Below are 288,358 nucleotides of genomic sequence, written 5' to 3'. Positions count from 1 at the left end.
TACCCATAAAGCAAATAGCTTTCCTGGAACACTGCTGAGGCGTGTTCTGAGGAATGGCGGAGGCTGCAGGCACAGCCCGAGGGTGCCCGCAGCTCCTGCCCCCCTGCCAGGCTGAGGAGGTCTGTTCTCCCCATCCCTGTCCCTTGCCCGGGCCAGCCCCGCTCCCTCCGCCCTTCCCCTCAGCATGCACAGTGCTGCTTCTGGACGCTGTGTGGCCCTTAGCGACACTGAAATTTTTAATGCCAACATGGCAGCTAAGCTTCTGAAAAACACTTCAGCCTAACCAGTAAATATTGATCTGTGCTAACTCTGGGCTCTGAAGGTTTCATTGCAAAGAGGGTTTGACCCGTATCCTGTTAGGGCGCTGTGAGGGCCCGTGGCTCCCCTGGTTGTTGGGGGCTGCCCATGGGGGTCCATGAGGACAGGGCCTGGCAGACAGCGCCTGACCCACCCCACATGCAGGAGCAGGCGGCTGGCCCCAGGCTGGGCAGCCACAGCCCCGGGCACCAGGAGCCTCCCTGGGGGGGCCGGGGCTGGGCTGGGACAGGGGCCATGGCCGGGCAGGGCTGAGGGGAGCAGGAGACCTGAGGGCCCGGGGCTGGCCCGGAGCGCTGGGCCGGGGGAGGGGAGCCCGGGAAGGGACAGCCAGGGCTGGTGGTGCCCCGGGGCCCTGGCATTTTCGTGCCAACATCTGAAGTAGCAATTTGCCTCTGAAGGGCAGTCTTAATTTATGTCCCATGGAAATGTTTTCCTGTCATGACTGTTTTTGTCTAGAAGTTCAGCAAAAGTAAAATTTTTTAGAGAAAAATGTATCTTATGAATAATCCTTATATCAAATGTGAGTTACTCCCTTGCTGTATATTTAGTGTGGACATACATTCATACTCCGAGAATGTTTTTTTGGGAAAAAATGTATGAGACTGCTCCATTCTCAAATTTAAAATGGGAAAATCTGGTAACAGTTGCATAATACGAGTGATATTATTAAAGCTGGGTTTTTTTGTTTCACTTAATATGAAAATGAATTTAAGATTGCTGTTGTGCAATGTCACTTACTTCCTACAACAGAAGTAAATGGAAAAATCTTCTCACTCTTCATCTAACGCCCAAGCAAGAAAGTCCATTGTTTTTGTGAGGGCTGACTCAAGAATAAATAAAACCTGGGCTTCTGTGATCTGTGTCACTCACACTGCTGACTCACTTGTGTATTTTCATTTGACTGCACAGTTTTTGCTACTAAAATATTCTCCTGTTTATTTCCAACACTACATAGTGACTTCACAAATGGCAATGAAAGAAAACAGGACTTTTAATGAGTCATCACAAATAAGTGCAAACAAGCAGTTTTCTTTTATTTGCTATTTATTATGCACTGTAAGCCCAACATGGATTGCGAGAACTATCTGTGTGTATCTTAAAATTAAAGAAATGCTACATTTTAGTCAGTGATTATGAAAGATTTCCAAAATCCATTGTGCTATTCTTGGTCCATTGTTCCCAGTCTTATCAGAGATAGTGTGTAGTCCCTAGCAGTAGCTTTTACTATAGCTTTTTCCAGGGAAATTGATCAGGGATTACCGATGGCTAGGCTACACTAGACATGGGGTAACTTACATTTCCACACTCACACGTTCCTCAATTCCCAACCAGGTATTTAGAAATACCATAAATTTGGTAAAGTATATCTCTAATAGCCGGATTAATAATGCCTCTGACTTTGGAGCTTTCAGGTGTGGACAGATGTGTTGAAAAGGTGTCTTCCCAGAAAAAAAAAAAAAAAAAAAGCATATTAGAGTTATATTACGACAAAACTTCAGCTCTCCCGAAATGCAACGTAAGTATTACCAAACATTGCCCAAAAAACCCTGTACATGAAACTGTTCACATAATACTGAAGCATAATAATGCTTTCCTTTCACATATTTTGAAAGCATGGTAACTTTGAGCGAAGTAAATGATTAAGTGAAATAAGAAGTTTGTCTTGTTTCTCTAGTCTGTTCTGCATAGTTTCTTACTACCACTATCACCACTGTAGCTGCTGAGTGAACAACCAGTTCTGCATTCAGCATCGTAACTCTCATCTGTCATACATAGCTTGTTTTCTCTCAGCCTCTAAGGAGGATTGTGTGAGCAATATAATGTTTCCCTTTGGTAGTTTCCTTTGAGGCGGACAGTTGGTTGCAGATACATGCCACTGTATTTTTTTGCAAGTGGAAGTATGATCAAAGGATGGTGCCTTAACACAGAAAACAATAAGCAGAAAATGATAATGTTTGTGACAATCCACATTTCATCAAAACTAAATTAAATTTAGTGAAAAAATATAACTTTGTTTAAACAATAAAGGAAAAGCTTTCATAAAGGTGAAAGCAGAAAGAAATACTTCTAAGAACATAAATACAATAAGTAAATACTTTAACAGTAGCAAAATGTGCTCATGTATTTTCATGCTGGAAAATACCAAAATCAAACAAATTAAAAGAAGAGTATAAATAGGGAAAAGCACAATTCTACTTTGCTTTTTTAATATTTTAAAATAGATCATAATCTACCCTCCCTAAAATTTAATTTCTGAAGTAATTATGTGCATTGTTTAGTGTTTGTGAAATAAACATACAGCCTGAAACAGTGTTAAGATATCACCCCTTCCCCAGTCAGAACAAGCTGGACATTTCTTTTGTATAACACAAAGTGTGCAAGTGGGTAAAAAATACTGTGACCTGGAGGTCAGTGACTTCCAGTTTTAGTGGATTAACAGAAGAAACACATCCTGACTGAAGATCGTATGGTGGAGGTCTCTTCCTTCAGCTCCTTCCTGGTTGAACATGGAACTGTGAGCATGAGTGCTTCAGCTGACCTCAACTGCCACAGTATTACATGAGTGAGAACTATGCAAAGGCCAATGTAAGCCTCCCTGCCCCCATATTTTTATGCATTTTTCCCTTAGACCTGTTTTCAACAAAGCTCATGCCCCTCAACTGTTCCTTTTATTGCTTTTATGTAAAGTTATATGTAATACTTGGAAATCCAAATGAAGAGTATTCAAAAATTACTTTCAGTTTTCTGAAAAAGTTTGAACCAGGAAAGGTTTACTGAGGTAATTTATTGTGTAGGTTTGCATAGATTTGAGAACCTTCCAGGAACAGGGTCACAAAAGATATGAAAATATTTGCTTGCTATACCACCAGATGTCAGATAATCATCAGAAGCAGTATCAAATGTTACATACTCCTGGCTTTTCTCCATCCTGTCTACCTCCCATGCGGTTCATTGTCCTTCATACTTTATCCTGACACATCCTGAAGGAACTTAGTGTTTCCTGTGAAATACCTCATCACAGTTATAGCTACTGTCTCTTGATGCTGATCTGTAAGCTGGTCACTCTTCATCAAAGACCTGGACCATCTCAACTATCTCTTGGGTATCCCCTTATATGCCTTCAGTTAACACACAGAGAATCAGACCCCCTGCTCTTCCTCCCAGAACATTATGTTATTCATACACAGGACGCAGCTCACATGAGAGCTCATGCTACCAGCACTAAAAGCAGCATATTTGAATTCTCCCCCTACTCACTCTCCACAGCAGTATGAACTCCAATTTTACTTCATCTTCTTTCTCACTGTCACAAAGATTTCTGTCCTTGGGGATGTGTTCCTTTCTCGAGTTTCTCATTCCTTAACAACTAATGCAACATCTCTCTGGCTTCTTTAAAAACATCTTTTCACACGTTTTTTCCATGAACCACAGCAACACAAGTTATCATACTTGCCCATCATTTACCATTGTATCATTCCTTCTTTTTACCTCTACTTACACTTCATCTGACATTATCTCACAAGAATTTTGTCAGCATTTTCAAGTTCTGTAATACCCACTGTCCTCCTTACATACCTAAATTAATTTCTTATACTTGTATTCCTAACTTCTACTATTTTCTTGGGAGGGTCTCCTCTTTTCTTCCATGCTGCCCAATGTGCATATACATAGAGTTTCTGAAATAAATTTATGAGGCTGAATAAGCGTCTCAGAAAGTCCTATTGCTTTCATGCAACCTAAGTTAGGCTTAAAAAAGAGGAAAAATGTTTTTTATGTCTGTTAAACATAACTTACAACTTTTCCCATAGGGTAGGAACTTCTTTTCCTTCCCACCACATAGTAAACAATAGTAGCAAAACAAAAATATCATAATAGAAATTAAAATAATGGATCTGAATTGATGTACCTTACACACAAAAGTCTTAAAGATCACAGGATTTTTTTTTGAAAGGGGAACACTGTTTATTTTCTGAAGTACTTTGGTACACATAAGAATTATTTTAAGTGTCTGAGGTTGCATTAAGACTATTTGCTTTCTTGACATTACCAGGGATGCTGAGAACAGCCTCAAGGTGGAGATGCATTTACCTTTAACAGAGAAAAAAATCCCAAACAAATCAAGCCAATAAAAGCACCATAACCCCCCCAGCTTTACTATGTTGAAAATGTTAGTGAAATATAGATTGTCAAAGAAACTATCAATAAAGGAAGACTTGGTTTGTCTTATTTAGTTTTTAATGATGTCCATATTAAAAAAAAGTCATTGACTAGACTTGTGTAAGAGCCGTAATATATAAGTAAAAAGAAACAGAAATAAGCAGTAAATTTAAGGGAAAAAAATGCTAACAGAATATTCCAAGATATACTTAGTGTATGCATTGATACATTATATATTTATTAATGATCTTGAAGACAGTTAATGACATCTAGGTGAGAGAACTAGTCACAAGACTTCACAAAGCTAAGAAAAGCTATATGATAAGCAAAAATATAATGCTGGTAAATTGATGTATAGAGTGGGAAAATGTCGAATATAAATATGAGTATTTATTTTCACATTTTAAAGTACTAGCATCATGCCTGTAGAAAGCTCAGGGAGAACCTGTGCTCGGTAATAGCAAATAAATAAATTGTTATTGTGCACGATCAATGGAATATATTTCTAAAAAGATACTAATGGCATATTGAATTGATACTGAATTTTGTCATTCTAAACAGTATTGGTGAAGGAAAATCGGTAAGGAGAGTCTGACCTGTTTAAGAAACTCTTAAGTTTTTGGAGAGTAGGTCTACATCATTAAGGAAAGAGATTAATTAAAGAGGCATCAGTTATATACAAATAACAGTGAGAAAGTGAAGGTTACAAGGGATTATGAGAAGAGAATGAGTCTACTTTTTAGCTGGTCATCCAACAAAAAATTGTCAAATATTTAACTAAGAGTTAACAAATTAAAAACTGGTAACAGGCAATATGTCTTACACACAAAATGAAGTGTTGGAATTTAATGCAAAAAAATAGTCAGCCAAGAGCTTTGGAGGATTTTAAAAGAAGATATTTGGATGATTAATAAGAACATCCACTGAGAATTACCTGACAGCTTTGAAAAATACTGCATGTGGCCATTCATGACTAAATTAGTCAGAATTTAGCTGGACTAAGGGATGAATTTCCTCTACTGAAACTGTTGTATTTCTTAATTTTGGAGTTTTTTCTGACTTCCTGTAACTATCAAGTGTTGTTCACTGTCAGAAACAGGATTACATGGACTGCTGATTGAATTCCATTGGTAAATGGCTGTTCTCATCCCAACTAGGGCAGCATTTCTTTCTTTTAAGATAGCTTTTTACTTATGACTGAGTTTCTTTCTGCTTACAATATTTATAAGTATCTCACTTACTTTATTCTTAACAAAGACTGAACCTGTGTGCAGGAGCCTTTCTGTTCCTGAAATTATTCTCTGAATTCAGAACTTTCCCTTTGTATCTCAGAACAAGAATCTCCCACACTCTAAACAATATTAATGGGAAAATTCATCACTTTGTAAGTAACATAAATAAGAAAAATTCCCTGTATTGTTTGTATGTGTTGAGGAAACCATGTTAAACTTTATATATTTATGGCAAATGGTATCTGACATTGAAAAACTTATTAATATTTGGGCAAGAATCCTGGAAGACACTTGAAATTTGAGTAGTGCTTATGCCTGGATACCTGTAGGAAATTTTCACTGTGTACAAAGGAATGGCTTTTTCTGTGGAACATTTGCAGTGTTTCAGAGTTGAAGGGAGTTATGGAGGATGTGTGCTTCTAACTCAAAGAGTCTTTTAAAAGAACACTGAGTATACATATAGTTCTTTAAAGATTCTTTGCTGTATTATAGACTTAACATAACCATTTACATAACGTAATTTTAATACTGTGTGTGTGGTTTTTAGCTGTGTTGAGCTTTAAGAGTGAACACTGGACCGGTTATTTCACTTACAAGTTTTCATATTATCACAATGCTTTTTTTACCCCAAAACACTGCAAGGAAATTCACCCTTGAATTATTTGCTTCAAAGTATGAAATGCTATCATTATATTTATTTATTTATTTGTTCATTTGTTTTTAAAATGTAATTTATGAGCATTGGGTTTGGTGAATGTTTTTATTTTTATTTTAATATAATGTAATTAAAAATCAAAACAAGAAGGAAAAGGGTGAAACAAATGCTAATATTAAAAATTAGGGCATCATGCCCTGGAGGGTATAAGAACATCCCAATGGTAGCATCACTGAAGTGAAAAATTCCTGCCACCAGATACTATTGAATTCATCATTGACACAAAGCAGGAGTCATTCCATAGTTTCTCAAATACTAGAGTGGTAAGAACTCTATAAAATCCCTAGTTAAAGAGCTAGAAAGGTTTGTGTTTGATACATGTGTTGACTTCAGTCTGCAACTGGCCCTTAACAATTCATCAGGAGCTGTGCTGGCAAGACCCCTGGGTGCTCTGCAGTTGTTCTAGGCTGTCCAGGGCTTCAGTTATGCTTAAATCTTAAAAGGAACTCCTCTCTTACCTTGCAAGTAAAACTCAGTGCAAAAGTAAAAACTACTATGATGCCAAAGAACAGGGCAGAAAGAGCTCCCTCAAATGCCTTTCTACCACCAAACTTCACTCTTGGACTGAGCCATCCCTTGCTGTCAGATCTGGCAAGGGAATGAGAAATTAAAAACTTGTATTTAAAGAAAAGGCATTAAGAGATGTTAAACTCACTATGAAAGTGGAAGTCCTTTTGAGCTTTTTGTATAACTCACCAAACAAGAGAAGGGTCAAGAGTACAGTCAGTTCTTCTGGAAAGAGTTCAAGGAACAAATCAATTCTCTAGCAGTTTGGAATCCACTATCAAAGTGAAATTCCTGAAATACAGCTGTATAGGCATTATGGTCAAAGGTGAGAAGATGTAAAAAATCAGGACAATTACTTCTGATTCTTGCTGTGAGGACGCCTTCCATCAAGCTTAGTATTCCATTAGTCTGTACAGTCTCATTAAGATAAAATATAATAAAGTCTCTATATGTGTCTATACTTAGCCACCTAACACCATTTGAGATAGCTCTTTCATAGGAATAGGTGCCAGGCAAGACAATAATTTGTGAATCTGTTGGTATACAAAAATAGTTGGGAAGAAGGTGTAACTATTGCATGCTTGAGCATGGTCGGTAGCTTGTCCTTATGAAAAGAGGCATTAACAATTCTCAGCAGTAATATCTCTCTAATTATTAGGGTGTCTCCGCTAACTTTAGTCAGCCATGAAGAACATACTTAATGATGGTGAGATGGTGCATAATGATGTAGGTCTGAAATTTTTAATAGAAAGTCTCTGTGTGACAAATGATGTCTTAACTTTAAGTTGGACTGGGTCTTTAATATCCTGCCCAGGGAAAGAATATCAGGGCTCTTATGGGTAAGACAGATATTAGAGCCAACTTTCTCATAATATGAAAAGATCACTTAGTCTTTAGAGTTTCCCTAGTTTGGTTTTGCATCTGGTAAGGAAATCTGTTAATTTTGAGGGGTAAACAGCCTCTCAAATTTCTGTATATATGTTTTACTTGCCTAAATATACCAAGAGATGAGTGTAATACTTGTTGCAGTCTCTGCACTGTAAATTGTGTATGTGCAGTAGAGAATAATAATGAAAAGAAACTTGTTTGTATAAGGAAACTTCCTTTCCTTACATGAAATATTAGGTGTATGCACTTCTTAGACAACATGAACTTTACAAAACTGGTGCCTCTTGATATTCATGTGACAAATGACATTTTTAAAATATTGCATTTCCTAGGCTTGTGTTCATGTTTGTTGATTCTATTCCGAAAATTAGAATTCCATTGACTGACTGATTTTTTGCTAAAATTTGCCAAGTTTATAGATAAAAAAAATTTTAATTGGCAGCAAAGCACACTACTTCTGAGATCTGAAAACAAGATTGGTGTTTTCTTGACTCACGTATAATGATAATGGACTAGTCCTTTGTTACCCTAAGCATATTAGAAATAGTTGTTTCCTCTAATTACATTGTTGTAATCACACAGTACATAAAGAAGATGGAATAAGTGTTTTGATTGTTGGCAATATAGAATCTGGTTCACTTTCCCATTGTCTTGTTGGAGCTGTGACAAAACTAAGAAATAAAATCTATGTTGTATGAAAATTGATGTGATGTAGCTGACTAAAAGCAGAGAACACAGTTGAAATGATGCCCCATATTATGTAGCAGAATAGAGAAGAACTACTCATTAAATGTGAAACCAAAATCTGAACCAAGCAAATAAGTGTTAATATTAGGCTGTTGCCAAAACTGAAAGTTTGAGCGTCTGTTCCACTTACGGGGAAGAACGCAAACATGCTTAAATGTACCTCTAAGATAGCAAAAGCCAATCCTCCCAGTATATTTTTTTTTTTAATGCTACTGCATAGAAAATATCAAGTTTGTTTTTAACTTATGCAATGTAAAAGCCAAGATGATCTCAGTAAATGTAGGTACAGTCTTATTACAGGTCATTGCCACGCCTAAGAACCCTAAAGACATCAACCAGCATTGTATGCCTATGATATACACAAACTATAGGCACCAAAACTGTTCTCACTATAAAACTAATAAGTTTGTCTTGAGCAGATTGGAAGATGTCGCAGATTTTCATTCATTTATGTGTCTATAAGGAAAATAGTCTAAATGCCAATGGATGTAGAGTTGCATTAATCAGTGCTTTAGCCTAAAGCAATAGCTGTAAGATGTGTTATTAGCTCTATTTCTCTCAGCTATGTCTTATTTGTAAATACCATTATTTCAGAATACTAACATTGACAATTTTGTTAGTAAGTCTTACCTTATGTGGTTGGTTGCCATAGCAGTTAGAGTGGAAGTCAATAGATTAGAGGTATTCAGCTGCCCGATTTGGTGCTTTCCCTCTCTTAATTTTACCTAGCAGGTGCTGCACCATTCTTGTGGGAGATGTTGAGGCAGGAAAAGTGAAGACAGTAGGCACAGGGGCCATCTTATGTGTACTGGAAAGGCTGAGCCACTTCTTGACTTTTACCTGCTGTGAAAATACATTTCAAGCTCTCAAATATTACACTTCCGAGGGAACGGTGACTTTTGTTTGCAGCTGCCAGAAAAAAGTGCCCTTTGTTTGCAGCCTGTCAATAGAATGACCTTTCCCTCTTGCCAATTTATGCTGAAGAAAATCACGTGATTGTTTTCCCTTTGCTGCATGTTTCAAGAATCTTCCAAATTTGTTTGATCAATGGTTCAGAAGCTTTCAAACTGACATGAGAAAATACACATTTTTGCAGACTCATTTTCAGTTGGACCTGAAGCAGCTGAAGCTAGAGGTCATCTAGAATTAATCTGTTCTTAATGAAGGAAACTTACTGGATTTCTATAAATGCTTGCCTATGACACATATCCAGGGTTACATAAGAAGTCGACCATTTATGCAATATGCTTTGGCAATATTTGTGTTTGTATTCAAATCTTCTCCCTTGTGAAAATTAATAAATCAAAACCTTGTAATTGCCTATCAGACAATAACCTGCATTTTGGAATGCATATGGCTACCTCAAAGGCAAGAACAGGCTTCAAAAGCCACTTTCAGTTTTTCAGAGTTGGTCTAGCCAGTAATGCTTTCTTCCTGCTATGTTCAAAGCAGATACCATCTTTGACTTAATGAAACAATGCAGATGGACCATAATTTTACATAACTGCAATGGGAATTTTAAAGGTAAATTTAGATGCATTCTTGTCTGTGTCGTTATGTGGCAGGTATAGATGTACTCAAATGACTTTTGCCTGTACTCCAGGTTCTCTGGAAATCACATAACCATGTTAGCATGACAAGGTACCCAAGCTGCAAATCTCTGCTAAAAAGAAGCGTATGTTATCCCGAACACGTTGCATTGTGATACTGCTTCTGCTTTGCATCTGATCCACATTCAGCTTTCTGGGAGCAGTGTAGACCTCTGACTGATCTCTTCTCCTTCTCTGAAGGTAAAAGAGAAGCAAAATTAGCATCGGCTCCTCTTCTTTACTGCTCCATATTGACAGTACATTTCATGTCAGCAGCATCAGTTAGCTGCTGTTGCACTGGGTAATGCCTGAGACTATCTATGGTGGAAGCTCATGTGTGTTATGCTCTTGCATATGGGCAATCAGTTATGCCAGTTTTTTTTTTTATCTGAAGTGCCTGTAAACAGCAAGTCTTAGAAAACAGCTGCCTGCACTACCACGTGTGTTCTTTAGGAGGCAGGAAACACAGGGTCAGATTTTTAGGAGCTTTTTTAGAAGACTGCTTGTTTGGGTGGGGCAACAGCTGTCACTAAGGTGTCTGATTCCTGATGGATTTTAGCAAGTACCATGCTGGTTAGACTCCCATGCAGCAGACAGGACAGGTTACTTGCCTAATTTGCCACATCAGGAGCCATGGTTGCATTACATACGTTACGTATTAATTGATCTGTACTTCCCTACTGATCTCAAATCTAAAAATCCGTATTATGTAAATCTCATGAAAACCAGGGCACATGCAGAACTCATAAATCTCATTGACTGAGAGGGGGTGGCTTATACATCAAAGTCAGAGCAGTGACAAAGAGAGGTGTAGTCCCTCAGCCTAAGCTCAAAGAATAAAGTTGAAGTGAATTTTAACCAAACAGTAGCATGCACGAGGAGCAAATACAGGAACAGCTATAGCAAAGTAATTTGTTATGCTGTGGTAGACTTGAATGGTGTCTGAGCACATAGTAGCCTGTGACTAGCAGCTGAATTCCTCTTGCCTTATGTGTGGTATCTCACAGAGGTGCACTGTGCGCTCTGAGCTGTGTTTTGATGAGAGCCATGCTGCCCTTCCACCCTCTGGCAGCTGCATTCAGACCTCTTCCAAAAGCATCTTAAAATATTATCAGCTTACCCAGTAATATAGAGGTCATGCCAATGTTATTTACAGCCAAATATATATTTAGCATACGCTAAGCTAACCTGTGCTTTCAGGCAGCAACAGCTTTCATGCAGTAGCATCCTAAACTAACTCTCAGCTGTTCTTGACTGAGTCAATGGTCTTTCACTGCTGCTTCTGCCCAGTGTATTCTCAAGCAAATGGTACCTTAGCTGCATAAACTTTTAGTGAAATTGCTTCCTTACTGCAATCACTTAATCACATTGCTGCTCCATGTCTGCCCTAGAACAGAAGGCAGCAAGCACTCCCATGAGCAGAGAAAGGCATTTTCTGGAAGCTACAGCAATCATCCTTCACCTTTTTTGTTGTGGCCTCCCAGATGAGACTGCTGCCTGAATTGTGGATGTTTCTTCTTTACTGCATTTCACTGCAAAGTGCCAGTGATTTAAGGCCAACCTTTGAGGGCACAACGCTCAAACAAACATGGCCTGTTGCATTAGAAGACAATTCAAGAAGTTGCTCAACTGTTAGTTACTGATTTCTGGGTGAGAACTGATAAAAGACAATGCAAGTGTTTCTAGTCCCTGAAGCTGACTTGGCCTTCAGCAGACTGGATTACCTGGGCAGATACATGGAGAGGAACAGTAAGCAAAGAGTCGGTAAACATAATAATCCTAAACACCTCCTGGTTGCACTTCTCAGGTTTACAGTCTTGTTCCTCCCTTTGAGCATGTCAAGACATGCATTCTAGGAGCAAGTGTTGGTACATCTGCTTATTAATGCCATTTACCCATATTGTTACTAAGAGCTACATGGCACTGGAGAGCTCTCATGTTTGTACCAAGTATCAGACGTCAGAATGAGGATTTGTGCCAAAATGCAAGGGTATGGGACATGCCACAGGTGCCAGATATGCCCTGAAAAATGCTCCAAGCCACTTTCTCTAACTTAAAATCCTTCAGCATCTTCAGGGTTGTGATTTGAGCTAAGGCTTTGAGCAGCTTGCAAACTGGGAGGTGGAAGCAGCATTTAGGCTTTTAGCAGATGCCAGCAGATGGAGAAAAAGGATATGTCCATAGTGCAAAAAGGATCATGGACCACACTATAGTCATATCAGCACAGTGTCATCCCAAGCTCATTAGGCTTGCTGAGATGTAAAGCTTATTAGTTCATCCACATTGGCTTCCTTTCACAGCCAGACTGCTTCCTGAGGCTAAACTAGCATGCTGGCACATGTGCTACACCATATTGTCATACCAGCTCATTTGACAGAAGTTCAGACAGCTACGCACTCCTCTCCTTGTGCACTGTAGCTCTACTCTAGGTAGCTGGGAGGGTAAGTAGATACTGAGCTGTGGCTTTTGACACTAGTACTTGCGTTATGCTCATAAATGTCTATGATCCTGCCCTTACTGTGTTTAAAAATCTAGTCCTAGATATATGTAGGTTTCTAGAGTTGATAGATAGCTGATAATAACATGATTACTGCAGGGATAGTCACTTTCTTAGGTACAAGACACATTTTTGTGGGCCACTTGTATAGCTTCCTTTACAAGATGTGAATCATTCTTTCCCAGCTTACACTGAGGCTTTCAATAGAAAGGTGTGAGTGCATACATCTAAACGATGTGATCTTCCATCAACACCTCTCTTAATGAAAGATGCATATTAATGTTAGTCTGAGGACAGTGGACATTTTTAGAGCCGTTTCTGAACCTTTACTTTCCTTTTGTTTATATTTCTTTTTAAAGGTTAAAAATTTGTATTCATTCTTAATTATGCTCGGGCTTCCTCATTAGTTAGGCATCACTGTTTAGAAATCCATATCCTAGCAGCTATCATTTTAGCAGCCAACTGCACCACCATTTAGAAAATCCATATTCCAGCAGCTATGACTTTAGCAGCCAACTGCTTGATGCCTTTCCTCTTAGGAACTAGCTAGAATACCTGTCTGTTTAGCAATAGCAGATTCTCTTTCTACCATAGTAAGTAAACTAGGAATATGCTATCCTTCAAAGACCACTAGCCAAGTAAATAAAATACAGAGTCAAAAAGCCACATACAGAGCCTCTAGATGCTTTGCCACATTTCCCAAATGCTCTCCTTCCAGTTCCCCTCCGCCCACTTGAAGCTTTTCTACCCCAACCAGATCAGTTGCACTCCTACTGCCTATTTCCTTTATTCTCTTCAAAATGGCTCCAGTAAGCTCCACACCAAGATGCCATTTTGCCACCCCCAAACTGAACATTATTATTTCAAAGTTTTACTTCTTGCTGCTACTGAAAATTTAGAATTTTGGATCATTAATAGGGTCAGGTACATGTAATCTTTGTATTCGGAGCATAACCACCATACTGGACCATGTAAATGTTTTTAATTTATTTTGTTACTTTTTGTTTTCCTCTTTTGTTCTCATTATTTGGTCTCATATCTTTCCTTCTCTCATGTAAAATTAAAGAAAAAAGAGATTGCTTCAGAACTTTTAGAAAACTTTGCAAAAAAAACCCCCCACCCTAAAAATCCATCCATACTGTTGATTTCACATCTGCAAAAGCAGATACGAAAAACCTCTACCACCCACCTTTGGTCAATAAATACCGTTACTGCAAACAAGCATGAATTGTAGGAGCTGAACAAATCAAGATGCGCTTTTGACAGGTTCATTTGGCAGTGTAGGAGGATATTCTACAATTCTAAAAATATGTTCTATTTTCACAGACATTTTGAGATGTCTCTGTAAGTTCTCTTACAGAAGATGGCCCAGGGCCCATATGGTACAAGTCAATCTGACAGATGTTATATAATAATCTTCCTTGATTAAACTAGTACAAGACATTCTCTTCTCACCAACCAAATAACAAGCAAGAAAAAACCCATCCATTCTGAAATAAACCACCACCAACCAGATAGACATGACAGAGCTAGAGACCTTGTTATAAAGAATGTTGTGGTCATGTTTGGGAAATCCTTGTCCCTCTATGTCATGGGAGGAGTCCATTATCAGATGAGGTAAAGTAGCAAACAAGACTTACTAGTTATAGAGCTTATATCTGTGTTATTACTTTGAAAGCCAGATTAGGGACTAGCAATATACACCAAAACAATTCTTTAAAAGGAAAGCAATAGGAAGAGAGGGACGTATTACAACACTGATAATAATTTAAGTACTTTGCACAAAGAAACTGAAATCAAATCATTTACAGAGGAAGTTTGTATGGTATTTTGTGGGAATAGAAAGGGTCTTCAAAGGTTATGCATCAGACATTGCAGGAATAGGAATCAGACATCTTTTGGAATAGGAATATGCTATTACTTTTTTGAATATATTCATGCATATAAAGGGTGCATTGGGATATTTTCCCAAGGGAGTTTACTGAAGTGGCCTTAGGCTTGCAACATCTTCTAGGAGCTCATTACAAATACCACAAAACACAAAAGAATGTCTAAGTTTTTCTTCCACATCCAAGTCTCCAAAGTTGTTGATGAGAGGGAAAAGGATGTAATGAGACCGTGCCTTTACTGCCAAAAAGAGAAAGGTTAGCTCTGAAACAGCTGTGGTGATCACCTAAATTCAACATGCAAGAAAAAACCTCAAAATTATAATTTTCTTTAGTGACTATGGCAGAAAATCCTTCAAGCTTTTCCACATAGACATTTGATTTTCTAATACCAAACATGCTCATGGATGTTGCAGTTTCTGGTTTTCCCTCATTTTCTGAGTTTTCAAAATTGCTTTAAACATTTAAATATATTTTGTGTTACATGTGTTTTATGCATGCATAGCCTTACCGTGTTGTGTTATGGTTTGGGCCTAATTTTGCAAGACTGTTTTTTGGTATTTTATTTATATTAGTAGTCATGTGGGAATGACTATAAATTGTTGGTCTCACGAATATATATCTTTAAAGAATTGGATCTTTAGTCTAGATCCAGTAAAACGGATATCAAAGGGCATTTTATACCATAATGTTTTTGTGGATATAAAACTTTGTCACTTTTTAGGATTTCTTTCTCTTCTCCCTCTTAGAACAGTTAATCATCCTATCTTGTTTAATTGCTCAAAACCATGTGTTTATGTTTACACAGCAACCTCACAGACTGAAGATAGGAAATTAAAATCCTCTGGGCTAGTGATACAACGCTATATCTTGTTCAGGGTTGTCAGTCAGCACTCTCAATTTCATGTTATTTATTCTGATGTAAAGGCACTTAAACATGTAGGAAGACTCCTATTCATTTTATCAGTCTTGGCATGCTTGTCTAAGTCTCAGTTAAAGCAACAATCTTCTGTTCATCTTGTATGAAATTAGACTCATCTTATTGTACCAAAACTCCTGGGAACTAATTGCAAGTCTATTTTTATGGTAAACCAAGCATATTAAAAGTTTACAAATTGGGTGTATGTTTACTTTCCTTGGCTCTCATACTGTGCTCTGGAGTATTATTCCCATATGTAAACAACACTGCAAATATAAATTGCCTAAGTGGCTTCCCTGTTGTCAGAAACAGCTGTTCAGTGTGGTAGTTATTTCATTGTTTTTTAAAAACAGATACTAAGTCCTGTGAAGTCATTTTTTCAGTAGGTAGCAAAGTGAAATACTTGTAGTCATTATTTTCTTCATTAAAATCCTTTTTTATTTGAATGAAAGTGTCCACTTATAAAAATAATATGCTGATGTTGATTGAGCAAATATAAAATCATGGGCCTAAATTTAAGCACTCAAGGGTATGTGACACTCATGTGCTTAATGCTAAGCATGTGTTTTAGTATTTTGATAAATGAAGTTCTAACACATCAACTTTCCCTACCTCCTTGTAAATGAATGAGGATAAATTTGATCCTTTGTACTCACAGTTTGTTTTGAACCTTGAGATATGCTTTTGTCATTCTTTGAGAGGTGGGGTTTGGGTTTTTTTTTTCAAATGCAAGGGCTAGGTATATTTTCATTTGTTAAAATAGAGGTGCACATTTTATTTGGCAATAGCAGGTGCCTGGATTTAAAAGAAACACCAGACACTATGAGACTCATGACACAACTATGACTTTCCAGAAGGAGGGAATTCACTATTCTATTGCAGAGAAGGGGACAGAGCAGTTGTGTGGCTACTCATATCTCTGTGTGTGACCAGGGTAAGCACAGCACACCAGATGCACAAACGCTAAAAGGTACAACTTCCCTGATATCTTTGTACCTCTCTGGCAACTAAGCCAGTAACTACTTTCACCTCCTCTAACATTTGAGGCTGTAAAGAGCATGGACAGTATGCAAGAACCAACCACCAGAAAACACAACCATAGGAATATTAAGTACTCTAATACTGTATTATTAATCTAAAAAATCAGCCTTGGCATTCTCTAGACTAATTCAGTGGTAAGAATGACTGTTTTTCCATTTTTGGTACACTCATTTTAGCAGAAGTCTCAGAAGCTACAGGAGTAGTTTTTATCTAGGTGGGAATTTCAGAGCTGAGACCACTGAAAACAAAACATCTTACAAAGACATGATTGAATTGATGTTAATGGGCACACCAATGGTGATGGAATAGTCCAGCGTATATTGTAGGTACTATGACACAAATACATTGTTCTGAGCAAATAAGAAATCCTTAAGTACTTTGGAACAAGTAGCATTATCATTAAAACATTAGAAGGATTAACCAACAGAGTTGAGCAAGGCCTTCCCGTTGATATGGAGGGTGTGGTGTACATATTTAAACAGGCACTCCTTAAAAACAGTCCCAGCTGTACCTGTAGTGAACAAACAGGCTTGACTCACCATATTTGTCAAACCTTAAAAACCTATGTCAATAGTAGCATGGATGTTGCACATGACTTTCTTAGAAGTATTAATACCAGACATCAACATTAATTCCCTTAGCTATTGTTTTTGTAGACTTATAAAGATCCCATCTAGTCTGGTAAGAATATGTAACTAAAGTACCTGCATTTTCTAGAAGTTATTGTTAGAGGATGATCTAAGTAGTGACCAACAGCTGAATCCAATCCTGCCTATGTAAGGTTTTCTACTACAGGCTTGAGGCAGATGTGGAGAAACTCGTCATCTGAATGCCTCTGGCAGCTGTGTAAGCACTGGGAGTGGTTCAGGAAGGGCCACTCCTTTCCAGCCTGGAAAAGCAATCTGCTCTACCATGCTCCATGGACAGTGCTAGGACTGGCCGTTACTGTGCTGTCTCCATGTTGGAGCTACACACAGAGGTCTGTCTCTACAAGAAAGCAGATTTTGGAATAAAATATACACTGTGTCCTTTTCTACTACTGTTGTTTCCAGTTCTTTATCAACATATGTTTCAGGTTTTAAATGCCTTTGGTTTAGAGATCTCTTCTTTTCTGGGGAAGGGCTGTGCTGTCACATATGTTTGAAAAGGCCCTAGAGTACTGGGGCCTCCTTTACCTGGCCTCTGGTTTGGATCCTTATATATGTCTGTGTAAATAAAATTAATAATAATGAATACACACAAACAAAATCATATAGACATAAATGTATTAGTATTATGTTATTCATAACATTAATAACACTACAAATAAGATAAACAAGTAAAATCTAGCTGTTAATATAATATTTAAAGGTTATTATAAAAAGAACGTAGTATGTACATTAGTGAAGAAATTTGTTAATGCATGGAAAACTATAGAAAGAGAACAAGTGTAGCTGTTCAGTCATCAGAATATATCGTCTGAGAGCTATGATTAGGAGACAAACCTTGGCAGATGTGTCACTCTATCCAGAAATCCACAGGACTCTTTGAACAATGCATTTTAACAGCGTCTTGGGGAGCAGGGGAGAGATATAATATCAGACAATAAAATAAATGCATATTCTTTTTGTTCTCATAAATTCAAGAGTATATTCAAGAATAATTAGCTTTCCCATAGCAGAGGTGAGTGCACTGGAAGTACAGAAGCAACTTCAACCCTCCCATTGCATATTTAGCAAAAATTGTGATTGGATATTTCTGGAACCTGCCAAGAATAGCTCGAACATGCATCACCTTGCTGCTTTGCTCCTGAGTAATTTTATTTTATGCCATTTCCAAGCTCATTGTCTATCTTCCTCTACAGTTTCAGTTGCAGAGATTGTTTTCAGTTCTGCTCATAAAAACATTGCTGTTTACTACTGTTTACACCATGTACAGTGCTACCAGTGTAGGAGATTTTACTCTGGAGTTGAGTACTGTTGAGTGGTAATTGGAAGTGAAGGGCCCTTCACAGATATTGTACAGATGCCTGAACAGACTTGCATTTTCAGAATAGAAAACCTTACTGTATACAAACCATTTTCAATGGCTGATTATGTGGCCACTCCGGGAAAAAAGAAGTATATTCAGCACGATTTATCAAGAAGCGTAATTTCCTTTCTAAATTATAACTACTTATGAGCTCTTATTTTGACGTTGGATATCCTCAAATATTAATATGTTTTAAGATTTCAGACTGAAAACACATGAAGATTTCAGGACATGAAAAGCAAATAAATACTTGGGTCACAATGGAAGCAGCTGTTTACAGTACTGCATTGTCTGAACATCATGCTAACAACAGGGAATGGCTTACAGCGTCTCCTGCTGAAGGTGGACTCCCCTAAGGAAGGAATGTATAGATTAGTCATAGTGATGACCTTAGAACATTTGGAGCAGACTGAAGTGTGAAGCTAAGACCTGCCAATGCTGCCCCTATCTATAGCACAGCCATATACTTGTCACCAGAGAGTCAGCGGCTAGTATGCAATGAGGTGCACTAAGAACTGAACCAATCCTTTGGGATCTTATGTCATAAAAGTACCAAGATATACAATTTTAAGGCAAGACATCGAAAAGGCAAGAGCCCCTCTAAATACAAGGGTGGGACTAGACAGTCAAAAATCAAGGAAACTTTGGAAAAAATGGAAAATCATCCATGTATCATATATCCCATGCATCACCACAGATACTTTTTATGATGAAAAGAATAACAATCATCTGATACTTTTAGAGCTTTGCAAATTTTTAACATTTGACATTTTTAAAGAAGAAAGCTTTTCTGACAGTATATAAAATACAATTAGGAGGCCATTAGGTATTTACTCTGTTGCTATGAGGGTTTGTTTCACCTAGATATCCATGGATGCAGAAGTGGGACAAGGTCATTGTTTTAGGAACTAGTACAGCTGCTTTATGGGGACGTAAAAGAACAACAAAAAAATCTGGTTTTCCTTTTTTTTTCTTACAAATACCAAGCTTATGTATTCTTAGTCTGGGACTAATGGAGATAAACTGAGAAGGAACCAGTTTTGGTTGGCAAAGGGATAAATCTTACACTTGCATTTCTTATGCAGAGGTTGATGTGGAAAAATTGCAGAGTAAAATGTTAAATGCTAAACAGATTTCATTCTTTTTTCATTCAGGTCTTCCTTAAAGAAAATTTCTGCCAGGGCTCTGCAATCAGTATTTGGTTTGCTATGTTGATTAATTTTTTTAAAATAAAATCTACAGAGTTTTACTGTGATTAAGGTGTGAAAGTTTATGAAACAAATATTGTTAATTTTTAAATAGAAGTTCTGCCTTAATTATTCTTGTTCATAATTACCCCAGATTTTCATAAATCATGCCTGAGACTATTCCTAACATGTTTTTTGGTTCCTAACATCTGAGAGTGTTACCTCGGAGTACCTTGCTGTGGCACTGGCTAGGATATCAGTGACATGTTATCTTCCGCATGAGTTTCTAAAACAGAGCTTGGTCCTAATTTAGTGTCAGGCTGCACATTTTCTCTCTTGAGGCCTAAATCTAATCGGACTGCATTCAGTTCCATCCATGGAACTGATTAGAATTTGATTTCTTGAAACAAAACCAGACATTTAAACAGCCTGAGCAGAGGAAAAAAAGATTAGTTCATCACCACTGAGCATGTGGATTCCCTTCTAGCTGAGACCATAGGAGAAGTAACCTTTGATGGAGAGATACTTGAGCAAGTCCCAGACAAGAACATCTTTCCAGTAACACCCAGCTATTAGGATCTACCAGTCTCAGACTGGTTTATACATGCAGTTCCATGCCCAAGATAACAAGCTTATCCAAACTAAGTAGTATGTCAACAGACTGGAACAATCCCACAGAAGCCTGCCAGGATGATAATGGGGCTGGAGCGTGTGGTGTACTGTCCTGGTTTTGGCTGGGATGGAGTTAACTTTCTTCTCAGTAGCTAGTACAGCACTGTGTTTTGGCTCTGATACGAGAACACTGTTGATAACACACTGATGTTTTTAGTTGTTTATACTAAATCAAGGACTTTTTGGTTTCCTGGGCCCTGCCCGCGAGAGGGCTGGAGGGGCACAAGAGACTGGGAAGGGACACAGCCAGGACAGCTGACCTGAACTAGCCAAAGAGGTATTCCATACCGTGGGACATCATGCCTGGTATATAAACTCGGGGGGTGAGCTGGGGCGGGGGGGGATCGTTGCTCAGGGACTGGCTGGGCATCGGTCAGCAGGTGTGAGCAGTTGTACTGTGCATCACTTGGTTTCCTTTCTCCCTTTTCCTCTGGATTTTATCCTTTTCCCCATCTTTCCATTATAACTGTTATTGTTGTTATTACTATTGTTGTTGTTCTTACATTTTATTCTGTTTAAATTATTAAATTGTTGTTATCTCAACCCTCGAGTTTTACATTCCTTTCTGATTCTCCTTCCCATCCCTCTGGGTGGGGGAGTGAGCAAGTGGCTGAGTGGTGCTTGGTTGCCGGCTGGGGTTAAACCATGACATGTACAAAGGAGAGGGTGAGAGAAATTGACTTATTCGGTCTTAAGAAAAGAAGGCTTAGGGAAGACATTTCTGCTCCAAAACAAGAAGACGACTCTTCTTGGAGGTACACAGTGGAAGGGCAAGAAGCAAGGGACCCAAGTCAGAGCAAGGGAAAATCTGACTCAGTCAAAGGGAAAAAATGAACTATAAACTTCTGCAAGAAAAGAATTGTTGACAGTATGGTCATAGCATATGTCCAGAGATACATTCAAATAAAATACAAGAAGTATTTATATAATTGTAGGAATGTTTTAAAGGTCTGGAGGATGGCAGAACACGTACTTTTGCATAGAATTTTAGCCTGACTAGCATTTTAGAGAGGTTTCTGGTGACAAGTATCTCTCTCATTCTGTAAGCCATATTCGTTTAGAGCCAACCAAACCCTGGAACTACCAAAACTCTCCTGTAAGGATTAATTTCTGCTACTTATGCTTTTATGAGGGAGGAGCACATTCCCTATTTTTTCTAAAACCCCATTTGCAGAAGACTTCTTATTTCTGCTTAACAACCTCTGTATGCAATTTCTCTTCGAAACACTGTTTCAACTCTGTACTTTGCCTACTCTATATGCTCCAAGTTTAGGTACTATTTTTTAAAAAGAGATATTCAAATGTGTCATTAGCATTAAAATATTCAGTTACAGGGTTAGACATTTGTTTTTCTCAAACTAGTTCTAGCATTCTCTGAAATATGATGGTTTACTGAGAATGAAGTACTGCTACCTTGTGATCAAGGATATTCAAGAGGATCACAGGAATGTATTCACTGGAAGGAAAAATGAACAACGAAAAGACCCTTTTCCCTATCTTCTCCCAAAGGAGAATATTGCAGTCGTTTCCAGAAAGGGAAAAGTACATTGAAGCTTTTTGTTGTCCCCTCATTACGCTATCTTAATTTCTATTCCTTTTCCTCAAAACTAATGCTGATTCTGCCATCCCCCTATATTTCTGCTACCATGCTCTTGCATTCACCTACAGTGAAATGTTCTTCAAATCAGTCAATAGGATTTTAAAACTGTGGTGAATTCAGGCTCAACCTGAGCCTGAGCTCAACTCAAAACTCCATTTTGAGTTCCATTTGCATAGCTTCAATCACAAAAGGAAAAATGTAAACCCTCATTTTATCAGGAGTTTAAACTGTTCCTACTACTAAGGATTACTTAAGTGGTGTGAAGCTGCTATAGATGACTTCTGGATCACGCTTTCACAGCTCTCCTGTCTTTTCAAACACATCTGATTTGGTAGGGATTTGACCAGAATACCTGCACTCTGACAAATGGCAGCTGATGTCAAAACAAGGTACACTTCAGAGTAATGCAGAAACTACTTTCCAAATTCTTAGTGGAAGAAGAAGCAAACAAAAAGAACCCAACCAACCTTTAAACTAGAGTCCCAACTAGGACTTCTGCTTTTCCCTTTCAGCCTTTCTCAACCACAGATGCCGTTCCAATCCAGAAAAAGGATGAAACCAGAATTTCAAAGTTGTTTAGGCATGCAGATGAGGGCAGTTTTCAGAAGTGTCTGAGTGATTATGTAAACTTGCAGATTTCTCTGGTGCCTCTCTGCATCCAGAAGATCCTAAATAACTTTGCTAATCTCAGTCTAAGAAACCAGTTTGACTGTAAAGCAATAGCAATATTCAGGTGACTGTGTGATTAAAATGTCATTACTGCTTACTTTATTTCTCATTAAGTTTATATTTTCATTCAACATTAACATGAACTACCTACTCTAGGCAGAATATATGTGTGCAGGTGCCGTTATAAAGCATGTATTCTGGGTTGCTTCATGTATAGACATCAGGTGACAATAATAAGAAGAGGTAGTAGTACTACAGGGTAGTGTATGGAAGACAAAGGAATTGATTGCCTTAGCAAATTATGCTTTTTTTTTTTTTCTCATTTAGGCAGCAGATATTTTCAAAAGGAACTCAGCAGAAATCAAGCAGTATCTTTATGCCATTTAAAAATTGCCTATGTGTTTATCCAGCATGTTTCAATTCATATTCTTAACCTAATAGCTCTTCTTGGTTACTACTGTCCTCATTTAATCTTTGGACCAACTGCTCTGCTACCTCACCTGTTATAGGAATGCAGAGCATTTTCTCTAAGCTGGTAGTCTGAAATATAGATTTAGAAATAGATTCTGCATGTTATTCTATTTAAAAAGAAAAACAACACACACACACACAAATTGCTGTCAGTTGGACAGCTCTGAACTACAAATCTGAAGTATAAATAAAATCCAAACACCCCCATCTCCTCTTTATTTCAAAATCTTACACATACACATCATCTTGACCTTACTAATTTTATGAAATAATCAATGTTGGGCTAGGCTTATAGTGTGGGGGTTCTATAGTGTGAAATTAATGAGCTGGATGGGATCCCTTATATTTGGGAGGCAGAAGGAAGTTCTGTCAGGAGGTGTGAAGTCTACTCATGTCAGTGGAAATGTGTTGTGTGGGCATTGAGGTGCCTTTAAGAGGAGTTCCGTAAGATGACATTTTCTTTCTTTCAAGAGTTTTCTCTGCATGGATGTCATACTTACTCAGCCTTAGCTGATTCAAAGTTCTTCTCTATGGGATTATGCACAGTGAGTAGGGAAGTACTCAAAGCAAGGCTGGTGAAACCACTCTGTCTTGGTTTAACCCCAGCTGGCAACCAAGAACCACACAGCTGCTTGCTCACTCCCTCTCACCCAGAGGGATGGGAAGAAGAATCAGAAAACAATGTAAAACTCAAGGGTTGAGATAAGAACAATTTAATAGGGAAAGCGAAAGCTGTGCACACAAGCAAAGCAAAAGAGGGAATTAATTTGCTGCTTCCCACTGGCAGGCAGGGGTTCAGCCATCGCCAGGAAAGCCAGGCTCCATCACATGTAATGGTTACTCAGGAAGACAAATGCCATAATGCCGAATGTCCCCCCCCTTGCTTCTTCCCCCAGTTTGTATACTCAACTTGACGTCTTATGGTATGGAATATCCCTTTGGCTAGTTTGGGTCACCTGTCCTGGCCGTGTCCCTTCCCAGTTTCCCGTGCCCCTCCAGCTCTTTTGCTGGCAGGGCCCAAGAAACTGGAAAGTCTTTGATTTAGTATTAATATTACCCAGCAAAAACTAAAACCATCAGTGTCCTATCAACATTATTCTCGCACCAAATCCAAAACACAGCACTGCACCAGCCACTAAGAAGAAAATTAACTCCATCCCAGATAAAACCAGGACACAGTCATAGGTTCTCATGCCACAGGAAGATAAATTCAGCACTGGTATGAGCAAGCTCACAAGGTGCCAACCTTAACCTCGTCTGAATTTGGAGCAGAAACAGTCCATTAGTCACCACTTGGGCAGAATATAGCCCCTACTACCTGACAGTGTAGTGTGAGTGGGTCTAGAAGTGTTCAAAATCCTTTAAGATAATCTGAAAGCATGTAATTAGACTTATTTGCTAAGATTGTAGGTTTTTGTGTTGTTTGTTTGTGGGTTTTAAACTTTGGAGTCTGTTATATAAGAAGTATATTTGTGCTTTCTGGATGGAAGTTCATGTAGAATTTTTGAAGTTTACTTCTGTTTTAAATTGCTGGACTTTGATGCGGACTTTATTTCAGGTGATTTATGAATGCAACAAGAAGAAAAGCCCAGAACAAGAGCTCCTAATTAGCACCACTATAGTCGGTACATTCCTCAGCTATCATCTCTTGCCTTTTACCTTCTCTTTATACACCGAAAGAATACAATAACCACAAGTGTTTGAAAATAAAATACTACTGTGTACATAATCAATTAATTTTCCTTTGTTAAACTTTTCACAGGACCTAAAGGAGAATTTTTGTGCTTTTGTGCATTTCAGCTCAGTGTCTGCAAATAAGTGTTGAATAGGCAGGCACTGCAAGTTTGGGAATGTTTTGTGCAAGTGTTTGCAGGATGGGTAACACTCCATGACAAGGAATTTAGTAACTTTTAACACAGGGTTACAATTATACTTTATATAAAGTATAATTGCCTTACATTTAATTCTACCTCTTTTTCCACTAAGCACATACCTTGGGTAATCTCATTTTATTATACCAGTCTGTTATTTGATTAGGCTGTCAACTAAAGCTTTGGCTGAGGCAGCATAATGATTTCCCTTTTTATTCAGTTATTCTCAAACTCAGAAAAAAAATCAACTTTTGGCTGGAGTATTTCTTGCTTGGTTTCTATCCAAAAAGGATTTTTAAAATGTTTGATCAGAAATTCATTCCAGAGTGTGAGCATGGGAAAATAGACAGACATTTATCATTATAAAAGAGGCACTGGTGTTATTTTGAACATCTGTACAACTGTAATGGAGAGATGTTAAAAGCTGAAATTGAGTGAAAAAGTGTTTTGATTTGCTTGAGTTATAGGCTTTTGAAAACAGGACTCTGCACTTGGTCAAAGAAATTCTTTTTTTCACTAACATAGCAGGCTGTGATGCTTTTATGGCTAATATGCTAAAAAACCCAGGGGCTGAGGGAGCATTTCTGAGCATTTTCAGCTGGAGCTGACAAAACTACCTCTGCAAAATGGAAAATGGCTTTCAACAAAAATGATTTCCCTTCACTGAAAATGTTCATTGAAATAAAACAAATCCAAGTGCAATCATTTTTAATCTTTGGGAAAAAAAGGAGGTTTTTTTTTTGTTTGAGGGTTTTTTTTACAAATGTCTAAACTATTACTAAGAGAAAAATATCACCCTCAAAATGGAATGGGACTTCTGTTCTGCTTCTAATATTCCAGGAGTCCAAGAAGCAATACTGTTACCTACAATCAATTATTTTTGTTTACCAAAGGTTTACACAGTTAGATATTCCAGTAATGCTGGCTACTATTTAGGAACATGGGATTGGTGAAGCTGGAGCAGATCTGAGGTATAATTGCACACAAACTTCCATCTGTCAGCTGAGGTACAAAAACTACCAGAATAGGCAATTATGAAGCATCCCAGTAAAATTTTTTCAGGTTCAGATGACTACAAGTTATGCCCAAGGGCATGCTTTTAAAATTAGATACAGATTGTATCACCTTTACGTCTACTGAATTTATTGAGATGTTTGCCTTGCAACAAAATACACAGGGAAAATTATGGTGTAACATGTAGCTTGGCATTAAGTAAATTAATTCTATTCAAAAGATGGTAGAGTCGATAAGGAGAACAGAGCAAAAGATATGAAAATTTTGATCAGGATATATGAGCTGGGTAACAGAATTGTTTTGATACCTGGAATTTTAATGAGTCATCTGCAAAGTTGTGCTAATAATATGAAAACAATATTGCTATCAGTGCTGACTTCAGTTGCTGTAACTTGAAGTCACTTATTTGCATAGCCAAGAAGGTTTAGGATTTCTAACAGTATGCAAAATGGTTAAGTTGTATATGGGACATAAATATGAGAAGCAGATAGAACAATTCAGTAAAAGCATATTTAGGAGAAATAGTCATTCTTGGAGGAATTGCCTTTCTGTAGCCCGATGTGTATTGATGTTAGGCTGTACTCTTAAATAAAATTCATGAACAAGGTTTTGCGCATGGAAGGATATAACAAAATGCCGACAGATTGCTATGGAGGATTTGGTGGGAGATAGCTGTTAATGTTCACAATAAAAGAACATTAAACTTATCAACTGCTCTCTGAAGTAAACCTGGGAACTTATAATTATTTGAAAAATATTCAGAGACTAATAAACAGAAAATAAAAAATACTGACTCCTATCAATTTCAGTGTAGCATGGTGCTCAGTCACAGAATCATAGAATAGTTTGGGTTGGAAGGGACCTTTAAAAGTCACCTAGTCCAACTCCCTTGCAATGAGAAGGGACATCTTCAACTAGATCAGGTCACTGAAGGCTTGTCTAGCCTGACCTTGAAAAGTTTTAAAATTTTGTTTTATTAAATTTTTTAGGGATTTGTTTTTGTTTTCCTTAGCTTCTGGCCTCTGTACACTATGAAGAGTAGTAACTCCTTTTGCTGCATTTCGTGCATCAAAAATTCTGCAGGTGGGATGAACCTGATTATAGGATGATGTTATTATATATTCTATGTAGTTTTCCATTCAATTTTGAATACATTCTAGCATTTGTTTCATTTTGAATGCATGAAGATTTCCATTGATTAATAATGTGTTGTTGAAAATATGCTGAAGCAAAATGACTATTATGATGGAACTTCGGTAAGTTACTCTTTTTCTGCAGATGTAACCATTTACTGTGATAAAACAGATGAGTTAAGTTTTACTCTTTTCTTACTCTCATAAAATTTCTTTCCATAATACTGTATTCACTTCTTGTGACACAATTATTTCTCTTCTTTGCAGACCCAAGCCCGTTATATAGTGTCACTGCTATTTATTTCCTATTTACTTTTAAATATAAATGACTGTCAAATAATAATAGAGTTAATTTGGCTCTTTGAGTCAGGGTATCTTCTACTTCAGTAGAGGAATTTTTGTGTGACAGATGGTGGAATTGCTTCCTTCATTTATATCAAAATATTCTATTAATAGTTTGCCTAAAGACCTTTGCTTCTTCCACCTATATTTTTAGATACAGCTGCTTAATGTTCAGCAGTGTAGTTCTCTCACAAGAACACCTTCCAACTCTCATCTACAACTGCAGGAAGAAAAGGAAGTTATTGGCTTCTATACATGGGGCTATTAATTGCGCTAGCTGCTCAGTGCGTGAGGGTTTTTATTCCGTTGTTTCAAAAAAAAAACACTGCTGGAAGTAGAAGGCGACCAGAAACTTTCAAAATTTTACAAAAGCTCTTTGGTAGAGAAAGTTAGGGCTGACCAAAAAAACCCAAACCCATACAAAGAAGAGAAGAAAAACAAGGTCATGAATTGTTTGTTTATAGATGTTTCCATGAGGTAAATATTCCATGTGAGGATAAAACATAACGGTTTCACTTATGTATTAGGTCATCTCAGGACAATCTGTGAAGTATTGTTTTTGTATTTCATTATCTTAAGCTGTTTATTCCAATTTCTTAATGTTCATAATTACACCAAATCAAAGCATCATTGAGCATCTTTGAATATGACTGTTTCATTTCTATTATAGTCAAGTTAGTCTTAAGATATACATACCATTCCTCACCATACATCCTTAAGAAAATCAAAAGGCTGTAGATTAACCAGTTTCATAGCATACAAACACAATAAATGGCTATGATTTTTCAGGCTTCAGGTTTCAGGTGGCAGTTTGTATGCCCATAAAAAGTGTTTATATCAGAGTATTGTTCTTTAATTACCCCATATAGTATATAAACACCTAGAAGATTAATCTTCCCAATCATGTACAAAACATGCCCATCATTTAAAGAGCTATGGCTGGAGGGTCACCAACACCATTTGATTCACAGGTATGAAATGAAATCAGGTCCCAAATCACAACAGGATGCAAGCTTTCATTGGAATTCCAAAATTCCCCTCATCCACTTTAGAAACGCACTGGTACTTCATGAATTTTTAATTTGCTTCTTTTTATTTCAGGCTTTATTACTGTTCTGACATTAGCCAAAATACTATACAAATGGGAAGAGATTATGCAATATATTCAGCTCATCTTTCATTGGTTCATTCTGGAAATGAGAACTTTTCCAAATAAACCTGCATCATTACAAACATGATGAAGTTCATGTATACCGCATTGATGTAAAGAAAAGGAAACTACAAACATCCTCTAACCATTAAAAAAAAAAAAAAGCAACATCCAAACTTTTATAGGTGTTGATAAACTACTAGGTCTCAGTCTTTCACTCAAAATATGCCCTTCTGTCTGTGCAGTACACCACCAGTTTCATGGGAACCTTTACCCCTTATGCCTGCATCTCTGTGGGATTCTCACTGCGAATAAAGGCTAGGTGCATTATTCTGGGTAGCTACAAGGATGAAGGTAACCTAGGGACCTGGATGCCATGGTGACTTGCAAGTTATTGTGCAAGATCAGGAGTGAGGAGTTTGTCAGTCACCTCATTCCCTGCAAATGCAATACCCTAAAGCCAACAGAGATCAGAGAATTGCTCTGGCAGCAAGTCCCACACCACTTTCTAGACTTTACTAGGTTTGTCAGGTTTTTTTTAAGGACAAATCATAGAAATTTATCTTTCCCTTGAAAAGGCATATAAAAATTCTTCCATCTTAGATGAACTTTGCTTTCATCAGGAGGGATATATATTATTATATTGTTGTTGAGAAAACTATTCCCATATTTTTTATGTATTTGAATCCAAAGCAGGAGTTGATTTACAATCATAAAATTAGTTACATGTCCTGGATAATAATAACTGCATCAGCTGTTTGGCCAGTATATTACTCTGTGTGTAAAATAAAGATGTGAACAATAAATAAGGAAGTACATTTGTAATAATGTCAAGAGGGAGTCATGGAGAATAACAGGAAACTATGAAAGTTTCCAGATTCATTGTTATTCCAAATTCATATGCCATCTGGCACAAGTGGAATTCCCTCTTATGAATATACAGCTCCTAGAGTTGAGAGCAGTCACAGTGAGCCAGCCACTTCTGCACTCTTCTCATTCATCCAGCTCCACACACGGCTGGTTGAAACCATAATTAAAACAGGGTTTAACATAAACTGCTAGTCACATCAAAATCTGGGATTAGCTAACACGCATCAGCTAACTGGTGACATGGTTAGTCTTTGTGTGACGTGATGATGCGTAACCATAAGGTCTGGAACATAATTTAGAAGTTATATGTAGTGCAACACTACTTGGATACTTCAAAGATTTTTCCAAGGCATTAGGAGCTTTTTATAAAAGCCTTTCTGATTTCTGATGAGAGGACAACTAAATCCCATTTATTTCTATTACTATCTTTCTATGGCTGGCTTGAGCCACCTCTTATTCTTATAAGATGGATCTGACATTACTGAATGGAGGCTTTGCAATGAGTTTACAAATTACAATTAATTGATTGTGTTTTCCAGTCAAATGTGCCAAGGATTTGTGTCTAGATGTATATAAAACACAGCGCATGCAAATAAATAATTATTTCATTGAGTAGAGTGCTAGATCTGTTGGCATGGATTCTCATAGTTGGTATGCATTGTTTTCATTACTGTATTATGTGTTTACTGTCTGCCAACTCTATTATTTTGGAATAGAATTGATACTCTTGATTACAGTTTAGCATTTTTAAAACAAGTTAAAACAGTCATATGTAAGGCCTGGCTTGTTTTTGAGTTATTTGATGATTTGGGTTTTTTAATAGATAAGACCATTTTGGAGTTGGTTGACTGCAAAAGCAGCACACCAAGAATTTAATGAATGAAAATATTTTTTCATACTCTGAGCTCACTCAGGAAAAGTCAAGGGAAATTTTATGAAATTTTGCAAAGCATTCACCTTTGAGCAGAAGGAACTCAGAGCAAAAACATATTTTTCTATCCTAAAATGATAAGGAATTAATGATAGAGATTTTAGTGAAGACACCTGATCAACCATAACACCATTTCATTGATGAACTGCTTAATGAACTCTGAAGCCATAGAACGTCCAAGGAGCATTAAATTGAGGAAGGGTCCTTAATGATTTTACAATCTTGCAGTCCGCAGCCAAAGTTATGACTTTATAAGAGAAGACCTTTGATCTCTGGAAAAAGGGTTCTCAAAAGGCAGTTTGGCTAATTTTACACTGAGAAGAGTGATGAAGATGCTGATGAAATAAAGATCTGATCTCTTGAAGCAGATTACAGAGAACTTCACAAGGTTCCTTTCTGCTAAGAACGTATTTGTTCTGTTCACACATTCCAGGTGGTCACAACAGAAATTTGGCTAACTAGAAATAAATTACTTTTCCCCATAAAATCTTAGGTTAGACTGGCAAGCCAAAAATGAAAGGAATGAAATTGGGGCTTGCAAGGAATGAGTTTATATTTGATTACATATGATACTAATAATCATGGATAGATGTATTAGTTGTGTCTAGGAGTGGTAATTATTCTTTGGCAGAATAAAAATCTCACCTCCATTTGTACATATGAGTTGTACTAACACCAAAAGATTAATTTGTACATACGAGATGTACTAACACCAAGGAAAGGAGGAAAGAAGTAAGTATAAATCTCTAGGAAGATGTATCTAGAGATACAGATCAATGGAGGGTAAAAGGAACCCCAGGGGGTCCATTTAGAAAAAAAAGGAGCCAGGAATAATAAATAGAAAAAAAAATCATAAGAGAAATGAGGCTGAGAAGAACATTCATACTATGTATAAGGCTTATGACCTTTGAAAATGATGTATTGGCAGCAGATGAATGGTGCAGTTATTTGTATTTCCTGAATGACATTATTTCCATAACAAATTTCTCTTGCTCCTATATAAAAGAAAAGATGTGCTCCATTGGTTTTACGAATGCTTTACTCAATGTGCCATGAAACATCACGTTAATTTAATGTTGACTAACCTAGTCCAGCAACTGTCAACTCCTTTCTACAGGTTTTCTAGCAATCCTCTAGGCTGGGGCTTGGAACATGCTAATTAACTACTTATTCAAAATATAATGAAATTAAATGTATGGCTCTGGACATTCAGATTTTGAAAACAGTTGGCTGGTTAGGATACACTGGTACCTTCTGAAGACTTGGAAATTGTATCAATTTGCACAAGCCAAAGATTTGTCCTATAGAAAGGAACAAATCTAATTGTTCCATTTAATGTGCATTGGTTTAGAAGTGGTTGGTTGTTTATGGTGGGTTTTTTTAATATAATTGTGTGTTGTATGAGAACAGCATGGATTCTCCAGAGTAGGGCTTTTGAAATTAATTTCCAAAGATTTACATAAATTCTCTGAGGGCAAATCATTTAATTTGAAGAAAGAGCCCTATGCAGCTGTGCTGCAGATTTTAAGTAAATAATTATTTTCCAGGGGTAGAAGACAAACAGCTCCCAAACAAAGTTGGAGAATTAATGCCATAGAACAAATACTATTTCTGAGCACTCTGATAAAGCTCCTGTCCCTATTACTTCAGAGAGAAATCTTAGAAGTCATTATAACTACAGATATGTTTGATCAAAAGCAGAAGAGACTTGCCTGCTGAGTTGGAAAATCGTTGAATCTGGAGAGCTTGATAAACAAATCCCACCATAGGTAATTATGCAGATTTAATACACATCACAGTATTAAACAGGTACAGCAAGCAGTGCTGTAGAAAAATGAAGGTCAGGAAGACCTAATCTCTATCAAGACCTAGCCTCCAAATAAACCACTCTGATGGTTTTATAGTTCACAATTAACAAAGTCCTTGACCCAGCAAACTCTGAGGTACGTTCTTAAGTATGCAAACGTTCCTTTTAAAGTAGATGGTCCTATAGTTAAAGTCAAGAATATACTTAAATATTTTGTTGGATAACTGTTTTTAGTAATTCCTTTTCTTGCTTGTAAGCTGGTGGGACAGTGGGAAAAAAAGAAACTTATTTATTGATTAGCAAGTTCTTTTCCTTCCTTCAGAAGAGAACTTTTCTTCTCCCATCTTCTCTTATCATTTGCATTCTTCTCCATACCTGCAATGTTAGAAATCACTCACCTGAATGATCAGCCTGTCTTTCTCAGCTTCCTGTATGGTTAATGCAGAGAAAAGCTCCTTCACAGGGCGATTTGCAGCAGGAGTAGTCTGGGTTCGTTGCCTTCTGGAACAGGGCTTTCTGCCCTCTTGCTTGCACAGGTTTAGATTACCAGCTAACAAAGATGGCTATACTTGAGTAGCAAAGTATGCTCTCAACACAGCTTGAAACCTCAATGAAAATTGTGACCTATTACAAAAAAAAAAAAAGGTCAGCACTAAGCGAAAGGAGAATTTAACTCTTACCTTTTTCTTGAGTATGAGTATTTTATGGAGTTTTATGTAGTGCAAACCTCACGTGAACATAATAGGACCTTTCCATTTGGTAAGTTTGTGTAGCCTCATGGCTTTTATTTTTAAATTTGGTGAGTTTAGTTTGCTTTTTAAATGTATTTTTTTAATTTTTGTGTGTGTGTCTGTACTGCCAGGTTGAATAATATGGATTTTTGCATATTTGCGTAATATCCGCAGAAATCCACACTGCGTTCTTGTAGTTTGCAGTGCTTGACACTGGGGATATGTCATATTCCCTAAAAGAGGACAGAATGTCTTTCCTGCATAAGTTACACTTTGTCTATTTGCAGTAATTTTCTGCCTTTGTGATTATAAGGCAGGGTTTGAAGGCTGCCTTTCCCCCTGCTGAGAAGTTAAGCCAGAATGTGCTGCTGCTTTTAGCAGTCCTCTCCACCCTTCTGCTTGCCCTCACACTGACACCAATTTTTACTTACTCTCTCCTTTTATTTCATCAGTATGAGGATACAGTGCAAGATCCCAGTCTTCCCTGACCCTCCGTGACAAACACAGTTATAAGTCCTTTCCCTTCATTTCTGTCCATGAAGAAGAAGGGTGGCCATTACCTTCCTAAACCCCTATGATGCTAATCTAGATGGAGAACTCACACCTTACTCTGAGGGTAGAAATGCATGCTTTTTTGGCTCTTGTTACCTCAGTTAAGAGAAGCACTGCCTTGAAGATTTAGCAACTATTTAAAACTAGAAAAGTATCCCCTTGCTGGTTTGTGCTGCTACCACGGGCAATTTAAAAATTGGTTCTAAATCATGAACTGGTTGGATGTTTCATTTGTTTTAGTCTATATCCTTGTATTGCCATCAGGACCCCAGCACTCTTAGCTGTTATATTTTTAAGGCCAATGCTATGTTACCTTCTCCTTGGGCTCTAGTTTACTCCTTCAGTACTTTTTCTGAATACATTTGGCTTTGTAACATTTCCATGGGCCTCCATCAAGTAAAAATCTTCAGCAGAGGACAGGCCAGGGAGGTGTACACTGTTGGATTAGTATAAGTACTCAGAGACAGACACAGCCCACCTCTTTCTCTTCCTACTCTAATTTCTTCAGGTGACTTCAGCACTTAAAGCTTAAAAAAACGGACTGAGAAAAACTAAATGTTAGTAGGGGTATGTCACTGATACATGCTTTCCCACAAGCTCACTCTTAATTTCTTTCCTTTTACCAACTAGACCTTTCTTTTCATTGGTTCCAGGGTCCCAGAGATCCCAGCCTGCTTGCTCACTTTAATAACATGTGAAGGGCTAGCTGAACAAATCCCTACATCAATAAAATCACTGTTTTAGAGAAGAGCAAAGAAAAAATTGTGCGTGGAAAGCAAGGAATATTAGAGCTGGGCTGAAACACACAAGGAATATTTTTGAAATCTTGCTTGATTCAACTTTGGTTCAGCTGAGCTGAACCTGAACTAGTTACTGAATTGAATCATTTTCACAGTATGTCAGAATATATCTTCTACGTCAGACGTGTCTCTGAATACCTTAGTTTGCAGATTGACGTAGAGCCTGCAGTAGACAGACGTAGAATTTTTAAATAGCAAATGGCTTGGCTCTTCAAACCCAAATTTACCTACTGAATTCAAACACTAAGTATTTAGCTATTAACCTAGCCTGCCATTTATCTGCTGATAATACATAAAGGGTGGTTTTAGCCACCAACAAATATGAAATTATTGGAATGCTTTGCAAATATCATTAATGCCAAAACAAAGCCTAACATAATTCATCCATGAGTCAGCAAATACCATTTGACTGAATCTGCTTACTATCTGTACGCTAACTCCCTCCAAAATTATGTGAATAACACAATGGCTTGCAGTATACTATGAAGTTTCCTTGTAACACGATTTTGCTTTCTCTTGAAAGAAAAAAAGGCCAGAAAAATAGCTGCCTGGGTTGGCTTGTATGGATGCTCATGATTAACTCCACTCCATGCAAAGATTGTTGGAGACACCTTTTTTTCCAAAATGAAGTATGATGTATTGCTAAAAAAGTCAGATTCCCATGGTCTGAACTTCTTTGAAATGCTACAAACCCCATTACCATATAGATAGTTTTCAAATAGTCCAGTGAAACCGTACAGATGGATGTGACCTTTTCTGATAAAAGCTCACATTTCTTGCATGAGAACAGGACCTCCATAATTTGGAACTGTTTTCATGAAGTCTGTTGCCAGACCATGTTGCTACTGAGAATCATAGCAGAGTGCCAAAAAGTCAGTGTTTTTGCCATTCTGTAAGTTTACTTATGAAGTTAGGAAAGCTGAAGCCCAAATGGAGTTAAATCTGGCCGGCGATGTCAAAGGCAATAAGAAAGGCTTCTATAAGCACATAGGTGACAAAAGAAAGACTGGAGAAAATGTGGGCCTATTGCTCAATGAGGTGGGGGAGCTGGTCATGCCAGGCGTGGAAAAGGCTGAAGTACTGAATGCCTTCCTTGCCTCAGTCTTTACTAGCAAGACAGGCCTTCAGGAATCTCAGTTCCCGAAACCAGGGGGAAAGGCTGGTGCAAAGAAGATGTAGCCATGTAGCCTTGGTGGAAAAGGATCAGATCAAGGAGTACTAAAGCAAACTGGATATGCATAAATCCATGGGCCCTAATGGGATGCACCCACGAATGCTGAGGGAGCTGGAAGATATCATTGTAAGGCAACTCTTGATAATCTATAATCAATCATGGTGACTGGGAAAAGTTCCTGAAGACTGGAGGAAAACACATGTCAGCCCTATCTTCAAGAAGGGAGAGAAGGATGACCCTGGGAACTACAGACTAGTCAGTCTCACCTCAGTCCCTTGGAAGATGGTGGAGCAGCTAATCCTGGAAACCATTTCCAGGCACATGAAGGACAAGAAAATCATTAGTAGTAGTCAGCGTGGCGTCACCAAGGGGAAGTGATGTTTGACCAACTTGAAAAGCTTCTGTGATGAAGTGGCTGGCCTGCTAGATGAGGGGAGAGAAGTGGATATTGTTTACCCAGACTTCAGTAAGGCCTTTGACACTGTCTCCTGTAAGATCCTTATAGACAAGCCACTGGTGTATGGGCTGGATGAGCAACAGTGAAGTGGATTGAAAACTGGATTAATGGCCAGGCCCAGAGGGTGGTGATCAGCAACGCAAATTCTAATTAGAGGCCAGTAACTAGTGGTGTGCCCCAGTGGTCAATACTGGGTCCAATCACATCTAACATCTTCGTCAGTGATCTGGATGATGGGACAGAGTGTACCCTCAGCAAGTTTGTTGATGATACAAAACTGGGAAGAGTAGCTGATAAGCCAGAGGGTTGTCCTGCCGTCCAGGGGGACCTTGACAGGCTGGAGAAATGGGCCAACAGGAACGTCACAAAGTTCAACATGGAAAAGTGCAAAGCCCTGCACCCGGGGAGGAGCAACCTCATGCACCAATTTATGCCAGAGGCCAACCAGCTGGAGAGCAGAAAATGACCTGGGGGTTCTGGTGGGCACCAGGTTGAACATAAGCCAGCAAAGGGCCCTTGCAACAGAGAAGTCTAATGCTATCCTCCAGTAGGCAAAGTATTGCCAGCAGGTCCAGGAGAGTGATCCTTTCTATCTACTCAGCACTGGCGAGGCCACACCTGGAGCACTGTGTCTAGTTCTGAGCTCCTCAGTACAAGAGAGCCATGGACATACTGAAGAGAGCCCAATGAAGGGCCAAAAAGATTTTGAAGAGACTGGATCATCTCACATACGAGGAAAGATTGAGAGACCTGGGACTATTTACCCTAAAGAAGAGACGGCTCAGAAGAATCTTATCAATGTATATAAATACCTGAAGGGAGGGTGAAAAGAGGAGCCAGGTGCTTTTCAGCAGTGACAGGACAAGGGGCAATGGGCACAAACTGAAGCACATGAAGTTCCCTCTGAACATCAGGAGACACTTTTTCACTGTGAGGGTGACCAAGGACTGGCACAGGTTGCCCAGTGAATTTGTGGAGTCTCCATCATTGGAGATATTCAAAATCCATCTGGACATGGTCCTGGGCAACTGGCTGTAGGTGACCCTTCTTGAGCAGGGGTGGTTGGACCAGGTGACCTCCAGAGGTCCCTTCCAACTTCAACCATCCTCTGATTCCATGATTCTGTGAAATTAAGAGAGTAACAAATTTTATTTTAAGCAAAGTATTAATATATTGCAGTCAGATAGCTTGCCACTGGGCAGTTTGAAACTGGGAGCTTCCTGCAGGTTCCTGTGTGCTTTGGGTTCCTGCCAGCTTAGAAGGGCTGAAAGCTCTTTTTGCAGCCTCTTAAAACACAACTAATCCCAGAGGGCACAGATCTGAGTACCGCATTTGATCTTTGCTTCTGGAAAAGCTTTCTGCATTTGTAAAGGAGGAGAAGGAAGAGATATTTGTATGTGAAGCTGTTTAAAAAGAAAATGTGGTTTGCCTTGCAAGGCATTCGTAGGTTTATCAAAATAATAGTGGACTTTGCTTCGCCCTTTGGTTTTTGCAGACAAAAAATTAAAAATGTAAATTAATAAAAAAGATTCTTTTTCAAGAGTGCTTGACTCTTCTGTTATGAATAAACTTTTCAAATTCAATGTTTTCCCTTACTCCAGAGAACGGTAAATTTGCAAACTCAGCATTATCACTAATGTCACTTGTGAAACATTAACTTAATCCTTGCAGGCATCCTCAACCCTGGATGTCTTTGATCCAGTTCCCTATAAACTCACACTTATCCTTTTATTATTTACTTATTTACTTTCCCTTTCTATGGTCACATTTTTTTTCTGCAAACTGCCCGGACCTGAAAGCAGAGACAGCTGCTTTCAGTTCCTTGTATTCCCATGGCTCCCACATTCCCATGGCTTAGGCCAGAGCCACGCATGACAGGCAAATAGCAAGCACAAGCATTTCCCTTCACCCGAGTCCCGAACTGGATTATTCTCAGTGTGACAGAATGGTGGGGGTGTTTAGCTGGAATCCTTATTGTGCATTGAACGTGCACATTTGGAAAGGCTTTTAATTTCTATTTGAGCAGACTTTTCCTGAGGGATGCTCCTTTGCTCCCGAGTTGGCTCCTTTGTCAAAGAAACACAGCGGTGTCCGAGTTGCTTAACTAAATGTTTGAAAGTATACTTTGAAAATGGTAGAGCATGGTATTTCCCTTTAGTCTCAAGGTCAGAAATAGCTGATCTTTTTTCTCCTCCCACTAAATATCCATTCAAAAGCAGGCACCCACATTATAATATTAAGGTTTAAAGCAAAAAAAAATTTGGCATATCTGCAAATACTTGAAGGTACAGCCCTGTCCTGGAAAGTATTGGGCAACCTTCACTTTGAGATTACTGGTAGCCTTATTATATATATATTCCATGCCAGTAGTTTATTATGTAAATACATGCTTATCTGTAAAGCCTGGAAACATTTAAAAAAAGAAATTTTGACCACAGCAGTACATATTTTAAACTTAGTGCTCTTAAATCAGCCAAAAAACTGGCAAAACACGCCTGTTAAATTACTTAGATGTTTTTTATCTAGTTTCTGCTAGCTATCATAGTTGTAATTTAATTTTTAATGATTTTTCACATTGACCAAACCACTATTGTAAACCAGTATTTCAGGGCCCTCCAGCATTCCTATTGCAGGAACAGCCCCAGTGATTCACCCAGGCTGCTCACGGTGTGAGGCTGCAGGAGGGCTGTGCGCCGAACTAGCTGTGCAGCTTATCTGCCTTTACTGTATAGCTTCATACTCCGGTGCGAGGAGGTGGAAAGACTGCTGGATTGATTCTTTCATATGTAATGCCAGCATCCTTTAATACTTCTATGGAACATCAAATGAAATGTCAGTAAATAATTACTAAAAATAAAACAGTGGTTGTATTTTGATCGTAGCAAGGGGGTTGTGTGCTAAAGAGAGGCAAGAAGTCTCTAGGAAGAGAAGAAAGCATCCTGGTTTCAGAATTGATAGGTTTGATAGATATCAGGAGAGTTTTATTACTTTGCATTTGAGGTGGTGGGGGGCAGGGGGTGCAGGGGGCACACAGGCCCCGCATGAAAAGGCGGCTGTGTCTGAGGAGGTGGCAGTGTTGTGTAACCACACTGACAGAGTGCGTCACAACGTGTGACATGTGGCAGCAGAACAGCCTTAAATAGCTCTCACCGTCTTTTCTCCTCCGGAGGTTTTGAGGAAAATTTGGTTTTCTGAGTAATGTTTTATCCTTCCTAAAATCACCTGATAATATGGCTCAAACTCCACTAGAGGACATCTCTCTGAGCTGTCAGAGAGTTTTAGGGTATCATGGGTGGGGAACTTGGTATTTTAAGTCCAGACGTTAAAAGCATATTCCTGGGACTATGGGGTGAATACATGTTCATCAATCCTGGTGTTAAAATTGATCAATGTCCCTTCATGACCTCCGCTGTAACAGAAGCTAGGGGCTGAATTATTTCCTGCTTGCACTGAAGCCATTATTAGAAAAGTGCCTGACAATGACTAAAAATTTTCCAGTGATAGAAGATCCATTACAAAATATATAATTTTGTTTTAACAGTTAATTATCTTTTCTACTAAAATTTAAACTTTGTTCTTGAAGGTTCAGGAGTTTGTCTGGATTCATCATGCACTCAGGATTTTGTTATTCATTTGTCTGCTAGACTTCAGAGACCTTCATACCACATCTCTGTTCTTTACCTACAGATTGCGACCAAATCACTGTTCGTAGCTAAATACATTGAATTCCTTCAGTCCTTCTCTCCAGGAGTTGTTTCTGCATGATCCTCATTACTCTGATTTCTCTCCAATTTATCTATGTAGTTTTCGATCTGTAACACCAAATTCGGACTACCTATCCTAGCAGTGGCTGTGCAAATGAGGAATACAGTGGAAACATAATGTCAGTACTGCTACTCATTATTCCCCTTTTATTCTCCCCAGAGCTATAGTGGCCATATAGGTATGCTGAGCCCTCATGTCCAATTCATCAGCGCCCTGAGTCCTTTTCAGAGTCACTGCATCCTAAGACCTCCTTCCTGTAACCATGGCTTTCATTTTTTGTTCCTGGTTGAATAACCTTGTGTGTGACAGTACCAAAAGGCAGGCTGTTGCCCATATCCGGGAAAGCTGTGCTGCACTGACCTATGCCCTTTGTGCTTTACCAGGCCTCAGATTTTCTCATGAACTCAGTTTCTGTAAGCTGGCTTCCCTCTTGATGTACAGAAACAGCCAACGACATCCCCAAAGTCTGGTGGGAAGCCCAGAGCTCCTGGGGCTCAGCCTAGCGCCCCTTTCCTGCCCCCAGAGCTGCACTCCTCCCTTGCCAGAGGGAAGGACCCATTGCCCAATGCACTGCTGCTCCACATCTCAGCCTGAGCCGAATTTGCATTGTAGATCAGCAACTAGTACTAACCCTCAGCAGGAACTCTTCTTTTTATCTCGGTGAACTTTGCAGCTGGCCCACTCGGCCTCCTGAGACACAGCCCTGTGAAGATATTTCACTGCTGGTTAGACCCATTTAGAGTTCCTGTTTCACAAGCATGTTGTCAGAACACAAAAGAGAAGTGGGATTTCTCGTCCATGTTCAGCACTCGGCATTGCCAAAAGCAGGGCATCAGCTGTGGCCATTGGTAGTCTCTGGGGTAAGGGCTAGGGTGCACTGATGGTTTTGGGGATTTAGGGTGAAGGCAGGAAGGTAGAAGCCACTCCAGAGGAGGTTGCTGGTTTGCAGGCTGTGCAGGCAACAGGTCATCTGGGTCACTGCTATTAATGCCATGGATGGCAGCTGGGAAGAGAAAGGCAACTGCTGGATGGGTGACAACCATCATGAACAAAAATGTTTTAAGGGGCAGCAAATCAGGAACCAGTGACTGTGAGCTGAGAGCAGAGACTGAAGCAGCTACTGAGTGGAAATGAGCTTGGGCTCCTTCCCTTCCCCTCCCTTCTCTTCTCTTATTTCCCTTGTCTTCTAATCCGACATAAGCAACTTTTTCTCCAGGCGCTCCTTGCAGACAGCATCAAAGCTGTGCATCCAGAAGGAAAAGGACTGCTGGAAACAGCCTGTAGCTAAGCTATCCTGGACAAATAAGTGTATTTTCTATGTATGCTCTGGCTATTCAGCTACTTAGGGATGGTATTTGTCTGTTTCTGACTCTTTCTTTCCCTTTCCCTAAGACTGGCTTCAACACAACCCCACTGTCTTTTATAGCAAACATGAGACACATGAAATGCAACAAAGGAAAAAGACAAAAAAACAGTATCCTCCTGTTTGTTTCCAATCCTTCCCACCAGTGCCCCCCAGCTTCATTTGCCGTGCAGCAGCAGTCTTTTGTAAAACTTCTCTCAATATACCGCTCAGTAAATAAGCATTAATTAAAATAATAAGAAGATGCAGATCAATATTGATTTATAAACAGAAGACAGGGAGCTAAGCCTGCATGGATAAATAACTCTGAAATTAAATCTAGAACTAGGAAGTGGTTGGAAAGAAAAGAACAAAATATCTGTTAGGTTTTTGTAGTGGAAAAGTGAGATTTTGCTTGGACTCAGGATCTGCATAGGTTTGATGAAAAGGGCAGGACCAGATTGCTTGCAGGATACTGGTAGCAATCATTAGCAGGATGAAGGATACATCAGGAACAGCTGATTTATTTTCTGGGCTATGTTTTTTACTTCAAGAAGACTTTTTCCTCCCCAGTGTGCTGTCATGCAGTCTGCAAAATGCTCCCAATGATTTCTGAAATGTGTTCCTTTCAAGAGCTTCCTCCCCACCTTTGCCCCTACAGATTCTTCCTTTCAAACACCAAAATAATTCTTATTTCCAGGGGTCCCTTCTCATCACAAAAAATATAATCTGATTCCTTCCAACTTCTTCACCCATTTCTTTCTCTCTCTAATCCCTAACAGAAAATTACTTTCAGAATATGACACATTTCCACTATGGTATATGAATGTCATACAGAGGGCAGTGCTGCCTCTTCACAGGCTCTCCTGCTTCCAAATGTTACACCGCTCCTTAGGATATTTTTTTAGCAGGATTTGCTACTTTTTAAGCCAAAGAGGGATCCACTGCAGGAATGAATTTACGCTGGCCTTGTGCCACCTATTCTTGAGAACTGAGACACTGAGTTTAACATTTCTGAGACAAACTGTAATGTGTTATAGGAAGTATGCAGCTTATCTCCTAGGGAGAGAGAGAAGGTGTTTGAATGGGGATAGTTTAATAGAAGCAGTATTTAAAAAAAAAAAGACCTGGGCCAGCTGAAACAAAACCACCCCCTCTTAGAAAGCAGTGGCAAAGACTTGCTTTTTGCCTTTCAGAAAAGGGTTTCTCAAATGACAAACTGTGCCAAGTTCTGCTTCTCAGTCACAAAGCCCATGATTTGCACCATGATTTGATGCTTGGTGTGTGAACATAAAATCATAAAATCTGTGAAGTAATGACTGAGCAGGCATAGCAGCAAGTTCCCACAACTGTCTTAATGTTATATAGTGCAGTTTCTCCAAGGGAAATAAGAATTTACACTGTAAGAGACCCCCCAACCACTTAAAGTGCAGGTCCCTGGATGCCCCATTAAATTATCATTACAATGAACCTTGGGCTGTGCTTTTCTCTCCCTGGATCTTGTGTGTTTTGTGGCTCCTCAGCAGGCTCCCTCATTATTTTGGAGGGAAATGCAGTCAACAGATTGAAGATCAAAAAAAGTTGAAAGCAAGATGTGAAATACCAGCCCAGTCAGAACTGAACAAATGCCATCTGATTTTCTCCGCAGAGGAAGCAGTCTAGCTCTAGCAACAAACATACAGCTGTGCCTACTCTTTGGCATATATTGGGAGGTGTTTGATCACTTCCATCACCTACTTGCCCGTCAGCTGTTAGATTTGTTTTCAGGGCAGTGACAGGAGAGGGTGAGGGGGAGGTCAGTGTCACCCTGAGCTGTTCCAGAGAAAGAGCAAGAGATGGACAGAGATGTGTCCCTGCCTGCTGACTGTAATTGGTTTCCTCTGCTCAAAGCTAGAGTCATTACCTCCCTTGTCCTTCCCTTTATTTCCAGTTGCTATCACATTATGTTCCTGTGTGCCATTCTTTTGGTGAAGTGTAAAATAGATGTTCTGCCCTGAAATTAGACAAACAAGAGAGGCGTTGCCTGCCCCACGGTTTCAGACATAGCAGAACTGGCTCTGAAAAAGTCTTCAAGGGCTGTGCAGTGATGGTAAGCAAGCCCTGTCCCCAAGCTTTTGGTCCAAGAGACATCACTGTTGTGACCATACAGAAACCCCTCGCCTGCACCGACAGGAGTTTCTGGTAGTTAGGCACGATCGCACTACAGAGCTTCAGTGACGGGACTAGATGATCCCCAGAGGAGCTTTCCAGTCTCTGCAGTTCTGTGAGTCTGCATCCCAAAAAAGAATCCAGACTTGGTGGGATTTACTGTTCTTGACACCTTCAAACAGATGCCCAGCTTTGATAAGAGATGTTGGTAACATTTTTATAGGAACAAGTAAACAAAAGCTAACTGCAAAAATCAACAGCTCAGAAGTTTTAACAGGCTTTCCCATTTAGTAATATAAGCATTTAATTTTTCTGCTTGGCAGCTTTGTACAAACAGGTGGAGAGGGAAGCTCTGGGCTGGCTTAACTTGTGTTTTTTGACACAGCCAAATGTCAATATTCAGAAGTGTGTCATGCAAATCAAAGCCTCAGATCTGAATGGCTCCAGTCTTGAGGAAGTTTGCACAGAGATCCAGATTTTACAGATGGCTTCTATCTTTATGATGATCTGGCAAAGGCCTGAGGGCTGAACTTCAGCATAGTCTAGAGCTGCATTCTGCAGGATGAACTAATCTGAAAATTTATGGGCAAGGAAAGAAAACAGTTGTTGCTCTCACATATGAAAATGTCCTTTCCTTCCACAGAAAGCTGCTGTTGTTCTAGTAGCCAATTGTTCTTACAACAAAGTATGTATAAAAATGGCTGGCAGAGCAGAAGAAAGCCAGTCAGGTGTGCCCAGGACTACATACAATGAACAAATGGGAAGATGTCATTCCAACTTCTAGCCAGTAATGGTTCATTGAACATTACTGATGGATTTGGAGGCATTTGGATAAAGCAGTCCAAGTGAAAAACAATCATAGCAATAACAAAATAATTCTCCCTGAACAATCGTGGAGCAACTCTGAAAACAAAAGGAAGAATATGAGCTACAGAGGTAACTCAGAAGCTGAAACAAAAACCTAGTAGCCAGAATTTACTACAGTTTCCTGTGAAATGTTCTCATTCATCTGCATGAACCTTTTACACAGCAGTCAAATGTGAATAAACTCTTGTGGAGTTCCTGGTGCCCTAAGGCCAAGCGCATTAATGTCAGGTTTTGCATATGGAGAAAAAAAAATAAAAGTGTTTCTCTGTGTTACTGAGCTAGGCGTCTAGGCTTCTGCACTAAAGACTCATTCAAACACAAGGTTAGTTTCATTCCGGTTCATAGGTTTTGAAATGGATAGATTTAAAGCAACACAAGCACATGCTAGGACACATATGCTCAGAAACAAATGGTAGGATGCAGTTACATGCTTTGGTTAATAACTGCTTTTTTATAAATTCTCTCAAGCTAGCTAGTATACTGACTTTACACTCAGTAAATATACTCATCTCCACTCCTGACATTAAATACATATTCTCCTATAAGATGAACACTGAGATACTGGAAATAACCACACACGGGCAAAGGTTGGATTTGTAGTTACAGCACACAGTCGGGTCCAGTTCCCTTGATCCCGTAAGCCCCTAGCCAAACTGTTTTAACAACTTCATTAGGGTTATAAAGGTGCCTATATCATAATGATTTAATTTTTTTCAGATGGGGTTAGTTAGCCTTCCAATACATAATTTTCTCCACTAATAAATAAGAGCAGCAGCATTACATGTCCTCACAGCACAGCTAGAGAGTAATTGCATTAGAGCTTGCTGAGGGTCTGGGTGGATGTAATGGACACTGCACAGATACCACACACTGAAAATGTAATGGTGTATATTGCAACCACTTCCTACCTGCACCCTGAGGGGACTTTTAATAGAAGCAGCATGGAAATTGTGTCAAATCAATTGCAAAAGTCTGCCCGGGCAAATCAATATATTTCCTCCTGGTGTTCAAGGAGGTAAGCACAGGAATTATTGTTCTTTAACTTTGTGTATTGAAAATCACAGCACCAAAGAGAAGGTGTCTTGGGAAAATCTGGGCCCTGATGCCCATTTTCACTATTCCTGGTGTTCTGTGGGGTGATGGTGGGGGTAGGGTGGTGGGGGTGAACACGACATACAACATGAACACAGGGGACAATCCTCCCCCATTTTTCCAGCTGTGAAAGTCTGTGTGGCTACAGTCACACCATGAATTCTCTTTCCTTTCTCCTAGGCAGAACTGGCTTACAGTTTACCCATCTTTTTATTTGCAGGTTACTTCAGCAGCTTAGAAAACCTCTGAATAAGGACATCCTGTGGCCAGCTTGACTGTCCATTCCTGCTTGGCAATGGCCATGTAATTACTGCATAGCCCTGCCTCCAGGCCATCCTGCTTCTGTCATGAGAGAGCCAGAAAGTGAGCACTCCCTTGGCCTCTTGGCAGAGTCCAGTGTTTCATCATTTAGGATCCTGTGTCGTTGATCTATTCATGCATACAGATTTTGAACAAATCGGGCCTGAGTTATATTTGTAACCCAGATTAAACATTTTAGAAAAGCATATATTAGCTTTTAGTCATTCTGGCTACACTGTGTACAATCAATGTCACAGGGGAAAAAAAAATCTAGTGGTTATAAATTGTGAGGTGTGACAAGCCCTTGTATGTGTCAACAACTAAATTATTTCTGTAATGAGCAAATACAGAAAGTTAAAGAAACAGGGAGATTATTCTTCTAAACAGTTTCTAATAGCAATTTCATTTTAACCAGCATATCTGACCTCTCTTTTTTCCATCTCATTCATTCATTTGATCATTTCTCATAGATTTAGATTAAGAAAAGAAAATCCTCAATATAGTTAGTGGGGGCAGAGTACATTTGAAAGCTAGGGCAATGGTATAGAAAACATAAGAAACCTTTGTTCCTAGCTTGGATATTTATGTGTATCTTCCCTCACTCCTTATTGTTACATTATAGATGCAAATAAACCATCAGACTCATTCTTGCTAAGAGGAATAGATCCATTTTCTTTGTAACTAACCTACTTCCTCATTCTATAATGAAAATGCATCAGTATAAATATGTTAATGACCTTACCTGAGGCAGACATTTCAAGAAAAGATAACTGTGATGTACAGTTTGAGTTCAGAGCTTCCTGTTCTCAAAGCATGCACAGATTTCTATTTTTGTAAAGCAAAGAAAAAACTAATGAGCTTTAGAAATAAACCATTTGGTACCATCATGCAGCTTCTGTATGCCAGAAATGCTGACAAACCTGCTTGTAGGTCTGCAAGAACCACAGGACACAGTATGATTCACGTTCATGTTGACCTTTGTCTTGTTTGTGATTGAAAACTATTAAAATTACCAGAGTCAACAGAGTGCAAACTATGTAGAGTAATTGGGTTTGGTTATCTATGCCTTTAACTGTATTTCTGTGTTTCATCATTCTGGCTTTCATGTACACAGAAGCCACTGAGCCATTCATGCGTGCTTATGTGGAGATGTAGATTCAGTGTGTTTGACAGCTCAGGAAAGTCATGAAGCAATGTTGTCAAACAATTGCACAGAAGATGCAAGAAGCATTAGCTAAACTGTCAATAACCTACAACATTAGTGTAAATTATCAAATCAAATTTGTCGAGCTAAACCCAGTGTAAACATGCATTTATCTTAATGGAACAGCATTTGGATATTTGATGATAATGTTCTCTTCCAAGACAGCAGGCTAGAAGTATAAAGTGTATTAATGTTTCCCTTATTAACACAGTGTCTTTAAGTATTTATCCAGGAATCATTTGTCTCTGACACCTTATTTTTAAAGAACACCTTGATCACACAACGATTTCTCCCTTGCTCACATGATTTCCTTCAGCTGGGTCTCCAACACAAATACAGGGTGAGGCTGGTGGAAGGTGATGACAGCCCCTAAGTAGGATCCAAATGGTGACATTTTTGCCAACAGGTAATGAGAATGTCTAGGTGTACATCAATGTGCATGAATTAGAACAAGTTGCTGGCATTCAGGTGGTCCCAAACATCCCTGGTGCATCCTTTCCTTCTGTATTTGTGAGATACCCAGAAGACCCAGGGACCTATCCCTGCTAGGGATTCACAAACTACCCTGGCACAACATATTAATGGGAATAAACATATTCCTTCAAGTGGGAGCTTATCTTCTCTCTGTCAACAATGATTGCAAGATTCATACAGTTTCTTTTCATTTAGTGTTTCTTTAAACAAGAGCTCAAAGACCTTTTTTTAATCGTGGTGATTATGAAAAATTAAGAAACAGCATGTCTGACGCTTCGTAATTCCCTGGGCAGGGACGTTGTGTTTTCCTGAGGTGAGTTCAGTGCCAGAGTTTGCTGCCATGAGTAAGCACAGAGGCAGTCTAGAGGTTTTAGATGTTGTACCTCTGAATGTCATTTTACGGTATTAGAAATCTCAAAAGGAAAATATGCTGCTATTGCAATTATCTAGAAAATAAATAACATGGGGCACATTAATTTATTTCAGTATGAAGGGGTTTTATTACCCCTTCTTCACAGTAGGTTATCAGATTGGATGCCATAGTCAAAGGTAAGACCTCTAGCTCAGGAAGTCCCTAAGCTCTTCTTATCTTAATGGTGTACACCTTCCAATGACACCATACATGGCTAGGTTACACACAAGTGTCGGTAAACAAGGTTAGAAACTTCATGTCAGGAAAACCTAAACCAAAATCAGTGTGTGGAAGATCATTGACATGAGAAAGTTCAAGAGCCCTCAGCACTTTGGAAAGTATTGCTAGGGAAAGTACCCTTATAGATTTCTTTCTCTTTCAATCATTTGCTTTTGCTTTGTTTTCATTGTTCTATGCAAAGACATTTCTTCATGCTTGAGCACTTTTTGAAAGGGAGTGAATTTGCACTTAATATTTAATATCCCTCTAGTTTCTATTAATTGATTCTACAGTGAGTGAATTAAGAGGCAAAACATACTTATATTCCTCTAACAATAGTGTCATTAAATGTAGGGGTTTAGCTTTGACATAGAATATTTTTCCATAGCAAACCTGTCTTTTTTTTGTCATTTTGCTATGCCCTTTACTTTCAAGAATATCTCCACGTGTACTGACATTTTGCATTTGTCAGACCTAGTAGTCTCTTTATTTGTTTCCTAGTGCCACAGAGGTCATTCATATAGCCATTTCTTTTTATGGCTATACACTCTCAGGCTTTTCCCTGTAGCATTCCATTCACTTACAGAAAAAAAGTAAAATCTTCATTTTTACACGAGTGTCTAAGCCACCGTTGCCTTGGGTACTTTTCTCCTTTTCTGCAGGTGCTAGGAATGACTATACATGTCATGAGTACAGTTTTATCTTTAACTTACTGATCTTATCTAGGTTCATATCACTACATTTTTGCCATTACTCCTACTATTTTTTGGTAACTAATGCCCATCTTATTTCTTAATCTCTATTCCAAAGTAAGTGACTATTTTTGTTCTTTGCTTTATCCTAATGAGAGAGGATGGGGGAAAATTATGAAATTTGTAATAGAGCATGTTTCTTGGTTTTGGGTTTGGGTTTTTTTTTCTTTTAGCTATCTCTCCCTCTAAAATCTCCAAAGCCAGAATTATAGTCATGTATACAATGATTTACAGGAAGGATTGTTTTTCCTTTAAGAAAATGAGTACTTTTGGACCTTCATGCTTCAGCATGTAAGCCAGTGATGAACTGACAGGATTAAGCAAACTTTCTATCCTATTTTTTTACATTTTTTCCTCTGCAGAGCCTTTCTAATCCTCCCCTCAAGCAACCGGCAGTTTTTACAGAACAAGACAAACTGAGTTCTAATGTGGAGGAGGGTTTCCTTGGGCATATGAAATAGAAATGTACAATGGGAAACCCCAGCACAAAAGTCAATCATGCTGCATGCTTAAGGCATTAGCATGGAAATGCCCCACAACACATTACTTCCTAATTCAGGCTTCTAAAATCCCATTTATCTATCTGTTTCATGGGTAGATACCTACTCATTGGGAATACAAGTTACTGTTCAGAACATTATAGCATTGAGATGCCTAATTCATGGACAGAGACCCATTGTTCTTGGCACTGTGAACACAAGACAGCCTCTGGCTCTGAGAGAGCCTAGACTAAGCAAGAACACTAATAAAAGAGTAAAGAAATAGTATTTATTGATCAACATATGCTCAGAACATTCTGTCGTCAAAAGTTTATAAGCGTCAGAGCAAAGAAAAATTATAAGGAACATAATAATGGAAGAAAAATAATGAGGTAGCTCTGTGACTAGTCACGGACCTGTCTTTTAGAATATGAGGGGTGATGGAGAGAAATACAAAGATTCTGTGTTTGAAGGTGAACCAGCAAAGCAGAGGCTGGCATTACATCTGGCCAGAGGTCAGGGGTTTTATAAGAAATGAGAGTAAGTGCATATGGTCAGTGTGGGTGTCAGCAGTCTTACAGAAGGAAATCAAGCAGCATGGTCAGTGAAACAGAGAATGGAAGCCCAGGGATGGAGCGCATAGTGCATAGGGAGATCTTGATGGTCAATGTGGCATGTTAGGAAAAATTCCTTTGCAGCAGGTGGGGGTGGGTGGGAGTAGGGTTGAGGTGGCATTTCACAAAGAAAAAGGCTGTTGCAGTGACATGTGAGATAAGGGCCCTGTGTTAAGGAGGATGAGAAGGACATTTTCTTATAAATGTAATGTAGGAATAATTTTTAAATTTTCTACACAAAGTGGTATGAAAATTTTGATGGCGCCATGGTGAAGATGATGTACGCTTCAGAGGCCTAGAAGACAGGAACAGAATTATAGTCACACTAAAAAATCTAAGTAAGAACTGGCAATTTTATATCATGACCTGTTAGATTATCATGGACTTTTGTTCCTGCTGTGGCTTATTTTGTTTTCTGTGTTGGAAGAAGGGTTTGCCAGAGTCAAGAAGACGCTCAATATGAGTTATGCATCTTGCTCAACTTTATTAGTTTCTAACACTACTTGTATAGAAACGATACACATGCATATTTGTAAAGCAGAAATATAATTGGTTAGTAGTCTCTAAACACGCGCGGTTCTCACACCCCTAATTATCATGACTAAAATAAGCATTCTATCCATGTAGGTAATCGTGTTGCTGTGCTTCAGCCTTGTAGTTTGTTACTCCCTATTTTCCCATACCGGTCCCTATCTTTCTTGGCCCTGCACCTGCTTTCCCAGCAGCTGTAGCTTGTTACAGCCACGGCCTGTTGGCACAACATAATTACTTGGTCTCAGGATTCAAGAATAGCTCAAGGCTACCTTTCTTGTTAACTTCAGCACAGCAACTTCAGTACAATTCTGATTACAGGCCTATTCTAATACCAGGCCTGGACTGTGCAGATCTTCAGAGATTCTAAGGCCACGCTTCTGCAGCCATTCTTCTACATTTCTGTAATGTAAATTATGTCAGCATAGTGCAAGCTAAAGACAAAGAATTGGCAATCTATCCTTTAAGGAGCATACTTCCCAGGAAGAAGTGTTCCAGAGATTATTAGCTATCCACAGATTTAATTGTTTTGGTGCCTTATAGCTGACATTAGACAGATCGTCACATCAGTGCTGTCACATTAATTATATTAACTTCATATATTTTTCATTGTTAGAATCTTATATTAAATAGCTGCCTTCATATGACTAGGCACTAACCTGTGCCACTGCCCAAACTGAGAATATATCATGCCAGTATGTGCCTTAGCTGCATACTGGTAATGCTATCAGGACATGTATATATATTTAAATATATTTTCATATTGTTAATAGTATCCAAACCAAAGTACATGAACACATACATGTTAAGGATTCCCACTATCCAGGGTACATCTGTACTATCACACAAACAGCAGTTCCCTCACTAGGTCTTTAGAGTTACCAGGTCATGTTTGTTCTCGAGTCCAGATTTGTAACAGAAAGCTACCTCAAATTTTTCAGTTTGTGCAAATGCAAAGGTCAATGAATGACAGATTCTGGTGACAGTGCAGATCCAAGAAAAAGATGAGGAAATTTTTTGATAAAAAAGGCAGATGTCTCTTGGAAATGGCCCCATTTGCATACTTGTGAAATTAAGACAATTCTAATGATATAATAGGTATTTTTTATTCTCCCTGTTTACTTATTTCTTATGTAAGACAAAGGGGCATTCAGTAACTTGCATAATCAGATTTTAAAAATGGGGGGTTGTTTTTTAGATCTTTGAAGGTACATCAGTTCAAAGGACAATTATCAAATCAAAATAATTTATATACAGTGTTCTGCATAAAATGATATTACACATGAAATATGTAGTGTTTCCTTTTAGGCATTAATAGAAGCCATAAAAAAACATTAAGAGCAGGGTGGAACAAGACTCCTTGGACAGCATTTACCAGGGCGACATGATTTTTATTGAAAAAAAGATGTGAAACACACAAAATAGTACCAGTTTTCAGAAAAGATGATTTACTAAGTATATCAGCATTTCTATCTAGTTTTTCACTTCAGAAAACAGGGTTTGTTTTTTAAAATATTTTGTAAATGGAGCAAGAAAAGACTTATTTTCATAGTCAAAGAAAAAAATCCTTTTCATGTTTTATTAACTAAAACCTGGCAAGGAATACTGAGGTCTAAAAGTCCATAGAGGCAAATTTAGAGGAGGAAGGCAATTTTCAACTTGGATTATGCATTTTTCTAAACTTAACAAGGGCTCTGAAATATGATACTAAAGCAAATTTAACCCAAAACGTGCAAACTGTGCTTTGCTTCCAGACTTGCAAAATTGCAAGATGTTATGAAGAACTAGAACTCTGCTAAATGGTAAAAGTTAGAAAATTTTTAGCCATAGCTTAAGACTAGAAGGGTAAAGTGCATTTCAGAACCTGAAAGCTCTCATCTCCATTGTTAAATTATGATGGGTTTTAGAGAATATGATGCAACTACTCAGGGGAGTAAAGTGAAATATATGCACAAACACTGGCAACACTGGAGTGAATGAGATCAAAGCATTCCCTAGAAAAAAATTTCATTAATGTAAGAAAATTGGAATTTGCCATTTTCAGTGGTGTTTCCCCATCAGCTTTATTTTTTGCCATGCTTGCAGAACATACCGGGGAAATGCAAGCTTTAGTAATTCTGGTATAGTCCCTTTGCTTTATAATGCTGGTATGGTTATTAAGACATATGTTTAGACATATTTTTTGACAAACTTAGAACTTACTTTTTGAAGGTTTATTTTTCAGCTCTCATTTAAAATAACAAATTTATTTAGCATGAATCTCTGATCCTGATATCATGTCCAGCTGCTTACCGAAAGATTATGTGCTTTTATTGCTGCCTCTATTTGACATGTTTACTGTAGAATATTAAATTTAATCTTTCATTTCAACAGGTATATCACACTCAAAGCTTTTAGTACGAAGTTCTAGTAGAATAAATACAACATACCAATAAAACACAATGAGTAATGGTCATGCAATAAACTACAAAGTACCTTTCTACTTGCCTGCATTAAGATGCAAGAACTTTAGGTAATCTTTAAATACGCACATATGCACAAAACAATTTTCTGAAGTACTGAGCCATGTGACAAAGAATCAATAGTGTCTTCCAAACAGGAGCTGTCAAGGATGAAATATCTTTGTTCCAACACAGCTCATTTTCTATACAGTCTTCATAAAACCCGTTATCAGCCATTTTCATTTCTCAGAGTAAACATGTATACAAATCCATATTTGCTAGAGCTGTTCAACAATTTTGTTCTGAAATCTTTAGGAGGTAAAACACTAGCCATTTTTGTCTTTCCCATGCTGCTTTTCTGTTGGCACTCATATTGTTCTCAGAAAATATGAAGTCATCAAACACTGTGTGAAGTGTCCATAAAAGCTTGAGAACTTCTGCAAAAAAAAAGATCCTTACAGACACTATTTCTGCAGCACTGCATTTCCTGGAAATAAAAGTCATCACCCTCCACATGTGTGAGGTATGTCTGACAGCATGCCCTTGCTGACTGCAGTGGGGACAGTGAGCCTTACATTAGGCAATGAACTGGCCAACGCTAACCCGGTTTAGCTGAGGGGAGAAAAAAAATGAATGGAAAGAATGGAGAACAAATAAGTTTTTAAAATGTGCTTGTGGATGGTGAAAGGAGTATTGTCCTGGTGAAAAGGTGCTGAGTCAAACCTTAATGGTGTCTGTTCAGTTTTCTTCTAAGTCTGGTAAGTCAGCATTTCCTCAGCTCCACATCTTTGTTATGCTAGTACTTTCCCTCCAGCCATCCTTCTTGTCTATTTTAACTGGATGCTTGTCGCAGCACTCTCCAAACCATCAAGCTGCAACAAGATCTTTTACCATCTCATACCAACATACCCTTCATACCAGTCCCTCTGGTACCATGCCTCATTCAGGACACACATTCTCTCTACTTCTCCCACAGCTGCTCTCTCTTTATTGGCTCTCAACCACCTAACTTAACCAGCCACAGCTGCACCTTATCTACATCGGCCAACCTGCTGCCCCTGAAGCCAGCCCACAGTTGTATATTATCAATGGTAATTAACCCAGCTTCATTCCTCTACAGATGCCCTTCAGTGCAGAGGCTCTCTTGGGTGCCTGAGCAGCTTCCAGCTCAATAGAGGCTGATGCTCCCCCAGGGACTGGTCCAATAAACCATTTATGTATGACTTGCCATTTGTATTGAGCTTTGTCCACCCCCGCTTTGAAGCAGGCAGTGAATTGGAGATGATAGTTTTAAGAAAACTGGAACTGAGAATTGCAGTTGACAAAACAATGATTGGCCAGGTCTTTTCCCTGCCACTGGAGGATATCAGGAGTAACTCAATTAAGCATAACTGAATTACACCGAAGCAGAGGAATGGAAAATCTGGTCTGATGCATGCAAAAATGAATGTTTGGCAGAGGAACAGGGACCCAGACTGCATCTGAACTAAAGATGGCTGGCAAGGTGGCTGTGAAGTTGGTTGAGAGGGGATGTAAAGTGTGAGAATGAAGGTTGAGCTGAATCAGCGTATTTGTAGGGAGAATATTAAATGCTAGTGAAGTGGCAAGATGCAGACAATGCAGATTAGCCGGTGCAGACAGAATTAGTCATTCTGTTTTGTCTGACTTGAAAGGGTGGTGGAGGAGATGATAACACTAGATTAGTAGAACATAAAGAAGATGGTTTCTTCACGTTACCAGAAAAACCCAACACAACACTGTCAAATAATGCACAAATGCTGGTAGTATATGGAGGTTATTTGCACACATTATAGACCTTGGTTTTGTGGTATTACCTCTTTAGTCTATGGTTTTTTTTTTTAAATAGAAAACACTTCTTCTATAACTATGCATATGCTTTCCCCTTTCAAAATGGCTTTTGAATGGCAAGCTTTCACCCAGCTCTGAGTTCACTTGTTGTCATAAAAAGCTTATTTTAAAAATATATTTCCAAATCTATCAATACTTCATGGGGATGTGAAGAGCAGCTATTCAGAAGCATTGTGCATCTTGTATAGGTCTGTCCAGCCTGCCTCTGCTCAAAGGGCAGAGTGTCAGCATCTCGTGGCAGTGGTACCCAAGGCAAGCTGTGCCCCCATCACAAAATGCAGCACCTCAGACACCAAATGAGCTTCTCGGGCAGACCTGTTGCTTCTCAAACGAAAGCCTAGGGAAAGGAGAAGGCAGTCTGCTGAGGGACCTCAGCCATGGCTTGTCAGTTTGCTCAGGGGCAAGCAATGTGGCTGGGAGGTGAAACCTCCCCTGACAGTTCCCCCACCCCAGGAGGGAGGTACTGGGCCTGCTCAGGGCATCCTGTTGGGGAGGGACTGATGCTTTTCCAAGTGGTCTTACAGGCTTCACCATGCTGTGGAAGAAAGGCTGCTTTTTCATTTGAAGAAAGAGTTGGGTTTTTTTAAAGAAAACCATCTCCCATGTAAAGTTTGTTCATTTGCTTTTCTCTTTCCCTTTCTAACTGGAAACACACCTTACTGCAGAGCTGCTGCCCCAAGGGTATCTATACAACCCCCGATGTCCCAACCCATCCCAAACACACACAGTGCTCACACCATGTAACACTGCACATGCCAAATACCATGAGGTATTGCTTCATCAATAGTTTTCCTCTCTGTTAGGGCTGAGCTTTCATGTCTGTGTTTGCTAGATGTTTTAATATAAAACAGGAACTTGTTCTGTGTCAGCTATTCTAATGCAAATTATGTCGGCTGTTGAAGGTGCCAATTAGACCGACAAGCCTACAAGCACAGGTCTCGCTCTCCATAACTGAGGTAGCAACATATTATTTCTGTTATTGTATCGAAGCAACTGTCAGAAACTAATCCAGCATGTGGGCCTCATACTACAAGAGCACATAGCTTACATAGGAATTTAAGACCTAAGCGTAATGTAAGTGATGAAAAATGTCTGCTGAACCAGGAGGTGAAACAGAGAGATAACGGTGATTCAATACTAGTTCGCCTGAAACAGAGTAACCCCAGCTTGTCTGCTGTCTGAATTTTAACAAGCGTATGCCTTCTGTCAACATTAACACAAGACAGTTTGAAGAAGGGGAATTTTCTTACATGAAAGGAAAACACAAGAAGACTGGTATTATCGGAAAAAACTGAGGAAGGGGTCAACAGCAGAAACAAGGGGATAGTCTAGGCAGGTATTTCACAGCAAAGAAAAAGAGAAAGATTTTGTAGTGGATCATAGCTGAAGTGACAAATAGTGCTGTGATAATTTATTTTTAGATGAATAGTTCATTCTACCAGTGAATGCAACCTCTTCACCCTCCTCAAGACAGTGCTGACAAGCCAGGAAAAGGATTGTTGCAGCAGCCTTCTGGTTGTAACAGGGGAATAAGAAATTTATCTGTGAAGGTGGAGAGGAGAAGTAGCCAATTTTCAGAAGGTTATGGAGGAAATAAGGGGAAAACTTTTGCTCTGATGCAGATTTAGGATCAAGGAGAGAACCACTGTAAAGAGCAAACTGGAAAGGAATATGGAGTGTTTTCTGCAAAACAAAAAAATACACTTGTAAGGGAAAGATTGGGAGCTCTGTATTGTGCCTGTGATGGTAGGACATCCATGAAGAGACTCAGAGACTCAGACCAACATTAAGACATGATGAAATAAGGAGTAATTTAAGTTAAGTAAGGTAAGCAGAAGAAATTACAGAAACTATGTGCCCAGTTTCAAGGCTGCAAGTCAGTTGAAGTGATACAAACAAGAATATCACTGCAGTTAGCCTGTTCCATGCCTAATTTGTCAACTGCAGTCATTAGTCTCCGTGGCACCATCACAACCTCCACAGCAAATGACTGCAGTGTTACAGACTGATGTATATCTGAGAAATAAGCAGCACGAAAAGATTAATCCATCATTAATAATTTTGCCTATTTGAGTGCGCATGCCCTGAGAGGAAAAAATTCTACTCAGAAGTTGTCTTTACATGCCATGTATTTTATAGTTTCAGGAAGGTTTTATTAATTTTTTACAGATGTTAGTGAAGGTTTTATCTTTACTGTCTCTCAGTGACTTCTGTTTGACTGTATTCTGTCAGCCCAGAAAACCTAAGCTCAAGCTGAAAATAAGTTGTGTCCCCTATAGTAATAAGGACCATCGAAGTATAACTCTTATCTGTGAATCACAGTATAGCTCAGCTCACTGTCCCGTCATTGCATTGGTTTTATGAATAAGAACCTTAGTAAGAGCTTTTTAGGCTGAAAAAATATGCCAGCAGAGAAGACTCATTCAGCAAGAACTGCATACAAATAGTACCAGTTGCTTTTGGGACCATAAACAGACTTTACTGTACATGTGATTGGTGCAAACACACCAAAAAAAACCCCAACAAAACCAAAGTGCAAACCTTGTATGAAGACTTCTGCCATAAAGGACTTCAAATGCCCCACCAATTCCACTATCTGAACAGGCAGTGAAGGAAGTGTGATATTTTTCAGGAGAAATTTTATAAGCCTGAAAAGCAGCTTTTGGTTTTCTGAAGGAAGTTTATTTCTTTAGAAATATGTTTATGAATTTTTCATGCACTTCAATCAAAATATTTTACAATTAACAAATTGATTCTTCTAAACGTGATTTTTCTCCTGTATATTCTCTAGTTAGTGAAAAAGACCACTTTCAAACAGGTATACATTTCTGCAGCAGAGCTACCAATTAAGGTATGTATAGCTCTCTTAATGTAACTCAATGATTTTTATGTCCTTGAAACAAATTGTCTGGCAGCTGCTTGCGATCTAGCAAGTGTCTCAGCAGAAGTGACCCATATGTCAACCTTTCACTTCACAACCCTCTGCTGATTGTGAAAGAAGCGTGAAAAAATTCCAAAAGGTTCCAGTTCCCTCACTTAAAGTACTACCACATGTGGGTGTTTCAGATCTGCAAGTTCTTGAGTTATTAAAAAAAAAAAAAAAAAGTGTAAATTTTCATAAGGACAAATGTTTGCAAGATTTTATGTAATTCTTTCTTCTGAGGAGGCTAGGTGTTTCACATCAGTAACCTTACCTAAGGTACAGTGGGCATCTTTGAAAGTGTATCTCTTCTCTTCTTCACTACTTATAATGTTTTAGGATCCTTGTAGCTAGCAATTAACACTGAAAACTGTGACTTTCAAAGGGTCCCCTTATAATTCAGTGCTCAACTCTAGTTGAAACAGGCTCTGAGTACCTAGTATCTTTTTGATGGTTGTGGTGGCATTTTGAATTCTAGTCCCAAGGTACGACCAAATGAAAAGATACACAGGACCTAATGCAGAAAAGACAAAAAAAAATATATTTTATTTCACAAAATTCAAGACAAGTTTACTTAGATTCTTTTACATACTTCTTCAAAAGTAGATGGTAACTTTTTAAACTTTTCTGCCCTTTGACAGCAACCTATTTTGTGATTATAAGTAGGTGACACAGCTAGTGTCCCACTAAAGGCAATCTCTCAGAATAAAATAGTCATAAAAGTTAACAGAGATCACATAAGAAATTCTTTTCTAGTTTTTCAATGTTAGTTTACTTGAGTAATTACTGTACTGGCTTTCATTTTGAAGGCTGAAGTTCTAAAAATCTTTGAAATCTTGCTCAGTCAATTTGAATGAAATTATTCATGGCCGCCTTCTGGTTTCTACTCAAAAACCCAGTGAAACCAGTAGAATCCTCTCCATTTGTGTTTCTTGGTTGGTTTATGCAGCTTTTTCTTTGCAGATGGCATTGTAGACACTACATAATCTCTTTACAGAAAGTACATACATACAGCACTGCATCCTGTCAGCAACGTTTCCTTGGCTCATCAGGTTAGATGGTGACATGCTGGGTTTGTGTGGCAAGGTTTTGGTATCAGGGGGCTACAGGCGTGGCTTCTGTGAGAAGCTGCTAGAAGCTTCCCCCATGCCTGACGGAGCCAATGCCAGCTGACTGCAAGATGGAGCCACTGGTGGCCAAGGCTGAGCCCATCAGTGATGGTGGCAGCATCTTTGGGATAATGTATTTAAGAAGGGGGAAAAGCTGTCCTGTCCAGATGAGGAAGGAGAGTGATAGAGCAGCTTTGGTGGGCACCTGGTATCCAGCCAGGGTCAATCCACTACCACTGGCTTTCACACATGTGCATATTGGACCAGCACTGCACACAGGGAACCTGAAGATAGCAACCAGACCACTGACCTGAGTAGGAGCGGTTACTGAAATGATGCTTCAAAGATGGTACTGCACTCCCCCTGACATACAAACCAACCCAACATACTAACATGCCTCTGTGATAAGACACCACCAGTGAAGTGGCACATAAAGGAGTCACAATAACAGGGTGAAGTATAACTATCATCTTGGCAGTTTTGTCAGGTTTTACTAGGACAGTGCGTATGATTTGTTGCCTCACTCTATGCATGGCATTTCCAGGGACTGCGTGTTATTTCTCATGGCATGGGAAGATGTGATCCTTACAAGTAAATGGAACATTACTTTCTGCCAGCATGCTGAGAAGAGTAACTCCTCCTCCATGAACTTTGGATTTTTTCTGTGAAGCTGTGTTTTACTAAGGATAATGCTGGATGTGGTGAGAGTAACCACAAAGCTGCTGCCATAACATCAGAAAAGCTGAAAAGTTACCCTGCCCCTTTTGGGTCTTTTCTATAACAAATAGGAGAAGCTTGAATTTTTCCAAGAGATTTTGTCCTCCTTTTTTTTTTTTTTTTTTCCCTGGAGCTCTTTTTCCCAGAGCATTTATTTCCTCTGGCTGTATGATAGTAATCATTCTGCATGGGTACATCTGTGACCCTATGAGAAAGGTGAATGCAAAATGGACAACCATAAATTCTATTTAAGGATCAGTGGCAAGGAATGAAATGAAAGTAACGAAACTGGCCAGAAGGCACTGACATTAGAAAAGAATTTTAATATTCCTTTCTCCCCTCCCCGTCTTACTGATGTTTTAAAGTCTTGGAAATTGTCCTTCAGGGAAAGTTTAATGTGCAGCCAATAAAGACTTATCTACGTGACCCTCATTAGCATTTATGGGGAATTGTTTTGGCTCTCACTCTGGGAACCTTGCTGCTGCAGCCTGCAAAGCACAGCAGTAGAGCACAATTTATGAGTTACAAGCACAAGTTACAAGTGCAAGGATAGCAGGAGCTTCTTGTTGTCTTTCACAGGACAGAATGCTGATGGACAGGCATGTAGAAGAAAACTTCCCTGGAGTCACTGCCAAAGGAGCCACCATTTAAGCATTGTAGCTCTAGATTTTTTTTTTTTTTTTTAAGAGCAGATTACAAAGCACCTGCCATTCAGAAGGCAATGGAGATTTCCTAGCTACTCTTGTCAAAGATGCCAGTGCAGCTCCTGTAAACTATATTTGAGTTAACTATAGACAATAAACCGCTAACAGAATAATAATGACTATAATGCAGGGGACACACATCTGCTGGGAAGGTACTTGGGGGTGAGGGTTGCTCTGAGCTCCACTCTGTTTTGATACCACTGGTACCTTCTAGGCAGTCCAGCCTGGCCTGAGGGATGAGAGCTGGGAGAGAAAACTGCAAGGTCAGTTCAGGACAAAGACTGGAAAGCAAAAACAAAACAAGCCAGCAGAAACAGCATCTTCTAATGGGAAAGTAGATGTGTCTGGCCTCTGAGTTGTGAAAAGTCATCTGAACGCCATCCCAGTTCCCTGTCTCGCTGGCAGGCGCCGTGCAGGTGCCACTGCCACCAAGGTGTGCCTGAGAGAGCCTGCAGCAGCGCCCTGACACCCCTCGAGGAGGGCGGTGACCGTGTGCTGGCGTAACACAGGGGCTCCCACTCAGCATCACTACCCTGCACACCTTCTAACTAGCTTCCGTTACTCTTAAGGATTAATTTTTTTACAAGCTGAGTACAGGATTAGGAGTACAAGCGGACTGGAGATGTGCAAGGTTTGGCACAGAGAAAGGGGCTGCCTGCTCTATTTGCATTCTGCTGTAGCGACAGCCTCTCACTATGCAGTGGATGAGAACAGAAGATCAAAAGTCTATTTTGAGACTGTCTGCAATTCGCTCTACAGATGTTGCTTTTAACTTACCTCTTTTAAATTAAATCTGCCGTGCCCTCCCCTTGCCTCTAGAGCTTGCCAGTCACGATTCCAGCTGGACAAAAGATACAATGCTATATCCAGGAAAAGAAACCTTGTTTCTTTTAACTTACAGTTAAAAAAGTAGACACTGCACAACAGACTTCTTGCAGCCCAGTTTTTCTAACTAAAGCCAACTAACACACACGCTTACCTGGTGAGAATTTAATAGGTGTTAAAGATACATATATTGTGCCTTGATTCACAAGCAGCAACCAGGATAAAACTTTCTGGACTGGTTCATCAAACTATATAGTACCAGGTATTTTGGGACTGCCCGTGGAGATCCAAAACTAACTTACATTTTTCTGCATGAAAATAAGTGACACTTTGAAATTTGTGAGTATTTGCTGTGCTTGCATATTTCACTTTCAGTGGATGAAGAATTAATTTAAAATTTCATGGCATTATTGGGATTTTTATTTTTAAGTTTGTCCCTTAAAGCCAACAAATAGCCATCTGCTTTGCAAACTCTTCATTTTTAGTGTGCCATGTGCTTGTGACTCCTTGAAACTTCAGCTTTTTTTCCCTGGATATTAATTTATTTAATCTTGACTCATTCCACTTCATACACTGAATAAGGAAAATATTGTAAAGTCACCTCCACATAAAATGCAAATAAAAGTATTCCAAGGGACTGGAAGGTGCCTCTCTAGTTGTCCCCTAAGACTTGAGCAGCTGGGTGGGATGTGAACTTCTTGGATGTCAGTCTGCCCTACTGCCTGAAAAAGGAGTATTGGCAGTTTGGTGCATGACACTACAGGAGAGGATAATTAGAGAAGGAGGAAAACTGAGGCCTCTGCAAGCAGCCGTGCAGTGGGAGCAGGTCCCACCACTGGGGCTGGCAGGGGGGACCTGCCTGCACCCTCACATGGAAGCAGCAGCAGCAGCATCTCTACCTCTGCACAAAAGAGGTTGCTGACTGGCTCACTGGCCAGACTGCCCTGGGCTAGCGGGGCAGCCTTCAAAGCCAGTGCTGGCATTTTCACCCGTTGCTGCCGGGTATATAACTGGTTGGAAAATTTCTGACAGAATAATGTTTCCATTAAAGAGACAGTTCTATTAAAATTGACACATTTCACAGAAAGATGACAGCATTGATTCATTTGGACTCTTCCCATTTGAAAAATGAGCCTTCTCGTTTCAATTCTATGCTATGAAAATGGCTCAACTTTCCCCACTTTGATTTACTGTATATTTAAATACTAAATGAGCTGTTATGTACATGTAATATAGATAGATAGTATTCTGACATTAAAGTGACCTAGTGATTTAACTTTATGAAGAAGGTTTCACAGTATCAAAAGCAAACATTTTGACAGCAGATTCACACTGCAGTTTGTACTACGTCTGTTCATAGGAAGCGTGAAAGATGAGGCTTTAAAACACAAAAAGAGAAATCAGATTTGCCTATGCAATGCTGCTAGCCAGGTTTCTGAACACCCCTGCATGGGAACCACTGACCAAAGCTGTCATGTTCCACAAGGCAGATGCTTGGAGGAGGCCTCTGACTTCTGCGGGCTTGATCATTGCCCACAGCTAAGGTAGGGAGCCAGCCATACCTATTGCTTGCTTTCCTCTTCACTTGAATCTACTGTCAGTACGCTCTGCTCTGCTGGGAAGCCAGGGAGATGCAGGACTGACCATAGCTGCTCACCAGCCAGGTCCCGCATCCTTCTCCCTTCACTGACTTTCAAACTGGGATGCAGCTTTGTAGTTAGTGGCTGGCCAAACACAGCTGTTAGAAATGCAATGTCGCTGCAGGACCCAGCGGTGTGGGTGTAATTGCACAATAACGATTGAGGTGTAGGACATTTCCCAGGGAACTGATAACCAGCTGGGAGGAGTTAATGGCCCACATTCTGCTTTGGCTCATTAACCGCTTGCAGATATTAATCCCCAGAGAACATTCCTGATGGGGGCTGGTGTTGCTGTTTGAAACAAGATGAGGCTGTATTTTGCTTGCTTTATGCCTGCCTGTCCTCACCTGTGTTATGAGTTTGACAGTGACCTCTGTTAGAGAGAGCCATAGGGGTCCTAAATCTCCTCCATATGCCCTAGTAAAGTCTTGAAGTCCCCAGGGGGTAGCAGGCAGCTCCTGCACAGCAGTGCCTAGCTGTGCTAACTCCTGGCCTGTGGGCCAAGCGCAGGTTCCCTTTCGGCAGCTCAGTTCCCACACCAGCATGGGAGTTTCCTCCTTTCCCACAGGCAATGCAATACAGTATGAGAAAGGGAAATGGACTGAGACTGACTTACGGTATCTTCTAATTTATACAGGGAAACTTCAAGGACTCCTATAATTTGTAAGCTAAAATTGATTATTCTTTAAAGGGAGAATTCTGTTTCTGAGAATAAGAAGATGTAAAACAAATAAACAGCTAGTTCTGGAGGACATAAAAATATAATACCAGAAGTTATTGATGGGTGTACCTTTGTCAGAGAAGCTCGATAACATTATCAACTAAATCATATCCCCAGTCTTTTACAGCTTCCCAACAGTAATGGAAGATAGCCTCTTATTTTCAGTTAGTCCAATAAAAGAGATTGCATACAGTTTTATGTCACTTTTTGTACATTTTAAAGTTATTTTATTTTCTACTCAGAAGGGAAATACTCACTGGAAACATCATACTGAAAAATCAAAACTCCTCTTTCCAGCCTCTTCTAAAAATATGGGGGACAGCTCTGGGAATCAGCATCAGTTTAAACAGCTCCTGCTGGGCTGTCCGCTAGAAATTACCTGCAAGTCATTTTTTGTGGAACTCCATTGGCCATGATAAAATTACACCAAAGATTAATTTGGTTCTGTCTACAAGGAGGAGGGGCAGAATCACTGTGGATACCATGGTGCTTACATCTGAGTTCTTGGCTTACAAATGAGTTTGGAATTGTTCTCTTTGTATCTGCACTGGGAACATGAGGCAAAATCATTAATGGAAGGAGGAATTGAATAGACAGAGACAAAGGGCGATCCAGTGAGATGCAGGCGTTATCTACATGCCCAGAACATTTGCCATGAACTCATCTAAAAAACTGCACTGTTATATAGCCGGTGCTCTAGAGAAATGCTCATTTGAAATACTTTACAGAAACAGTGCTTTTTATAATAAAGGTCAGATAAACTTAGGCTCCTGTTGTAGAAAAATTCCACTTAATAACAGGGCTGTATCTGAAAGACAAGAGATTTGAGAATGCTTTTTTGTTCAGTTTCCTTGTACTGGTAACCTTGTCAAGAACAGAGAAACTGGGCAGTGTTGGCCTTATTCAACAAGAGCAAGGTAGCTGTGGCAAGCCTGAGTGGACTCAGGGTGCTGAAGCTGCATTGGGCTGGAGGGGGTATGAGCACGCAGGAGAACAACCAGCCAACCTGACTGAGTCTAACCCATTTCATGAGGGAAGCTGCAGATGCACAAGGAATGTTTTATGGGTAGAGTTCTGACCCTCAAAAAGCCAAGCAGTTATTAAGACTGGGACTGTGGATCACTCTGTGATGCAATGGGTCTTCTCTTTTATGTATATGGCTATACTGTATATTTCCCAAATAAAGTTGTTTGCCATTTCATCTTCTAAAAGACTCTCCTGTGATATTAAAAGGTTGAAGAATACCTGGAAAGAAACTAGGAAGGTCACAGCTTCAATCCTTGAATGACATTTTTGGACAGAGACAATTTAAAGCAAGACCATGTAGAGAACAGAGTCTGACTATGGCAGTAACCACTGACATCTGGTACAAAGTCACAAAATAAAAAGGGAGAGAGACTGAAACAGGTGACCCCAATGAAATGTGTTCCTCTGGCATGGTGGCTGCTGGAATAGTGTGAGACAAATATTCTTACAGTAAGGAAACAAAATAGATTGACCACTACTCTCAGGATGTTATAAAATGCAATAGAGTAGTATTCCTCTCTCTTAAACTTTTTACAAGTAGAATAAGGAGTGAACTTGAACAGCATAGCACTTTAAGAAACAAATAAAAAGAAATTGGTTTCTTTATTCTTTTTGCTATATTGTCTCATACCATTTTTATTGTTCCTCTTCTAAAATGCAAGAAAGCTTTAATCTGTGTGTGTGACGCCAAAATGCACTTTGGATTTAGAATTAATATTCTAACCTTATAGCAGAACAATTGTTTGAAAACTGTCATAAATGATATATCTAATACCATAAAACAGTTCTGAGAGTGGGTGAAGTGAGGGCTTGAGGCTTCTTTTTTTTTATGTTTCTTGAGTACTTATGGGGCTCTCACTGCCACCGAATCTTAAACTTGTGACTGTAAGAATTTATTTTCCTAATACTTACATGTTATTAGAGAGTTGAAGGAGCAAGTCCATGAGAAGTGTCAGCTTGCAGTACTAGAGTCCTGATGGTAGTCCTCAAGTTTTCTGCTTAGTTCTTTGAGAAAGTAAAAAAAAAATCCAAAACAGATTTTGCATTTTCAGCTATAAGTTCCCTGAAGTTATGCTTAACTTCCGAGCAAGTTCTCCATCTTACAGGCTTAGAAAATGTATTTAACTCCCACAATTGGACAGGCTCTTCAATTTAAATGTTTCTTGGCCATAGTGAACCAGCCGTCCTCAGGACACTCTTTAGAAAACATATACATAACTAGGTTTGATCCTCAGTCAAAAAAGTACTGGAAGCTGTATTTGCTTAAAGCTGCAGAGAAAGAAAGAGGAAAATGACACTGAGTATCCCTTCACTTCCTCACTGTATGGACACATGCATACTTACTCCCTCCAGTAGGAGGTAATATCCTAATTATGATTTCATTCACATTGAATTTGCTGTCTCTAGCCTTGGGATACACAAAACCTCTCAACCACCAGGTCTCAAACGATATAGCTCTCCCACCCTGAGTCTTGAACATGCCCCTCCGTTATACAGATGTGGAGTCACTGGGCAGTAAGAACACATCCAACACTTCAGAGCATCAAAGCAGTAACCTGAGTCCAGTCCCCTAAGACCTGTTAATACTTTTCATTCATTCATTATTGGTCATCAAATACATGCCTGACTGAGGTTAGTTCATACTAGTAGGACTCTCTCAGGGATGGACGTTTTAAATAAAAAATAATTCTGCCTCCTGAGGCTTTTAGGGTCCTCACTCTGGGAAGTGATTTGGAGCAGACTAAGTAGTCTAAGTAACATCTGGAGTCCTGTATCAAATGAAACTGCACGTGATTCAGAGACAGGATAAGATTTAAGATACAAACTTGTGTCTGAAGCATTTCCTTTTTACAAGTTCAATGCTCAAGCTATTGGAAAAATCTCACCAAAGTTCCAGCTTCCCCAGGGAGGAGAGGGAATCTGAGGTTGTTCCAGTTTAAGCACCAGATTCAAGACTGTGGGTTCAAACTGCAAACTGGAGTCATGGAAATATAGAAGGTGAGTCTCCTTGCAGCTTTAGCCTTATGTGACTTTTCATCTGTCCCAGATGGATAGGGAACTGAATGAAAGGCTACAGCCCAGCTACATAAGTGGCTACTTTAAGATGGAGCTGGGCCATTCACACTAAGGAAGAAACACCTCATTTATGGTTAGCCATGTTTAAATTAGGTATCTGTTGTTGTCATATAACGTATCTCCTTAGCTGGTGGCAATAGATAGAAGCTGAACAAATTATTCTTAAGAAGTGCCTCCATGGTTTATGGTAAGAGCCTAGGTGAATGACCTGAAGTAACTTTTTGATGGTTACATCTGCAAAAGACAGATCTCATTTCTTTGTGATTAACATTAGCAAGAAGAGATGCTAAGGCAATACTGTCAAACACCTGGTTTTCATCAAGAAGAAATCTACCATTGACACATCAGTCATATGTATGCTTATTTAGGCCAATAGCCAGACGACACAGCCATAAAGTCAGAGATATCTCCCTGGCAAGAAAACAGTCTTAGTTTAGAAGTGGTGATAGGTTAGGTAATAGCACCTGATCTAGTTGAAATCTCACTGGTTTTTTTGATTAGAGGTCATAAAAATGCTTCTTTGATAAAAGTCAGAAACCTTGTTTAGAAAGCTAAAGAGCATGTTAAAAACCTCTCTCCTTGAAATATGTGCAACACACCCCTATGAGCCTTCACCAGACAAAAGGGGAAGGAGGGGCTTCTGTTGTGCTTTCACACATGGTTTGAATATAATGGCAGAGTAACTGTCAACGAGAGCATTTAGCTGGTTGAAAGAATGTGTTTTTCCAGTGCCTTCTTGCAAAATTCTGTTTTCCAGCAAACTCCTTATATACAAAGTCTCTCAGAATAGAGCAAATGGATAGCCAAAATCCATGAAAACAAAATGACTGTCACCACTGATTAATGAAAACTAAATGCATGCTGGCAGGTGCACACTCACTGATCACATTTTCCATACATAAGTCCTAATCTTATATTTACATTCAAAAATACTTATTTTGCATAAAAGGGAACAACAAAAGAAGCTAAAAGTTAATACTCTGTGGGAGAACACTGCCTGCATCTCCCCTGCCACAGCCTGTGTCTGAACTGAAGATGCGACAGTAACAGTCTCCAGCTGATACCAGATTCCTAGTGACTGAATGGGGTTATACAGAGAGAAAGAAGATCCTGATATTTCTTGCACATCATCACAGTCTTGAATTCTCCAGACTAGGAAAATATTGCTTTGATAAAAGTGACAGATAACAAATTATGAAAGTTAAGCATGAGGAAGTAACTCTTTCTTTGATTGTTTCACAACATTAAACTCTCCAGCTCTCTAAAATAAACACGGTCAGGATAGGACTGATGTAATTCACTGCATCATGCATGTTTATATGCTGCAAACTGTACCCTAGACAATTCCCACCACATGCTTCCAGTACTAGGTTCTCCACCTTTCTTCTTTCCTAGCAGTCTCAGCAACTTCCAGATTCTGGGCACATCCCATCCGTAGCTAGGAAAACAGTAAAAGCCACACACACAGAACAGTGGTCATCCTCTCCTCCATCCTTTAGCCTGGGCCCACCTGGCACCAGCCACTTCACTGTGCAGATGGTGGCCTTCCCACTCCTCCTGTGGTCCTTTCCCTTCCTTGGTACTGACTGCCAGCTTTCTGGTGAGAATCTAAATTAATTTATCTAGTGGCATGATGTCACCCCTTTAGTTCTATTGTGGAGCCCTGCTGAATGGAAAACAAAAGGAAAGGAGTGATGGCTAGAGGAACATGGTGGGTTTTTTTCCTTTGCTCTCCAATTTCTGCTAGAACACTGCAGACATAACAGCCTTAGGTGAATGGATCAGGTTTCACGAGCACCCAGCCTGCACCTAGCCCTATATTTGTATGGCACATAGCAAATAGCCTTTTTTGTCTCTCAGTATCTGGCTGAAACTCAGAGTATATGGAACTGACAAGTACTAAAGCTGAACAGCCAGCACTTCCATAGCTGGCTGGACCACTCTTCCATTCAAAATCTGACTTCTTTTCTCACAGTGCACCTGAACCAAAATCTCAGGTCTAAATTTCCCCTTGAACTTTGCAAAGCTAAAGCCTGGTGCTGAACTGTGCAGTGGCAGACCAACATGAACAAATATGTTACAAAGCCTTGTTCTCTCCTGAATGGCTGAAAAAAAGAAGTGCCTTATGCTGTTTATGCAGCTGCATCCAGGGCATAGCTGTAGGTGAGGGTCCTGGTTTTCCTGGCCATTATAAAGTATCTTTATCTTTTAATTACATCTAGGTAACCGGCTCTGTGAGTTCCAAAAAAATGCAAACAGCCCTCCTGCAAAAATCACACCCTCTTCCCTCCTGTGAACCACATTTCCTGCCCCCACCACCCAAGTCAGTGAGATGTGGCTGTAGGTCCAGCTGGCTGTGGCACCACTTCACCCTAGCTTCAGATGCAACATGGGAATCTTGTCCTTTCCTCTGCCTTTGCAACACGATAAAGTGAGCTGTGCAATGGCTAGCTAGCAAGCAGATTTTTCTCCACTCTTTCAATAAACCTATGTGCACATTTAGTAGTTTTTTGCCATTTGAAGAAATTATTCTTTCTTTTTGCCCCCGCAGACCAGTATGGTACAGATTGCAGTTTATACGCAATCATAAATTTGACCTAAAAGAAACTGAGAGTACACAGTCCCTAGAAAGGCTGGTGTATTCATCCTCTGCTAGCCAGCACAGCAAACCCAAAGTTTTCATGAGAAAAGTATCTGGTTTGGTGTGGACACCACGTATGGGAAGTTCAAGTGTTTTTCAGCTGGGGAATGTACTCTCACTTTGCATAAATATACATGTACAGTCACTGACTTCTCTTTCACAGCATCCAGGTTGTCTGAAATGAAACTGCCAAGGGAAGAGCTGTGGTTTTGCTATTGCTGAATACCTGTCCATCACTTACAGCCACTCACTGCAAGCAGAAAACAGGGGTCTGCTTTTTTGTAAATAACTCCCTGGGGTGTAAAGCATTAGAGGAACAGGCTTTGTGACATTGTCAGCCAATCACTGCCAGCTATTCAGCCATGCAAAATATCAGCTTTGTGAGAAATTATATAATTAAACCTGCTTTTGGATTTTCATTTATGGAGTGACTTCAGATTACTCTGGTTTTAGTTTAAAAAAAAAATGATTTTGTATTGCACAATGGGTTTCTTTTTTTTTTTTGATGAATTCTTTGATTTTTCTTTCTTTTTGAAAAATGGAGTATTTTCTCCATTTCTTTGAGCTCTTCTATCTTACCAACAAGATAAATTTTCATGGATTTACATTTCAAGTGGCAATTTTTCTTTACAATGTTTTTGACCCAGACAAAGAGAACAGAAATATTAAAGGTCTAAAGTTATTGCTAGGTATTTTCATAGGTGAGCTTCTCAAGGAAAACCAATATCAGGAAGATTCTTTATTTCTAACAAAGCTTGATTTTGGAGCTGGACTTCTGATGGAAATTGTAACGAAGAAACAGAAGGAGTGTTGGAAAGTATAGGCCATAAGCAAAGGAAATCAGTTTTGAGTAGGAAGAAGCTGGATGAACCAGGGTCATCCAGGGAGATGGGGGTAGAAAACCTAGAAAAGACAGTGAAATGATCCATAATCTGTCATTTTCTCTTTCAAATAGACAGTGGTTAAGAAGAAAAAATTTATTTGATTTGGCCTTATAAAGAACATTGACTTTTCTTTTGCAAACAGTCAACCATTCATTAAAAATCTCAACTCAAGTACCAGCCAGCACACTGAGGGCTGTACATGTTTGGCTTCACAGCTGTTTTTAAAACAAATATTGAAGTCCCATTTTCCTCCATCTTTTGGTAAAGAATTATAATTTTCCCAAAACTTTAAGCTTAATACCTTTAAGTGAGAGTTAGGGACCCTGTATGTGCGCCCACCATGAGACAGAGCAGGTGGGAAAGGAGTGGAAACTGGATATGGGGGATAATTAATGGCCTGGACTATGTGTGGTCATTACTCCTTTGAGGAAGAGCAACCAGGAGCAACTTCTACCCTACCTTCTACATTCAAAGGTTTGGAATGCTTTTTGGTTTTGGGGGAATGGAGTTTAGAAGTCAACAAGCATATCCATATGGCAAAATAGAAAGCAGAATGTCAAAACTTGATTTCAATACTATAAGAAAGAGCCTCCTCTTCTTGTACAAGAAGTCAGGGGTTTTTTTCTTTCTCCCCTTTTTTTGCCAAGAATTATTCATTTTTTTTAGCTTCAGATTGCATAATCCTTTAATGCTTTGCTGCTCTTTTAATTAGTCTCTTATCACTATCTTTTAAGTACCATTTCTGAGCAATCCTGCATGCCCTTTGATTCTGTCTGCTCAGTGTCACCTCTGTGACTTGTTTGCTGTACAAGTATTTCCCAAATGAAAACCTTTCACCATCCTTTCTATCTTAAATCATACCCTCTGCAGCAGAAAGAAGGTATCAGCCAGTAAGTACGGCAATTCTAACCTTCTCGGGTATTTGCAGTATGTGAAATATTGCAAAACATCAGAAGCATTTGAGCAGAAATTTTAAAAGCACAGCAAAGAAAGCTAGTTTAAAAAGTTTGTGGTGATTGGTACATCTGACAAGCAATACCTTGCCATGACCTTTTAAAAGCATCGAACTCCTAGTGAAAAATACAAGAGGAATACAATTTTTTTGTGTTTTGGGTGGCCTGTCTTTGTGAAGGAGAGAAAAAGAGACCCTGTTATCTTAAAAGCACTCTGTTAAGAGGCGCTCTGCAACTGCAGTTGTGCCGTGATGTCTCTGTCTAAATTAAACTGCAAATTTCTGCAATTACCTAAAGTAGTAAATGCTGAATTTTAAACCTTAGCTAGATCTTCTGTAAACTGCTTCTGTTTCTCTGCTTTCAGGGAGCAATGGCTTCTCTGTAACCACCAGAACACAGAAAGAAAAGCAGAGTATAAAGGTGAATGAATTAGTTTTGGCCTCAACAACACAGCAGTACTAGAGACACACCTTTTGGGGAAAGAAAACAGACCCCAAACAAAGGGTAGGCTTAAAACAGGGCTTTTCCCAGGAATCTGTTTCTAGCCTTTCTGTTTGAGGCTGAGCATTTGGATTGGAGTATTTTGGGCTCAGTTATGACTGTTGTAAAGATCCAGACTTCCATAAACCATTTGCACTGGACACAGGAATTCCAGAAAGAAAATCCTTGCAGGAGGAGCAAGTAGTATGCGTACCGCCTGTGACACAGCATTTGGAGCAGCCCAGGGTGATAACTTTCTGGAGCAATTAGTGTACATATATAATTGTATCCAAGTTTGCAATCGTTACTTGGGGAAAGGTCTTCTGCCCCGTTGCACACACACACATTGCCCCACAGGCCATACATGCTGCAGGGCACCTGTAGATATGCAAGCTATAGGGGCTGCGCTATAGCTGTGGCTGTTACCCTAAGGCTGAGCTTTCCTTCTGAAGGAAAAGGAGATGAGAACCAGAAGTGGGCATGGCTGTGAGGCACAGGCCTTCCTCCTATGCCAGCTGGCACCTATCCTTACCAGTAAGGATGGTTTCTTCTTACCAGTTGCAGGCCCATTTCCACATGCTACTCTAAGGCAGAAGCAGCAAACTGGTTCCTCTGCAGCTACAAAGGAGAAAGCTCTATTCTAACAACAGTCATGGAGCTGGACTGTTCTTCAGTGGGTCACACTTTATTTGCACGCTTCTTTTCCTTTCATGTATATTTTAAATTTTAATCCTAAATGATTTTTTTAAAAATGGTTTTACTGAAGTAGCTTTCTGCTCTACTGCTTCCCTATGAGGCTCTAGTAAGACTTTGACAGTTCAAGTCGGTGTAAAGTGCTGTGGTCTGACTTGCTGCAGGTTAGTGTATTCTGGCTGTTTTGAAGCCTGTAGCCACTTTGGCCTGTATTATACGTGACATGAGCACCACTGGCCTCCCCTCCAGGCAGTGCATCATCTCAGCGGGCTGCTGGCTTGGCTTACATCCTACATCACATGTTTGATTTGCTGCTTCAGGTCTGATCCGAGTTTAAAGTTCAGGTCCTGTGGGTTTAAGTTTAAGGCATTTTATTCTTGTTTGTCAAGTCGGAAATATTTTCATTCCTGATATTCATGAACTAACTTCTCAGTGTGTTATCTCTATTTAAAAGTCCACTATCCCTTGCTAAAACCAGTGAGAACTGTTAAAAACATTGCTAATATTTCTTTCGGAAGTATGGTTTGTTTTAATCTGGATCTTTGTACCTAAGTGAAAATTCATGAAAGAAACTGTCACACTAATGAAGAATGAACTTTGACGAAACCAGACCAGTGCAGCGGTGATAGAACATGAAATAATCCAGCACCACGCACCATCCTTCCTGCCCTGAAAGATTGTTCTGACAGATGGAGCCCAACGTCATGGACTAAATGAACTTAATGAACTTTTAGAGAGATGGTCCATAGACCACGGGAATGGTACCTATGTGTTTATATCAAAAGACAGGAAAGGTGATGGTGTATTGGAAAGTGTGGCCTGACGTCAATGGTGTGGAGTAAGAGGTGGATACTGTCCTCTTTTCAGCTGGGATGGAGTCAATTCCATTCTTAGTAGCTTGTACAACATTGTGTTTTGGATTTAGTATGAGATGAGATTAATGCCGTTGCTCAGTAGTGCTTACTCTAAATCAAGGACTTTTCATCCTCCCCATGCTTGGCCAGTGAGCAGGTGCACAAGAAGGTGATAGGGAGCAGAGCCAGGACAGCTGCCCCAAACTAGCCAAAGGAATACTCCATACCATAGTACGTCATGCTGAATATGTAAACTGGGGGGGGGTGGCTGGGGTGAGCCGATCGCTGCTCAGGGACTGGCTGGGCATCAGCCAGCAGGTGGTGAGCAGTTGTATTGTGCATCACTTGGCTTTTTCCTTTTGGGTTTTATTCCTCTCTCCCTCTCTCTCATTACAATTGTGTTATTATATTTCACGTTATTTCAATGACTAATTTTTTCTTATCTCAGCCCATGAATTTTACCTTTTTGCTTATTCTCCTCCCCATCCCGCTGGGGGCAGCAGTGGGGGGAGTGGAGGGAGCAGCTGCATGGTACTTAGTCGCTGGCTGGGCTTAAACCGCAACAGAAACAGGTGATTTTGGATGCTGCCAGTTCTGCATTCATGACTTGTCACATTATGGAAGCTTGTTTTTCCCCAACATAAACACTCACCACTTCAAGAAGTTAGTCATCCAGAAAACCTCTGAATACATTCTGAAAATGTAAACTTGTTTGCATTAAAATCTCAGTCTCTGCAGTTCTTTATCAGAGCTCCATTTCATTTTAGTCAATGCCTGATACCAAGCCTGTTTTTCCTCTCCTCCTTCCACTGTCTGCATCTATAATGATTTTAAGCTCTTCAGCACAGGACCTGTCTTTCCATACTCCCATGCTGCCCATAGCACACTCTGAATGCTGTGGCTATAAACAGGACGCAGTAACAGAAGTGCTGATCTTAGCTGTGCCCAAGTCCAACCTTCATTATACCATTCCAAATACCAGCACCCTGCTGCAAAGTTCAGTGCTGAAGACACAGCTCTGTCATTGCAGGTGAACCAAGATTTTGGCAGGAGAGCTACCAGGTGGAGCACATACAAACTCCAAGAAGGTAAATTATTCTTCCTCCAGATTGTTTTCCCTGGCCTGCTCTACAAAGATAATGGTTGTGTAGCATAGTTCCCTATGTTAACTCCTAGTAAAGCCTTTGTGTGATGCTGTGATTGACAACAACGCCAGCAAACAGCCAGCTGGCTTTTCCACAGTACCAGTCCTTTCCCTCCTGCCACCTATCTGAACAAGCTATAACATCACTAGACATGCTGGCACTGAATAGCTGCAATATTACAGCAGTGCAGCACCCAAACCCCCACCCCGTCTACAAAGACAAAGCTTTCACTATAAGAGGAGTCAAATGGAAGAAGACACACTGTGTTTGTTTTACAGGATTACACTAACAGACTTTTTGGAAGATCTTCTTTGTGGGATCAGTGGCTCATTTAAACTGTATTCCTTTCATAGATGCTTTATTAACACTGATGCCCAGGCTTATTGATCTGGCATCCTGTGCAATGAGATGTTGAGCAGGTTTACTTTTCAGCTGTGCTACCTGTACACGTGGAGGAGCAGCAGGACCTGGAAGGCATGACCCACCCTGCCAACTGCCATAAACCAGCACTCAGGTGCCGCTGCTGCTGGGGCAGGGTGCTGCCAGTCACTGCCTGGACAAAGTGCTGTTTTCTGCAGTCCACTCAGCAGAGCAGGGGGCTGGGAGCCAGTAGTCCAGAAATAGTAGACACAATTGTGCAAGAGAATTTTAAAAGCCATTGGAAACTTTTGAAGCTGGATCATGCCAAAAAAACCAGGATAGACTAGTACCTAGAGAATATGTCTTAGAGGAAGCTTGTACCTCTCCAGAGATTCATGACTGATTCAGATCTCATTATGTCTTTGCTTTTCTCTCAACATCTTCAAAATCCCTTGGCAGTTTTATGGAGATAGGGCATGACCTGTGAGGATGAGACAGCAGAAATACTCTTCCCTTACTAATATTGTGAGAAATATTGGTAAGTTTTGCAGGGTATTTGCCACCTGCAAGCCCTCCCACAGAAGGCTGGAGGGTGCAGGACACCCACCATGGCAGGGCATTAAAGAAGCCAGAGCTCATGAGGCTACTCCTGCCTGCAAGTTCCAGGATAGCTAAGGGTGCTGCAACTCTTCCCTTCCAACAAACAGCTTAACTTTAGGAAAGCAGCTCTTGAGGAGGCGTGGAGCCTGCTGATGCCCTGCCAGGGGATGCCCTCGGCCGTGCTGCCCCACAGGCACAGCCTGGGCAGAGCAGCCCTGGCTGCAGCACTGGAGGGAAAAGCTCTGCTCGTCCTCTGGCTCAGCATGGCCGCTCGCAGGGCTGCACTGGCACATGTGGCAGTGTCTGCACTGCCATCCCCCTTCTCTGGACAGCCAAATGCTGTTGACATCACTTGCCAGAGGAAGATCACATCCTGCTGGCTCAAAATGGTGGGCAGGGACCTGCCACGTTACTGCTGGCACCCGAGCATAGACATGCTATAAATGGCCTTATAAGAGTTTAGGGACCAGAGGAGAAATCTGCACTAATCCTTACCCCTGCAAACATTTTTTCCTGCTGTACCTTACAATTCACACCATCAGAGAAACCAAAGTGTCATTTACTCCCATCATCAGCCTGTTTGCACAGAGCAGCTTTCAGTGGCCACTGAACCCCCAGGAGGCTGAAGGGATGGGGGACCACCCGTACTTGCTGAGGCACACACAAATCCCCAGGTGCCAGCCAGGACGAAGATGTGGCACCTGTTTGAAGAGAATCTCCTATCCGAGTAAGTCATACTTTTTCGTAGAGAGCACTCAAAGACTTAAGCTGTCCAAAGCTGAGTGTATTTTCCCCACTGAAGCTAGGGGAAGAATAAAAAAAATAATTTCCTATGAGTTCATCTTAGGAAAACCACAACTCATTATGGGATTAGGCAAGGTTATTTCCATTTAGGTATTCTTGAGAAACATTCTTTCTCTCATTTTTATGTGTGTTGGATGCAGAGCGGAGAGGTAGAAACTCAGAGACACAGCTAGTGATCCTGTCTCAGAAAAAAAGTCACCTGTTATAAATGACCTGGTGAAACACTAGTTACCCAGAATGGTTTGAAGATAGCCTTCTTTCCAGGTTTTATTCTGATGTTCTTGTTATCTGGGAAGTGTGTCTTTCTAAGAGATCAAAGACAATTATTCATTCATGCATTAAAGTGGAACTGAAAGCAAGTCAAAGCTGGGATGTTAGCGGGCTGAGAGAGACAATTCAAAAACAATACTGGTGTCTTTTTCTGAGAAAAAGCTTATATTTTCCTTATGGAATATGCTTTTTTCAAGAGTGAGAAAATCTTTGTCAAGAAATCCAGCCTTTTCACCAGATACTGTGTTTGTGATCTGCTGCTGCTTATGTGCTGCTTTGATGGATTTATATTGATAACATCTGGTGCATGGCACTTGGGGTGGAAGAATGGCCACCCTCCTCCAGCTCATCGGGTAACACCTCATGAAGGTGAGGCAGGAGAAGCCCTCACCAGGGAGCAGCAGGCAGCGATGCTCCCAGCACAGCAACAGGCACCCACATCAGCTCTCATCCCTCAAGCCCTGAACAAGAGCAGATTACTTCTATGACTAAGGGTCCTTTGGGTCACTTTAATGACCTTTTAAGTAACTCCGGATCAGTCTCAATCATTCTTTCACTACTGGATACTCATTCAAAGCCTTGATCATCTTTTTAACCAACCATTTACATGTTCCCACCAAATATGAATATTTTCTACATGTTGAAATATACATATATGTATCCCTGAATCAGATCTACCTTAAATTCCTGGCTTTTATATATATATATATAAATATATATTTCTATATAATTTTAATATAATCTCAACATACTGCATGTCTATGCATGTACTCCGAAAGTTTGTTAGAGAACAGTCAATTGCAGTTAATTCTGAATATAAAATGTTTTTCCTTTTGTTTGAAATGGAAAATAACCTGAAAGCCTTTCCCTGGTAATAAACTAAGCTCTGTAACACACATTTTTAAAAGAAAAAAGAAATTATGATTTTGAGTATTCACAAAGAAAGAGATCTCATCATGGTATCAAAAATAACACGTACTCCTAAGTACAGAACATAACACTATTCTCTTTGATGAATAGGAATTGTTCCATTTTTAAGCAGGAAGCACCTAATGAGACACAGGCTGGAAAAGCAAACTCTCGGAGGATTTGCATCCCAGCCTCAAGTTGCCAGCAGGTTTTACCCACACACTATTTCAATATGTACTCATGACTGATAATTACATCAAATTTCTCTCCTTGACCAGCATGTTATCATTGTTCTTCTTTATTTGTTGCTTTATTTCATTAATGGATCTTTGTTTTATTCTTAGACTGCAGTACTTAGCAGGGGGGAGAAGAATTTTGTTTTTAATTTAACAAATCAAAACAACAATCTTGCAATAACATGGCACGTTAAGAACAGCTGTCTGCAGCCTTCCCATGTTCTTTCAGGCATTCTATTCTCTCTTCCAGCTTAGGAACACTTATTCTAAATTTTATCACACACAAAAGAAAGACCCCAAACCATAAAACATATTTTGTTAGGAAACAACTGAAGAAAATAATTGTGGCCATTTAGAATAGACTTCGCTTGTGTGTGAGGAATTCAGGACTCAACACAAATAGAAGAGGCCAGAGGTGGCTGGCAACCTGCATACTGCTAATATCAGCACTACCTTTGCTTTAGAATATTGGCTGTTCCCCTCATGTAGCATCATCAGGCTGGCTCTGCTTTCATTACTTATCCTATGAAATGCTAGTCTCCGTTAAGTGACTAGCAGGAATATATGATTACAGCAGTCCAGGGGGATTGGGGTAGGGTAGGGGAAGAGAGCTTTAGAAAACAAACCTAGACTAATTAAAAAAGTGAAACAAAAAAAAATCTTTGCTAATTAAACATGTCTAATTTTTACTTAGTTACTAAAACTGTCTGGGAAATCTCAGCATAACCAAACAAAATCTGATTTTTTTGGATGGCAGTGTTTTAATGAAAGTGGGGAAAAACCCATCCCACCTGTTTTCAAATCACAACACTTACATTTTCCATAAAACATTCATTTGAAGGCAGAGCTATTAAAAATAAATGCAATATTTTCTGTAACAACAACAGCAGCCCCCAAGGTATTTCCCTTTTTCACAGCATGAGCTCAAATTCATGGCATAGTAAAATTACACCAGATAGGAAAAAAACCAAAATGTAGGATGTGACTCAATCAAGCATATTGTATCTATTAGTCCTTACTTTTGACGTTTCTCCAGTTACCACCTATAACCGATTTTAAGGCCACAAAATTCCTGATTAAATTTCTGTGTCTTTAGAGACCTCACCGCCATACCTAATTTACACATATTGTCCATATACAGACTGCCACCTTGAGAGAGGGAATTCACCAGCTCACCAGTAATACATTGGAGGTCTGATTAATTCTTTAATGAGACTTTATCTCCTGACTAGGTATATCAGAAGCCTGGTTCCTAACTTAGGCTGCTGTTTAATGGACAGGATTCTGCAATTTTTCTTTTTCCCAGGCTGTCAGGGAGTACAAACCTTGTAAGAAATCCCATCCTCACATATGCTTGGTTCAGTTCTGCAGCAGACATGCTATCTGGAGAGCACAGACTTTGTTCATGATGCAGATGATGTTCCTTTACTCCACTATGCTTTAAGTGTACATGCAGTTCACCAATCTCAAGATGCTAAGAACACCTGAAACCAACGGCATTTTCAAGGAAATGTGATATTTGAAAGGGGCAAGAGAGTATTACTCTCTTAAAAAATCTGTTAGACTGAAACAGAGGTATGTATAAAAGAGCAAGGGAAGAATGAAAAGTCTGAGAACAGACTTGTTTATATTTGAAATAAGCTTGCAAGTATTTGTATACATATCCAAGATCTTTTAAAGTTATTATGCTCTTTTTTGACTCCTGCTATAAACAAAGAAAAATGTGACTGATCTTCTTTCATGAACTGGAATTACCAAAGCATATTTCTGTGGCCTTAGGTCAGGTTAAATTATGAGCCTTGCAGGCCATGCAAGTAAATTAAATTAATTTCTGAACTACTGCTAGACTGTTTTTTGGATTGGTTGTTTGGGGTTTTTTTTTGTTGGGTTTGGTTTGTTTTTTTTTTTAATAGGATTCACTGTAAACTTTTGATTTTCTCTCTCTCTTGCTACCAACAAAGACTTCAGAAACCTTACAGTTTCCCTGTCATTTTAGGTAGATCATGTCTTGGCTAAGGAAAGATGAAGGTGGTAGTTTTTGTTTATTTACTTGTGAAAGTTAACTAGGACAGCATCCCATAAATTGTCAGTAATCAAGAACAGGATTTGTTCTTCCTCTCTAAAACTACAGCTCATTGCACTAACCATTCAATGTACAGAAGTTTTTATCAGTGTTATTTGAGCTTCAAAACCTATGCAAAGAGGACCACCACAAAAAGTTTAAACCCAGTTCCAGTACAAGCTCTTATCAGCTTCAAGAGCACATTGTCTTTGTCAACTTTTAGAAATAAAAGGTATGTGAAATATAGGTCAATTATTATCTGGCTTTAACAACAAAGCTATACTTCTGTTGAGCACTGAATGAAAAAGAGGGTTTCTAAACTCTTTTGAAATCCTAATATTGTCAAGGGGTATAGTTTGTTTTATGAAACTTAATATTTATGAAAATATTTTATAATGCAGCCCCAGTATCAGGCTTTTGGAAACAGCACCACATTAGGGCAAATGTGCTTTTTGCAGATGCAAATAGTTGGAGATAAAAGAGATGTCATTTTAATGCCAGGGCTATAGACATCTCAATGACACTGAGCTACTGACAGAGAGCGGAGGAAAATGGCATGCCTCTTTTTAAATGCGTAGCCTCATAAGTAATGTGCAAAAGCGAATAACAAATATGACCTTCCCCCTCAAGCACTCACCAGCTGATGTGCATAGTCAGAAAACACATCTCCTACACCCATACACACAAAGTGTTATATTGCCCCTGCGCACACTCACCCGCTTTGCACATGTGGTCTGGGTTGCTGAAAGTCAAGGAAACAGATCCAGTCATAATTCCCCTGTGAATGTCAAGCCAGATGGTTTATCTCTCTACAGCTGTGAAAATCTGCCTTTATAAGACAGATGTAAGAAGCACCTGCATGCGCATCCTTTTCCAACTCATGCTCAAACAGGGGCTCACGGCAGTTCACCCTGGATGACACGGCACTGCCATCTGCACTGCTGGGGGCTTGCAAACCCCACTCCATGTTTGCTCCCAAAGGAGTCTGCTGGGGAAAGTCTCATTAGACACCTTTTCTGATCTTACTGATAATAGCTTTTGAAGTAGCTCCCTCTAGCCTATTTGGAAAGATCATTTTGCAATTTTTAAGAGTTAATTGCAGCACACACTTAGTACCACTCAGACAAAACACTGGACCTCCAAAGCTCCCTTGATTCTGACAGTCCCAGCACAGCTCCACAGTTCGGCTCTGGCTCACCAGGAGCCACAGCTTTATGATAAGACTGAACTAAGTTTCAATGAACCTCGACCTATCTTTCTGCAGTACACTCCCAGGAATAGTTACGGTTTATGACTTGAGAGTTGGGGGCCATATCTGAGTTTTGATGCAAGTTTTCGAGTTTTCGTACTGAGCCCTGAAAACAAAGTAGAGACTAAACCACTCAGTGTTTCTTGAAAGCTGAGGTAGCAATATTTCTACTAGAGCTACTGTCTTTTGTAGTGCACAACAGAGACCTAATGTCAGTGGGCTGCCTTCTGAGATGCTGTGGATTCGAATATGCCAAGTGCCCATTTCATCACACAACAGAAAAAACATTTTCCATACATCTCCACAAAGCGTTTCTACCTTACTCGATTGCCTTTCAACAGCAGCACTGCTGACAGCTAAAAATAAGGTTGTCTTTCTCTGCCTAAGGTCTCAGAAAGAGGCCACACAGAACAATAGGAAAAGAAATAGTAAGCAGACTTATCAGACAGGGGAAAGTCAAGATGCTCGAGATTTTGAATGCTGCAATATTATGATTTAAAGCTAACAGTGAAGTAGCTCTGTCTTATGGGCAAACGTTCTTCTGGGTAAGTCAGACTGTCAGCATGCACCCTGCTCACCTCTTCTGCTCTGCACACGTCTGTGCATAATTGTTGTGGCACAAATCTTGCCTTTACATTTAAGTATTGCCTCTTGTGCATTATTTTACTTTCACAGTCATAAAGAGAAGATCTGATGGGTCACAGTGTGAGTTTTCTTAGCTTAAGTACTGGTGTATTAAACCCTTACAGAAGAATAGCAAACAATTTTTGTCTATCACATCAGAGTTCGATTTGGCCTAGAAATTTCAAGAAAATTCAAGTCTACTGAACATTTTTCCTCCAAATTCAGAAAGCTCCTAGTGATTTTATATCACTGATCACTCCTTTGCTATGTTGTTATGTGCATACTTCATGCAGGAATGCAGCCTTTTGCCACCTCCATTAAGTTTTTTCATTCAATTTTCTACAGTGCAAGAGTATTCCGACTGTCCAGTCTGTTCAGTCAAGCAGAGTAAGCTCTCATAACTGCTGACAAAAAGGTCACTTTGCTAGCATTCTGTTATGCAGTGGCTATTCTAAGTCTTTATTTTTAACTCAACACTAAAATAAGTAATTTTGTGTTCTTCAGGCCTCAAAGAATGCCAAACTGCTTTTGAAATTATTAGAATAATTTATTTTAAAGGTGATGGGTGAGACTCTTTGCATGTACTGAAAATACCGAATTGTTATTCTGGTGTCTGCCCATGGAAGAATGCACATGCTCTCCTCTTCCTCTCATATTCTAGATAAAGGTTAAGTTAAAAATGAAATGGAAGGGGCCTCTTTTATTAAGTAAAATCAAAGCTCCTTATAGGGAACCAGAGCTTATTCAGAATTGTAGTCTTATAAATCAGTATTACAGTATTTTTCACAGAACTAAGGTGCTGCCCTCCACCACTTTGGCCAGCTTCCTGGTCTTGTTGCTAATGGTCTTTCCAAACTGTTTCTTAATCCATTTTCTGCTATAAAGTCAGTCTTCACTGCCCATCCTAAACTACACTGTAGTATTGCAATTAGGCTTTAAACAATTGCCTCATGATCTCCTCAGGCAAGGTGCACCAAAGTTCAACAGCGCAATCTGTGCTTATCGTCTGGTATATGATGCTATGACACTGAAGCTTTTTGCCTCTGCAGAATAGAGCTTTGCAGTAGGAGCCTGCAGTCTTTTGGTTGTGCTCACAGCACCATGAAAATAAACACACTCTGCTAGTGCTCCTTTTGATGAGAAAGGAGCAAAATCTTGCCCTCCCAGTAGGATTTCAAAGACACTGTCACCTCCCCACACCCTTCTCCCCCCAGATATTGGGAGAAAAAATCCCAGCAACTTCTATTTCTTATTTATCATTTTATGTAGATCACAGGTGGGATAAAAGCTCAGTTTATCTCAGATTATTCAAGCTTAAGTAGATTTTACAGCTTCTAAGGTACTATGCCATACTCACATATGGCTTTTCACTGTGAAGCACTGCAGACTTCTGCCCAGAACTCTGCCTGCACGAGTGGGACTTCAGAGAGCTAGAAAAGATACAGTCTCTACTGGTTACATGCTGGAACAGATTCCAGCTTCTGCTTATGCAACTGTGGAAAGAGACTGAACTGCAGACTTATTTTTAGTGGCACAGCACCTAGTGTCTCTCGTTGAGACTGGCAAGAAGAATCAATGGCACATTCCCAAACTGAGACAGCATCTGTCCTCAAGTGTTTTTCCTCTTTAAAACAAGAGGACTCTTTCCTTCTGTATCACCCTCTGTCCTTCCTATTTTTAAGGCTGGGAAAGGTCAGCACATGGGCTCTTGCTGCCTACCAGTCTAAGCAGCATTTGCCACAAATACTCCTCTAAAACTGGGTAAAAGCAGCAGCCGATGCCAGGTTTCAGGTTCGATACCCTCATTCAGCTTGGAGTTGAGAAAGAGAATCTCCTCCACCTGTAAAGGCTTTCACTGAACTCAGTTTCCTCTGGGAATCTCCCCCAAGAGACATGCTGTTTAAATCCACCAGCTGGGAGTCCTCCTTTCTGCTGACTCGGTGCCTCCAGGGAGTAGCTGCTTTCCCGAGCCCTTTCAGGGCCCATCCACCCTGCCACAGCTACGGTCCCAAAATACTAAGATTTTCGTTCAGATTTGCATTATGAAACAATGAGAATGGGACACAGTATATAGAGATGAAGTACCCACAAGTCCAGGTCCAAGTGAAATACCTGAAGAAACTGACACATTTGAAATGAAAATGCAGGACAATTCACTCTCCAGAATTTTGGGGAGAGCAGCTGGCGAGATGCCAGGTTTACATGGGAAGTGGGGGTCAGCAGTGTTACCTGACTGGAGAACAGCAAACACAATGCCTTTATTTAATAAAAGCGCCATAAATTATTTTGGCAGCAGTGCAGCCATCTGTTTAGCTTTGCTTTTATCAAAACTTAAGTGAATGTTAAAGAAAAGCATCATCATAGACATGGAGGAAAATTGGTAATAGCAAACGGGACAAGACAGAATGTGAATTTGCCAGTGTTAGATCACATTACACTGATTTCTTTTTCTGGTGAGATAATTAGTATTCACACAGGGAAATACATGGCTGATCTAACATCAGAAAATTATTTAAATTGCTACCACATCGTAAGTTATTAATTAAACTGGAGAAGATGGGGAATACCTATGAGATTTGTAAGCTGCAGGAAATGGGCTAAAGAGGGTGGTTTGAAAGGGAGCAACAAGTTGGAAGGAAGCAAGGCAGGCAGGTCCTCAGCAGCTGGTCTTTTGGTTGTGTCTTATATAATGTTCTTGTTAGTGTTTGGAGCACACTGCTGAAGTTTGCTGACCCTGTGAAGTTGGGAGGCATCACGGAGATGTGATAGGGTTGGACAATTGTATCGGAAGAAATGGATGACCTTGCAGACTGGAATAATAGAAACTGTACGAATGAATGTCATTCCACATAGAAAGCTTATTCATTTCAGGACAGACAGCAAAAGATTCTGCTTTAGGGGATGGATATCAACTAGAGATGATGGCAGGGGAGAAAGACCTGGTCGTATCCAAGTGTGGGATAGTCACTGTCCTCTTGATTAGGAAAAACATTTCTGTAACACCGCCACAGTCTGCCACCTGTGCAGTAGGACAGAGTTTTTTCCTGCCCGGCCTTTTCCAGACACTCAGAAAAGCAGCACATTAGGAGGATGGCATTTAAAACACCGTGACAGGGCACTGTGATGAATGGAGCACTCATACCTTTGCAAAGCCATTCTCTCAGGCTCCTGAAAATGCAAGCAGACATAGCACCCCCAGTGCCACTACTATACCAATGACACTGAGGTTTTAGAGCTTTCTCAGTGACCAGATTAAAGACTATTTAAAAAGAAAGAAATCAGATTCTTGGGAACAAGGTGTCAGTGGGCAGGAAGTGCCAATATGCCATTCTGTGATAGATCAGCAGGATGTAAGCTTGCAATGAAATCATATCCAAGCATTTTGTACATCTGTCCAGCATGCTTACCTTGGAACTAATTCTTCATGGGCTCCTATTTTTTTAATTTGTCCTGCTTAAATTCAGCTTAGATAAAAGTACACAATGTCAAAAGAAAGCCAAATTGCAAGACTTTTTAAATTATTAAAGATAAGAGATGTCACAGCAGAAATTATGGCTCTGTACTTTATAAGGCTGTCATATTAAACTCTATGAAGGGTGAGTCTGAAATCGGGGAACACATTTATTCTGAAATGAACTTCCAAAATAAACCCCAAAAATGTGCTGCTTCCAAGCCAAATGGAAGATACAGCTCTTGAACCTGGTGTTATTCTGCAGCATAATCACATAGTAATGCAAGTAAACCCAAAAAACGCCCCTAAAATGCAAGAGAAATCTTTCCTTTACTTCAGACCAGAGCAGAACCCATCCTCCCAGGATAAGAAGCTTCCCAAACACATTTGTGTTTCAGGGGAGGAGGTGAAAAAACAGACACTCAATAAGGGTGATCACATTGTTTAATGCATTATTAAAAGGGTGGTGCTTAAAGTGAAAACTCTAGAATAAAGACCCTTTAGAACACAACCAGAGACCATATTGCCACCTAGCAGAATATGTAAAAATTGATAAGATTGACTAAAATAACTTTTAAAGATTAACAAGGAAAAGCTCTTGATTTCCCCCCCAAAAAAGGAAAAACCTGAATTATTAATGAAGCTGGGATACTGACTACTGTTGAAATTGAAAATAGGACTGCAAACTCAGACATCTGGCCCTGAGCGTGGCTGTACTTCAAGTTTGGGAGAAGACAAGAAGAGAGAAGCTTTGGCAGGCAGACAAATACACCTTTCATTAGAAATACTTCCACTGCAGCAAAGGATCAAAAGTTCTCCAGTTCTGCCTGCCCCAGGGACACCTTATGACGAATGTCCCATGAATTACTGCAGGTTTCAAAACATTCCACAGCTGTTAAGGGACAGAGTCTGGTGAACTGATCAATCAATGAAAACAATCTAGCTCATAACAAGCAGTCTTAAAAAAAAGAAAAAGAGCTAGAGAATGGCCACAGTGTTTAATTACCAAACCATTTATCTGTTAGACACACTTTTACCAAAACTCAGTTCAAATTCTGCAGCTTTAGCAGATCTGAGGAGATAGCAGGCTGTTCAGGCATGGCTAGAGCTGAGCTCTGCTCCTTCATCTGCTGCAAGATGGCTTTGTGGGCAGTGGGACATCACATCTCTGGGCACCAGGAGAGTACAGCTCTCCAGACAACAGGCTGCTGGAGTGGCAAAGCCGCCTACCATTCACTGCCTGCTTTGTCACTGCCATAGCCCTGGGTGGCACGGCTGGGATCACCCAATGGCTAAGGAAGGGCTCAGGGCTCGTAGGCCAGGCCGTTGCTGGGGTCTGTAGCAGCAATAAACTCTCCTCTTCCCACATCCCTTCCACCAGCCTTGGAAGGAGCAGTGGGGCAAGATCTCCCAGCACCTCCCACAGCCGTATTCCATCTCAGCCCTGGTTCTCTCTGACCCTGCCTCCCCACCCTCTATCTACAGCAGCAGTGGCTTGGTCCCTGACCCACATCCTTGTGGTAGCAAAATTCAATTTTGCCTCCTCTATCTAAAAGTCCAAATGAGTGCTGAACTCTGCAGGGTTTGGTATTGAGGACTAGTATTGATATAGTTCAATAACCTTTTACATTTCAAAGGGAAGGGCGTGACTTTCTGAACATATGCAATGATAAGGTGAGATGGAGTCTTAGTGAAAGACTGCAGGAGTCTCAGACAATCCTGGGATAAGGAGGACTTGAATCAGAGACTTTTAAGTCCCAAAGAAGGTGGCATCTCCTCTGTGAGCTTTGTCATGGTAACTTGTGAGTACCCCAGATATCTGTGGGACTGCACTTTGGGTCAGAAAAACCAGAGGTTTCAGGGCCCAAACCACTGCTCCTCTCCATGGGGCTACACGCAGGAAGGGCAAATTTCCTGTGTCCCACGGTGGTAGGAATAACATGTATTTCTGGTATTTAAAATGATTGGGAGAGAACCAGCCTTAGAGCAAGATACTGAGAACCTAAAGCATTCCTTAAAGAACTGAAAGGTTTGAGGGTAATTGGAAAGACTTCAGTTTTCAGTGAAGGAGTTTCTCCTCTTTGAGCTTGGTGACAGCACCTAGTTTCAAAACCAGAAAGCCTCCGGAGCCCAAGTCACTGCTGCTGAGGCTTTCACGGGTAGAGAAGCAGCATGGGGATCAGTACGAAGTTGCACTCATACAGGACTTCAGTTATTTGGTGGTGGTCCCATGACAGATTATGTGTGTCTAGGGTCTGAACCACTTCCAACTTGATCATGACTGTGTTACTATTTTGAATGCCTTGTGCCAATTTAAACAGTGGGAAAAAAAATATAATCAAGCTCTAAGGTCACTTCACTGCCAAGGTGTGTCATCCTCCCCACACCCCAGTCATGATACCCGCTTCTACTTCTGGTTATTTATTTACATGGTGCATGCCATAACTTGCAAGCTTAAGGAAAAAAATGGCATCTAGAAAACTTAAGGTTTCCATGAACAGACATTTTTACAAGGCATTTGCACTATTGCTGCAATTATGAAGGAGTTACTAGTCATTACGTGTGGTCATTAGGAGAAAACCAGTGAAAAACTGCAGCAAGGGCAAAACACAAGAGTCAAACATCAAAAAAACAAACAAGGAAGACTCTAAAATTTATGTCTCAACTCTGCAAAGTAAACCTGTTGAATAGATACGTTTGTCAGATACACTTTACTAAGTTGTCATTGAACAGAGCAACTAATGCCAAGTTTGGGTCTCAGAACCAACAGTTTAAGCCTTGTGGGCTGTCAGAGTTGTACAAGGCAGTACAAGTTGTACAACTGGTAGTCGTACAAGGCAGTGCAGAATAAAACTGAACTGTGCCAGCTCACAGTCAAACTTCTGATCAGAATTAGGTTAAAAAACAAGAATCAAAGACAAATTAAATTTGCACTTAAACTTCATGGAGCATGTTGAAAACTAAGATGTACTGAAAAGGCTCCTTTTTACTCAGAACTGAGAAAGTTGTGTTCTTTTCGTATAGAGACACATAAATGATCATCCACATGCATGCAGAACAGAACACCACGGTCAGTGTGAGTAAACACTGATTCTAGGAAGCCAGGCTTCCCAGGTGCTTCTGAAAATCTCAGTTAGTATCTACCTTCCTGTCTAAACAGCATCACGACTTCAAGAAATCTGGCCCCATGCCTCATTTGGGACTTAAGTACTTTGAAAGTTTTACCTCTCAGCAGCACATATCAAATTCAGACTTTCCCTCTAATTCTATTGTTACAAGTTTCACAGATATCCCGGTATCACTGCCATTTACGATCACATTTAGCTTGAACTGAGCTTTTGAGTTTCCCTGTAGCTCAGAGCAGAGCTCAAGCAGCACAAGGACTGCAAAGTTGATACATGTGAACAGACATTTTTAGGAAAGGGATAAGAATACTTAACAATTCAATAGCACACTCTTCTGGATCTGGGGTTTTGATTATACTTAGATGCCAAGTGATGCAAAACACAATTTGTTTCTGTTCCTTCCCCTCAGAGACCTGCACGGTATGAGCGAGATTATAGCAAAAGGCTTAGCGTGTGAATCATTCATTTGAAGGATATCATTAGCAACTTGCTGTGTTCTCAGTCAACTGCCTGTTCCTATCCACCGCAGTATTTGTTAAGGATTGTATATTGCTTTCATTTTAGAATATTCCTTTATGTAGTTGTCTGTAGGAAACAAATTTGCCATGCGTATTAGCCAGATTCTTTAGCATTAATAGAAAAGACGTTGGAGCTAATGTTTAAGTGGAGTGTGACAACAGTGTTTCCTTCTCCTCCACACTCTTTCTGGGAGGCTAGACAATTCCTTAGTTTAACTGGGTGTAATCTGTGCTTTATGTTAGTTCTAACACACAAAAAAGACCTTATGCTATGCATAGCAGGTAAGAGGGCTTTTCTTGCAAGACTCCTCAGCATTGTTATGTTGTTGTAACACAGTAGTAATATCCAAACTCTTTTTGGGTGAGTTCAAACATAAACCTGTTATTTTTAAAAACAGCTTACCACTCCCCACCCCACCTCCCCCCAGACTGCTGTTCTTGAGCAGATGCAGAGTCCTAACACATTCACATTTTGGTTGCTGATACATAGAGAAATCCCTTGGCAATCCATGACTATATTACATAAAATAGCAACTCTTTAAACATATTTCAATTCTTCTGCCCTGCTTATCATAAGTATTTTTTTAAAAAAATGTAAACAGAAACCATAAAATCTAAGATAAAATTAGTGTCCAAGGGTAGCAAGACCTTGCATATTTGCACATGGTTCATTTCTGGGTGTCTCAATATAGTGAGAATGCAACAAAACCATCACCGTAAATCCTAAAAAAAGTACTTGTCTAGAGCCTCTCAAGGCAATGTGCTTTTCAGAATCGGAAAAGGATCACAAAGAGGAGATTTGTAAGCCCAGCGGCTCTGAAGTTACACCAGCCATTTAGGCTTGTATAACTGATGACACTGTGATCCCAGCCCATAGCTGGAAAGTTTACTACCAATATACCTTAGTAGCAGTAAATGGCAGGTAAGATGGCAACGGGTTTAGCTAAGCAGGTCTGCACCCCATCAGGAGGTGTAGTAGCACAGCAAGCATGTGCCTAGGAGTATTACAAAAGTGTCTCTGCTGCTGGGGGAAATCAGACTTGTATATAGACACCTATGTAACCATTTGAATACTTGCAATGTATCTACATAAAGCTCAAGCTTTACTGCATAATAAGTTGTATGACAGGTTGCTTAGCTGCCCTTGCGTTGAGAGACAGTCTTAGAAAGATTATGGTTTCTGCACACAGATCACAAAGAACTTCCTAAATAGCAAAGGAGTTTATCAAGGGTGTGATAAACGTGATGATATCATCATGGTGCCGTTCATCTAGTATTGCCTGTCAGTTAGAACGCACATATTTCCAAAACTATACAGATATTGCATGCCTATATTTAACATCATATTATTTGAGCATATTTTTCTTCTACTTATAAAGAAAGGTGGGAGGAGAATAGGGTACTTTAGAGGAAGAAAAATGCAGAATTTCTGAAAATGTTTATCAAAGTTTTTATATCTCTCTTCTCTGTAAAGTGGTAAGATGAACAAAGGACACTCCTCACGCACTTCCCTGATAACTGCAATAAGAGTTGTTTAGCTTTCAACGAGTCTTTCCAAAAACAATAAATGGATTTCAGTTTATCCAATTGTAACAATATTAGCTTTTAGGAACACGCTATTTCTCTGAATTATTATTGGACTGGACAAAGGGAAAATAAATAGATGTGTCACACAGTACAGAAAGAAGGAAATAACATTCTAGGGGTGCTGCAACACAAGAGGCCTGGCTTTGTTTTTAGGCTTCTGAAGAAGGAATCAAGACATGCTTGCATTGAAATGCACTATTGCAGACACATTCTCCATCTGCCACATTCCCTCTGGCAGAAAGGGGCATTAAGGATCAGCTCTGCCCTCCAAAAACATTTCTGCTATCAGTAGACCCTATAGAGGGCAATTAAATGTCTGTATCAGTTGCACAGTGACTAGATAGAAGTACAAGCTCTTCCAATTGCTTTTGCTTTTTGAATTGAAGGACCAAGCGTGAACATTCCTGGCAAACACAGAAAACCAGAAACATTGTGTATTTAATATGGTTCTGCAAACAAGCTGTGGATCATTCATTACTGCTTCAGTTTAATATGTCGTATAGGACTACCAAAGCCATACATGCATTAATCCCATCTGTGATGGGCTTAAAAAAAAAAAATAGAGTGGAGATACTGCAAGATGAAAGACCAGTGAGTCTATGTGTAGCAAATGAAGTAAAATTAGAGAGGAATTAGGGTTTTTTTCCTATAAAACTGTTGGGGTGAACCCCTAAAACATAAGAAAACCACCCCTCTTGACCCTTTTTCTCCCTAGATATTGTTTGAGCCAGTTCAGTAGCACAGTTGGGCTATTGACTGTTGGGCTGATTCTATGGCTTATTACCAGTAGATTGCACATCTCTAAACACTCACCTGTACCCTGTCCCTTACACAGACGGTCCTTCCCTTGAGAAAATTTGGTGGAGAAAGATGCTGTCCCTCAATATCAATAGCAAAACAATAATTACCTTCATCTGGGTCAGGATTTCACCACCTGTCTACCTCCTGACCTTAACTAGCCAAGACAAGGTCAACTCACAAGTTCAACCAGCCTTTGGAAAAATAAATTAATCATTTTGTATAAAATAACAATTACAAAGATGCAATGCATAAGAGAAAAGAGAACAAAAATCCAACTCAGAACAGACACCTTGCATGGAAAAGACACTCTCATCTTATCTGCACTGGTGAATACAGAGTCTGAAGTTATGTTGAACCTTAACTCCAAATGAGAAAGTTTTTTGACTTTCTGTGGCAGTGTTTAAGGTATTTCCAACTCTTAACAGCATCTTTCTTGTTGAGTGTAAGTGCCAAAAGTCTGACCAGGCTGAAGCATGACCGCTTGGAGCAAATCCTAGTAGGAACCTCTGGGAATCCCTAAGTGGTCTTCTGACTATTGGTGCAAAAGAAATGAACAGCAAGTTCAGCAGAAAACTGCACACAAGGTGTCTGCCCATGTCCATGCGTACGCACACAGATGTGTTTATATATTCCTTTAGACTACAGTTTGCCTTATTCATGACATACCTGTTTAAAAGTGATTCCTACATTATCATATTTCTTAATGATAGGGCTAATTTATCAAATGTGTAAGCAATCTGCAAAACAAGTCAATGTGGGGACTCACGGTCCTAGTGCTAATCCCAGCAAGCTCCCAGATTGCTTCCAATTAGGGAAAATGTTAGTATGAGAACACAGGATCTAGAAGGCTCAAATACAAGAGGAGCTGAACACTGCTTCTCATTAATTGATTAGAAGCCAGTGCTTGCCAGCTGACAAAAGTCTGACTTTGCATGTACTGAGCCATCCAGGAAAAAAAAAAACCCTAAGCCATAAAAGCAGCTTTGTAGAGTTCCACATTAAAATGTTATAATTCCTCCCCAGTTTCCCCTCTTTGTGTTGAGAACACATGGGTATATATATTTCTATTTTTAATTAATGTGGAATAAATACTTGAAAAGCAGCTTTTTTAAATGATAACATCAAAGGACACATAATTTAATAAGCACAACAAATAACATAACAGGGTACTTGCACTACCTATTGTCCAGAGGCGTAACTCAAGAAGATTCAATTAGTATTCTTACACAGTACCCTAGTTATATATGCATTGCACCAATAAAGGAAGTTAAACCAGGAACAATTAGGAGTTTAATATACCACAAAAAAGTTGCCCTCTTCCCTAAAAAGAGATGAAGGCAGTACACACAGATTCTTGTATAAATGTGAATACAGTAGTGTAAATAAGCTGATTTCAAAATATTACTGAAAAAACTAAGTTGATCGTCAACTTCATTTTCCCCCATTAATTTCTCTAAAACCATTTCTTTTTGCTTCAATTTGCTTCCCTGCCCCCTACAAACTGAGTACCAGAGCTCAGCTGTGGCAACAAGTGGAAGTTTTTGGTCACAAAAATCAAAGAGAGAAAGCTGTTGCATTAGGCAATATAAAGCCCGCTGTTTGCAATCAATGACTGCACTTCACCAGATCATGATTACAGCCAGTAACAGCTAGAACACCTGTGTCTCTCTCTGCACGGAGGTATTTTCAGTGGCTTTCAGGTCCTCTTGCCTTTGTCACACAGCAGCTCTGCCAGGGTTTTCCAGGACCACAAACAGTTTATTTAATAGGGACGCTAAGCTGGTCAAAGCATGGATGTAAGCACTATGACTTACAACAAGGCTGAGTTTCCCAAGAAACAATTTCCCTAATAAGCAAAGAGCCTGGGAGAAAACAGATGCTCTGTACAACTTAATTACGTTGCCTTGGAGAGAATGGTTTTGGGGCTGTGTTTACAGGCCAGGCTGAAGCTGCACCCTGGCCTGTCTCATAGGCTACGCTGTGATGCTGCATCAGTTTGCCAGGCAGTGCTGCTGCACTGCAATGGAGAGCAACAGTGATGCATCGCTGGAGTGATCAGCCCCACTTCCAGTGCAGCAATGCCATGTATTAACTCTGGGGCAAGCAGTCCCCTCATGGAGGCAAACATGGGAAACAGACTCATATGCCAGGCTGCTTCAATAGGTAACTGCAGGCACAAGGAGCAAAGATGCTGTTTTAGTCACCGATTTAAATGACATTTGGCAAAAAAAGTACCTGGCTGATGGGTATATGTTTCTTCTATGCTTAGGCTGGAAATATTCCCTTTAGGCTCTAAATCCAGAAGACTGGCTGTTTCTTGTTTCATTAGAGTGATCAAGAAGGAGCCTGAAACTCCAAAAGCCTATTTCCCCCCTCCCCTTTCATTACTCTCAGATTGCATATCTCCAGTATGCATATTAAATACAATCTGCTTTTAGATGCTGATATAAAAGTTATTTTGTGGGTGGGTGTTCTGTGAACTTAATTGGCTGTGTACTGCATCTGGAGTCAGACCAGCCAAATCTTGTTCACCGTTTTGAAGCAAGACCCTCTGAATATGACGGGAACCCACTTGTGAAAAGTGACTAAATAAGCTAGATCTTATTCATATCAAACATACAAGCACTGCATGGAAAATTAAAGGTCTTTATTACAAACCTTTTTCTGTCTTCTCAACTGTCTTGCACTTGTGACACCAATTATTTAGTTAAAATTGAAATTCTGAAATATAATTTACAATTTTATTGTGAGTTCATAAAGTCTACTCTTTTTTTCAGGTCTGACTCATTCTTCCCACTTAGTAATAATCTTGTAAGGGTGACTTGAGTTGCAACTAAAATACAATTTAATTTACATGTAAATTAAATTAAGTATAATTATGTCTCATAATTACAACTTGCAACTGAAAATGCCTCTTTAAGAAATTCAATAGAAATAATTTCTCAGCAATTTCTTCTTTGTAATTAAGGGAGACTTGGTTAAAATAATAATAATCCTACTAGCTAGACATGCCTTGCAGACAGTACTTGCGTATAAAATGATATCATCTGCTGAAGTCATTTAACTTACACCATTTTATATTCTCCTTTCTGCTTTTGAGGTTTCTCGCCAGTTAATTTGCCTCAATTTTAAGATGCCTAGTATACAGGAGGAGACTACAGACACTGTGTCCTGGGGGTTGGTTTTTTTTTAAAACTCATTGGCAGTGCAGTCAGACATACCAGCCCCTACCAAACAGAACTACTTGGAAATGATCATTTGTTCCATAGCTGGGATTACTGAAATGAAGAAGGGGAAGAGAAAAAAAAAAAAAAAAGAAAAAAGAAAAAAAAAAAAAAAGACATTTTCTGCTAATAACTCCTCACTTCTGTTACCACTTCAGGGCACTGCGGGTGATAATCCCTGGAGCTGGCAGGTGCTGGAGACCATCAGATTTTCATTACTGGAGAAGGAAGACTTCATCTTTCAGGTGGTCACAGTCCTTCCTAAAGGACATATTAGCGCTGCATCAAGGGGGAAGTGGGAATCACTTGTTTTCACCTTTCTTTATAACCAGATATAAGTGACAAGACAGTTAGGTGTGTTCTGTTTCCTCCTTCTTCAAGCTTATTTGCTGCATTTGGACTTCAATGACACCCACAAGTGATGATTTTGCTGCTAAACTTGAGAACTAAAGGGAGGGGAGACAAAAGTATAATCACAGAAGCAAACTATCAGGTGCTACAAAATGTCTGTATGGGAAGCTTATGTGGCAGAGACAGCCAAGGTGGGACTGTGACTCCCTCAGTGCATTTTGCTTTTTCCTCCTGAGCACCTCCAAGATGATACAAAATGTCTTTGACGGCTTTTCCCAAGAGGCAGTCTCTAGCCATACATTTAACTCACTGATACACATTTTCAGAGATTGTTTCTGTTTATACAAGGTTTGGGATGTCTCCCATGATTTTCCATCACAGCCTCTGAACGCTTGCAGTCCTTTTTCTTTGTAAGGAACAAAAGGTTTTCCTAGTAATCCTAGCAGATACATGCTCAAGCCTTAAGTTACTACCTCGGAAAGGCCATTCACTTGGAGAGCAGAACCTCCTTCCAGAAGCAGTTTAGCATTTTATGAGAAAAATGGCAGAGTCATATATCAGGAAAGCTCAGACATTATGCGTTTAAAAAAATCCAGGCACAGTAACATGGGTGGACTTTCTATATTCAGCAAATATTAACTATTTGCCTGTCCGTAAGGCTGATATAACAAGATGCAGTTTGTAAGGAAGTCTGTTGTGGATTATACATGGACAGCAGTGGACTGGTTTTGCACAGATCCAAAGTAAGATGACACAACGTTACCCCATACCTGAGCAAAGAGCTCAGAATTGCTTAGCTAGCAAATGAAAGAAGCAGAGGTCTCTTGGACCTACCTGCACAGATTAATCCTACCAGAGGATTGCTGAAGTCTTAAGCCTTCAGCTACACCCCTGATTTTATGCACCCAACTTAAAGCCATTTATGAGCTGGACATGTAGCCAATGAAAAAGGAAACCCTGCTCCACTGGGCAATCTGTCACATCCAAACGGAGGTGACTGCTGTGCAAGGGAGGAATCAAGCACTGGAAGTACTTTCCCCTGTGCATCAGCTACAGACATCCAAAACAACTTGGCTAGACTAGTTTCAGAGAACAAAGTTCAGGCAAAATAAATTCTATTTCACCATATGTACTGCATCTTATTTATAAGCAGGCAAATCTAACTTCACTAGAAGTCACATTGAAGTGGCTGAAAATACCATAGTAGTTTCTCATCGGTCTGTCGACAGCTGCAAAACACTAAGGCATGTAACAAGAAAGTAAACAATCTTGCTGAAAAATAAACTATTATTTGCAACAGTACTTATTCTGGTATTAGAATTAGACCCCAGAAGAAGTGTTACAATTCTACCACCACTGAAAGAGATCAGAAAGTCCTTGTAAATCAACGTCTGATCAAGGAGAAGAAAACGAGAATAAGACAGGGATTGCAAAGTTTTCTATGAATGCCTACACACTGCATTATATAATGCAGTGTATGTACATGGAGATGCTGGTCATATTGTGTCAAGACTTATTTACAGGGAGCCATCATATTCCCTTTTCTCAGATGACAGCAGTAGCTGGAGGGACTCAGGCATATTTGCTTTGGCTTGGCACTGCTCTCAGAGGGGTGCCTGCAGTGGGTGTCCTCTGCATGACACCCTGCCTGCTATTCTGGTCACAGCACAAGACAGCATTAAAAGCTGGTTCAAATACACTGAAATAGAATTTCCTAACATTGAGTAAGAGAAGAGCTTGCTGGATAAAAATCAAACTACAATGCCTCAACCTTATTGCAACTAAACTGTGTTTTGACCTTCCCAAGATTAAGCATTTCAACAGACTCTGAACAAAAAAGGAGCCGGTTTTGGCAAATTAACCTTCTTGGACTTGTTTTGCAATGCATTCTGACCACTTTTAGTGCACAGACAGGGCACAAAGCTCATTGCTAATGGGCCAGTAGGATCAAAGCATTAGATGTAAAACCCTGTCATCGCTAGAAAGATACCAGCATGTCTTCCCTTTGCTCAGCTCGTTACTAGGCATCCTTCTCATCTTTCACATGAAAACAAGGATATGTGTGTCGTATACAAGAACGTGCCCACAAGTCAGCTGGACTCATAGCATTAGGAAAGCAGATATACAATGAGGGGGTTTTAATTACTTTTAATAATTACACTTAAAACTCAGATGCAACTCTTCTGCTGTTTTAATCATCCTTAAAGATGTAACTGCACAGGACTGTTCTGGTTCAAATAGATGGCAATATTTCAGGATGCCCACATGCAGAGAGCTGCTACTAGCAGATAATATTGCTTGTGTTTCTTAGTAACTGATAAAATTGTTAATTTATAAGCAGGAAGCCTCTCCGAGTAGCCTTAGCTTTATGTTAAGATCCCCCTACAGATATGCTCCAAGACATGCCACATACAACCAGAGGAAGCAAAGCTCAGTTTAGACCACTACTCTCACTAATTGACTGTTTTAGAATGACAAAAATCACATAACTTCAAAGCAAATGATGCAGTTAGGGATTAAAATAATTTCTCGTGTATTTTTAAATTCTCACACTTATCTTTTCCTTTTTACTGAAGGCCTGCTTGGTGCTTAGCAACTATGAGCTATCTGAACTGTTCATTGCAGTCACCGCCATCCAATGAGAGAGACTTATAGAAAAACATCAAAAGGTTACGGAACAAGCTCATCAGGAACTCATTTATTATATGAAGTCATAAAAATGATCCAGAAGTAGCCAATTCATCCCATGTGGTGCTACAGATTCAGAACACAAATTCCCTTTTATACATGTGTATGTATATTCTCTGTATACATAATATATATGTGTGTGTGTAGAGATATACATATATATGGGCTAAGGGTTTGGTGGTTTTTTTTTTCAGTGTTCAGCGAGTGCATAAAAGACGTAAGTGAGCATACAACTATTGCTGATATCTAGAACAAATTTCAAGGTAAAAAACCCAAGGAATCCCTGATACCATCACTCAGAGCTAAAAAAAATGAAAGCTGTTCTTCCTCACAGCAGAAAAATTACTTGCCAAAGGTCAGCGCTCTATGTAAAATTAAAGAAACACTTGTAAAAGACAAGGTATAGCTAGAAGAATTACATTCATACACTCGAAGCTATGTAAAGCCACCATATTGAAAGCAAGAGGCTAATAAATACCATCTACCGAGAAATCCTTGAGAAAGGGAGCAAAAGGAGTTTGATATTGCCACATGGTACATTAACAGAAGCAGCCCGCAGAAAGCTGAAGAGGTGTGTCTAAATGAGCTGAATAAAAAGGATAATGAACTCCTGCAGATAAAATCCTAAATACACAGTGAAGCAGACAAAAATGCTTTCAGGCAAAACTGATAAAGATATCAATAATAAATCTACTTTTAAGTACATGAGGAGCAGAAAACCTGTCCAAGATTACAAAGAGTCAGTTGATCATAATGTAAGAGCAGAACCTATGAAGAAAATACATGTTATTTCACCTACTGCTGTTGAGTGTGGTAACAGCTGGGATAATTCTCATGCCAAAAAAATAAAAGTGGTGGTGGGGAAAAGGGTGGGGGTGGGGTGTGTTTTAAGTTGTTTGGTTTTTCTTTTTGGGTTTTTTTTTTTGGGGGGGGGTGGTGTTTGTTTGTTGGTGTTTGTGGTTTTTTGTTTTTTTGTTTGTTTGTTTTTTTTTTTTTTTTGATGAGTGACTCAAAGGAGCCATCTGAAATTGAAGTGACTGTAAAAAACATTATGGAACAAATTGTCAAAATGAACTAAAATTGCTAAGACCAGACGGCATTCACCCAGGAGCTCTAAAGGAACTCAAGGATGAAATACCTGAGCTGCCAAGGATAGTGTAGAGCCTCTTGTTGTGTTGGTACCTGAGGAACACAAACATACATGACATTTTTAAACCAAAAATTTCAAGGGAACTCCTGGCCTCTTGACCTGGTTTTTGTAGTGGGCAAGTAAGTGACAACCTCAATTAAAAACCTCCAGAATTAATAGGAATCTGAAAGATCAGCTTCAAGTGTCAACATGGCTTTGAAGACAAGCCATGCCTTGCAAAACTGTATTATGAAGGGGACAAGGAATTCTATGGATAAGAGTGATAAAGCTGGTAATATCTACTTAGATTTCCAAAAGAATATTTTACTAAAGTGGTAGAAAAAGCAAGTACAGCATAAAAGAGGAAGGTGTTAGCATAAACAAGTAGTCAGTTGAAAGGACTGGAAACAGATGTTGGAAGTAAATGGCCATTTCTTGCTGACTACTGGTTCTACCTGGAATCAAGCTGGTTCTCATTCTGGTGAAGGGCCTGAGAGAGGCTGAATGATGTAGTGAGAAAGTTTCCATATTTTGTACATTTTAAGTTATTAAGGATGAGGGCAACAGAAAACAGCAGGACCAGAGAACTGAATGAACAACAAAGGAGCAGGGGAAATTCAGTGTAGGTGGTAATAAAGGATGCACAGAAGAAAAAGCACAATCCCAGTTTCACATATAAATGATGGAAGTTACCACTAAGCTGACCATTACCACTCAGAAGCAGTATCTTGAGACTGTAACAGAAATAGGAACATAATATATAACTATATAAATGTAATTGGAAGCTCCATGAAAACACCAGCTCAATGCTTTGCAATGCTTAAAAACTTTAAAGTTTAGGCACTATTAGGTGATCAACAGAGAACAAAGAGGGACCATTGTTATGTCAAGGTTCATTTGGATCATGAATATTGCGTGCAGTCTCCTCAGCTCATGTGGGAGTCTGGAACAGATTCAGAGGTGGGAAGCAACAAAGAGTAAAGATACAGGACTGAACTGCTCACTCACAAAAAGAGATGACCAAAGGGGGATATGGTAAGGTCTAAAAAAATCATGAAGCTCACGAATAAGTTAAAAAGGGATCACTTGTTTGCCCTCTTTGCCAAGTAAAATAAATGAGTCAATAAAGAAAGCCATTTGGAGCCAGGTTCAGAACAAACAAAAGGATAAGTTTCGTTATACAACATTCCCTAAGACAATAATAGCTGTAGCTGGGAAAATATTTAGGGTTACCCATGTTTACACTGTTTATACTTTTCCACATGCCTCCATTTGTGGCCACTGTGGTAGCTAGGATAGTAAGCTGAATGGATCCTTAGTCTGACCTGTAGTCTCTTTCCACTTACATCTGAACTACAGATCCACAACAGCAGTTTATCTGGATTTCAGGATAAATATGGATACTGTTTACCACAACAAAGAGGTTTTCAAGAAGGGGATATGGATCTGAACGCCATCTCTACAAAAGCATGCATGTAATATAATAGATGAAGAGATTTTAAAAGGAGAGTGATCTCTTGAAATCAAAGAGATAATTGTTACACTGTGCTTTCCTCTTGGCAATTAACTATCAGATTTTCAGTAGCTAAATATCAGTATAGATTCTGACATTTCACTGCGGCTCCCCAGGAACACCCCACAAAGTCTCAGAAAGGGAATACTGGTGCTGTCTGTCCTCATTACTTAAATAATGCTTGAGATTGTTCCTGGGAATTGGGATGTGATTGTCTATACTGTTCAGTTGTTAGCATGGTCCTATCAATAGCATCATACCAAAAACTCATAGGCACACTTCTAAACCTAAGATGTTCCAGGAACACTTGCCAAGTCAGTTTGCATATGGTCATCCTATTTTGAGGTCATAGAGAAGATGGGACATTTCCACCAAAGAAAAGACCAGGGGAGGGGAAGGGAGGCAGGAAGGACAAGGTAAAGAACTTTTTTTCTTTCATTGCCAAAAATCTGTACCCAAATTTCATGCTACTGTAGCACTTCCCATCCCACTTATTTTTCTCTTGCCTTCCTGCCTTAGTATCTTGGCAAGCCCTGCTGCTCAAACCTTTTGGTCTTTCCCCTCAAAGGATCTAAGATTCTGTGTGAGGACCCTTTAGTTTTCTCTTCTGTCATCAGAGGATGCTAGAAATCTCTCCCTCATTCCAGCCATATTTATCTTGGTGCTTGTTCAAGCCTCTTACACATTGGCACAATGCTACCCCAGCTGAGACTTCTTTCCAGCTCTCCTGTTCTCTGCTCTCAGGAAATTCCATCCAATTAATATAGCTCAGTTTATGAGCATATGAAGCCATTAAGAGTGCGGAGCTTTTTGTAGTTCTTATGTGATGCAGTCTGGCATTTACTTGTACCTGATGAAAGGCCTTTTTACACACCACTTGAATACAAATATTCTAGCCAAGTCATGCAAAAAATCCATACTTTTTGAAGTAGCTCAGAAATAGTATCGATTACTGGTTTACTCCTAAATTTTAACACTATAGGCACTTGTACAAGTTACACCAGCCAGTGGAAAAGCGATTTACCCTCTTCCCATATATGTCAATACATATAAATAATATAATCCCAGATATAGGCAAGACCTCACTCCAGTCACTCCTTCCACTACCATGAGCACCCTGCTCTGCACAGATCTGTTCCCCTTCTTATTCCCTGCAGCACAGAAAAGCACCTAAACTTGGAGAAGGCTGGGGGTCCATATCCAGAATAGTATTCAGGGATTCATGGTAATATAGCCACTCAAAGCCTCTTCCTGACCTTGAGGGCAGGGAGTCCAAGGGAATTCTCTTGCTGCCAGAGGTACTGCTTTGCATATATACAAGTATACATCTGGGATTATGGTTCCCTCTCTGGTTTGAGAGCTGAAGAATCCACTTCAGCCCAACCTTTTCCCACCCCAGAGACAGCCTGGCTAACCTGAGGGCAGTCTTCATGCTCTGTCCTGCATCTACTGCTCTTGAGTAGAAAGGGGGCCTCTCTGTAGATGCAGCTTTTAGTCTGTCAGTTTAAGGGTAAAAAAAAAAAAAAAAAACCAAAAGATTTTGCTTTACCTTCTCAACCATCAAATAAATATTTTTTCTGTCAGTTTGGTTATATTAAGTAGAAATGCTGAAATGGAACCAATTTAAATAGAATTGACCATGTTACATCAGACTTCAGAGTCTGTTAGCTCTGCTGTAAGCTTAAGAACCTATATATTTACCTTTGGAAGTTTTATTTTTTGCAAAGTAAACAACAGCTGGGCAATTCAATTTCAAAGGAAGTGACATTTGTTGTTAAGTTTTTTTTACACAGATTCCTGCAACAAACTGAAATTTAAAGTCAACATTTTCTTCTTGGCAAAATGGTCCTGGATAAAGATGAATGAAACCTGAAATAAGAATAAAATTGAGATTTACATGAGATAATACCATTTCTCTCAAAGCGCTTAAAGATTCCCAAATCAGAAGTAGTCTGTATGTAAACAGAGATTTAGATAGGTAGGCTGAGTATTTACTCTATTCTCGGAAAGGGTTCTAAATCTCTCTTAACCACAGATGTGATGCCAGGACAAGACATTTTCACTGGTGGAACTGAAGAATGAAAAAGGATAGAAAAAATTGCATTGAGTACAAGTGAAGATTAGGTCTTTTCTAAAAATACTGCTAAAGAAAAACAACCCACTTCCACATCAGCTGGATGAGTCTTGAAATGATTGAGCATCCCTTTTCTTTTGAGAGCGAAATGTTTTGTTTTATGATTTTTTTTTTTTTAATAAAATATGTTGAGAGATTCTGGCACGAAGTCATTCTACCATATTAACTTTACTGTAAAGTTAATGCAAAGAGACTATAAAACCACAGAACTATGCTCAACAGTAAGACAGGCTAGGGAAACCATAATTTTGGATAAAGCTGCCCCTTCAGTAAATAAAATAATCTAAACTTAATCAGGGGGAAAAAAGCTATTGACTTGGCATCCACTGTGATGAATGAGGTTCAGCTAGATCCAAATTTTTTCTTCCACCTGTGGAAGAAGTGTCTTGGGGTAGCATGGCTTAGCCCTCTGAATAATATCATAAAGAGCTTCCTCATTGCACCATAATTTTTCCAGCAGTGTACCACTTTGCTTCTTGTACATGTCAAAATTTCTGTCCTTGTTACATCTTCCCAGCACTTGCCAATTGTTTAAAAACCAGAAACCTATTCCTGGTCTGCCTGCTCCCCAGGGCTCCCAGTGGTGCAGCACCAATGGGGTCACCACTGCACTACCCACCTGAGTCACAAGGGTTTTCATAGGGACCATGAGGGTTTCCAGCCCATTCACATCCATGGGTGTGGAGAAAAGCTTTAGAAACATTTGGGAGGAAGTTTAAGAATTAACCCCATTGCAGTGCCTTCTTGGCAGGGTGATAAAGTGGGATGTGATAATTATTCATCTTTTCAAAGAAAACGACCCCCGCCCCTGTCCCAAAACTGCAATCATATCCAAGTTACTTAGCTGTATTAGAGAGCCTGGGCTTTATCTTCCAAAACCTTTCCGAGTACAGCAGCACACATTTAGGTGCCTTTTCATTAAAGCAGCAAAGGTCTATTAGCATATCTGTCCCACTGAGATTTTTTTTTTGCCAGAGAACAATTACCTCCCATATCTCTGAACTGTCATCCAGCCTTACAAAAGCAGCCTCCTGCATGTGTCCCACAGTCCTCTAAAGGAATAACTCGGTGTGGGGAGGTCAAGTCACCACTTCAGTAGAGGACCAGTTCACTAGAATAATTATTTTCAGACAAAGCAGAGTTCATATTCATGCCAGCAGAGATCCTTGTCAGTATTACAACAGCTCCTTCTAGGATTTGCAGTCCCACTGTGCAGGACGAGGTACAGAGCAAGCAACCCAGGAAGAACACATCATAAATGGGGTCCCTGTAAGGTGCAAGAAGCAGGGGACTGAAAAGAAACAGTGCATTTTTATTTCTGCTGTCTAGCAACTAACTCTAAGTTGCATGTATTAATGAAGTATGTGATTTTGAAATGTCATACTATTGGGGTTATACTCACTAAAACAGAAAGCAAGATGGTATTAATGAGAGAGGTCATCTGCCTACACAAACAGGAATTCTGCCTGGTTTGGCCCAGTGCTATTAATGAAATCAAGACAGGAAAGGCTGGAATGGCATATGGCTGACAGATGCAGGCATGTAATTTGATGGAGCAGTGGAAAGAATTACTCAGTACATCATTATCAATTTAGTATTTTCCAATTTCTTAGGAGAAAAAGACCTCAGTTCTGGTTCAGCCATTTAGAAGTTAACCTTTCGGTGAAGGCAGTATGTGTGTGGTGCTTTTCAAATGTAAGCTTTATGCATAAGTTACAGTATTATACAACAAGATGGTTAGAAAGAACTTTATGCAGTCACATGCGTGCCCAGGTCCAGCTTCAGTCGTGCCATTTCTGACTGAAGTTTGTCCAACCTGTTCTTAAGGACCTCCACAGCTTCCCAAGTTTAAGACAATATCTTATTATCTTTACTATTAGACTGTTGTTTTGTTTGGTTGGTTTTTTTTCCTTAGCACTTGGTGTCTACCTCTGTTGTTGCAATTAAAGCACACTGAGCTGAGCAAAATGTTCAATGAACTCTGAGGTATTTGCTCTGTTTTTGGAGGTTGAGATCAGATTATTCCTTCATGCTTCACAAAAAACCCAAACAAACAAAAAAACCCACAAATAATAAAAAAAAACCCCACCCCAAAACACCCTCCCATACAAAGAAATCAACTTGATATCTCCTTCTATTTTGAAACTGAAACATTGATAACCACATCCAGTGAGCAGCTTATCTGGAAATAATAAATATTTCACCCAACCCAGTTTCCTAAAGACCATGTTTCCCTAGTTAATTCACAAGAATTTGATGTGAAATAATGACAAAAGATCTCTTTCCTTTTAGGGCATCACCATGCTGTCCAGCCAGAACTCTAAATTCACCTGTAAATACTTAATGCTCTGCCTAAGTTAACTGCAGGCTATGGAAGGTGGCCAATAGACCATTCAAACTATTTTTCATTGTTAAAAATTGTAGGCAGTGACCCTGTATGTCTTTTCTTTCTTACTCCATCTTTGTTTTACAGGATGCATCCCTTGGAGGAAAGCCCAGAAAAATTATGGGATGGTGGCATACAACTAAACAGATCCACCTCACTTTTTGGCCAGTGTAATTCAGTCCAATCCAGTCTCCTCTTTCACATCACTGAAGTTGGTACTTGAATTTCACTTGGCATTGCAAAGTGAGCAGCAGCTTGAATTCTGAGTCATCTGGCTGGGATATTCTCTCCAAAACAATAGGTTCAAAGTTTCCTCCTCTTCACCTTTCCTGTCTATTTTTCCATCCTTTTAAATATGGTAGGTTGTGGAAGAGTGAAAAAGGAATTCTTCTGTTCAGAAATGAATATGCAGCATACATTTTGTTTTCAGAAGAGCATGAACTTTACCCTACGTTAGCAGCTTAGGTATCAATCTCAATAACAGTTATAGGTTTTCTTGCCTGGTAAATAAAACACACCTTGCCATACCAAATTACAACAACCTGAAAGCATAGGGAAATGTGATTTGCTACCTGGAGCCAAGGTCCAGTCTTAGTTGCTTAAGGTTAAATTACCTTAGTAAATTATTTTCCAAAGACAGATTTATCACATTTAACTGGCTTAGCTGCTAGTATTTGCTTCACTGGTAGCTAATAGGCATATTATCAATTAGAAAAGCAGTACTCAAATAGATGTTAATTACTCCAAAATGTAGCCCTTAATCAGATACTTATCTGTGTTCAGACCAAGTATTTGGTGCATCCATTCAGAAGCTTACCTGTTAGCAAAGCAGCTAAGAGGTGATTCTGCAAGATCTGTACCTTCTGTAATTGGAAATACCTAAAGGCAGAGTTGCAGCTCACATATCCTTCACATCCCAAGGGAACCAGCTGAGTCCCTGCACATTTTTTCTAGAGTGAAGTGAAATTCAAGAAAAGCAAAGGGACACATCTCCTAAGGATCCTTTTTTTTTTTTTCTTAGCTGAACCTTTTCTCATGCAAACAATCCCCCACAGGTGTGCACATGCATTAGCTCAGATATCCATACCTCTACAGTAACTTGCCCATCCCATGCCTTTACTGCATCCCTCACCTGGTTTTTAATCTGATTTCAGAAAGGTGGCTTCTGTACTGTGGTCTCCTATGTGTCTACACAATACCATATTACGGTATGCTAAGCCCACTGATGAAAGACTTTCATTAGCAATGCATCCAGTCTTTTTCAACAAGTGTATGTGACTGTGTGACCTGTAGTGAACTTTCCCTGTATGACTGGTAGGCTTAATTTCCACACACACACACACACCCCCCTCCCCATTAACAAGCTGCCCCAGAGAAAAAAGTAGGGAGGGGAAAGTGGAGATGTTTCCCTCTTGCTGAATTCTGCACATGCCCTGACTCAAAAGCATTAAAGAAGGAGAGTCTGGAGAGCTGCCTTTGTGCACTGGTTTAAGATTGCAGAAGGATGGTTAGGTATTGTTCTTGTTAGCTGTTACACTCCCTATGCCTAAGCACAACATTTTCTGACCACTGCTCACATTTTGGCAGCTATATAAAAAGGCTATGACTGGAGCTAACGTCTGAATCTGAGGAACAGCCTTGAAGGAATTTGCTTGTTTTGCCTTCCATACAGCAAATCAGATTAGCTTAAGCCTGATGATTTACATTAACATGTCATTTGTCTACACACCATGAAAAAGTGCTCCTCAAGTCAGAAAAAGGGTCATGTTTGGGGTCACCACTTTTAAAGTCTGGAAATGAATCAGCAGTTTTGAAGTTACACAGACAGACCAACCAAGTACTGCAGCAAAACGTGGCCTGGGATATCTCCTCTGCTTGCTTTTCATGTAAAAACCACCACGAACAAAAGTTCTTGTCTAAAAACAAACCTTGCGTATTTCAGAGGAAAAGAAGCGATTCAAGATCACATACCCCTTAGGCTGAGGTTTGCAAAAAGTCTGATGATACAAGGCTGTGCCAAACAGAACAGCTGTGAACAAACCTTCCCCAGGAAGGGAAGGGGCTGAATCACAAAACAGGAACAGGGGTGAAGCCCTGTGCCTTTATACTAAATTTACAGAATTCCTCTGTGAGACATCCAGAATATTATTCAGAAAGACTGATCCTGAACCATCTCCTTGGATGAGATAGCCCTTTACTTTGCCTGGTTCCAAATAACATCTTTGAAATCTCAATCACAGGTGTTGACAGGAAGAGATAAATCCCATGCCAGACCTTTAAGAGGGCTACCAGTGCTTATAACAGATGTCTCCGCCAGCACAGCTTTGATAGAAAGAGTCTCTGGGCACCCATGAGGCTCACTATGGCCCTGGGGTTTACACACCGACCTGGGCCTCCACACTTCACACAGGGAGCTGCATCCTTCAGTTTTGTGGTGTTCCAGGTCCTCACCAGAAAGGACTCATTGGGTAGGAGACAACAGTCCTTATGGCAGCATGTGACACTTTGACTCCAGCCAGCTACGATGTGCTATCCAGGGACACTGGTGGAGAACAGCAAAGTCAAGTTCAAAAACACTGGCCCTCTTCAACCTCCTAACTGAGACTGCTCAGGCTGGCAGGTATTGCTTGGTGCAGAGACAACCCTTGCAGTTGAAGAACTGGATTGTCATTTGTATCCTCTTATATACAAAAGCTTTGTCTTGAGCTCTTACATAACCATTTGTACACTTATTGTGTCATACCCTCTTTAAACGTGGGGACTGAAGAGAAGGCGGGATGATTTAAGGAATCCCAAATTGTAAGTTGGCTTTGGCCACAAACCATTCACACTACAGAATCACAGAATGGTCAGGGTTGGAAGGCACCTCTGGAGATCATCCAGTCCAACCCCCTGCTAAAGTTGGTTCTCCAATAGGAGGTTGCACAGAACTGTGTCCAGGCAGGTTTGGAATGTCTCCAGAGAAGGCAATTCCACAGCCCCTCTGGGCAGCCTGCGCCAGTGCTCTCTCACCCTCAAAGAAGCTTTTCCTCAGATTCAGATAGAACTTCATGTGTTAAATTTGAGCCCGTTGCCCTTTGTCCTGTTGCTGGGCTCTACTGAAAAGAGCCTGGCCCCAGAAAAACAGGTATTTTTTTGCAAGCAGTTTAAGAATATAGCCTGTGCTCCTCTTGCAGTTGTAAAGGGTTTTTTTGGTCCTTTTCATTTAATAAATTTTATAGCTGATGAACAATTTAGCTGCAGAATCTAAGAAAACCAAGAGCCTAAAGCATAACCTTGATCAAGTCAACCATTACAGCAACCCTTATTTACTTTTGTCCTTTTTTTAAAAAAAAAACAAACCACACCATCAAAAACCTACAACATATCTTGCAAACTAGAGAAAACTGTGACCACGACAGTAGCAACACAATAGGTTATAAACAGACTATAAATAGACTGTTATTTTTAGAGCTCTGTATTTCTTAATTGCCTATAAACTTACCCAGTTGTGAGCACTTTGTGAAGACTGATGAAAGAATGCACTCTCCAAATTTCCACAGGGCATAGAGACTTTACATTATATCTTGTGGATGGGATGCTGACATTAGCTGACAGAAGCAGAAACACAGCAAGACAGATATTTTTAAATGAGAGAGGAGAGAAAGAAGGAGTCCTGTTAGCTCTCCTCCTTCCCCCAGCTCCCCTCCACCTGGCTCAGCTGTGGCTCACAGCTGTAGGAGCTGAGGGTGCCCATCAGACCTCAACCCTGGCTGAATTTCAAATTGACTCCAGGAGGACCTGGATCTCCGTGGATTTGCATGTATCAAAGAGAATTGAAGCCAGGTGGGAACATCCTAGTGAAAATTCCTAAAAAACAGCTTTTGTCCTCATCAGGTACAGACTCTGATGATGATTTATGTGGCATGCAGCCTCAGTCCAATAGTAAAATCCTTTTCACCTTTACAAATGGTTGTTCTGAGACAAAAAGTGTCTGTGTGTCTGCATCTGTGCGCCTACTCATCATTAACAGACAGATTGAAGTGACTGATGTCACAATTTTAATAACAGAAGCCAGAAACACCAGCAAAACATTGACAAGTGGAATTTGTTCACAAAGGTTTTACAAGACCTTTAGGAGAAAAAACAGCCTTAATGAAGACAGATGCAATTATTGAGAAGATTACTGGGTGTTGTGTGCTGTTTCTTTCAGTCTGTGGCATCTGTGAGGTACATCACGCTGGACCAGCAGTCTTCTGAGAGATGCTGCTTCCTCCCAGGGAACAAATAACCACGCTCCCCGTGGCCTTGCCAGCTCCTCTGGGCACACTTCCCTGTCCAGTGGCAGTACCTGTCACAGCCCTTCTGTTTTCCTCCAGTCTCACTACCTCCACAACGCTCCACATGTGTTTCTACCTCAGCTTTTCAAGTGCTTCTACCCTTTTCCTGCTGGTTTCCAAGGCCTTCTCCCTGCCCTCTAAAGTTCCTCAGCTTTACCTCAACTACCCTTTTCACCCTGTTGTTGTGACATGAGGACCATATGCATTTTTTTTCTACTAGAAACGAAGCACCCCCTTGGTTTGCATGGTTCAGGTTGCTTTGCACACATCTGGTCTTGTAGTGCCCATCTAGCCTCTCCATCAGTGCTCATGGGCTCCAAGATGGGCACCATATGGCCCAGGCACCAGTATCCTTGAAAGCACCAACTTCCCAGCAGAGGAGAAGTCACTGACAAGAAGTATGGCTATTAGTTTTAAAGTATTCAGTTACTCACTCCTTATTTGCAACAGAGGCACTCGGACAGCATGCAAACAGCTCTCTTTCTCAGGAATTTGAACAGTTCTGTTAAGGCCAGATCAGTCTCAAGTGTTTTCTTTGGTTTGATAGGTGAGGCGGGGAGCCAATGCCTAGTTTTTGGCCAAGGACATTTCACTAGAAAATGAGCAGCAATGCAGAATTTATTCAAAGATGTAGCAAGCTTTGCGCAGCTGTAAAAAGAAGTTTTATCACTATGAGTAACAGTGCCATCTGCTGACTCCCACTATAACCATATTGGGAAGGCTCCATAACAGATAATTAAGCAATAAATTTTTCCAAAACCCAATATCTTTTCGCAGAAAACAGCTGCTGTTAGGGGTTTTTTAAGTCATCTTATATAGTTCTGGGGTAAAAATAATTTTCAATATGACTTCTGAAGTCAAGAAATCCTCAGCTGTTTTCCTATGGACCTGAGAGACAGCAGTCTTTTATTAAATATTGCTCTGACGTCCATAGAATACTTGAATTACTTTACATTATTGCACAAAGCATCAGAAAGCTTTGCATAGCTCTCCCAAATTTGCCACCTCTGTAAGTGATTTTCTGGGTCTGATGAACTGAGTGCCTACCTGTCCAGATGGAAGCAAGACCCTTGAGGTTTGCAGACAAACTCAAAGCATCATCATCTGAGCTCAGCTACTTGCAAGAAATTAAAAAAAAAAAAAAAATCCTAGTTGTTATGTACACTGAGCCTGCCAGTCTCAGGAGACTAAAATCCAGTTATTGATCCCAAGGGATCCAGTACAACAGAGACTGTTGCTAATGAGATCCATTTTAGGTGCCAGTCTCAAAAATCCTGATCACAGCCTTGTGCACGTTCAGGCAGATTAGCTGTTTTTATTATGACTTTTTAGCTAGTGATCAGTTATTTTTCAATCAAAATGTGCTTGATGGAGCATTCCTTTCTAAATAAGGATGGTTACTTCAATACTTATATCCTCCTTGTTCCTGCAGGGGAAACCTTTTTGTCTACCATATACTTTGCCACAATTAGTTTCCTGCAAAAGATTTTAAAGATGAACCCCTAAGAAAAAATGAAGGTAAAAAGAAAGAAAAGATCCTGGTGCGAGGAAGCCATATAGCTGCAAGACCTGCTGAGTCAACCCAAATCCTCATGCAAATGATGCTTTATCACATATTTCTTAGCAGTTCAGAAGAATTTGCCTTTCAGCTCACTATGGCTAGGCTGATGTGGGCTGGCTGCAAACAGAAGATGTGATTTGCTGCTTCTTCAGATGTTCCTTTCCTGCCACCCCAGATGGTTGAGTAGCGTCTATAGCTTACACAGTATAACGACCTTTGTTGTGGGGCTGGCATCACTATATAATAATATCATCAATTCTAAAACATTATCATATCAAGTTTGAGACCCAAACTGGCAGAAAATGCAAGCAAGGCAGATTTACTTGTCTAATCTGTATTCTGTGTTAATATTACAAAACTTGGATGGGCTAAGCATATGTAAATTCAAAGGCTGAGACAAGAAGTGCAGAAAATAAAGAGCAGAAGCTGCATACAAAGCCTACCGTAAAGATTAAGGGTAGGTTCTGGACTTGTACAGTGTTGGGCTTTGTGTGGTATAGCCAAATTCTGAGATTATGAGGACCACAGTGGTGGCTAGGGGTGAGTGCGAGAAGGTGAATAGTAAGCAAATTCGAGAGCTGTGGCTGCCAAGGAGGGATTTCACTGAAGGCTTTGGCAGGAGTTTTTGGAGCCCTGACTGAGATGCTGATAGAGTTTATATGAAATAATTAAAGACTGAAATGAATAATCCCATTGAAGAGAGACCTTTGACTACAATGTAGCCATGCACATCAGCTTGCAAATACACCGCAAGATGTTTATGCGGGAAGCTCTTCTTCTGGGTCCACTCCACTCGAGTCGACGAGTGCTCTGCAATCCCTTCCAGTGGGTGTAGGGCAGAACTGACACCGGGCCAGCATTCGTATGTGTATATTGCTTCTTCCATCTGCTAACGTGAAAGGAGGCTGTCTGCTTTTCCCTCCAGACTGAAAAAAGGGAACTTGGGAGGTAGATTGAACTGTCATAATCTTTGATGGTAAACGAGGCAGTAACTCTGGCTTCATTTTCTCCCTTTTCAGTACTATTTGCTGTGCACAGAATTAATCTCTATTTATCAGTTTTTCATCTAATCTGTCTTGATCTTTCAAACAGGAGAGGATGGAGAGTTCTAATGCTTAAAGAGGCCCAGCTGAGTAAATCCTACTTGAACATCCACTGCCAATCTAGCCAAGGGTTATTTCATGTGTCTTTCAGGCTGTGCTCCAGCAAGTGCATCCCAGCATGAAACATGCTTTTCAGTGTGATGTCTCTGACTCCTGGTCAGTTTGTTATCCTCTGAAATCACTAGCAGAATTCATCCCTGGAAACCTATTACTCATGCAATTCATATGCGTTCCTGTATTTCTGTCTCGAGCCCCCTTACTCTTCCATATCTCATGTCGTTGTGAAGGGAGTCTCTAATTCATCACATTTTTCAAATTAATTTTGACTTATAATCCTGTTCTTCAGCATATCCACAGTTCTTCCCAGCCTGGTACAAGATGCAAATTTAATACATTTACAATGATGTCACCTATGACAAGATGCTGCTCAAGATGTCTTCTGTGCTAGCACTTCAAAGATCCAGGCTAGACTGTCAGCCCATGAAATCACTTACAGGGTTGCAAAAAAACCCCAACAACGTCATGATAATTGTGGAATTTGTACCCAGGCTTACTGGGTAATGAGGTCTGTTTGGCAAGAAGTAGTGGGTAGCATCCAGTTCTGCCCACACAACCCCATGATGGATACTCGTTATGCTGGGAACTGTGGCAGGGCACTTCAGCTGGTCTTTGAGAGATCCAGGAGAATGATTCTGGAGTTCATCCCAGGAATGCATGAAATGCATAGCTGGACTTTGATAAAATCCAGCCCAGACTTATTCATGAGACATATATACATCATTCTGCTTTGTATTATTCAGTGGTGACCCTGGGGCCATGTAGGAATGTGTGTGGGTTAGGTATGGGGTGGCTCTTCCAAATATATTTATACATGTAAGGTTCAGTGTGTGCCTCAGAGGTTGGTCAGGTACCTACAGAGGCTTCCAAGGACTCTGTCAGTGGCACGGAGTCTATCTCAACATCTTCATTTCTGTGATGGGCATATGATGCCTCCCATTCCTAATTATATTTTTAAATATATTTTGATAGCATGAAAGACAGAGTTAATTTAACTGCCCTCTTTTAATTCCCCACAGAAAACTCCTTCCTGCTAGAGGCACTTTGATACCAGGCATCTTCACTGCTATCTTGAGCATGACACAGCCATCCTCAGCAATGCCTGAACCAAAACATTTGAATCCTTTACTCTTTAAAATCTCCTTTCTATGGTAACCTTAAAGTGCTCCAGTTATCTGCTCATATTGGCAAGATATGGTCATGTCTCCTTCCTTACCAATACTCACTTCTGTCAATCCACCCTGTTTAAAGTTGGCGGGCAGGACATCATTGTATGCCGATTTACATTAACAAGAAACTGGTGAGCAGTCATAATGGTTTTAGGTACTGGTAAACGTTTTAACTTTTTGAAAGGGTTCCTTTTCCTTGAATGAATTTTACCTGGGATTTTATCATTATCATTGTGACTTAAAAAACAATAATCCATTATTAACCAGAAATAAAAATTCCTGTGGGCCTTCTGCCAATCCTACTTTGGATGAATCCTATGGGTTAGGGCTCAAGAAGATAGGGGTGTCCAAGATAGCTGGCTAATATTCAAGTATCACTTCCTCCAAGCTGAAGATGTGTGCATCCCTACAAGTAAGAAATCAAACAAAGGGAGCAGGAGTCCTGCATGGATGAGCAAGGAGCTTCTGGCAAAACTCAAGCAGAAGAAGGAAGTTTATGGGATGTGAAAAAAGGGTCATATAGGAGGAATATAGGGATGCTGTCAGATCATCCAGAGATACAACAAGGGAGGCTAAATTCCATTTGGAATTAAATCTGGTGAGGGATGTCAAGGACAAGAAGGGCTTCTTGAGGTACATCAGTAGGAAAAGGATGACTCGGGAAAATGCAGGCCTGATGATGAATGAAGTAGGTGCCTTGGTGATGGAGGACACAGACAGAGCAGGCAGAGTTACTGAGCACCGCCTTTGCTTCAGTTTTCACTGCCAGGGCCAGCCTCAGAAATCCCAGACCCTGGAGGCAAGAGAGGAAGTCTGGAGAAGGGAAGACTTTCCCTTGGTCAGGGAAGATCAGCTTAGAGATCACTTAGGCAAACTTGACATCCACGGGCCCCGATGGGATGCACCACAGATGCTGAGGGACTGCAGATGTTACTGCTAAGCTCCTCTCCATCATCTTTGAAAGATCATGGAGGACAGGAGAGGTGCCTGAGGACTGGAGGGAAGCCAGTGTCACTCCAGTCTTCACAAAGGGCAAGAAGGAGGAGCCAGGAAAATACATGCTGGTAGGAGTAGTCAACGTGGACTCACCAAGGGGAAATCGTACCTGACCAACCTAAAAGCCTACTATGATGCAGCGACTGGCTGGGTAGGTGAGGAGAGAGCGGAGGATGTTGTGTGCCTTGACCTCGCAAGGCTTTTGGCACTGTCTGCCATAACATCCTCAGAGGGAAGCCCAGGCAGTGTGGGTTGGATGAGTGGACAGCAAGGTGGGTTGAGAACTGGCCGAACGGCAGAGCTCAGGGGGCTGTGACCAGCGGCGCAGTCAGGCTGGAGGCCTGTGGCCAGCGGTGTGCCCCAGGGGTCAGTGCTGGGTCCAGTCCTGTCCAGCTTATCCACCAGTGCCCTGGGTGCAGGGACAGAGCGCACCCTCCGCAAGGCTGCTGGTGGGACAGACCTGGCAGGAGCGGCTGATACAGCAGAGGCTGCGCGGCCCTTCAGCGAGACCTGGGCAGGCTGGAGAGCTGGGCAGAGAGGAGCCTAATGCAGTTCAACAAGGGCAAGTGAACAGGTAAGTCCTAATATCTTATTTCCTAACAAAATAACTGTCTGATGGCTTTTATCTTCGAAGTAGACAAACACTATTAAACATACAACACATCCTCACCTGGAAAGCCTCACCTGTACCCAGGAGTCGTTCTTGGAATTTCTTTCCACAGCTGTGGTCACTTCACATGTTGTATATATAAAAGCTAAAGCCTGGGGGTCTGAAGAGGTTCATATGTGGGGTTCCAGTCCCATCATACATTAGTACTTTGATGCTGGATCATAGTTTTGCCCATCACGGAGGTAAAGGATTTTGAAGCTATATCTACAGACTGTTTATGATTTTTATTTTACTGACTGCAACTTAGATTTATCCGCCTGAGAGGACCACAGATGCTGAGTTATGCCCCTGTACTATTTTTTTAACAGAATATTGCAGTGGAGAGAATACAAAAGACAAGGCAGAAGTCAGTATACTGCAGAGGTGCTATTGTTCTGGCACAAGTTTTTGTTTTATTTTTGGCTCTTCGCTGAGTTCATCCTTTTGCACTTCAGATTACACAACACAGAAAGAATCAGCAAACTGAAATTCTTCTCCTCTTATACCTGCGTGTAATTTTAATCCCCAAATTTCTATTTATAAAACTTAACATATTTTAGTCAAAAAGAAGAGACTGCATCTACACAGACATAAATTGTGAAAAGCTACTTCAGCTACTTTGACTAAGAAAGTATTCAAGCTAGGAACTACTCAACACGAATCCAATGTATTTACTGCATGCACAAAATCCATTCAAGACTATAAAAACTAACTGCTTATTCTGGAGATTTTAAAAACCCACAAACGTAAAGTGAATCAGAAATGTTTGCAACCATCCATTGGCTCATTACAACCCATGAGTTTGGGACTTTTTGTTTGTTGGTTCTTGTTTCTTCATGGCATCTTCTGTAGCAAAGCTTGGCTGCACTGAAGGCAGAGTCACTCGGTGTTTTGCAGCACCTCCCCCAGGTACCAGTGGTACCATGGCCCCACATCCTTGGTGGCTCCCTCCATTTGCCATGGTAGCGACCATCCATGGAGCTGGTACTGCTCCTTCATAAGCAAAAACTCCCAACTGAGAACTGTGGGGCAAGGTAGGAGACCATGGTGGGAGGACATGGAGACAATGCCCATAGCTACCAAACTGCCCCCATTCTTGCAGTGCTCTTCCTGCACTGAAAGTCAGCAGCATTGCCCATGTGGGGATGTAGTCCAGCTTCCTAGGTCCAGTGCTGCATGCATAAGGGCTCACCCTCAGACACCCTCACCATACCAGCCACCTCCTCGCTGCAGACAACTTCAGATGTGGCCCCACTCTGAGGCAGCAGCCTGGGCCTCTATTTTTGTCCCTTTTCATTTGCTAGCAAAGTCATGAACACAAGATTATTTCTTCAGATGTCAGCAATACCCAGTGATTATTCCCCTGCTCACTTATAACTGTTTAGTAGACGAATCACTATCCAGCCAGCAATTGTGAGCTCAGAGATGGAGGCATCTGTTCCCACAAACTGAGGTGTGGGAACAAATTAACTCAAGGTTTGGAAAGGGGTGAGGGGGAAAGGGGAGACTTGTTTTAAATACAAGCATCTCAAGCCCTAAGGCAGACAAGGCAGTCCAGGAAAAAGCCCCTCTCCACCCTGCAATGCTATTCAGAATGGGCTTTTCAAAATCATGCAGAAGCAGTTTTAAAACTTACTAATGGTTGCAACTTATTAGTGTCTGTTGCTAGCCTAGTTCAGATATTAATTTTGTAGCTTGGCCTAAATAGCTTCTAAATAGTTTACCAGTTTCTGTCACTATGCATGGCAACATGATTTGCTATTAGTTCTGGTGCAGAAAAGCTTTCACTGGTGTGAGATGATTATACACTAATCAGTCTGGAATTGCTGGGTTCTGCTGGCTGAGGTGCCCCTAAGCTTCTGAGCCAGACAAAAAAAAATAAATCCAAAACCAGAGAGCCCTGTTGTTTTTTTCCATTTCTTTTGCTCTCCTAGATGGCTGTTCACTGGATTTCCTAAATGCAACAGACTGCCTCTCAGCATCCAAGCTGGCTTCCCACTCCTCCCTCTCTGATGGAAGCCTATTCAGGAACAGTCCTCACAAACTTTCCCCAAAGCCGTTATGTAGTCTGATAAAAGCTTCATAGACAAACACACAGTTAGCCATTTAAATGCATGTTTTCCAGGGGAATACTCTGCATTCCTGATGGCAATTTTCCTGAGGTCAATTAGAATTTGTCCAATTTTCAGTGTATCTCCATCATCATAGCTTCCCTGCTAGCTGCTATAAAGTAGCACAGACCTTTGCAGCTCTTACCTCTTACAGTGACAGCTTTAGACTTGACAAGGGTTGAGCAGGGAGGAGAAAGGAGAAAAGAAGGGGAAAAAGGACAATGGTCAAGCCTGAGGCAGAAGCAACAGTGAGAGTTCATAACCTTGCAGAATTCACCCCAGAGCCTTACCCCTGCAGCCTTTCCCACAGAATCCTTCCCTTGCAGACTAATTGACATCACCCTGCTCCCCACCCTCCCACCCCCCAACACACACACACACCCTTCCCATGCACCCTGCAGCCAGCGTTAGGTAACAAAAAAGACAAAACCCCCAAATAAACAACACCCCTGAGGTCTAGCATAACTTCAAAAGAAAAGAATGGGGCCTCAAAAAACAGATTTTGCAACCTATTTCTTGCAAGATGCCTGATCTGAATAGCTTCAGGCTGTTTTTATAAAAACCACCACCTATACATCTTCAGTGTACAATTGCCCCCACTGCTGAGTATGTGTCAGCATTCCTGCAATCTTTTATATCTGTGTGCATTAGCGTCAGGAGCTCTGAGGGATGGTTAACAATTTCTTGCTTCCAGATCCACAGGAACAATAAACACAGACGTTTTGCAGTGTGGTTTGGGCTTAGGTCGGTACACATAGTGCTTTGGGTCAGTGTTTGGTTAGGTTTGCTGGCCCCTGGACACAAGGAGTCAGAGCAAACTGCTGTGCTCTCCAGCACAGCACGCTGTGATGTAATTAACAGTTACCACCTTTTCCCTTTGAGGTTAAGAAGCAGAAGCAGCAAATTAAATGTTGCTCCACTGCTGCTGTTTCTAAAACCACAGGAAGACTTGCACAGGCAGCTGACTGAATGAATTTTCATAGCGGCTCCCGAAAAAGGAGAAGAGCCAGGGGCTCAGTTTGTTTGTCCTGATAAGGGCTCAGGAAACAGGAGAGTCAGGCAAAGGCACAGGCCATCATGCTGCACTTCCTGGGGAAGAGAACAAGGCCTGGGGCCACTTGGATCCAAAGGAAACATAAGGGCAATGCTGAGAACCTTCTTATGGAGACACCTCTGCAGGGGCCTCATTTTCAGCCCACGGTTCAAAGCAGGACAGCACAGCTGTAGGATTTGACTTTGGAGTGACAGCCCTGTGAACGACAGGCGTTTGGCATGCATTAGGACTGGAGATGAAGAGTTAATGTGTCTTCCTTCTTAATTGGCTTATCACTAAAATGAACTATTGCAAAAGAAAAATAGAACTATGTTCCCTGGCCAGTAGGCTGTACCTTCAGTAGTAGTACAGACACCTCTGTCCCTGGCTGACAACTTTTGAAAGCATAGGGAAACTATAATTTCTCCACATTTCCAGCAAATTTGGCCAAAATCGGCCAGACAGTGCAAAGATGATGGGCAGAATCACTGGCCAGCCTGCAGGCATCCAGGCCTCATCTCCACAGGAAACTTGCTCTCCTGCCCAGTGCCATATTCGGGTGAGCTCTAAAATGGAGTTGGAGCATCTGTGAGATCACACCTGAGAGTCAGCCTGGTCCTCCACCTTGGTTCAGTACTGCAGACAGCCAGTTTCAGACACACAGATGTAGGGTGACTCAGGAGTTTTGTGAACTAGACGGGCCTGAAGCCACATCCTACAGAAGAGGACTTTGCAAACAGGCAGCTCTGAATTCCCATCAACTGCTGTGTGTCTGCTCAAAGGTCAGGCACCAGGGCAAAGTCAGGGAAGAAACACAAAACTCTTAAAAGGCTTTTTCTTCAGTCAGAAATGTAGGTAGGGATTCATAGAGGATTGGTATTATTATAAGCAAAGATTATTATCTTACTGGCACCTAGATACTTAGGTGTTTATTCATCTTCCTCTCTTGATAAAGTTAATTAACAGATCTCAGGATAAATGGTTTAGTTACTTACTGGAGGGCTGGCTATTTATGTGCTAATCACCCTCACTATTCCTATTCATCTGATTAATCTCTAGAATAAACTGAGGCCTTGTGTGAATTGATAACAGCATGTCCTCATGCTGGGTGGGATGCTCATCAGCCCAAAATGTCAGCCACTCTCCAACAGGCCAGCAATCACCAAGTGTAAAAAAGAAAAAAAGGTTTAGAGAATGAGAAAGTCAACGCCCTGGTAGATCTCATCGTTTTCATCAGGAAAAGAAAAACTATCATCTCCCCTTGTTATCTTTGGAAAGGTTAGCAGTTAATGAAGGCGAGCGAATTTGCGCTGATAAGTACCGCACTACTACAGTCAAAAGAGCAAGAAAATCTTTATCGGTTCTCAGGAAGCCTGTTGTTTGTGAGGTTGCTTTAAAACAAAATTATATCAGAAAAGCAAACAGGAGAATTTGGGATTTAATGCCAAAACAGAATATAAAGCAACTTCCTGGTGCTTGCCTGCTCTGCAAAAATGCTGTGGTTTCCTCTGTCCAGACACAGCACAAGTGCTTCAGCTGCATCTAAACCAAAAATAATAAAAAAAGGGAACAGAGAAGAAAGATGTTCTGAAATGTTCTGACACTGTGAGTGTGCCATTGGAGTTGCAGGAGATGATTACTGGGCATTTTCAACTGTTTCTGGAGGAGCTGTTTAAAGAGCGTTCTTCATCCAGCATCTTGATTGTGCAGAGCTGGGATGCAAAGTTTAATGCTGGAATATTCCATGATGAAGAAAAAGCCTGAGATGATAGTAAGCAGGCAGTTACATTTGTATTGATGAAATTCATATTGGATCACATGTACATGACACATTGGTCTTCAGAGAACAATAGGAATGAAGGAATTTAAGTCAAATTTGTCAATATATTTTTTATTTCTGCAGTTAACAACATTGTGTACTTCAACATATTGAACAAAAATATAAGTGCATACCAGGAAATCTCCTCAGTTAAGGATTTATTTTAGCTGTTTCCCACTGTATTCCATTAGTCCTTTCAGTGAAACGAAGACCCTCTGGGCACTATACAACTGAACAGAGCGCTCACCATGCCAGCTAACTTTCCTAGAACAAGGAATTCCACCAGTATGAAACTAGGAAAGCCTAGGTTCCCATAGACTGGTGTCAGACAACCCCTGATTGCTCTGGCCATAACGATTCTTGCTTTCTGTGTCTTCTCACTATTCCCATCATGGACCATAAATATTCCCCAGGGCCATATATATTTTCCCTTTCATGCTTGGAGACAGTTGTTCGTATCTGCCCATGAGCCATTCCTCTCTGCTAACTTGGCATCAGCTATCACTAGTTCTCAAAATTGCCCAAGCAATTTTGGAAGGAAACAATACTCTCCTATTCTCGCTAAAACAAAAATATGAGTAGCATAGTAGCTACTGCAAGCACATCTTATGACCACAGAGCACAAAGCATCTCTTAACTGAGCCTGAGATCACCTTTCATTGTTACAAAGAAAATTATGTCTGTTAGTCAAGCGTATTTTATCAAAGCAAATGGTTAAGCAGTTGAATAAAAATTAGAAATAAAGAACACTGTAAATATAGATACTTATCCTTCCTTGGTTTTGAGACTCACATTTTTCCCTTCTTCTCCCTTGTTTCTCTTAAAATATATTTCCATTGCATTCCTTAGAAACAATTTGTTATGGGAAACATAAATTGTGAAACAGTTCGTTTGACTCATTGCTTTTCATTCACTCTGAGTTCTGCACAGAAAATAGACGAGTAAATATCATAGGCAGACTTTTGTTCTCTGGCTTCCCTCTTCTTCCCTGCACTCGCACATGTTGCAATATCCTCAGTCCTATCTGCAGTGCTTCCACTTCCCCAGCTCCACTTCTTCCCCTGCTGCAAAGCTCTACCTCCCGCACCCAGCCCGCCTGCAATGCCTCCGTGCCCTTCCTGTGTCCCCCTCTAACCCGCTGCCAGGCATAGCCTGATCCCATCCCACTGCCTCACCTGTGTTTCGCCTCTTGATTAGACAGCAAGTGGAAAATAATTGGACAAAAAGCAGTAAGTAACGAAGCAACTGGGAGCTGTGTATGTAATGACCGGCCAGCGAGCGGCTGCCTCAAGGCTGCAAGGCAATGGCTAAAGCCGGACTCTCCCTCAGTGCAGGCTCTAGTAGGGTCTCTTTCCTCTGCATCTGATTTTGGCAAAGCTTATAGGAACTTAGTACCTCTGAGATATTATCCCTCAATTCCTTTGCCAAATTTGACTGAGGTGACGCAGCTGATGGAAAAGGAGAAGGACAAGGGGAATGAAAGGTAAGATTGGACAAAAAGAGACAGGCAGAGCTGTCACATCGTCTTTGTCTTGATAGGAAAACAGACTACCCCTCCCAGCCGACTCTGACAACACTATGTCCTCATATGACGTGCTGTGTTTGGTTTGTCTTCCCAAAAATCTTACTGAAAGTGAACAACCAGAGGAAAAGCAGTTGAATCCGATGCACTGAAGGATGGGACGAAAAGCCTCTCTGAAGCAGAATGTATGGATGCTCCTCCATCCACTCAGCATCCACCCTGGCAGTATTTGAACAACATGCATCAATGAGTGGACCTTAAAATATTGCTCATGCATACAAATTATCACAGCCTGGTTCCATTCACCACAAAAAGTTTTTTTATAATTTGAAAACAAGATATTTAGTGGCATGACAAATACAAGATGTCAGATTCTTGTTGCACAGATATTCATTGTTCTGTTGCCATTAATACTCCTAATCGATGCCAGTGGAAATTATGTACTTGTATTAAAAACACATGAACCAGACAACTGTGAGGATTACTTCTAGCAAGGCACTGGCTCCTTACCCCTACAGAGGCTCTGGGAAATAAGTGCTCCTAGAAATGTCCTTCAAGTGTGCAAGGAGGAGCTCTAACTGTGGTGCTAGCTAGGGAAAGTGGAGAGAGCTTGGAAACATGAACTATCCCAGCATTTAACCACACTGCTCTGGGTTTTTTTCATTACAGGGAGGGATAGGAAAAGACCAAAGGAACCAGCTAAGGTCTTCATAGGCACATAGGAAGGGAGGGAAAGCCCTCATTGCCCTGCCCGGTTACTGCCCTGAGGGCAAGGGACACTGTGGCATGTGCAAAGAAGTTCTGTGTGGCTTTCCTCGCCTGTTATGGCTGGTTTTCTGTGCTTGTCCTCCGAGCTTCTTCCTGTCACCCCTGGTCTGGTTCTTGCTGAAATGAATCATACACTTTTTGCATACTGCACATCCCCAGGCAAAATATCTCATGGAAATGCAACCACAGTTTAGTCACATTTTGAATTAGATCCACTCAGGCACGCACTACAGGGGGGGTTGTGGATTTGTTTGTTGCGTATATACTGGCTGTTAATTTTTATTGCTTGTAAACTTTCTCTCTAAAATCTGTGTGAAAGCTGGACTACCATGTTAAAGGAAAGTTACCAGATGGGGAAAATATGGTTGATTAAAGTGGCTGTTTCCATGTTTGCTCAGTGTTGTGACACATCTTCACATTGGGTAAGGTGATTGGCAGAGAAACAACAGCAGTGAGCACTGATGAATGTATGCGTCACGTATAAATGCCTGGAGCTGAGTAGGGCTTGATTTTGCAAACTTCATCGAGCTCCTCAGTCTGATTTATTATAGATTTTGCTGCAAAAATGAGTATTTTTTTTAAAAAAAATCAAAATAAGTGTACCAGTTCCTGCTTTAGACTACTAAATGCAAAATGAAGAAAATGCAGGGAGACTGTCTCAGGCAGGGAATTAAGGTTATTTTAACACTACAAGTACTCTACAGAAGGTACAATCCTATTTATTCCTCTGCGTATTAGCTTCCTTCTTTCCATTCCATTCCAGGAAGGAAGGATGGTTTTCTTGTTAAACCTGAATTTTCAGATCTATCACAGATGGTAAGCATGATCTGGAACTCACGTCATCTCCTGCTCCTTCAGCACCCCATCTACAACATGTGGATAACACCTCTTTCCCCTTAGTCTTGAATTTTGCATGTTTTGAGTGCAGTTTATTCTATGCATGTCTCTGTGTGTGCAGATACATACTGAGATGTAGGCAGAAATATACAGACTGTGCTTTTTCTGGCCTGTAGCCGGTATTATAAAGTGAGAATAAATAGCTTTTATTAAAGAGCAAGCATGGTGGACAACTCATTAACTCCTCCACTAGTCTACAAATGGACACCAGTTAGACCTGTAAGCACTGGTTCCTATGATGGGCCACAGCCAGCAAACAGAGATGCGATGGGCAGGTTTCAAGCAGATTTGCACCTCAGAATATTTAAAACATTTACAAAGGGCTTGTTTCATTAGAGAGGGACAGGACTATTAGCCATCCCTAGCCATTGGGGTAGAAAGCCCAAATGCAACCCCGCCTAAACTGTTCCTCGGGTGCAGAAGCCCCTGTGCTGGTTACCCAGATGCTGTTGGACATCTTGGCCCTGTGACACAGAAGGCTGCTGGCAGCTGGTCCCATCCTCACCACACTGCTATGTCAGGCATTGCTTCCGTTCTTGTGGATGCTGTACCAGCTGCTGCTTGTCTCGTCTCACACCCATCCTGAAAAAGCTGGGTTTCAGACTTTCAGCCTGTACCCAGTCATTGCCTCCCTTCATCAATTGCCTCTCACTGTTTAACTCTGCTCTCGGTACCTGGATTCACAGCAGCTAACCTAAGGCTATCTTTTCTTCAGCCCAAAATATACCTTAATGTCAAGGCAGAAGTCCCCGAGGTGCACTTTGTATTTGCTACTCGTCTGAGGCAAGGCTTGTTTGTGCGGCCCCTTCACTTTCTCCATTCAGCTTTCTCCTGCTAGGGCCCAGGTTTCATGGAGAGCCCTAACTTGCACAAGGATTGAGCTTTTTCTGAGCTAATGTCAGGACACGGGTCCCAGAGAGGTTTCCCCCTCCTGGCTGGCACATCACTGCACGGGGCAGAGCAAGGATGCAGCACTTGGGAAGCAGAACTGGAGCAAAGCAGGGAATTAAGGAACTGTTTAGACAAGTTTCTTCTGGGCCAAACGGACTTCACGTTTTTATGGAGGAGGGGTAAGGTCACCATTAAGCCTCGTCTGACTGAGTCTTTTGACCAGCTTGCCATGAAATCCCTTCCTGCAACATCGAAGTTTACTCCATTTGTGAGCTGCTGGTTAGAGCTTCTCTAGGAGCACCTGCACATTGCTGAATTTACTGAATGGAATTATTTAGATTGTTATATGAGGAATTCAGTGCCTGGATAACCCTGTGGGTCTTACTGAAAACAGGGGGCTTATCTGGTCCTGCATTTGCATACAGTTATCGCAACTGCAGCTGGAAAAGTTCTATGGGGAAAAAAAATCAGCTCAAATGAAAGAAGAAAAGTGTTTGTAGCTCTTTCAGGGAACACCTGCAGAGGGGGAAGCTGCCCTCCAATTGCATCAGAAACTGTGCTGGACATGCATGCACAGTGCAACAAAAAGGTCTTCACTTGGGTAGAATAGGGGAACAAAGTAAATCTAGGCAGTGATGAGATGCGTTTCAGAAGACTTCACACAATGTCCTAATGAAGTGAAGCCTGGCTGTAAGGTAATGGAGGGGTGGGACTGGCTTTTGAATTTCCCAAACAAAAATCAAAGTGAAATAAGGACAACCAACCCAGATTTTATGATAATGCTAAGCTGACATGATTATTTGTAGACCTCACTGTATATTTGAGACTTTTGCTGTTCAGGGAAGATGGCTATCCTGGTGGCTGCGTGACAGTCCCCTGCTCCCAGACCTCAGAGGCAACAGAAACACCAAACAGCCAGAGGCCACAAGTGGGCACTGAGGCTGGTGCTACCGCAATGGATGTTTCTGATGAACACAACGTGATTTTTATTTCTGTCACCAATGTTTTTGTTCCCTAAACTCTGCTTGATACCCAAAAAGCTACACTGCCTGATGAAAGGTTTTGCAGTGTATAATCATTTATAGAGGACTAACCAACAACATGCAAACCTTGGTGATGAATTTTATTTTAAATATTCTCATAAATGGAAGAATAATCAGACTTGCTCTGGCGCGGTATTTTATGAACTAGCTGACAGGCAATAGCTTATGATTTTTTCCTACGAGGATATGAAATGCTTTCTGCCAAAATTATCAGTCCTTCAAACATTTTTTAACTTGTGTAAGCTAGGCTTTTCCTCTCAGGCTTGTTAGCAGAGGAAGCCTGCCTACTCCAGGCATGTTCTAAAGGGGAAAACACAGTACGGGGTAATTTCTGTGCAAGAATATGAAATGCAATTTAACTTGGCGGCATGATATCAGGCAAAAAAATTCATTTCGAGGGAGGCTTTGCCATCACAGCAGCTGCATATTCAGATGTAGCCACTGGCCAAGAATTCAATCACCAAGGTGTCCCCTTTTTGGGCTTATCTTTTGAGACCTGATATGCAGAGGACAGACACCTGTTCCTTGACAACTCTCCCTCAGTCACTCTGAAAATCTTAGCTAAAGCTTTTGCTTTCAGCATCACTCTAATGGTGTTTCTGTTGGTGGCCCATTAGCAAGAAGAAAAAGAAAAAAGAAGGGGTGAGGAAGCAATTTTTTTACTTGTTAAATAATAATTTACTACTGAACTTCGCAGAAAACTTAGATATATAAAAAAAGTATGTCCAAAATGAAATGTATGTCCAAAAAAGCAAGACACGGGCTTAAAACATTACAGTATTTGGTTCTAGGTGTGCAGACATGACACAACACTCATAAAACAAACAAACAAACAAAAAAAGGCTTATTCTGCACTGTCATACTTGCTCCTTCCCTGAAATCCATGAAAGGCAGCTTTCGTAGCTGACACTTTTGGTCTGTAGCTCTGTGGTCAGCCCAACGCTGTCACTCTGGACATGTCACTCTTCTCTAGGGATCAAATGATTTGGAAGTGGAATTTGAAAGAGCCAAGCGGCTACGCAGTGCACACCACTAGACAATCCAGGCACTGTGACTTTGGATGCCATGTATCTGGATGTCAGTGCAGCATTTGGAAATGGACAATCAGCCTGAATTTGCTCCCACACACAAATAGCAGAACTGATGGGGATGAGTTATTTCACCTTTTTTTCCCCAAGTTCAGAGCACAATCTATTCTGTTGCCACATCCACTTAGGCTACACAGATAGAAGATTTTGCAGAATATCCTTGACCTTGCCACAGTGTTTTCAAAATGTGTACTGAATTTCAGTGAAAAGAGAGACATTCTGCTGGGAAATAACCAGGAGAAGAGAATAATGTTGTTCTGGTGCTAGCAGTGGGTAAAACACTGAAGTAGATTAAAAAAATTCAAATTAAATTTGAGTTTTACAGCACCACAGGAATTGATTAAATGTAAGCCTTTTGATATATTACTCTGTTTGCTCACTCTGCTGATGAGGGAGGTACCAAGGACTGGACTCCAGTCAGCTGCTGCACAGTGAATAACACTGCTCACATTGTCAGGACCTCCCTGGGTTTCAGTCAGACCGTCTGTGGCATGGCCTCTTCTCATTAGCACTGTCCTCCTGGGGAAAGTGTGCTTCCAGTCTCAGCTGAAAGCTGTGTGACTGAGCACCTGTGACAAACTAAGCTTTCCACCTTCACTTAGGAGAAGCCTGTACATCATCACCCATGCAGACCCAACAGCATCTGTGAGCCCTCCCTTGCCTCTTGCCACGTCTCATCTGTGGGCAAGGGGACAACCCAGCCTCTCAGACCACTCATTTAGCTTTTCTGCAGCACAGCTGAATACCAATTGCCTTGTGGCAACTCGCTTACTGCAGCTTTGAGCCAAACCCTGCTGAAATCCCAAGGAGACCTGCTGCTGATCTGATGGCTCGCTACAGCTGGGATTGAAACAGGCCCATCATCCTAAAAATATACTCCCTTCTAGGCTGAGAGTACCCCATTTGATTTCTGCTCCCCCCCCCCCCCCCGCCCCGATCTTATTTTTCCCATCACTGTGCCTGCGATTACTCTCCCTCAAACCCTCTCTCTCCCTCTAACCAGCATGCCTTGCCTAATTCCTCCCGTGATGTTATCAACCGGGATGATGAGCAGCTGAGCTCCCTGTATTACTGCTGACGCAGCCAGGCTGACAAATGAAAAGAGTGAGCGTGAGCCCGCCGGGTCAGCTTTTACAGGGAATGGGAGAAGGAGACTGATGGGCTGGCAAATAGCAAGAGCCAGCAGCTCTTGATCACCCTTCACTTTGTGGCTCCAGGCATAGAGTGACGCAGAGGAAAGACCCATATGCTTCACTGCCCTCAGCTTGCCAAGAGCCCCTAACTACCTGGCTGATCTGAGCCCTGCCCAGCACGCTGTTACACAGCCAGCTGGCAGCTCTGCAAAGGGATTCAGTGCTTTTTGTTAGGTTGTTTGGTATGGGTTTTTTCCCTTGCATGCACCCCTAGGATAAAGAAATGTGCACAGCCTGACTGCCCAAGGCATGCTTTAGCAGAAAATGCTGTGAGGTAGTACGAGGTGAAGCACCATTCGAAGAATGACGAAGCGTGCCCTCAGTTTCTCTCCCTAGAAGAGGGATTTGATCCTCAAATTTTTGCAACGTGGTCCCTGTGACCACAGGGGCTTTGGGGTCAGGAGCTGATCAGCGAGCAGCCAGGGGCACAGCTTGATTCTGCTCATTCAAAAGCCTCACCGCAGAATGGTGTGTCCGGTATTGCTGGCACAATATAGGATGCAAATCTAGGATTAGCAGTGTTGATCTTTGCGCAGCACACAGGGGGAGCAGCATAGCTCAGGAGGAAGAGGGCGACGACTGGGGAGCCAAGCTTTCAGGTCCATGAAGCTTTCACTGCCATACCAGCTCCTGGCAGCAGCATTGGCCCTACCATAGCTCACAGGGTGAGCAACTGGGCAGGAGGCAGCAGGTCAGCTCCTGACAGATGCAGAGCCATGCAGTGGTGTCTAGTTAATCGGAAAGGATTCAGTATCAAAGACACAAAACAGCACAAAGCCAGGAGACAGCCTGGGGACAACTGTAAGAAGGGGTGAAAAGGTGGGAAAGGAGGATTTCTGCTCTGGGAAGGGAATTACAGCACCCTTTGCTCTGTGCCACTAAAGAACCCTTTCCTCATAGCTTCAAGGGCAGAACTAGAAATACGCCTTTTCTTAAACACAGGGGCACTTCACTGCCACTGAACGGGTGGCAAGACACACGTGGAACAAGACAGTCACAGGGATTGGTGGCACCAGCCAGTTCCAAAGGGCCATCGGGCACTCATAATTTTGAGGCGTGATTTCTCCTCAGAGAAACAGTTGAGTTAAAAGGAGGAGCAGTGGTCTTTTTTCCATTGGCATAGCCCACAGACCTTGTTCCGGCAGTAGTCTCCCTATTCATACTGTCCATGGTGGGAGCAGGGCTATGAGGCCATGTAGCTCCCCCTTTTCCATCCACTACCCCCTCCCCAACTCTCCTGATCTTATCACTCAGGATTTTCCTTAAGCCTCAGTCATTGGCATCAGCTGAAAATACAGGAAGCTCACCTTTGTCCTAGAAATGTGCATTTCCAGTTCTGGACTTGGAAATGTGCACAGAGTACAGGTGGATCCCAACTGTGGGAGTAATTTTACAACATGATGATTTCTAGGTGACTTGCAGCCTTTCAGAGTCTGTTTTTCCTCAGAAAATAGGCACAACACCCTGACCTGGGCTTGTTGCATTGCAATTACTGTGATGAACTGCCAGAAAGTCAAATCAGGAAAACTGTACATAACCAGACGGTATTTCTCCACTCTGCTTTGTTACCAGCTCAACCATCTTTCCCTGTCTTCCTTTGCTAGTGATGCTTCTGCTGAGAAGGTGTTTCTTCCTTTGTATTTGACTGATTGAATTACTTTGCTTATGCTCTGCATTCACTAATGAATCTGGATTTATGTGTGAAAGGCGGCAAAAGAATATGGGAGAAAATCTACTCTAAAATGCAAAGATCTTGAATGTCCATTCCTGCAATGGACACTTTACACGCAATGACACATAAATAAAGCTTTAAACGGCTCTGTATTCTGTAAAATTCTCACTTGACTCCTGGGGAGCAAGGCTGATGCTGGTGGCTATTGCACCCCAGCAGACAGACCCTTTCTGTATCTGATCGCAGAGACAGAAAAACCTCAGGCAAAGAGCCACCAAGTCTGCTGCTTGCTTCACTGCCCTTGGCTCGTATTATTTTCTATTAGCCTGTGTAAAATAGATCTCGCAAGGACAAAAGCTAAAATAATTGTTACCACATACATTCTGCATGAGGTTGTTAAAGTGCCGCAGAAACAATGTGTCGCCCAGTGCTCTGTATGGAAACCAGTGGGCAGATTGTGGCCCCTGGGGTGCGATCCAAGTGGGTTTGTTTCACCACTAGATGACACTCATGTCTCTTGAAAAGCTCCTGCAGACCGGCCGCAGGCTGCAGGCTCCAGAAATGATGAAATCTGAGATTAACCTGGCATCTCCTCTCCAGGTGGGAGCTCCCTGAGTGCCTCTCAGACACAGTCACTGCCTGATTCTAACAAGTGGTTGCGCCTTAGGAAGCCTCACTTTCTTATTTTGCAAAAGTAAGGTGAGAAAACATGATGAGTTGACTTTTCAGATTTTGGTTTCCTCCCAACGGAAGGAAAGAATGTGTGCTCAGCAAGAGGGTTTCTCCTACTGGGTTGTGGAGCATGGCTATGGATAAATGAGAGAAGACATTGATTTGGTTGTCAAAAGTATTGTATGCCCAGGGCCCAGGTCCTGCAAGACCCCAGACTCACTATGAAACCATGGCGATGCTGTGCCTCCCAGCTAACACCACTTTTAAAAGGCCACAATGCTTATGTGGTATTGCTGCTAATACCCAAATCACTCTCTGCAAAATTAGGACAACTCCTTGCCACCCAGCACTCTCAGGAGACTGACATTGTTCTTGCATGCAAGTGCACAAATACTGTAGGGTAACACAATGTGGACACCACTGCAATGGAAAACTTTTTGCGTGATACTCTCCGTGTTCTGTTTTAGCGTTTGACTGCAAGTATTTGATACTGCAAATCTTGGAATGAAAAGTCATTAAAAAAAGCTTCAGATTAAAATGCTGGCATGGCTTCAGGTTTACACAGCCATCATGTAGCAAAGCACTGTAAAGGACACAGGACAGAGTAGAACGTGGTGTTTAAGGACAGCTGTAATTATATTTCTGAAAACTCTCCAAGAAGAAATGTCCATATGTTTCTGACTGTGGATATATGTGCTCATTGATGCCCAGAGAAATACTGAAGGGGTGGTAAAGACCCCAGTTCTTCCAGAAATAAGAGAATACAACATGCAAACATAGCCTGAGCTGGCAGTCCTAACCCCGTCCTCTGATAGACTTAACAGGCTGTTAGGGCCATGCAGAACCCCATGGGATTGTACTTCCATAGATCTGCTTGCAAGATGAGAGTTTTGTGTTTTTTATAGCTTAGCAAGTGATTATAGAGATAACGGGGGTAATTTGTCAGCAAGCTAACCTTTACAGAAACTTCCTAATACAAAGATTGTCCTCTCTCATTGTGCATCTTAACATGAATAATGATAGTCTCATGAATTTTGCTGTTTCAGGTTTTCCCCAATTTATGGTCTTTGTTTCCTCTTTCTCTACAAAAATGGAAAGCTGCTTCCCAAACATGTTTCCGCGCTTGCAGTGCTGGCCAGGCAATTAACAACTTCACCCACAATCAATATGCAGAGTTCTCTGAGTATATAATACAGTAGGTAAGGAGACAAAGATAGATTTTTCCTGTGTAAGCTTTCCACAACAAACCTACGTATTTACTTCTCTTGCAGTGAATCTACTTACCTCCTTTTAATCATGATGATGAAATCAATGAATGATATTTTACTTGTCTGTCCAAGAACTAATGAGGAGAAGATTTACAGGCAAGCAGGGTATCCTTGATACTGAATTACTGGATGAAGACACAAGAGATCCAAGCTAGCCCCTAAATCTGCCAGCCTGAGAAGTCTAGCTAAGACTTTTACAGTGCTGGACAAGTCTGAAAATACTCCAGACCACCAGTCCATTAAACCTTACCTTGTTCCTGCGGCAGAACAAAGCAAAAGCTGTATGTTTGATTAAAGCTATTACCATCCAAAGGGGAAAACAGTCCATTTTAGGGAGCCAATTTACAGGAACAGCTTGTTTACTTTCGGACAAACAGTACTGCCTATGAGAGCCCCATCTCAAGCACAGCTCCTGCTGACTTCAGTGGGAATCTGGTATGAGTCAAAAGTGGAGGCTCAGTAGTGCTCTACAGAGAAGCATAATCATAATTATAGCAAGGATTATAATTGGAGACTTTCAAAGTCAATCAGACTGCTTCTCTTAATATCAATAGCTGTCTGGTGGGTAAATTGCCTAGACTAATTCTTTTTTAACACTTCAGCCATAAGACTCATCATTAGACAAATGCCATATCCTAATGTATACCGCAGCTTAAACACAATGAGAGCTTCAATCTGTTTTTTAATCTCTGTGATATTCTGTCTTGTTGCCCACATACTGGGAAAAAAAGTTTATTGTAGGCAGAAGACTGCACAGATTGTTCCCCATCAGAAGGTTCTCGCAGTCTTCTTGTCCCTGAGAACTGATGGGCTCCTGCAGCCCTTTGGTGCACGCTGACATTTGAGAAATAAGTAATAAACAAAACTTAAAACAATTGTGTTTTGCTGCAGGTCTCAATGCTGCAACTCAAATATTTGCTGAAAAATTAGCATACCAATATGTATCAGACTCCTAAATGGAAGGAAAAGATCGATCAGCTGTTCAAAAACCCAAGCAGTCTCTGGTGTGATTCAATTTATATGTAATTAGCTACTCAGTCTGTGCAAGAGTACTTGGAGGGGAGAAAACAGACCCTCACATATTCTGTTTCCCCATTTTCCTCTTGTACAACAGGCAGAGTGTGGATGTGGTGTTCCAGCTAAGAACCTGTCTGAGGTCAAGCAGATGCGCAACCACTGGAGATGGCACACATACTCTGTCTTCATTCAAGGAAGGGCCTTCAGGTCATGCTCCTCATTGGTGCAGGCAGGGTCAGTGCCACTGAATAGTACTCTGAAGCTGTCTGGCATATTTTTATGCTTGTTCATTCTCTGGATCTGTTTTAAAAGGCAACCATTGTACTCGGAGATGGCAGCCCCTGTTTTCTGAGCTAGACACCACCGGCAGTTAATTCAAACTGGCCTGATTTTCAGCACCCCATTTGAAGCAAGTTCCTCAGCTTCCCTCCAAATCAAGTCATTTTGAGTTAGAGACCTACCTTTCGGTAACTGATTGGGAACATTATGACCTGCCTTTAAACTGCAATGTGTTACAAAATTAGAGGGACAATTTATGGGACAGCAGACGCTTCCCTTTGCAAGTTACCAACTCCCCAGTCCATTATATCCTCATAATGAGTCAATAAAACAAGTCACAGCTACAGCACAATCAATGTCAAGCGGCACAATGGACAGCAGGTACTTTCAATGATTTACTCTGTCAGCCTCCTGAACAAGCACTTGTACTTTTTGGAAGCTCAGTGTACTGCACTGTACGAGGTAAGTGACTGTCAGTATTTCGGCGGCACCTCTTGTACCGCAGTGAGATCTATACTGCGCACCGGTGTCAGCCTTGCCAGGGGGGAAAGGCCAGCTCAGCGGTCACCTGGCCTGAGGACAAGCACTGAAAACAAAAAGTAGAGAAGTCTTCCAGGACTCAAAGTCTTGAGGCAACCAAAGCTGGACACAGACAGTGTGTGCGGTCACGGGGGTTTGCGGCAGCGAGGATCGAGCCGCTGGTTCGCCAAGCTGTTTGGGATTTACCGTGCGCAGTTACAGCATCTTTGAACGGGCAGAGGGGCTGGAACCTGGACAAAATCCCTCCAGTTCGCACAGATTCGTTCTCTTTCAAAAGCACACCAGGGCAAGGCAGGGCACAGCTTCCAAGGGCCTCACTGAAAGCACTGAGCTTTTGTTATTTTGCAGATCAGTGCCTTCCAGTTACTATTTTTTACTTTATTTATAGCACTAGTCAAAACTGAGTACATATTTTGCTGGGGGGTAAATAAAGGACTAAAAAGATAGCAGTCCTTGCCTTCTGCCTCAGAAACAAGCCCAGGCCAGCAGAAATCCAGCATTTCTCTTGCGCGGCCGCCAGTTGCTCAGAGGCCAGGTTTGGGTGGGCCTGGCCAGGCCACAGCTCCGAGCAGGACCCCCTGGCTGCCCCCGCCTGCAGGCACAGAAACACCCTCCCTAGGGCCAGGGCCGGGGCCCGGGGCAGCCGGGGCCGAGAAAGAGAAATGCTGGATTTCTGGCTGGGTTTGGGGAGCTGTAGGCTTGTGCTGGGGCCTATTGATGGGAAGGTGCTTCTTCTTGGGAGCACTCTGTAAACACCCCAGATCTTCAGTTTGGCAAAGAAGTGCTGAGGGTGTGCTCGGGTGTCTGCCTGGTTTGTAATGTTATGAGACCTGGAAATGCCTGAAACAGGTAGAAGATGTTTGTTAAGCTCCTCAGAATGAGTGTAAAGCTGTCATATTTCATTTTAATAAAGAAAACATTTTAGATTTTTATATAAGAAAACAGCAACATCAGGACTACCAGAAAAATTACTAGCCATTTAGGAAGTTAAATACTCTTAATTACCTTATTCACAGGGTGTATTACCTGTTGTCATTGACACAATTCACATCTCATCTCAGAAATTCCTCCAGGCAACAATTATCATTATGAATTTTTAAAAGTAGCTGCATGAGTCAGCCTCCAGATTTAGTTGGCCAGAGGCATGCATTGCCGCTATACTATCTGTACTATCTTTGGGGGAAAAAAAAACCCACCAAAAAAACAGAAAACAAAAACACCCAAAAAAGACTGTGGCACAACCTTTCTGTAGGTTTCTATTTAAAATCATTTCCAGTTTGTCTGTATTACTTCCCCATCTAGCCACAGTGCTGCCAGGGTGACAGTATGAAAGCAGCAATGGATCCAGTGGAACCCATAAAAAAGGATGGAACAGGGAGACTTTGGGTCCTTTAGTGTCTGAAAGCAAAGTACTTGGACTGGCAGGGGTGATACCCACAATGTCCTCCTGCTCTGTGCATCCCACTGGTGAAGTCCTGGCCTCTAGCAAAACTCCATCTGAATTTCATTTCATCTGAATTTCACTGAGGAGGGGGACTTCATCTTACAAAATGTCTGGCACCTGATTTGTACTTGTTCTGCCCTGCATGCTGGTACTGTTGTACCGGTGCTGACTGCGTGTTAAATTATATTAATGATATACTCAGCACACGTGTGCTGATAGATATGTGGGAGAAAATGATAGACCTCTAGCTCTTGCTAAGGTCAGTGAGAAGACTGGAATTGGAATGACAACTCATCTTGACTTGCTTTTCTGTGCATCCAATTTGCAAATGGTATGATAGTGAAGTCCATTCTTCTCATTTTAGCCAGGTTTCCAGCTTTATTTCTTTTTTTCTTTTCTTTTTTTTTTTTGTTTTGGGGGGGTGGGGGTTGGTTTTTTGTGTGTTTTGTTTTGCAGTGAATAAATCAGAGTCTTTAAGAGAAAGCAGAAATGGATATAGACAAACAAACATCCTAAACAGCACTGGAATATCTCAGGCTATGCATAAATGGTATTTCAGAACATCAATTATCAAAACAGTTTCCATCTGCAACATCACAGCTGCCAGTGAAGCCAGTAATATATATGGGGGGAAAAAAGAAAACACTCAACAAAGCTAAGATGCCACTGAAATCTGTGGAACTGTTAACATGGAATAGTGTAGGTGAAAGCCACTTAAGCAAGTCTGAAGAATGTGCTTTTGGGTAACCCACCTTTTGCACTGGAACAACAGAAAAGCATTTCCTTGCTTTTCCTAATGCTTTTGATACTGACAGGGAAATGCTGTGAAACTTACTGTACCAGGAGTAAGGACAGGGTCAGAGGAAGCAGCTTCTCTTTCCTTCATTAGCTGAACCTCGTATCCCCTCTTAAGACATTCGGTGGTATACGAAAGAAGAGTACAAACCTTGCTTTAGGCACTTGTGACTGATTTCTGGTCTCTTATCTTTCTCCAGTTCCAAAGAGTCATATTTTTATGGGATATGTAAAACCCTGTGACATACAAGCTTTCACCCTCTTGTCTATGGAGATGACTGGGAGTGGAGCAGCTTTAATCTTTCCTGCATTTCTAGATCTAGGATTCTAGCCTCTGCCAACAATTGTTTCCAGAGGCAACTTAAGGTTTCTCTGTAGCTGGGGGGTGGGGGGGAGAAAAAAAGTGAAAAATTGTGGCCTTAAAGCTGAAGGGGTGGCGTTGCATTGTGGTCTCTGGCATGGGCAGAATAGAGGAGGTGAAGGCTGGATTTTTCACTGTCCCTTTGTGTCCTTTTAGGTACTTTCTGCTTTCTGTATATCTGAAGTTGTTCAGGTTACTCCTAGCCATGCTGAGTGCTTTGAATTGCCTATGTAACCTGTCTGTAGCTGATGCCTTCTATTTTTTCCCACCTGTAGAATTTTCAGGCATAGGATGAAAATTAAATCTAGGACACTCCAGGCCACAAAACAGTGGTCTCTTTTTAGCAAGACACTACATGTAGGTGACTTATTAGCAAGTTCAACCCTACCAACGTCCCTGAACATGCAGCTGCTGTAGCCCTCCTCATATGTTCCAACTTTGCAATGAGTTGCCTCATACACAGTCAGGCTCTTTCTTGCTGTGTTCCATACCTGGTCTTGTGAGCATTGCACAGTGGTCCCAACTCAAGGGTAGCTGGAAAAGATGTCTGTGATGGCCTGCTGAGTGGGGTGCACACCCATGGAGTCCACTTCTGACTTCTCAGGCTGAGGGTACAGAAGCCTGGCTGTTGCTTTCCATGGGCTGTGCTGCACCCACTGGGCTACCATGTGCAAGGGAAACACCTCTCATGTCCCTGAAAGACTGAACATTTTGATGCTTGCTCTTAGGGAGAAGTTCAGGTGTGGGGCAGAGGAGCCCAGATTTCAGAGAGGAGTGTGCATCCAGACCTGACCTGAAGTGACATGTCCTGGCTACACTTGGGTCTGTACATTATCTCACTCAGATTAGCCTGCCAGTCCCTGAACCACTGTCCCTAACCACATTCTTATTGGCACAGAAATCAAAGGTTCTGCATCCTACCTGACCAGCCCCCACCTCCATCTCTTTTCTCTTATTTTGGCTAGAACATCTTCAATGCAAATTTCTTTTGTACTATTGTCTCACTTCATGTGATGCAGACTGTTTCCTCTCCTTCCCTGCCTTTCTAATTTTTTCTTGTCTTTGTCCTCCTTTGAGATGGAGGACAACAACATCTTGCTTTTCTGTAAATAACAAGAATATTTAAATCACTGAAACACTACCTGGACTGTGAATCTATTAGGGCTGATTCAAGAAATGAATGAAAGGAAGAAAGTACTCTGAAAGTGAGATTTCTTTCATTCTGCAAACTGCTGTGTGATTATGCAAAGCTGTTCTCTTATGTTTTCTGCCAGACAAAATATGTAGACACTTTTCTTGCCTTTTGGAGGGGAAATGCTGTGCATGTGCATAAACGCTGTGTCTCTTCTTTGAATTAAAATGAGACCTTACATAGCTCGTAAATTGCACATTGCCGGGTTGAGCAGACTGGCAGCTCAGAACTGAGCCTGATTTCACAGCACATTGCTTGTCTCAGCAGCAAGGCATCCTGGAGCGGGCTTGGTCTGGTTTTTGGTCTGTAATTCATTGTGTAAATGCCAGCCAAATTAAAGCAAAGCAGATGGGACAAGTAATTTGAAGATTAATGAAGCTACTTGCGTTAAAAAGTAACTTTAGATACACATTTTAATGAAAAAGATCCTTTCTAGTTCATAATAGCTGGTCAAAAGGAAAGGATCAACCACTAAAGCTTAGCAGAACACATGTACAAAGAATTATTAGAAGTGATTAAGTCTTTACAGAGTTAATCCCCATTAGACTGGGCTATCAAGTTAAAGACTTAATTTCTTTCTCAGGTACCTGCATCACTTTGTGAATGCTACCATTTTCCCTAAAATGTTAAAGTAAAGCAAGTAAACTCAGAAATTCTTTAGGGATTATTCACAATGCAGTCTTAACATGTTGAGAAGTTTTCATTCTCCTGTGACACTTGCAGTTTCCATCAAAACTTTTCAAAACTGTTGAACAGTGACATTTTCCTTTGTATAACTGGCTATACTTCATACGAAAGAGAAGTATCAGGAATCAGTAAACAAATTCTTTCTGTTTTACCACTACAAAAATGCAGCTCAACCTTCAAGATGCTCTGAAAGACGCCCCCCTGCTCTAAATCGTTACAAAATTCCAGACAATCATAAAGTATACTTGTTAAATATTTCCAGCGTTGCCCTAAACTCTGAGCTCACCAGGTCTCTAACACTGCAGAGCGGGTCCACAGGAGGAGAGCCAGGCTTGTTTCTCACATGCCACTGTGCTGGCTCCTGAAACCGCTTCTCCTTGTGCATGTTCTCAGCGATGACTGGATACTAAGAGACTGTTTAACAGAATTTTAAATGCAGAGATTGGAATTGGCTTTGTATTTTTCATGAGTTGGAGACACTTAAGGTGTGGGGGAATCACAGGAACACGAAAAGAAAATCTTACCAGAATATTGGGAGACCAGCTCTGTAAGAAGTGCACAGTCTTCTGCCAGAGACAGATCAGGACTTCTGCACTGTTGGAGTACCCCATCCTTTTCATATATGTACAGAAATGGCTATTGCCATGCTGTTCTTTAGGAGTAAGACCTGGAATTTCAGGGGAGAAGTACGCACCTCTCCAAGTCACAAGACCACTAAACTGCAACATTTAGAGATCAACATAGTTATCTGTGCTGTTCTTCTTACACGGAGTCCTTCCATGAACAAAAATTAGAGGCTGTGTAAGTAACAAACTGTGCAAACTTTCTTAGGGATGATTTTCTGTAAGAAATGTTACAAGGCAACTGTTCAAGCCCTGCTCCCACTCCCCCAACTCCAAATCCTCTCTTCTGTGACTTGAAGCCACCAGATACCTGGTAAAGTAGGTTTTGATGCAGCCAGTCCTCTGTTGTGCCTCCAAAACAACCTTCAAATACTGAGCAATCACATCTTGATTCAGATAAGCTTTCCCTATCTGTTCTGTTCTGAAACCCATGCTTCAGTCCTTTACTGAATAAGAAAGCACATAATTTAAAACTTGTCCTTACACTCCTGCTGAATTTGCCCTGAATGGCCAAGCTGAGTATGAGCAGGAACAATGACTATGCAAATTCCAGAGTTTTATTATGGAAAATCTTAAGAAAATTGGAGTGCTTGATGCAGCGTGACATATTCCTGAAATGTACGATCTGTAAAAACAGAATTTGAGGGACTTGTTGCACTGAATACAGGCAGTAAATTCCTTTGATATAAAGTCTGGTTAAATGTAATAAAATTGTGGTGCTTAAAAGCTGTCTTACTTCTAAAGAGCAAAAGAATAAAAGTGCTTTATCCATGTGAACACACACTTAAGACTCTGGGCAACGTGGTCTACAAACTGGAAGCAACACTCCTATCAATTAAAACACAACATATAGTTTGTTTGTTTGTTTGTTTTTTACAGTAAAGTGTTAAACATGTTGGCTCCTTAAATTACTGCAAATGGCAGTTTTGAAATACAGGGCAGGGGTTAGTTTGTTTAATATTTTTTAATTTTGTTTCAGTTTTGTACATCTTTCCCCACTAACTTAGCCTGTAATATAGTGTGCCATGTAAAAAGCCGTTGTGTCATCGGTCATCTTGTTTCTGGGTCCAATGTACGTGAATTCTTTGGCACAATCCAGACAAGGGCCTTTCTCCCCCAGGCTCCATTGCGAGGTAAGTGGATATTTTGTTCTTCTGGAATATGCACAGGATTTTAATAAAACTGCTACTGGCTTTTCTTAAAATATTACATACTCCAAAGTACATGCAATTAAACAGTGTGACAGTAATACACTCCCTCATCATATCTGCATTGTTGAAATGCTAAATGAGCCAACAGAGGCATTCACAAACCACACAGCAGATTTTGACAAAGCCACATTACTCTTTAAAATGAGGAAATTATGAAGCTTAGAATTGTGTATAACATCAGAACTAGGTTTGATAATGTAGATCTGAGTACACTGTGTTCGAGTTTAAGTCAGTTTATACTGATTCCAGGTGGGGATGGGTTATGATTATGCAGGTTATTAGCTGAATTTTTGACATTTAGATTTCGATTATGCTGGCTTATGGAACTGGATTGATTTTTACAACAGAATGTCATTATAGCGCTTACAGTGACATCAAGAACAGAACTTCAGCTTGATCTTCCTCTACAGAAGCTCATTAGAGATTCACATAAGAAGACAACCAACACGTGCTATTGCCATGGAAACAAGATGGAATATTATGAAGCAGTATAGCCCATATTCCAAAATAGAGAGGACAATGTCAGAGCAATTTTAGCACAAGACTGACAGACTCTTTATTTGCAACCTGTATGGGTCAAAGCAGAACTTAGCTCCTGGTCCTCAAAATAAAAAACACCAGTGCAGTTTTAGGACTCTGGTTTCAATTCCTCCTTTTCAAGTGTGACAACTCAAGCCAGTTATTTTCGGTTTCATTGTATGGGAGCAAGGAGGCCGAATGGAGGCAGAGACATCACAGCAGGTGTGTAGGTGTGACGATTTACAAAGAACAGACATCACAGAATGGATAGAGGAGTGAGTCAAGTTCACGCCAGGCAGAGAGGTACTGATAAAACAGAAGTGAGCAAAACCAGCAGAAGCTGAACATCTGATACATCATGGAGATGCAGAGGAAAGGCTAGTTTCAAATGCAAAGGCTAGCCGGTACCAGCAGCCAGAATGCAAAGGATAAAATTTCTTGTGATTTGCATTAAATAGGTAAGTCTCATAGTTTCTTATGTTGCCTAGAAGATGAAATGCTTTTGGACACCCTGGACATGTTGTATGTATACAATATATACAAAGTCAAACTTCCCAAGGTTCTGCTTGTGACTAGATACACAGAAAACTCTTCTAAGCCATTTAAAACAGCTCTGTCTGGTCTAGAGAGAGTTTTTCACCATTGTAAACACTTTGACCATTGTCTCCAAGTACAGAGTGCTAGCTAATGAGTATGAATGCACATAGTTTTTTGTGTTTGATGACAATACAAAAAAAATATAGGAATTCTATGCTAATGGAAGCAAGAGCTTAGAGGAAATGTTTCACCCTTTATCTAGAAAGCCTGTGATTGTCACTTCATTCCCACACTGGTTCTGCCTTTAAGAAACATTTTTAAATTCCAGCTGAAGGTCTAGGAACCAAGGATCTATTGTAATCACTTTGAGCAGAGCCACCATGGGCAAAACATAGCTTAAGGAAAAATAACAATAATTGGGTTTTAAGGAGTAGTCAACAAGCCTTGGAAGGGTAGACCATGAGTTCGCCACTACAGAGAGTTACTTTAAGTTTCAAAAGCAAGAGAATGATGAAAGGGAAAAATATTACAGTACACAGAAAGCTTGTGAGTGCCTGCTGAACCAGTCTTTGGGAAGCCTTCCAATGCCTGCATATGAAAAGTGTTGTATACCACTATCTAATTATTATAAGCTCCATAAATCATCATCCACTTAAGGAGCTCATGTTTCTGCCAAGTTAAATGACTTCAGAACTGGTAGATAACATTCACTGTTTCAACTCCGATTCACTCTTGACTAGATCTGTTTTGATTCGAAAAAAAGGGCAAAAGACACTGTCAGTTTGGGAGAAGAATCTGAACGGAATATGGATTTTTATTGCAAAATTTTATTCCAGTAAAACATACAAGCTTTAATAGTAGTGAGTACCTTTATAGAGTGAGAATCAAAATACCAAATACTTTTTAAATAAAGAAGAATACTAGATCAGTTTTTTCACTAGCATCAGGCAAAGAGATAAAATGTGAGAGAGCTGACACAAAATACTGGAAAATAACAAACGTTCTTTGCCATCTTTGCATATAAACTTTCTTTCCCAAACTGTTAAGTACAACTCAGTAAGTGCTAGCAATTACTTTTTTTTCCCTAAACCTTTTCTGGGTCTTTTTTCGTGTGCATCTAGGCTTTTCTTCTCTTGCTTTGCTTGCAGCACTGGTTCATGAGCTTCCGACTCTTCTTGTTTTCTGCGCTCAGCCTCTAGCAGCTTCCTTCTGTATGCTTCCCGAATGCTGTGAATTCTGCCTCGTGTTTCATCTAAGGACGCCTAGCCAAAACCAAACCCCCCAACACATGAACCTTGATTTCATCACAAGCAACTGCACCCTTCCTGTTATGTTTTACTTTGTCACTCTGTAAGTACAGGGAGGACATCTCTCCTTTTCTTTTTACAGGTATTTTTATTTATTTGTCACAGTGACACAGCTATATGTCAGTCTCTTCACCATAAAGAAGGAGAGAAAGTTAACGAAAGTCCTTTTTAAATTGCTGGCATAATAAGCTAATTGAGTGAAAGGAGGATAGGCAACAGGCTAGTTACCCATCTGGGTCTAGTCCCTCTTCAGTTCCTGGCTTGCTTTTTTGTCTTAAACAGGTCTCTTGAAATCTAGTTTTCAGAAATTCAAAATGGCTTAGGAGCTTTAATCTTTTAAGAGACTAAAGGAGCCTAAATCACACAAGACCTTCAACAAGACTTAGGGCAAACTGGACTTGGACACTTCTGAAAACTTTTTCTTTTACATTTCCATCCTGGAAAATGGGGATACCTTTACACAGTCCTCTGTGGTCAGCAGATGAAAAAACTGTAAAAGTGCTAACCAGCACAGTATGCATGTTCACAAGTAACTCTCATTTTATATTCACACTGTGAAACACTTTAATGGACATTCTTTCTAGAAAGACCTGAGGATCTTAATAAAAATTTGCCCTTCTAATGTATGGTATGTTAGGCATCCAAAATCCTAGCAACATCTGGTTGGACACCTGGACATGCATTCTTGTTATGATCAATCAGTCACTGGTAGAGAGCTATAGCACCCTGTAGACTTGTAGTTAAGTAATATAAATTGGCTGTCTGGAAAGTTAAGAAGATGTTTTCAAGTGATTTCTGTAAATAGGTTGGTTTGATGTAAAATTATGTATACTGTCTCTTAACCAGTTTTAAGAGCTCTGAATAGTCGCCAGCTGATTGCTTGGGGCTATTTTATCACTGCTGTGTAACAAAGCATTTTGTTGTTCCTGTTGACACTCAAGGGTTAAGCCAATTTTGTGAAGATGTTTATACCAATTTTATGTGCAATGCTGAGTTAATCCTAACAATGGATCCTACACTAATGCTACCAAATCTATGATTTATAGACATGATTTTTTAATGGATTAATAATACCAATTTTTTGTTTGCTGGTGTCATGTATATTCCAGGAAAACCTTCTCTACCTTTGCAGTAAGGCACATTAGGAGCAACTTGCCCTCCTATGTAAATTATCTTGTTCTTTATTACTTTCCAAAAAGCCATGTACCTGTACAATTTATAACCAAAAAAAAATCCAAACCAGAGATGCTTTATCTAATATGCATCTGGTCATATATGTCAAATGCTTAATTTATTCTCACTTATAACTATCCTTTATGGTAATATTCTTAAAAGTTTTTTGCAAAGAGCTAGGTCAAGAAAAGACTAAGACCATCATATTAAGGATGTTCTACAGTACTATTTTCTTTTCCTAGAACCTTTAGTTTTAACCTTTGCCCAAAAGAAATTTCAAGCTTTTTCACTGTTTCTAATTATTGATAGTGAATACAAAAGTCTTGAGAATGGTTGATCAAGATATTCATACTAGTAGCGCATATCACAGTAATAGTTACCAGAAAGTAATCTTGAAAACTTACCTGCAGATTCTCATACATTTCAAGTATATTTTGCTTCAATAAAGCTCTGGCATTTTGTTCTTTTTCTCTTTGTTTGAAAGCCAACTCTCGAAGTTCCCTAAAATGATTGATTTTTTCTGCTTTACGTATCTCTTGCTGTTGAATGATAGACTCATTTCTTAGCACAGACTCAGGCATGGTTTTTCTGAAGGAAATACAAAGATATTTTTCTCATTTCAAATATAATTTTGGGGATGTATATTTTACGTTACACTTATAGTCATACATTTGGCATATATACTTCAATGTCACCATTGTATGGTTAGATAAGGTTAAGGAGTCACTTTTCCTCTGCTTATATATATCACCAATAAGTAAGTACATTCCTAAGGCCAGGTCTTCTCATACTTGAATGTCTATTTAAAAAAATATTTGTAAAATCATGCCTATCTTTGAACATATGAAAAACTCATAGATGTGACACTTATTTTTAATTTGCAAGAAGTATTTCCAGAAGTTTTTGGTATTTTAATTCAGCATTGGGACAAATGTTGGGTTTTTTGGTTTGTTGGGTTTTTTTTTTTCCTGTTGGCATAATGGAAACTAAGTGTATAATATATTTTTATAATTTGACTTAAATGACTAGTGTATAAGTCAATGAGTTGGAGGCAAATGAAATGCCTGTGGAAGATATTTTTCCATATTTTCTATTGTTTTAATGTTATTCACTTCAATATAACACCAGTTTCCTTTTCAATTTAAAATTAAATTTGAGGATTTTTTTTCAGCGTGTTCTAAGGTCTTACTGAAAATCAATTTGCTGTATAAATGCCACATTGAATACAAATGGATTTAAGCACGAACTGGGTTCTAGCTGCAGCACAGCAAACATGCAGATGCATGTATATTAGCTAGGTAAGTTCATATTAGCACATGTAATAAAGAATATAGTTCTTTTGAATAAAGAAATAATATAATTATTTCAGCTAATAACTATTATTATGAACTGAACTGCATTTTAAAAATATATTATTTGAATCTAGCATCACATCCTGACAAACTTGATATGTGCTTCTTTCAAGATGACCACTGAAATGGTCATCTTTGCCTGCACATGCATTTTCTTCAAGTTTTTACATCACATACTCATTACTTGCAGTGCAGTGACTCAGCATCTTTGATGTGTTATGATTAGGAAAGGACGTAAATTATAACTGAATGTAGGAAAACACAGATTTTAAAAAACATCCATACCAGGAAAATCAAAGCTGAAAACTGTATCTTGATCTACCTCTACACTTTTGCGTTCACTACTCAGTGATTTTGTGTACACAACATAAAGGACAGGTAAAACATGGCTGAGGATTTTCACGGCAACTTCTAACAAGCATGTGACAGAATAGTAGCTTACTTCAGTGGCATGTGAAGGATAAAGCCTAAATTCACACCTACTATACTGCATCCAATTACAGATAGGATACAAATGCATAAAAATTATATTGCATTTACTGATTTCTGTATATGAAAATCCTTAGCTAGTTGTTCATTTTGGTGTTTCACTGGGACTTAAGTTTTCCTGCTGTTTACCTCATATAAGGACTAAGGTCTATAGGCTCCCATTTTTTTTGCTGCTTTTGTAAGCTTGAGTCAGTAGCTTCTTGTGATGCTTTCTTTCCTGTGGTAAAAGAATCTACAACAGAACAAATTAAACCAGTTATGCAGTTTTGCTAGGAGGTTCCATCTAAATTCTTGCATAGTTTTTTCTTCTTTTGGCTTAGCAGAGTACATTATTAAGTGAGAGTATGGGTTGGAAAGGATATAATATTTCTGCCTTTTTATTTCCAACACTCATGATAGAATCAAAAATGCTGCAAAAACCCACGCATGCTAGACTGAAATTAATATATGTATTTTAGCTAAATCCACAATACTCAAGAAGGTTTGTAAATCTAAGCAAGAATGTTCAATTTAAATTGCCTAAAGAATATAAGAACAACTTCTAAGCAGCAAGGAATCACATTCTTTTATTAAAAATAAATCTACCAAAATATGATTGTTCAGTCCTGGCTGTAGTTAAAAAAAAAATTAATGATGTGCACTTTTGGGCAAAGATTTACTTTGGGAAGTACTGGTCTGTAGAAGAAAGGTCCCATGACAACTTAAAATTCTCATTCAGAAGTCTTGAATTTTTTTAATCACATGTATAGTAACCATATTATGCTTTAATGTACCATTCAATATAATGATGTATCTGATATTAAGCACGCCACTATGCTGAGCTGCCTTGTGATTATTCCAATGCTTCCTTCTTTTGGTTCACCTGGATGGGCTAAAAATCCCTGTAAAATTTTATGAGATTTAACATTGACTGGGGTAGTTTGTTTCCATAAATCCTCTCTTATTACTCTACTTATAGTACCAATCAATTAAAACATTTAAAAAATGTTACTTGAATTTTCTCACTGGAAATAGGAGTTTTCTGAGCATTAAAAAAATGTACTGTCTCTATACTTTCTGTCTATACATAGACAAATATACCAGCCTTCTCTGTTGGTCTAGAAGGGTGTCATGGATTTTGGAAGTGCCTTAGACACTGCCCATCAGGAAAGTTTTCTCCAGAACATAAAAATTCTCATTAAGATACTGAACATTACAGAAATGGTCAAGCACATTATTGCCTATTACTGCAGTCTATGGAACTGAACCATAACAACTTAAAGTCATCGGGGTGTCACCTCTGTACTTCATGAGACTTTGTATTAGACTCCAAATGCTTAGTTTAGAACAAAGCTCTTGGCAGACAACCATTACTTTTGAAATCCCAAGCCAGTAACTTAGAGAAAATAATATTTTTTCAAGTTCCTTTGGAATGCAAGAAATAACTAATGACGTCTTTGTCTAAAGCATAAGGTGAGGACTACTTCTGCTTTAAGTTCTGAAACATTCCTGGGAGGATTACTCACCTGACTGGAAAAATACTAATCTTAACAAGTTATGTACTGATCACAGATTCTACTTCCATGCAGATGAGCCATGACCAGATGTTGTCACAATCAGATGGGTATTTTACTTCCCTTTCTGTGATGGCCTGGTCTCAGCAGTATTTGCAGAAGAAAAAACCCAACAAACAGCCTTACATCCTTGCACTCAGTTCAAATTTTCAGGAGTCCAGTAATTGCCAGGGAATACAAATGAAGAATACATAGAAGTTGTAACCCTAAATAAAATTAGACAATACTTATGGAAGCTGCCAGGAAGCTGATGCTACTCAGTATGCAGTTTTTGACAGCTTACTTCCAGAGCACTGTCCACGAACAGTTTCCATGAACATTAACATAAAGAAAATGTGTATTAGAAGTATTACTGTCTGTCTTACATGTTATTTCAGCTGCTAAACAATTTTTAAAAATTTCAACACTAATGACCTCTGGTAACTAACTTGGAGTAGAGGGACTATTTTCCACTGAACTTCCAAAAAATTCAGGTTAACTCAGGGTTAGAATTCTACTACAGAAGGACTGCCTGCAGTTTGCTTAAGGGTAACTTGGCAGCCTCCAAGAGCCATGAGGCTGTATCTGTGTCTGAAAACAGAGCAATGCAACAACTAAAACTAGAGCAGATAGAGACCAAGCACGACACCTTTTGGTGCATTTGGGCACCTTTATCAGGGCTGCTCTATCCATTTACTACTAGTATTTAATGCAGAAGTCTTTTCTAAGATGCTGATGATGAACCAAAGACACGCTTGACAAAGTTACGCCCTTACCTCTTTCTCCTGAAGTAGGTGTTAAAGTGGCAGTCTCAGTCCCAGCTACGGGCTCCTCTGAGTATCTGTCAGCATACTTATTAATAAACCGCATGCGTTCCTGAAAAGCCTAGAGATCAAAGTTTTAATCCAGGTAAGAAAACTTCTACTGTATACTTTAAATGCCAAAGAATTTTTAAAAGTAGGAATCTATAAGTAGTCAATAAGACAGTAAATCTTCAAATCCAGTGCATGTGAGAGACGATGTTATTTTATATTACTGGTGAGTGTATTTCCCTGGTTTGATCTATGAAACTGCACCTCTAACAAAAGGAATACCATTAGTGAGACATTGGGGAGAAAAAAAGATAAACACAAAAGGACCACATTTCATGTCAGAGTCATATTCAAGCCAGCTCTCCAATAGATATTTTTTTTCTGAAATAATATCAACGTTAAACATCCAATTTTTCTAGGAATATTTTGGAACCATTATTTGTTTAGTTTTAATGTGCTGTGTAGAGGAGAACTAAATTAGCATCAGTACTTACAGTTAATCTTTAATTTCTATCAAGTGTGTCTTGAGTATATGAGTAAGAACCCCTAAGTAAACCTTTTTGAGATGGTCGTTCACTAAAATAAAATGTAGGCAGTACACTTTGAATGGTTTCACTCCGCTCGATGCATACTGGCTATATTTAGTACATATCCCAGATGAGAAAACAGTGCTGTCAATAACAAACCTAATGCCAGAGTGCAGTGTGTAACTCTGCCTGGGGCTGGAATCAGAAAAGATGCTAGGGTTCCTTCCCATTGAATCAGTCCCAAGATGTCACACTAAAGATCATCATGCAATGAAACGCTGGAAAATCACTTATCTCTGGGCAGTATAAAATTATCTTTGGATTTGAAAATAGAAACAAACAACCGAAAACCTGAAAAGCAAGGTTCCCTCATAGCTGAATGTATGGTCAGAATACGTACAGCTACTGCACCTCCTTAGGGAAATACTGCTTCCTCCTAGGAGCTTCTATAGCATGGTGATTTAAATTTCCTTCTGAGAAAGGGGAGCTATGGGTGCAAACACTTTCAAGTGCAATTACCTTTGATGACAAAACCTGGCATCACCACTTCTGCCTGTCCTTTCAGAAGGTGACTTTGGCTCACTGGGCTTTCTCTTAAGGGCTCATTGCCAGAATGAACAAAGCCAAAGTTCAGGCTGGAGCCAGGCACCTAATTCCCAGAGTCAAAGGGCATGTGACCCCTGGAACAGGCAGGCATTGGGGCAGGGTGACCAGGAAGAAAGGAGAAAGGAAAATTCCTTAGTCTGCATAGCAGAACCCCAATTTAGACCTTCTTTTTTTAGCATATCACATGCAGTTGCTGCAATTTGCTTAACGATAGCTGTTTTAGGAAAATGTCACAGACCTAAAGGGCTTTTAAAATGGAAACCTTTAGTTGTAATTTAGTTGATTTTCTGATGGAAAAAGGCAACAGTGATAGAACCAGCATGCTAAAGAGACTCTACACATCAAAGGGGATGCATTTCCAGCTCATCTTTAGGAGGCTGTACTTGCATTTTCAGTCTCAGCACAGCCAATTAAAGCTGCAGAGTAATGTATCTCTTCTTAAATCAGAATTTAATAAAGTAGTGTCAGGAAAAAATTTGGGGTTTGGATACACTGAAGAGAACTGAGAAGATCTGAAAGTGTAACTGGGAAGAGCCATGTCTGAGGTTCATTTCTGAAAGGTACTACAAAAAAGGCAAAATGCTTCTGAGCTTGGGTTTCTCTCAATGGCCAGTGGTGGTGGTGGTGGTGACTGGGACTGACTGTACAGGCAAGTTTAAAGACTGCATTTTGTTCTTTTATTTTCCTTTTTTTGGTAATGATGCTTCCAATTCTCAATCAGCAGTGTAACTTTTTGCTTTGCTAGAAAGAACCTGTATTATTTTTCCATCTTAAGCATACGTCATGTCAAAAGAGCCCAGCTGCAGCTGATATCTGAATTAGTTGCTTCTCCAGAACAGTGAATTCATACAGCACAGTAGGTACAGGCTCGTGGGTAACCTGCAACCCAGAAGGAATTAGGGAATCCTGGCTGCAGGGGACAATTTGAGTGATGATATGGCCAGGTGCCAGTTCTTCAAGAGAAATCTTTTTGTCATGTTTGTAACAGTTTATTTCTCACTAGAATCTGTTCACGCTAAACATTAAACTTGTCACAAGTAGCAGTTCTGCAATTGTGTGGAGGTAGTGGGCTTTCTAAGGAGAAACTTTGTTTTGTAAAGCAGAATCTCAGTGATCTAGAGAAGTCTAAAGTTGATGATCTGGAATGCTGTCCAGAATTCATGCGCATAATCACTTTTGATTCTTGAAGCTGTGTTAAGATTTCCTGTCTTCCACATTGTGGTGAGGACAACCATGTGAAGTCAGGTCCCTGTTGTGGCAACTGCTCTACCATAACAGCAGCTCCTGGAACTTGTGAAGAAACATTACGGCAAAGATTGCGCTCCGGTATTACCTTGATAGCTCTTCCTGGCTCTGCAGACTCCCATGCTTGTTTCATAGCTTTGATCTCATCTGCTCGCTGGGTGTCTTTCTTCACCTCCAGAACATCTGCCTGCCTCTGTTCACTAACTAGACGTAAAGTCCAGTATGGTTTGTTTGAAGCGGCTTGCTGAAAGTGAAGTATTATAAAGACAATGTATTCACTGGTCTACATTTACTACCACTATTTAGGATGAAGTTATGTTTCTGTATCTTGATAATTTTCCCGACTGATACACATTATACATTCATACACACTGACATGGCATTACTACACAAACAGTGGCTGCCAAAGGAAAGGAAATTACTTTGCAACATCTAAAGCTCTTTGAGTTTTTATTTTTACATGCTTCTGCCAACTCCCATACAGCATGCTCCACACTCCCAGTTCTTCTGAACAGTCTGTCTGAACAGGAGTATTTTGTAGCGATTTTTCATGCAGTTGTCTTACCTCCCTGCCAAGCTTTTTTCTTTTCTTTCCCTCCTTCCCCTTCCTTTCTTCCACAAGCTTTTCTACTAGAAGTCTTATTGTATTCAATTAGGCTTTTTGTATAGAAATACATCTTGCTCTGTCTTATGAGGCATCAGGTTTTTTCCAGTTACTTCCCAAACTCTATACATACTTATCCAGAACTGTAGGGTACAACTAGTGCCTGAAATGTATGAGACTATTCTGCTGTCTGAGCAATGAATGAGACATTGTGCTGTATATACTTCTGAAAACCATACTATCTACAGAATCTTTAAGAACAAGATTTAGAAGTAGAGATAGGAGTTCAGCTTTTATTTGAGACTGAAGGTGGGCATCTTATCTGCAAGCAGTCCCACCTCAAAACTCGCATCTATTTTAGTGGCAGACCAAAGAACTCCCAAGAACCATCACCTCAGCATGCCTAGCGTACCCAGTCATTGGAGCTCAAGGCAGAAATCTGACACAGCCTGAAGCTTCACTGCATTTCTATGGCCAATAATCTCAACTGCAGCCACTCAGACTGCTCTGAAAGAAGGGTTAAAGCACTGTTCCAGAACTCTGTATAATTAGGTGTGGATATGAATCATAAGGAAGTTTGCTCTGCAGCAGGTTTAGTCAACAAAACAATTCAGTAGAGATTTCTTTATTAAAAACTCTATGCAGATGCCCACCCCTTGAACTACCTGCCATGAGGCAGCAAAATTCCCAGCAAAAGTAATACCATTAAATGAGGAGCTGCCAGTTTCTTCTTTGCCTTCCATTAATCTGTTCACAATCAATAGAGTTAATTATTCCTTTTAAGGCATACAGGCTGGCAGTAGCCTTTCTGTCAGCCACAGAACACTCAGATTATCCCACCACAGATGAGAAGAATTTGCAAGCAGGTACCAGTTTTTCTGCCATCGTACGTCTGCAAGTTAATGACAACTGTGACATATGAGACAGGAACTGACTGCTGCAGAAAGACCTATTGCATGTCCCTGGGAACTCATGAAAACCACTACCATGAGGGAATAATGGGATGTGAATATGGCAAATTCATGGAGTTTATTAAACCTTCAGCAGAGACAGAAGGTTTAATACAGTAGTTGCTTTACAGATAAACACGAAAGGAGCACATTGCATCTCTAAATACAGGATGCCTGTCTTTTACATGTGTCATTCAGTCTCTCTCAGTGTAAAGCTAAGAAGGTGGCAAAGCAGGCCATAGAGAAATGCAAAGGATACAGTAAAAGAGCTATTAATACTGATCTGCAGACCTGAAACAAACCCAATTTTTGGCTTTGTTCTCACCTGAGATTCAGGTGGAGATGCAAGATGTAGAAATGATCCTCTTTCTTTACTGGACCTCTCTTTTTCTGTCTTCTCAGATGCTTTATCTTTTGATTTTCTGGTTGGTTTAGGAATACTTGCAGACTTTTTTCCTTCAAAATAATTGGGCATTAGAGGAAAGCTATGCTCCGTATGCTTTTCCCCATATGCTATTCAGATGTAGTTATGATGTGTGATGAATTAGAGGATACCATTGTCATCCATTAATTTATTTCCCCATATAAAAGCCAGGTGGAATAACAGCACAAAACAGCCATACAGAGACACAAAGAAGAGTCAGTTAATTAGTGGACACTTTCAAGTACTACACTAATATTTATTGGTGGACCAAGAAAGAATATGGCAACAAAACAACTTTTAAAAACAGATTTATAAGGTGGACAGGCTTATCTGTCCTAAATAGCACTCTACCCTGGGCTTAACTGTGAGTTTGCCATGGTCCCTACACATCAAGTCACTGCACTGTTGCCTTGTGTATGGGTCAGTCCAAAGACTGCAAGGTACAGAATCACTGCCTGAGTCTTACTTCTCTTATATAGGCTCATACAATCTCTGTCAGTGTTATGCACCAGGCAGGTGAGAAGCTCAAAGCAGGTGAAGCCAATGTTCTCAGTGTCTCATATCCTTGTAAGCCTGAAAGTGTAAAGTGCAGAAGGGAAGATACACCCCATCAAAAATTCAAGGAAGTTAAGGCAAATAAAAATATCTGATATTTGCTGCATATTTAAGATCATTAAAAATTATCATTCAGAACTACCTAAGAACATTTTGGATTTGTTATTTTATCAGCACATACATACGCTATATGTCTGAATTAAAGATACTGAGAATTGACATTTGCAACACTTATTCTGCACTGTCTTAGTTGGTAGGAGCTGTTATGAAGACCATGCATGTCATATTCTCATTAGAATAAATTAATAAATAAAGCCTGTAATAGCATATAGCATTAATAGCATAAGGAATATGTCAACTGAAACAACTTGGAAAGGACCCACAACACTATGAGAAAGATTAAAGATGTGACTCTGAAATCTCTGTTTCTCTGTACTTAAAACATAAAAACAATTATTGAAAACCTAGATTTAGTCAGTACAATAAAACAGAGGATTTATCTTCGAAAAAAGAGGAAATGAGTGTTTTATAATGTGACAATAATAATAAGATACCTTTCACTCAATGCTATTCTTTTCTAATTTCTTTCCACTGATGACAATCACTGTGCTGCATGATTAATGAGCTTTGGATCAGATCTGCAATGTCATGGTTGAGGATATATGGATATATAAAATTGTAAATATTAAATATATAGAAACATATTTATAGCCAAGCATTGGAACAGGCTGCCCAGGGAAGTGGTTGAGTCACTATCCCTGGAGGCATTTGAAAGATGTGTAGATGTGGTGCATAGGGACATGGTTTAGTGGTGGACTTGAGAGTCCTGGGTTAACGGTTGGACTCAAAGATCTTAAAGATCTTTTCCAACCTAAATGATTCTATGATTCTAACCACACATACAAATACATATTATAAGATATATATGTGTAATACATCATACATTATAGATGTGTTTATGATTAAGTTCTATTTATTATTCTTATGTCCTCATGCTACTTAAAGAATGGACAACAGCACCAAAGTGCTAAGCTTAAATTGATTCAATGCTACCAAAGTATACATTAAAGAATGAAAGCAAAAATTAAAGTGGTCTCCACAAATATTGAAGATACTAAAACAGCTCCAGAGGAAATGCAAATATAAAATAAATAGTGATGACATTATTTGAAGTTATAATATCATTACCTAAATGGCTTTCCATTTAATTTCACATTATCATAACATATTAGCACCATGAATCAGGCTGGTGTACATGCATTATTCAGTGAATTACTAATTTTTAAATATTAATTATTTATTGTTTATACAAACACTCAGGAGACACTCAGTGTCTTTAGCTAAATTATATCAGACAAAGACTTCTATGTCATGAAATACCACCAGCTTTGTCTGGCTTCTATAAATATTGTACAGCTCAGAATTTTAACATTTTGATGCTCTGGACTTACTGCATACACTGAGAAGTTAATACATAACAAACAAGCGTATGAAACAAGGTGAGGCATTTTGCTTTAACTCCAGATAAGAAGGCTTAGGGCAGGATTCAGTTGAGCTCGCTTAGCTCATGGTATGGCAGTGCTGCCCGGGTTCCCCCAGCCCTCTTCCCTCCCTCAGCAGGGCAGGCAGTCTCCCTGGTTTTGGGATCATTCTCCAGATATTCCTTGGAGGGAGCATGGCTGCAGTTTGGCACTATAGCATGCAGCCCACTGTCTGTACGGGGGATGTGAGCAGTTCCTTGGGGCTTTTCCAAGGACAAAGTCAGGCAAATGCTTTGTATGGGATATGATAAGAAGAAAGGCAGGGAGATGATACAGAAAGCTCACAGCTTATGCATCAATCATCACAAACTCTCAGTGGCAGTTATTGTATGTGTGTGGCACCGAGAAAAGCTTGGGCATCACACCAATTGACAGTGATGACAAACAGCTGACAGCAACTCTTAAAATTAGATTCTCTACCACTTTGCAATTATTTCCGCCAAGATTCATTTAGTCTAATGCCAGAAGGGACCATAGTGATCATCCAGTCAGATGTCCTATCTATGACACCCTAAATAATTACCCTAAGTGATTCCTATCTGAAACTCATAACTCCAGATTGAGATACAATTCTATTTTTTAGGTAAGATAGACAGCTACTCCTGATTTATGAAATTAAAATTACAGAACATGTATCTTATTCATAGGTAAAATACAAAGGAGTCCTTTAAAGTTTTCTTTGAGAAGTTGCTATGCTCCCACTGTCCAAAACAGGCTCTGAGCATTTAGTGGGATTACTCAGTAGTTGGCAGAAATGACTGTTACTTGCCCCATGACAGGCTTTCAGGTTTGGTTAGGAAATGACCAAGAAGTTCAGACGTTGCCTTTTGCTGTCTCTGACTGGACACTCAGAAAGATTCTCAACAGAAAGCAACATGACAAATCTTTCCGAAGCTGGGCTCATCCAGATGCTGAAGTAGCAGTAAAAAGACACCAGGATAGAACCAAACCACCAATATGGTGGCAGGAGTAGGGTGGGGGTAGAGCATGGCTTAGGGGTCTACAGGTCTTTAAACCCTAGCACCATCATATATCCTCAGTGACCTATTTTTTCACTGAACACCAGGCAAATGATTAATCACTACAGAAAGGCAAGGTGGGAAAGATATAACGAGAGGAGGAACTGAACATCCTGTTAAACTCCTTGTGAAATGCTGTGCTTCGCATGAAGAGAAAAAAATAGGAATATCCAAAGGATCATTGCCTCTCCTGCCTTTTCAAACCGACCTCTACTGCCTGGGTTGGGCACCCTACCTCCCACTGTTCTCCCAGTTGGATAGACAGCCTTCTCTTAGCAGCAGCTAACACTCTTGGTCAACTTAAGGCACTATACAAAATACATGCTGCAGGCAGCATTCAGTGCACTGGTGATTCAACTCTGGGTTGTGACAGTTGCACAACAAAACTGATCTTACTACAGGAAAAGTAAAACCAAAGAACTCAAAAAGACAGTAGCTGAAAACCATATGTAGAAAACAAATCTTAAAATAATTTTGTATGCACAGCCAAGCAACTTAAAATGGTATCAGCAGTTGCAAGACTGCCTGCTATTTTCCCCCTTTTTATACAAGAATTATTATCCAGACCTTATATTTTTTTACTATTTTTCCACTGAAGTCTTGCCCCATTAACAGTTCCCAATGGAAGGGGAAAAAGGAAAAAGAAGAGAGAAAAGAATGAAGACTGTATAAATAATGAACTATCTGGCACTTTCTAATTTCTGCATACTTGGGTTTTCCTGGTTAATGCCATTTTAATGTTTTGTGTGTGCAATGTGCTCTTTAATAAAACATTTATTGAGATTTCATATATAATAAATATGATTAAATATTAGTAATGAAAAAAAATTTTGCTAACACAGTCCTTTTTACAAGTACTGCCAAACTGTAGTATTAGGGAAGAAAATTCTCCAGTTTACAGATGCTATGATAATTTTGTATTTTGTATTTGCTGTTTGTTATTATTTTTTTTCTGCAAAAATGTTCTTAAAATTACTTATAATATTGGTGAATAAGGAGAGTATAGTAGTATGGGTTTTCATTTAAAGGCAGACTAGTTTAAAAGACTTTAGTAAATGCTAATCCAAAGCCAAAATATGCTTTTGCCATGATAAATTAGCTTTAATACAAAACTAACTCCAGATGGCACTGTTGTCTTACATGAAGAAGTGATACCTGAAAAGGTGAAAATTTGTGGCAGGAATTTTCCACCTGGCTTGCTGCAGCTTTCTTGAAAATCACATGGTGAGAGGATGCCTTGATTACATACCAACACTGCTATTACATGAATTGTGTGTTTGACAACTGCTGCTGCCAGCTTCAAATGGTAAAGCTCAGCTTTTAAATTGCTTTAAGACTAGTTCACAATCAAAAAAAGATTCACAGATTAAATGTTTTTCCCAAAATACTTAACTATAGTAAGAATTCCAGATAAATATTGCTGTTAATAGGCATACATAAAATAAATGCCAATTAGTAAATATCATAAGTGTTGGTGTTTAAACTTTATGATATATTTTGTTTTTAAACGGGGCAATCTGTTGGTATCCTTGTATAAACAGAAACACCCAGTTAATATGAACTGTGAAATGTATTTGGGTTACTTTGAAAGTCAGCAATTGTGAGAGGACACAAAAAACACCATATTTAAAAAGAATCCTAAGAGCAAAGTCCTCATTATCCTTGACTGCAGCTTGAATATGGTTGACTGCAAATGAGCTGAAGCATCAGTCAGGGTGGAGAAGGGGAGCTATGAACTGGAATACTGCTACCTTGAATGAAGCATGAGAATATTGCTGATGTTGACAAGCTTCAGTAATAACAGCTGAGAACTAGTGAAGAAACTCAGAGATCAAGTGACCCCCTTTGACCTTCAGTTTTACAGACTATGGTATAGCACGACTGGTGTGTTAAGTGTAAGCTGTTACTACACAGCTGACTCAGGAGGGTAAGGCAATGTCACAGGATGTCTGTTGTAAGAAGCAGTCTATCAGTAAAGGGAAAAGGAGGGGAATAAACGGAGTCACCTAGGAAGAAACGATGATTTTGTAAAGAATGCAACAAACTAAAAGCAGGTGAAATCCGGACTAAAAAAGCTGTGTACAGGCCTGTAAGGCTACATGAGATAGCTCTTGAAATATTACTGAAATTGGATAGGGACTATAGTAAATCAACAAGATACGTCTTCGTAAAAGTTCTGTAACACTAGCTGAGAAACGACTGCAAAAATCTCAAATGTTACACTCATCTTAAAAATAAGAAATGAAAAAATATATGTCAGCAATTACTGCTGCTGAATCTGAATAAAGTCTAAGGTATCAGAATTTTTTTTAAAAAATACGACCAGCCATTTAAAAAGAAATATGTAACCAAAGTAAGAAGTGAGAAATACCACTAATAAATAAAGATCAACTCTTCCTAAGAAAATGTAAGGGTATTAGCAAGTGTGTGTATATATATATATATATATATATATATATATATATATGAAGAAGGATAATGCAAATGATCTAACCTTAGCTCATATTTTAAAAATTGAGTTCTAGAACTTTTATATTAATTATATGGGAAATGTGAATTGTGGTGGTGGAATGAATGGTGGAAAGTAATATTTTAGGCTCTGTAGAAATCTAGGGGTGAGAGCACAGGGGAGTCAGTTGAATGTGTGTGCGCATGTGTGTGTGTGTGATGATCTGCACCAGCAGCTGGAGTAAGGCTGCAGCCTCAGGAGCTCATGTGAGATCCAGGGGCCAGCAACTGGGTAGACTAGGTGTCTAACTCCAGCTGCTGGAAGGAACCACCCTAGATATATAGTCTCTCTAAAGGACTTCCAGTCTGAGTGCTCTGAGCATTTGTCTGTGATCTGTGTAGCTGGCAATGAATGTATGTATATACGTAGTGTGTGTGTGTCCTGTGTGCGTGTTCCTGCTGGGGCTGTATCTTCAGCCTTGCCTCTCTTGGGCTGCTGGATCCAGCATGATAAATTTTCCTCTAACATAATTAAGATCTAAATCGTTCTGTGTCAGCCCCAGGGACAAAAGGAGAAGCAAGATGAGACATTTATCTAATTTCTAAGGATACTGACTAGTATTCTAACTGCTTTTAATATGTGTTGGGGTTTATTTCTGTCCCTTAACAAGAAATGCTAAGAGAATATGGAGAAAAAAAAGAAAAACTGCTGTAATTTCTCTGTCCCCATTCCGTCTTGAATACACAGCTTATCCTTGGGACCTTTCCTAGTCTGGCCTCCTGCCTAAATTCTCCTAGCAGTACAGAAGTAATACATATCCAATAAGAGGCCTTTCCCCCCCCTCTTGTCAGTGCATTTTCTTAAATTACCAGCACACGTTTCTCTAGTTTCAGTAGAAACTTCTATGTTTGGATGTACTTTGTCTGGGCACTGTGCCTTTATGTTATACTCCATCGGTCTCTGACTGTAGAAGCAGTTATACTACAGCTGTTCCAGATCCCTACCTAAAGCTAAGCCCTATGAAGCTCAGGTGAGTTTTGTAAAGTATTCTCTGACTTCTCTGTAATTTAGGAACTAAAGGTATACAGTCATGCAATCAAATCTCATTTCTATGAACAACACAACAAAGAGCTTTTTTGCTCAATTATTGCACTCAAGCCATGAATAAAAGAGAAAAATGTCATATGGTCTTGGCTTGTAGCAATGTCACCCTTTTTTAAAATCAAATGATGCATTTGACTGAATACACACTTAGATTGACGTACCTTTGATATAATTTTTCTCCATTTCTTTCAGTTCCTGAACAAACAGAGACTGACTCTCAGTAAGTGGCCAACTATTATACAACACCAATGCTTGTATGATATACTTGTGAGACTGTGAAAGAAAATGCAGTATGTTAACATGCTGAAGGCTTAACAATTATAGTAACCGTTCAAAAGTCCTGTAGGTTAGTAAACTGCCAGCTATTGAACTCAGCAAACAAAACACATTGTTAAATTTACAAGCTTACACCATTAAAGTATTCACAAGAAGCTTTAAAAATTAGCATTAATTCCACAGATTTTATTTTCATTTCTGTGAAATGAAACAATTACTCATGTGTTTATCAAGTAAAACTAAATTGGGATATACAACAAGGACCTACATTCCTGTAAGATTTCCATGTAACTTTCCTATGTATGTCCTGTACTAAAACAAAGACTTTTGTCTTTGAATTTAAGACCTACTAAAGGGCTTTGAGCCCTAATAAAAGTACTCAATAATGTCTTAATTTGAGGTAGAGGTGACAGGGTCCATGGGTTATTTGAAACATTTTCTACGCTGAACAGGAAATTACTCTCTTTAAAAATGGTTTTCCAAGTTCTAAAGCCAGTTCCATATCAAAGGAACAACTGTGGAATTTATTTCTCAATAACCTTTTTTTTCTCTTTCTTTGAATATTTTGCTGCAATTTAAATCCGTTATCAGGAAAAATCACAGTACAGAAACACTTGGAGACAGAGAATCAAGAATTATTTTAGAAAAGAAATGTTATTTTTCTAAGACAAATAATACTAGGTGAAGTCAAGAAAAATCCACATTTTTGACATCTGTCTCCGAGAAACTCTGCTCAAGTAGCAGCTAGTGTGTGTGTTACTAAAGCTTTCACCTGACTGGCAACAGGTCTATTAAAACTGTTAGAGGTGGCCTTCTCTTACATCATATTTCAAAGAAAACTCACATTGAAGCGTCAGAAGTTTAATTTCATTACTAGTTGGTTTTGGCCCTTAGCTGAAAATTATACTTGAATTGGACCTGGCAAATGAAGAATATCTAAAGACTGAATATACCTTCATTTGAAAACCAAAATGACTCCTCCTTACTTATTCATATACATACATGATCCTTTCTCCATAGCTTCATTCAGAAGCTATCAACAACCTTAATTTTGGATTCCTTGTTCTTCCTTCAGAATATTAGTTTTCCACATGTACTAAAAGAATTACCAGTACCCCTTCATCGTTTAGGGTGTGGGGGGTTTTTTTGTTTTGGTTTGGGTTTTTGTTTTGTTTTCCCAAACCCCAATGACTTGGAATCTCTTACTTGTTGTGGACTTACATCATTACTCTGAAAGTTTTCCAAGAGGCAAGATTCATCTTTTAATATAGATGGACCTTCCTGTACAAGTCCTGGCTTGAAAGGAGTTTTGGTGTCCTTTGAAGATGAAATATGACCTTTTTTTTTTGATCCTCCAGTTTCCGATTCCTTCTTCATTCTACTTCGAATAATCTGGATTTTGCTTGCTGCAAGATGATAAAAAAAAGTCAGTGTTAATTTCCAGAAATTCTATGAATTATTGTCATGGGGTAAACAGATGCCCCCAGAAATTGAGAAAGAATTACTATAGTCAATTTTCTCATGCTGTATTATGATCACAAGGTTCTAATTAAAATTATGCTTATTCCAAATAATATCCTGCTTTCACTCTACATGCAAATCACAAATCTCTTCAAAGTAAATGAAAAATTTGAAAGACTATATATATATAACTGTTGCTGTTTATAAAGCATATAATTTTTCCCCCCAAAACCTACACTTCTTTCCTACACTAACCACCCCAGCACGATCCTACTTACATGATACAAACAGCCTCGTACTCTGTATGGTGGGGTGTCTGTGTAGCTAATCTAATTTAATAAATTTGGTATACCTGCAGAAGGGAGGGAGAGGTGCGTTGGCCACAGTTCTGGCAACTCCCACCCTTCCAGAAGCCTCTTCTGTCAGTCTGACACAAAGATCACAGCTGATTGAGGTTTAGGAAAAGGCAGTCTTGAAAGGAGCTATAGAACTATTTGCGGTCTATCATTTATAAAGTTATATCATTGTCTCCTAAGGAAGGTATTACTGTGGAAAAACTGTGAAACCATGTATGTGCTAAGGAAGGGCTGTCACAGAAGTATTAATCCAGAAAATAAACTTGCGTTCATTTCTAATGATAGATTCACTGAAATCTATGATATTACATTGCCTGAACATCTGCAGAAAGAGAATTCTGAAAGGGAATATCTTGTAGAAAACTGACTAAGGAAAAAATAACACCTCTGGGGAAGCAGCTTCACCTGTGTTACACTAACAACAGCTGGACCATCAACTGGGAAAGGGACATCTTTTTGACTTCACTGAGGACAGAAGGCTTTACTCTTCCCAAGGTTTATTGTAGAAACAAAGGATGATACTGTATTGTTGCAACACTTCAAAAGAAAAACGTACAGGGTTTTATGTGTGTTGACAAAACATCCAGGTGAGTTCTCAGGAGCTGACAGGACTATTAGATCAGATTCAGCAAAAATTACTGGTGGTGTGTCAGTGTATAAGCGCCAAATAAAAGGTTAAGTGTGCCACTAGATACTCAAAGGGAATCAGGAGCTATTATCACTTATGGAAGTCAAAGGCCACAGATTACTTGCTATCACATCTTTCCTCTGCATAAGGCAGTGCTTCCTTTTTCCTAAGAAAATCAGTAGAAGTCAGGAAATTAAAACAAGACCTTGCAGAGATGCTTTCTTCAAGATGTCTCAAATTCCTAATCATAAGCTATGAGTTGCTCTTTTGCATGACATTCAGGATCTGTAGTACCCGAGCTATCCCTCTTGCTGGCCCTGTGGTAAGGAGGTCTGTGAGAGAAACGTGAAGGAAGACAACAACACTTGGTTTCTTCTAACCCATTTTTTAAGAGTGATGCAACTCCACAGGTGGTTTTTTGTACAAGATATGCCTAAGCAAGCCTGTGTCTGCAGAGTACTTCCTCACTCAAATACAGCCTGCTGAGCTTTCCAGGTATTAGTCAGCTTCCCATGCGGTGGAGGTGAGAGGAGATGTAACTCGCAGTGGTTAGATTATCAAATCTTTCATCAGAGGGAACCAAAATCATGAAGCTTTCACTCAACGGAAGTACATATGGATGAAGAAGAAACATTATCCAGACCAGAATCTAACATGTTCTTTTACATCTGTGTGAAAAACCTCCTGCAAAAAACCAATTTAGATTCTAAATGGAAGAATAACTATCAAGGTAGGTGGGTTTCAAGGGAGGCTGTATTCCTTAGGCTATCATTATCTTTCATGAACGCCTCAAAATCCTCTTTTTTCTTTCCTAAACCCGAAGAGCTTAAGTATTGAAAAATTCTATAGTGGTTTGCCCAGAGGATGATCCTGACATGAAGATACCTCAGCTCAGAATCTGGTGGAATCTGGTCCATAAAGCTCATTCTGCTTTCCTTGCTGGAAAGATTACTTGGAAGTTCCCCAAAATGCCTACACACCCAAAAAAACAGTTCTAGCAATTGTCACCAGGTGGTGCTGTGACACCAAATTTGTTTTCTTGCTACATGCATCTATATTCAGCCCTGGCTTTCCTAAGCAAAGCTCTGGCTAGGAGCTCCTGCCTACCTTGGTTCCAGGTTCAAACAAATATCCGAAGCATCAAAGATTGATATTCTGAGACTGGAATGTATCAGGCTTATACTATGGAAAATAAAAGGATTATGAGCGTTCGCTTGCCCATCTGTGCTTATCAGGACTGCTGTGCTTGTATCAACAAAATGAGTTGTGCTTGCAACGTGTCAATATGCAAGTCCTTTACTGGCAAGTGAATGTTCATTTGACACATCTCAGAAGCAGTAAATATAATCAAAATCAATTGGTTTAATGTAGTTTTTGAGCTATAACATACATTTATAAAACAGCTGTGACTGGAGATGAATTAACAGTTTGTGGGTGCGAAAAGGGGACAATGTTTTATTGGTTTTGCACAATAACATCACTTAATAGTACTTCTGGCAATACACTAATCAATTCTATGTTAGGCAGAATGTGTGATTCTGAATAGGTCTCAAATGTGAGGACTGTCTTGCTTAATGAACAAGTTTGGTGCTGGTGGTATAGCAGTGGTTTCTGATTATTCTTACTCTGTGAAAACACACTTTTTTAAAGAATAACCAGATACTGACAGTAGGAATGTCGTTGTACTGAGTATCCATTGTACAAACTCCCACCTGAACTTGGCATTAGTATTTATGGAGGTTTCTACATTGTTACTGTACAGCTATAATTTCCTAACACTTTTGACAATAGCAGAAAAACATGCTTTGACAATTCCATAAATTGCACCTACAAACTCTCAGCAGGGTGGGTAATATAATACTGTCATACTGCTTACGCTCAGTACATTTCATAATCTTTTCACTTAGCGTGAATGCTCTGAAAGATTTGGAACACATACAAAATGTTGTATTTTTGATATACAGCATGCATATATATAGGAAAAGAACTTCAATGTTAAGGCCACTTGGCCTAGTATTGTAAAAATAACAGTAATAGTGAAAAAACCCAATAAATAGTGACAGCTTCAGAGTCATTCCTTCCAAATGACAGCTCTCTATGCAAGCATATACACTTAAATGACATCAGAATATTCATTTCACCTTCAAATACAGTCTAAAATCAACACTTTTTAATAGGCTCTAGTGCTGAATAGGAACCTGACGTGATGACCTTTCTATTTTCCATCGGGTTAATATAACCGATATTACCATTGACTGAATCATAACGGATTTTGTGAGGGTATTTTTTTTAGTTCTTCTCACCTACGCCCCTGCTAGTCTGGCAAAGACAAAACGTCCCTCTTTGCTATTCTGCCCCACGCTCTCCCTTCCAGCGTCTGTTGAAACCCATTTCTTTTCTCTTTCACCTGATTGTGCCTTTTAACTTATCTCCATCTTCAGACTGTGATCTTTGTCAAAAAGACAGTCTCCTGAAAGGAAGTTTCTCCTTCACTTTACCGAGGGTAACTTGGTGATTTATTTCAAGTATTGTGATGCTGACTCTAATCTGTATTACAGCCTTCCTGCTTCTATTTCCACCAGTCTACTATTATGTTTAACAATCCATTCCCACATTCCAAAAACAGTAACCAAAAATAGCTACTGATTATCTTGGTAACTCAGACAGAATCATGACCGCTTCTCCACAACTTCCTTTAAAACCACAACATTGTGATCTGATGAGTTACACTTCAAGAGCATGGTCTCCATAGGATTTAATTTTACATTTCTAGTAATAACAAGGTGCAGTTGAGACAGAAATCAAGATGTTTCATAAATATGATTAAAGTAGTTATTCTTCCCACGCATCACTGGAAATTTAGACAAAACATTTTTCTAAAGGATCACATCAGAAAACTACACAGTTCAAAAGAGTGGAGGTAAATACATGAAATATGATGCTATTTTGGGCTTCAGTGAAGCAATAATCCAGTATTTGAACAAGTTGTCTTCTCCTCAGGTTCTGAGTATGGTCAAACAGGCAGAAACTGATTGATTTACAGACGATTTATTGTCTAAAAGTCTTCATAAAAGGACTGAAGACTAGTATCTTACAACACTGATGTACAGTGATGTCCCTGGAGAGTACACTAGCTGACTTGTTTGCTTATAAACAACTGCTTTATTTAAGCAAACTTGTAGTGCTTATGAATAAAATAATTTTCAAAATGAAACCCACAGATAAAACGAAAAATTCAAAATAGTATATGATCTTACAAATACTACGGAAATAGCTTGATTAAGAAGTGAAGCATAATGAAAATAGGGAAACAAATGAAGATTAGGAATGACATTACGATGGCACAGCAGTAGCACCTGAATTCTATTACATATAAGTAGCGTAGCAGAAGCAGGTAGATGATACTTCATTTTTGTTAAAAATTACCTGAGCACTATGGGGGCAATTATTGAAAATATGTCTAAGAATTATATACCTTATTGAGCTGTATTTATCGTTTCTGAACAGTAAAATTAAACAGCACTTCAAATATCAATCAACTGGCCAATAATACTTTCAGATGACAAAATTTTCATTCCAGTTTTGTTTTAGCTTCTTTAGTAGCCTGGTCGCAATTTTATCAAACGATAAAAATACCAGTGGCAAACAGCTAATACTGTCTGATGGTAGCTCTTGAGTACTGGAAGTGAAACATGACAGAAGACGTCTGGATAACCTCACTCTGCTCTCTAGAGTGTCCAGGAATCCCCCTTGCTACATCAAAAGGGGATGATGGCAGAGCACTGCTGCCATCTCAAGCTGAAGACTCTATTAAATCTGGTTGTAAATTAATACCACCATAGCTGGACAGCATATCCCAAGGAAACTGGATTATTTGTGTATGATTAAGACCAAAAAAATCCCACATAAGCCTTAGCCACTAACTGGTATCACAGGATCATGGGAGGCTGAATGGTCCTGGCAGAGGCTGGAAGACACTTCTGGAGATCATTTAGTTCAATCCCATTGCTAAAGGCAGGGTCAGCAGGGTTGCTCACAGCCATATCCCATTGGGTTTGTTCTTATCGCCAAGGATGAAGACTCCAAAACCTCTCTGGCCAATCTGTTCCAGTGTTTGACACCCTGACAGTAAAAATGAAACAAGAAAAAAAAAACAACCCAAACACCACCCCCTGCTCCCCAATCACCTTTACTAATGCTTGAATTGTATTTCCTATATTTCAGTTTGTGCCCGTTGCCTCTTGTCTTGTAACTGGGTACCACTGAAAAGAGTTTGGCTTCATTTTCTCTACCTCCTTGCCACTTCTCCCAGTATTTGGATGCTGCCAGGCTCAGACATACAGTAGATTCTGAATGTTCGTTTGCTGGACTACAGAGAGTCAGTTTTAACTGATGTCAGCTGGATTTTTGTAAGGTACAATCATTGGTTTCAAAGTACTTTGAGAAGATACATGAATCTTAGCACACTCATGAAAGGTGACCTTTAAATACACACTGATTCTCACCTTTAACAAGAGCTAAGCTGACAAGACTGCAATGTAATGATGAATGAAAAAAACCCCACCAAACAACACAAACAACCCAAACCCCAAAGCTTTGAGCAAATAAACTTCTTTGATTCAAATGTTCAGGCAAAAATGAGTCTTTGCTGTAACTTTCAAATAAATTTGTCTCAAAGGAAATTTTGTTTAAATTCAAGTGTTCCCATAATGTGTAACTTTTTCGCAGTATTTCAGTTGCCATATAAAGAACTGTCAACAGTATAACAGTATATTGGTCATTTATGCCTTTTATGCCAGCTTTGCAAGTCTGGGGCAAGTAGGTAGCTCTTCCCTCAGTGTCTTCTATTCCCATGAATATCCTTGTGAAGCTATAGCAGAGGTAGAGTAAAAAATGTGGAGTTTTTATTACGGATAAATATTGTATCTTTTATTCAAGAGCTTTGCCTTGTACTCTGGGGCTCGTATATTGGATGAGGAGACAATGAAACCTGTACTTCTGCTAAAAGGAGTGATGCTCAGGATGGTGCATTTAAACCATAAGAGTAAGTGTAATCTGTGAATTATCTACCACGTTTCACGGTCTGGACATTAGTTTCCTAACACCCAAAATTCTTCGAATTTTAAGATCAAACAAATAAAGGCAAGATCTTGAAAATAAAACATATTTCAATTGTCAAGGACAAAGCAAACATATGAATAAAAATTTTCAGAACTGAGAAGCTATTTCAATTATCCACAAAACTCTCTACTCTGTTATAAAACAAGACCAAAAGGCAGAGGAAGACGACAAGGCTGGACACCTTATTTTAATCAATCCTCTTGGTACCTTTCCTCATTGCTGAGGACCAAGAACTCCTGTCCATTGCTCAAAAATGTAGCTGATTTCAGTCAACCACAAAGAAATTAGGGATTCATAGGAAAAGTAGGAAAAAAATATTTTCTCCGATTACCTAAAGTTACTGTAAGAATACATATTTCTCAGTGAATAAAATTATAAATCAGAATACAATACTTACAGTGGGAACTCAAAAGTGTTTCATTACTCAAGAAATTAAAAGCAGGGATGACTGCATGGCCCTTTCCAGTGACACTCACAATTTCTTCCTCTTTATCCAGGACTTGTAGTTTAATAAACACTTCCGATTTAGATGTTTGCACCTGCACTGTAGTGATATGTGATGCTGTGACTTTTACTGAATACCTAAAGAAGAAGAAAAAAATTACAGCAATATAACCAACTATACCAGATCATTCTTTTTTTTTTGGAAAAGTACCTAAACATTGTGCTGATTGGAAGCAAAGACTTACAATTGAGTTTATAGTCAACTGTCACCATGCAATCTGGTGGGCTAAGCTTCCTCTAGTGAACTTGTGCAGTGAATCTGTGATCAAAATAGGTACTGCTGCAAAAAAAGCGGTGGTCTTCCCATTTGTTTTTTTCACTGCCTTATCTAATGTCTAGATATACATTTTCCCTCCTGCTATATTAGTATTTGTTGAAAAACAAGGTTGGCCAGGTTAGGGGACTGTTTAAATTAAAAGGTAACTGAAGGAAAAAAAAAAAAAAGAACGATTTGCTTTCAAAAGGTAGGGCTACCTCCTTTGACAGCAGCTGCTACTCCAGTCAATTTAAAAGACCATGGGATTAAAATACTAGAATTAGAGTTTTAGGATGAAATTTAACTAATAGTTTTGTTATGACTCATAACTTTATGTATTACTTGCTTTTTGTCCATAAATTCCAATCGTTAGACTAATCTCACCAAGCAAGCAAATAACACACAAAACCTCCATCACCCTGACTTCAGCACATTCGGAGCCAAAAATATATCAATACTTTAAAATAAAAATTTTAAAATATTGGCAACAAAGGGGTGAAAAAGAAAAAAAACTCATCAAGAAAGAGAGTTTACAGAATTCCAGTGCACTCCTTATATTTCCATTATATGCTTTCTTCACGTATTGAAACTGATTCTTCTTGTTGAATAGACCTCTAGCTCAAGAATAAGTCATTTATTTGAAATATTGATATAAACTGTCAGGAATCAAGGCAAAATGTTCTAGAATTAACCTTCAAAATATATACATGTAATTAGGTCTAAGCCCGGGGCTGTTTTAGTGCAGTGTATAGCCCTTTCTGTAAAAACTTAAGTACAGTGATTTAGTCAGGGTCAGTTCTGAACTTCAAACTCAGCCAGAATAAACTGATTTTAATAATAAACTTTAATAAACTAGGAAAGGATTAGTAAAAATGAAATAATCATGTGTTTATTAAATATGTTCTCCTGAAAGAATCAGCATGCTAAAAAAAGTATATAAATTTTTCTGCCAACACGGCAAGATGGAAATTGGTCTATCAGAAAAGTCTGTTGTATTTCTGTATTATTTAAAGATTTATCTGAATAGCTGTAAAAAATACATCAAACTATGTCTCCTCCCCACCTGCAAAATCTTGATTTAAATACTTATTTAATCCCCAAAAGTACTATGGAATAGATTTCAAGATCAAGCTCACAGAAATGCAAAATACTGTTATCATGATTTTAAAGTTATAGTCTGTGTACTGCATACCTGTTCTTCCTTTAAGCAGTGGCAATACTTCAGAAAATAACATTTCCACAAATTAAACGTAAAATTGGGTATTGCACATTGATGACCCATAAAATTCAGATATTTGCCTTAAATCCCTCCCCTTTCTAAGGAAGAGGAAATAACATACTTTTCTGTCAGTGATGGTCCATATAAAAAGCATATTTTAATCATTCTTCTGTCAATATTTACCTGAACATTACATGCTTTTCATTGGGTATGTAATACTCTCTAATTTCTTTAGTAGAATAAACATTGTTTACAGCCTGACGAGAAAGAAATGGGAGTAGATTATGAGAACCAATGAGCCGGAGCCTCCATTTTCCAGCTGCCACAGGCAGGTCACCAGTACGTGCTTCAGCCATAAATGTGTATCCTTTCTGAAAGGAGAAAACGAGTCAGTGTTACATGGAAATAACACTACTCAAAATCCACTCTATGACTACACCCAACACAGTTTTGTCCGTTACACTTATTAATAAAATAAAATATCCTTCATAAGCAAGAATCTTACAGTTCCATTATAGTTTAATTCATGAAGCAGCCCTTATTCCAGGAATTTATATTTGGCAAAAAGTTACATAGCAACTCAAATCCAATTTCATCTAACTCCACCGCTGGGAGGTATTTTTAGGGGTAGGTACAATCAAACTCCCGAGGCCACTTTCTAAGCAAATTATTTGATGATTCGAAGTTGTTTAATAAAGTCTAATTTAACAACTGTTACTGAGTACTTACTCTTATTTAAGCATGTGCAGTACTTTAGTCTGTACAACATGACTAAAGTTCAGTAAAACACATTTATTCGACAGATTTTCTTGCTTTGTATATCATACCACTATGCAAATAGCTCCCAGATAAAACACATCTATACATCTCTGTGTTCTATAATATTACCGTTCTTTTTCTCATAAAAACATTAGCATTAGTATCAATTTTTTCATTTGGTACAAAACATTTTTTCCCTTCTGATATTTGACCAAAACTGTATGTGGTGGTAGTAGCTGTAGTAGCAGTAGATACAATGAAGAAAGAACAAAAGACTACATAAGCCAAGAACTTTCACCTCAAGTTCTGAGACAACCACATTAAACCTTTACTCACGACTCCTGGGAAACATCTGGCCTGTATGCCAGGCATAAAAAAAGATGTGTATTTTGAAGTGTCGATGTATTTGAAAACTGCATAAACAATTTTGAGAGTATTGATACTTTGAACTCCAAAGGTGACCACAGCTGAAGATAAGGAAACTAATATTTTGGCTATTCGCTCACATGACATTTATCAAAAGCTAGCAGTCCTCACACATATGAAAACAAAACTAGATAAAGATAAAATGTACACATGAGAATTACTGCATTCACCGATAAACCAGAGTTTTTAAAATGTCCCTTCATGCTATAGGCAGTGTGAAAGTATGGGTGAATGCAGTTTGCTGCAAGGAAATTTAGAGATCAGATTCATTCGGTCTTCAAATCTGAAGTTAAATTAATATTGTCCCTATTCTTAACAATGTCATTGCAAGTATAGCATTAAGGGTCAGGGTCTTGTTTTTAGGAAGATACTGATTTAAGAAAAAATATTTCTAGTATTAGAAAAATATAAAAAAATGAAAAATAAAAAAAATAATAAACCCACACAATTAAGAAGCTTGATGCAGATGTATCTGCTCTTTAAGAATCCTGAGAAGAATATGGGAAACCAGAATACAAATTAAAAAGTTTCAAAATTTCATCGTATTTTGTATTTGAAAAAAAGAAAGCAATATGAATGTGATTACTTGAAAGGCAGGGGCAGAAAAAAGGGATACGAGTGCAATGGCCAGTTGCAACGTAACAGGGGTACTCAGAATTAAGTCCCATCTTCAAATTCTCTAAGCTAGCTCTACCAACTTCCTATTTCAAACATTAAAATTTCATGTTCCTCCCAAGAAATAGTGCAGGTGAAACTTCTTTGAAAGGTTTTCTTTCTTGACAGTCTTCTGCTAAATTTCAGTTAAAAGAAATCAGTATTTACCAATAAGAAAGCTTTCTTAAAAAATTCTTAGAACAAATAGGGTTGTGATTTTAGGACGATCCAATAATGTAGGGTTGTGACTTCAGGACTACAGAATATTCAGAATGGAAGTAAAAGAAATAAGTCACAATTCCAATTTGTGCAATTGTAACTGTAAGGAACTTTACAGCCTTTAATCACTGCAAGGTAATAGCAACCATTCAAAGCTATGAATCACAACTCACTTATTTAAATACCTAGTTAAGCATATAGTTAGTACCCCCGTTCTTAGTAAGTACACATGCAAACTGAGAGGGATTCAGCCAGATATTCAAGTGCTTTCTGACAGCACAATGTGCATGAAAAAAACACTTTGTGTATCTTATTTATAAAGATAAGGTTATACAATCTTAATGTTAATTATAAATACGCAGAAAATTCAGAATTAAGATTAAAAAAATTCTTTGAGTGGGTACTTTCTGAGTACTATAAGCAATTAGAAAGCACGGTAACTGAATTTTGTGGCTGGTAGGAACACTGGGTAATCATCAGTCACCACTGAGTAATAAGCGAATAGATCTAGACAACCCCATCAGATTTATGTCTCTTTCTTAAAAACCTTTGAGAGGTTTCATTACCTACTTAGGTATCTTGTTAGAATTCACTGTCTCTAGAATCAGAAAGGGTTGTTTCCTAACACACCAACTAAACTAACTTTTCGGTAAAGTAAGATGATTTCCTTATGTCATTCTATGACTAGTCGAGGCAAATAACTGATCAGTGCCCTTGCTTAAATAGACTTCCATTTTCTAGACTAAATGTGTTGTTAGTGATGATTTCTTAAACTCTTATCACTGTTGGTCAGCTGAAGCTTGAAGAACGCTTATCTCTGTCTTTTCCTACAATCTGTCCAATAATCTGTGAATAACAAAGACAGTAAAATTAACAAACAAACAACTGCATCCAGCAGTAGAAAGAATAACCATGGAAGAAGAAGATTTAATGCAAAAGAAATCCAAACAATGCAAAACAAGTAGTTTCTAGATTGTAATGTCAGCAGAAAGAAGACAGACATTATTGTTAGTGTGCAGATTTTACATGTCAATTGTCATTTTACATTGTCAGTCATTCTGAAATGAGCTTCAGTGTGTTAGAGTGTCTCTGCAGCAGAATAGCAATATCTGTTGATAGGATTTCTTTTTAGCCATGTTGTAAATTGCTGATTCATAGTTTTGAAGCAGAACAATTAACTGGTAGGTTTATTAAAAAAAATGGACTCTCTGTAATAATATTGACAATTAGGAATTCAGACATACAGTATAATTACTTGCTTGAGGTATTGCATTATTGACTATTTTTTACAAAATGCTGTTAAAAAAAAAGGTAAGAGTCAGATTAAAATAACACCGCTGTATTCAGTCTTTCATGATAATTGCAGAATGTCTTGTCAAAACTTCAATAGAACTTTCAAAGGCTTTTGCAGGTCCACTGAAACATTAATGAGCCATTTACAAACAGGAATAAAAGAAGCTAAATTGTACAGTATAAGGTTATATTCTTACTGAGAAACTCAGTGTACTGATATATATATATATACTTACTGAGAAGCAAAGAAATGTAATACTAATGAGTAGAAAAATGCAGCATGCCTACACAATTCTGTTTTAATACTCTTAAACCAATAATTAAATAACAGATTAAAACAATAAAAAAACTTTCAGATTATGTTTGATAACTGATGGAGGACAGGTAAGGTACTGGAAGACTATAGAACTGCAATGTTCTATTTTTTTTTTAGACTGACAAAGGTGTCTAGAAAGTTATCGGTCAGCGTAACTCCAACAGCTGAAAACATCATTAAATAATAAGATTAACTCTTTGTAACTCCTTCAGCATAGCAAAAAGGCTGCAAAAAACCAAGTCCTATCAAACCAATGAAGCTTGCTTCTTCTACAGGAAAGCACGCTATGGGAAAGAAGGAGTTACCTAACACTGTTTCTTTGATGATTCTTCTAAGACTCAGGAAACACACTGTTGTGGGGTGGCTGTGGGACAGCCACATCCAGAATGCACATATTCATGGCTCCTTTTGGAAGAGCAGGATGCAATCAATGAGATTTCAAAGATCTAACCTGAACCTGATTCCATTCAATGTTTTTATTAGTAATGTGGAAGGTAGAATGGAGAGCATATATTTAATTTACCACAAAATAAGAAGGATTGTAACTTAAGAGGAAGAGAAAATAAGAATGCAAGATCATTTTAAACTAGAGAAATGGTCTGAAAAAATAGCATTAAAATCAGAAAAGAAATACACTATATTTAGTCAAAATTAATAAACTACAGGATTCAGTTCTTCAGAAGAGAACCTAGGATCACTCAAGTATGAGCCAACAATGGTGTTGTGAAAGAGAGCAGGCACCACAGTTGGATATATAAGTAGAGGTAAAGCCCACAAGACAGGCAAACTAATTGTTCATTACTCATCATTGGTATGGCCACAAGTTGATCCTTGGCACAAAGTTTACTGTGCTCAGTGTCGTGCGTGATAAACAAGACAAGAGACAACAGCAATTAGAAATAGTCCAGAGGAGAGAGTAATCAAGAATGCAGAATATTTAATTGGCAAGGAAAGACTGACCGAACAGTTGTCTTTAATCTAAAGGTAAAAAAGAGGGGAAGCTGTGATAATTATTTAACAATATAGTTATTTTTCAGAAGGAATTTACACTAATGCTTCTGAGGTAACATACTGGCTTTGAGGGGGAGCGTATCTAAAGCTGTATTTGGCATCAATGCTGCTATTATCATTAGAACGTGAAGATGCATGTTAATGTAATCATTGTAAGCACGACTTATAAAAGGCTTTTCAAACTGCATTCTTAGTTTGGTCCCTGACTCTTGAAGGTTGTTCCATCAGATGGACAGCAGCAGCTGTACTGCTACTGAATAGTAGCACAGTACTGGGAAGTTGATGATATTCCTCCATTTAGTGACAGTAAAAAATCTCAAAGAAAATTAAAACTTTTCCTTTGCTGTAAAAGGTTTAGCACAAAAGCAGATCAGTGACAGTCACTGCTCAAACTTGCTAATAAATAATGGCGCATTTCTAAGCAGAACATTATGACATAGCTAAAAATGTCTACAGAATATGCGTAATTGTCATTGTATCAAAAATGTATACTTTTCAAAACAATTCTTTGCATTTACCTTATTTTTGGGATAAACAAGAGGTGCTACTTTCAAAAAGACTTGTGGCATCTCCTCCAGTGTGTCATTATCGACAACATGAAGTCTACAGGAAGGGATAGTGCTATACACCTTTGGCACTATAAGCATGTCTTCTGGAACAAGAAATATTTCTCTAAAAAAAATCCAAATTATATTAAAATTATTTTCACAAATAAAATTATTTGTGTAACACAAAGTAGAAGTATACATTAGAATTTAAGGAAAGCAGACTTATGTAAAATCATGTTTTTCAAGCAGGTTAGTGAAAAACCACAGCATATGAATACTACTTCCCCATAAGGGTTATATAGTGCAGTATGGAGCTCACCTGAAAACCACAAACCACACATTTGGTGGCTGATCAGCATACGTTACAGCATAGTCAGCAAAAGAGGTCTTACACCATTCATCTTCGTAACAAGGAAACTTCTCGATTGACTTACAGTTTCTTTTAAACATTTCTCTGGAAAGCAGAAAGTAAGATAAATCTTTAAATCTAATCAGGAAGGCACACGTATCTTGACTTTAACTTATGTTAATCATGAAGAACACTGCCTGTGCAGGAATGTAAAACAATGATATAGAATGCGTTACTAATGTTTCTCTATTAGCTGTTTACTCTCAAAAAAGAATAAATCAGGTAGTGAACACCTTTTTTAGAGCTAATGGCCTCACAAGGCCAATACTTATATACAAATACTTCTATCTGTCAGTCTATCTGAGTATAACTGCTTCTAATAGCGCAAAATGTTATGGCTTCTACGGAACTTTAATTTTTATTATTTTTTTTTTAATAAATACCAGTTAGCATAACTTCCATTTCTTTATATTAAGCTGTCATCTCAATGCTGCGACATCATTAGGATACTAAAAATAGATTTATTTGATTTTAAAACTTTTTTGGACAAAATAAAAATAAAAGCAAAACCAAATAAATTTAAAATGGGATGAAAGACATTCACACACAAAGGAACCTAAGACTGTAAACTCAGAAGTTATCTGTACAGCATATAAACTTGCAGGTGTTGTGAAGTTTTGCAAATTTAGAACAAACCTCACTGGCACCTAATGAACACCATGAATTTTATTTATCATAGGTAGTATCAAAAATTTATGTTCCCCTGGGCAAAGCAATGTGATGACCAGCGTACAAAATTTTCTGTTATATGAACAGGTTGTTGGGTAAAGAGCAGAGGAAAGATAACTGGTCTCACTCCATCTTCTGGCTCTTTCCAGTGATTTTCTCTGGAGATGAGGAGTGAAAGTATGCCTACACAGAGGTGAAGGAAAGAATATCCTTCTCCCTGCCACTCCCTCGGTCTTGCATTATTCTTTAACTACCTGCTTTCTGCAGTAAGTAAACAATATATCTCTTTTGCTATCTTTTAATTGCTCTCATTCAAATTTTGGTTTATATGATTTACGTAAAGGGGATAGTCTAATGAAACCTCATAACATCCATTTTTGGTGATAGCTGCCCTCTTTTCTGTGTCAAATATGAATGTGTTCAAGTTGTTCAGTTGCAAAAGTTTTGCCCACAAAATCTGGACAATGCTACTCTGTTATTCCTATATAGTAATTTAAATTACAGAAACAACCACCACATGCATATTTTTAGCAATGATAATAGCTGACCTTGACATTTCATTAAGGTGAGTCACAGAGTGGATGCAGATATGGCCATAATTGATTGAAAGCACAACAGTTTGAATTTTTAGTCCATGAAGCTTTGCAAAGGTTCCTTCCACCACTGATAAACAGCGCACACACAGACTGAAAAAGCCCCTCAGACACCTCAGATTTTTAATTCATTGAAAATGACAGTAGGGATCAAACACGGATGAGCTTACATGGGATGTATAATGAGAAACAGGCGGCAATCCTAGCACAAACTGAGAGGTTTTAGGGCTTTTTAAACTGGTGTTTGTATTGTAAAATGGTACTGCTTCTGGCCTCCAGTAAGTCTGGGGTTAGAGAATGGGAAAACTTTTACCCCAATACTCAATTTCCAATATTCCTGCATGTTACTTACAGGCCAAGATGTTAGCTTGCTATATTAAATGCAGATCTGTCAGCTGTTAAAAAATGTAAACAAAATCATAATATCATGATTTTAACACTCTGAGACAATGCCTAAGAATCAGTCCCATAAGTTTTCAAAGTTTGAAGGCAGACTAAAAACTGCATCTGATCTTTGCTGGCACAGAGATGCTGCAAACCTAAAACTGAGGTCTAATATTTGGAACAGGGCTGTGGTTGCAATGTCCTGATCCCATCAACATACAAAGGTTTTACAGGATTAAAACCACTAAAAAGTGTAATAAAATTATACCCCATATGAGTGTTCCTCAAACTGCTGATTATAAGGAGTGAGGATTTATACCCACAGCCAGTAATTATTGCCAGTTCTTACTCCTCACCCCTGGCAGAACAGATCTACTGCTAGATCAGTTTTGCATATGCTTGCAGAGAGGTTTTTGAAGGACTTAATGAAAATACGTGAGTGTCATGCTTGCAAATGACTTAAACACTGTCAAAATTAGAGTAGCTATCTTTGCAAAAGCTGTAATTAAATACCAGGGAAAGCATCTACCTAGAAATACACCTACTTTCCTTCAAGCAAGTGCTACAAACAAAGCTTATGATGATATTAAACTGTGATACAATTACATAGTATATCTATCTCCTTTCTAATGTCAGCCAGGGTTGCTTAACAGATAGCGTGAATCATAATGCATCTTTAGATCAACTGGTTAGATGTTTGACTAAGGAATTAGTACCAGAGTTAAACTTATGAAACATCCTAAAGGATACTAAAAATTTAAATACAGGAGAAAGGTAATATTCTAGCTTAAGCTGCAGGAAAAAACCTGTAACACACATACCTAAAAATTAGATTTGCCATACTTTTACTGATGTAGGGTACACAGAATAAAGCATGGCATACCTTAACTAAATATGTCTCATCCCTTATAACAGAGTTTTGCAATTCTAAAACTAGTAACACTCTTATCATATTTATTTTGTGAACCAGTAATTTATGGCAATTCTGCGGTACTGCGTGCAATAGTTTAATTTATTACATGATTACCTTAACAGCATTACGGCATACTGTTCAAAATTTAACTCAATCACAGTCCACAATTTTTGCAAGGTTTCTTTGACATTAGCATTTTCTTTAGTACCTGGAAATAATAAAATAAGTTTGAAACTGTAACACCTAACTTTTTTATTGTTCTAAATATACACCTGCCAAATGCTTGTGAAAAATGCCATTTGCACAAGTAAATTGTCTTATGAATGTCTAGTTTTTATTTGAAATTTTACAGAAGTCTCACTGAGCTGAAAACTAATTTCTCCTTTGACAGAGGGAGGAAATAATCATCACCTTTGCAGTCTTCAGCACTCTTACAAATGCAAAAATGATGTGATCAATATTTTCTGATTTACAGTTTTTTCACTGTAACATGTTGTAGTGATATGAGGTGGTCTTTGTCCTTGAAGAATATGCTGTTTAGCTCCCAGCAGCTTTTATCTGTAGATACCATGAAGGGGTAGGTATGTGCCTAGGCAATCTGTGTAGCTAAAAAGAATCAGGCAGTTCCAGCAGGTAATTAATCCCACCCATGTTTGATACCTTTAACATGACAGGATGTATTGCCACCTCAAGGTGTCTACCTCTATCCACAGAATACAGATGAAGACTACGCAACTAGTTTAGATGTGTTGTCTAACTATTCAAGACTGAAGTTAAGTGAAATCCTTCTTTATGGCATAAACAATTAATGACAGAAATAGACGGGGAAAACGAGGGAAAACTAAAAAAAAAAAGAGACTGTGGTAGTAATAACATTGTACTGTAATGGCAAGAAAAATATACAGATGAGGAAAAAATGGAGAATAGTATGGCTGAAAAAAACCCCCAACGCCACAGTAAGCCACTGTAAAAATAGTATCAGAATTAAAAGTAACAGAATATTGATAAATCGGAAGAAGACAAGACAGACATTATAGACAATGGAATAAAAGAGCTGGGCTTCTCACATAGTGCTCAATTGTCAAAAATCTAAAATCTAAACTTCAAAAGAGCAGCTTCTGGGCTCTGGGATTTATAGGAATTCATAATACAGTGAAAGTTTATGGAAATTCCTAATTTATGTGGCACTTCATAAACAAAAAGTGAAGGACACTACACTACTTAGTAGGAAAGCTTAAGCAAGACTGGGCTACAGGTGATAGTTTAGGAGAGAGGCAGCACCAGACTTGCTGATGAGGAGATGAGGGTACAAAAGATAGCTTGGAGAGATCATCTGGTGCAGGTAAATATACACGTAAAAGAACCCCAGCAATAACGTTAATTCAAGAAGGAGCTTCCAGCAGAATGGGGATGACTTACTACAGACATATCTATATCACAATGGAGCAGTTTCCTTTGTCAGGATCCTCAGGCATTCTATATATACTGTGAGGCTTAGAAGGAATCATTGCGATCTAACTTTCTGTGTAACAGTCCTGTACATATTAATTGCTATTCCATAATATATAAATTACTAATCCTTCTTGAATTTGATGAGTATCTGTCTGATTTGAAAGTTTTCCGCAGTGCAACACGAATCTTGGTTTATTCCAATAAAAACTTTATCCTTTTCAAAACAAATGCCACTTTTTCTGGTTTGAGTATGTCTGGATTCAACTCACAATCTTTGAATCTCAGACTAAGGAGCTTCTTTTAACCCTTTGGAGGATGTCAGACTAAAGACCTTGTTGCTATCAAATTCCTTTTCTCACATGGCTACTTACAGATTAAGTCACTGTTAATCTTTTCTTTCTTAAATTACAAACCAACAGCCTGCAAGTACAAGGCCCTTCTTTAATCCCAATCCTTATGGCTCTACCCAAAATTTCACAGTCATTACCTATCTTTCTTCTTGGACTGTGGACACTGCACTTGGACACAATATTGCAGCTGAGATAATAGAACTGCTGAGTAAGAAATGTAGCTCCACTGTTCAACTGCTATGTAAGATTACTCTATTTATGTACATGAGAGTGAAGGATAGGAACAGCAAAGTATCTTTTGAGCACAGTATCAGCCTCTGATGCTGTGTTCTGCTAATTTTCTATTATGATACTTAGGTTCTCATATGGACTTCCCTTACATTTCCAGAAAAAAACCCCACCATTTAGTCCAGCTCTGAGCTAAATCTACAGTAACGTAAATTCCGATTTAATATGTACAAAAATCTAGGGGGATGTTTTTCCTCTGCTTTTTAGTACCATATGTGCTAATTGAGTGGTTAGGTTGAAAACTATTCTTAGTTTTATGAGAGATCAGAGATTCAACTGTAACATTTTATTTCAGTTTTTTAAATTAGATATTAATTAGTAAAAAAATCTTTATGGTAAACATTTGAATAAGGGGAAGAATGAAACATTTTTTAAAAAGTATTTTTAAAGCACACACCTGGTTTTCTGCTGTTCAATACTTTCCTAACATAGGTCCCTCTCCAGACAGCCTGAAGTTTAAGAGCTGCTGCTTCTTCCTCAGAAGTGGGAATTTGGTTTTGCCAACTATTAATGGAATTCTTCTCACAACTTTCTGAAAGGGGAGGAGAATGAGCAACATCAATAAAGCTGAAAGTCCTGTATCTGCTTGCAATAAATTTAAAAAGAAAAAACAACAAAAAAACCCCAAGAAACAAAAAACACAAAATGATGACGGAGCTGTATTCCAGAAACAGAGTGCTTCTGTATAAAATTTCCATTTATGACAAAAATACAAACTCTTAAAATTTTGCTCTTATGATAAAATCAGGCAAAATATACGGTGTAATTACACAAAGTCAGAATGCAACTACTATACTAATTCCAAATACCAATCACTAAATTCTTATTTCTCTTTATGGACAGCTATTGCAGTGCATTTTTAAAAATCAAGTCTCCTAATGTAATTTCAAAATACTCTTCCAAACATGAACCAACAGGTTGCGATACATTAAAGCCTGACTGAATACAGCTAAACAGAGCTTCAAAAGATTTTAAGTGTTTCTGTCTCTCAATCTGATAATTTTATTAAGTAATAATTTAAACACCAATGTTGTTCAAAACATTGTCTTCAACCTTTGCTAAGAAGCCATGGAATAAGGACAAGATCTATGATAAAGTGAGAGTTCATTTATCTGACTGTGACTTTCTGTTACTAAGGAGTTTTGGAGTGGAACAGAAATTAGTAGGTTCTGACAGTTTAGTAATGAGCTCTTTGAAGGCATCCTTGCCTAGAATTAGCATCCTGGGAGCCATCAGTACCAGGCTTTAGGGGGAGGGTGCGGGGACAGCACTACAAGCAGCCAGTGCCAGGGGGCCAGTTTGGAACTGCACAGATACAGAAAAAGGGCAGCGAGGCAGTCTGAGGGGAAGAAAAGAGTGCGCCAAAAGAAAGTAGCAAAAAACAAAAGGGAGGAGAAAAGAGGAATCTGCTTGAAAAATGCAGACAACATTGCAGACAAACAAACTAACTTAAGAAAAGATATTGCTGTCATCAGCCAGGAGATCACACATTTCAATCCAATCTCTTTTACTGAACACTGTTAAACGAGGCTGTGTTCCCAACCATCATTCCTCATTACTGTCTCATTTCCAAACCCCAGAAAGCCTCTTTAATATTTACTGACTCTGAAAGGTTACATAGCCCACTAATAGACAACACATTAGAACTCAACAATACGTATGACACAACCAGTGTTATAAAACAGAAGCATATAATCACAGAATAATAGAGGCTGGAGAGGGCCACTGAAGGTCATCTGGTCCCATCCCACATCCAAACCAGGATCAGCTTAGAGCAGGTTGCTCATGTTCTTGATTAAATGTCCAGTTCATTTTTTAATAACTTCAGGGATTGGACTTCACAACCTTGCTGGGCAATCTCTTCCAATTTTTGACTAGCCACATGGTGAAAAATAGTTTGCTAATACCCAACTGTAATTAAACATGTTCCAAGAGATTACATAGTGGCATGGTGAGTCAGATTAGTTTGCTGAATTAACTTTTTTTTTTTTTTCCCCTTGGCTTAGCTTGGTGAAAAATCAGCAAGCTGATCTCATTCCCTAGCATCTGTGCAACTGTTGCTCATGTTGGAGTATATGTTCTGGGATGGGAAGGGGAGAATTACAGAACATTAGTAGTAGCATACAGTAAAGCTGCACCTTAAGGTCTAAAATGATCAGAACATGATCTTCATTTAATCAATGGCTTATATTGTCCTTCAGTATTTGTATTGTCGGCAACAACATTGATAATTATCCAGAGAACTTTGAATTGCATATAAGCAGGCTCTTGGGCTCCAGAAGCGACTAAAACTTACTTGGATGTTTACGATTCTAATTTTTTCTTATTCTTGTGTCGTGTTTTTGCCAATTTAGCAGGCTATATCAGCCCAGCACAAGCTTTGATCAGTGCTGGAGCTGCAGGAAAGTATAGGGATAGTCCTGCAACAGCCTGCAGTTACACTGGTTTAAGCTGCTGTGGAACATCAGCTTCAGCTTCACTTGGGAGGGAGAGTAAGTATTTCTAGCTGTAGTCAGCAATTACAGCTGCATTTTACTCTTCTGCTGTAGAGGAGTTTATTCAAAGACAGGAACTGAAAGGGCTTGCATTTTCCAAAAGCTGGAAATCATAGTGCCATAAGCACTTGTAACAGCATTCATATTTCTGTATATTGCTATTGATTACAGAACTGTTTACCTACACCTGTTCAGATCTAGCCCAAGAGATGTTTCCCATCTCTTTATATGAGACCAGGCTGATGAGTTCAAATTCCAGCTCACCTGTCACTGAACTAAGAGCACATTACCCCCATTACACGCTCAGAACAGACCTATGAAATGCTGGAGAACACACACAGAGTGTTGGCTTGGTGTTGCCCTTTGAACAAACTGTAAAGTTTATCCACTGGGGATGTCAAGTGGATTTCATAATTAGAAATAAACAGCTACTTCACGAGAAATAATACATTTAATTTGTGAGGCTAAAGAATATATGGATATACAGTCATGGTTAAATGTTAAATTATTTCTGAATATACAAATGTAATAATTTGGATGCGGTACCACAGAGATAAATGAATTCTTTTAATAGAAACTGTCAAAGGTTACCCCAGATCAGGCTGAAAACTAGAAATGCTGAATGATTTGTGAAATAATATCTATTCTAAAGATTTCATTTCCTTTTTGTTCTTTGTTAATACAATATCATAAGAACAAAAATGGCAATGTCTCACATAAGAATAACTTTCAGAAGGTTTGGAGGAAAGTCTCCATTAAAAAGTAAAAGACAAGTATATGTGCTTTCTTGAAGAACAGGAGTCTTACACCATTTTGTCAGTAAAGATACTTGTGTAAATTTTAATGAAGTTTTTTAACACTGATTTTCCAAAATAAACTGATTAATGAAAGGAAGTATCATTCTGATTGGCTAAGGAGTAAGATTTTGTACTGTAAATTCATTATAGCAGAAGAAAAAGCTAAGTCACCCTGAATGGCCTTCATGATGATGTATATCTTTCTGCCAATTTTTCAGATAAATTCTTTTTCTGTCATAATATGAAACCATATACATAAAGCTTATATTAATAAATTAAATATTAATATTAATAGATTAAAAATTTACATAGACTGCAAAATAAGTCTCTTAAAATGAAAAAGAGCCATACATTTGGTTGCCAGGAAAACTTAATTCTAACTGCTTATGCCTCTAGCCTGCATACAAAATAAGGCAAAGAACCTGTGGGAAAAGAATTATCTCTGCTTGTAATAAATCTACCTTCCACAGTACCTTCAGGTATACAGCATACCCTAATCACAAGCTGGAGAAGAGGTGGATGGTGCTGTAGCTGGTTCCTCACCACATTTGTCGTAAGAACTAACTAGCCAGACAATACGGTAATCTGCCAAAGCAAGCAAGCAAGCAAAAATACCAAAATACCCCACTCCCCCAAATAAACAAAAACCCCTCTACCCATTACCAAGAAATAGTTGAACTTTCAATCAAGGTACTAACTTGTCTTCCTTCACTCTCATTTCCTGAACAAAATAGCCATTTAAGGTCTCTTCAGCTGGTAATTTGAACAAAAAACATAATGTGCAGTAAAAAGCAGGTAAAAAAAAAAAAGCATCTGTAGATGCTTATTAATACTGACAAATGCCAAGTCAAGGAAGACAGAGGGCAGTTTTATCAATTTTATAAATAACCGAAACATGAACAGACTTTCTGGAACAAAGAAAAGGATCATTTCTATTCTGAGATGAGTCTCAGATGTGCTGTCAACAGAAGAAGGCTTATCTCATAAGAAATGAACCATGCTTACTCAGGCAAGAAAACACAAGATTAGTGAAGAGTTGGGCTTCCTTGAAAATAAGAACGGGCAGATTTATTTGAAGTGGTTAGCAATACCAGTACAGTACCTGAAGACACAGTGTCATCCTCAGAAACCTCTGTGTCTTTAAAATCCAAAGTGAAGGACCTGAAGGCAAATTTATAGCTGTAAGGAGTCTTCTTGCCTAATATATATTTGATTAAATTCCAAAATGCACCATTGAAAACCTAAAATCAGAAAGAAATAAAGCATTCAAAGAATGATTAAATTTAAAAAGCTGATTTATATTTCTTCTTATCGATTCAAAAACAGCGTAGCTCTTTTCTAAGTTCTTCTAACATACAGCATCTGAAAATTAGTCCCAACTGCAGAACTACAATGCTTCAAGACAGCAATCAAGAGAAAACGTTTCATGCTTGGCTTATTAAATACAGGACTGATGCTACAGTCAGTTTCTATCACATGACAATATCTTAGTAGTTTATGTGAAGTGAGATGATGGTCTCATACCCAAGGACAGAACACCACATAATCACGACAACTGGCATTCTGATCAGAGGTTTCAGAACAGAGACCCACAACCTAATAGGTATGCTTACTGAATGAAGAGGTGGCACCACAAGGAAAAAAGAGGAATATATTCACAGGCAAAAGGGGAAGATTGTGTCCTACTTATATGACTAAACTGATGGCTGAATTTTTATTCTCTACATATTGATGCTCTTTAAAGAGCAGAAATCTAGTCTCTTTTTCCTTTTTCCAATAGATGCAAATTTTAAAGTGTGTTTTTCAGAGTTTGTTTCATAACCTGAATTGAAGAACATAGTAATAACTTACTGGAATAGACATTATTTTTCTCTTTCATTTTCAGATTTTTCTGCTTCCTGGAAATATTTTATCCTGTATCTTCCAAAATAAAGTGTTTATTAAAATACATAATTTAAGAGAATATTTTTTCACTGTTTATATTAAAAGACAGACAATTTATATTTTTACATTCTTGAATCACAGTTGGTTCAGTGTCATTTATCTGATTTCTGGTTTTTTACTCCTTTACAACTATACATTGGTCTTAGAGGAGCAGAGAGGGAGAGATATTTATGTTCATACTCACTGAACTTTTCTTAAGGTCCCCAAGTTTTACATATACCTCATATGAGCATATACATTTAAAATTTGTATTTTCCATTCCAGAGAGGTCAAACCAATTTTTTTTCTGTTGGACTTGGCCTGAAAATTACCTCTTTCATGAGTGGTGCACTTGGAATCATTCTTTCTTAATTCTGAATTGAAGCCTAGTGTCAAGCCCATATATAAAAGCACTGACGCAGATGTTCTATTTTTTAATATCAGTGATTATAAAACTATTAATCCCTTTCTTCTATTCAGTCTTTTAAAACACAGTCTAAACTGCATGAGCTTTCTAGTACTTTGATGAAAGTAAGTGAATCTAGAATATATAAAGTACTAACCATACAAAAATCAAGTTATAGCAGTATTATCAACATTTGTATATACATAAAAAATAGTGTATCTTTTACATAACTATTTTGTTGCAATCTTTCTATAGACTTGAAAAGGAACAGTATAGAGATCTTCAGAAAAGTATAACATCTTCATTGTATCCATAGACCCTTTAATTTATCACACACAAAGAGAGCTGAATAAATATCTTGCAGTTTCAAAAAGTAAACAACTCAAATAGTATGAGTGAAAAAAACTCATTACTGTTTTCAGTAATATAAGCTATAATAATGTTTTCTTGTGCCATCACATTAGGCACACAAAGGAACCATTCTGGCTTTTCTGCATTTCAGGTAGTGTATTTTAAATCCAAAATTAAGTCTTAAAAAAAAAAAAGCTGATGCTTTCCGCCCCAAAGTACACTAAACTAAACTGACAATACTAGACACTCAAATTTAGACTGTGCTACTCTGTGCATATTAAAATTTGTTTGTATTTAAAGAAGATAATTTTTGTACATGTTGCAAGTTATGTCATTTAGGCTTACACTTAGTAACAAATGGCACATTTGGAGTACTCTGGAGGTCCTTTTTAAAAGCACAGTCATTGTCTTGAAGAGGATAATGACAATACTAAGCTGTTACCCAGCTTCTGTCGCTTTTAGATATGTATTTATTAGAATTGTTCACCTTGAAGTGTTCTTCAGCCATTCCAGTACCATGGAGGTCAGGAGGACAGTGAGTTAGTTCCAACTCCTTCAAGGCTTTAGAAAGTTCAGGCTTACTGCTGAAATTATTTATCACATTTCCAACAGCTTTCAGGACAGCTGTAGCTTGTTCTATGAACCGGTAGCTCTCCTGGGGAGAGAGAATAAAACCAACCAACGCTAGAAAGTTTGCTCTGAGATTATATCTTATTTTGTTTTCTTTCTAGGCTGTGACAGCATAAGCATTTTTTCTATGATGAAGTACAAAACCACTAAGCAATCGTTAATCATTTTATAAACTGTGAAATCAATTAGGTATCTGGTATTCAAAGGCATTGAAATAAGAATGTTACAACACTATAACAGGCACTGTAACATATATCTGTTAAGGATTTTATTTTCCTGTATCATTAGTCCTAGGACATTTAATAAAAGATAAGATGCACGTAAGGAATTTCTACTGCAGTGATAATATAAGACTCTTGTTAGCTGAAATGCTCAGCATCTCCTCTACTACAAAAGGACAGATGAGTATTTGTGTCCCGCTGAAAACAATGTCCAAATACATGCTGCCTAAAGTATCATTAATCTTTATCAGGATTCCTGTGCAACAATGTGGATGCTTTCCTACAAATGACACTCTGCAGATAAATTTCTGTCTTCAAAAAGAAGTGCAGAGAAGACCCCAGGATAAAATTCTGCTTTATCTTCTTGATGAGGAATAGCTTTTCATCCACAAGCTGAAGACAAGGGGATAGTACAGCCACAAGACATTTTTAACAGCCCAGCTTCTTATGTGTAAACTTCTTTGCTACAGTAAACGTAATACATTTGCACAAGCTGCTTTAGTGACCTATGATTAGGACACTGGATCTACACCGCTACATAAATTTGCTGTTACCCTCAGATTTCAAAATATTTTTGCACAACTGTGCTCTAGAGGCTATACTCCCCCTCCCCTCAGCGCCTGTGACAAATATTCAGGCCTCCTGCTTGCCAAATCTTGAAAATACAGATGACAGTGATGTCTGCCTCGATTGTAGGCAACAAAGAACAAAACCTGTAGTAATTACTCCCCTGGGTCTCTTTATCTCAGCTATGAAGAGTTGTTTGAATCAACTATTCACTTTAGATATAAAAGCTGCTCTGGGACCCAGTGAGTAATATGTGATCACATGGGAGAAAACAAACTTTACTGTGACAGTTTATTTTACTAGGTAGGTATTTTGGAATATTAGTTAATACCTGTACATGTACTTTATCACATGTTTCAAAAAGAGTTTATACACTACCTCTGACATGTATTTCAACAAAAGTATTTTTAACATTCTATTTCATGCTGCTGTCCTATGTAAACCGCAATACTACCCAATGTTTACTTACATATGTTTTAGACAACCATAGCAATACCCATCTCAGTGCCCTCTGTGCTGTAAAACACATTTCTTTTACGCATTCATTCATTTCATATAGAAATGAATATTATACCATTAAACGTAATAACTCTAAATGAAGATCCAACAGTACTTCACTTTAATAATGGTCAGAAACACCATCATCACAATGCCTGACTAGTTCTAGTTATGCATACCTTTTCAAGAGCTGGCAAAACAGTATCCTCTTCTCCAAAGACACATGGCACCATGCTACAGAGATGAATATGGTGTCCTATGGGAGAACTTACTGTGAAGAGCAGGATGTGTCGCCTGCAGTGAAGGAAAAAAAAAATATCTAAAAAGCATCTTTTTTTTAAAAAAAAAAATCACAGCAATTCTTAAACTTTCCCTTTCATACAACTGGTAAAAATGAAATCCTTTCCTAGATGCCTTGGCTTTTCAAATTCTGTATTTCTAACTCTTTCTTCTAAAAAGCCTCCAAACATAGGCAGTAGGTGGAATCAGATAAGTGACTATTTTTATTTTATTTGTTTAGGCTTTATTTTGATTTTCTTTAGCAAAATAGGTAGGTTCACTATTTCAGATGGATACACAACTGAAGTTTTTTAGTCAGGAATATGGTTAGCTACAGTCAAAAATATATCTGCTCTTGAAAGCTTAGAAAAGAAATCAAGTGCTGGACATATATTACTTAGACCATAATTTCCATGTTTGCATTGCAAAACCAGGAAAAATTAATGCATAGCCATGTCAGGCTAGATGAACTTTAAGAGCGAGCATTTTATGGAGCAACTGTGAACCAAACCACTCAACCATAGCCTCCTAAGGTGTAAAACAACAGAAATTCAGTATGTCTTGTTGGGATACACTCAGCTCATTCTTGTCTGCCTGATGCTATCCTATAATGGATTCCAATCTTAAAATAAACCATTCTTAACTATAGTTATACAACACAGGGGATTCAGGCTCTTCTCTCCAGTCAACAATGTCCTGAAATCCCACTGAAATATTAAGGAGCTTGCTGACACCACGTGGTGAAGCTTCATGGTCTTGTACCATTGTCAGAATGGCATTTAGCTGGGCAAGTTCATCCAGGCCTCAGCTTCAAAGTGTTAACCAGACATCCAGCAGTAAGAGTAGGAAAGAGGAGTTACCCCTCGACACACACTCACACTATTTTAGTTGCACCTTCTTGCGAGTGAAATTTGAAATGTCCCCTGGCCACCAACAGAGAGGGAAGAAACTACCTTCCAGGCTTAACAAGACATTTCTTATTTGGAACGAAATAAGGAAGCTGTCAACAAGCTCATTTGTCTCCCACACCAGCTGTAAATTAAATCTTCCTGAACACCTGCTGGATCTGTCTGGAGTAGAGCAAATCAAAGGGGAGAAGCTTATCAGTTTGAGCTGCCTGTATCTGTGGTAGCTTTGAAATCTGCAGTTGCAAAAAGGTACACATTTTTGGCTTCCCTATAGGACAGAGGTATGCAGCTTCTGGAAACTACACTAAGAAAATACATGTGGTGGCAGAACTAAGCTATAAACACAATAATAACTTTTCCAATTTTAGTCTTAATCAAAACAAATAGGGAGTACTATTAAAGAGCTTTGATTTAATATCAACATGCTAGTATTGTGGTATTCTCCTTCTACGCCTATTTATTTGAAACCTTACTTGATTTCTAAAATATACATTTTGTCTCATGTCTTTGAGATTAAACTGGTAATTCTCTATTTTTGGAAAAGTAGGCAGCCTCCATGAATTAGTCAGCAACTTTATGCTTAAGGCAAGACACGAAGATGTCATCTTCCTTGTTTCACTGGAAATGTTTTCAGAAACTTAACAAATACCAAAGGCTCTTGCCTTTCACCTGTTTATTTAAACAGTCAATGCTCTACACTGAATACCTAGAGTTACATGCAAAGAGAAATAAATCATATTAAGCACCATGTGAACATGGAGTAAGATATGCAAGGCTTCATGGATAGCCTTAGAATTTCTCCTGTCATGTTTCATAAATTCTGTTTCAAGAAAAGCTATGAAACCTCCCATCATGCTTTCACAGTTCCACTAAAAATCCTAGTTCTTTAATTTTTGTTGGTATGCCAGGGAACATCTCAAAATCATTCTAGTTAGAAACACTTAGGTAGGAGTTCATATTCTAGATTATTTTTTAGCAAGTTAGTGTGATTTTTCTTGCTAAACGCTCTTAAATAAGAGTTAAGAATTACAAATCTTTATAGAGATTTTTGTAATTATTTTAAATTCATAGCAATTTTGCAGTCTTACCAAATCCTAGCTATCAACCAGTTTGGCAGTCCAAAAACTTAGGTTTTAGGAAATAAATTCTTAGTTACTGTGTAAAGTAAAAGATCATCTCAAGCCTTAAAAGTTTTAGGACAGAAATGAAGCTTCATACATACCCAACAGGAAGATTTAACACAGTAGCTTTGGTTGCAGACGTATGCATCTTTAACACAAGTTCCCCAGGAGCCGCACATTTCCAAGAGAAATGTTCAACCATCAGCATACCCTTTGAAACACTAGAACATTGTCGTTCAGTACCTAGATTAAGAAAAAAAAAAAATATCCAACAAACCACATGATCGTGAGGGGGAATAATGGAAAAATTAAGACAACTACACTTATGCAGAATCTGTAGCTACTTCAGTCATTGAAGTCCTCATTTAGGCTTTGATAACTCAGAGAATGGAGCCAGTCATCTAAAATGCATAGGTGGTACAGAATATGGCTTATTTGTACTATTTACTAGAAAAGAATGTGTTAGGATTATGTGTAGATCAGACATCTTTCAAGTCACTTAAGGCTGCTCTAAAACTTCATAAAAATCCACTCTGTCCACATGCAAAGGAAGCAAACAGCCATGCAAAGCTTATATTTATATTATAGTTTGATTATTTTAACAGGATGGTCAGTTTGGGATTAATTTAAGCCAACTGTCATAACATGCATTTCTTTTTTGAATGCCATTCTATGGTTTTGATAAAATACAAGTGACTTCTATTTAAGCCATCCAAGCTGTTGGATCTTGACTTAAGTCAGCTGTAATTATACTTAAGATCTTACTGTGCACCAGTTTAAAAATCACTTCAAAAATAAACTTTGGTCATATTGCTAATTTTACTGTATTTTGATCAGCTAAGGTATGAAATAGCTTGCAAGAATAGAATTGGTAGAAAAAAAAACCTTAAGAAACAAGGAAATCCATACAACACAGATTAAAAGCTTGCAGCAAATCATAACAAACAGTAAAGGGAGGGATTCTTCTGAGAAAATATTGACCATCATTATGAAATAAGAAGAAAGTGTTGCTCGAATATTAGTGCGTTTCCTAGAATCAATTTGGCTATCTAATGCTAAACTCTCAAACTGTGCCAAAATACACCACAGACAAACACAGCAGCACAGACATATTCAAGAACGGGATAACACAACGTTAACATGCACTTTTCTGCGTTGGCCTTACCTCCAGTATCATCCCAGCGTACTAATGCAGAAAAGCTAACCAGGATTTCAATGGGCATCAGACTGTCCACAAGTAAATAATAGAAGACTTGGTCATCGGTAGACTGCATAGAAAAATGGGCATTTGATCATCTTTCTGTTTCGTTGAATATGCTGTCCACCTGGGCTTATACAAAGTATGGCTAAGATTTCAGATACTGTGACCCTTACTATGGTACAGGAAGTAATTAACTGTCACTACTTCCAAATTCAGACATGTCATTTAAACCCAGAGCCTCATGCCGCATGTATAAACCATGATGTTCAGTTAAGAGATAAAAGGAAACAGAAGAGTTTCCTGAATGAGAATATATCTACTTTTGTATGATATTCTCCACATGCACCTCAATGTAGTAGTTTTACTTGCCAAGTATCTTAATGGAAGGCCAAAAAATTTTGTTTTGTGCTGCAGCTTTCTGATTCTAATTAATTACAGTAAGCTTGGGGAAAAAAAAGCACTCAATTTGTAACACACGACTGATACCACTTCATACGTTTTTGTAGGAAAAAAACCCCATAGAGGCAGCAATTTTCACTCTTAGCTTCAATACATAATTCCTATGCCAATATCAGAACCTACAGAATGACTCCAAAGTTCCTAGAAATTCTTCAAAATCTGAAGGTGAATGAGCTTCTTTGCTTCAGAACTGTTTTAATACATGTCTTCCTACACTCTCCAGAGTTATATCAATATACTTTTTGTATTTGATCCTGGAATACCATTACTATTACCTTCATAGCATAATATAAAAGTGTTGGTTTTAAGTCTGATACTGAATTTACCTAATACTGTAAACACCTCATATAGATCCATGTAAAAAAATAGAATGGTTTTACAGCAAAGGGTTAGTTATTTGGCACAATAGCACACAGGCTGACATAATCTTGATGCTAATTATGGCTTGTGAAAGTATATCATGCAGTGATCAGGAAAATTTTTTTTGTGATGTGATTACAAATAGAGAGGTGTGAAATTGCAGATATACTACAATTATGAAGCATAATCCATGTAGTTAACCTTCTCAGTGCAGGATTTTACATAATGTTCACGCCTGGAGTTCACGTTTCAGTCCTCTACAATTACACTTCATTTGCAGTATAAAACTAGAGCTGGAACAGAATATTCAAGCATGTTGAATAACCTTCTGATAACATGAACTAATGGCAGTTTTAAAGAAATACTGTAATTTTAGTGTAACTAAGGGGTATTTCTAATCCCTGCAGCACAATCTTGTAAACTGCTAAAGGACAGCCTGTAAAGAGAAAATGGAGGGCTATGCTATACAGAGTCCCGATTTGGGTTTTAGGTGACAGGCAAAGATGAAGGAGAATTGAAGGGCAGATTCTACAGCTGAATCATGATTAAATTTAATGTAGTCTCTAGACTATTGCAAGGTAGATTTAAATCAAGATAAAGAGAGGATGGCAATCTGATTCACTGTAAATTATACTTTCACTACCAATTTTCATGATCTACGTATTTAATTCTTTTACTATTGTGCAACAGCACAACATATTTTTTTTTTGTCTTAAAGATAGTGAAATACTTTGAGATATTTGCTAGCAAGCCTTATCTTTGTATTGACTACAGTAATGTTAATGTATTATTATTTTTCCAGTAACAGCAGCTTTTTGTGATCTGAACAACATCATTTAGGATATATGTATTACCTAAGTATGTAAACCTTTGACAAAGTTAAAAAAAGTACATAAAACTCAATACAGTCATATACCTTAAAATCTGTCTTCTGATAGTTATAAGCATATGTATATGGCTTGTGGAAAACATACAGGTTCCTAGGGAGAAAATAAAATAATACTACATGTAGAAAAATCATAGTATAAATTACATATTTCAGGTTAATGTCTATTTCATAGCATAAGATACTAATTTTAGTTTCATAAATCAGACTCCCAGCTATTTCTCAGAAATGGTTCAACATTTTTAGTTTCATAAAGGGTAAATACATTCATTTCCAGAGAAAGAGCATGACAATTTCTATCTCTGCTGCACTTCAGTTTTCCATTGGAGGTCAGGCCACTAATTTGTCCAGTTTGACTCTATAAATGGTAATAACCTAACATTACTCTGAAGCTTCCATGCCTGCCTGAAAATTACTGTAATAAAGTTTTCTATAAAGTTTATAGATTTATAATAGGTTTATACTTATTTTGTATAGTTTATTAATATTCTTTTTCAATCCTGTGGTGTTTTCACACCTTCAGAAAGCTACTTAGATCCTGACAATTATTTTTTCTGACCTTGAAATAACCAAGAGCAACATAAACATCTTCAGCTTTACTTGAGGATGGAATCAGATGCAAACTTCAATGTTTTATGTAAAATAAATGTTTTGATTACTCAGAAACTTCAGAGGGATCCTGATCCATTGCTGACATATTAATTCCTACAATGACTACAATTTTGCTCATTTCTCAAAGTTGATAACTCTGAACATTCATCTTCTTGTCACTGTCTCTGAGATGTAGGTGTGTCAGACGTGGAAATACTTTCAACAGGACTGACTGGTAAAATGAAAATCTTAGGTGCCTGATTTCTTCTGAGTGATAAATTCTTCTAAGGTAAATCAAGATGCTTTGTTAACAGCTACTCTATCAGCTCACTGTGAAAATAAGCACACTCTCACTCATTTAGGGACAGAAATAAGAAACTGACATATGTTCTATACCTTTATATTACAGTGGTCTACAAAAGTTCAATAGTAATTTAATGTTTGGCTGATGAGTTTAAAAGTTCATATTTCATATTCTCTCTCCATGACACTGTGAGCTAGAAAGGAAATGTCTTTGCTTGTGATGTTTTTTTCTGAAGGACCTACCTTCCTGGACCTGAGGCTCCCTAAAAATACTCAGGCAAACAAGCCAGCTCTAAAGTGATCTATGATCTTTTGTTCCTAAAGTTCCTGTAATGCTGCTAGAATAAAAGTTATGCATGCTCTCTCAGAGAGGGAGCAGAGTTTAATACATGCTCAAGAAAACATTTATGAAAAGAAAAGCTTCACAAAGACATCTCAGTTACAAATCCAAATGAAAAGAAAAAAACAAACCTGGGTAGATTTTCTCTCATAAAATTACTCCTCTCAACAATGTCAGATTCTATATAGGATCTGTATTGTACCAGGCTTCTTAAATCTTAAAGACAGAAATTAAAGATAGTATGCTACAATTACAGTAGCTATTACATGTTTGCAGAGATATAAATGCCTTGGAATTACATTGAAAAGGAAGCAAAAGAAAGCAGCTATTGACCAAGATGAGCTATGCTGATGCCTAAAGAAGATATCAACATTTTCTGCCTTCGAATTGCATGATGCACACGCAGGCGGTGTCTGGCCGGTGGCTGACGGGTCAGGTATGTCAGCTCCCTAATGGCTGCAGTCCACAACCTACCATCTCCCACCCACATTATAGTCTGATATATGCGTCACGAAGCTGGAAGTTGTGTTCTCTGCTGTACTCTGGTTGACATATGCAAGCCATACCATGGGGCTGCACCTACAGACTGACTGTCAACAGGGACAGTAAGTCTGGTCTGAAGCGCAGCCTTGGGACTACCCTGAAATACAGAATAGTTATGCAAAGATCTGTTGAGAAGGTAAAGTTGTTATATAGTCACGTTTCACATTTTACCATAGTTATACTGTGTACTTTACAGAATAAACCTGAAAAACTCTGTTCCTTACTGGAAACAAACACAGAAGTCATCAAAGCTAATCCAGGTTTCCCTGGAAACTGAAGTCCTTTCCGACTCGATTTCTTCCTTTGATATATCCCCTGTCCGGTGGTTCATACCAGTATCAGCTGTTTCTGACATTGGCTTTGCATCAAAACTGATATTCTCATCTAATTCATCTGCAGAGATAAGAAGACACACAAAGCCAATACAGTGAAAATATGAACATTAAAGTAGTATCAGTGTTCTACGGAAAAAATATCCTAAAATTACCAGGATATCTTCCATACATCTCAGTGTTTAAAAATGAAAACCCACTAACCAAAAAAGCTCAAAAGGTGACTGAAACAACTCTGTATAGATATTTGTTGCTTACATCTGCAACTGCTTCAGTATTCCGCCTCAACATACTATCAAATGTTAAACTGTGCACTAGAACCATTAATATGAACACGTTAGCTACACATATACAAATTCTGCAAACCTGAAGTCATCTATATATAGAAAGATACAACCCCTTGTCAAAGCTCCTATTCAGTGAAAAGCCGATGGAGCAGTATCATAAAATGTTTACAACCCACAGAAAATAAAAAATACACAGAATTGTGGAGGACACAGATAGGAAAAGTACCTATCCTTGCCTCTGGTACTTAGATACTGTCCCCTGTGATGCTACTCACACAAATCAATCCAACTACTTCTAAACACAAACAGATTTGAAATACTCTCAGACTCATACCAAAATATAAACACAGAAATGTCATGAAGACACATTCTGCAATCATTTAATAACTTTTTAAGTTGTGTTGTAATGTCACTTTCTCTGACTTTACCCTGTGATATTCATATAAATAGTTGTTGATAATGTTTAATCTGGCCCAAGAAGAAGTTTTCAGAATATCTCAGAAGAGCTGACAACAGATCAGACATGAACAGCCATTAGTTCAGAATGTTTGCCGAGGAAAAAGATGATTTAAAATCCAAACAGGTAACATATAAAAAATGTGAAAGCTAATTAAACATAATTTATCTGTTTTTTTAAATGTGCTTTGTAATATTTCAAGATCAGCAAGACACATAGGTATTTCATGGATAACTAATGAGTTTACAAGGTGGCTCTAAGAGTTTGCAATTATTTTTCAAGAATTGAAAGAAATGTGATGTCAGGAAATGCACCAAAGACCTTTTTCTCCTCACTCTACAGAAAAACTACCTTGGAGCTATGTAATCTAGGATTTTTTCTTACATTTAAGTTAACGTGGGTTTTAGGCCTTCAGTGAAATAACTGCAGTGCTTAGCTTACAAATGTGCATATCACAGAGAGGATGATGAAGGGGTCACCAGAGCAGAACTATGCCCAATGTAATCCTTCTGTGGCTCAGTGCTGCCCTTTTGTTCATTCTGAACAGTACTACAGCACTATCGATAGACCTGCAGGGTTAACAGGGTCAGTAGATCTCTGCAGCCTTCAAACAGATGTGCTCCACCCTATTTAGAAGTCAATACATAAATCTTTCTGTTGATTTTTATGCAGACTGGGGTCAGAGGGAAGACGGCTCTTCCAGTGCAGCTAAAGGAAAGCAAAACCAGTGTCAACAAAACGTCTGAAGTTTCCTCACTCCTCTTTGAAGAAGTAATGAGAATCTTGTAAGAATGTCATCAAAAAGCTTATTTTATCCTTTTTGATATATGTAGTCCAAAGACAGTGCTGTTCAGAGCTTCCTGATAGAATGATATGAAAAAAGCAAATCAAACTAATTATTGTTTACCTTGTAGGCAAGAAGTGCCGCTTCCAGCTATGAGAAACTGCAAGAACTGGGTGATACAACGAAGATACAACTTATGGAATAAAACAACAAAGAAATTTGAAGCAAATCTTAAGAGATGTTCAGTATAAAATAGTACTTTAAAACTGACATATAGAAGATAATTGCAGAAAAAATTGCCTGTAAGTATCATATAATTAATTACTTGAGCAAATGTAAATACGAATCAAATACATAGGGATATAATGTGAGCTTATTATAAACAGAACAGAGAGCTTCAGAAAAAGGGACCAGCATATTTGAATTCCAGAATTTTATGCTACTTAGAACTCAAGTAAAAAATATTAATGTTACAATCAAGCCCAAGAGAAAAAAAGTAACTTGATGAATAAGGGAAAACACTCAAATACAGAATAACAAAACATCCACTGAAAAAAAAAACCCACAACAAAGAAAAAAACCCCAAAAAAACCCAAAAAAACAACAAAAACCAGAAGACAAATAAAACCAGTTCACTAACTTAGAGCACAGCAGCATACAAACTAGAATAATTAATCAAAAAAGGGAAAAAAGTAGCAAATGAACACAGATTAGCAGAATGTATCACAAAAATCTCTACTTATATGGTAAGAAAATACTGTACTGCATGGAACTCCCCAAATTATTAGAAAGAGTAATGTTCTTAAACTAAGAAGACACAAAGATGACAGTTTAACATCAAAGACTGTCATTGCTTTTGGTAAGTGCTCATTACTTTTTAAGCACTGGCTCTTCACTGAGATGCTTAAATGGAAATCAAGCCCCTCATCAAACTGACTACAGTTTTGGACGCGAACATTTATTCAGTATATGGATGCTTTGTATCTCTCTCCTTATAGTCATGAACTAGCTCTTTAGAACACAGTAACAGGCAAATTAAAACATTTGCTAGCCAAGTAAATGAAAAAGAACCAGAAACTACTACCTTGCAAAGAAAATGTTTAAAATGGTTCAAAGTTGAAAAAAGTCCCCTGTTTCCATTTTCAGTAAGAAGGGATAGACAGGCTGGCTTACTGGAGTAGAAGTACAAAACCAGAAATTTCCTTTTTGCAGCAGAAATTGCAAGAATTTAACACACTGAATATGGAAGTTGTAGGTAATTGCCATAACAGACTATAACATATCCTAACAGAGATAATGGCATACAAAATCTTCAATCCACAAAACTGTACTTAAGGTGTCTTTGAATGAAGGTTTTCTACCTGAGTTTGAAGATTAGCAAATGTTTTAAAGAAAATTTAAGAAGTGATCTAACCAACTACAGATTATTTAGTACAACGCCTAAACCAAATCTCAAATACAGGCAGATGGGTGGACGAGAGGCAAAATAATTTTATTCAAGTATAACATCTCAAGAGTATTCTAGGGTTTTTGCTTTGGGTTGGGTTGTTTTTCTTTTCCCCATGGGTGTAGGGTGTGCGTGTGGGTATTTTTTGATGTAAAAAAATCACACAAAGAAACAGAAGTATAATACATGCTCTGCCTTAAACTGAATTGCATTTTCATTATGAAAAAAGCACTACACAATGCTGCAAACCTGAAGGCAACCAATCGATCAGCTTAAGGAATAAAATGGTAAATAGATTTGAATCAAATCATCCACTTTAACAGGATGCCAAATTCTAGCTGCTTTTATGAAAAAATATAAAGATTGTGTATGTGATCAAAAAAAATTTTCCCCTTACTGTGTACTGCTTCAATATAGCCTGCATACACTGTACAGCAATGTCATACTTAATTCCAGCATGCTTATTTGAAATTTCACTTTCTGGCTTTGTAATTTTCAGCCTGCATTTTAGTTTCATCATGTCTCTGGACAAATACTGGCACAGCAAGATTTCTTTGAGATAACATAATGGTAGGAATAGTGTGATACTACAAACAACTTTCATCAGATTGAGTATCTGCACCAAAAGCAATTTGAAATCATACAAGAGCACTTTATAGAGAGAATGTAACTGCTTTATCATAACAACACAGAATAAGTGTAAATGTACATATTTTCATTTTACAACAAAGCACAGAAGTGTAATTATATGTTTTAGGACAATTTTTTTTTGTGCTGGTAAATTTGCAAAGCTATGATTTCCTACTCTGAGGACATTCTACAGACAGACAATGATGCACTGACAAAAACACTGCACTGCATTTGATGAATTTTGGCATAGCACAAAATTTCACTGGACTTCAGCAGCCTAAGTAGTTTAATGAGACTATTTTAAAACTTTTATTTGTTTAAACATACATAGAAGGACAGAGATTCCTAAATCAAAAGGTTGAAATATTGAAAAGCAATCATACATCCAAGAAAGGACTGGTATACATATGTGAGTTTACTTGTAAAATATCACTGTTCTCAATAGGAATGTATTTCAAATCCATTCAAGTGAACAGAAAGAACTTCCATTGACATTACATTATTCATATATTTAACTGTCTAATAACCTGTAACCAAACCCTAAAACAAAGTTATTGAAATCTCATTCGAATTTGGGCAATTTTAGCTATGTTAAAAAGTATATTAAAACCCTCATTCTCGTAAATAAAAGATTTTTTAAAAGATTTCTCTATTTCTCTCAGTTTTGGTTCATGATTCACACTCACATTTTGTGGAGTTAGTTGTAACAAATCGTTTTGAAATAACAGTAATACAAAGTAAACCTCATAATCTACAGCGCATGGCACAATGCAAAGCATTAAACCAAGATATATCGCCAAGCTTCCTCTCCCAATTTTTTTTTCTTTTAAAAAGGATTTTTTGAAGATGGGTTTATTTCATAATTAAGACATTAAAAGGAATTGTGTTATTTAAAGAAAAGTCTTCAAATCCTCTAATGACTGTTAACACTTGCTATGTAAATTTGGAATAAATGGATTTTGCATAGCGAAATGACAACATATGGTTGAGATGGCCTGGAGATTGTGAAGAGAACTTGAGTACAAATGATTTTGTTACAGTAGTTATGTGAATTATTAGTACTATGGGCCAGAGGATGGAAATACCCACTTCGTCCTTTTCCTTGGTTGTACCATGGAAGCTTTTCTTCAATGGGCATTTCTTGAGCATACTTTTGAGTAAGCAGAAAAGATGGCAATCTGGCTATTGAGATATGCTAGCTTCAGAAACAATTAATAGTGACAGCTACAAAAATACTCCAAGTTCCCAACACATTCATGGCAGGCTTAAGGAGTAGTCTACTGCAAAGTATTATATCTCTGTTAGGTTTTGGCATTGAGAGGTGAAAGAATAACTGAATTATATATTTCCAGCTCTTTAACTTGTAGCATTTTGATAAAGTGAGATTCTTTTGGTTAGGTTCTTTTTTTACTAGGATGATATTACTAAAAATTAATAAGAAAAGATATTCAAGCACTAAAGTACTTTAAATCAGTATCAGTTCTTAAAAGCATAATCTCAAAATTATATCTTTTGCTTGTACTGAACAAATTTTACCAAAATTGTTTAAAAACTATTTCTTAGTATAGGTTTTGGAGAAGTATGATCTTCATTTGCTTCAAGAGATTTTAAAATCATAAATGTATTCTCACTCTTCATTATAATTCTAGTACGACTCAGATTTTTGGTTGGGTCGTGTACCCTCCCTTTATAAACTTATCTCTTATTACCCTATTTACTAGGGTTACTAGAGATGGTTGATAGGGTGCACATTTTTCCAGAATGAAAATAGTGTTATGAACTGTGAAAATATCTAAACTTTGTGTGTAAAATTACTGGGTTTAATTAGACATTAGTTTAAGTAGAAGTCAGGGAGTTGTGCACATGCTTTAACTGAGAAGATATGTATTGTATTTCTCAATTATTGCAAGAGGGCATCATAGACATTTTAGAGATTAAAATAAAAATGTTTTTTAAAACAGTACTCTTATGCCTTTCCCCACCATGATAATCAATCTTCAGAAATGCTTAAAAAGCACAGGTGCATTGCACAGGCTTCTACGTGGACTGAAGGGTTGAAAATCAAACCCAAGATGTGTCACATGTATGAATCATGGTGTAAATAAAGTACAAATCCTATTCACGTTTCACACTTTATTCTGCTCCAAAATTCACTTTCAGAACTAAGGTAAAAGGAAAGGTGTTTCCTCGCAGCCAGTTTTAGGAGAGGTTCATTGTTCACCAAGCAAATCTGGTCACGTCTTTTTTAAAAGTGGCTCAGTAACTTCTCCTGACCAAACTCTCAACACATTCACTTAAAGCAGTACACATTTTGAAAAAAATGACTCAGTTTGAATACTCTTCCAATACTAATCTTGAACAGATAAAAAAAAATAAATCAATATTTATTGAAATGGAAGTTGTCCTTTTACTTCAGGGAGGAAAAAAAAAGTGTAATTCATAGTGATTAGAAAAAGAGCTCTCTGTACAACATCCAGTGTATTTTACTGGTGAATAACTTAGGAAAAGCGTTATATTTTCAAAATATTCTTGTAAATTAGGCATTTGTAAATAGCAATCTGAAGATTCTACTCTATGTAATTACATATGGTATTACCAGTTCTTCAAAATCTTTTCCCATTAAACCAACATCCATAAATAAGAGTGTTGATATCTGTACATGAGGATTAACATTGAGGCCAAACAATATGGGAATGGCAGAAGTCTGAACATAAACTTCAAACACACTTACCTTTACTGAGTCTCTGTGTGTTTTGCTGCCAAAAGAGGGTGGTCTCCTATATGATAAAAAAACAACAAAACCCCGTCAATGTTATTATAATCTTGCATTATTTTGTTAAAGAAAATACTTTGTTTGGGGGCAGTCCTTCCCGAGATGGAGAAACAATCTAGTAAGTTATCATTGTAGTATATATTTTTAGAAAAGAAAAAATAGAAAAAATAAAATTCACCATAATACCTACATATACATCACCAATAGGCAGGCTAATGTTTTTCTAGAGAAGTACATGTGATCTGGAGTCTATGATAAAAGCTATTCCATATGCCTAGTCCTCTGCTAGTAAAAAAAAAAATGTTCTTTGATATTACTGTTCTTTGAAAAGAAAACAAGTTCTATTCTAAGAACTAATTAGTCCTATTCCAGAACCATTTCTGTTCTTTTCTATTCTAAGTTTCCATTCTTGGAAAGTATATGTCCTTTTCCAACAAGCTGTGGAAGCATACACAACTGACACTGGCAACAGCATGCCTGATTGCTACAGCATCTTTTGTTTTCTATCAGCTGCATAAATACAAAGTAGCCTGCTCTTTTTTAATGTTTTTGGCAAACAACTTTATCCTGGTCAATCCCATTTCCAAGATAGAGCTGCTGAACTAATACGAATGCAATATCCACTTACATTTAAGGTTGAAATTAAGTTAGCCAGCCCTTCTGAAAGTCCGCTCATTCACTTTGAAAAGACAGCATCCTTTTCACTGACAGATTAAAATCTTTGATATTGGTAAAAATGCACGCCTAGTCATCCTTCCGTCTGACTGCCCTCTTACCTGCAATATGACATACTCTGCACAAGACCCGCTTGCACTTTTTTTTTTTTTTCCCTTTAAGGAGGGAAAGCCCAAGAAAGATTCCACAGTTTCCAGCTTATTTCCTATTTGAATGTAGTTTTATTAATGGGTTAACTGAACTAGCTTTGCCTTTGCAAGGACAAATACTAGAACATAAAAAGACTACTGCAAACAAATTTTCAAGCTTCTTTTCACACCTGGTCTCCCTTTAACAAGTTTTGTCACACTTCCCCCCGAAGTCCTCACGTATACCCACCTCTACATGTGTCAAAGGCACTAATGCTGAAACAGATAGCATTGAGCTGGCCAGCATCTGGGGACACAGTGATTCTCTGTTCTGCATTTCAAAGAGGAGTTGTGGCAGCTATAATGACTTGAAGCTGCATTTATACTTTCTCAGCACAATCTAGAAACATTTTTTTCAGGGGCAGACAGATATCATTTCTAGTCTGAGTAAGTTAGACTGGATGGTAGGTCAGAACAGTACCTAAAGCTTGCACAAAGTCATTGTTCTGTAAATCCAGGTTGTGCCTGAAACTTCCTATTACAGACTATGTTGCGTACACAATATGAAGGGACCTGCGAATGCTTCCTTTAAAGACTTATAGTGTTCTACTTTAATTCCTGGTTGCAGTAAAAATCTTTCTGCAATATTTTACAGCACATTCACAGGCCCAGATTAGACTCAGGAATCTCATCTCTATCAAAATATTAGGTATTTGATCTCTGAACTAACTAAACACAAGAGTTGAGAGAATAAACTACAGATTTAAGTCTCTGTCCCAAAATACAAAGTACCAAATAGTTTAATAATTATAAATTAACTCAGTATTGTTTGAGAAAATTTGAAAGCCCATTTCTGCACAGCACAAACCCTAAATTTTATTCCAAGTTCATTGTGGGTTTTTTTAAAAAATATTCATGAGTCAAAGCTGGGGACAGATCTAATATAAACAGCAATTAAGAGAAAAACAGACATTGTTGAAATTGTTAACAGGTGGCTGAAAAAATTGGTAGTTGAAATATATTAAGTCTTACAGGTCCCTTTTTGGATTGATTTCTTGCTTTTCTAGAGCAAATGAGCTGAAAAGGACAAAACAGAATTTTTTTGATTGACCATGTACCTGTTTCCAGGCTTCGGTACATACAACTGTGCAAAACTAAAGGAAGCTGTCAGCACTTGTCACATGACATTGACAGTCATGCCTCAACATTTGGGTCTGAAACAGTTCTCCCCTTTAAATCAACTTCAGAAGAACACATGCATACAGCGGTCATATTTCTTCATGGGAGTCTACAACCTGCAAGATTCCAATATTGCCAAATTTGTAGGAGTCACAGGATTCACCAAACAGGCACATCTCAACTGTACAATTTCTCGAGTTTCTTCTCAGAAATCCTAGACATGTCCAAAGCATAAAAAGTATCAGATCGACTGTCCAAGCCTTGGAGATGGTAACGTTTGTACCATGAGTCTAGCACTTTCTGCCAGATTTACTGTTCATGAACAGTACACATGATCCATGCTTCTAGTATGGACATGGGGCAGCTTACTATAGGGCTACTTTGTTGGTATTAACAGCTGGCAGCAGGAAGGCCTGGAAGGATACAGAAAACCCTCCAAAACTGCTTCAACAGAATTTTCAGTAAAGAAGAACATACCCTGAAAATCTGGATGCTTAGTGATGTTACTTCAGCCAGTCTGAGATGTGTGTAGAGACTCCTGTAGGCTGATTTACTCAGTTTTTGGAACACAAACATAACCTAGTCAAAAGCTGTCTGCTTCTCTAATGGTAAGGGATGTATCTGTCTACCTAAACCTCACTGATTCTGGGACAACTGGGAATGTCAAGGAAGTTTTCATTCTATTATGCTATTGTCTCAGCTACAACAACAGACATTGGCACAGAAAAAGAAACTAACGTTCATTAACACCTTAATGAACACATGTTGTCTGAAAGGTCAGGTCTGCTGCCACAGTAGTGGATGGATAAATAAATAAGTAAATAAATAGTACTTGTATCCAGCTGTGAAGCATGAAAGGATGCACACAGACTCCAGAGAATTTAGTTACTCAATGTTCTTCCTGCAATTAATGAGAAATCTGAATGCAACATGTGAGGAAAATTTGCCGGTAAACTTAAAAATCTAATATATCATCTATTATGCTTTAAAATCATTAACACATAATTGTAAAAATAATGGTAATTCATAAATGTATAGCTATCTTGCTACTTTTGAGGATTTGCTCATTTTTCAGCCTCCTAACATTAGTTACGTCATTATTTTATTCAAATCCACCAAATAATGTTTTAAAAATCTGATACTTTTATAAGCCCAGTATCCTTTTCTATTGTAGAAATGACGCATGGCAAATCTTTTCACACCAGTTATTTAATAAAAAACACCAGTCTTCTTCCAAATAGATATACATGTATATGGATATAATGGCAGGTAAAGGAATAAAGCTTCAAATACACCACTGTTAAGATTAAAAAAATCCATTTTGAATCTACCTCCAAAATGACAAAGATGACCAAAATACTTCTTAAGATTGAACCCTGTATTACATTTCTAGGCTTCATGTTGACCTGAGAGTCGTATCATCAAAGAGTTTTGCATCTACAGTCACTTGGACACAATGTTTTTTGCCTGTTCCTGAGTCAGTGTTTTCACTACATGGAATACCAGTTCTTGTTTTAGCTGTGATGTGAGCAAAAGAGAGGTGGCTCCTGAAAAAAGGCACTGGTACAAAAGAACAGCTGCAAAGTTGTGCACAGACTGAGGTTTAGGAATGGCTTAAAAACATTGGATTACCAACTCAGCTTCTCTTTTATTCAGTCTCTAATGTTGGGAGCTGTCCCATCTGTATAAGCAAGCAGATACTTGTGGGTGCATCGGAAAGATTCTCTATACCACAAGTGTCTGAATTTGTGTCCCTCTTCTAATTCATGTACCTCATCTCATGTATACTTTTTTCCTGAAAAAACAAACAGGATTTTGCACAGGTTTTGTGTATTTTGTACATTTAATTTTGTGCAGACCGAAGCAATTTTCAAAACTCTAAAATCTGCGAAGAAAATTGAATTTTTCATTTTCTACATAGCCCTCCTGTTGACTCAATACCAATTCACTGGGCTTATGAAATACAGCCTCCGAAGGATTAAAATGAGGAAAAAAAAGGACTTGTTATGATACAAGTCCTGAATGTTTATAAGGAACATGAGAAAAGCACACAACACAGCATGTAAACTAAATAGACAGGGAACAGTTGTAAAGCAGAAGGCAAGACTGAGCTTGCATATATAAAAGGACGGCACTGAACTAAGAAAAACTAGGTAAACACAAACATTGAAAAGCAAGTGTATTGTGTTTATATCAGTGGGAGAGAGTGGCAATTTTAACCCTTCTGCTCTAGAAAATAGCATTGCCAGGGAGCTTGGCGCTGAAGAAGCCAAAAAGGAAGATTGGAGTGTTCTGCTTAAGATTTCTGAATATAGCAATCAGGTCAGTCTATTAAAATACCTAGTAGCCGCTGCAAATTCTGAGGGTAAACATACTTGGCTTAGATTTTTCTTGCTTTGTTACTGAGTCAACATTTCCTCAAACAGAATGCAAACAGCTTTCTTCTCAATGGAATTAGAGATAACTTGTGCTAAAGAATTCATCACAATGATGGAAGGGTATTCCAGTAGGCTTTTTAATGGCAGAGCTACAAGGAAATACTATTCCAGGATCATCTTTTTCTCAAGTGAGTTTGCCAAAATTACTGTTCCAGAAAACTGTAAGACACTGTGCAATTTACATATGACGACACTTTCACTTTTTTCCTGACCACAAAAATGGATAAGGAACAAAAATTAAAGAAAAAAAAATCAGATTCTAAAATCTTTCTATTTCAGGAAGCTATTATTCCACAAATAATTATAATTTTTTCCAACCAACTGGAAAAAGCCAAAATCCTACTTTCACATGCGTTTCAGCACATCTTACATGTATAATTTACTTACCTTCCTAGTGAAGAAAAATAAAAGCAAGCCTTTTCATTAAAGAACTGGGCCCTATTTTATGGAGGTTTTTAAAAAAATCACAAAATTTATTTCCTTAATAATAGTGTGATTCAAGGTCAATTTAACTACCAAAAAGAGATATTTTTAAAGATTTTTTTTCCTAATGCAAATCTACAAAGCTTTCAGAACTGTAAAATCAGAGGGGATGGGAAATTCAAGGCAAAAAAAGTTTGAAAAAAATCAATAATAAAGCATTTTTTTGTTCTTTGGGAGGAGTACTTTGGGAACACGAGGGATAATGCCATGTCTTCCAACTTGATATTCTTCAAAGAAGGTTTATCTGGCTCCTAAAATTTTATCTTTCATTTATCACTGGTCTCTGTTTCTGTGACAACAGACCTTAGGAACAGTGAAGCAGATATTCAGTGATGTAACTTCATACAGTTTACATTGCAGTGAATTGAAATATGCCAATTTTAACTTGCTGAGTGTCTGGCATAGCAACTGACTGAATTTCAGTCAGCTCAAAGCATAAAACTACTGCATCCCAAAGATCTACCAAATCTATATCAAAGTTTTCAAAGCAGAGGTCTCCCGAATAGCAACTGCACAGTTTAAAATGGAGCCAAAGTTATTCACACTCAGGATACTACAACACAAAATTCTACAAATTACCAGTAATCTAGTGAGTTTACCAAAGTTTCTCTTTCAGTGTTTGCTTTTTAAATCATTAATCAATTTTTAAAAAAAGTATAAATGTATATTTTTATTTCAAGTTTTAAACCTATGGAAAGAAAGCTCCGCCATAATGAATCTCCCAGAGGTATCTATGTAATTTTGTTGATGTAATATGTGAAACTAAGATAGATCTGCAAGTTAGAAACATTATTTTCTTTTACAACGCACAGAAATGCAGTCCTAGTCACATACTGCAGCTATTAATAAATATAGCATTTTCAGCTGAGTTTTAAATTGAGGCAAAAGTTCAAGTATAAGTCAGTCAGCTGCTCATGACTTCTTACGTTTCACAGCTGAATCAGATCACCCTCAGACTAAGACACATACATATCTTCTTCCAACCATTCCAGTTTTATCAATGCCTGTCTTGTATTTTCTTACTTGCCCTTGCCTCTCCGTGACCACGTGTCCTACAGCAACAAACCAGCTTTCCATATTCACGTGGTTTTTACACTTTTGGACTAGGGAAGAAAATCAAAGTGATGTTCCAAACTACTTTTATGCTTACAGCACATAAATGTCTATAGTTTGTAAATAACTAAATCTATATCTGTACAGCTAGAGAGACTGAAGTCATACAACCAATAAATATTATATATTTTAAGATGCTACTTACAGAACTTTTGTAATGATTTTCATAAGCTGCAATTATTAAAAACACTTTAAAAGGTGAAATATTAATGAAGTACTAATTAAACTATTGTTTATAAAATGTATGCAAAACACAAAATAGCTACATATATATTCTATTGCAAAGAATTCTGCTTCACTACAGAATTGCCTTATTTTTAAATCATAAATACACAATAACTATATTCACACATGCATATTTTCTATATACACAATAGATACAGAACAGTTTAAAACAACTGAGTTTCACATCTGAAATACAAAAATGATATGAGAGCATCTCTGAAGAGGAACCTATAAAAATGCACTCCAAAAATTACATAGAAAATTATTTCCCTTTTACTTCAAAATCTACCAAACTAAATTCTCTTTTTCTTTGTTCATGAAGATACCTTATTATATACTATCCTTAACAGTATGTCTTTGATCTTCAAACACATCTTGCAGCCCTACAGGAAGTCACTATAGATCAACCAAATACCACAAATGTTATCCCCAAGTAGATTTATCTGTTTGCCCAGAAAAGGACAGTAGAAATTTTAAAATTATTAGGTCATCTTTACTACAGGATTGTGCAGATAAGGATTTTCTTGCTTTTTTCCTTTATGCAGCACTATGGATGAATACATTTTATAGGTTCTTTTAAATTATTTTCTGTACTGTAATCATACTAAATGTAACAGATAAGGAAAAAGTAATCGCTCTTTGCTTGGGATAGAAAATAAATGTAGCAGGGAGAACTGTACTAAACATTTACAAGCTAAAATTACATCTTCCCCAAAATAGAACTGGTTTATTGATTTGAACACAGATTTTGATTAGAACTTAATTAAATGCATTTGTATGTTGGGTAGACTGCTTTTCCCCCTCAATTTTTTTAAAGTCAAAAAGAGAAATGCTATCAAATGTTCTTATGAGCAGTGTTAGCTGCAATGCGAATGAAATTGAAGAGATACTGGTGCTGCCACGTTGAGTTCATTTGTAGGTATTGAGCAAATAAAGTCAACTCAGTGGAGCTCTATTTGTTTGTTTCAATATTTATGTCCCTGTTTCTCTATTTTGTAAATTATTTCTCTATACAAAATATTTTGCATGAAATAGTGTACTGTCCAGAAACTCTTTAGAAGTACACATTTTTCTCTGTTCAACATATAAGATTTAAATATTAGAAGGAGCATTTTGTTAAAGGTTTATCTAAAAGCAGACTTAGGTAGCACATGCACATACTAATTTAAAAACAAGGACAGTAACAAAGGAAAGAAAACCAAACCACCTCACAGTAGTTAGAACTGCCCAAAGGCATCCTAGTAACGTTTTACTGAACTTGGGTAAGATTCCTCTTATCTGTCTTGGAGAATTACAGTGGAGACTAGTACTTAGTAACTAGCATTTCCTTAGGTGGCTTGGGCAATCTATGGTCAGTGTGCTGCATCTAGTGAACCTGTCGGGAGGAACGTCACTCTCATGATATCGCTCAGAAAGCCAGAGGGTCTAATTCATGGCTGAGGAATCCCTTACATGGTAAAGTGAAATTTAAGAGCAGGCAAACTAATCTTTGAAGCCTTAACTCTTTTTCTAGATCTAGCCTGGAGTCTTTCAATTAAGAACCAAATAAGGATGCCTTTTTAAGGCATGTGTTTATGAAGTTTACATTTTTCAAATAGTCACGTGCCTTGGTACACCCTTCACTGTAGCCGAATAACAATAATCCATGAGGTAACGTTTATTTATAACAACACCTGACTATCTTCTTAAGATTCTCCCACCAAACTGATTTTAAAGAGCAAAGCCAAAATACTTCATAGCGTTAGCAATAGGACATTTAGAATGCGAGGTATAATTCATAAAAATATAAGGTTAAACCAAAAACTATTAGGAAAGATTTCCCACCCAGTACACATCAATGCAACTATGAAGTGGAAAGGGTAGGGGATTTACTTATATAGCAGGGGGAAAAAAAGCTTACTGAAAAGTCTTTAAAAACTTGTGTTTAAGTATTAAGTATTTTCTATTTTGCCTTTCACTGTTCTTTGGAATATAAAAATAGGTCAAGTTAAAAATAATTAGGAAAATTATTACCTGAAAATAGTCTTCTGCATTCGAGTGTCTCCCACTTTGATTCATATCCACATTACTGTCATTTACATTTTCATCTCTTTCAGTAACAGGAGGGAGACAGGATACAGAATGAAATCCTTTTTTGATGGTAGACTGTGGAAAGCGGCTAAATAATAGAAGAAAAATCAAACACTTTAATCCATACATTTACTTTCAAATGACAGTCTTCATAACTATTATTCTGAACAGAATTTTGTCAAAATAATTTGCATCTCCTTTATTTTGACAGATTAAGAGGGCAGCAGAAAATCTATATATGCATATATTCCTTATCATTACTTGGCTCTACACATACCTATGCTCAAAAGACCTGAAATGTTGCCTCCAACTGATTCTCAAAAAATGAAAACCTGTCAGCTGAGGAAAACTGGATGACAACACCAGAAGTGAATAAATTTATATGGCCCCCAGAAACGAAAAAAAGGAATTATAATGTGCACTACTTAAATGGAGGTAGAGAAAAAAAGTTTTGTGTCAGAATAGGGTTTTTTTTTCCCTCAAAACAGGTCTCCATAGCTACCATTAAGCTAACACACACAATAACCAAGGAAACCTGTGGAAGGCCTGTTCTGGCTGTAGTAAAAGAAAGCTCCGTTGCTGACTTCAGTGGAGGCAGAAGTACAAACTGATGGAAATATCAGTAACTGCTTGTTAAGTGAACTAGGAGAAGATCAAAACAATGTTACACACATGCCAGTTAGACATGCATAAACATAATTGTGCTACTGCAGCAATAAACAACAGAAAAATGTAAGCATGTGTTATCTGGCCCTCTTCTTAAGGATTGAGGTAATGAAATACCAAGATTTTTATCAGTAACAGTCACAATTATCTTGCCTTTGAGTGTTTCAACATATTTTATTAGAATAAAGGTAAGAGATTAAATAGTTTCAGTCCCAACTGTGTATTAAGTCCCTTATCTTATTTGGGCAGCTATATTACTTTAATGAAATGCTAATACTTGTAATTTAGTTTTGGTTACTACCTGTTAATTAAATCACAAGACATTAAATTAGCTGATAGCCATGGAAACTTGGCACATTAAATAAACTGTTCTTGACAAAATGGGTCAGTTGACCATGAAACAACCCATTACATATGAAAAAACAACATAAAAAATATTGTTATGCAAATAATGTAACATCTTAATTATTATTCTCTGATTCTTTTACTAACCTATTAATGGATATTGCCTAGAGCATTTTTATGGATTTCTACTCCTGCTATTTCAAAACAAACAGTAAGTAATTTAATGTATTTAAAACCAATAAAATGTAACTGTATCAGCAAAACAATGATATTCCCAGAATATTCAAAGGTCATTTCTTCCATGGACAAATGCTGCTATTTAAAAATAAAAAAAATATCTAACTAGTTTAATATCAACCCATCAAATCAGGACGGTCAAAATTCAGAAGCTGCCAAGTATGTAATTTATTCAGTTTACTTAGAGATGTACTTAACAAAAGGTGTACACCCTTTAAAAAATATACATGCCTCCAATAATTTACAAATGGTTGGACTCAGTCTGAGGAACAGAAACATCCTCCAAAATGACAAACATTTTGGTGCTCATTCGGTATATGATACATTCAATACTTCCTCTGTCAGGAGTTCAGTAACAATGAGAGATTAATGATTCTAGCAGTTGTCTGCTGAATGTCTACATCATAAGCAGAAGCCTGACAGAAATTTGTTACGCAGTGGGTCATAGGAAAACAAACAAGGCCTTGATACACTTAAGGGTAAGCCTTTCTTTCTTGTCAGTGAGCAAGTATTATACTGAATATTGTCCAGAGGTCATGTATACATCAATTTCTGAAACTTCCTCTCTAAGACACCCTGTATAAAGATCCTGGCTTTCAAGGGTTTATAAGACTTCCAAATAGTCTTTAAAAGGCATTTATGCAAAGTTGTGTTTTGAGCATGAACTTCACCTGCACTCTCAGGCTTCTTGTAACAACTATAATGGACAGAGAACAGCCTGTTTTATTCATAAACATTAACATTAATCGTTACATGCCAAATAGTTAATGCCCATTAAAGTACTGACTGGCCAGTCAATGACTTCCTTGTTAATGTGCAGGAATTGAAAAAGACCAATAGTTTGAGGAAAAATTTGAAAGACTTCATAGAACATTCCTATTTCTGGTGGAAGCGACCTACTGAATATTCTGTGATTCAGGGCCCACTGAGTAGAAAAACTTGCAAGTGTTTTTGCGTGATAGAGCTCTCTGTCCTTCAACGTCAGATGCCCTGAGAAGCAAGCATCTACCGAGGGGACTGGCTGTACAGGGTGTGACAAGTAGGAACCCACCCCTAAGGTGCGTGCACGTCCACCTCCCGGTGGCCTTTCTCACCAGCATGTAGATTAGCAGATTTTATGGAGCAGCATTTAAAGCTTTGAGCACCCCAACTTGCATCTCCAACAGGAGGTGTGTGCACATAGAAGAATCTGCACTCCTGAAAGAAGGCATGCTTGTACCCTGTGCCAGGAGGGTGCATATCATTGCAGGTGTACGCCTCTGTGTGCGTGATTAGAAATTCTTGTGATTAGTTATTAAAAGGTGTTCAGAATTTTGTAGGTGTTGGTTAACTTTTTAAAGCATCTAGTACAGTGGTTTATCTGTTGTACTGCTGATATTGACCCTAGATTTACAGTTCACTGCCAATTAATTACATGACATCAATAAATCAATACTCTCATCCTGATGTACTTTAGACTACATGAACTGAGCAGTTTTTCCCTGTGACACCAGTAAACAGAAGCCATCTCACTTCCACAGTGAAATGGACTAATAATACAATGGTAATGCTGAAACTACATTGAATACTTACATGTCTGTGGGTATTGTGATAAGATTAGATTTGTAATTCACAAATAGTCTAGAGATCTCAACATGTTCTTCAGGCTTCTTTACCACAGGCTCTGGAAAAAAGCAGCTTGTTAAATATATAAAGAAATATTTAATAGTATAATTTTGACAAATAGTTCTCCTAGGTGATTCATCACCCCTAAATAATTCTCCAAATATCACTGCATACACTTGAAAGGAAGATAACAAACAGGGGTGACTAGGTCACGAAAGAAAAAGTCCTTAATACTCTGATCCTTATTCTGCAAGGTATTAGAAGTGTGTTTAACCTACACATAAGGTTTTCCAAATTAGCGCAAAACAACTGTGGCAGCATATTCTGCCTTTGCTTATTTCCTCTGTTTCTTATCCCAGTATGTTTTGCTAGCATGCCTACAATGCCTTCATATTCAAGCTATCTCACATCATGCATTTAACTCCATTATGCAGTATAGACAAACCCTAGAACAAGTTTACCCTATGAGTTGTGGCAGGACTAGTTACATACTTTAAATGTTTAAAAGGTGTTCAGAAGCTTTCATGGCTTCACATCAGAGAGCTGATGATTGCTTTGATAGCAATCCCTCTTAATTTTCTCCAGTAGACTGATTTTTGGAGATAAATTAAGACACTTCCCAAAGCATTTAAGAAATAATAGGGCTAAGGGCAAGTAATACAAAATTGGGGTGGGGTGCTGCGGGAGAGAAAAAGTAATCCCTAGGGAAGTTCCATTGAAATTAAACTAATGTTCTAAGTTTGGTGTTGAAAATGTTTATAATAATTAAAATGTAATTACAATTTTATTTTGGAGGTTTAAGCAGACAGACCTTGGGGCTCAGATGTCACAACAGTTTCCTTTTTCTGACGGAAAAGTTTCCAACGAGGAACTGGTGGTGGTTGTGGCGGTGCTGTCAGAGGACAGGACCTAGTTCTAGTGATCAGGACAGGATGGCTACATGTGTGGGTAAGCCCATATTGCCTCAGCTTCTCTGAAGAATCAGCCTACAAAACATGGAAAGACAATCTGAGTAGGGTCAGATCTTTCAAATCACACATCTCTGACAAAGAAGAACAGTATGCACAATCTAACTGCTTGGATAATGAATGAAACAAAAATAGTTCGCCTGACAAGACTATCCAGAAATATTCTAATTAGAATTTGATATTCAGGAGAATAAGTATAATTGAGTACTTAGAAGTATTTACATATATTTTACTTTTCATAATAGATTTGTCACTTTTTTCAACTTATTTATACAACCATATTGGGTTAGGTGCTACAGAGAACATATAAGTGAAGCAGAATGAAGATGTAAGAAACCAACAGTGACAATATTTTGATTTAAATAAACATATTTTAAAATACTTTTTCCATGGAAAAAAGTCCTTACTTCATGCTGAATTTAAAAAGCAGCAATTCTTAAAGCAGCTGGTCTTTTAGGTAACTTGTGAGATCTCCATAATGTAATATCACTTTGAACCAATAAATCATTAAAGTTAAGCTGGCTAATTAAGAAAACACATTGAAGACACTGCAGCTGACCTGTGTACCAAAGCCCTTAGCAACAGACTTAAGAGCAATTTTAGATGTGGACATTGAGTGGTGCTCTTCCCATTAAAATAATAATGGTCCAGTATTTCACATTTTTCACTATGGAAAGTTCTGTTACAAGATTTCTACGTCCTTTTTATTTTAAAAATACACCTTTTATTTGCTAAATAAACCACCCATAACTTATTGCTTTAACATGCTCATCAGCAAGTCTCTTAATTGCTCCTGCTCCGTCAAATGTTCCTAATGTTCTGTACAAACTCTGCAAAGAATGTAGCTGTGGTTGTCAAGAGTTACATGAAAGGAGAGGATCAAATTAAACATGGTAAAGTACACAAGCAATATAACAGCCTCCTTTGACCTCTGAATGTATAAAGATATATTACAGGAATGGTGTTTTTTAAACCATTTTAACCACGAGAAATCTACTACACTTACTTCTATGTTTAATTTCTGACAATTTCCGTTTTTCTGGCAGTTTTTACTAAAATACTGGTTTAGACATATAGATTCATCTGCCTCATCCTATTTGGTCTGCCATGCCTCTTTTTCAGTCATCTTTATACCCTAACACACTGAAGCCAAGTTTGAGACTCAAGACGTTAAGTGGCAGGAACAACATATCCCTATGTCACCATTTTGTTTGATTTTTGATGACTTATTATTAGCAAAGAGACTGTATTGTTTGAGAACTTAAATTAAATTAAAATAAAATCACAGAGAACAAGCTAGTCTTCAAAACAGCTTAAAATACATAACACAATTTAAAGAAAATCTAAAAAGAAAATGCAAGAATTACGAGCAGTAAGCATAACACCTGCAAACCATTTGTGTAAATTTCTTTATTCTATGAAGCCTATCAGTTTCCTGAAAAGGCAGCTGAAATTTTAATGTTCTAATTACGATAAATATGATTTAAATGTACAAAATATTTGATCTAATTAATAACCAACTCAAGAAAGCCTGCTCTGGATTACTAATAGCTTTCTGCAGAACGTGAGTGACTAAGTGGAAATTTAAGCATTGTTTTTTTCCCCAGCTGCATGATGTTATACTCTCTCCAGCTGCTTTCACCAGTTGCAACACCAATGATATACAAGGATATAAACATGCTATTCCTTATAGAAAACATATCAGAAAATGTATATTGGAGAAGTCAGTAACTGTAGTCTTAAAAAAAATCATGTTTTTCAAGTAGCCCTTAAAATAATTAGGCTTTCCATTTAGAAGTCTCTCATCATGATGCACTTTCTAGTCCAAAACTAGTCTCTCCTAGGAGACTTCAGCTTCTGGGATCCAGAGGAAAGTGGAAAAAACTGAAAAAATGAGCAGGCTGTGGCAAGAAAATGCATGTTCAGAATACAGATAAATTTAACTGGTTGTTATTACCTGGCGACAGCTTCACGACACTAATTTTATTTTATTTTTTTTACAACATAGATGCTACAAATGAAACTCCCTGATAATAAAATAAGTAATGCCTTCCTGTTCTCAGAGCACAGAACCTTACCATCTGCCCTAACGAAAAAATATCCTCTTCAAACAAGTGTAGTGGTACACAGGCAGCATACACGGCCATTTCGGGCTGGGCTGGCACAGAAGACTCTACACAGAAAACATCAACATACCTTAGAACCGGGTAAGCTGTAAACAGTCAATAAATGTTATTGTATCTCACTCTAAATTATTCTGCTTTCTCTGCCTTATTTTTATTATTCTTTTCTTTTACTGACTGTTATTTCATTGAAAACAAGAGCTCATTGAAAACTACTCAGAAGAGAAGCCATAGATGGAAAAAACTCATTGTTTTAATTCTTAATCTATTTAGGTCATCTACTTTGCATATTTTATTTCTTCTACACAAGTGAATAACAGAAACCACGACTTAGAAATGCAAAAGGTCAGATGTAGCTCTTGACATCGTTATTTTGCTTTTTTTTTCAAAATTTAAAAATACTAGATACTAGCATGAAGAACACAATACACACCATCTGGGTAGATGAAATAAAAAAGCACCGACTGGTCAGTACTAGCTAAAGGCTGCTCACCAGTGAAAGCAAAATTCAACCTTGCCAACAAAAGAATCAAAATCCAGTGCTCTGGCCACTTTTGCCATGGATATGAAGCTTGAGATAAGCAGTTTGAGAAACAAAGTGCTTATAAACCAGGGTTGTTGCTCATACTTCTGCCAAGGAGATGGGAGAATGGAAGTGATGATGGCTGCCTCAGAAAGCGTGAGGGTATGACTCCATAGCTCTTATCCCACACCCTATGGGAGCTTTTTTTCTTTTAATTCTGCCAGAGGCAAGGCATAGAAGCAAGGGCATGTTCGCTTTGTTACCCCTAGGAACCTGTTGCACTAGGCAACCATGCAATCATCTCATACCTGTATCTGTGAAAGAAGCCATTGTTAATTCCTGAATGAAGAGAAACCAAAGCTGTCTGGCTGACAGCCAGTTCACTCATGCTAAAGGAAAACTAGAAATCTAAAAAAGACAGTATTAGAAACACAGGTCTGCAGTTTGACCTAAAAGGCAGCTCCAACAGAAGACTATTTCTGTTTTCCCTTAGTCATCTAAGAAAGCATATGAAGAGCAGATTTCAGTACACAGGTTGTGACACCTGTTTTTCACCACAATGTCTTGTCTTTGTTCTCTTCAGCTCCACCTCAAATACAGGATAATTGCTTCCTACACTTAGTAAGTATTCAGCTGGAAGTTGTTCTAAGAATAGGTATTTTCTGTGAAATGGAATAAAACAATGCTATCTGCATATTAAGAAAAAAAAAAGAAAGAAAAGGGAAAAGAAAGGAAAAGGAAAGACAGACAAGTGGCTGGAAAATACCAGACTCCATTTATTTAGACGATTTGTCATATTATTTTTCTTAAAACAGTAAGATATCTCTGAATCTTAAATACTCTTCCAGAAATTCAATTACTTAATTAAATATCAGCTGATGGTAAATCAGAGTTATTTTCCAGTGGATTCTTAATATTTCTCACTGCACGCTTGCGATTTCTGTATCAACCACAGCTCTTGTGTTAGCTGTGGGTTTCAATTTATTCAAAAGCAAGGCTATAATCTAGGTTTAATCTCAGTGTCTACTGACATATCTGATCTGTTACAAATACGGCAGTAGTAACTATGATGTCTTACACACTACAGAACAGTACTGCCACAAGACATATCAGTTTCATTGCTTGCAGAAGTATTTATCAAATAAAAGTATCTAACCAAATACCAGGTGGAATGTAAAGAGGTCACACTCAGTCCAGATGGGTTGTGAAATACAATGTCTGCAGGACAGACAATAAACAGCAATGAACAAATTATTAGAGCATGCAAATGATTAACCAGGCACACCATATTCACTTTAATAATACTATTACAATACTAGAAAGATTTTTTAGATATGCCAGTATGTTTTAAAAAATAATATATTACTTGACCTTTTCCCACTGTACAAAAAGTAAGGAGGATGTATGCAAATTATTTGCCACCAAGTGTACTGTTGATTAGTGTGAAATCAGCATCTGGGGAAACTACTTAAGACTGATAGCCTTGATGAAAAATTTTATAACATATGGTACAACAAAACAGATTCAACAAAGCCCGTTATTTATAGCCACCCATGTGGATTTAAGAATTCTATGGTGCTTTGCTAAAAATTTCTGAATTCTTGTAGCTGCTTATGTTTCACATTCATGGCTTTGCAAATTCATTTACAGAGAGTGAGTACTACGGAACCTGAACAAATGTTTCAGTCCCTGGTAGAAGGGAAAGTATCATTTGAATTGATCCATGTAAAATATATATTCAGCCACTTAAAAAGACAGACCAGGAATTAAAATTACTAGTTTCAGTAGTTCTGAACTGTTTTTATTTTTTAAAAAAATCATAGGTTTTGAAGACTCACAAAAGAATTTTCTCACTGTACCTTAATGTTTCTATTAAATATTTTTTTGTCAAACAGGCTGATGCTGAGTTTTAACTTTCCAAAACACTTCAGTTGGCTTTTAATATCCTTCTTATCATGTATGCAGCTCTTATGTTAACCTCTGTGGTTGTGTTAGGCATGGATTAGCTTAGTCTATTGGAGGGTGGTTTTCTATTCTTCAGAAAAACGATGTACGTGCTTTTCAGAATTGACATAAATATTACAGTATGGTAATATGCATTTGAAAAGCTGGAACAAAATGCTAGGCTCTGGTCCCTACTTCTAAGTGAAAACTCTTTTGAATAGGCAAAGGAAAATGAAAAGAACTCTTCCAACACTTGTGTAATATTATAATATTGTGAAAATACTATTGTCTCTAATTACAAAACTCGTATCAAGGCACAATGAGACTTAGCAAAAATAAATGGCTGACTTGTAGAACAAATGCTCAAATACCTGGCTAACGCCCTCTCCAGTGGAATAGTATTCCCTTTCCAGCAGTTCAGAAATTATTAGGAAAATCATTACTCTAGAAACATAAATGAAAAGTGGAGTGGTGGTTCTTTATAGGGACAAGGGGCCCAAGTAGATCCTATCATATCATCATAAACACTTTTTATGGAATAAACTGACTCCTAGGTATGAAAGGAGAAATAGTTATTGGAAGAAAAGCTGCTGAGTGGAAAACTGCAGATTGTGTGCTAAAATGGGCCAGGAGGAACACTTGAATTGTCTACAAAAGCTTCCCAAGGACTGGCTGGCTGACAAGCCACAGGACCAGAGAGCTGGTTGCTCTCAGGAAGAGCCCTGACTGCCTAGGTGAAGGGCTCCTTATTCTGCTGGGTCCATGCAACAGGATGAATAGAGAAACAGGTCCAATATTTTGAGGATCCTGTAACTTTCAGGAGTGCAGTAGGCATTGCTTTGAGTACTTAAGTGATTCAGAAGTGTATCTATACATTTGTGTTGGGTCTGGTTGGGATGGAGCTAACTTTCTTCACAGCAGCCCATGTGGTGCTGTGTTTTAGATATGTGACCAAAACAGTGTTGGTAACAGATCCAAATGTGTCAGCTGTTGCTGAGCAGCACTCACATAGCGTTAAATCTTTCTGTTTCTTCCTCTGCTACCCCAGCGAGCATGCTGGAGGTGGGCAAGAGGTTCAATACTACTGATTCTCTCTGCCATCCCACTGGTGGGGTGTGAGTGACTGGGTGGGGGCTTAGCTGCCAGCCAGCCTCAATCCACCAAAACATCATAACCCACACAAAACCAAAAGCCTGTAAGAGAAGTTTCCAAATACTTAGAAGTAAGTGGTATGTCAATATGTACGAAACTAAACAAGGTAATGCCTATACAATGCAATGAATACAAAAAGTTTTGTCATTTTAGAAATAAAATATCAACAATATCAAGAATACTTAAATACCTCTTTAGAAATAATTCACATTTATCACAGAAAGAACAATTCCCTCAAAGTCCTCACACTCAACAGGTAGAGCAAAATATTGCAATAAGGAAATACATACTTTTATGGTGCTCAAAATGATTATTTTTTTCATAAGTGGCTTGAAAGGTAACAAAAAAAAAAAAGAAAAAAAAACATTGTTGCATTTAGTAAAGTCACTGTTACAACATTCCCAAGAAAATTTGGAAACTTTTTGCAACTACTGCCTCAGAAGTCTGACTTTGAACCCAGCCCTTGTGTCTCATAAAGCCTGCAAGCTTCTTCTCCTGTGGCTACAAACTCACAACAAAAATGTGGTTGAATTCAGTATTATTTAAAACTGCAGTTCTGGGGTTTTTCCCTTGCAGTCCAACAATCTTAAATTATCTCACTGCCTCTGACTTTATAATCTCCACATCTAGTTCTGTTCAAATTCTTATCAAGTTTACTAGTTAGCTATCTACCTCAATCTTTTTCAAAACTCGTTTCTGGTTCAAGCCTAGGATGAAAGAGTTCTCTGACCATCGTATTTGAGCCCTAAACTAAATAACCTTTCTAAATAACCTCTTCACAGGCCACTATCTCTCTTTCAGAAAACAACATAAACTGTGCTTTAAATGGCAGAACAAAGATCAAAATGCCATGTAGTTTTTCATACAGAAACACTGCCTGATTTTTAATGTGCTTTCACTCATTTCACACAGTTTCTAGAATTCATCATTTGGATCCTTCTGCTTTGCCTTTGCTTTTTCTCCATGATGTGCTTGAGTACTAGTCACGTTCCTTCTGTTCACGTGGAACATCTCATTCCCTATTCCACAACTACCACCACTAAAGCAAATTATGGTCCTGCAATACATTTTAAAATGTATTGCTGTTTAACTCTTTTAATAGTATATAAGGTAGGAATGCAAATTAATATGATGACAAACAGCAATATCTGTTTGATATAAATTAAAATTATTTAAACCACTAATTTTAATCAGGATTTAAATCAAGAATCAGGAATCCAATTTACATAATGAATTGCATTCTTGTTATACATTTTTACTTTGAAGCTATTTCCCCAAAGACAGATGTTCTACCTACTCTTACGTCTTGATTTGCAACTAGATAATATTCTAGTTATTAAATGTTTCCTACTGCTAGCCAAATGGAAATGCTGCATATATGCAAATATAAGCAACCACAAAAGCAAATCAGCTTAATGCACAATAATGAAGATTTTCTGTATTTTATGCTACTAAGCACAACATTTCTTGTTGACTGATCAGTTGAATTTATTCATATTATTCACTTGTGGTTTGTTTAAACCATATATTGGTGGTTTTTTAAAATAATTAAATTGAAATGCACAAATCAAGAATTAACTTGATTTTTATGATATCATGAATGTATCAATACAAAAAAATAAATTCAAGTTACGTTTCCAGAAGAAAAGAAATTATTAAACAAACTGTGGAGTGAATTCTCATGAATATCTGTGGTCACCCTGCCCTTCAACAAGGAAGCATTTCTGCTTTTTCCAGCTGCAATTTACTGAATGAAGTAGATAAGTTACTAGAGAAGAAGGGAGGTTGGGCTTTTTTTTTTTTTTTTAACAGAAAGTTTACTAGTAGAAAAAATCTTGGTCCTACATGACTGGCCAGCAACTTCAAAATATTCTGCATAGATTTACTTTACCTTTTGACATCAAACACAAACTATTGCAATATTATTCTTAATATAATTTACAAGATTTTAATAGGTTAGAATGACTTCAGCCTGTAAAAAAACTACAATATTTTAAAAAATCAGTATATATAATCCCTTCCCCCAATTAAGTTCAAAACCAAGTAAAAGCAAAGCCCTTTGCTTTACATATATATCTCCTGTCTGTATTTTTAGCTTCAAAATAGGACTCACCTTCAGATAAGGCCTTAAGAGAATGCTGGCTTTCTGCCAACGTTCGTGAAGATTGCAGTGTTAACTTGTTTTTTTCTTTTTCTCCTTCTCTGCTTTTCTTCCTTCCATTCTCTCCCTGCTCTGCTTTTTCTATTCAGCAAAATAAAGATTAAATATTTTTCTCAGATACAAACTTTCAGTCATAAAGTCTCATATGTGTAAAATACTTCAATGACATTTTAGCTAAACTAAAAAAAAAAAATCAACAACAAACTATTCCAACTCAGAAGAGCTGTGAGATACAATAAAGAACTAATACCATTCAGTTAAAAAAACACCAACACTCTTAAAATGTAAATGCAGATTTACTGAGAAGGGGCCAGGAAGGCTTTGGTGCCACCTTCCCGTTAGTGCACAACTGTCACGTCCCTATATAATGCTTGGGATTCCTGAATTCCTGGCACTGTGTTAAATATTTTCTTCATGTCCTTGCTCCTATGCATCAGTAACTTCAGAAAAAAAAAATAATCTAACACAGATGAGGCATAAGTTCCCAATGGACATGGAAGAAGAAAGTCTCCCACCATCACTGCCTTCTTTCAAGCCTTAGAACTTAAGACTATAGGAAAATCCATTTCTAATGAAAAAGATCCCAAACATTAATAAAGCATCTGAACAGAGCTTGTGGCCTCAGAGATGGAGATTACAGAGCTGTATCATAACATAATGCTTCCCTTATTTTTAGCTGTTTCAGTTACTAACAGAATTTCTATGTCTTAAGCAGGATTAAATTTACAAAGTTTTCTGGGAATAAATTACAGCACCCTGTTAGACAAACGACAGTGCTGTTCCCAGGGGCTGCATCCCTGTGCATGTCCATTCCAAACTGAAATATCTACTATACTGGTGGGTAGGTCATAAAATGAGAGCAAGAGTTCCTAAGAAGACAGACTACCCCCTCAGCCAGGTCTCTCCTAAGATTTTTGTAACACTTCTGGTATTAGGACGTAGTCTTTGGGATTCAAAGTGTGGAAGGAAAGGATTTTTCTGAAAATCAAGGAAAAAACAGAAATTTTAGTATACGATTTGTACCTTCCAAAGACATTAGAAGTGTTGCGAAATTGCATCCATGCCTTCAAGTTAAAAACAAAAACTAAGAAAACTAGTCTCAAATACAGACACTAGAGAACAATACCCTGGAACAAGTAAGTTTCTAAACCTAAGGTTTTTCATTTAAATGGAAATAGGATGAGCAGCTCTTGAAGAAAATTAATACCTATACCTAGTAGCATAAACAGAAAAGCTGCTATAAATAAAAATGCAGGTAGACATTAGAATGTACTTATTAGGACTCTGTAGGCAATCACATTTTGTAACATCCATTATGAAATGTTTAATTTATTTATGGTCAGAGTAGTGTTTCCTTTGGGGAAACTGTAAGCTCTCTGATTGTTATGTCTCTGCAAGGAACCAGGCTTTAAAGAAACAGCTGTGACACAGAGCTGAACAAATCTCTGCCATAAAATGAAGCTGTTTTCATAAAATAAGAGACTAGCACTGCTTCTAATGAGACCTACAGTTAAAGCAAAACCTTTTCGAATTTACACCATTGCAACATATTTGGTGAGACAACAAACATTGCCTGTGGCATAATAAAGATACACAAATTCTAAGCCAGAGGTTATGCTAACTTTATTTACATTTAGCCTAAAAAGATAACACTACCTAAAATTACAAACCTTTGCCAGCTTTATCAGCTTTCTCAAGTTTATCTGACTGTTTATTCACAGACGGAACTTCATTCTTTAACTCTGAGTCTTCGGTCTCTTTAGGTTCTGTATCTGACTGAGGACTATCAAGTTCTGGAGTTTTCTTATTTGTCAACTTAAATTCTGGCACAATCTCTTTCAAAAAGCCCCACACTTTGTCCAGGTATCCAGGCCTTAAAAAAAAAAACAAACAAAAAAACCCTACAACACCACATATATATGTCAATGAGAATGATATTTGTAATAAGAAAAGAAAGTGTGATGTTCATTTAGACAACACTATACTACAACTGACAGTCCAACTCTTCAAAGAAAAGTTACTGGGTTATTTTAGCAAATAAACCACACTTGCCTGATTTCGTGCGTCAGCCAATTTGTGAATAGATTACAGACAGACCCATAAAGAAACAGGTAGTTGTTAGAGAAGCATGTAAATAAAGAATCCTTTCTAAAGATTTTAGTAGATAAAAGTTGCAGCAGGGAAATTGGCAGACCACTTTGCAGCTACACCAACTACAACTTGATCCTGGCTCTGTATATTAAAAACCTTCCCAAAGGTACTTTCAAACTAGGTTTTCATAACTTTTTCAGCACAGGTACTTCCATGCCTCTTCCACCGATTCCACTAGCTACAACAACTTTTGATATGACACGACAGCTGCAGTCGTACTGTTTCTCCACAGAATCTCAGTGATTCCAGAAATCATCTAAAACTGAATGAATCGTTCAGGGCCATGAATAACCCTCAAGCATGCTTACTGCATGGAACCTTTTTTTTTTTTTTTTAAATAAAATAATTGATTGTACAATGAGCTAAAGCCACCTTATACTACTATTGCAAAGACTCTGTGGTATTCGCATTTTCTTATTCCAGAACATACTATATCTGCAGTAAGTTCCAGGGTTGTCAATACTGGTTTTTGCTGTTGCAGTTGAAAAACTAGCTACATACAAAACCAAAATTTAGGTTACTTAGATAGGCTACATACAAACTACTGTAAGACACAAAATATCAAAAACTTAAATTGCAAGCGTAGCTTGAGACATAAAAATTGCTGCAATAAGAGCTGAAATAGCCTTTGACTGAACTTATTTAATATTGAAATGCTGTTATAAAGAACAATTATACCTAAATAAATTATATATAAACCAAAACTATTTATTTAGGTATTCATTAGAATGTATACACCAAAAGGCAGAAAAGTGTAATTTTTAAAAGTCTGAATATTTAGTCCCTGTATCCCAGTTATTCATTCAATAAATGAAATGACAAGCTGCAAAATCAGAATGTCTATTCTTTAAAACCACAAAACAGACTTGAACCACACAGGAAAAAAGAAAAATGTTATTATAGGTTGGAAACACTGTTTTTGACTGGAAATAAAAGCATATCAACTGTTCCAATTTAAAAGGTGAAAACAGCATACCAGCTGAAGTTGATTACTTCCAAATTCATTATAGTATACTTTCTATATGACATTCAGATTTCAAGTTATTAGTATTACTGGCAGACATTTTATATTTGTATACTACATGAAACAAAGTTTTCTCTAACTCTGTTTTCACCACAGTGTTTAATATTAGTTAAAAATAAATTAATTTTATGAAGAATAGGCACCAGCTTAACATGATAAATAGCTTTACAAGCAACTGTATGACCCACAAAGAAAAACACAATAAAATTGCATTCCTTGAAGGCATATTTCTCAAGTGCCAGAATTAAAACCCATACACTTCCCAAAACTGATGCTGACAACTTCTAGGGTTCAGCTTCATTTTTCATAATGCCTTATAGAATTAAATATTAAATAACTAATATGTAAATTGTTTAACAGAAGAACTTACTGGAGAGGAATAACTTCTGGTATCCATCCAGTCAGTGTATGAAGAACTGTAAATTCCTCCAGCTCTCTTCTTCCAGTTTCACATATACTATAAGACAAAAGCAGACGTTACACAGAATTGTAATATAACCAACTTGCAGTAAACTCTGTAGTCTACATTGCTTTCTGTAGGAGCAAAACCATAAATAAACAGAACAGCTTGCTGAAAAACAAGTGATTAACTGCAATTTCAGCAGTTTTCCAAACCACTGCTGACTACTAGCCTACAAAGCCAAATTTTTTATGCCATTGGATCAGGTTCATTGTTTTAGCATTCCCTCGGATACAACAACATTTTCAAAATTGTTAGCAAGCATACTAAGTGTACTGGCACACAGTTAAGCCTTTTTTTGCAGAGTTGGAGCTGTGGGTTTGAAATCCCTCATGCTAGAAGGGGGGTATGAATCTAGAACTTTGATTTCCTGAGCAGCTGCTCTAACCCCCAGGTTATTATGCACAAGTTGTCTGTATTTCCAGTGTACCACACTCTACTCTTTCAAATTGATAGCACTCTCCAGAGAGATTTCTGTCTGTAGATCCTGAGAGGACCAAGGTTAAAGACGCCAGTGCTTGGCCACAACTAACCCTTGAGCTCTGGAGAAATGCAGTGTTTCAAACACATCCCTGCAAACAGAGTTTCCTAACAGGCAGCTCTAGGCAACTCCCTAGCCTGCATAGAAGTACATCAGACCATGCTTCTGACAAGCATAACTTGATATGACCAAAAGAGGGAAGCTTGACTACCCAGATCAGTGTTTTGAATTATTTTCTGAAGCTTAGTCGTTTAAACACTTGGTGTTCATTGCTTATCTCATAGGAATCTAACCTGTGGCCATCATTTGTCAATAATTGCACCACAGGCCAGTTTCAGGGAAGTGGACCACTGTACAGCCCACAACAGCAGAATTGTAGCAAAAGCATCAAAGTAGCTTACAATGTTTTTCCATACTGGTTAAGTCAATACTGGCTAAGGCTGACAATTAAAATTTCATTAAAAATTCTTTAACATTTCCATTTGGCAGAAAACCACATGTGAAGCTTTTTAGGAATAATGGCAAACGACAAGAGCACTCCAGTTTCTTTGCAAAGTTTTCTGTGCATAAATTTACAAACACATCTAAAAAGGAGACATAGCACCTTCTGTAGCTACAGGGGATTTTACTGATTTACAGCGTCAGCTTTCACAAAAGTGTATATTTGTCATTACAAAGTTTTTAGCAAAATATATTTCCTATGTGTATTAAAACAACATTTTGCAAACTCCATGCGACTTCACAAAACAAACTAGAAGTGAGATGACTCTGCTTTCATGAAACCCCACCTGGAGTACTGCACTGGGGGGCCCCAACATAAGAAGGATATGGACGTGCTGGAAGAAGTGCAGAGGAGGGCCATGAAGAGGATCAGAGAGCTGGAGCACCTCTCCTATGAAGATGGGCTGAGAGAGGTGGCTTTGCTCAGCCTGGAGAAGAGAAGGCTCCAGGGAGACCTAATGTCTACATCCCAGTACCCAAAGGGGGCCTACAAGAAAGCTGAGGAGGGACTTTTTACAAGGGCACGGAGTGATAGGACAAGGGGCAATGGATGCAAACTGAAAGAGAGTAGATTTAGACTAGATATTAGGAAGAAATTTGTCACAGCACTATCAAAACTAGCCGGCTGCAACCATCCCATACCAGGTTAACTCTAATAAGTAGCTCACACGCCTTGCCCCAGCACGGCCACCAATCCCCCACAAGGTTTCAAAAGTTCATCTACTGTCCATACTGTCTCTTCATCCTCTTCAGGCCTGTCCACACTGCTCCGTCCCTTTGCCGTGTCTGGGTTCTTCCTTCTCTGGTCTCCTCTTCCAGCCAGCCTCTCCTCATCCAGGTCCCCTTTTTTCTGCTTCTTTCAAGGCCTCTCCTACACCCAGGGCACGCACGCACGCACGCACACTCTCTCTCTCTCTCCTCCCTCTGTTTCTTCCAGGTCTCCCTCCACGCAGTCCTCCTCTTCATACAATCCACCCCTTCCATACCCCTTAGAACTATTTAACTACTTAGCAGGAACCAGCCACAGCTGCACATTATCCACGTCAGCCAACCCACCGCCCCTGAAGCCAGCCCACAGCTGGATATTATCAATGTTAATTAATCCAGCTTCATTCCTCTGCAATTCCTCCACAGAAATTCTTCACTGTGAGGGTGGTGAGGCACTGGAACAGGTTGCCCAGAGCAGCTGTGGATGCCCCATCCCTAGGAGTGTTCAAGGCCAGGTTGGATGGGGCTTTGAGCAACCTGGTCTCGTGGGAGGTGTCCCTGCCCATGGCAGGGGGTTGGAACCAGATGATCTTTAAGGATGACCCTTCCAACCCAAACCATTCTGTGATCCCATGACTAAACATACCTCGTATTTGCCAGCTTAATGATAGCTTTGGACAGCAACATTGGCCAAAGTTCTATTTGACAGGTTGTAGCTGGTAGTAACAAACTATCCTCTTCATTGAAAGGCATAGTGTCATCCACAGTGATCTTTCTCCAGCACCCCTGTGACAGAGGGAGGGGGAGGAAAGAAGAGCAAAAATAGTGTTTCTGGGCTAGAAACAGAACATGTATGTAAGAGAACTTTTAACACTTTCCTAAGAACCTAATTCTACTGTAATTTGATTTACATTACAGATGGCTTTAAAAGTTCTCACATAGTATCTGAGAAGCATGGAAACAGTATTCATAACACTTTATTACTGCTCTGACTTATTAATTTCAATGATTAATCTAATTGCAGCTACTGCCTAATATATTTCCTCTCATACCTGTAACGATTAAAAAGTGGCTTAACTAAGATATCAGTTTTGCAAACGCCTCTTTAAGGTCTTAGTCTGGAAAATACTTGTGATATAAGCAGTCCCCCTTGCTTCCCAAGACCTACCTGGGGATGCTGGCTGCAGTGGTCAGTATCCTGGAAAGCATTAAGATTATATCTTATAAAACACTATAGGAAATAACTCAAAATGACCAAATGTTAAAAATATCCACATTTCCAGAAAAAGGAAAAAACAGGCAAAACAAGATACTGATGTCTCCAGTACCAGATAGATATTTAATTAGTAAATTGAACTAGTATCCCATAAAATAATCTTGCCTACCATTCTCCAAAAAAGTCTGACTAATGATCACTACATAATAGAGGCCAAGGAATTAGTGGAGAAATGCAAGTACTTCTGTTAACTCACCCACAAAATGATGAAGAATGACCAAATCACTAAAATATTCACCATATGTTATTAGAGAGGGCAAAACTACTGCTTTCTGCTTGTAACTAAAGTGTGGCTCCAAGCTGAAATGCCTGTCAATTAACTTCACATGAGTTAGGTTTCAGAAGAAAATAAATTTAGACCATATGGCAAAGATACCTAAAAACCTTAAAAGAGGCTAACATTTTTTAGGATAGAAACTTTTCCTGACAGCCAAAACTAAATATTTACGATTTCACAAGTTTGAAAAGGACCTGGTAAGTGAAATGATCACATACTTATTTCCTCTTTCAGTAATTGCTGAAGTTTAATAGACAGAACAGTTCAAGTTAAAAAGTAAAGAAAGAGACTGAGGAGATAACTGGTTTTCTGCAGCTGAGGACACTTTTTAATTCAGAGTAGTAATTCTGTGCATGTAATTCTTAAAAGACAATAGTATTTTTGTGTATATATAGCACCATTATTTTTTTCCCCTCCTCACCAATTGCTCGCCTTTTATGCTTAATAAATAATATAATTCATATTGCAATTATTTTCTATCAGTGATAACCTTTTTATAGCATTTCACTATTAACTCTAAAAACAATTATGCTGGTTTAAGCAAGTAAGACACCAACAAAAAGAAACAAACATATGTGGGGCAGAAGGTTTATGGATAGAAAAAGATATCTATAGGTGAGAAAAAGTGGAAATGAAGAAACAAATTCAATAAACCTCAGGAATGCAAAATGGAAAATTGGATATGGGGTGGCACTGAAAGAATATTGTGCCTATTATGGGAAAAAATACTATCCACAAGTTTGATCTGGTGGATGACAAACCCCTCAGGACTTAATACAAATACTTTACTGAAACAAGTTCATTATTCTTCCACTGTGCCTTCTCTCCCTATTAATTTTCCACTTTCTCCTGCAAAATCTGTTTCACATCTATCTCTAATTTGTCTTTTCTCATTTGCACATTTTCTTTAACCTTCCACCATCTGACACTATTTTTTTTCCTCCCTGATTTTCTTTCTGTGAAATACAGCTGTAAAACCAGAGGAAAGGAAATTAAATAAACCCAAAGGCCCAAAACAGACACAAAAAAAGCCTAAACTGCCCTGATAATTCTTATAGATGCTTTAAAATGCAGTGTTTTATCACATGAATACACAACCTCTGCAGCATTAAATTCACACACAGAATAATGTCCTCTGCTGAGGAACATGGGCAACATCATTTCTGCCTTCTCAAACTCATGCAGCTCTTATTCCCTATATGAATACAAGATATTCGGTCTGTAGAGGCAGTACTAAAGGATAAGGAAAGCACAGGTATGCAAATCAGCTAAGTGCTCCCCCTTACAGGAAAGTTAAGAGATTCTTCCAGTTTTAACTGCTGTCCTATTTCTTCCTCAGTGATGGCTAGCTGACATGTATCAAAAGCAAACTATAGGAAAGTTCCTTTTAAAATATCGTATTTGATCTATGCTGTATTAGAATGGTACATTTTTCTTAATTCAAATATATGGTGTAGGATTATTTAAAAGTAAAACTAATACACTCAGGGGTTTATTGCCTCTCAGGAGGCACATATCAAACTGCAACGTGCGTAAGTGCAGTCATTCAGAAGCTCTCCTCAGCTTTGTCTGCATTTATGTTTATTCCAAAAGACAGACAGATTTATAAACAATTTAACAGGGTGATAGAGAAAGTAAAAGAAATCTCTCCTTACTTTTTATTCACAGGAATCTTTTGTACTATAACCACTAAGTAACGGTTTCCAGCATAGAAACAGAATATGAGAAAATTTCCAAGGATCATGGAAGTGTTTGAATAATTATTTTGTATTTGTAACTTCAGAGATTTCTGAAATAACTTTGTGCTGAGGTGTTTCCAAGTGACATACTGCACGCAACTGCAAGGCTCTCTACATAGCTCCAACACAAAACACGGCCAGTTTATCCATCCAAGGCACTGACCTGCTGCTATCCCTCTCCAGGAGCATCATCTGCTGATGTGATGCAAGTGCCTTTATTCTGAAGTTCTAAAAACACCCTGAGATGGGAAGTTTGTGCCCTCTCTTTTTGTACAGCAATACTAATTATCTCAAATAATGGTAAACTGGAGACTTGCCATGAGGACCATTAGGAAGACAAGATCTCTTCACTCTTCAACAGATTATACATATATATTCTCTTCTTCTCCTCTAGTATATTTTACTGTTTTCCTATTGTTATGCATTTAAGAGTGTTGTCCTTGAGTACACTGACCTGCAGACTTACATTCCACCTTCCAAATCCTTTCACTAACCACATCAGCATTTTTCACAGTCACAACCCTCACAAAACCTCTTTCTCCCCAAATCTGAGTTTCATTCGTATACTTATTGTTGCTCTTTCTTTTGACTGCCTCTTATTGGCTGAGAACATCTTTTCAAGAGACCTCTATTTTTAATTTTTTTTGCCATGGCTTAAGACCAAAAAAACCCCTTCAGGTTGTTCTTTCCTGATTTTCCTCCTCTCCTCTTGCATTTCCTTCAATCTTTGGTGGTTCCTTTTTACTGTATGGGGTTTTTCCTGCACATATCTATTAATAACATATTGTCCCAGAAAGCAAAGTGAGCATTTTTTTTAATTACCCAATCACATTTTAAGCATATGAAGTAGTGCTGAATATGCCATTTTCCTCAAAATCTTTTAATATTTATTTGCCTTTTCTCATAATTAATTTTCTCATAATAATTCTCATAATTAATTATGCCATATTTTGGATTGAATTTATCTAAAGCAAAATTCTAGCTCTTCGTCCTTTCTGTATTTCAGTAAGAAGTTCCTCACTACGATCATCTCCTTTCCATTTGTAACTAACTATATACAATGTCTTTGTAATCTCAACGAAGCTGGAAGAGACCCAAGTTAAACACATGACATCCTAAAGTCTAAATGATGCTGAAACTTTGAAAAAGAATCCAGGTGCCACCTTTGGGTTTTGGTCCCATGACATACATCTTTGCAGAGCAGTCATAGCTGTAGTCATGGAACTTCCCTTGCAGAAACTGGGAATTTTAGTCCTTAACAGCTGAGAAGGGAAGAATATTCAATTATTCCACTCAAGTTATGGATGGTTAGTGCTCTAACCATCACATTTTATGTAAAAAGCAGAGGTGGCAGCCATCTGATAAAAGATATGAGCTCTCTATAACTTTTCCTGCACTCTCACAGAATAATCTAGTGTTTGGTATCTGCATAAACAGATGCACCTAATACAAAGCCCTGCTTAACCTTCAGGAAATCTCTCAGAAACTCTGGATGTTTGTTTGACTAATTCAGATAGCTCCTCACTCAGTATGAGAGTCAACTTAATTATCCTTGGAAAAAACCCCACACCTATTCCCAGTGACAGTACCAGACCACTTCACCACTTAATTCATCTACTTAAATTCTGCTGCTAGAGACAGGTGGAGTGGTGATGCCTAAAGAAGGAATCTCCAGCAGGCACTCTGAATAATGTCCGTAGCTTACCTGGATCTACTGATACAAAAATATTTAATTTGAGCAGCTGAAGCCTCTTAGCCTGCTGTGTTAGACGTGGTTATGTTTGTTCAATTCACAGTGTGCCAAGGAACAGATATATCTCTTTCAGCCTTCCAGTGCTCAGGCAACATATTCATCAAACAACAGCTTGTTGGTGGTTTTCTTTTTTAACTTTGCCATTTATGTTTTTATTATCAATAACTTGTGATAGCTTGTTTTAAAATATTGCGTATCAGTACTATTAGCAGCTTAAATTTCTGGACTGCTTAATTACCTGTCTGCATTGTCTTAGCTGTTCACTTGTATTCATAGCATTGATTTTGGCTTTTTTAAAAAAAAGCTTTTACACATTCTTTTCTAGGTTTTGTTTCCTTTTTTAAAGTATAACTTTTTCTGTTTCCATGAATGGTATTTTTTTAGAAGCCCAATTGGGTACCTTTTGAGTTTTCACTAACACTTCCAACTTTATGTTTCCAACTGACTGCATCAAAAATATTTTCAAATTTGGGCAACTGAAAGTTTAATAGGTTCAATTATATGTCTTTGTGTTTTGTGATATATTCTGTTTGCATAAAACAAATGTAACCAGAATAACCCTAACAACATTGACAACTTCTAACTTTTAGGTCAAAGATTATTTATTTGTTTATTAGTATGAGGTTCAATACTGAATTAAGTGTACCCTGTTGACTGTAAAATGCATTAGGAAGTTATGGTCTGTTATCTTTAGAAGCTCCATGGGATGTTTTGGTTTTACCAGTACATCCTCAGTAAATGGTCCTCACACTGGAAGTCTTTGATCACCTTTAAATAAAACTGCATACAAATATCTCTGTAAAGTCATCCAACTAAGTTACTTAAACAATAAAAATCATTCTTAACCCTAATAGACCAGAGGTGTGGGCCAGCTGTCTGGCTCTACTGAACACTTCCATCAAAACTCTGTATTCTGTCATTCACTACACAGGAACAGAAATATTTTGAATATTATTTCAAAACCATTAATGCAGGCACACACAAAAAAATGACAAGATGAAATTAAGACTGAAATAAAAATGGGGTAAAAGTTATTGAGTGAAAATTTAATTTATACAGTTTATAGTGCAGGGCAAACTTCACAATCAGTATTCATCTCTTCCTCTCTAGCAAAAATGAAATGAAACATACCTTCCTATTTAGTTAAAGCCAACAAACACTGAGAATTCAAGTGGTAAAAGGAATTTCCATTGATGCTTAGTATTGTCACAACATTTTGAAACACAAGAGTTTAAAAAAAAAAAGAAAACCAAATCACAAACCATTGGACTATAAGAAAGCACATGGTTTAGAAATCAACCCTTTTAAAAACCCTGTAAAAACAGGATGTAAAGGACCACATGCAGGTCAAAGAAACTACAAATGGTGAAAATTAATCACGTCTTACATCAACATTATTCTAACCACTCACTATATGATACAGAATGAACCAATTATTTTCTGTCAAATGCACTGAAGTTGTGTTTGGGCTAAGGAATGACATTGAAAACTACTATTTGACACCAAAAAAAAAAAAGTCACAAGTATAAGGAAAGTTATTTCAGTAGAGTTTGAACATATACAACATGCCATTATTGGATCCTCTTTCTACAATGAAATAAACAAATGAACTCAAATGTAGTATATCGCTATAGTGCCCAGAGGAAAAAAAAAAAATCTCCTAACAATCAGCAAAATTCTACATAACCTATGAAAAAATAATATTGCTTTTTCAAGTAACAACTCTGCTTTATCAAGCTCTAAGTTGTACAAAAGTCACATGAACTGTAAAAGACCTTTTTATTAACATTCATCAATAATTTGTCAACACTTCTATTCCTATAAATCCCTATCTTTTCAGTAATAATAAATACTTACCCTGACCATTAAAATTTGCCATGCTAGCTGCATAATGTTTATGTATTGTTGGAGTACTCACCATCCAATAAAGTTTCACTACGTATTTTCCATAGCTATTGTACAGCGGCATGTGGCCTTTGGTAGCTTTACATAAGGCATAAATATGTTCCCATGGTTTCCAAAACACTGTGCGTGTTCCATTAGTTGAGGCCTTTTCATTACATATCCTCCAGACTGCATAGATTTCACTTACAATCCATCTCATGAGCTGAAAACAGAAGAAAACAGAAAACAAAAAGGTTTTTGACTTACATCTTCTAGAAAAATTAAATCTAGTTTTATTATGATGGTCAATGAATAAAAGGGATCCTGTTTTAAATGAAGGGACATAAAATTATAGCTATGGTTTCATGCAAAAATTAATTTCACTGGTACAATTTTTCTTAAAATCATCATAATATCTACAATAACACAAAATGAAGTAAAGGCATACTATAAATTATACTGTTCATCATTTAGCAAAGAAAAATAAGGGCATATGATTCCAAACTAAATTATGTTACAGGATTTGTGAACTGTCACTTGTTTAATTGCTTATTACTAGATATCTGCTCACTGTGAATATTGGCTTTAATACTTGTCATTTGTACTCAGTAAAAAACAACCCTAAATCATTAAAAGCGTTTAATAATTTAAAGAATTTAAAACAGCAGCTTTAACTAATCATGCTTTATTGCATGTATTTTTCTAACATGCAGATTTCTGATGTGTGCCATAATTTCACAAGTATTTCCAGATTGTTACAGTGATTTATATAAGCAATAATGAGAATAAACTTTTACTACAAGAAACTTGCCCCAAATTATTTAGTGGTTCTGTAGACAGTGAAATTTACATCATCTGTTTTCTGATGGCTTCCATACAATTTCTCTAGTCTGAATTTTGAATTTGCATTGAAGCACTGAATGAAATTGAAATTATGATGTAATATCATATTCAGTAAGGCACTCAGATGCCTTGATTCTACCTGCTTTGTATTTTTCCCTGATCTATAGAAATTCAGTAAACATTCAGCTCTGGAGAGAAGGAAAAGACCAGCTGGGTGACAGACATTTGCACACACATGCAGGCACACTAAGAAAATGACTTCAGAAAAGCTTGAATGAAAAACATAAACCCTTTCTAATAAAGCTTTTATTTGTTCTTATCTTTAGAGAATATTATCCCATAATAAACTTTGTAGTTCATAGACTGTATATTTAAAAAAAAAAAAATTTCGGAAAAATCTCTTAACATCATTGGTTTACTTTCTCAAATTGTAAAAAAGGTAAACACTAATTATACAATTCTAGATGACTTCTTGTCATTTTATTCCCATCACTCATATAGGAAATTTGTGACAACTTATTTCTTCATGGTAGAAATTTGGAGTGAAATAAAAAATGGTGGAAAGAGTTAAAAAGAATTAAAGAGAACATTTTTAAAAAGGGACATTAATGTATTTCTACCTACCTCACTACAAAATATATGCTCATTTGCTGAAACAAGGTCAAATGAGGTTTCATTTTTGATAACCACAGGAATCTAGAAGAAAGTACATTATTAAGTCCATAGCTGAATTATCTGGAAAAAATTAAACGAACACTCATGTTTAAGAGCAGTGACATACAAATTTTAGACATCTGGCAAACATTTGTTATATGCAAACTAAAGGCCATCAGTTTGCAAATCTCGTAGCTGCTTTGGTATCTCTCAATAAAAACGTCTTAAAAAGTAGATGTTCAGAATTTTAAAAAAAAAATCATTATTGTTACCAGATGTGGAGTATAAAATTAAATAATGACGTAAGTAAATTCAGATTCCCACAATTTATTCATGATATTTGCAGTTCTGCATTTAAATCATGATCATAACACTCTCATACTTTAAGACTTCCTTGGCCCCCCACCAAGATTCAACAGGATTTGTTTCCTCATGGTCAATTAGATATTGGTATTGTCAGTACGAACACTAACTTTATCAAGCCTTTGACTGTATTACCGAATTTTGATGACTATTGCTTGTTTATACAGTCCATTTTATTTTTGGAAGCAGTGTAGAAATAACATACTAGGACTGTAGTTTATTGAACTAAATATATATGTGTCTCTCAGCACGTATTGGTGATCGTTGAATCATAGAATCATTTAGGCTGGAAAAGACCTTTATGATCATTGAGTCCAACCGCTAACCTAGCCCTGACAAGTCCACCACTACCATGTCCCTGTGTGCCACATCTACACGTCTTTTAAATGTCTCCAGGGATGGTGACCCAAACACTTCCCTGGGCAGCCTGTTCCAGTGCGTGGCCATTTCAGTGCTTCATTTCAGTGAAGAAATTTTTCCCAATATCCAATCTAAACCTCCCCTGGCGCTACTTGAGGCCATTTCCTCTTGTCCTATCGCCTGTTACTTGGAGAAGAGACTGACCCCCACCTCACTGCAACCTCCTTTCAAGTCGTTGTAGAGGGTGACAAGGTCCCCCCTGAGCCTCCTCTTGTCCAGGCTAAACACCCCCAGTTCCCTCAGCCGCTCCCCATCAGACTTGTGCTCCAGACCCTTCCCCAGCTCCGTTGCCCGTCTCTGGACATGCTCCAGCACCTCAGTGTCTGCCTTGCAGTGAGGGGCCCCAACCTGAACACAGGGTTCCAGGTGCGGCCTCACCAGTACAGGTGCGGCCGGGTACAGGGGGGAGATATTTATTGTGGTGAGCAAAGAATCATGGCTTGATTCTTTCCTTAGCACACTAAATAGGCTCGTTGACACTTTCTTTTATAGTTGCTAACAGATTAGGTAGTAACATGTATCATCTTAACAGCCTTTCATCACTTGTGATTTACATTAATTTTTAACAACGTACAAAATTTCTACTAATCATAGCTTCTTGATTCAAAATACATTGGACCAAAACAAGCATCAAAGTTTTAATCAGGTCTACAAGAATACAAATGCTTTCTTCATGGTGCTCTGAGGATAGATTTTGAAAGCTCTTTTTAATACAGATACATGTTTCCATGGCTTTCTGGGCTGCCAGCACTCTTGCCCTCATCCTTCAGATACCTCTATTCAGTTTATGCATTTTGGCAGCGTTTCTCATCCAATCTTTTGGTCTTGTCAATTACTCCCCCTGACCTCCCCCTCTCCTTCCTCCATTAAACATTAAATTTGGACCTGCTTAGCATCTAGTTAATAAAAAATGGAACTGACAAGCTGACAAAAGGAAAACTGACAAGTCTAAAGAAGTTGGAAGGGTGGTCAAAGTGTTTTAAAATTTCAGCATTTCATCTGAAGCAAAAATTACTTTAACACTTAGACTAGCAACAGCACTGGAGAACACTAACCTTTGAAATGGTAGGCTGTTGGTTTTTTTTTTTTTTTCTTTGCAATGAATTTTAAAAATAAACTGAACAAGAGCTTTGCATGATTTTAAAATGTTATGGTTACCTTCCAGACAAGTACTGTCAAAAATGTGGACACGTTGTGTATGCAGACTGGAGAAATACAACAGTTGAAGTGAGAAAAAGTGCTATATTTCTGGTAAAGCTAATTCATGGTTTCAGGACAGATATTTACTTCAGATACCTGCTCGAGGGAAGCTATAGTTGGAACAAATAAAACTTGTTTAGCCACGACACTGATTTTTAAATGAGAAAACTAGAAGACAAAGAAGAACAGAAAGGCATCTCTCTGTCCAGGTGTCTTCCAAATGAATGCAGAGCTAAAAAGCAGAGCAGACTTGGGAAGATACACTACCACGATGCTTTGCACCAGGAGGTGCTGGTCCATGGCAGTTCCCAGTAAGAAAGACACTCAGACTCCATAGAGTATCATTTAAAATGCTAGGGATGAGTACAGATAACCTTGTGTCTTTTTAGCCACTGGGAAACCCAAGCTGTGCAGCATCAAACAGGCCTCTGATCCATGCTCAGTGTTCTGTGCAGATCCCATCTGCAGAGAGGGTTACCCCATTTTGTTATTGTGCTGTGATAGGATTTGAACTATTAGAGGATATTCTTACAAGAGAACAACTCTGTTTGTCATTTCTACTGTACATCAGAAGGGATGCTCACATAAGAACTTGCTGCTGCATTTAGACAAAGGCAAGGAGATGCAGGTGGTATAACTGCGGTAACAAGTGGGAGCTGCCTGCAGGCACCTCCCTAATGATGAGCTGCCCGAGTTTATCCAGCGACCAGGGATTATGCCCAGCTCAGCACCACAAAGACCTCAAGGCCAAGTTGTGTGTGCTGCATAGGTTAACTGTTACATGGATCAGGGACTCCTCGGTGTGGAACAGTCTCCCGGACAGGATGAATATGCATGGTCAAGTGGGTTTTACCTGTTGAACTAACTTTCTCTGCTAATTTTCCTCTACTTGTGACATAGCTAGGCAAATAACATTTTTTCATTATGACCTTGCTTGTTTCTTACCTTATTTATTAAAAATTCATGTGGGCGTTTCCATGAATGCACTTTCAAAGATGCTGGTAATATTATTTTCCCTTCAGGATCCTCAAAAACATGCTATGTAAAACAGGCATGAACAAAAACGAAACATTTTTTATTAAGTACAGTACTGTATCTTCCACAAGATTTAATATATTGTTCACACAATAAATCACTGAAGAGGAAAACCAGCATAAAAAGGAACTAATAGTATCTATAACTGGACTAAGAGTGCAAAAACCCAAATCAAGATTCAGCATGAAAGCTGCTTATATTGCTCTGAGAAGTCTATGTGGCCTGCACTGTCTAAATAGGTCTATATGAGATTTTTTTTTTCTTTTCCACCTTTCAAAAAAACCTCCCAAAAAACTGTTCAAGCTTTTAAGTCAGGCACTCTTCTACCAATTTGTTTCTAGGTACTTTCTCTAACTCACTAATTTCTGAAGCTTTTTAAATTGAATACTGAAAGTATTTAAAGCGATATTTAGACACAAACAAAGCGGGTTCCATGCATTTAAAACTGCCATAGAAACCAAACAGAGCTATAATTGTACAGCATCATAAATTAGCCCATTAAAGAGAGCATCCTACAATTTTCAAACTTTCACTTCCCAAGTGATATTTATCCTCCACGTGAACAAAAGGCGCCAGGATATATGATACCTGTTTACTTAATAGCACCATGTAGGATGAAGAGATGCCTCTGATGCTGCTCGTGCTGACTGACAAACTAATGAGTAACACAGTTAATGCCTTTTATTTGTGCCTGGAACCTTACATAGCTTTTAGACGTATTATAATCTCTGTGTGTTTCACTGCCCACGTTGTACTCTGTTTATCTTCCACAGACCAGACAAGGGAAAGTGTTTCTGGGAAGGAAAAACTATGAGACTTGAGTATTTACTGATTAAAGGAAGACAAAATAAGCATAAAAACCAAACAGAAACCAGACTCCAAAACAGTCTATTCCCTGCAATTTTTTTCTTATTTATTTCATTGTGTACGTTCCTTCCACATATCTGTTGCAGCACTCTCCAAACTATCAAGCTGCAACAAGGTCTTTTACCATCTCATACCAGCATACTCCTCATGCCTGTCCCTCTGCTGCCTTTTCCTCACCTCATCCAGGGCACACTCTCTCCTCCTTCCTCAGCTGCTCCCTCTTCATTGCCTCTCAACCACTTAACCTAACCAGCCACAGCTGCACCTTATCCACATCAGCCAGCCCACCGCCCCTGAAGCCAGCCCACAGTTTTATATTATCAATGCTAATTAACCCAGCTTCATTCCACTACAGTATCAATCTGCAAAAATTTCAAGTTCCTGAAAGAAAAAAGAGAAGTTGCGGAGAAAAAAAGAACCTTTTAGGAATACTTATTTTTCCTGAAATCTTAAAGGAAATCTTGTGAGCCTGGACCATACAGAACTGTATTAACAGTGTTCATATTCTACTTTCAGAGACATCCAACCCTCACTATGTAGTGTAACAGTGAAGTTTAGCATTGAAATGCTAGATAAACCAGAAAAAGGAGGCAGGTGAGAATGATGGAACACTACACAAAGAAACACTTAAAAAAAACAAACCTGGGAGATACACTTTTTTTTTTTTTAGCTTACAAGTGCAAAAAATACTTTGAAGAAGGATTTTGTAGGTTCAGCTAAAGTTGGCTGACAAAATCAGGTTTAACTGAACTTTAATTTTGGGTGGCTATACGAGACAACTGCCAGGTCTCAGGAGTTCATGCTCTAAGGACAGGAGCCTCAACCATAAGTTCTACAGGAAAGACAAGCAAGAAAAAGTCACAAGAGGAAATACACAAGGTCAAATGCCCAATCTCAGCAGCACACTGCGCTGCTCTAAGACAGGCTGTTGTGTAGAGGTGCTTGGTAAAAGAGCTTTACTCCTACAAGGAAAGAGATCACTTCTGATTTATTCCTTTTCCCACACAAGAAAATAGGATTGTATACAAGTTGAGTTCTAAGTGTACTCAAACATAATGGATGCCATCACTAATTCTGTTTCTAACTGAAATACCCTATACGGTGTTCACTTCTGGCTAGCTGCTTGGATCAAAGGAGGCTACATTAGAAAATTCTTTAGATCTGTAAATTCATCTGCTGTGACCAACATATTTAACAACTCCTTTAAACATGTTGAAAGAGCAAAGTTTCATATAATCTGTGGCTGAAGAACTGAATAGTCTAGTAAACACCTCAGACTGCCTCAAGCTAAAAAAGAAGAAAGATTTTCAGTTACAAGTATTTTAAAATTTTATGTATTATAATACTGTCTGGCAGACCTAACAGATCAGTGCTAGATAAATGTTTAGAGTACAGCCCAAGGACACCAAATGTGGTAATGGAACAAAAGAAAGACACAAAGGAAAATTATTTACCTGTCAAGTTAATGGCAGCATTCAGTATAGAACCTATACCTTCTCTCAAAAAAAGTACTTTGGCCCCAGAGGAGTACGAGATATTTAAGCTTGCAATAAAAAAAATATAAAAAATCTACGAACACATATGCTAACATATACTTAGCACACATATACAGAACAAATATATGAACAATGCATAATTTGCACATAAAATAGATGATTAAGCACGGTATTAAATGGATTTTAAATATCACTTGAAAATGCTAAGTTTAAGAAATCTACTATAATCCTGCATAAAACACACACACATTCTGTAATGATAACCAGTTTGGAGGAGCAAAAATTCACATAAGACTCAGAAGTCATCCTGGAGTTGGAAAGACCAAGGAATTTTTCTGCATCTGGTATGTAATTACATTCTGCAAACTAAGGATATCCCATGCCATCAAATCTGTCTTTGCACGCTAGAACTGTAGACAGTGCTTCACATGTCTAGAAACCAAGGTGTGCAAAAGACTTCAGCATCTGTTTTTCCCATAATAAAAGTGGGTGCATTTACCCTTTTGAGTCCACAGGAAGTGCGGTGCCCAGAGAATGGATTGCTCTAACATACCGCAACAGTTCAGCTGTTTCCACATACCCAGTTTTAATTATGTTATGAAACAGATATTGGCGTTGCATTTTTTTTAACCATTAATGTGCACACATTAATGCATACAAATATGTTACCAGTTCATTTAAAAAGCAACAAATAAACAAGGTACTATACTTATAGTTTGTTGTTGTAGTTTAGTAGGGAACTATTTCAGTAAGTTTAAAATATATTTAATGTATTTATCAATAACAAATTATTCTGAAGTTGTGACAAATACTCTATTAAATACAGGTACGAAAAACAAAGTGGAAATAATATATGTGTGTCACACAACTTACTGAAATTGGACTTTTTCCAGTTTTTTCTTTCTCTTTTCCAACCTTTCCAGTATCCCATTTTTCTGCATTGATATCTGCTTCATTCCATTCTGGCCAAATAGGAAATCTCCACTTTTTGTTGGAAGCACCTACATGGGAAGACATAGCTGCCCTGGGAAACAGAGGCATGAATAAAAATGAGTAGTACATTAGGCAAGGGTAGGTAGTAGGAAGATTTTTTTATCTCATAACATATTCCTTTTTTAATGTACTATAATAAAAATTTTAGTGTTAGTAACTACAATAACATTTTGTCACTAAAATAAGCATGCCTATAGAAGTGCTGGATGGTGTTATTAGGTATAAACCAATAAAATATTTAAATGCATTTATATTAGGAGTCCTGCTGAAATAAATGGGACAGCTGAAGAACAAAAGCAGAATCTAAGGACAATTTCCTCCCTCTTCATTTTCCCCTGCTTTAAGCCACATGATTCTCCTTCCTCTCCTGTGCCAGTAACTCACCCATCTGAAGGCTTTCATCTTTTTTTTTTCTCCCCCTCACCCCCCCCCTTCCCTTTTCCCTGACTTATTTTCTTTAGCCAACTAAAAGGAGCTTGCCATGGATAAAAGATATATTTGGGCAAATGACTCCCACTTCTAGGCATCTGTGAGCTGTTAGACCAGCCAGTTCTGTCTCCAGGTAGTTTCATTCTCAGGACCTCTTGTGCTACCAGCACTCTCCCAACCCTCTTGGGATTCACAGCTCTGGTAAGAAGTTGCTGAGGCTGCAGGGATTTTCACAGGACTAAACCACAACATGTTCATAGTTACCAACTATCACTAGCAGTATCTGTGTACATCATTTTCCCAGTGCATAGAAAGGGCTGGAAAACTGAATTAGCTACAATGAGAATACAGCAGCTCCTTCCTCCTTAACTACCAGACGTGGAAGCAGATGAAGTATGTGCAGGTCACATCTTAATGATATTCTCCCAAACCCACTAGCAATAAACTGTAGATGATGTCCACTCAAAAGAACAAAGGGAAGAAGCTGAAGGGACCTGAGAAGCAACATGGCAACAGAAACTGAGCAAAAGGGTTTAAATAAATCTTATTGCCAAGCAAAGACACAGACTTCAACTAGTCCATAAAAAGGCCTAGGGTCAGAATTCCCTCTGATTCACACTCAGCAGTGTCCTACAGCAGAAGAACAGTAGAGACAGACTTTTTTACTACTGCAGCCTTAACAATACACTTACATGTACTTACAAGATACTTCTATTACATTATGTACATCAGCTATAAAAAGCTAAAGATACTGAAATTTTCTCTTTCCTTTCCTTATACAACACCATGGTTTGTTGTGTGGTTTTTTTGTTGGTTTTTTCTTTTTCTTTTTAAATGAGAAATAGCAGGATTATTACAAATATGTCCAGGAGATCAGGAAGATACCAGTATCTTGGGCTATAGCTGGAGACCTATTTTTACAAACTGATGCCAGTACATAATTATTTTAAAAATTAAAGCTTAATTTCTTTAGAAACTGATGTCTTCAGGAGATTTAAAAGGGAAAGCTTCCAGGTTTTTTTTATATTTAAGAACAGGGTTTTTTAACTTCTGGCCATATATTGCATATGATATCATGTTGATATTTATACCAATATATATCAGTGATATCATATAAAGCCATACTCACATTTTAGATACTAGAATTATAGCTTTCTCTTGAGATTTTGGTGACTGCACGGAAAAGAAGTGAGCCCTGATTATGATTTACAGCATCACTCAGATTGCAAAAAGCATTTGACACTTCAGATAAAATGGTCAGTGTCATAATTCACACATGTTCTTTTTCAGTTGCTGTACACAATATCCATTCATTGCTCCTATACAGGTGCAACACTAACTATGACTGCATTCTAAAGACAAACACAGACTACATAAATGAGTAGTCTGGCTAGGGGAAAATGGTGTGTAGCAAGTGACACTTGAAAATACTGCTAAGCCCTGTCTCCCAAAAGGTGGGAGCAGAGGGGCAAGTCACTTGGGGGAACAGAGACATTGCTCAAGTGTAGAGCAATGAAATTACACAAGCAAAAGCTCAGCTGGAGTCGAAATAATAAAGGATATTAGGGGCAAGGAAAAAAGGTTCTATAAGTACACTGGCAGGAAAAAGAGAACTAGGTAAGGAAAATGCATGTCTGCTGCTTAACGGGGCAGGGAACCTAGCCACAAAGGACATAGGAAAGGCCAAGGTACTCAATGCCTTTTTGTGTCTTAGAATTTGTTGGCAAATTTGGCTCTCAAGCCTCCCAGTCCATGAGGCTACTAACAAGAGTCTGTGGAAATGAAGCATCGTCTGCACTACAGGAAGGCAGCTAGGAGGCACTTAAGCCAGCTAGACACACACAGCTCCACGAGTCTAGTTGAGATGTGAGCAAAGGTACAGAGGGAGCTGACTGGAGTCACTTCAAGGCTCCTGTCAATCATACTTAAAAGACCATGGCTAATCAGGCAGTTTAAGATGACTGTGAAAAGGCAAACACCACATTCATCTCAAAAAATGGTAAGGAGGATGTGTGGAACTACAGTGTTTGGAGATACTTTAAACTGTAATGGACAAGGACCTAAGCAACCTGATATAAGCTGGCCCTGCTTTGAGCAGAGCGTGGGACTAGATGGTTTCCAGAGGCATCTTTCAAACAACATTGTTCTGTGATTCCGTAACACTTTGTTGTTAACAATAATAAGGACAAAGACTTGGGTAAAAATAAAGATTTCTCACTGTTTAGACAATAAGTATATTCATCCACACTACCAGTAACTCTTGTTGGAAGACAGCTGTGAAAATTCAATACCATCTGTGCCTTCTGCTGTCCAAATAAAAACCACAGCTTCTACCACTCTAGCTGGAAGGAAGATGTATTCTCTGGAGTGGTACTTTGCTTTTCCATCTTTGTCACCTCAGTCATCTGTAAATGGCCTCCAGCCCCTCTCCATTATGTTTGATCTTTCATTAATCATATAATTTTTTTCCCAGCATTTTCTTAAATCAGTGATACTTCATTCTACATTCAATAATACTTAACAAGCAGTAGAAAATCCTAAAGTGTTTATCAGTTTCTTTGAATTACTAGGAATGTCTATATTAGTTCTGGTTATTTCAAAGATTCTACTCTATCTGAATCAACTGCATGCATGAAGAACAAAAACCAGAATGCTAGTTGTACCAACAGCTTCAACAGTTGTGATATTTTGAAAATTTGCCCCTTTCAACATTGATTTAAATACAACTCCTGGTAGCTTCTTACATGTACCTATGAGCAAAAAATGAGCAGTTAAAATTTTTACTTTTTCTACTTTTCTCTTGTTTCAGATGAAATATGAATGATTTATGTAGCAATTTTAAATATTCAAGGACTACGTATAATTTTTTGTATCTTTTTCATCCCTCTAAGTCTGCATTTGCTTTTTAAATATTTATAGAGAAGCATGGAAGTTTCACACAGTAATAACAATAATAATGATGATAATAATAATAATAGTAATAGTAATAAAAATAATTATAAAGATGTTCTGAAGCTGTTCCCAAAGAAAGTTAAATAATAATTGCAATGATTGCTGTAAGATTTCTGACTGCTTTGGGAAAATAACGGAATAAAAAAAGAGGATAAAAACCAATGATGAGATATGGAAAGACTTGCCTAGCTTACTATCACACTACAACAGAAAATAACTTTCCAATATACTTTGACATAATAGAATACCCTCAACACTAACAAGGTGGAAGACATGGAAACAGTATGACTGAAATGTCCAAACTAAGTGAGGGAAGCCCAGTGCTCCTGCTTCTCAAAAAAGATGATTCAATAATATTTTGGAAAAATTCATCAAGAACTGCAATTTAATGGGACTCCAAATATAAATGAATAAGTGAAAAAAGCTGAATATATTAAAATACTATATTTGAATAAGGCTATTAAGAAGTTCCTTTATTAGAGGAATTGAATAATATAATTCATTGAGAATCCTTTGAAACTAACAGTCACAAGGACAATGCAAACCATTACTGGTATTTTATGCTTAAACTGGATGGCTTCATCGTGCAACTGTACTTTGAACACCAACCTACTGGCAGACTTCTTTTTAATCCTGTGCTAAACCCTAAAGGAAAAAAAAGGAAGAATAAATTGCCAAATGAGGGAAACATGAAGTTGGCACTAATTCACCTCTGATTCTCTAAGCAGCTTCTCCAAAAATACTGCTATAATTGATACAGAGCCAACAGGGAAATAGGGAATGGCAGCATAGACAAACACAACAGGAAAAAAAAATTGCAGACAGATTGCACCCTAAGTTTTTCAGAGACTTCAGATTTTATAGGGAGATGGGAAACAGGCCCTCAAGGCACTGAAGTGTGCTTTCTTAAGTTAAACATAGTCTTTTGGTCTGTAGACATAGACACTTTAGTTGCTCATCCACTCTGTAAGCACGATATTGTCAACATGGTCGATGGAGTCTAGGGAGCAAATATTTTCATCCTGAAGCAGTTAAATCTACCAGTAAACTATCTTTGACCATTCCTCACAGAGGGTACCCGGCAAAACTGAAGGAGTTTTCCCAAGAGAATGACTCTGGAGCTTTATGCAGAAATCTGATTGGAGCCTTGACAAGATAAAAGTGCTTCAGCTTTTCCTGTCTTCATGACTGTACTTTGGAAGTTAGGAAAAAAAATCCCCAGGGATTGCACCACATCAACAACTTCTTCAGGGTTTCTGGGTAGTTATTTGCATATGGATATATTCAATCTTTTTTTAATTCTTTTTGTGATCCTTGTTATTCTTTATGACATAGGTTGCAGAGATATTTTTTGCACCTAAATCTTTTTTCTACTTTCATAAGGTTTCATTTGGTTATTTCTAATATACCTATTTACATTTCAAAGTTTAAGATCTACTTTATATTATCATCCTAAGAAATCAAAATAGATGTTTTGATGGACTTGGGATACAGTATTGGGATCTTTGCCTGAGGACTGAGACGCAAAACTGAAAGCTAAGTTTTTATTGATTTAGTGAATTGCTACTCAGCAGCTGAGCTACAGTTCATGTCCATGCATCTGTTCTTAGCTAACTTTAACTAGGGAGTAAAATATGCATTTGCTTAAAGCACATTTTGGAGAATCAAAAGACAGCATTGATATCTGTAACAGAAACTGTTTAAACAAAACAGTCATTTTATTTGCAGTATGATACATTTAAGTGATAGGGTATGATTAGGTATTTCTAGACTAGCTTTTCTGTAGATGCAATGATTGTGAGTTTGGTCTTCATTTGATTCACTCAGTTAAGAATTTGTTTACCTCCACAGCAGGGCATTTGCTGCTAAATAACTGCCAACAGGTCATCACTTCATCCCACCTTAGTGCTCCCTGTACATTGTTTAAATGGTCACAAACATTACCCCTAGTATGTTTTAAAGATGAAAAAATAAATTGTAGGTTTAATCATAACAATACCCCAACAACAGACAAAATCCATTTGATGCTCATCATTTTCACCTTATTGCCAGAAAAGCATTGTCAACCTTTTATTTTTTACCAAATACAACCTATTCGTTCCATGAAATGTCTGCAACCATTACACTGTAAAGCTGATTTTCATCCAAACCCCAGAAATACAGTATTAACATATATCTGATGTCACACTGACTACAGTTCTTGGGACGGCCAATAATTAATGGAAATGATTCAGTAACAGGACATGATATTTAGATAACTAGTATTCACGTCAATGAATGAGGCTCAGAGATGAAACTTTTATCCTTCTTTCCTCCTTTGACTCCTCTGGATGCTCTGAACTCCTCTATACATACAGAAGCAAAAGCAATGTGAAGGAAGAGATAGGAATCTCACACCTCATATTGCTCAATAGATACCAACGTTGGATCACAGGGAAATGAGAATTTTGGTCTCTTTCCATTTAGCAGAAAGCAGTAAAGAAAAATGTGTCCCTTCCCTTAGATTGTTTGAGCAGTCAGAAGAAAGAACTTCTGGCCCAAGGAAAGGCCTTTTCATATTAGGAAAAAAGAAGGCAGAGAAACAAACAGATGGCTCAACTTCAGTCGTGCCCTGTGGGGAAGCTACTTAATTTTTTCCCTAATCTCTTCAAAACTCAAAGACAAAAGGCGCTTTTAAACACCTTATTTATGGCAGAAAGTTTTTTTAAGCTCTAATCACTGAAACATTTTTTTATAAGTAGCATCTGAGTATCTTAGAAACCCATAACAAAAGCCATAGCAACACTCAAGCTCATAAGAATCTGGAAAGGATATCAGAATGTTTGACCAAGTATCAGTAATTTTGTGGCAAAATTATTTGCTCTTTTTCTTCATACCTAGTGCCACTCTTCAGAAGAGGAATGAACACAATGAGTCATGATCAAATGATCTCATAAGCAGCTATGTCAATACAGTCTTCTCTTATTAGTATAGTCAGCAGCAATTAAAGAATAAAATCTATATATGTATGTGTTGTTTACAGTAATTTACCACTATTCTTACCTTGGACACTGGGGCCAAAACTTAAAGGACTCTGCAAAAGAAAAGTACATTAGTCTAAATGCTCAGAGCTGTCATGCCTGTGGAGAGACTCAAGCCATGGATGCAGTTCAGGTATGATGAGCAGAGCAAATAATTGTAAAGGATCGAAGTTGCAGTGATAGTTGCTTGCAAAGCCTATGACAACAGGTTTTGTCGTCATTTAGCTTTTGTGTACTGGACTAGGATTTCTTCCTCAAAAAACAGAGTGCTTTCCACGTGAAGCAAGATCAAACTATGGAAAACTGAAGTGATGATAGAAAGGATTAATACCAACTGATTATTCTTTATAGGTATCTTCTTTTTGAAGGAGTCTGTAAACTGGATCACTACTTTCAAGTGTAATAGTCTCATTTCTAAACATAGGTGATATCCTTGTAGGTGTCAGGTAAACTACTAATAGACTTCCGTAACTTGCCAAGAATGAGCCTATTTCAAATGCAGAAACATTTGCTAAGGGAGAATGGTCACCTAGACTCACGTTTAGCCTTGCTAGCTAGAAGCCCACATACTTTATTTTTATTTGCCTGTGTATTAATGGGTGGTGAGATGTCCCTTCCTGGTTTGCTTTTCAGGTTATAGAAGGGGGAGAAAAAAGCTACATGCAAAAATCCCTTGCTCAAATTATACACAGTGGTGTTTCCTGGACATTATTTCAAAGAAAAGTTGATGGAAAGTAGTGGCCTAGAAACATTGTGGGTTTCAAATTTATTATTTTTTTTTTTTAGTTTGTTCTCTTAATTTTCAGCCTGATTCCATTTGTTTCCTTATAAACAATGTCTGAGTTTTGGTCTTTTATAATTTTAAAATTCCAGCTATATTTGAGTATCTTTTTTTTAAAAGTCTGGGTCAGTTCTCATGAGTATAATTCAGACTTTTGCTACTTTGATCCATTTATACCAGCTATAACTTCTTCCTATATAAAAATCTGAACTGACAAAAAAGTCAGAAATTGAATATAAAAAGCAGAATAGAGTACTAGACTGGTGTCATGTGTTAGAGAAAAAATAGAAGATGCATTCAAAAACTGAATACAAATAGAGTGATAAGGCAATGGAATATTTCATATCGATCACGATAGATTTGTTTTACCTTGTGTGACTAAATCTTAGCAAAGCTAAAACAAGAATACATCTTTTCATGTATTTTTGTAAGAGTTAATGTGAAATCCAACCTTCAAGCTCATAGCAAGCTCATGCACAGTGTTAGAATTTTGGACTCATTTGACCTTCTATTTTTGCATTCTAGGAAAAAGAATAGCTTTTATTGCACAAACTGTCAATAGTAAAGAGCTCAAAGACAGAAGCAACATCAGGTGAAGTTACAGATTTCAGAAATAATATCATAGACACTACTGCTTTCAACAGCAGCACAAGGCTCTGTGGCCCATGAGAGGAATGCCAGGAAGAGCCAGCTATAGCAAAAAATCTCTGCTCCTGATTCTATGGAGCCAAAGGTCTGCTGTCAAAGAGTTTTTAATATGGAATGGAGAAAAAAACCCTAATTTACATATTTGAAAAGTAGTAATAGAAGGTACCAGATGGCCTGGAGGTCATTCAATTGCCAGCCTTCCATGTTCTGCCACACTGGAGGTCATTTAGACTTTCAGAAGGCACCCTTGGGGAAAAAAAATATATTTTTTTTGTTTTAAATTTACATTCCCGAGAGTGGAACACTGAAGGTTAATTCCACAAGATGCCTCCCAAAAACCTTATAATATCAAGCTCTTAAATGAGCACTTTTAATTTATACAAACAAAAACAGTTTACAGAGGAGGGCTTTATATCCAGTTTTACAGGTGGAGATATGACATACCAGTACCTAGCTAGAATCATAGCAAGGGCCTGGAAAGAGAAGTGCCTTTTCTGGTGATTTTCAGGCGCCAATCTCAGCTAACAGAAGTGATCTCTGACTGATTCTTTCAAGGCAGTTGACTCTGGGTTGTGCTCCAGGTGGGACTGTTGTCAGCCAGCCCAAACGTTATAGTTACCTGGTTTCAAAAGGTGGAGGAAACAGGCCAAGTGAATAGAGTGCAGACTGCCATAGGCACCAGCAGGTCCCAGCAGCATCTTGCAGTCTTTCAACAAGTCACAGATTTGAGTGCAAGTAACATCTACATCCAATATGAAGACCACATTTCTGTTTGATCAATGCACTGTCCTTCCAACCAGCAGCAAATGACTACGCGTATATAGTTCTCAGTCAATGATAAACTCTTCAAGATCAGGAGCTGTCTGTCATCATGAAAGATAACTAAGATCTCTGTTCAAGTAAGGTCAAGGAAGAAAGTAAAACACCAGGTCACATTAGAAGCAGGATGTCCAATACAAGAAATGAGTACAATGCCATCCAGTATAATCAATTTTAAGTCCTTTGTATCAAATAGTGTGTTTGGTTCAGTTGCCCTAGCAATGTGAAAATAACTGGAAATTCAGTGACAGGCAACAGTTCAGAATAACAAAAGTGTAAATGTACAAACTTCTGAGTAGTACAGGTAAGAGTGTATTTACCTGTTCTCACAAAAGAAAAAAAATAATGCATCTAACATTAAATACAGCACATTTAAAATTGATAAAAGGAAACACCTGACTCCTCAGCATATAATTAGCCAGCTGAACTCTTTTACATCATGTGCAACTCAGGTGAGAACAATGATCTATAGCTTCTGGAACAGCCTATTTCAAGCAGCACATACCTCTGTCAAACTCGGGACAAGAAAAAGAAGGAACATGCCGTTTTGGGGATCTTAGTTCTGCTCCTCCGAGCTCTGTGTGAAAAACCATTAACAGTATAGGTTACAGAGCATCCACTTGTTATGGTTGTCCTCCATGGCAGGAAGCTGAGGATCTCTTTCCAAATCCTTCTTTACTGTACCTAATTCAAAGAGGGAGTCTGAAGCCATGTTTCCACATATAATTGTACAGCTCCTTAGAAATTACAGAACTTTTTTGAGCTTATTTCTCCCAATATTGCCTGCTAAAAAGACTGAGTTGGCCTTAGATGTGTGATGGGAAGATTGCAGCACCTCTTTCCACACTAGGGTTTCATCCTCAAGTAACTTTTAAGAACAAAGCTTGTGCTTTGCTCCTTTCTTCAGCATTTCTTCCTTGTTGGCTTCTGTAAAATCCTTTTGTGCCTTCTGTATGGCACCTGGGTAATTAACTAAGAACTAAAAATCTCTGCATGGCAGAGCACATTAGTACTTCTGTGGATTTAGGTCAACCCATTTACAAAACACTTAGCGTGCGTTGATAAGAAAACCAGGAAATCCCATTTCTTCAGCAGTGGTACAGACAGCGCACACAAGAAGCTGAAGACCATTCTGCTTAAGTGAATGAATAATCCATGGAAAACAGAGTCTTTAACATGGTATTTTAAGAATGCTCTCCAGTTTCAATGCACAATTACTATTTTCTTCTTTTGATAGCACTTTTTCTGCTATATAGTTCTGCTGAAAACTGCTTTTCTCTATTACGCTGTTCGTTGTAATAGAAGTTAGACTTGTATTGCACCTTCTCCAGCCAATGGCTCATGGAGAGTGTTTGCCTGCAAGATCCTCTGACACTGATTTGAGTTCCATGGAAACAAAACCTAAAACTAAGACCAATAGAGAGCACAGCATTTAGTGTGATATTGCCACTGGTACATTACTTAATGTTTTCATGCCCATGAGTCCATGAAGTTTGAAATCTACAGATCAGGGTAGGCTGAGCTCTCAGGGGTTCATTGTTTTAATTAGAATTAATTAGGAATACGAACTTCAATACATAATTTCCTAATTAAAATCTAAACTACTTAATAAAAAATTCAACTTACTAGTTGGCTTATATGCTATTTTAATACGTTTATCATATTTACTTTGATAAGAACCCACTGTCTCACCACAAAGCATGAAACTAAACAAAAGTTAAAGGCAGAACAAATGGAAAAATATGAAAGTACTAGCAAATTAACTATGTAGATTAAAGTGGTACTGCATTTACACACTGAAACCTTTGAATGAATGAAGCTCGGGTGCTGAAAGCAAGATCTTCATCCTCCTGGCCAGAAAATGCTAATACTGAAAATTCTAGGTGTGCTTAACTTTATTTTTGAGACAAACAAAAACACTGGCCTTGGAAATATGTACAAAACAAATGGACAATAAAAGACACTAAATGTAAAGCCTATATTTTATGCTCAGGAAGGACAATGCAAACTCTTCAGTAATGCCTAGTTTTTCTTGAGATTACAACTTAGCTATTAGTCAATAGTACAGTAAAAGAGTTTGCAGATGCACATTGATGCAATAAATAACTTCTGAAGAACCATCACGAACCAAAGAATGTCACCCAAATTGAACCTAAGATCATAACACATTTATCCACGATCATTAGTATGCCTGGGGAAAGCATGCACATGCATAATGGCATCTTTGCTCAGTATTTCAGATGGTTAAATTTTAAGCTACATAGATACTTCTTCCTTCAATTCTGCAGCTGAATGTCCTGGAATCTTGGGGCATTACAGGTTTATGTTGCTTCTGAATTACCTGAGAGAACAGGAAATGCCTTGTCATATTGGTAATGCAAACAGCCAATAAACCCTTCCAAAAGACTTTGGACAGCCATTCATAACAAAAGAATTTTGTTTATCTTTGGAGTGATTGCAATTAACAGCCTGCTAAATAAGACCATGATCTCAAAACGCCTGTTCCTCAGGATTATCAGGACAGTAGCTACAAACTGGAAATGAACAACTGCTGTAACTCCAGCTATAACACAGCTCGCTCCCAGACTCTTGTGGAGCCTTAACTGGCTTTGGTGATGATTTGGTATGATTAGGAAGGATCTGAACTGAGATATCTGAGACATAAGACCCTCCCAAGTTACCCAAAAGTAGCTTTGCAGTACAGATATATAATCTTGTAATACATTATCAGTTACAATTGTAAAGAAGGTTATGAATTCAGTGAAGGTTTAAAATTCTTCATATAAATGTTCTTTCCCTTGCGAAGTCCAGTAACTAGCTGTACTGATTTTGGCTACGATTGAGTTAAATTTCTTTACATTAGCTTGTACAAGGCTGGTTTTGATTCAGGATGAAAACAGTGTTGATCACACTGGGATGTTTCAGTTATTGCTGAGCAGTGCTTACACAGAGCCAAGGCCTTTTCTGCTTTTCTCACTGCCTAACCAGTGAGGAGGCTGAGGGTGCACAAGGAAGACAGAGGGGACACAGCCAGGACAGCTGACCCCAACTGACCAAAAGGACATTCCTTACCATATGATGTCATGCTCAGCAATAAAAGCTGGGGAAAGAAGGAAGAGGTAGCCATTTGGAGTTACAGCATTTGTCTTCCCATAGAACCATTAGGTATGATGGAGCCCAGCTTTCCCGGTGATGTCTGAACCCCTGCCTGCCGATGGGAAGTGGTGAATGAATTCCTTGTTTTGCTTTGCTTGTGCATGCAGTTTTTGCTTTACCTATTAAGCTGTCTTCATCCCAACCCATGAGATATTTTTTTTTACCTGGATTCCCTCCCCCATCTGCTGGGGAGGGGGAGTAAGTGAGAGCTGTGTGGGGCTGAGCTGCCTACAGGTCTTAAACCATGACATTAGGAGGTTTTCAGCTTGAACATTATGTTTATCATAACCACAACCTCAAAACTAACTGTATTTTTAAAGACAGCCCAGTTTCCAAGAAATGGGGTAGAATAACCGTAAAATGGATATGCCTAAACCAAAAATTGTAAAAATTGGGACTAGTATCCTCAATGTCTTTTGTAGAACATCTTAACTCTGTTTCAAACCTCAGAAGCCACACCACACTCATCTCTGAAGCTCATGCAAGGTCAAAAACATGCATAAGCATCTACATACTAGATGTATGAGATGTATTTACTGGATGATCTTTAAGGTTCCTTCCAAACTAAACCATTCTATGACACAAATCTAAGTAACTTTTAAAATAATAGAGCAACATATTTTGCAAGACAAAGATATACCACTGAGCCACCTTCTTGCACACAACATAAGAACAGGAGTACTGAGTCGGAGCAAGAGTGAACTATAGCCCAACAGCTTGCCTCAAGCAATACTCGCAACTGAAAGCCTATGAAGAGCATAAAGGCATATGTTGTGTATTTCTCTAATATTTTAATAGTCTCCAGTCATTTTTAGATTAAGCACTTCCTGAGCTAGATGCGGTTGCTATGTATTTATATAATCTTCAAAGGCTTTCTTTTCCATGGACTTGTTCCATGACCCCATGTAAATTTTTAGTGCTCATTAAAACTTCAGACTAACAAACACAACTGCTCCAGTACAACACTAAAAGCAGCTTCAAGTTCAACCACCATGCTGTCATCTACAAGACCTTAGCTCTTGCCTTCCCAAACTTCAGTTAACTTAGCAAGCCCCACCCAAAACATAAAAAAATTAATCTGTTCAGTCTATGTTTTCTAGACCATTGCTATAGCCTAAACCTTAAGAATATTTACATGAGGAACACATGCTGGTGGTGGATAAAACCTCAGTCACAAGCTATGGCTGAATCCTTACATATGAGAATACAAGTATGAGCAAGCAGCGACACCATTTTTTTTTTCCCTGTTCTTACTGTCCCAGCATTTAGTCTTAACAAGAAACGTTACAGAATCCTAGGCTTTGGTGCAGCAACCCACTGTACAACAACAGTGCGTCAACCTGCTACTCATTGCAATCAGTCAGGCATACAACTAACCTTAAATAATTTCTTCCAGCTAGGCCAGGCTTCAGCCTGTGTCTGCAGGTCCTGAAGAATCCATTAGCAGTAAATATTGCTCTTAGCTACTGCTCTCCTTAAAAAGAACTTTAGCACTACTATGATCATGGTGACCTCTGCCTGTGCCACAATTAACCATAAATCATTTGCTTCCCTTGGCACTGACCATTAATTTCTCACCTTTGTATCTAATAACCCAAACCCTAATTCAGATAGATGCTGATGACTCAAGTTTAATTCAAAAGATTGGGCGTGATGGCATAAAGCTTCATCAAATTCACTTAAAAAGCATTTAAATTCATTATCCATTCTTACTAGCCAGAATCTCTCTCAGTGCTGACAAAGACATCAATTCCAATTCACTATAGTCATTGAAACCTGGGAAAGATCAGATTCTCAGTGGCCTCTAATGGTGCAATTAAGAAAAGCTGTAAGGACAGCAGTTCTTTTGAGCTATTCAACCTGTCATCTCTAGCAACTGCCTAGCTCCTGCAGGGAATTGCTACCTAATTAGAAAGCAGTAATGAAGAGAGACCCAATGGAGCATCCTGCGGAGACCCACGCATTATGTCTGACTTAGTGAGTCCAAAGGAATTTTCCTGCCTTCTCCATATGCTTCTGAGGTCCCACTCCAGCATTGCAATATATCCACCAGTAATCCTTGTTGATTTTCCACAGTGCAGATGTACTGTGCTGACTGCTGTAGGAATTTGCAGGGGAAAAAGATGCCTGATCTCACTAGAAATCAAGCAAAGTAATTTTAAGGTGATCAAAATGTATTGCCCAGATGTTTGTACGCATTACTCCCAGAGGGCTTTTGCATTAATGTTGGAATTATAACACTGTAATTCTTCATGGTAAGCACTGCCAGATCTCAGAATTTTTTTTAAATAAATTATTTCTAAAATGTTTAGCCTTCTTCCTTTTCTATACTACTGATATTTCTATTTGGTATTTCAATTATTACAGACATATAAACCAAGTATCATTTACTATCAGAAAGATAATACTAGACAAAAAGACAAAATATTTTTGACATTTTTATCGCTGCAACTGCAAGTTGTATTAAAAAATAAAAGAGAGATACTCAGGGAAAACCTAACTTGCAATTACCACAGAACACTAAACTTACAAGGTAACATTTTCTCAGGCTGCCTGCACACATCCATCCCTCTTTCAGACACAGAAATAGCAACATTATTTAAGTCCTCATTTACACAAAATTTGTACAGTAGAAGTTGTCTCTGTCTCACAAATACACTGAACAAGCTGGGTAACAGAATGAACATGAACAGATGTCAAGGAAATACCTAGTAAGTAATTGTCGTATCTCCAATGAACACAGCTCCAATCTTACAGTGTGTGTATAAGACTTACTTCTAACCACAGCCCACTAAAAGAAGACTTGGTACACTGCCTTTGATAAAATATTTATAATCACTACTAACACTTGCCTACGATTAGGAGAAAATCATTATCTAGGAAACACATCTGTCCAACACAAGGATTACCAACCAAGATGAGGTTTAAGTCATAGGGTCACAGTACGATTGTTTTATCACCATGTTCAGCAGTTTTTCTCAACAATTACAAATACTAAGAGCACCAGTACTAATCATTTTGTCCCAGAGTGGACTCCTGCAGAATCAGCTTGGTACTCTTCTGATTTTTCTTGACTACAGATCTGGCCTTAAATCAGAAAACTGAACATTCTCTGAATGAGAATGGGCTAGAATTGTACTTTCTAGGAAATGAATGACATTCTTTTCTTGGTCTTCTCATGGACCTCCAAACACAGAATGTCTTTACTGTAAAACAGATATTCCTTACTATACAGCATCTTTCCATTTCTTAACACATCAATCTGTCTGCTATCAATTGCATTCCCAGCATTCTGACATCACAAATCCTATGACAAAGGGGAAAGCACTCTAGAAGCAATGTTGAAAATTGAAAAATGAGACATAGCCCCCATTCTGCATAAATCACCACTTTGACCATAAGCCTCATCCAAATAAAAAGCTCCCTGTACACTTTAGCAGACTGTAGTTCAAAACTTGAAACTGCCTAGCTGCTTGTTCTCTCCATAGAAATTCTGTGGCTTTTATCAGCGGTCTCCAAAGTGGGATGTGCGCACAAGGAAGATAACATTAGAACTTCAGTACTGCATGCATGTAACTTGTAGATAAACAAACAAACATATATTGGAGGGGTTGCTCAAAAATTTTTTACTGATAGAGCTGCATGATCAAAACAGTTTGGAGACTACTGGCACATAGCATAACTAAAGAAAAGAAATATGTTCAGTCCTTTCAGAGGGACTAAGAATGCTAAAGTATCTTTTTGATACTGGGTTTGGGGTATAAATCCCAATCCATCTGGGAAAAAAGGTCAAGCAAGAAGAAAGGCTATTCAAGGCATCAAAAGTGTTCTCAAGGGTAAACTCTGAGCCTCACTGTGTTCAGTTCCCCACTGTCAACAATTTTCACTGATTTCAGTGAAACCAGATTTTCACCCAGATCTTTGACTAGAGAGTACTAAGATGCATGGGGGGTTTCAGCAGGATGAGATCTTACTAAGACTGAACACTGCAGTAGAATAGAGCCTTTAATCAACCCAGAAAGCACTTAAAACTTAGGGAGCAAAACAACATGATTGAAAGTCGAGCACAGATTTTCAAATATTTTATAGCACCATTCTCTACTGTTTCATGAAAAACTTTTTTCTGTATCATTTCAAAACAAAAAATTATTGATGCAAAAGTTTAGAATAAGCTGTCACTAGCTTTCCTTGATTTAAGATCATTATCTATAGCTCAATGGATGCTGAACTCAAATCTTTCCTGACAGCTTAAACAAGAAGGTTTATCAGGTCAGTTGCTGAACTTGGCAATACATTATCCATCCATTCATCTATCCAAAAGGCCTTACTAATATTTCAGAACTATAAAAAGTCACAAATTTCCTGGTTTCCCCTTTTACATTACCAGTATTTCTGGTAACATATATATTAATATAAATATTGATTGATGCAGAGGTAGTTCTGTATACGAAAAGCTGTTCCATCAAAGATTTTTTTTTTTTTTTTAAAAAAAGGTCATGTCATCTCTTCATATGCCTGCATATAGTTCAGGACAATAAGATATCACATGGGAATGTATAAAGCACATGCACTGAAACATCTAGATGCTTGCTGCTGAGAGTTACTCCTATTTACGACATGGGTACTCTATCACAACGGCAGAGCAGATAAACCCAAAAGACATGCTACAGTTCAAACAAAAGGTATAGGCTTAGCGAAAACAATTAAAACAAGCTCTATATTCTCTGTTATGAAGGTTCTACATTACTATCAGGTTATTGTAACGGTTTCTTCCATATTCTAGTAACGTAAGACAGTAAACCACCACTAGGACATCTTTGAGCTACTACACTTAATGTAAAATAGCTGCAGTGAAGGGAGTAAAAACCCCTGAACTCTGATTCGTAGCTGTCCTGGTTTTGGCTGGGATAGAGTTAATTTTCTTTTCAGTAGCTGTGTTTTGGATTTAGCATGACAATAATGTTGATAACATACTGATGTTTTTGGTTGTTGCTGGGTGATGTTTATACTAAGTCAAGGGCTTTTCAGTTTCTCAGGCCCTGCCAGTGAGAAGGCTGGAGGGGCACGGGACATTGGGAGGGGACACAGCCAAGACAAGTGACCTTAACTAGCCAAAGGGCTATTCCATACCACGGGATGTCATGCTCAGTATATAAACTGGGAAGGGATGCTGAGCAACTGTATTGTGCACCACTTGTTTTCTTTTTTCCTTTTGGATTTTATTCTTCTCTCTTGCCTTCTCATTACAATTGCTATTGTATTTTTATTATTATATTTTATTTCAATTATTAAGTTGTTCTTATCTGAACCTATGAGTTTTATCGTTTTCCGATTCTCCTCCCTATCCTGCTGGGGGGTGGGGTGTGTGTGAGCGAGTGGCTGCGTGGTATTTAGTTGCCAGCTGGGGTTAAACCATGACGGTAGCTTACACTGAATTAACACTGGCATATGCTAGATATTAGTTCCATTGCAATTAGTTTATAATTGCAAAGTGAGAGATAAATCATGTCTCCTGTCCTTTAGGTCCAACATGAGATTTCAAATAAAACACAAGTGTATCTCCTAGATTGCATTTCAGAGGTCTTTCAGTAAACCTTAATACCATTCAAACAGTTTCTAATTAAATATTGTCATCTCAGTTGACACTGGGAAAACAATCTTATAATACACTTTATGCATCGTGGTCTTATTTAATAAAGTCTCAAGTAACAATGTGCTAAAGAGAGGAAGATACTCTTCTAGCTATTCTGATACAAATAACTCCGAAAGAATTATTCCTTTACAAGTTATTACGTATGATACAGGAGAGAATTAACAATTTTACTATAAAAGAAGACTTCAAAAAAAGATGTATCTTAATTTAATGGAACAGCTAAAAAATTCTCACACTAAGAATGCCTCTTAGGGAACCATATCTGAAATATTAGACAAAATCTTTGGATGACAGCACATTCAGTTTCACATATGCTGGGAAAAAAGAAAGAAAATACTTCTTTTTCTTTAACAGCGCTAAAAAGTAAGCGTCCCTAACAGCTTAGATAGATCCTCAGAAAAATTCTGATAAACAGCTTGAAGCAGTAAATATGAGGGGCTGCACGGCTGTGGTGACAACAAACAAAAGTTGTTCCTAAGCAAAGGGATGCAGTGAGAAGTGAGGAAATCAAGATACTGTCTGCCCGCAACAACTGAAAAGCTACCAAAATAGGAATCAAGGTGTGAAATATGAAACAAGTATGAAAATACGAAATAATAAACTATTTTGTAGCAAAGGCTGTGTAACGGAACATGAAATAAGAACAAAGGGCATCTGAAGATTGATTTCAAGAGACAAACAAGTGGTACCACTGGAACCTTTATTTATGGCACGACAAAGAAGAAAAGGGCATGAGCATATACATTGGATACCTTTATCATGTGAATCCTGCCAGTGCCATGCACTCAGGCTTACACACTTTAGGATAAGAAAGCTGCTCAAAACACAGAACCAGAATTCTCAGGTCAAAATAGCAACAGCAACAGAAAGTCAGTATTTCCTATTTATTTTCTTTGCAGGAAGAAATATAGATTTTCATGTAAATATCCAAAATTACACCAAATACCTAGCAAGCAGTGATTTATTTGAAAATATCGCAAGAGATGCTATTTACAGAGAGATATTTAAGAAATGAATGGGATTTAAGAAATATTTAAGACATTTTTCATACGTAAAGAAATATTTAAGAAACGAACACTTAATTTCCTCAGATGCATTATAACACAAAGCAAACATTCAAGGCACTGGGAATTGTGTTTCCCTTCTATAAACGCAGCCCATGTGCTCTAAGAGTCATTAACCATTTTGCTCTGGAATCTTCAGCCGGCTCAGCTCCGTGACCGGCTGCAGGCGGGGACCGTGTGCTCCCGCTGCTACTGCCCCTGTTCGCAGCTTTGAGCTTCTTTGAAACCCCACCGACCCCCTCAGCGAACGCGTAACTCCTGCGCGTAAGCCGGGTGCAGCTGCGCCGCCCCGCCGCCCCCCGCACACAGCCAGTGCCACGTCGCGAAGCGTGGCCGCCACCGCCGGGCACCGGGGCTGCGGGGACAGGGGCGGCAGGAGGAGCCCCAGCCCCCTCCGGCGGGACGCTGCCACCGGACGGGCGCACGCACCTCCCGGCGGGGAGGACGCCTGTGCGCCACCCAACCGCCCCGGCCGCTGAAGCCGCTGTGACGGGCACCCGCGCTCCCTCAGCACCGGCCACTCGCCCTCACGGGGGGAGGCCCGCAGCCCGGGAGGCGGCGGCGGGCTGCCAGCCCCGGGCCCTACCGGCCGCCCGCGCCTGAGGGAGGGGGGCGGCCCCGGGGGAAGCCCCCAGACGGCCGAGCCGCCTGCCCCGGAGCGGCCGCGCACCCCGGTGTGGCTCCCGGGGGGCACCTCGCACCTCGCACCCCGCGGCCGGCCGGGGGCAGCCCCCCTCCCGCGCCTCTCCCCTCCGCCCCGGGGCTCTTACTCTCTGGCGGAGGCGCCCAGCAGCCCGGAGCCGTTGCGGCTGTCGAGCTCCTTCTTCTTGCTCCCCTTGGAGGCCATGGCCGCGGGTCTCGCCGCGTCCACCGCGTTGCCGGGCGACCCGGCCCGCCGGAGGCAGCGGCTCCAGCGCCGCCCCGGGGCCAGCCCACTCCCGGCACCGGGAACGGGCCGGCGGCAGGTGCCACCCGCCGAAGCAGGGGCGGGAGAGGGCGCGCGCGAGCGGGCGGCGGGGGCCGCTGCGGGGTGACGCCCCGTCCCGTCCCGTCCCGTCCCGTCGCCACCCCGGGCGCTGCCGGGCCCCGCGCCGCCGCCTCCGCGGTCAGGGAAGCGAGGGCCGGTATGCAGTGCCCTGCGGGAGGGGCTTGGCTTGGAAAGCGACAGGACATTGCCCTCGGGGCTTACCCTGCGGCTGCCGGGGTCTGTGCGAAGGCAATAATTTGAAAAAAAGTAGACATCTGAAAAATGCATTTTAGTTATAAATGTTCTAATCGCATGACTACGTTGAACAAGTGAAGAACAAGCGTAAAAAGCACCGACTTGAAATGGTCGAATTTCCACCCCCACCCCCACCCCGTTTTTTATACCAGTAGATATCAGCTGCATGAGAAGGAAGCAAAAAGGAATTAATCCTGGAGCCTCGAGAGATTTTAGAGCCGGAACGAGGATGTCTTTATTTTCTTTTTTCATTTCAAAATGATGCAACTAATGAATTTCTGATACAAAGGCTGTGGTTACTGCAGTCAATGGGGTCCCACGCAGGTCAGGCAAAACTAACATTAATCGGCTACTTCTGACACCAGCGGGGAGCTCAAACTTTGCCTAAACGAAACAGACTTTTTCAGGTACATTCCTGAGATCACGTTGTCGCCAACTCCTCCTGTTTCCGACTCTTAACCTATTTGCTATTTCCCAATCGGTAGTGCATGATGAAAAATCCATGATAAAACGGAACATACTTCTTCACTTACTCAAGCTAAGTCTTTTTGAAATATAAAAACCAATGCAAATGTATTTGTCAAATTGCAGAGGGCAGGAGTAGGTCAAAAGATACAAGGAAAAATATGCAGATGTTGCTACATCTAGAGGCTTATTTTAGACAAATGTCAGATCTTGATTTATATCAAGATGACAGAAGGCTAGATATATCTACTTCTAAATTTTAAAGTGGAAAATTCTTCCACTTCTTTGCACTTCCTTCAGCATTATGTCCAACAGCATCCGTTTTCAGTAAGGCGCCTTGGGACACTTCTCACTTGGGAACCCAGTAAACTTTTCAGGTTTATTTATTTCTTTTCAAACTGAGCAGCTGGTCTCTTTTTCAGACAATTAACTATCAAATATTGATCAGGGCATGCAGGTGAATAATAGCAGAGACAGAGGTGAGCTCAAACAGCTGGCTACCACTTCAGTACCAGTGCAGGGCTGTTAACCTCCACACCTGGCTGGGTGCTGACGCAAACTTGCAGACTGAGGCTGGAATTTACAGGACTGAGTTTGTGAACCAGAATACAGATAAAATCACCTCAAATAAGCTGTGATGATTGTCTGGTCCTCTGAGTTCCCTTTCCTTCCTGTACTTACTGGGCAGAGAAACTACTATGGAAAAGTATCTAGGAAACATAGGTGTGAGAGGCACCTGTGAATGTTTTCCTAGTAGGAAAATTTCCTTTCTGATCCCATTGCAGATGACCAGTGAGGTTTACAGCATCCCAGCAAATACAATTCTTGTAATACAATTATGTGAAAGACAACAGAAAAGTAACTGAAACTTGTGTGCATCTGTCTCTCAAAACATTTTTGGGTGGTGAAGGACAGAAGACAGAAATCAGAAGAGAATATGTAAGCTACAGAGCCCTTCATTCTTTGGCTCTGTTAAATGATAGCTGCTAGGTATGAAGTTCAGAATGCACCTTTTACTATAAACTTCTACAATAACTTTTGTTTGCCAGGAGTGATGGCATTACAAGCATGTACCTAGGTGCTCTGTGAAGAAAAAAAAAAGGATCTCAAATTTTGCGTCCATCAAGTTACATCTTTTTATTTATCCAAGAATTTAATTTAGAATTCCATAACCTAACAGGAATGACAAGGGCAGCTTGTTTGGTAAGGGAAGTTAATCTGAATTTTAAAAAAAGCTAGTTTTCTAACTGGCAAAGAATCTGTAAGGTCAAATCAGCTGTTTCACTGGCATAGTGTCTCAAGCCATAAAGTATATCTGACAGACACTCCCTGAAGGGAAAACTTGTTAGGGTAGAGGCAGCCTTACAGTAGGAAAATGTGAACTGAATATACAAGACAACAAAACAAGAAGGAACCCATTGAGACATAGCTAAACAAACACTAAGATAACAGGGACTGGTTAGCGATGGATGATGGGTGGCATTCTGGTCACCATTCCTCTAAGACACAATTCAAAACACTGGCTTGTTTATTTTTTCCCTTAAACCATCACATTGTCAACTGCTATAGCACACACAAGTCACAGGAAAACAGCCTTTTAGTCCTAAATATTTCACGCTCTTTTGTAGCTACAAATACTAGTTGGAGAAAGAGCAGAACAACTGTTATGAACAGGAACACTACCAAGGCCCCTCTCAGGGGTCTTGGAGCTCAGACTGCTCAAAGTTGACTCTCCTTTGATTTTACAGCAGACACAAGGATTCCAGAATAAGAGAAAGTGTTTGCCTGAAAGAGAAGGCCTGGGAGTGTAGTAGAGGGGGCAAAGCTTAACGTGTAGAAATACCTGATGGGGAGACTAAAGACACTCAGATTTTTCTCAGAGACGCCCAGCGACAGGATCAGAGACAGTATGAAAATTTAGATTCAGGAAATTCCTCTTAAATTATTATTATTTTTTTTTTTAATTACAGTGAGGGTGATCTAACACTGGAACAGGTTTTCCATTGAGACTGTGGAGTCTTCATCAGACTGGACATGGCCATGAACAACCTGCTTAAGCTTTGACCATTGGTGTAGGACTACACAATATCCTAAGACCACTTTCAACCTTACCCATTCTGTGGTTTTGGGAAGATTTCCATGAAAAAAGGGTTAAAGTTAGACACAGAAGCTTCTGTAAGAACAGATGCTGTATCTTCAAGCAAGAGGTTGCAACAAAGTTAGATAAAAGATGAAAGAGGGGTAGAATGAATTTTCATTTTCTTTGGTTTGGGTTTTAGAGATATTTTTTTTCCATTTCTTTTATCAAAGAATAGGAAAATCTAGGTTCTGAAATTAATTCTTTTAGCAGACCATTAAAAAGAGTGTTCTTGCTTTCACTACTCTTCTGCTTATTTACTAAGTGAAAGAGTAGGTGGGAGTGAGATGAGGAAGGTACAGGTCAGTGTGAAATGGTGAACGAAGGAGGACAGCAGTGGGCTCGCATTTCAGGAACAGCAGGCAGTGAAGGATCGGAAAAGTGAAGGGTGATCAGAAAAGGTGAGATTGTGAGTGGAGGTCAGCAATGCCTGAGAAAAAGGAAACCCTGCAGCATGTAATAGAGCTTGGGAAGAGAGGAACAGTTGGCTGCTGAAGTGACAGGACAGGGAACTGAACCTGAGCAAAACCATTCTTGAACAGACAAGACTGAAGCTAACCACAAGCAGCTGTAAGTCTCCATGGACTGCTCCAGTGTGGGTCCCCCTCCCATGGGATGCAATCCCTCATGGCACAGGTCCACAGGCACCCGCGGGGTCACAGCCCGGCCAGCAGCCCTGCCCCAGCCTGGGCTCACCCCTCCGTGGGGCCACAGGCCCTGCCAGGAGCCGGCTCCAGCGCGGGCTGCCCACGGGGTCACAGCCTCCTGCGGGCATCCCCCTGCTCCGGCGTGGGGTCCCCAGGGGCTGCGGGGGGGACCTGCTCCACCGTGAACTCCCGGGGCTGAGGGGACAGCCTGCCGCAGCCTGGGCTTCACCGCGGGCTGGGGGGGAAATCTGTTCCAGTGCCTGCAGTACCTCCTGCCCCTCCTTCACTGACTTTGGTGTCTGCAGAGTCTTGTTCTCACATTTCTCCCTCTTCACTCCCATGACAGTTGCTGGTTTCTGGTGGTTTGTGGTTGTTTTTTGGGGTTTTTTGTTTGTGTTTTTTTTTTTTTTTTAACACACACCCCCCCACACACACCCTGCCTTCTTAAATACATTATCCCAAAGGCACTACTCTACCACCATTGCTGACAGGCTCAGCCTTGGCCAGCAATGGGTCTGCCTTGGAGCCGGCTGGCATGGGGGAAGCTTCTAGCAGCTTCTCACAGAAGCCCCCTCTGTATCCCCCTGCTACCAAAACATTGCCATGCAAATCCAATACAGCCTGTACACATATCCATAGAAGCAATAGCTTCTTCAACCAGCCAGATGCTGTCCAGGGAAAAGAGACTAGACGTAATCTTTGCATACAACTATTTCAGCGTTGTACTGTACTGAATAGATACTGACTGAATATAAAATCATGTTTGAGGCATATTAGAGTTAATACTGAATGTATCCCAGTGGGGCAGGTATTTTGCTACATTAGTGCTGGGATAGCACTGTCAATTAGAAGTCACTCATAACCATAATAAGAACAATGGAAATAGATAATGTGTCCCTAGTAGCATAGTCTACAGGACACTTTTGAACCAAAGTTCAAACCAAACCCATCTGAATGGTAAATGTTGACAGTCCATTATTCTGGATGGATGCTGCATACTACTTTAATACATACCAGTAAAGGGCAGAGGAGTTTAGAAACAGAGTTAGCAGGATGCCCATGCTATCTTTAACCTTTAGGGAGCCATGAGCTTTCTAACAGGACCAATAATTATCAGCATAACTTAAGCTTTCAGAAGGGTCATGATAATAAAGAGGTTAAAATTTCTTAAGTTAGAAAAAAGGTGAAGCAGAACAGAAGTCTATGTTTTATCAAAACACTGAACACCTTACTTCCTAGAACCTGTAAGCGACAGATAAAATATTACATGTCATGTGGCATTTTATCAGCTACCTTTTACTCCCAGTTACAAGTTAAGATCAATAAGGCCAGGAATCCTGCATATTTTAATTTCATTTAGAGCTCAGGCCACATGATGATTTATCCAGTGGTAAAAAGATGCAAGATCACTATACTTATATTATCTTTGCAAAAAAAAAGAATGAATATTGAGATGCTGGCCCTCTACTTTTACACTTTCCAAGCTAAAGCTATCTGAAACATCATTTCTACCTAAAAGAGGAAGTTTAAGGTACTTGGGGCAGGAAGCATTTGTAGGTACACAGACTGAAATGAGAAAAACCCCATCTAGTAGAATTTATTCATACAAGTGTGTAAGCCACATAGAACATCTAAGCCAGAAATTTTCACTAAATGAATGCTATCTTAGGTGGGTTATAAAACAGTCCATAATCATGTATTTAAAAATACACCAAAAGTACTTCCACCCTGGTTAGACACAGCAAAGATCTTACAAACAGAGCTTTATGATGGTAATGTACAATACAGGCACAATTTCTTTCACATGATCTTCACTAGATTAATCTTCATATAGAAAAATAGTGAGAAAAAGGAACATACTGCTGCAGGACAAAACTTTGAAATTATGTTTTGTGCACTGTCAAGTGAATGACATTTCAATTCAGAATCATTATGTATCTCACTGGCATTTTGTTAATTTTTTATTATTTTTTTTTTTACTCCTGAAAGTATACTGCTACCCACATTTCTTAAATTCTTTAGCAATTCATTATATGAAGGACGAAGGCATACACATACTTAGAGGACTGTGTTTCTGTACCACATAAGGTGTTCTGTAAAGAGAAGAGGTAGCCAGTTCTCTGTTTTGGAACCAAGGTCACTGTCAAGAGGTTAAGACTACAAAGATAAGGGAGCAATGGTTTTTAAGAGCAAAATGTTTCACCATCTAATACCGCAGTTCTACTGCACATATTTTTTATCATTATGTTGTCCTATCACTGTATATCAAATGGTTACTCAAGCAGTGAGCCTGTAAGAATGACTCATACTATTCCCCAGCAATTAATCACTACAGGTGAACAAGTATTTGTTCAATTTAAGGAGGCTGAATGCTATTACAGTTCAATAGGTCTGACACAACATTTAAACAAACAAAACTGAGCTGGGAATAGCTTGTATTCTACTACTGCAGTTAAGATACACCTAGAAAATCCCACACTGAAAGATCACTAATTGCTCTAACTCCTTTCTAGTTTTCTCAGCAACTGTAATGCCTCATTAAACTTTAAGTGAACAGAGGCTGACTTGGCATTTGCTGCACAGACATACTGCACAACTACAATCCAGGAAGACTATATGCCATCTCCAGCCTTTACATAGTTGATGGAAACATGCCAGGAAAGACATCTTACTGAGGCCTTGGTTCAGATTTTTTACTCAAGTTTTTCATCTCAAAGCTGTCCCTTAAATATAGGGACTAGCAAGTCAAGTACTTTCTCCTTTAGGATTGACATATTTCAGATTGCAGGAGATAATGAAATGAAATAGCATGGGGCCTCTGTTCATCTGATTGAAATTATTACTTCACTATATATTCTGTACATATAAACCAAATTACATTTGACACTTCACTTACTTGTCTGAAATTAAATTGGGTCTGTCTGATTTGAAAGATACATAGAAATTTAAAGTTATTTGCTTCATTAGGACAGGTTTTCATGATTAGTTTATTTTACCTAAACACTTTTCCACAAAATACAGTTTCATTCTCCTCCACCAGGGAGATGCTCCCTTTCCCTTCTTCAGACTAAAATGCTAGTCTTTTCTTACAGTTTTCACCTTCGGGCTGGATTAGATTTCCTAAGCCACCCAGAAGCCTCATGTATTATGATGCTCCCCCCAAGGAACGTGCCGTTTGTAACACCACAGAAAACTAGCCATTTATTAAAGCTCAAACTCCCCTCACCCCTTCCACCCCCCACCCCCAAAAGGTGAAAGAAAAGCAAAACACACCTACATGCAGGTAGAAGAAATTGGTTTTCAGGCCACTAGGCTTCGGAAATAAGAGTCTGCTCTGTAATACAATCTGCACAGTCACTTTAAACATTTAGGTTTTTATTTTTCATAATGGTAGTTCCTGAACTTCACCCTGCCTCAGCTTCTCCAGTCAGTGACAACCTGTATCAAACCTAGTGTAACTCCAACACAGTTTGAAAATCATGGCCATGTAGAGCTTTAGAAAAACACAAGCTATATACAGAACAAAGAAGTGCTTAAGCATAAGCAATAGCTTTTCAACCAGAAATTTAGACATTATTGAAAATAAACTGCATAGGATTACATTGTCACCAACAGGACCCAGATGAGATTCATGCATTCAGGTAGAGTCCTGAAGCTTCAGAGTTTAGTTCTCATTTTGCTGTTGAATCTGAAAACTAAAAAACAAGAAAAAGCACAATAGCCATTTGGAAAAAAAAAAAAGTCTACCTCCACTGGCAGTTTCCCCAGTAAAGTAGGTATTTAAAGAACTAGCATTTGAATGTAGACCAACATTCTATGCCATGCTAGACAGACTCAAGAATTGGTCTTTTTTTGCCCATTAGTGACACACTTCATGTAATATTTCATGAGCTCAGTAAACTTACAGTTGAAGCCAAGCAAACATGAAACTGCATCTTGTTTGACTGGTTATCAAGATTTATCATGTTTTGATCTAGTCAAAAAGCATCAAGTAAACAGGCTATGCACATATTCCACTGGCTAGTTACTGGATTTGTGCCCCTGTAATTGGAGTGTAGAAAAAGACAATATACTGGAGATTAAACAGCTTATTAAAAGTGAGGTTACAATCTAAATGGAGTTGTTTAAGTAACTGAATAGGAAGGTTACAGTAGTTGCAGGTTACCTAGAAAAGTTACCAATACAAACAAGCCAGCAAGCAAGGAACATGGATGGGGTACAGCTTCCTTTCTGAAGTGCTACAGGCTTAAAATTTAAAGTAGCAATCAAGCTTTAAGCATCCAGTAAATCTGCACAAGCCTAATGGACACATTCTTTATAGTGGCCCATGATAGGTGGATAAGAGACCATGGACAAAGTTCAAAAGATTCAGGCTAGATAAACTCTCAGGGGACAGTCAAGCATTGAAACAACTTTCCCAGGCTTTGTCAAGCCTTACTGTGGCTATGTCAAAGGGTTATTTTAAATTCCAACTAATAGAAGACAAAGTTGTTTCCAAATGTCAATGAAAGCATTTGTGTATAGGATGGGACACCTGTGAAGATTCATGTTCTCAAAAGCATACACCAACAACATTCATAAGATGCCCAAATAGATCTGTCACTTAAAAAGTATGTTACTCTTTAGAAGAAACAGCCTAGGAAGTCTCAATACAGATTAAGAGTATATCCAATCTGGCACATACTTCATGTTTACGTTTAAACATCAGCACCATGAGACCAAGCGAGATAAGACTTCTGAAGTCAGCAGCAGTGAGGTACCAGGACAGAAGAAACCTTTAAATTAAAACTGAGCTTCAAAGCCTTTCAGCCAAGCAGAGCCAGAGTTCCAAAATGTATTCAAGAACCATGAAATCTCCCTAATCCTTTTGATCTTCATTTGCTGCCAAAAATACACAGGAGTTATAATGAGGAAACATAAGCATCCCTGCATATAAAATTACAAACTGGTAAGCCAATTCACCAGCTCTAAGTAGTCAGAAGAGCGCAGCACTGTTCTAAAACTGAACAAGATTGAGCTTGGCAGTTTTGTGGGGTTTTTTTGATAGGCTAGCAAGAACCAGTTAAGCTATTTCCTTCAAGACCTCTCTCCTTTCTCACAGTACTCAGGACCATCTCAAGACAGAAGGAAAAAGGAGCAAGCTCATTATCACAGGTAATTAAGATATTTAGTTTTTGAACTCTTGGTAAAGTTTTCAGTGTTAGTGCATGTAAAAGTTATTGGTTATGCATTTGGATGAGGTTACCATAACTACGTGCCTCAGTTGTACAACTGTATTCATTAATGTGTTTCATGTGTAAAGTATTAGTTGAAACTACTCTGCCTTAAATGGCTGGAGATGCATTTTGGTTAGTATCTCTATAACTATACCTTTCCCCTCTTAAATACAATCATTTACCCACCTTGTTCTTACTCAGTGGTACAACCCATCTACTTCACTCAGTCTTAGTGAGCACACTAAAATACCTCCCATCTGTTACTGGTCCCTTCAAGATTTCCGGGATGTCTCAGTCCAGGGGAACTAGTAATGAGACAGATCCTTATGGTGGGGGATAATAAATAGGAACAAGTGTGTAGGCAAGAAGGCTGAAGTGGGACATTACTGGTGACAAAGGAAAAAGTTTAAAGGTGCAAGTGTCTACTCAGCTAAAACCATGACAGATTAGTCCTATTTGGAATGTAGCATATGTCCTAGAAGCAAACTAGACACTGAATGCTGTCTTTGTTCGTTTTTAGGAGTATAAATGCTACCTTATGTTCTCAAGTAAGAGGACACTAATCAGACTTAGATGCAGCCACTCAAGCAAGTGGAATGATAACTCACAAGATACTCATTTCACACTAAACAAGAATATGTAAACACCCACAAGAATCACCTATTCAGATAACACCAGACACCCCATATGGATTGTCACAACACAGCACCATAGCAGCAGTTTGATTTCAGGAACAGTCTTGCTGCTCATCCCATCACATTTTTGAATGGTGGTAGCACTAGCAGCACTGTGATTTACTCTCTGCTTTCAATGGGTCTAGGTCCAGTTTTGGTTTCCCCACATCATTCTCTTCATTAGGAAAGGTTTTGTAGTTGGCAAGGATGTTTTCCACCAGGAATCGAGCAGCTTCATCTATGTTGATGTTGTCCTAGAAATGTTGAAAGCAAAGAATTCAGTTTGTTTTTCTTAACTAGTCACACATTCCTGTTAGAAGCTGGCCAAACCAAAAAAAAAAAAAAAAAAAGTCTTCTACAGTCTCATCAGCATGACACAAACAGCTTAAATTCATAGGTCATTGCTCATACACTTGCTTTCTGAAAAAAATTACCAGAAAGGTTTGAGACAAAGGTATTCATCCATATTACAAACAGAATACTTCAACTCTAATCCAGTAGGCAGTTTGGGGATAAGTGTCACCTGCATTTGGAAGGCTCACAAATGCCAAAGTGCATTTCTGCATTACCAAAGATAACAGGCAATTACACTGTTCATAGTAGTATTCTATGTTTTGGGGCCTTTTTCTACTTCTGCTGCAGTTTGGATACACTTATTTAAAAGGACATTTTCTATCAGCCTCAAACCCCCACCTAAATCAGGTTGCCTCATCAAGCCACTCTACGTTTTCTTGTGCATACTTTGAAAAGTACCTTCACATACACTCTAGAGAGGGTGTGTACGCAGGATACCCTGATGAAATACCTCACTAGATATCTCAGTTACTGAGGTGCCAAGCTGGCCAGTGGCAAGAGGCCTTTAGCCACAGCTTTGACCTGGCCGGTCCACCTGTTAGCTCACTACAGGGCTGCCACATTTGTAATTGCTCATCTTTTGGAATCAAAGAGAATACCACCCCAGTATACCCTTCTGTCTCCATAATTGTAGATCTAAACTCTACACAAGTAAGGTTAGATCATGAGAACATTTGACCCATCACTACTACACTTGACAAGCTTGTGGTTGTCACCACAAACTCTGCTTTTGGCAGTTTGCAGATAGGCACTTTCCCATGTCCAGAACACAGGAGGATTCTCCTCACTTTAGTGTAATTATGTTCCTAAGATATTTCTGTGAATATTTATACTCTCTGCAGTTCTTTTGCCTTTAATATTCTCCCTAATCCACAGGGAGTGTGACCTATATTACTAATGACAAGACTGAAGATTTCAAGTATCAGTTCCAGCAGAAAGGCAAAAGCAGATTATCAGGATATTTAAGTGGGCAGGACTTAAAACCATAAACTCATTTGGTATGCTTAGAAAACAAGAAAGCTGTCCTGAATTTTTGCCAAGCTAATTTAACACCTCTTCAGAGTACTAAACAAGTCAATTCATAACTGAAATAGGACTAGTATTGTCTGGACTTTTCTCTGCACTGAGAACCTTGTTTTTCATTGTTGTGTCTTAAATGCCACCTAAAATGCAACTTGTCACTACAATTCTGCATCAGGTTTTGTTCTAGTGTTACTTGCATTTATTTTTAACCCATGTGAAGTTTATACATAGCAGTGTTATGGGCAGGTGAAGCTTCAGGGAAGACATAACCCAAAGCAGAATCTTTGTATTCTTTTTGAGTATAAAGAGCCTTAAAATCAGCATTTTTAGTAACAGAAGGGTGGGTTTGGAAATTATTTGTTCAAATGCAAACAAATTATTAGCTAACTTAAGTAATTCCTGTCACTGTGTACCCTTCTTCCTTAAAGTGGTCAGGAAGAGGCTTGTTACTTTATTTTTATGTTTCTCTTACAGACTTCCCCCACTCCTTAAGAGTTGTCTAAGCATCGTTTTGTGCCAGTTCAGCAGCAGCAGCTGAAGGAAGTAGGCAAAAACCAAGGGAAATAAGGGACCTTGAGGTTTAGCTTACCCTATAAAGAAGTTATCAACCAGACTAGTAATTTGGTCTGTAGGCCACATTGCCTTCATCTAGAGGAATCTTCCATTTTAAGGATCAATTGACTTCAGGAACTGCTGGATTTCACTTCCACTTAAGCTACCACAAGCTTACCTGTGCATTGACCAAGTCCACAGACTAAAAGTGTACAATATAAAAAGTTACTCAAGGTTATCCGATTAAAGCAGCTGTCTATCTTAGCTTAAGTTACTATATGTTACTAAGAACAATTTGTTTTTTTCCAGTTCAGTCTTGACATTGCCTGATAAAAAAGAAAAGTGCTTTAGTGACTTTATCATCTGGGTAGGTAGTAAAAAGTGAGCAAACAGCTTGTTCACTTCTAGAGTCTTACCATTTCCTACATCCAACAGCGAAGACAGAAGCTGCAACTAAAGACCTGTACCTAAAGATTACCCGTCTCTTTTGGATAGCTTGATCAGCATTTAGTAGCATTAATATCTAAAGAATGACTCTTTTTCATCTTGCATAAATCAGGATCAGAGTCCAACCCACTTAAACTCAGTGAATCAAGGTGTTCAGTTAGTTTTAAGATTATCTTAATTTGAGATGCAGTTCTAATCTAAACCAAATATACCACAAGTCTTCCTCAAGTGCAAGCTAGCCTGTACAACACTCCCAACTTTTGCTGAACATTGGAGACTTGACTCACACTTATACTCGATAATTTTATTCCCCATAGGACTGTATTCATCCATTCTTATGCCAATACTTAAGAATTAAAACGTTTATTCTTCATGCTCACCTTGGCAGACGTTTCAAACCATCCAGCAAAGCCACCTTCTCTGCAGAACTGGTCCATTTGAGAGGGATTCTGGCTGCCATCTTTCTTCTGGTCACACTTGTTTGCAAGAAGAACAGCAGGGATGGGGCTGCCATTGGGAAGTAGTACTTTACTGTCCAAATCATGCTTCCATTTTGAAACAGCCTCAAAAGTGGAGCCTCTTGTGACATCAAAGACCACAAAAGCACCAACTGCTTCTTTGTAGTATACTCTGGTCATATTTCCAAAGCGCTCCTGGCCTGAAAGAGAGGATGTTGACAGAGTATATTCAAGCATAGACTGTAGTCAATATAAATGGACTTCTGTACCAGGTTAGTACATACAAGTTTGGCATTCAGGTCTAGTCACCCAGTTCATACTACGTTGTCTCTATGCTATATAAGCTCATTATAGCAACCGTTACATATTATACACAGCAAGTCAGATGCTAAAAGCAGTTTGCAATCCCAACTGCCACTCTGAATTTTTCAAAACTTTAAGTAGTAATGCCTAAAACCAATACCAGCACAACTACACACAAATTCTTTAATCAAAAAAACTTTGCAAGATTTAGATATACATCGAGTTACTGCAGCTAAAGACTTAAGCAAACTCAGACTTTCTGAAGGGTGGGTAACAAGGGTTTCTACAAGCTTCAAGGCTAAACAGAAGATGCTTTGAAGGCTGTTAAGTCACCTATATTATAGATTTTTTTTTCCCCTCAGGGACAAGTTCAGAAGGAGTTAGTTTAACAGTCCTAGCTAAACCCATTACCTTTGACTTCATCTTCTAAGTCTAAGGCCTTCTCTGGAAGAGTTTCTGACTATAGGAGTCCTACAGCAACCCCAGGATTTGAAATGATTATCAGAATAGTATATTTTGAACAACTGCACTTCAACAAGTATCCAGAAGAAAACCAATGGTGTCATGGTTTAACTTCAGTCGGCAACCAGATACCACACAGCCGCTCCCTCACTCCCCCTCACCCAGAGGGATGGGGAGAAGAATCAGAATGTAAAACTCAAGGGTTGAGCTAAGAACAATTTAATAGGGAAAGCGAAAGCTGCCCATGTAAGCAAAGAATTCATTCACCACTTCCCATGGGCAGGCAGGTGTTCAGCCATCTCCAGGAAAGCCGGGCTCCATCACATGTTACTTGGGAAGACAAAAGGCATAATGCCAGATGTCCCCACCTTCCTCCTCCTTCCCCTAGTTTATATACGCAGCATGACATCATATGGTATGGAATACCTCTTTGGCTAATTTGGGTCACCTGTCCTGGCCGTGTCCCCTCCCAGTTCTCCGTGCCCCTCCAGCCCTCTTGCTGGCAGGGCCCCAGAACCTGGAAAGTCCTTGAATGAGTATAAACGTGACCCAGCAACAGCCAAACCCATCAGTGTGCCACCAACAGTGTCCTCACACCCAAACCAAAATGCAGCGCTGCACCAGCCACCAAGGAGAAAATGAACTCTATCCCTGCTGAAACGAGGACAAATGGTCAGCAAGTATACTAAACTAAAAAAGCCTTTTCTTAAGTACAATTATTGTTGTTTAGTATACTTCAAATGTAGTATTAGAACGCCGGTTCAGTTATTCTTCTGTTTGGAAGGTCAGATCATCACGCTGTGTTTGTACTGCGCACAGCAGTGTCAAATGCTAGCATTTTGTTTGGAAAGTTCAGGCCACTAAAATAGCTTTCTGCTTTTCCCAATGAAGACTTTGGAACAAAGTAGCCCCTGCACTTAATTTAGTTTTACAGTCTATCGTCACTTCAGCTTTTAGCATTTAGTGCCTATCCTGGTTTAGAATAGATAAAGAATTTTAACTGGAAACGTAAGTGTCCTCCGTTTATAAACATTCAAGTCCACCTTTGACAGCAAGGACAAACAGTTACAAGGAGAACTGGGTATTATAATCTTCTAAGAGCCAGAAATTCATTAGGTGAAGGAACCTGAGAAGGGATCCTGTTCAACGGCATGTTTTTTGAGCTCAATTGCCTCATTTTAGTGTCTGTACTTCAGTGTACCGATTAGCTCATTCCCTATAGACATTTTCAGAAAATGCTGACTAAGCAGCTGTTAGAACTGCCTGAAAGCAGCAGCTATAGTGAAGTGCCAGAAAACTACAAAGCTGACTATTTCTGGCTGTTCAACTTTAAAGTATGAGGCTGCATAAACCAGCATCACTAGCCAGCGTATTCTGAGGATTGGAAGTTACACGTGCAATTCTTTCCTACCAGCTCATTATCCTGTGTGAGAACAAGAAGCACACAAGAAGAAAGCTCTTCTCTCCATATTCAAAGCTCAAGATTTGAAGCAGCATTTATGCCATGGACTCCAAGGCCATCAAGCCAGGTGCTAAGTCTGCATCTTAGTGCCTATGTCATTGGAACAGACACATTGCTTGTACAAGTCTCCTGAACAGCATACACAGAACTTGCATACAAGTAACTCAAATTCTCTCTCTAGGTCTTCCCAGGCTGGATTCTTATGCCTGACAGGTGTTTTTTTGTATAGCTTTACTACAAATTGTTGTACCATGTGCCCATGGTTTTCATGAATCAAATACCTTCTGGCCAAGCTCTTTCCTAATGGCTTTTACTACTTCTGCAGATCAATTGTGTCACATCTAAAGAAGCTTTATCTTTAGATTGTTGGGATTTTCAAGTGAAGCTGCACAGAATCCAATTTCATTACATTAAGCCAGTCACTGCATATGGCATCACACAAGCTATAAGGAGCTCCTTCTCAGCTTCCCCATTTGTTTAGTCAGTCTCACCGCTGATTCCTATTACACAGGAATGCCTCTGTGCTAATGCACAGAGTCTTGCATCCAATTCAGGCAGTATATCCCTTCACACCATGGGACAGGCCCACAAGACAATGTAATCAAGGTCTGCAGTGCTCTGTACCAACATCGGTGTTCTAGAGAAAGATTTTTTCAGTTTGGCCCCAAAATGGCCTAGAAATGAATACTACTTGCTGTTATTTACATGACAGAACACATGAATCTGAAGCAGCACAGGGAAGTCACATCACTCTTGCCTATTCAGTTGCTGAAGATCTGTGGGGATTTCAGTCTTTAATTAAGACTAAGGTTTTCCAAAAACTTGATGGACATTTGCCTAATAAAGTTAAATCATGTTGACAAGTTGCAGAAAGGGTTGCTAACCAGCAGGCAGCAGAGCCAGCATAATCACTACATACGAAAACTAAGTTATTTGGGAATTGCAGAGAAGATTCAGGCAGTTATGATTTCTCAGACAGCTGTGCATGCTGTAAGTAAACATGGCTGTGATCAGTTACCACAGTGCAGAACATTACCATTGACTGAATCTCTTCCTGCCTACTGCCCTCCCATCCAAATAAGCTTTAAAGATAAAGAAATATTAGCTATAGGAGGCTCGTATGGCCTTACTATAACCTTTGCTGAAGCCTGCACAACAGTGCATTTAAAGTGTATGAAAGAGGTTGAATTAGTACATTATGACATATAGCTTCCAAAGAAAAGAAAGTTACAAAATATATATCATAACCAAACTTGGAAGAGTCCTAAAAAACACCAAATGTTTTTTCTTAAAGCATTAACAGGGGGCCTAGCCTTGGCCAGAAAGTCTGAAGTCTGTCAATTCCACTTCCAAGAGAATTCCCTTCATCTTACCATAGTCAGTCTTCCCCACTCACTTGGCCAAATGTCTTTACATACTACAAATTCGAGAGTTGCATTGACTGGTAACAACCAAGATTGCCTGCCAGTTGGTTCCTTGACACTGGTGACTTCTCATGCTCCAGTATTCCTCAAGCCACATGAAGCTTTAACACTGTGCAGCCTCCTGCCAGCTATGCTATACCAGAAAGGCACCAGTCTTGTAGCAAAGCAGCAGACTAGCTGAGTCCCTTCATGGGGCCCTGACTAGGAGTGGGGTTGTACTGACAGATTCAGGAGCTCTGGAATAATGGAGAACCCAAGGTTAGCTTCGTACTGTGTTTCCTTATTGTGTGAGCAGACAGCAGTTCTGGTAGGAACATCAGCCTACACTGAACTGTACTTTATTTTGTACTCTATAGCAGTCACTTAGAAAGCTTGGGATTCAATTGCCCAGACCAATAATATTATTTCTAGCTGGCTTTACTGATAGTAGTAAAAGTTTTTGCTTTTACAGTATCAGGTTTAGTTTTGAAAAAACATTAATACATATTCTTTCATAATTTAAATTTGGGTGAAAGTAGACGAGTGATGCATATATCAGCATGAAAGCTTCTATCTTATTAGATTTGAGCTTTATATCAGGAGGATTTGATACTCCTTACCCCTAAAAAAATCACACATAAGCTCAATGCCACTGTAGTATTAGAGATCAAAGCCTTTTAATATGTCAAATACTCACCAGTATGAGTGATGCCCTTTTCTAAAGTAGCCCAAACCCCAAAACAGTTTATTATGCAGGGCTGCCTTCACCTCTAGAATTCACAACAATAAATCTGACCTGCATACTAGCTTATGGCTGTTCTTCTGTCGTGTCTGGAGGCTAATGAGGATGGTTATATTCTTTTTATTCCATAAAAAGAAGACAGAAGCAATAACACATAGCCCACCTAAGGGGTAAGAGGTGGTAGATGTGTACTGAGTTCTTGCTTCCTGCTATATAAACCGAGCAGACTTTCTTTACAGTCCTGTTATTACTGACAATGCACATGCTGAGTTTCTTGCAGAGGATACAGAACGTTCTAGACAGCCTTTTCAGAATTTAACAGGACTTTCAGGCAAAGCTTTTGCAAGTGCTTTTCTGCTTGCAAAAAAACCCGTACAGAAAAAGCAAACCATAGAATACACTATTCCCCCAAAGTCTAGAGTCTTCTATTTGTTATTAAAAGTAAATGACTACATTTTTGCCATGCTCAGTTCAGCCAGGGATTTGTCATTCCCTTTCCTATGTGCAGCAGAATTTTTGCCGTAGTCATTTAACCATGTGTGAGATTAGTGTTGAGCAGTGCAAAGAGTGGATCATACCCACAGAGGCGAAAAAAAAAAAAAAGATTAAAGTGATCAGATGAAACTAGACATAAGGTCTCTAGTATGTATAACCATGGAAGGAGGACAGGAAGCTGATTACTGCAGCAGTATGGGAAGGACGTTACAGGATTAATCATTCTGGTTGGTCTAGTGCCTTGACATAAACCTGGTGATATCAAAGGTATACTTTGTGTTTTAGGGGTTCAGATATAGATAAGGAACTAAGCTACAGGGATCAGAGGTTTTGTTTGGGGCCATGGAAGTGGCTGCATGCAATGCAAAGTTCTGCATTCTCTAACCACAAGATTTTCATACCTAAATGATTCAGCACATACTGTCACTATGTTTTCCAGTAATTGCAACATTAAATGAAATGCTTGCATAATGTCATGCATCAGGAACTAATACAATTCGCTACAGCGGCATCACCGGAATTATGTTAGTTTAAAACTGTATCAGAGCCTGGGAGCTATTCTTGCTTCCCAGTTTACATTCTAACAGGGTAAACTGTAAGATAGAAACTACATGAAAATCAGTCATAGCTAGGATTGACATTAGAAGCTTTATCCTTTACAGTGAAGTAAAAGACAAGTTATCATAAGATTCAGACAGTGCCAACCTTGTTTTGAAGTACGCTTTAAAGTTACTACAACAATCTTTCTCAACGTAAGGAATAAAGAAGGGAGTCCTGTTTATCACAGCAGTGTGACTCACTTTCGCAGTTCTTGCTTTTACTTAGCAGGAGATACCCTACACTCCTACCATTATTTCCACTCTTGACTCCTCCTACATGATGGGAGTTGAGGCTAGAAAAAGTGAGTTAAGTGCACAAATGACTGCTGAATATGCATGCTACTGAGTTTCTCAGGGTTTCTTTTCCCAGACTACTTGCCATACCTAGAAGTCTTACCCAAGAACTTACTCTTGAGTAAGATACCAAATCTAGAAGCAGCTACCCCAACTATAATTTTTTGCTATGAAGGCAAGTTTTAGTTTACCTCTGTCAATACCCACAGTATAGCACAGATTTCCCACCCTGTAAAAAATCCAAGCTTAGTCTTACCCGAAGCCACACAACTTAAACCAGAGTTGTGTTAACTGCATTTAAACCCTTAAATCTCACCAGGATTACTGACAGACAACTGGACGGAGTTCTTCAAAGTTCTTTTTCAGATGAGACTAACAGTTCTAGCATCCTCCAAAAATAACACCATTAATGAGGAAAAGAAATATGACCAACAGTTATAAAATCCTGACAACTGGAAGAATGATAGAACAAATAGTTTCTTTCATTGAAGTAACGTTAGTTCAAGTCATCTTTGACAAGGCTAATCAGCTTAATGGATGGCCAGAGCTCAAACTTTGATTTTAGCAAGTCTGGCAGTTCCACATCAAATAATATTAAACTATAGATGTATAGTGTAGACTGCAGTCACCCAAAAGTCAATGCACAACAAGATGAGGAGTTTTATTCCAGCATTGTTTGCTGCTAACTGGAAGACCAGTGCAACGAAGTTTTGCAGTTTTCCTGGAATACTAAGTTATCAAGAGTCTGTTAAACAGAAAGAAGTGTTCAGTTTATGAATAAAGCCAAGCAGCTCTTGCAAACATTGTACTTCAGAACGCTGAAACTCAAGAGTTGTGTTAGTTTAAAGGGCAGTTTAAGTTCAACAGAAAGAAGGAATGTACCACACAGGAAGAGTTCAATCTATAAAACCAAGCAAAAAAAAAAAATAATCTAGCAATACTGCAGTAGTGAAGAAAATCATCAAGATACCTAGTGAATCAAATTAAGTGAGTTCAAAATGCATAGAAGTAGCATTCTGCTAGTGTATTTTAGTTATTCTGCTCTTCTATTAACAGGTACTATATACACTACAGTGCACTCATGCATCACAGCGTGCTTATTAAGAGATATAAGTGAAAGGTAATAATAGATCAGTTTTAGTCTGGGAATACTTAAACATTCTCCTTCCACAGAGAAGAGGCTTCTGGTATGAACTGTTTAGCATTACCATTAACAGTCAATTAGTCATGCCAAAATTCAAGAATAGAGCTAGTCTGTCACTAATGCCCAAACTAACTGACAACACCATGGCTCTTAGGTCCTCATTATCAACTACTCTGACCTTATTGGCCACAGTGTGCAAACACAGTGCCACTATTTAGGTTTCAATGTCAAACTCCACAAGTCACTTGTTTCAGTTTCCAGGGCCAGGAGACATTCATGCTTTTATTCGACCCAGACAGGAAAACCCCCACAATTCAACAATAAGTGAAACCCTTTTTTCCAGTCGTCTTTCTGCCAAGGGAAGGTCTAACCTAATGAGCACTCTCCTCTCTGCTCCAGATGTGCTGCTTACAAAAGCTTTTTTCTCTAGTTTCCTGAATTTCTAGGGTCAGTTTTTCACATATTAACATCAAGGAACATCCAAGTGGCAGCCCCTTAAATTTCAACTCAGTAAAGTTCACATCTTTCAGCATTGTAGATGTAAGCTAAAGCACCATCCAAGATGGCTGGGCATGCAGCCCAATCCTCGCACCAAGTTAGAACCATCATTACTTCCAAAACTCACTTAAGTCCTTTAGGAGCCACAGGCAAGAACAGACTACGCTTTGGATGCCTGTTGGTCCTACAGCTGGATGTTTGGCACAATACAGAAAATATCCAGAACTGCCCTGAGGATACATCCCCTAGTTCTCCAGACATCTAATGTACATTTTAGCACTACCAGGGTCAAGTGTGACCTGACTGAGGCTCCTTTTCAGACAGATGTATCAATATGTTAACTGGCAAGCTACCAGCGCTGACAGCTTTCATCCCTCTCCCCAAACCAGCACAGCTTGTCCCAGAACTGTCTTACCCAATTAGGTTGAATCAGCTATTCACTAAGAAGTAGGTTAACCAAATCACTATCAATATTACAGGATATGCCCAAATGTCTACCCGCTTTATCACATGGGTAGCAGTTGTAGGTTGAGAGTAGACACTGAGAGTGTCAATACTACACAGCTCTCCACTCCTCACTCTGCGTAATAGCTTAAATGGGTAAAAGATGCAAAGTGTTTAAACCACAGAGGTGTTGGAACTATGCTAGCAGCTCTAGCAGATATTAGAAACCTTTAAGAGTTAAAAAGGGCACATCTACCCTGACTTTTACTTTCCACCCCTGTGAAAGTAATATTTGGTATTTGTGGTTCTGGCGAAAAACACCTTGTAGTTCTTGCTTTTGAACCTCTTGAATATGATACCCTCCTGTATTAGACAGTACTAGAAACACTTTCACTGACTGCAGCTCTTAACAGTTTAAGAGACAAAACGCATCAGATGATTTTTAAGGCAATTGCTAGTGTCCTTTCTTACTAAGGGTGGTGTGGGAAAATTAAATGACCACTGGATGGACTTCTGCCTAAAAGTAACTGTCCCAAACCCTTCAGAAGAACAGTCTTCAGGGGAAAAGGTAACCTGCCTGTTAATCCCTGTTCAGCTGACCCCCACTTTACCGTAAGAGATAACCAGAGGATCAAAGGTTATGTCTGCATTAGAAAGTTGCAAGGTGCAGTTGAACAGTTCTGTTGAATGAGACAAGTGTCAGAGACCTGACTTCCATAGTACACACTATATACATGTGTGATAGACTAGTCATTGAAAAGTTATGAAGAATATCAGTTCGGGTGCAGCAGTATTTTGATTGCTTAGATCATAACAAGGTTTTTCCATGTTCTTAGAAGTCACTATTTCATTCTGAAACGGTAGGAAGTAATTGCTCTAAAGTTTCATTGCACAACACGGCCACTTTCTAATCTAGTAATTTCTTAGCTACCTGAATTTTCAAAGTCAGCAACTAGCCCTTCTGTTCACTGTTTGCTATCTTTCCATTTACCGCTTGATCTTTATTCTAAAGCAGGACAGTTCTGTTTGCTACCAGTGAAACAGCAAGAGCACTGAGGTGCGAGTGCTCAGAAGTCAGACATCTGATTTCCATCAGGAATGCTGGCCACGTCTATCATCCTAATAGATGGGAAAAGCACACCATTCTCCTTCAAGGCTAGGAAGCTTTCCTCTAACAATTGCATGGTTCTCAGGGAATTTTACAGCAAGACTGACAGACTTTTCATTGTTGCCTGTAGCCTTGGGCCAATTCATGACTTAAAATTGTTTAAACTTCACAGCTCACTATCTTGTCTTTAAGAAGTTTAGAGACAATACCCCACACTTAAGGTTCAAAAGGCTTTGTTTAGCATCAAATATTTATGGCAGTCATGTTTGTGTAAGAAAGTTTCACCTGTTTTGCTTGCATCTGCTGAACAGTAAATTAACAAGAGAGGAAGTCTCTGACTAAGCACTAGATTTCCATCCCCAGAAAAGCAGAATTCAAACAAGCTAAATGTTTTCTAACTAGCTGTCAAGTGCAGCACACATGGAAAAACCCTCCTTTGCATTAGTATTCAGAAGTTGACATCGCCCAATTATTAGCGCCAGACAGCATGAATTGGTACTTCCTACCTTGCTTTAACTAGACTTACCCAAACAAGTAATCTGCTAGAGTTAAGCTATTTCACTCCTGACACCCTCTAATCCATCTCCTTTGGTGCACTGTCATGCAGCCAGAGCTGTACTGTGTACTTAACAGTGATGCTGCACAGCACTACAGCATTTCACAGCGCACAGAACAATTCTAAAGTCAGTCTCAAGAACAACTTTATCACAAGACTGAAAAAATGTTAATCTCCAAAATGGTCAGTGTGTCATGGCACACTGTGTGATTGGAATTTTGTATCAAATAGCTGCCACTTCACTCTATCCAGCACTCTAGCCTGGGAGCATTTAAAAAACAAGTTCACATAAGCTGCTTGCAGTGACACTCAGGCTGCTTTTTAATCTATTATTTGGAAAGTTACTAAAATCCATACAATAAGGAATACTTGTTTTCATTTGCTGCTAATCTAGAAGCTGCTACTGAAAGTTTGCTAGTCTTTCTCTAGACAGTTATTTATTATTCAACAAGCTCTATAAACCCCTGAAATCCCATCATTTTTTAAATCATAATCTTACCACCCCATCTACATTTGTTCTGTGTCTCCATAGTGAGAGGAGAACTTTGAATCTAATGTTCTGCCACAGGTAACTTGAGAAACATGCTGTGCTTTGTAGTCGCTACTCACTGCTGGTCATGCTAGCTTTAACATGCAAGAGTTTCACAGGAATTATTCCTATGCAAGTCACTTCCTTCTGACATGGCATATCAGACATCAGAACGTCTGAAGTGATTATTTGAAGGGAACAGTTCACAACAAACTACAAAAGCCAGGCAATGGTTATCCTGGAGTTCAAGGAAGGTATTTCCAACAGCTCTGAGACAGAACCCCAGCGGCCTTGCTTACTACTGAAGGGAAGAATCTTATTTTACATAGCATGCTGAAGTCTTTTTTTTTTTTTAACCAGGCAGCTAAGATCACCTGTCTTGTGAAATGCAGGGAAGAAAGTAATCAGTTGAAAATGACCCTTTTACAGCATCTGCCAATTCAATTGTACTTGTGTATATGCACTTCAGTAACACCCTGTCCAAGCGTGCATATAGAGAACACTAAACTGGTAAGAGGTGCAGTGGAGATGTACAGTGAAGACCAAGACTCTGAAGCTGCGACACTGATGCAAGGAGGAGAGTTGATAAAGGTTGATTTACATCCATTACACCGCTCTCTTTATGCAGGGAGTTTATGTTTAGCATTGTCTACTCCAGTTTGTCTCTGAAGGGTTATGCACTTGGCTCGTCAAACCAGACTTACTGCATTACTTGAGTCGGTATTACATGAAGGGCAAGAATTTAGCCAATACTTGCCTGAAAAAAGCATTTATGATCAATGTAAGTTAATGATTTCTGCAAGGATTTCTAGTTTGTTTTATAATCTGACCCCCAAATTAGTTGTGTGATATATACTGTTTTTCCTCCTGTCTGCTGTATTACACAAAATAACTTTGTTATTGTTTTGCTTTAAGGTAACTTCCCTCCTGCCCATTTGATGGATACCCATCTATCCTTTCTTCTCTGTATCAGAGTGCTAGGGAAGCATTTTTGTTGTGATCTTGCAGAAAGCATAAAACTTCTGTGCAACAGCTACATATGATATGAACTTGTATCTATTTGAAAATAAGGCTAAAGTCCCATCTATTCCATAGTGATTAGAAGCTCAAGCACTAAGTGCATCTCATTGTTGGCAGAAATTAAGAATACCTGCCAGATCAATACAGCAAACTTTTAAGCCTGTAGTAGATCAGACTGTCTTCTAAGATGACTTCTTTAACCCCATTTCTCATAGGAGACCTAGAAAAGCCTATGGAGAAATTCTAAACTTATTTCCAAGACACTGAAAGAACATCTGTCTCAATTCTACCATTTAACTGAAAATTAACTGAATAGTCCCATCTTGCATAATCAAAGTTACCATACTAAACTTTCTTACAACACCACGTTCAAGACTAACATTTCCCATGTGCTTACAGAATTCCATCAGCATAGAGGTTTTAAGAAGTTTAGTTCAAGATAACATATACAGTACTTTGAGTTGCTACATAATACAGTACTATGCACAAGAACCTTCACCAATATGAATGATTCAGTATCCACCAGTAAGACAAGGAAGTTGCTTCATCAGCAAGGTCAACCACCATACTTGCCTGATAGCATTTCACAAAAAGTTACTTAAACAGAAGAATTCCAAAAAAGAAAGCATATTGACATCCAGAGCATGTATTCAGAGATGTCTGAAGGCTGGAAACACACCAAAAAAACAAGTTTAACATGTTCAACGCTTATTTGAATACTTAGCTTAGGGCTCCAAGCACAGAAACTCATTCTCAGCTGAAAGCTGGTACCCAATTCGGCTTTTCCAGATGAGCCACAACAAAGGAAACCCTCAGAAGATTTCCCACAGAGGGGTGGTTTCTACAAGGAAACCAAGTCCACTTTCAATTCTGTTTCTTACCTTGACTGCTTTTAAGACAGCATTCACACTTTCAACGTTAGCTGGGCTTCTATTTGCCCCTCCTCAAACTTTTATCTCCTAGTTTTGCATGCTTCCAGCCAGTATCATCCTTCAGTAATTTTTCTCACATGAGATTTATACTTAAATGTGTGAGCAGGAAGCATTCAGAAGTCAGTAACAGGTCTTTTTCATCAGTCAGGAGACTTACATAAAATATTCTCCTGCCCTGACAAGATAGAGCTGTCTCAGCTGTTAGCAAAATTATAGTGCTCCCATCTCCACATGAAGGCTGCTGCTGCTAGAGCCTCCACCACCATGTAAAATAGAAAATAACCTCAGTAACTTACCAGTTTCTGAAAAAACTCCCAGTTCTGCATCCATTTCTGATGCAGTTATTTGTGTGCACGTTTTTCACTCATTAGGTATAAGAGTGAGGAAAAAACACAGTTGGGGGCAGGCTATGCCTGGATTGTCTTTCCTCCACCCTACGCTCACTTGTACTAGGCACACAGCAATTTGTTGTTTCTTTTCAGGAGTTACTTTAATCCCTACATTGAGCTTCAAAATGTGTTGTGGTCAAGGTCAAGTTGTTACAAGAGTACTTTGACTACCTTTAGAGACTGCTACCTTCAAGCTCTCCATACTTTGAAAGACTCCCCTGAAAAGCAGCTGAAGTACATGCCTTTATGGCACAGAGCAATGCATATATAGGAAATTGAGGTTTTCTGGTTGCCCCCTATAGACTTTCAGGGATGCATTAACACTGCTTAAAACCTTATTTAAATAATAATAAAAAAGAAATTAGTCTATTAACATAAGAAACAAATCAATAACCTGGTACATAGAAGCAACTTGGCAGTCTTCTGACATGTCAGCAGCACAAATGCAGACGTACATACAGCTGCTTGAAACTAAGGTTTTACACATGCTAGTACAATATCTCACATACTGGAACAGACTGAATGCCTTTGAAACTCAGCTGTGTACGGTTGTGTATTTTAGTGGCTATGCTCCACAGAAGATGCATAGCTACCAAGCACTCCACCTTTCCAGAGGAGATAACATTTTCTGTCCCAATGCAATAAGATCTATCAAGTGCTGCATAACTCCTGATTATCTAAGCAAGAAGGCTTGCATTTTGCCTGTGCTAATTTCAGTTCAAGTTTTCTGCCCTGCTGTGAATTAAGTTTTAGAATATCCTCCTCCCACATTCGTGGTTTCCTGTACTCACTTTCCCATTTCTCATGGCTTCGTATTGATGACAGCAAGTTAACTTCCTAAAGAAGTTTAAGCTTAACAGCAACTCACGCATGTAAAACTCACTTGTCTTCATAGACAAGACAGTTATTCCAGCTCTTCCTCAACTTAGTATTTGAGGAAAATACTTCATCTGATTTCTCCACCCTCTTGGGGACCGGTATATACTTCTAACAAGTTAGAGTTCAGATCTTTAAGGAGACAGACAAGAGTTTAGTAACAAATCTGCATGCTGCAAGTCTTATCATTCAAGTTCTGAAAGCTTGTTTACAGAATGTTTAAAACACTGAAGTACAGTCATTCCTCTTCTGTTTGGCCGATTTCATAGCCAAGCTCTTCCAGTTAAAGCATTGATCCAGTTCTAATAAACACCTTTACAAAGAAATTCTAACAGAGTCCCAGAAGGATGCTATTACACCAAAGTTAATGCAGAATCACTGCCAAAGCTTTAAAACCAAATTTGTCAACCAGTTGTCATTAGTGACTTCTTCAGGAGAAGCCAAGCTCAAGTAGTTATCTATGACTTTTACCACCCTTGCCCTCCAGCAAGTTGTGTGCTTGTACAGGCTCATGTGAGTGACAGTGATAGTCAATGTGATCATAAAGCAGCAGCTAACATTACTGAGTTGCTGATTTTATTAGAGCAGATCAAAAGGTTTTATGATACAGAAAATCCTTTTAATGTGTTATTTCAATGATATTTGACTGAGCTTCATCGATATGCTATGTTCACCTCCTACACTATGTTGTGGTCATTGCAGTACACTCGCCAAAACAGCATGCTTGTCAAGTAGGAATGTTCAGTGTACTGAAATAGACTTTAAAAGCACTTCCTAATCATTAGGTTTCCTTTGTTTTGTATCTTTTTACCACAATGACTCATTCCTATCTCCTATTTATTTCACCAGCTATTTGTGTCCTTTGATCAAGGGAGTTACCCTGGTTCTAACACTTTCAGAATTTATCCAGGAAGAGATATTTATCATAACTCCACATGTCAAGATAAAAACAAAAGTAATGCCTAAGGGCAGCAAAGTTTAGAAGTTTTGCTCCTGTATGAACATGCACGTAATCTGTGCAGCTTCTTTCAGAATACTTCATGCTGCAACCAAGGTAATTTGACAGTTACGGATAAGTCTTACTCCCAAGCTTCTTCATCTCCATTATTCAAGAAGCTACAACCTGTATCTAAAAACTAAAATGCCTGAGAACCCTTCTGAAATACACAAGTCTAGGCACAACAGTACCCTTCTTCCCCGTACACTATTTCACACCCCATCCCCTTGATCCCTTGCAGGAACCTGCATTAGTTTTTTACTGGTAAAAATAGCCTTCTTGTTGTAAGGTACAAAGCATAGACAGTGTAACACTGTCATGCTCTATTTGACAGAATTATCTAATCACTAAAAAAAAAAAACCACCACTCAGCTAGCATAAGAAGTTGAATTCACTCATGAGCCTGCTGCATTGCAACACACAGCACAATATTCATTATTTTGACTACAATCACGCCAGAAACCAGTACAGTATCTGCATTATAGCCTTTGACTGATGACTGAACTACATTGTTAATTTTTATCATTGATTTGGTTACAGAACCTTGGATTGCAGGACCCAGCTCTTTGAGGAAAGCTTTATGATGAACTGTGGAGTACAAGCTTTGATCTAGTGAAAAATAACATGCCTCACTATGCTTAAAGGTTAGACTTTAATTCAGAAGCCTTTTTAAATGCATCGTAATCAATTCAGAACACTAGCACCATATTGCTTGCAGGGAAGTCACATGTAACATTAATTACCATAATATTTCTTCAAGAGATCTAAAGCTGTTTGTCTGCACAGACCAGCAGACAAAATCATCTACATGAGCTGTTGAAAGCCAAAAGACGGTTGGGCTGATGAGCTAGAAGGGAATGACTATCACATGCTCAGATACTCTTGTTACACACTTCAGTAAAGCACTTCAGGGAATATGCACTATGACTATAGAGAACAAGGTTGAAGGTTCCTTCTATAACTAACAATTTCTATATAAACTTGTTAACATCCTCAGGTATTTACAAATATGCTTGAGTATAGATGTAGACAGCTGGAGAACATGCTCCCAGATTGAGAGCTTCAGGAGTTTTAAGACCACAAAACAACCCTTATGGATATTAAAATCCCCTTTATTTTAATGATTAATGCCTAACTGAGACGCCAAGTTCTATAGAAGCCTGAACTGTTACTCTCACACTAGCTAAGCAGAGATCAATCAAAAAAAAATAAATCACTAAGGCTAAGATTACTTCTCTTCTTGGTCTTGTTTTTCCATTGGGGAAGGACTCCCAGCCCCTTGGAAACAGAGCAGCCTGAACTACCAGATGAGACATACGAGTTTAGTGCAAGTTGCAGAACAATTGTATTTTCCTTTATCATTTGTGCTAGGAAAAGACTAGTTAGGAGTTTCATTCATTGTAATACAGGAAAAATATTTCAGTGACTGGAAAAAAATTTTAATTCTTCCATCTATCAGCAAAATGATCACAAGCCTCCAGGGATTTATCAGCAGATTTATCTTAACTCAGTCTCCACCTACCAGTGTCCAAGATGTACTAAGGGCAGTAATCAAGAATGAAAGATACAGAGTCGTCTAGATCTTGAAATGAACGCATGGGTGTATTGCTAGGACTTCCCATGATATAAGTAGGTTCTGCCCAAACTTTGTTACAAATTACAGTAAGTTTCTGTCTAGCCTGTTGGAACAGATTGCTTTGGCAAAGCACACAGCCTACCCCAGCCCCAGAAACCAAGGGCTGAGAAGTTAAACACAAGCATGGCACCCTGCCAAATCCCAGATCCTGATAGTCTCCCCTCTTCAATCGGGAACCCCAGACTTGCTGAAATAATCCAGAGCACTGTAGCAGCTTGAACCACAACTGTTAATCGATTTACAGAAAGTTAAAACTGATCCAAAAAAGGAACACACCAGAAGAGAAAGCTTGCCAACACTTCACTTGCTCTCCAAAACAGCAATTAGAAAATATTTTAGTTCGCCCTACCGGCCAACAGCAGAAAGATCTATGATGTGCTTCAGCATATGGCAGTAGGAAGCAGGCTTTTTGAGGAATCATATTCAAAGTGTTTTAAGGTAACCTTTAGAGAAGGCCAGAAGCTGATGTATAGCTGGCCTGTCACAGGGTTATACCAGCCACACGTTATGCTTCCTCTTTCGAGCTTCCACTAGATAAAGCCTAGAGCTTGTGGAAACAGTAGCTACCAGTTGTTATCCTAGTTATCTTCCAGCAGCGCAAGTTTAAACACCAGCATGTGAAATGAAGTCTGTTTTTCCAAATCCAAGAAGATATTTTAACATCTTAGAGATGGATGAAGAGAGCTGCAGGTTAAAACCTGGGCTGCACACAAAACTAGAAATGCAATACCACCAGCTTGAGATGATTAAGGAGTTGAGGGGATAGACTTCTTACAAGACCACAGCAAAATGAGAGTTTGTTCTGTGGCATCTGACACCACAGCACAAGCAAAGTTAACTGTGACAGGTATACAGCTGGAGTCTTCAGAACAGAGGTGTTAAAGAACAGTTTTGAATTACACATAGGAAAGGAATGATGTGTTGTTTGGGCGTGTGAACAGGGCTTTTCTGCTCCTCTGTGCTCGAAGTACCTTTTTGATAAAAAAAAATCCAAAACCTGAATGTTTCACACACACAACACGAGTGCCATTCCCTTATTCCACCTTGCAGGGACACAGTTACTTTTAAATAAGGCAGGCAACTCCACTGCTTGAGCACAGTTTGAGCATACTTCCTTTGAAAGACAGTTTTAGGTACTCAAGTTACCTTTATTTAACCTGTAAGGCGTGCTTACTAAACATAACATACTTGGAGGAGATATTCATTTCTTCTAGAAGCATTAGGGAGCCGTAACCCTGAGTGAATGTAAGCAGCAGCGATAACCAGGGCCACAGGCACCCAGGCAAGCAGGTCAGGGGGAGCAGTACGAGCAGGAGCCCTAGGGCCAGCAGGCAGAGCAATGCACTGTCGGGAACTACCGCAAAAAGCCAGGGCCAAGGCAAGAGACCCGCAACTTCAGCTAACTAGAGCCCGGACAGTCTGCAAAAAGTCAAAAAACTTCACTCCCACACCAAGACCTCCCTCTACTTGCATCTCAAACACAGGCAAGAGGGGCTGCAGGCAACAGGAGGAAGGGGAAAAACAAGGCGGCACTTTTCACAGTCAAAACACTCTCCCCCCCAGAGGCCAGGCCCACAGGCCTCTGCCCCGCCGGGGCTCACCCCGGAGCCAAGCCCGGTCCCTACCTGCGATATCCCAGAGCTGCAGCCGCACCAGGGTCTTGCTGTCCCAGTTGATGACTTTGAGTGCGAAATCCACCCCGATGGTGGCCCGGTAGTGCTGAGAGAAGAGCTGGTGCACGTACCGCTTGATAATACTGGTTTTACCCACACCCAGCTCCCCGATCACCAGCACCTTAAAAAGATGCTCCCGGCACTCGGGCACACCGGAGCCCGCTCCTTCCCCGCCGGCCATCCTCGGCCCTCCCGGGGCGCAGCGGGGAGGCCGGGCTACCGTGGCTGCCGCTCGCTCGCCCGCCCTCCTCTGAACTTTCCCAGCCGGCAACTTTCCTCCAACTTTCCCCCGCCGCCTCCACGCTGGGCCGGCCTACGCCGGGCGGGGGGAAAGGGAGAGGGAGTGAGGGAGGAGCAGGAGGAGGGAAAAGCCGCAACCACCTGACTGCAGTCACAGGACGCGGAAACTCCGCGGCCATATAAAAGCCCGGGAGGGGGGGAGGGGCGGGAGGAGGGACCCGGCCCGCGGTGCCAGGCGGGGTCCCAGCGTCCCCCCGTAGGGTGTCTGGGGTCCCGTCTGGGATGGGCTGGCCGTGGGGAGGCCACCGGCTCCGTCCCGCTCTCCCCGGGCGCCCGCCGGGGCACGCGTGCCCCGGCGGGCGCCCGGGGAGAGCGGGACGGAGCGGCCGCCGTGGCGAGAGCTG

General features: G+C 38.9%; 2 protein-coding genes across 2 annotated transcripts; both read right to left on the bottom strand.

Annotated features, from left to right (window-relative positions):
- Positions 1–139,699: 139,699 nt before the first annotated feature.
- Positions 139,700–259,633, bottom strand: ADGB (androglobin). Its single transcript, XM_055714125.1, has 35 exons — positions 257,728–259,633; positions 238,316–238,466; positions 234,990–235,082; positions 232,032–232,103; positions 230,599–230,787; positions 224,282–224,421; positions 221,856–221,942; positions 219,981–220,183; positions 218,263–218,391; positions 212,486–212,580; positions 210,251–210,425; positions 209,407–209,497; positions 206,530–206,674; positions 198,234–198,279; positions 191,790–191,958; positions 189,819–189,882; positions 188,048–188,150; positions 186,984–187,125; positions 184,754–184,868; positions 183,146–183,313; positions 181,081–181,219; positions 177,084–177,218; positions 174,711–174,804; positions 171,948–172,082; positions 171,599–171,752; positions 166,586–166,773; positions 164,821–165,005; positions 158,079–158,263; positions 156,743–156,854; positions 149,815–149,945; positions 148,024–148,179; positions 145,522–145,630; positions 143,343–143,445; positions 141,777–141,960; positions 139,700–140,154 (listed from the first exon to the last, which is right to left on the bottom strand). The coding sequence occupies exons 1-35, from the start codon at positions 258,429–258,431 to the stop codon at positions 139,963–139,965; spliced, it is 5,283 nt and encodes a 1,760-aa protein (XP_055570100.1). The 5' UTR covers positions 258,432–259,633; the 3' UTR covers positions 139,700–139,962.
- A 5,149-nt stretch (positions 259,634–264,782) lies between these two features.
- On the bottom strand, positions 264,783–288,101 carry RAB32 (RAB32, member RAS oncogene family). The gene is made up of 3 exons (XM_005446579.4): positions 287,667–288,101; positions 270,075–270,352; positions 264,783–267,572 (listed from the first exon to the last, which is right to left on the bottom strand). The coding sequence occupies exons 1-3, from the start codon at positions 287,893–287,895 to the stop codon at positions 267,423–267,425; spliced, it is 657 nt and encodes a 218-aa protein (XP_005446636.1). The 5' UTR covers positions 287,896–288,101; the 3' UTR covers positions 264,783–267,422.
- Positions 288,102–288,358: the final 257 nt, after the last annotated feature.

This window comes from Falco cherrug, chromosome 6, assembly GCF_023634085.1.
Source record: "Falco cherrug isolate bFalChe1 chromosome 6, bFalChe1.pri, whole genome shotgun sequence".
Lineage (NCBI taxonomy): Eukaryota > Metazoa > Chordata > Aves > Falconiformes > Falconidae > Falco > Falco cherrug.
This window is presented reverse-complemented; position numbering and strand designations above follow the sequence as displayed.

Excerpts from the sequence above, each read along its gene's own strand:
- ADGB (XM_055714125.1), bottom strand. The coding sequence starts at position 258,431 with ATGAAAAAAGAAAATAAAGACATCCTCGTTCCGGCTCTAAAATCTCTC. Across the intron at positions 148,180-149,814 it reads CATCTCCACCTGAATCTCAG|CAAGCCGCTTCAAACAAACC; the intron begins GTGAGAACAAAG and ends CTTCACTTTCAG. Across the intron at positions 141,961-143,342 it reads GACCTTAGTCCTTATATGAG|AAAAACCATGCCTGAGTCTG; the intron begins GTAAACAGCAGG and ends TATTTCCTTCAG.
- RAB32 (XM_005446579.4), bottom strand. The coding sequence starts at position 287,895 with ATGGCCGGCGGGGAAGGAGCGGGCTCCGGTGTGCCCGAGTGCCGGGAG. Across the intron at positions 270,353-287,666 it reads GCAGCTCTGGGATATCGCAG|GCCAGGAGCGCTTTGGAAAT; the intron begins GTAGGGACCGGG and ends CCTCTCTTTCAG. Across the intron at positions 267,573-270,074 it reads GGTTTGAAACGTCTGCCAAG|GACAACATCAACATAGATGA; the intron begins GTGAGCATGAAG and ends CAACATTTCTAG.